General features: G+C 43.3%; 2 protein-coding genes and 1 long non-coding RNA gene across 16 annotated transcripts; 1 reads left to right on the top strand and 2 right to left on the bottom strand.

Annotated features, from left to right (window-relative positions):
- The first annotated feature begins 15,219 nt into the window (after positions 1-15,219).
- DHX30 (DExH-box helicase 30) lies at positions 15,220-45,065 on the top strand. 5 transcript variants are annotated; one of them, XM_055558151.1, is made up of 25 exons: positions 17,062-17,323; positions 17,882-18,058; positions 18,664-18,758; positions 19,427-19,533; positions 20,547-20,601; positions 25,173-25,268; positions 26,354-26,382; positions 32,188-32,318; positions 32,951-33,061; positions 37,208-37,509; positions 37,980-38,100; positions 38,803-38,952; positions 40,674-40,826; positions 41,104-41,940; positions 42,164-42,239; positions 42,326-42,430; positions 42,692-42,867; positions 43,063-43,269; positions 43,352-43,433; positions 43,504-43,697; positions 43,819-43,978; positions 44,080-44,237; positions 44,329-44,432; positions 44,507-44,646; positions 44,739-45,065. In XM_055558151.1, the coding sequence occupies exons 4-25, from the start codon at positions 19,509-19,511 to the stop codon at positions 44,990-44,992; spliced, it is 3,666 nt and encodes a 1,221-aa protein (XP_055414126.1). In that variant the 5' UTR covers positions 17,062-17,323; positions 17,882-18,058; positions 18,664-18,758; positions 19,427-19,508; the 3' UTR covers positions 44,993-45,065. The 5 variants fall into 5 exon arrangements, with proteins under 5 accessions (XP_055414128.1, XP_055414129.1, XP_055414126.1 ...); XM_055558153.1 differs by lacking the exons at positions 17,062-17,323; positions 17,882-18,058; positions 19,427-19,533; positions 26,354-26,382 and adding exons at positions 15,220-15,362; positions 15,551-15,672; XM_055558154.1 differs by lacking the exons at positions 17,062-17,323; positions 17,882-18,058; positions 19,427-19,533; positions 26,354-26,382 and adding an exon at positions 16,674-16,808.
- On the bottom strand, positions 18,680-29,468 carry LOC129635294 (uncharacterized). Its single transcript, XR_008706209.1, has 3 exons — positions 29,344-29,468; positions 27,068-27,190; positions 18,680-18,813 (listed from the first exon to the last, which is right to left on the bottom strand). It is a non-coding gene; the product is annotated as an uncharacterized LOC129635294 (long non-coding RNA).
- Positions 45,066-47,475: 2,410 nt separating the features above from the next.
- On the bottom strand, positions 47,476-204,384 carry MAP4 (microtubule associated protein 4). Of its 10 annotated transcripts, none has more exons than XM_055558141.1 (20): positions 204,233-204,384; positions 143,747-143,988; positions 127,367-127,435; positions 93,991-94,113; positions 91,480-91,593; positions 88,909-89,043; positions 87,257-88,318; positions 86,409-86,528; positions 81,145-84,477; positions 63,673-63,779; positions 62,681-62,896; positions 59,492-59,675; positions 58,918-58,977; positions 58,510-58,799; positions 56,992-57,105; positions 55,071-55,163; positions 51,591-51,672; positions 49,979-50,091; positions 47,931-48,120; positions 47,476-47,806 (listed from the first exon to the last, which is right to left on the bottom strand). In XM_055558141.1, exons 2-20 carry the CDS (start codon positions 143,967-143,969, stop codon positions 47,799-47,801), a joined length of 6,636 nt encoding a protein of 2,211 aa, XP_055414116.1. In that variant the 5' UTR covers positions 143,970-143,988; positions 204,233-204,384; the 3' UTR covers positions 47,476-47,798. The 10 variants fall into 10 exon arrangements, with proteins under 10 accessions (XP_055414116.1, XP_055414118.1, XP_055414117.1 ...); XM_055558143.1 differs by having other exon boundaries at positions 47,476-47,706; XM_055558142.1 differs by lacking the exon at positions 204,233-204,384 and adding an exon at positions 150,478-150,813.
- Positions 204,385-224,530: the final 20,146 nt, after the last annotated feature.

Here is a 224,530-nt window from a genome sequence, read left to right as displayed (position 1 = left end):
GAACCCAGTCTCCCGCATTGCGGGTGGATTCTTCACCAACTGAGCCACAAGGGAAGCCCAAGAATACTGGAGTGGGTAGGGGATCTTCCCGACCCAGGAATCAGACCGGTCTCCTGCATTGCAGGCGATTCTTTACCAAATGAGCTTGACGCTTTCAAAATCATAGCTTAAAGGTACTTCAGAAAAGTGATCCCTCCTGACCTTGCAGTCTTGGACAATCATACTCGCTCGACATTGTCGCGGTAGGACTCACCATGACTTGGTATTTTTATTTTCTTACTTTCCATATAAATTACATGAGAGCCTAGTCTTGTTCACAGGTATACCCTCAGTGCTGAGAAGCAGGCCTGTTACCCAACAGATGTTCAATAAATATTTGATGAATGAATGAATGACTTATAGGGAGGCAGAAGAGTTTTAAATTATTAACGAAGTGTGATTGGCCATTATGGAGTTTTGAACATAATGCTCTCTGACCACAGAACAGAAAGTGACAAGCTGTGAGTTTTTCAGACCAGCCTTTAAAGAAAAAAAAGAGAATATGATCAGGGAGGAAGGGAGATTGCAAACACGTGAGGGGCGGGGGGGGGGGGGGTGGAGACTGGAACAAAGGCTTTAAAGTGTGAAAGCATGCTTGGTGAAACTCCTTAAGCCCATGGACTGGAAGCAAAGATATTACTTGGGGTGGCAGTGAATTTTGAATATCCTGTTGTAAGCACTGGAAAACCAGCTTGAAGACACAGAAAGACATGACCAGATTTATGGATTAGAAAGTAGCTACTGCAGTAGTGTGAATGATAGAATAGAGAAAGAAAGCCTGGGGGGGGCGGAAATGCATGGACAACAAAAGAAAAAATTGGACTTCATCCAAATTAAAATCTTTGGTGCTTCAAAATACACTGACAAGAAAATGAAAACATGGAGAAGGTAATGGCAACCCACTCCAGTATTCTTGCCTGGGAAATCCCATGGACAGAGGAGCCTGGCAGGCTACAGTCCGTGGGGTTGCAAGAGTAGGACACAACTTAGAGACTAAACCACCACTATCATAACATATTTAGGTGGGGAAAAAAAACAAGAAATCCCCTACGATTCATGTTCCCACTTTCTAGGGAGAAACAAACTTGATAATAACAAAATTTCAACCACATATAAATTTATAAGAAAAAAATAACAGCAATTCTATAAATATTTTCATCCATATACTGATAGGAGCAATTTAAAATCACAACCAACTCAAGACAAAACTAATGGTATACTGTGATAAGAAAACATCCTTCTGAAAAACCAGAAGAATTCCAAATATGTGTGCATAAATATAAAGTAGGAGCTTTGAAGAATATTGTTCCAGGTTCTTTATAAGCTACAAAGTTCTTTTTTGGTAAGTTCTTTTTTCATGTACTATCCAATACACTGGTTATTGAGTACTTGAAATATAATATAAATTTTGCTTGAAATGTGCTATATGTTTAAAATACACACTGGATTTTGAAGACTTATGTATTAAAGAAAGAATTAAAACATAAAAAAAAAAAAAGAAAAAAAAGAAAACGAAAACACCCACTGAATGAGAAAGAACACTTGCAAATTATAAACCTGAGACATATTCAAATAGGAAAAAAAAAAAAAACTCTTACAACTTGATAATGAAAAACAGCAAGATCCAATTTGACAAATTAACTAATAACCAAATGGAATAAACTTAGTACATGCAACATTATGGATGAATCTCCAGGTATTATACTAAGTTAAATAAATCTTACCTGAAGGGATATATACAGGATATTTCAATATATATGAAGTTATAGAACAGGCTAAACTTCAAAGTAGGGTTCCCTCTGGGGATATAAAGGGGAAGGAGGGACACGAGGGAATTTCCTGGGAGTGACAATAAGTTGATTTGAAATAGATTTGCATTACACAGATGTATGCACACCAGTTGTCGAATGGTAAAGAAAATTTATGCATTTTACTATAAATTTCCCCTCAGAAGAAAAGAACACTAAAGAAATACTGAACTCTTGTTCAAAATATGCATGCTAAAGTGTTCAGTGATGAACTATATCTTTCACCTAGTTCTCAAAGCTACATGCTAAATTCACACAGTGATCTATCAAAAAGTATTTTTATTGCTCAATAGGTGAAGAGTTGATTAGGTTTCTTCAGTTTTTAAGAAAAAAGACTTTTGAAAAGAACTGGAAATTGCATAATGGTTTGCCAGTTGTTACAGCCTTCTCAGTTTCTGGGAAGTATACCAAAAAGCCTTCTCTAAAATGTACCAAAGAGTATGGTTTAGTAAATATTTTCTCTTTAATTTTTTATTTAAAAAAAATTAAAATTTTTTTTCTATTTTGTTTCCCAAAACTTTGTGCTGAGGGCTGACTTTCAATAGATCGCAGCGAGGGAGCTGCTCTGCTATTTACGAAACCCCAAACCAGAAGCAGGTCGTCTATGAATGGTATAGCACCAGGTTCCCCACGAACGAACGTGAGGTGTGACACGGGTGAGGGGGTGGCCACCTTTCAGGTTTAGCAAATATCTTCTATAAAGGGTCAGATAGCAAATATCTTCTATACAGGGTCAGATAACAAATATTTTAGGCTTGTGGGCCATATGTTCTTTGTGACAACTACTGAGCCCTACCCTTGTACCACAAAAGCCGCTATAGGCAATACATAAATAAGTGAGAATGGCCGTATTCTAACAAAATTTTATTCACAAAAACAGGTGGTAGACAAGGGTTTTTGTTTGGGTTGATGAAAAAGTTTAGGAGATGGATGGTAGTGATGATTGTACAACATTGTGGTTGTACTTAATGTCACTGAATTGTGTACCTAAAAATTGATAAAATGGTAAATTTTATTATATATTTACCACCCAAAAAAAAAATTTTTTTTAAGCACAATGGCAAGCCAGATTGAGTCTGTGCTGTATTTTGTTAAAGACACCTGACAACAACTAATATACATGTTACCTTTAGCTTAGAAGCATCTCCGTTAAATCAATTTACTCAGATCTGCTTGAGAATATTACAGTATTGCTTGCTTCATTGAGCTTTAATTTTGCCAGAGGATTAGGTATACTGGTAGATTAGGTATACCATCTAGACCTTAGAGCCACAAATTTAGCTCATGTAATTTATGGAAAATGTCTGTCATATTACCTAATTGACAAAGTCAGTCTTATTGTCAACTCAGTTGGGAAAAAAATTGTTTTGTCAGAGAAAATTTTACTTCATTTTTCAATTCAAATAAATGTGTTAATATTTAAGTCAAGAAATAAAAGCTCTGAGGAATAGATTATGTAACATTTTATTAGATGGTTATTAAAAGCAGTCTGGTCAAGACTGAAATGATCATTTCAAAAACCTTCCAACAAAAACAAAGAAACTAAGAAAAGAGAGATAAAAAAAAAAAAACTCCCAACAAAGAAAAGCCTAGATATTTTGATGGCTTCAATGGCTAATTCTACCAAACATTTAAAGAAGAACTAATACTAACCCTTCTCAAACCTTCCCCAAAAAACTGAAGGGAAGGAACACCTCTAGACTCCTATGAGTCCAGCATTAACTTAATCCCCAAAACAGATAAGGTTACTACAATAAATATCACTTATGAACACTGATGAAAAAATCCTAAACTAAATACTGGCAAACCAAATTCAGCAGTATATTACAAGGATTATACACCAAGGGAGATTTATTCCTGGAATGCAAGGTGGTTCAGCATACAGAAATCAATGTAAAACACCACATTAAGAAAATAAAGGGAAAAAAACACATGATCATCTCTATAGCTGCAGAAAAATCATTTGACATAATTGAATACATTTTCATGATTAAAAAAATGCACACACTCAACAAACTAGGAATAGAAGGAAACTATCTCAGTATTAAATATAATAAAAGCCATGTAAGAGAAACCTACGGTGAATATCATACTCAATGGTGAATGAATGTTTTCGTCTAAGATCAAGAGAAAAGTAGAGATGCCTGCTTTCACCACTTGTATTCAACACAGTACTGGAAGTTCTAGTCAGAACAATTAGTCAAGGAAAAGAAAAAGCATCCGAATTTAAGAAAGAAAAGATGTCTCTGTTTGCAGGTGATATGACTGTATACACAGAAAACCCTAAAGATTCTATTTAAAAAAAACTTGTATGACTAATACATGATTTCATCAAAGTAGCAGGATGTAAAATCAACACACAAAAAAATCAGTGACATTTCTATATATGAATAATGAGCAATCTAAAAAGGAAATTACAACAATTTCATTTACAATAGAACCAAAAACAATAAAACACTTAGGAATTAACCAAACAGGTAAAATAATTATACAGTGAAAACTATAAAACACTGCTGAGAGAAATTAAAGAAAACACAAATAAATGGAAACATATCCCTTGTTCATAGATGGAAGACCTAATAATTTTAAAATATTAGCACTACCCAAAGAAATCTACAGATTCAATACAAGCTCTATTAAAATCCCAGGTATGTTTTTTGAAGGAATACAAAACCTATATAAACATAATGTTATCAATAGAATGTAAAAGAAAAAAGAAAAAAAAAATGTTGGAAAAAAAGAACAAAGTTGGAGAAATAAACTTCCTGAATTCAAAACTAATCAAAGCACTATAGTACCGGCACTAAGACAGACATATAGATCAATGGAAAGAACAGAGAGCCCAGGAACAAACTTTCCATGTACAGTCAAGTGATCTTTTGATAAGGGTGCCAAGACCATTCAATGGGGAAAGGGCAATCTTTTCAACAATTGGGACTGGTTAAACCAGATTAACTACATGCAAAAGAATGAAGTTGGACCCTTACCGCACACTATATACAAAAATTAATTCACAATGGATTAAAAACCTAAGTGTCAGAAATAAAACTATAAAATTACTAGGAGAAAACACAGGGTAAAAACTTAATGACTGGATTTGACAATGATTTCTTGACACCAAAGGCAATGATTTCTTGAATGTGACATCAGAGGCACAGGCAACAAAAGAAAAAGTAGACAAATTGGACTTAATGAAAAATTTTAAAATTCTGCATCAAAAGAATATCAACAGAGGAAAAAGGTGACCCGTAGAGTGGGAGAAATCCCATAGACAGAGGAGCCTGGTGGGCTACAGCCCATAGGGTCACAAAGAAACAGACACAACTGACACGACTTAGCACGCATGCATAATAAAGGATTTTATCCAGGATATGTAGTGGACTCCTAAAACTCAACAACAAATTCAAAAATTGAAAAAGGAAATGATCAGATAGTTCTCCAAGGAAAATATACAAATGGATAATAAGCACATTAAAAGATTTTCAACATCTTTAAACATGCAGTTCAGTTCAGTTCAGTCTCTCAGTCATGTTCGACTCTTTGCGACCCCATGAATTGCCAGCACGCCAGGCCTCCCTGTCCATCACCAACTCCCAGAGTTCACTCAAACTCATGTCCATCAAGTCGGTGACGCCATCCAGCCATCTCATCCTCTGTCGTCCCCTTCTCCTCCTGCCCTCAATCCCTCCCAGCATCAGAGTCTTTTCCAATGAGTCAACTCTTTGCATGAGGTGGCCAAAGTATTGAGGTTTCAGCTTTAGCATCAGTCCTTCCAATGAACACCCAGGACTGATATCCTTTAGAATGGACTGGTTGGATCTCCTTGCAGTCCAAGGGACTCTCAAGAGTCGTCTCCAACACCACAGTTCAAAAGCATCAATTCTTCGGTGCTCAGCTTTCTTCACAGTCCAACTCTCACATCCATACATGAGTACAGGAAAAACCACAGCCTTGACTAGACGGACCTTTGTTGGCAAAGTAATGTCTCTGCTTTTGAATATGCTGTCTAGGTTGGTCATAACTTTCCTTCCAAGGAGTAAGCGTCTTTTAATTTCATGGCTGCAGTCACCATCTGCAGTGATTTTGGAGCCCAAAAAAATAAAATCTGACACTGTATCCACTGTTTCCCCATCTATTTCCTATGAAGTGATGGGCCCAGATGCCATGATCTTAGTTTTCTGAATGTTGAGCTTTAAGCCAACTTTTTCACTCTCCTCTTTCACTTTCATCAAGAGGCTTTTTATTTCCTCTTCACTTTCTGCCATAAGGGTGGTGTCATCTGCATATCTGAGGTTATTGATATTTCTCCCGGCAATCTTGATTCCAGCTTGTGCTTCTTCCAAGCCAGTGTTTCTCGTGATGTACTCTGCATATAAGTTAAATAAGCAGGGTGACAATATACAGCCTTGATGTACTCCTTTTCCTATTTGGAACCAGTCTGTTGTTCCATGTCCAGTTCTAACTGTTGCTTCGTGACCTGCATATAGGTTTCTCAAGAGGCAGGTCAGGTGATCTGGTATTCCCATCTCTTTCAACATCAGAGAAATGAAAATCAAACATATAATGATGTACTACCTCATGTCCATTAAGATGGCCACTATTAAAAATAATAAGTATTGACAAGGATGAGGAGAAATTGGAACCCTTGTGTACTGTTGGTGAGAATGTAAAGCATTACACTCTCTATGGAAAACAGTATGATGATTCCTCAAAAAATTAAGAACAGAATTACCATATGATCCAACAATACTACTTCCAGGTATACACCCACAAGAATTGAAAGCAAGGTCTTAAAGAAATATTTGTACAACCACATACACAATAGCATGATTCACAGTAGCCAAAAAAAAAAAAAATGTGATACATACAATGGAATATTGTTGAGTTTTAAAAAGGAAAATGATTCTGATATATGCTGCAACATGGATGAACTTTGAGGATATCACACTAAATGCAATACAACAGTCACAAAAAGATATGTCTGCTGCTGCTGCTGCTGCTAAGCCGCTTCAGTCATGTCCGACTCTGTGCGACCCCATAGACAGCAGCCTACCAGGCTCCCCTGTCCTTGGGATTCTCCAGGCAAGAACACTGGAGTGGGTTGCCATTTCCTTCTCCAATGCATGAAAGAGAAAAGTGAAAGTGAAGTCGCTCAGTCGTGTCCGACTCTAGCAACCCCATGGACTGCAGCCCACCAGGCTCCTCCGTCCATGGGATTTTCCAGGCAAAAGTACTGGAGTGGGGTGCCATTGCCTTGATTCTACTTAAATGAGGTACTTAGAGTAGTCAAACAGTAGATAAACAGTAGAATGGTCATTGCTGGGGATTAGGGAGAGGGAAAATGGGGAGTTACTATTTAATGAGTACAGAGTTTCAATTTTACAAGACGAAAAAGATATGCAGACAGATGGGGTAATGGCTGTATAACATAATGAATATAATTAATCACCTAACTGTACACTTAAAAATGATTAAGATGCCTATGGGAAATAAGTCTGACAGAGAAAGATACCACATGATGGTCCCTTACATGTGGAGTCTAAAAAATAAAAATAAATACAGGCTTAAAGACAGAGGAGAGACTGGTAGTTGCTAGAGGTGGAGGGTGGGGGATTGGAGAAATAGATGAAGAGGGTCAAAAGGCACACACTTTGAGTTTTAAAATAAATAATTTATAGGGATGTAATGTATAGCATTGTGACTATACTTAATAATACTGTATTACGTATTTGAAAGTTGCTAAGATAGTAGATCTTCAGTTCAGTTGCTCACTTGTGTCCAACTCTTTGCAGCCCCATGGACTGCAGCATGCCAGGCTTCCCTGTCCATTGCCAACTCCCAAAGCCTACTCAAACTCATGTCCATTGAGTCGGTGATAGTAGACCTTAAAAGTTCTCAAATCAAGGGCCTTCCCTGGTGGTCCAGTGGCTAAGACTTCATGTTCCCTATGTAGGGGGCCCAGGTTCAATCCCTGGTCAGGGAACTATCCCACATGCTGCAACTACAGATCTTGCATACTGCAACTAAGAGTTCACATGCTGCAGCGAAGACTGGAGGTCCTATGTGCCACACTAAGACCTGGTGCAGCCAAAATAATAAGTAAATATTTTCTGAAAAAGTTCTTATAACAAGAAAAAATTTATAACTGTCTAAATGATGAATATTAATTGTTGTGATCATTTTGCAATGCATACAAATACTGAATCATGTTGTACACCTGAAATTAATATGTCCATTATATCTCAATTTAAAAAATAAAAATTAAGGGTTTCTCTGATGGTCCAGTGGTTAAGAATCTGCCTTGCAATGCAGGGGACGTGGGTTCAATCCTTGGTCTGGAAGATTCCATGGGCCAGGGAGCAACTAAGCTTATATGCCACAACTGCTGAATCCATGCACTGCAACTACTGAAGCCCATAAGCCCAGAGCCTCTGCTTCGCAAGAAGAGAAGCCACCACAATGAGAAGCCCGAGCAGCACACCTAGAGAGCAGCCCCTGCTTGCCGCAGCCAGAGAAAGCCTGCGTGCAGCAGTGAACACCCACCACAGCCAAGAAAAGAGAAATCAGGTACAGCTTATTTAAAAAAAGAATGGACTGATGCAAAATCAACCTTGTTAAAAAATTTTAAATTACAGAAATTGTTAACATGGCAAATTTTATGCGTATTTTATCACAATTAAAAATTTGGAAAAAAAGAGAGAACAGACCGATAGGGACTTCAAATATTGAGTTTATTACATATAAATCCGTAAAAGTACTAACATTTTTCTTTTTTTCCCCTCAGCTTTGTTGAGATACAATTAACATATAAATTTTATTAGTTTAAGATTCCGTATGCTTATTTTTAAGAAGTAAAATATGTTTGAAAGTTTCATCTAGAAATTGGAAAACTATGAGAAGTGATAGGTTTGAAAAAGAGCCAATGAGAAAATATAGCAAATGAAAGTAAAAGCTCACTGGACATGTTGAACACTAGACTGGACACAGCCAATGAATCAGTGAACTAGGGAGCTAAGTCAGAAAAAATAAGTCTTGAAGTTCAGAAAGACAAAAAAAATGGGGAGGTATGAGGCAAGGGAAAGACAGGGTAAGAAAGAAGATACAGTGTTCTAATATACATGTAGTTGAGTCTCAGGATGAGAGAGAGTAGAGGCAACTGCTAAATGATTGAAAGTTATGTAAAAAAGACAATAGATATTCATAGACTCAAGAAGCCTAACAAATGCCAAGCATGATAAATACAAAGAAATTCTCATTTATACTCATTTTAGTAAAACTGCAGAAATTCTAAAGGATGTACATTAGACAGAGGAAAAATGATTCCTGATTTGCAAAAAAGGAATGAAGAGCAAAGAGAGTAGTAAATAGTGGGTAACTCTCAATATTTACCGGGTAACTCTCTTAAAAAGAAGAGTGTCTTGTGTGGTTTTAAAAGTTGGAATTTAAATACTTAACAAAAATGGTAGGCAAGTTGCCAGTGGAGAAATGGTAGTAGTCTAAGAAGGAAGGTAAACATATTGATTACCATTAATATTTGACAAATTAAAGATACATGTTTAGTTTCTAGTGAACCAGTAGAGACTTGCATGTCATCCACAGTTACAGTTAGAAAATAATAAGAAATAAAAGACTAGAATTGAGTATAGGGACAAATGAAAAACAGAAAACTGCATGGCAGGGCCAGCCCAAAATTTATTAGCAATTGCATTAAACTTACCAGAAATAAAAGGCTTCACTTAAATGCAAAAATTTCAGATTAGATTTTTTTTAAACTAAAGCTTTCTCTCCTTCCCATTCCCTTCCTATCCTGAAAAATAGCTTCCAAAAGGTTTGAGCTTCCCTGATGGCTAGGAGGGTAAAAAATCTGCCTGCAAACCTGTGGGAGACCCAGGTTTGATCCCTGGGTTGGGAAGATCCCCTGGAGTAGGAAACAGCAACCCACTCCAGAATTCTTGCCTGGAGAATTCCATGGACAGAGGAGCCTGGCGGGCTACAGTCCATGGGGCTGCAAAGAGTCAGACATGACTGGGACTAACACTCGACTAACACACCAGGTGAGCAACTGTTTGCGTAAGGAAGGGGACTACGGCAGCCCAGAGTGGGTTGAGTCTGGTGAGAAGGGCATTCACACAATGATTGAGGGCCTGTTCCTTCTGGGGGTGACAGTCCAAGAAGAATTACGAGGGTGTCCATGGCGGGGGAGGGGGGGCAACCCAGCACAGGATGTGAGGTCCCACACGTGGTAAGGAGGGTGCCCAGAATGCAGAGGGGCAACCTGGCATGAGGGCATAGACTAGGTGGAATGAGAAGGGTTTTCACATGGGAGAGCTGCTTGGCGTGTTTGATCAGAGCCTGAGTTAAGTGAGGAAAGTCTCTCCAAGAAGACAGCAGCCTGGCATGAGGTGTCAGAGCCAGAGGCATTTTTTTAGTCCTTCAGGGGCTGTCGATAATGTGACGGTCAAACATGGACTAAAATTAAGTAATCTAACTTAAAGAGAGGAAAGAGGAGATTCTAAATTTCAGGAAAGAACTAGATATTAGTACTACCAAACAAAAAAAAAGAGCATGTGTGTGTCAGTCGCTCAGTCGTGTCCGACTCTTTGGGATCCCATGGGCTGTAGCCCGCCAGGCTCCTCTGTCCATGGGATTTTCCAGGCAAAAATAATGCAGTGGATTGCCATTCCCTTTCGCAGGGGATCTTCTCAATCCAGGTGGATTTATTTTTTTACCATCTGAGCCACAAGGGAAGCAAAAAAGAGCATAACAGATTTGAAAAGAAGCAAGTAGGAATACTAAAGTCAAAAAACACAATAAAGGTAATTATAAGTTGATGCATACTTTTACTTTTTCGGGTTTTTTTTGGCTGCATGCCAACCAGGCATCAAACCTGTGCCCCCTATATTGGGAGCATGGAGTCTTAACTGCCAGGAAGACCCCCAATGGGTAGTTTTAATAGCAAACTAGACACAGCTGGGTAAACTGGAAAATCAAAAGAAATGTCCATAAAGAAGCATGAGAAATAAAAAGAAAATACAAAGAATATAGGGTTATGTGATGAAACGTCAACAAGAAGGGAAATTCGTAAAGGACATACAGGACTTCTTTGCACTATTCTTTAAATTTTTCTGTTAGGGAAATTATTTCAAAAATTTTAAAAATATACTTAGATATACTTCACACTATAGTCCAAGCTTTATGACAAGTTTTTGATATAACAATAAGGATAATATCTTTATAAAGTTAAAACCAGGTTTAATAATTTAAGGTGCTGACCAGAGTTATAACTCCAAGGTCACTACCAGTCTCATTCTCTAATAAAAACACAGAGGACAGTGACATTGAAACATAAAACATACACTCTACTATATTCAGAAAGACAGTGGTCACATCACTTCTAGACACCCAGTGAGTCTTAGTTGGAAGAAACTGGGGAGGAGTCACTGCTCAGTAGGCCTCCTGGAACCCAAAGGAACTAAAGTGTTGGCAAGGCAGGCTAAAGACCAGGGACTTGGAGAAGGTTCCTTTACTGAAGAACTTTAGAATGTAGTTTGGGTTAAAATGGAATCCAGTAAACAACAATCATAAATTTTTTCACTGGAGTGTGATGTACTTACAAAAATGCACGTAAATCATAAGCATCAGTTCAATTCAGTTCAGTCGCTCAGTCATGTCCGACTCTTTGCCATCCCATGAATCTCAGCACGCCAGGCCTCCCTGTCCATCACCAACTCCCGGAGTTCACTCAGACTCACGTCCATTGAGTCAGTGATGCCATCCAGCCATCTCATCCTCTGTCGTCCCCTTCTTCTCCTGCCCCCAATCCCTCCCAGCATCAGAGTCTTTTCCAATGAGTCAACTCTTCGCATGAGGTGGCGAAAGTACTGGAGTTTCAGCTTTAGCATCATTCCTTCCAAAGAAATCCCAGGGCTGATCTCTTTCAGAATGGACTGGTTGGATCTCCTTGCAGTCCAAGAGTAAACCCATTGTAAAACCATCACTCAGCTCATGACCTGGAGGCAACCAGAATGTCCTCTCCACACCTTCTCTAATCCTTACTGCTTCCCAGTCCTAGAGATTCTCTGTCATCCTTGTGACTTACTGCGCCAGAAATTCTTCTACCAGTTCTAATAATACTTAAACCGCCATAGGGTTTCAGCATTGAGTTTTACTTTTAAAACTCAATTTCCTTTTGTCTTTCTGCATATACAGAACTCATACCCAAGGCAGAAATTCTGAGCATTCACTGAGTTTTGCAAAACTTGGAACAAATGGCATAGTTCAGTTCTGGAAAAGCCATTTGACAGAATTTCACAGCTCAACTTGAAAAGTTCTTTACCTTGGTCAGTCGCTCTGGAAAGAAACAACTCCAGTAGCCAATCCATACTGATTCCATAAAGTTATTAGACATCTATGATGAGCCACAATAATACACTAAGGTCTTAGTAGCACAAGGAAATTATTCTGTCACATGAGAATGTGACAACATCAGCTAAATGAAGTTAAAATGAGCCACTGCCTACTTAAACACAAGTTAAACATAACTACTGGTCTCAAACTCAGTCTGAGTAATCAAGTATTACTTGCAGAAAGTGACTAATAGCCACTACCACTAGAATTAATATAGTAAAGATGAAAATGGCAAAATTGGACAATTGGCCAGAGCAGAAGGGTGCTCCCTTCTAGGCATCCATGTTGGTTCTCTGCTTATCCTTAGCAAAGGTTACCAAGCCCTGTAAACTTTTGAGCAAATAAAGCCAAGGGTGAGAAAAAGAATCCTATCTGGGAGACCACCAAGAGAGTGAAAAAACCATATGATTTTTCAAGGTCAACTGTTAGCCAGAAAGATTCATAACTGTCTTCAGCAACAGTAAGACAATGTCTTGTATAAATCTATTTGTCCTAAGATCCTACAAAGGCTCTCTAGGTACACATACTCTGCTTGAAGTCTCATTCTGTAGCTATGCAGCCATATTCACAGACTATCTAACTAATTCCCATCAGTGAAGAAGTACCATCTTTAAACTCTGGCTTCCTAGATCTACCAGGCAGTTAAATACATCCTTGACAACTATTTGGAGGAAGCTGAAATTCTAAGCGCCATAACTTTTAAAAAATCTGGTAGAGTCTTAGATGAAAGATAAGCTCTAAAAACAAACGCATTCCTGCTTTGTGAGAATCTGACAAAAGTACTACAGTGAGTCCTATGGGGAAAGGAACAGAGCTTCCCAGGTGGCTCAGTGGTAAAGAATCCACCTGCAAATGCAGGGAGATGAGGCTTCAATCTCTGGGTCGGGAAGATCCCTTGGAATAGGAAATGGCAGCCCACTCCAGTATTCTTGCCTGAAAAATCCCATGGACAGAGGAACCTGGCAGGCTATACAATCCACAGATAGGGTCACAAAGAGCAGGACATGACTAGGCGACAGAGCACAAGTATGGTGGGGAAAGGAATAGTGAACCCTGCTGCCCTCTAGTGTGAATATAAGAACTGCATGTCCCGCTGCTGCTGCTTCTAAGTCACTTCAGTGTTCTTTCCTGGAGAATCCCAGGGACGGGAAGCCTGGTGGGCTGCCGTCTATAGTGTCGCACAGAGTCGGACACGACTGAAGTGACTTAGCAGCAGCAGCAATGATTTTATCACACATACATGATTATGTTTACATACACTCTTAGAACTGAAATGTGTCAAAGGGTACACACATCTTAAATCTGATTCGGCCAAACCACCCTTTTAAAAAAAGTACTATTTACTGTCCCCCCAATACGAAAGCTTGTTTCCCCTAAACTGGAACCAGTTTGCCACGTGACAACGCTCCCTCATTCAACAACACTTATTCAGTATCTATTTCTGAATAGTACCAGGCAATGTGTTTAGGATATAGTGGTAAACAAAGAATTAAGTCCTTGACCTCAAGGATCTGTATTCTAGGTGGAAACGGGAGCTAAGGATACACATATAAATACACAAGATGGCCTGGGAAAGCTGTCTCTGAGAACATCTAAGCAGAGACCCAGATGGAAAGAGGAAACAAATCTTACCAATACTTGAAGGAAGAATGGTAAGAGCGTTTCATGGTTTTAATTATTTTTTAAAAATAAGCAAAGCTGGGAGTTCCCCGGTGGGCTAGTCGTCAAGATTTGGTGCTTTCACAGCCAGGGCCCTGGCCCAGGTTCAGTCCCTAGCAGGGAAACTGAGATCCCTGCATCCCCTTAAGCTTGTGAGGCATGGCCCAAAAGGAAGACAAAAACAAGTTGCAATTCTACTCCTCACATACACCCCAAAACAATAGAAAACAAACAGGTGTCCCAATACTTGTACACCAACGTTCACAGCAGCACTATTCTCAACAGGGCCACTATACAGGGAAGAATAAACAGCCCAAAGCAAGGCTGTGAAGGATAAGTAGGAAACTGCCAGAAGAAGTGGAGAAGTTTCTAGACAGAGAAGTTAGCAAACGGTGATAGGGAAAAGAAGGCAGTGATAAGGGCGTAAGACTAGGCAGTGACTAGGACATGAGAGGTGAAATATGGGTGGGGGAGGGAGAAGACAGACACTAACCGGCACTCACCTGGATATAAAATGGGTCATTTTATCAGCCTCACCGGATCCAGCCATTCATTAACAATAGTCCCACGGCTCAAGAACAGGAAAGAACCTTCAGGGAAAAAACTAGAAACATAAAATGTGCAATAAGGAAAAGTGCTTAGAACATTCCACTTGTACCTCTTGCAAGGCTTCCTCTAGCTTTTGATTTAGGATTAATGGGCGTGCTCTTCTCATCCTCTCTTCCAGACTAGAATTTCCTCTGGAGCAGGCACCATGTCTTTGTTATTTAACATTCTCAACAGCACTTCAAGCACAATCTGAATGAGGCTGAATCTCTCACCTCCAGCTTAATCATATTAACATAATCCCTCTAGTCACCTGGGTACAACCTCAAAGTCATCCCTCTACACTCCTGTGGCCAGAGACCAGTCTGGTGCTCTACAATCACCCTCTCATCTTTCTTGTCTTTTTCACTGCTGAGCACAGTTTAGTCCCTCATTCCGCTCATCTAATTAGTATCCTAGCTAATATTTTTCCAGCTGGCTCTATCCTCACACTTCCATAATAATATCCCTAAAATAGAACAGTTACTCTACTCTCCTACTTAGAACTGTAAAAATGTCTTACAAAAAAATAGATTAAAGTAAAAATCCTAGTGTAGGAGGATGGACACATGTGTATGTATGACTGAGGCCTTTTGCTGTTCACCTGAAACCATCACAACATTGTTAATTGGCTACACTCCAAAATAAAAACGTTAAAAAAATCCTAGTGTAGCATTCCTAACTCTACTTTTCCTGCTCTATCTCCTCTAAAGAACATTCACATATCCAGCCATCTGGTCACACTAAGAAAGTGAAGAAAGAAAGTGAAGTCGCTCAGTCGTGCCCGACTCTTTACGACCCCACGGATAGTAGCCTGCACCAAGCTCCTCCGTCCATGGGATTTTCGAGGCAAGAAGTACTCGAGTGGGTTGCCATTTCCTTCTCCAGGGAATCTTCACACTAAACTACAGAATATTCTAAGGATTTGCCCTGTGTTCTGCCTGCATGCCTTTGCTCACATGGATCTCTCTAATCTTGGAATACTTTATACTTCCTCCCCAGCATTTATAACTTTCTTTTTGCTTGACGCAGATTTTCGTCTTCTCTACTAGGCCCTAAGCCCCCTGGGGGCAGGATCTTTGTATCCGCTACAGCTGCTTATCAACTGCCTTCTATCAATATTCATGCACGGATCATCCTCGCATGTCATAGCACCACGCCCTGCTCAAAACAGGTAATAATTATTTAAACGAACGATGTTCCACGCTCACCTCCCTCACCCTTCGGTCCAACGCAGAGAGAAAGTAAATAATAATAAATACTTGAATTTAAGTGTTTGGACAAAAATAACGGGATATGGCCACATCTTAAAAGCACATTTTAGGGCCTTCCAGCTGAAAATGGTGACCCAGCTTCAGAGCTATCCCCTACCGAGATCTCTCCTTTTGAAGCTGGAATTCACTGAACTCACACAGGAGGAGCCTCACTTCGAGGACTGCTGCACAGAACAGAGCTTAAGGCCCTCTCTCACTTCTGAGCCGTGAGGGCGGAGAGGGAGGGGGCGTGACCTTCACAGCCGCCCAGCAGCACTCCGACCTGCAAGGGCCCCCTGGTCCTTTCCCTAGCCGAGTACCGTTTCCAACGCGCCATCACGTAGATTTCACGCTCGTAACAATCTCGTGAGGCAGAAATTCTCATCATCTCCCTGAAGAAACAAGATCTGAGGGGGTTGGGGAGGGGGAGATGGGGAAGCTAGAAGAGGCGTGGCAACGAGCCGCGGCCAGAAGGCGGGTGGGAGCCCAGGACTCGAGCGGGATGGATTTCGTTCCCGGGTCAGCCCTGATTCGAGCCCTGTGAGCTCACTGGCAGCGGGAGGCGCGGGGCGGGCGCGCAGACGACCCGAAGGCCCTCCCGCTCTCACAGCCCGGAGGCGAAGCCTGTGAGAGTCGAGAGGCTCACACTCGCCCCCTCGGAGCCCCCAGATCCCCCCGCGCGCCCGCCCCCTTCGCTCTACCCTGACGGAAGTCCCGCCTCGCCCGGCCGCCATTGGACCCGGCTTCGGGTGGGGGTGGGTCTCCCCGCGGGTTGGCCGCCCGGGGGCGTGAGCCCTGGGCGGCCACTGAGAGCCCCAGGCTAGGGGGCCCTTGCTCAAGAGCCGCGAAGACTCGGGGGTCGAGCGCGGAAGGCGGGGTTGCGGGGGGGGGGAGGGGGTGGCGCGGGGCGCCGAGCGCCGGTAGCCGGCGGGACTTCCGCCACGGGACCCGGAAGGGGCCGCGCCGCCGCTGGTGGGAGTTGTAGTCCGGCCGTGGTTGGGGGGGCCCGCGGCTCATGCGCGGTGCATCGAGGCTTGTTTCACATCTGTAACAACAGGTGAATTGGGCTTTTAATTCTCCCCTTTCGTGCCCCAACCCCCGAGGAGCTTCCCGTGGCCGGGGGTGGTCAGCGCGAGCAGGGGGTCCGGGTCCGACCGCCGGCTTGGCTGAGAGTGGGGCGGAGAAGCGGGCGGGCCCGAAGAGCAGGCCGGGCATCCTAGGCCTGCCCGGGACGCCGGCCGGGCCGAGCCTTGAGCAACCAGGCCTCGGCCTGCCGTTGCCATGGAGCCGGGGCGGGGGCGGGGGCCAGACCGGTCCGCCGGGGCGGGCCTCGTAGCCAGGGGCACCGCGGGGGCCGCGGGAAAAGCCGCTCGATTGGCGCAACGACGCCTCCGCCTCAGGGGATGCTCTGTTTCCCCGAGGCAGGGCCTGGAGGAAACCCCCGGAGTGCCCTGGGACCTTTGTCTGCCCCCGTGCCGCCTGGACCGTTCGTCCAAAAGGAGGCCTGGTGCATTCGGGCCCTCCTGGTTTGCCCTCTTTTGCACCGACCTTGTCACTTGGGGAGGCCAAGGGGTGAGATGTTCTTTGTTCGCTAGTGGCGACTTGCCCCGTTTCGCAGGGGAAGACCTAATGCATGTTGGGTCCTTTGTTTGCAGTGATCTGGAGTCCCAGGAGTCCTCAGAACCCCTGAGCCAGGAGTATGGCGTTAGCATGCTGTCTGGCTAGTCCTCGTGTAGCAACACTGGTCACCTTAATTATGATTTTGCAAGGCGGAGGTTGTCCACTTTGCAATCCCCATCCACAGGGGCTTGTCATACACTGTAGCCAGTGGACTGCAAATGGCCAATTGCAGATTCTCAACCTGTTTTTGGTTGCAACTGAACTGGTCAGAACGAAATGAGACATTGTTTGATGGTTTCCCTTGCAGTTTCTTTGAAGGCGATAATTCCACTGTCATTGTGGGTCTTGACTACATCTTATAATTTACACTCAAGTCTTGGAGTTTCCAGGAGGGAGATTTTTTTTTTTACCCCGATACAGTATTTCGGATTTCCATAGTGCTCTTTATCTATGTAGCTGTTTTAGGTGGGTGCATAAAATACATCCTTTGTTGTGTTTTCTTCTGTGTAGATTGCCCCTTTAGCTTGAAAAGATACTTACTCTCAAAGTGTTTTAATTTGTGGAATTGTGGTCCAAAGTTTATCAGGTGGACCTTCTTGCCTCTTTCAACCTTTGAAGATGTCAGTATAAAACAGTCTTCAAAGAATGAACCATGGACCTTATAGGCAACAGCGTGACATCATGGAAGTAAGTAGTATAGTATAAGCATAGAAAACTTAGGAGCTCAGTACCTTAACTGCGATTTCCATTCTGCCCTGAGGCAGTTATGGCATCCTGAGCAGGTTGTGTAAACTTCTCTGGGAAAATCTGCCTCCATTTCCTTCTCAGGGGAAACAGATTAAGTGAGATAAAGTCGATGGAAGTACTTTGTAAATGGTACTTTTACCAATACAAATGGTACTTAACAGTCTTGTTTTCACAGCCTGAAAGAGCTTCTTGATCTACCTTAGATAGGTTTCTATTATAGTCATAGGGGAGTCAAACTCAAAACTGAAGCAAGTTTTGCTCTGGGCTTTCAGAAAATGCTTTCAGGACTGTACATCCTTCTTTACCATGACACTGTATTTCTTGGTATCTTACAGGTTCGGATATAGGACAGCTCACAACTTGATGGGTATAGAGTGGGTCATGGCTGGTCCTGAAGTGAGGCCAAAGTGTATGATGTGTGTTTCACGCCACTAACAAAACTTGTCCTTGTGTGTTAGAGTTAGTAAATGAATTTCAATGGTCCGGAACAACTTTCTTCCCCTGTGGGGGCCATCAGTTTAGTGACCCAGCATTGTACTTCCCAGGAGGAGGCCCAGCCTCGTGATGAGGAATAGCAAAGAGAGAATTCAGCTCCAGTTCAAAAGGATACAAAATCAGAGACTGTCACTGCTCTTGTAAGGTAAGTTGATTTAGCCACACACACACAGCAGTGGTGGGTCTCCTGCTCAGCCGCACTGTGAAGCAAAAGGCATGTGTTAAATCCATTTGTGACTGTCTTGGAAGAAGGGTATCATTTAAAATTATACTCTGTCTCTATCCTTGAATCATCTCAGAGTAACTCTGTCTGGAGTTAGGTAGTGTTTCATTATGCAAGAAATCTTGACATAATATTATTTTACTTTTCTCTAGATTATTTAAGAGAAACTCTAAACCACAAAGGTTTCTAACAAAATACTGTATAACAGGGAAGGCGATTTTCTTTTAGATTTCTTTGAAATTTCCTGTAAAGTATCTCTAAAAGATCCTATTTGAATCTCATCATATATATTCTTTAAGACTGATACAGGAAACGATAGTGTCATATGAGCCTTGGTTGGCATGGAGAGGATCAGGGGCTTTTTGAAAGCAAAACCAAGTCTGTTTACAAGCAAATTAACTGAAAACGTCTTAGCAAGAAAGTATTGATTCTTCAATAACAATCACTTAGATGTTTTAGATTGTATAATCACATTTTCTTTAAAAATCAGAATCTCAAATTCCACCTTTTTTCTTTTAATTTGGATAGAAAGAATCTATAGAATGTAACTGATTAAAGTAAATTGTATCATTGTTGATATTGTATTGAAGTTTTCTCTCTGAGCTACCATATCCTATCGGCTGAAATTTCCGGCATCCCTGGGGGAGAGGAGGCCATCAGGGCAGACCTGCTATGGACCTGAAAGATTCGTCCCCAGGTCAGCCCTCCACCCCCACCCCCCACGATTTGAGAATGAGAGGGAATAGCAGGCAGGAGCAGGAGTGTAGGCACCATTAGACTCCCAGTCACGTTGGATTTGCAGATCATCGTGATTTGCTAAAATGTGTTAGATGTTTTTAAACTAATGCCACATAGGGTTACCGCACTGACACAGGAGTAGTACAGTATTAAAACCTGTGGGGACTTCCCCGGCAATCCAGTGGTTAAGACTCCGTACTCCCACTGCAGGGAGCACAGTTTTGATCCCTGGTTAGGGAATTAAGATCCCGCATGCCATGTGGCATGGCCAAAAAAAAAAAAAAGTCTGTAAGTGTGGAGTTGGAGTGTTTTTTAAAACAAAACTGTTAAGCCAGAGGTGTTACTTTTGTGTACATGCATGTTTTTAAGTCTCTAGGTATATTCGTAGTTAAATGTACTAATGAGCAAAATGCAGCAGTTTTTGGCCAGCAGTTGAACTTTAACTTAACATTTGTTATTTCGTAGAGATCCTGCCTTGAAAAGCTTTTTGTTTTGAATCACTCTTTGATACTGTCAGTCAAGTCCCATTCCTCGGGGCTTGACTAGGTTTTCTAAAAGCCCAGTACACCAGTTTGTCCATAAGGCCATCATCAGTCCCATTTCCTGACGCCATATGAGAAAAGGGGTCTTGTAGGATTTCCTTTCTTCCCACATGTCCCAGGATAACTGCAAGTATTGTGATGAGGTGGAAATACGTGTCTCTCATGGTGAAATCATCCCCTTCTGTTTAGGAGGGGTCATGGAATTTAGGACAGAGAAAAGAAGGAAGCTCTCAATTAGAAGCAAAGACATGTAATTACTTAATAGTGGAGGTGGCCCTTCCATCCTTAAGACTGGAAGCAGTTGGGGCTTATTAGTGAAGAGCTTCATTTTTCTTGTTTTTGTACAGTGCTCTCTGTGTTACTGAATTCTGCTCTATGGTTCCTGAACCGAGAATGTTAAGCACTTTTTTTCGGCCCTCCTTCTTCTTAGGATTCCAGCTTTCCCTCCTGGCCAGAAATGTTCAGCCTGGACTCATTCAGGAAAGGTAAGGGTGTGACTGCGCCGGTGGCCTCAGGCCTGTCTTCCCTGATGCGCAGCTGCGAAGCCTGTGAAAATCCCTCTGGTGCATATCCACCGCTTACTGAAATCCACCCATTTTTCTAGGCCAATGTTTTACACCATTTCCTCTGTGAACCTTTCTTAATTCTATCAACCACAAACAAATCTCTCCTTTCTGATTTCCTCAGCACCACCTCTGTACTTGCTCATGCATCCTCTGTCTGAACTACTCATTGCCTCACTAGATTAGAAGCTCCCTGCGACCAGGGCCTGTTGAGCTCTTTTATCATCCATAGTACTTGGCATAGCGTTTTGCACATAATAGACCTCAGTAAAAGCTGGTGGAAGTGGGCTGAGTCATTGTTTTATATTAGTGCTTAGAGAAATTGCTGCAAGACTTGAAATCAGTGCCCTGCAGCAGCTGGGGTGAGAGAGTTGCATAAGTAGTAGCAGAGTTGAGCCATGGCAGGGCGAGAGGACAGTGTCCAAGAGCTTCTTGTAGAAAGTGGTATAGCTGGTGAAGATTCAAGGCACCAGATCGCAAAGGCATTGTATATCTTAGACAGGAGCGTGACTTTTCTCCTTTAAGGGAGTAAGGAGTAAAATGTCTGTCACCTGTATTAAAGCTGACCATGAGCCTCCTATCTGTACATATTTGACAAATAAATGAGAACCATAACAGAGCATCTGTAACTGCTGATGAAAAAGATCCTCCTAATTGTGTCTCCTCTCTGACTTGTGTCCCTGGAAGCCTGGAAAACCTTGGCCAGGTGGTACCCTCTGTTGCCCACTGAATGGGGCCAAAAGGAGGCTGGATGTTCCAGATCTCAGAGCCACCTCTTCCTGTCTCCTTGTTTGTTTTCAGCCACTCCATCTGTTTTCATACTTCAGGAAAAAACTAATTTTTGTCTTCCTCATTGTGTTGGTTAACTGTGTCTAATAGGAAAACACTGAACTTGAGATGAGTGTGGACAGCACATTTTGAGCTAAAAATTAAGTGCATTTAATTGCTCTGTGTTTATCTCCTCATCAGTGGGTGTTGATGTCCACCCACTTGTAACAGTTGGATGAAAATGGGTTCTCTCCTGGTGGGAGTGTCTGAATTAACAATACTGATTTCTTAAAGAGATGGACAGCCCAATAAAATTAGAGTCCTCGTCCTCCTCACTGTGATAGGGAAATGGTACCAGGTGAGAGAGTTTCGGGGCAAAATTCCTTTCTAGCCTTTTTGACTTCACTTTCTAGGCTGGAAATTGATTTGTTTAAGAGGTTTTCCATCGGGGATGACACTGTTAGCACTCATCTTAGTGGGAGGCAGCAGAACCTGACTGAGCCAAAGCTACCGACCCTGATGCCCAATATACATCACACTTCTATGTCTCACTGGCCGAGGAGGCTTGGGTGGAGACCAAGCCTCGCTGTGCCTCCTTCTTCACCATCTAAGTGGTCATAGGGTTGTTCTAAGGATCAGATGAGTTAATATGTATAAAGAGCTTAGAACAGTGCCTGACACCTGGTAAATTCACAAATCCATGGTATTAAGTAGTTTGAGGACATAATAATCAGACACAGTCTGAATTTGGGGCCTTGCTTTCCACGCAGTTTAGTATTTTTACCAAGAGCTGTCTTATGCTTGAAGGTCTTCAGGAAAACCATTAATCAGAAAGAGTCACTTATTTGAATATTTTCCTTCAGGCAAACCTATCTTTTCATGGCTGTAAGGCTGAATGCCTTCTTCTGTCTTCTGAATGTGGCTCTCATTTTTGGTTTGCATCATGACCTTGACAGTTGGTCATGACGGGCTTCCCAGCTGGCACTGGTGGTAAAGACCCCACCTGCTAATGCAGGAGATGGAAGAGACACAGTTTTGATTCCTGGGTCGGGAGGATCCCCCACAGAAGAGCATGGCAGCCCACTCCCAGTATTCTTGCCTGAGAAATCCCATGGACAGAGAAGCCTGGCGGGCTACAGTCCACGGGGTCGCAAAGAGTCGGACATAATTGAGCGACTTAGCACACACACACCCAGCCTTGTGACACTCGTTGTATAGCACTTCTTTATCTCCTAGGCAGTGTTTCTGTGTTTCTTTATTCCTCGTGGTGAAATTATGAGCTCCCTAGGGCATTATGAATCTTGAGAGAAAATGTTAGCATGGTATAAAGCTTGAGTCAAACTGGCTAGGGTTCCAATTTGGTCCCCATTAACACTAACCAGGTGTTAACTTACCTGTTTCCCTACCTTTAGGGGTGCAGTGAAGATAGAGGTGGGTTGGCAGGCATTTGATAAATGTAAGTTGATGTATTTGGGGTAACAGCCATATAGCTCATGTTTTTCTGGAGAGTGACAGCCTAGCTTCAATATGCACTGTGCTGTATGGCTGCAAAATTGAGGACCTGCTATGTACAAGCCACTAGTGTGGAGATAGGTGTGTTTCAGAGATGATTTCTGGTACTCAGGGGTTTATGTTCTTGATGAGCTGGGCCTTTTTATGGTTCTGAAGGTAATGGCCCTAGCAGTTCCCTGTAGCATTATAGACAGGGGCCCGCTGGGTCTTGTGGCTACCGTCTTTCCTATTATGTAATTAAACAAAGCTGCCAACGTCTGCCAACTAGAAAACTTGTGTGCCTGGTAACTAACCTGTTATTACCCTTGTCAGCATCTTAACAGTTTTCTTGTCTCAGCTGTAATGCCATCAGAAGCAGGCCACAAAGAGCAAGCTGAGTCTTTCTTTTACAGTCCACACAAAACTTTGAAAAATACCATATCAACCTCAAGAATGTGCAGTTTTCCTCCAGCTCCAGTGGTCAGAAGAGGGTTCTGTGATTTTGTTGTGGAATTGTAACAACCTTCCCCCAGTTACTGGAAATGCTTAATGGAATAAAATAATCATCAAATCACTTATTCTTTTTTTTTCCCCCAAGCCAGCACCCTTGGATATGAATGAAGATCTTCCTCAATCAGGAAAGGAAAGATTCAGTTTACAACCTTAGCTTCAAGGCAGAGCCAGAATTAATTCCAAGATAAACCTTGATCTTAGGCACTTGGTTCCAGAAGTAACAGCATTTCTGCTGTAACACCACCTGTGTTTTCCACAAAATCACACACCTATATATAATGTTTTAAGAGGGCTTATGGCAGAAATAGAGTTGAGGCAATACACTGGCAATATGACCAGGATATGACAAAACTCACGGGCGACTGGGAAGGAGCTTTGGCCCACCAAGGCAGGCGGCTTAGTGTGATGCTGAAAACGTACAAGACGCCTTCTAAGAGAGCAGAGTGGCAGCTGCTGAGACGGCGCCGGCGGAGGCGGAGCCCTGAGCCCCGAGGGGCTGCCCTGAAGCAGAGAGTGCTGCTGGGAATGTAGGGGAGGGGACCCTGAGTGCAAGTCAGTGCTTCCCCCAACACTGTACTATGAAAAAGATTTCAGAAATACTGAAATGTTGAAGCAATTGTATAGTGAGCACCCGTGTGTCTACCACCTCGATCCCCTACAGGCACTTGACTTTAATTTCTAAAAAAATAAAGCTGAAGGGGCTTTTACTTTTCCTGTTGAAAATGATCATTCCACTCCCACCTTTCAGTTCCTTTGCCTTAGCAGAATTAGATTTGAACCAAAGGTTCTTATGTTTCACTGATGTCATTCCCCCACATTTGCCAATCATATATGAGCTAATTTGCATGATAGAAAGGGGCATCATTTGTGCACTGTGGGCTGTTTCTCAAGTGTGTAGAGTGTGTGTGACTGTCTCTCCCTGCTCCTCTCCTCCATTTATTGTAGCAAAACCTGGGGGGCAGAGAGCAGAGAGCTCCTGCACCTTTCTCCCCAGACCGGTGTTCTCTGATGTTGTCACCACTTAGGTGGTTTTAAAGACCTTACACCTTCCTTAGCCATAGATTTCCACCTTCCCATGGAATGCTCAGTGAGCATTTTAATTTTAGTTCGTGTATATCAAAATTTTGGAACTTCCTACAAATGTAGTTTATGGATCACTGATGGGTAGTATTTAGTCTCCAAGTGAATGGAAATATTTGGAATGGTAAATCATTAACTTCAAGAAAGAGAAGACTAGAAAGTGTGGATCTGATACTGGCTCTTGCAGAGGACACCAGGAGTCAAGTAGCCCCTTCCCTCCCCAATTTGTAGAGAGAGAGAGTAATTGGGGATCCGGTGGCTCATGTGGGGAGCCTATAGCAGATGCAGGGATAGTTTCCGTAAGTGGAAGAGCCCGGCTGATTTGCTTGGTACCGTGAGACTGTGGAGAAGCTTATGGGATGGGCATTGCACTCACGGAGGGTAGCTAGAAGAACTGGGACACTGTGAGAGCTTTGAGAGCCAAGGGGGAACTGAGGCTGTCATGTATCGCGTCTGTATCTATAAAACAACTGCCTTCTTTCTGAGCGATATTGGCACTGTTTCTCAGAACCTATGACTGGCTCCACGTGCTGTCCTGTTGCCCAGAGCTCCTCCTGGGTGCTCTGGGGTGAGTCATTGCAGGGGTCTGTAACGGTTAGGGGTGAGACCTCGTCACCCTGATGCCCTCTCTCTTTCCCCAGATCGGGCCCAACACAGGCAGCGTCAGTGCAAACTTCCCCCACCCCGTCTTCCACCCATGTGTGTCAACCCTGCCCCTGGAGGGACCATCTCTCGAGGTAAGGGAGGAGCCATGTCTCCAGCACCAGCTGGGTCCAGGGCTTGCGGGGAGGCGGGCGGCACAGGGAGCCTGGGTGCCAGGGCCATAGGCCTCTGGAAAGGGAGCGAGGAGGAACGGGGTTAGCAAGCTCTTGCTGCCCTCAGGGAGACATCATTTGGAAAGGTCTGGGTTATTTCATGATGCATGGCCACTTGGCTTAGACCCTACTGTCTCACTGGGCCTCCTCGTGTGACCAGGGACAAAGCCTAGGCTCCGCCTGGGTGTCTGGCTCCAGGGTGGAGACGCAGAGGGCTTGGACCTTTTAGGCAGTCTCAGCTCAGGTCTCAGAAGACGCAGGGCACTTGTAGCAGGGCCAGAGCAGGGAGCCCGGCTCGACCCAGTGCCCTCCATCTGGAGGCTTTGGGGACACCTGACATCACCGTCCTATCTCCTCCAGCGCCTCAAAGCACTTTACTGACATTCAGCTCTGCCTCCCGGGCTGTTTGGCAAGCTAGGCTCTCCCTTTGACTGGGAAGAATGTCAGAGCCCCCAGACAGGTGGCCGCTCACCTCAGCCCACTGGCACCCAGGGCAGGGCCAGTCATAGGACCCAGGGAAGCGTCTCTGCCTGCGAGTGTCTCTTCTCTTCCCTCAGACTCAAATCTTCTCCAGCTCTGCTGAGACCAGTGCTCCTGGCCCACAGCTCTCTTCCCAACTCCATTGGCTGCCTGTCTCTGCTCCCTCAGGTTTTTAGTGGAAGAACACTATGACAGTTCCTAGAGTCTTTGCCTTCTGTGAAGACAGCATGTCCACTTGAGGCTCTGTCTGTAAAGTGCTTTGAAGGTCAAGAGCTCAGGAAGGGTGCGGGGAGCGCCCAGCGCCTCCGGTTCTGCAGCGCACGCTGCTCTGTGCCCACACGGTTTGTACACGTGCTGCCCCCCTGCTGCGGTGGCCCTGACACAGACAGCAGCATAGAAATCAGTCCTTTCAGCCCCTCTGCCCGTTTGACTTAGGTATTAAAGAAATGCCACCCCCTACCGTTGCCAAAACAAGAGTTGATTGCCCTTTTTTCTTTCTTTCTTAAAATGCCCTGTAACTCGAAAAGGCTGAACGTTAACATTTCCAACATGGCAGGTGAGTGGCTCTGAGAGTGTCAGATGTGCTTTGGCTAAGCTTACAGATGGTTAGCCGGGATTAACCAGGCAGCATGACTAGGCAGTGCCTCCTGGAGCACACGCAGAGGAGAAGGCCACTGCTCTTGGGAGCGGCAGCTGCCCGGCACTGTCGGCCCCGGAGGAATGGACACCCCCACTCCCGAGCCTGATTGTCTTCTCACAGCTGCGTCTCCAGAAGGCATTTGGGTGTGTGCATTTTTGCCTTCCCTTTCTCTCTTTTTAAGCTATGAAGGGTGCTTGCCTCTGTTCCTTTGTGACGGGAGCAACAAGCCCGTAGTCCACGTGATTCTTGGACCTTTCTGCCATGCTCTCTGATTCCCTAGAGGCTTTGCTGGTACCTCTGAAGAAGGAAGTGCGGGGCGGAAACAGTCTCTCTGGTATTCAAATGGGAGACTAGTGCTCGAAAAATGGTGGCCACTGAAAGAGGTTACAGTGCCCATCCGAGTCAGATTTGAAATTGGAAAAAAAATATCACCTTCTTTCCCAATCTACCCCTGACTCGACCACCAACCTCTTACCAAGGCCTTGTTCCAAAGTCAAGGGTGAATAAATTAAGAACCTTGCCCCGTCCCCTCCCCTGGGAATCTTTCCCACCACACAGATCTGAGATGTAGAGCGCTGGAAAGTGACATGGAATAACTCACCTTCTGGCAGGATCCCGGAGACCACGGTACTGGTCCGTCCATTCCCTGGTGTAGACGTGTCACCTCTTGGAGTGGTGGTTTGCCTCAGGGGACCTTGTGGCTTTACATACATTGCTGGGAAAGCTGTGAGAATGGGTAAGGTGGTCAGGGTGGTCTCCCAGCCCCTGTAGGTCCCATTACCTTTCTTGTTGCCAATTTCTTGCCATTTGACTGTCCATAAAATATCAAACTCTGACTAGGTGGACAGAACGTTGACCCTGGTTTTTACAGATGTCAGTGGCCCCTCTGCTTTCCCTCCAGAAGTTTTCTGGTCTGCCCGAAGTACAGACTGTCTTAGGCTTCCTCCTGTTGCTTTTTCCTGGGGCCACCAAAGTTTAGAATCCTCAAATCCCCCTCCTGCATATTCAGCAGATTTTTAACCTCAAGTGCATGCTGCTAGATGTCACTATTTAGCACTTTGAGTACCCGATGTTGTGCTTGATCCAGAAGTGATGGAGAGCTCTCTGAGCCAATAAACCCTTCCTTTTTTCAGAACTTCCCTCCTTTTTCACAGGCAGAGGAGTCAACTTTTTCTCCCCAATGAATGGACAGTAGAAGAGAAGGCTTAATGTTGGTGGAAAGGAACAGGGGCATGCCTGAACCCCCTTTAATTTTCTTCAAGGTCCTCTAAAGCAGGAGTCGGCAAACTTTCTATAAGTCAGAGAGTACACGTTCCAGTCTTTACAGACCATATGGTCTCTCATGCAGCTACTTAACTCTGCCATGATACCACGAAAGCACTAATAGATACTACAGGAACGAGTGAGCTATGTTCCAATAAAGCTTCATTTATAACAACAGGCGGTGGGTGGGTTTGGTCTGCAGATTACAGTTTGGCCACCCCTCCTGTAGACTAACGGAGAGATCACAGAACCAGAGGGGTTTCAAGACCTGGTCTAAGAGTTGCCTTCATTTTGGAAAAAGCAGTGAGGTTTGTGGAAGTGAAATATTTCCTCAAGGTGACACTAGCTATTAGAACCCAGATGGAGAAAATGAAATAGGAAAAGAGGGCAGAGAGCTTACCAGAGAAGGAGCTAGTTGGTTGGCATCCATCACCTGACCTTTTTTTTTTTTACATGAAATCTCCCACATTTGTTTGAGATATGTTTTGTAAAATAGATAAAACAGTATGATGAATCCCTGTGCACCTGGCTTGAACAATGAACAAGCTCATGGCCGATCTTCCTTTCCACTTTGTGCCCTTTGGAAGATAATCCATGAAATCATAGCATTTCAACTTTAGCTTAGGTGACTGTCAGAGCAGAGTGCTATTCTGAGGGTTTCCTAAAACACAGGATGGGCCCAGGCCCTACTTTCCAGGTGAGGTCTAAGCTGTTGCCTCCTTCAGCTTTCAAATACCATAGTTTTCAAACTTTGGCCTCAGCTGCTGCCGCCACTCCCTGACTTACTAAGCTTCTGGATTCTTTTGAGGGAATTTGGGCTGCTAACAGTCCTTGAAAACTACTACTGAAGCTGGGTGGATGCCTTAGCTTTTGGCAAATTAAACTGCCACGTGGCCACGTTCAAAGCTCTGGTAGCATCATTTTCTGCTCCAAGGGTCTTGCCGTTCCTAGATGGATCATAACAACAGGCCGTGGGTGGGGATAGAGGGGTGTGACACAGATGGTGATGTCCCTTTATGAGGTCAAGCATCGGTGCCAGGGCCACCTTCCCTTTTTCCTGCTTTTATGGTTAAACACTGAAGAGGGGAGGGAGGAACAAGAGTTACAGCTGTCCCATTCTGCCCTGGATCTGCTTCCGAGGGCCCTGTCTCCCATTGTCTCAGACCTCAGAGGGCAGAGGCGTCTCTGTCAGAGCACTCTGCAAATCCCTCTTCCAAACATCCCCATTTTATCTTAACCACAGCCACACCAAGTGAGTAGAGCAGGTTCGTCCTCATTTTCCCCAGTGATAAAATGGCCCAAGGTTCACAGCTGGCAAGTGGAAGACTTGGAACTGAGCCCAGGTGTTAGGACTTAAATCCCATGTTCTTGTCATAGGCCTGTGGTTCTGAGTGTGACCCGAGACCAGCAACCTCAGTATTATCTGGAAACTTGTTAAAAATGGAGGTCTTGGACCCCGCTCCAGAGCTAAAGACCAAGAAACTGTGGAGGGTGGCTCTCAGTAACATTTCAACAAGCTCTTGAGGGGATCCTGGGAATCTTATCTAGAATTATGAAACAAACAACAAACAACTCCCACCCCCACCACAGCTTCCCTCCAGCTGCACTGCTAACCTCTTACAAAGGCCTCCTTCCAAGGGACCGGGACCCTGAGGCCCTTGCTGTCACTGCCCCAACATGCAGGTTCAGTCTGATGCTCCTCAGTGCGGGAAGAGGCAGAAGAGGCATGAACCTGGCTGGAACCCTGGGGGAGTGGTTTGGAGGCAGAATCCCATCTGGCTTTCACACACGTGTGGAACAGCAGCAGCTTCAGACTTGGACTGCTGCCCCAGCTCAGTTCTTGGGCGCAGGGTCTGAATCGGGTTTTTTTCACCTTTGACTCCTGTTCTGGAGATTCATTCTGGTTTGCTAATATTCAAGAGGTCTTCCCTGTCCTGCTGCCAGATTCTTCACTAGTTGTAAGCCATTAAATGAGGTGGATGTGCCCCAGCTTAGCAGTAATCACTCTTACAGTCCGCCTGCTGGAGTGCAAGCCAATTTGCCAGGGCACGTAGAAGCGATCTACCAGCACTGGGTAGGACCCAGAGGAAACTTCTACTTCATTTCTTTGGGTGGACATTGAGCTAAGGCCTGTACTGTTTCCCGAAAAACCCCACTCTCTCTTCCGGCCTTCAAATGACGAGTCTGTGGGTTTGAATTTACTAGGGGAGTGATTTCGGCAGGATCCCAGACCGATCCAGTCGGCCCACCGGTCAACTGGAGTGTGATGTCGGCTCGGTACCGTGTCCTCCCGTCCGGCAGGGGGCGCGCGGTGCCCGAGCCTCCCGTTCCTGCCCTTCTGCCCGGTCCCTGCCCGGCTCCGGAGTCGCGGGGGCGGGCGGGAGCGAGATGGCGACCGCCAGGAGACTCATGGCGCTGGCCGCCGGCGTCTCTCCGCGCCTGCGGCCATCGGGTCCCCGCGCCATCGGGCGACAGGGAGGCCCGCGCGGCCTCTCGACAGGCTGCTCCCGCCCCGACCGCACCCAGGAGGCCGCCGAGGCCGAGGCGGCCTCCGGCGAGCCTGGGGAAGGCGATGGAAGCGTGGTGAACGGTGAGGGCAGTGGCGGGGGCAGCCAGGCTGCGACGCCCTTGATTCCTGGGGATGGCAGAGCCAGGGGCGCGGGCCGGGGTCGGGCCGTCTTCGGTATGGCTGAGACAGCCATTCAGTGGCGGGCCGCAGCCCAACTGCTGTAAAACTCAGTGTGGTTCAGGTCCAAATGGACCCCAAGCGCAGAGGTCTGGGACTGGAGCGCCTGCACCTGGCAACAGTAGGTGAGAGGTGCGTACCACGAGGGAGCTGGGGAAAACAGGTAAACGTCCAGGTCCTGCCAGGTCGGTGGTCTAGGGTTAGAGCGTCACGGGTAAGCACATCCTTCCCGTTGTAAGAAAAAGGGAAAGCTCAGTATACATCTAGGACTTTAAGATCTGAAATAGAGACAGAATGATTGCTCAAAGTGGATCCCAGCGCTTGCCTTCTGAATAGGGCAGGAAATGAAACTAGTTAGAGCACCCCTGCCGATCAAGGATGGACGGAGAGTGTGCTGGCCTCTGCCTCTTTATAGAGCTGGAGTGGGTTTCACTGCACATCTATATTATATGTGTGTCTAGTGGGCTACTTAAAGTTAGGCCCTCCTGTGAGATGAAAGCCCTTTGAGTCTGCTTACATACTGTTTCTTGGCTACTTGATTCTCAGTAGTTTTAAGAGTTATCCTTCAGAAGGAGATAGGGCCAGGCAGAATCTTCCCTCTTGGCCAGTTGACGGGGAGTCTGCTCCAGGGAAACAGTTTAAACCCAGGCAGCAGAGTTACAGTAGGGCTTGTGGAAGAGCGTTTTCAGGACACAGAGACTTCCCCAACACCACGGCCACTCTCAAGTGTCCTGTGGGGATCAGTGTGCAGGGCTGTGAAGACGTTCCCCACGTGACTTATGATCAATGCGCACAGGTACATATGTGTATATACACACACACACACACACACGCCCTATAAAAAATATTTTTTGGAGCTGAATTATAGGTCAGAGACTATGGGTGGAGAATGAAAAAGATTTCCATCTCCTTTGACCCTGCATCTCTTGAAGGTCCACTCTGGTGCTTTGGGACTCTTCCTTCTGTTTTCAGCCACTCTCAGCAGGATTCTTCATGGTCTCTCTAAGTCCTTGTTTGGCACAAGCTGCCTCTAGGTGGACATCTCACCCATTTGTGCTCTGGAATTGATCCAGAGTGCAAGTAAACAAATGTAAGGTATCGCCTGTGATGTTTGATGCATCCTGCCTCCACTTGGTTCACTGCAGTGAACTCCTGGGAGGACCAGCTCATGCCTGTGGCTCAGCTCTGGAGGTCTCTAATCAGTGTCCCTACACATAATCTGGATGAAAGGGGAGGCCTTTTCCAGGGCGCTGAGGTGTGAGTGAGAACTGCGGCTTGGTATTCAGACTCTGCAGGCATTCCTCCCTTTTGTGTATCTGTTGTTTTAGGGGCCTTGCATTGTCTTGATCTCCAGTGTGTGTGCGTGTGTATGTATGTGTGTGTGCCTGTGTGTGTGTGATTGGTTTTTTTTTTTTTTTTCTGTTCAGTGCTTTCTTTCAGACATCAGATTATGGGGGGTTGCTGCCATGTAGGCTTCTATAGCTGATGTATGAAGTCAGGAGCTTGGGTGAGGAAGAGGATGCTGGCTGGTTCCCCTCTGGTGTTTGGGGGATTGACCCTTGTCTTTCACAAGGAGATGATTGTCCAGTGGGTCTAGGTCCACTGTCCCCTGTAAACCCTGAAGCCTTTTGCCCCTCCTTTTTAAGATGCTCCTGGGTGGTTTGGGGTTGCGAGCCAACATCCTCAGTATCCAGCCCAGGGTTGCCCTGAAACATACCCCACAGAGTTTTTAAAGCAACACAACTATAACGCTTTTGTCCTTGTTTTCTTAGCTTCTAGGGACCTATTAAAAGAGTTTCCACAGCCCAAAAATCTTCTCAACAGTGTGATTGGAAGAGCACTTGGCATCTCACACGCAAAAGACAAATTGGTCTACGTGCATACAAATGGACCGAAGAAAAAGGTATGGTGGCAGGGAAACTCGTTGGTCTGAGTCTCAGGAAGGAAACCAGCTGCCCTTTTCTCCCCCAGGTTTCTCGTCAGGGAGGCCACAGTGTAGGTTTTTTGAATTGCGAATGGTCAGCAGTGAATCTCAGAACAAAGCTAGGGCTGGAGCAGAGTCTGGTTTAGGGAAAGGAAACACGGGCAACTGAAGCGAGACGTTCTCTCGTCTTGTGTGAGACAGGCCACTGTAGTGGGCCCTGGTATTGGTCCCTCCTCAACTTCCTGGAACTGTAGAGGGTTAGAGTTGATGATGATTCCTGCTCCCAGAGTCTTGTAGGTCCTGGGACCAGGAAGCATGCAGGCAAACCATTCTGAACGAAGATTTTTAAGAATAAGGGTGGGGCCCACCTTGCCCTCTGACTGGAACATGGCACTTTGAAGAAGCAAAGCAACTTGAGGTGGGACAGTGGCTTAAGGGGGGAAGGGGGGTCCTGGAGCCTTCCAGGGAGCTAATGATGGGGTCGGGGTTCTGTCTTGCACCCAGCCCTGCTACTATGAGGTCTGCAGCTTTCCTGTGGATTCTCCGTGTGATTTGTAATACCTTTGTAGACCAGAGAGGCAAGGGTTCTGATTCTGTCTTCTTTTTCTCAGAAAGTCACCCTCCACATAAAGTGGCCCAAGAGCGTGGAGGTAGAAGGCTATGGCAGCAAGAAGATCGATGCCGAGAGGCAGGCTGCAGCTGCGGCCTGCCAGCTGTTCAAGGTGACCCTCCCCTCATGAACACCACGCAGACCTTCCTCCTGGGAGCTTCTCGCAGTAATGGTCTTCCTGGGGCTAGATGCTCCTGGGTTTAGGATGGCAGAGTGTTCAACCGCTCAACCTCCTGAGCCGTTTTCATCATGTGGTTCCTTTTTGCTTCAGCCATTGAGGGAACAGATAGATATTATTTTCTTGCCACTGTAGTTACTTACTTTCTGTGGTTTCAGAAACCACGGCGAAGAACCTCTTTGTGGAGAGCACTCCCTCTGTACAAGTAGACTTCTATCTTGGCTTCTGTTCTCTCCCTGTTATTTCATATAGGTTTTTCCTTGTGGCCGCATAGTCCTCTTGCTTACAATGAAAGAATAATAGTCATTTCTCTATCACTTCCCACTGATTGGACATGGGTTGCTTTGAGTTTTTGGTCAGGCAGCAGTTACTGGATCTTCACAGTTGCTCCCAGTCTTTCTTTCCCTCGCTAACTGACTCCCTTCATGGCTGTGCCATCCTTTGATCTTCCTCACATTCCCTGTTCTTTGCTCTGCCAGGGACAAAGCTGTATTCCTTCAGCTTCTCTCCCGCTCACAGTCTGCAGAGTTCATTGTCCTGCTTCCTTCCTGGATCTGAGGAGGAAAGTCCCTCTTCCTATCCTGGGTCTCCATACAACCCTTCTCTTTTCTCTCTCCCCTCTCGGCGTCTTCTCCATCCCATCTCTTACCCTTTTATTTCATTTTCCAATCCTTCCTCATCTGATTCTTTTCCTGTAGGCATCAAAACTTCTTCAGTGTTGGGTAATTCCCTGCGGTCCAGTGGTTAGGACACCGCGCTTTCACTGCCAAGGCACAGGTTCGATCCCTGGTTGGGGAACTGGGATCCTGCAAGCAGTAGGGAGGCTTAGCCAAAAAAAAAAGTCTTCAGTGTTCCGATCGCTTCCCCCAGCCATGCTTCCCCACACACAGCTCTCCGTGCTTGTGGTCTGCTCCACTCGAGCGCTGCAGCCCTTGCTATGGTCCTGGTTCCCTTCACATCCGTGTGGTGTTTGATGGTGATTGTCGGCTGACTGGGGCAGCTTCGCCAGCGCCCAGCCTCTCCCCAGGCCTCGCTCTGCTTGAATGTCCTGTGGCTTCGGCCCTGTGGGGCATCTTTCTCAGCTGATGGGTGTGCCTGCTCTCCTTTGCTCTGGCTCATTTCAAGCTCCTCTTCGTCTCCCACTCTCTGTAAATGTCTCCTTTTCTTTACTCCTTCCCCCAGTGGATCCTGTCTCTCTCAAGAAGTTCAACCATCCTTTCTTTGTTTAATGTCTTGGAAGTTGCCATCCCTTATTGAGTGCCTCTGCCTCAGGGATTCTCAATTAGAGGGGATTTTGCCCCCTAGGGGACACTTCATAAGGTCTAGAGACATGTTTGGCAGCCACAAAAAGAGGAATGCTGCTGGTATAAGGCCAGGGATACTTCTAGATGTCCTGTAATGCACAGGACAGCCTGCTACAACAAGGAATTACCTAGCCCCAAATGTCATGGGCTTCCCTGGTAGCTCAGATGGTAAAGAATCTGCCTGCAATGTGGGAGACCTGGCTTCAGTCTCTGGGTTGGGAAGATCCCCTGGAGGAGGGCATGGCAACCCACTCCGGTATTCTTGGCTGGAGAATCCCCATGGACAGAGGAGCCTTGTGGGCTTCACTCCGTGGCGTCCCAAAGCATCAGATACGACTGAGCAGTTAAGCTCAAATGTCAGTAGTGCCGAGGGGCAGAGGTGCTTTTCTACCTGAACGTGAAAGGCGCTTTAAACCGAGACCATGCGCAGCAAGCTGTGCTCACATTCCTCCCCAGCCTGTTCTCTCTCCTCTGTCTGTGCTCGTAGTCTTGTTTGTTTGTATGTTTAATTGTGGGTAAAAAGTTTACTCTCTCAACCACTTTTAAGTGTACGGTTCAGTAATACTAAGCACAGGCACATTGTTGACGAACCAGTCTCTAGAACTTCATCCGCTTGCAAAACTGAATCTCTGCACCCAATAAACAACTGTTCATCCTAGTCCCTGCCCCAGCCCCTGGCAGCCACTGCAGCAGCTTATGGGAAAACCTGAACAAACTTTTTGGCCAACCCAGTTCTTTCTGTTTCTGTGAATTTGACTACTCATCATATAAGTGAAATTCGTAACTGCCTTATTTCACTTAATGTCCTCAAGTTTCATCCATGTTGTAGCAAGGGTCAGAATTTCTGTGTTTTTAAAGGCTGCTATATTCTATTGTATGTATATATGCGTTTTGTGTATGCGTTCATCCATTGATGGACTCTGGGGTCCACCTTTTGGCCAGCGTGAATAATGCCGCAGTGAACTTGGGTGTACAGATACCCCTTCAAGACCCTGCTCTTAATCCCCAGAATTGGAATTGGTAGATGCTATGGTAATTCTTAATTCTTTGAGGAGCTGCCATAGTGTTTCCATATGATGGCACCACTGTGCCTTCCCCCGGCGGGCGCGTCCTCACTACACCTCCGGGTGTCTCCAGTAGGAGTCTTGACTGATCTGTGGGTGCTGAAATGACACGCTGAGTTTGCCTTTAGGAATAGTCCCCAGCAGCCGCCGCAGGGTCAGGCAAGCCCGGAGACGGGGACCCAGAACAGGCGCGGATGCTGGTAGCAGGAGCACAGGAGCTTTTCTCTGGGGTGTTACAGAGCTGCAGAGGACAGTGGAGGGTCCAATGGCAGAGGCAGGAGGAAGAGCGGGTGGGGGGGAAGCGCGAGTGTGCAGAAGGAGCCCCTGGGAGGGAGGCAGGCCGTGGAGGGTGCAGGCTGGGAGTGAGTGGGAGGCAGGGAAGAAGAGCATGCTGTCGTCCCGGGGAAGGCCAAGGCAGAGGCTGTTGCGTGTGTTTTCCGTATAATCAGACAGTCATGTAAACAGTGAGGCAGAAGCGCGAAAGCTGAGCCTGGGGCCAGGCATCCGTACCCCCCGCCCCGAGCGGCTGTGGCTTTCCTCCGTGCGGGTATGCGTGGCGTGCCCTTTTCCCGTCCTCTGTCACAGCATCTCACTGTCATAGAATCCTCGTGTGTTCCTCCGTAGAGATCTGACAGTTTGGTCAAGGGCCCAAAGAGTCCGTCTGCACTTTGATTGGAGTTACGTTACATGGCTTACTTTAGGCGGCTTTGCTCTCCTTGGGCAAAAACGTTTCATCCCAGGAACGCCCTCCGTTTGTGTCCTTTTACCAAGTTCTATACCTTTTAAAAACATGTGTATACATGGGCACTGTTGCTGTTGTGAGTAGGCTGTACCTGATGCCATTTTAAGTCACAGCTGGTTCTTTCAGAAACCTGAGGGGAGAGTTTTCAGAAGGGTGGTCACTCCTCAGCCTGTTGGGAGTCAGGCGGGGCTGAAGCCACCCTGTGGAGCGGTGCCTGGATCCTGGCGCCCACCGTCCACGTCACGTCTGAAGCCTCTTTACTCACCTGCGGCCCACCTCTCTTGTCTTTGCCACTCGCAACTTGAGCTCTTTAACATTATGCTCTAGCCTCTTGCTTACTGCTTTGTTCCTCAGACTCTGGTTTTCTGCGCTTCTCTTCTGCCTCTTAGACTCAGAGCTGCTTGAGGGCAGGGACCGGGTGTTCCTCACTTGGTGCCCAGAGTGCCAGGCGTGTTGCTTTGTCCATGTTAGAGACTCGACAGATGTCTTATTTAATTTTCTCTAGAAGAGAATGTTTTAAAATAATATTTTTCTATAAATGGCTTTAAAAACATTTGGTGTTAGTTCTAGAATAGGTTCCCAGTGCAGGATTCTTGTTTCAGAGGTATATCTGTTTCACAATATAGATGGCATATTTCCTAGTCACGCCACTCACTGAAGCTTTCTAGATCACTTTGTGGATGCATCTGCTTCCTGTTGCCCCATGGGGTTTTTAATGGGGATTTTTCTTTAGTTTCTTGGTCTTTTGATTAACAGCTGTAAGAATTTACCTTGTCATTTTCATCTGTTGATGCTAGACAGGTTAAGTGCTCTCTCTGTGCCCAGTTCTGGGCCAGGCCTGAGGTGAGCAGACAGGTGAAAAAGCATGGCTTTCACACACGAGGGACCTGCGGGGTAACTGGGCAGGTTCTGAACAGCCTGTGGTGTGAGGGTGCTAAGGGCCCTCACAGCGCCCCCCTTTTTCCCCTAGGGCTGGGGTCTGCTGGGTCCCCGGAATGAGCTGTTTGATGCAGCCAAATACCGCGTGCTAGCCGATCGCTTTGGCTCTCCGGCTGACAGCTGGTGGCGCCCAGAACCCACCATGCCACCCACTTCCTGGCGGCAGCTGAATCCTGAGAGCATCCGGCCAGGGGGACCTGGGGGCCTGTCCCGCTCCTTGGGTCGGGAGGAAGAGGAGGATGAGGAGGAAGAACTAGAAGAAGGGACCATCGATGTCACTGAATTTCTGTCTATGACCCAGCAGGACTCCCACGCCCCACTCAGGGATTCCAGGTACAGCCAGGGGCAGGGGAGGCCGAGGAAACGGGCTGCGCCTTGACGTGGGGTGGGAGCATATTCCCTGGAGCCTTCTCTGAGATGGGAGACCCCTGCCCTGCGTCTCAGTCAGTGTCTCCATTCTCAGTACGTCTGCCTGTTTGGGGACGGCCAGCTATGGCTGTGTGCTCTGGCTGGGCTCCTGCAAGACAGCAGCGTAGGCCTTCCCTCTAGCTCACACTTGAGCCCTGCAGAGCCCCGGCAGCTGCTCTGCCTGCCCCCTGCTCTCGCTCTCCTGTGTGTCTGGAGGAATTGAGGGCACGCCCTGTGTGCTGTGTGTCTGTGAGAGGACCATAGGCCAAGTGGAGATGCCCCCACCTCCTGGCTGCCCGCTGCAGTGATGCCGTGTCCGAGCCCCTGGGTTTCAGAGCAGGTGAAACTGGCTTGGGAAGAGAGCGCTTTTTCACCTAAACCTTTGGTCCTCTCAGGGGGGGTTCCTTTGAAATGACAGATGACGACAGTGCTATCAGGGCTCTGACCCAGTTTCCACTTCCCAAGAACCTTCTGGCCAAGGTGATTCAGATAGCAACATCCTCCTCCACAGCCAAGGTGAGCGGGGTCTCCTGAAAGCGTGTGTGAGTGGGGAGCTGGCTGGCTCAAGTCTGGGTTTGCCCAAGATCAGGCGGGAGGGAGACTTAGGTCTGTGGGAGGCCTTAGACGTCTGTTCCCTTAGCCCAGCCTGCGCCAGCTGGGGGAGCTTGGGGTTCTTGGAGGCAGGACGGAAGTCAGGACACTGGAGCCCGGGATGGGGCTGGGGACTGTAGGAGTGGAGACCCTGGGTCTGTTCAAGGGGTGCGGGCACCGATGGAGGCTTGGGAGCGGGTGGCTGACTTGCTGAGGTTTTCCTCTTCACTGCCGGGCTGAGGGGCTTTGGTTACTCAGAGCTTCTCTCCAGGCACAAGGCCTTTTTGTTCCCCCAGGACGTGCTTGGCTCTTAGCTTGTGTTGGCAGCTTCCACCCACAGCTGCCATCACACCTGTGTGCCTTGACAGTGCTGAGAGGGCAGTGGGCTAGGAGGGCAGGCAGTGGCGTTGCCCAGATGCCGTCTCCTCCTGTAAACCATGCCGAGATCCTGGAACTGCAGCTCCACGGGGCTGTCTTCTGCCTGTTCAGTGGCACTTCTTTTGTGGCTGATGTTTGGTACCTGCTCAGATCAGGGTTAAATCCGTATCTGGGTTCCTCAGCATTCAGAGAACACTTAGAAGTTCTCGTTGCCTGCCACCTTCTAACCCCCTCTCGCCCTTTGTGTAGAACCTCATGCAGTTCCACACCGTGGGCACCAAGACCAAGCTGTCCACCCTCACCCTGCTCTGGCCCTGTCCCATGACCTTCGTGGCCAAGGGGCGTCGCAAAGCAGAGGCAGAGAATAAAGCGGCAGCCTTGGCTTGTAAGAAACTGAAGGTGAGTGCGGAAGGGTCCCTGGTGTGATGCATGAGGTGTCTTGGAGCTCCCTGCTGCCCTTGGCAAATGGTCCACTTTTCCAGGAAATGAAAACCCACCTTTGCCAGGCTTTTGGAGTAGCTGGTGTCCCAGCCTTGTGTGTCAGGCTCTGGGGGCACTATTTCCAGGGCTTCTCCACACTTCCTGCAGAGGGGCTTTGCTGTGAGCTCAGCCTTTTCAGAACTGTGGGCTGGAGCCCGGGTGAAGCCAGGAGGAGACATGCTCATCTTTCTGAATGGTGTGGAGCTGGAGAAAGGGTGTCTCTCTTGGGGGCCAGGCTTGGTATCCAGAAAGATCTTGGTAACTTGGGCTTTGTGGCCAACATGAACAATGTGACTTCATGTGGGATGCAGACTGAGGGGACCAACAATCAGGCGAAGGCAGTGTGGCTTACAGCCGGCAGTCGTTTTTAAGCGGCTTTGAAGATGAGATGAATCCCCAGTCGTGGATGTTATTGAACCCAGTGGAGGTCTGGTTTGCAGACTAAGAGGAAAGACACCATGTTTTACTCCAAGTGGACAGAAACCTTTGGTACACATTTGGCTCTGAGAACTGAATATCATATATGACTGATGGGGAGAGGTAGTGAGATCCGGAGAACTGAAGAGGGATGGGGTCGGTTAAGAAGTGAGAGAGTGGCTGTGTTGTTACCTGTGGCTCAAGAGGACAGAAATAGGGCTAACTGGGAGGACTTTGAGGAAGTCTGTATTTTAATCCGACGAAAAGAAAATGACCCAAGCACGGTAGACACCTGTCTCAGGAAGGAGCAAGCTTCCCAGGGGCAGCCATGTTCTGCTAGCACCTGGCTGCCTGCAGGCAGACTGCAGACAAATTCTCAGAGTCCTGGGAAAGGACGGGGCCTCTCCTGCAGCAGGGTGGCCCTGTGGGCACCTCTTTTGTTCCTGGGACTCGGAGGCTAGAGGAAGGTGATTGGTCCCTGCAGGGGAAGACTTCCTTAGAAGTGCAGAATCTGGATATGACAGAGTATGGGGGAAATGGCTGGCTTTCCAATGTGTTGGAATGCTTTGTCTTACCTCTGGGGAGGTGGTGTCGGGTATACGCGGAAATAAAATAACAGTTTCCCTTCCAGTGGCTTATTTTACCAAGTTGTGTAAGTAGATGCTTACAGGAATTTCCAGGTACATTTGTGTGATAAACTGGGTATCATGCAGGGGTAGGAGGTGGTGTGGCAGTTGGACTTGAAAGATTGGTGGGGGGTTGGGATGGTGGCTTTGGTGCGCAGAGAAAGCAGAGGAGCTTGCAGGCTGTGTTATGGGGTGGTTAAGGGCCTGGCCCACCTGGCCCAGAGGTCTGTGTTGGGAATTCATGGACATGAGACTGGGCTGTTTTGGGGGCCCCTGCTGCTTAAGGAGAGGTTTCTCAGGGGCACGGACCTGGCCAGCTGGGGGCTGTGATTAATACTCAGACACGTCAGGTCTTACTTTCCTTGAATTGTTTTTAACTTTTTTTGGTGGAGACTTAACATTTTCCTGGTTCCTAATTTCTTGCTCCTGTACCATGTCAGTCCAAACCCAAAAATCTCTTAGAAAAGAGGTTGCTCTGGGGTGGGGCGGGATGGGGGGGCAGAGTTTGCTTTGCAGGACTTCTCGGGAGCTGCTGAGCAGGTCTGGGCCAGTTCTGGGGAGCGGGCCCTAGACGGAGCCATCCGTGTCCCTCTGCAGAGCCTGGGACTGGTGGACCGGAACAACGAGCCGCTCACCCACGCCATGTATAACTTGGCCTCCTTGCGAGAGCTGGGTGAGACCCAGCGCCGGCCGTGTACCATCCAGGTGCCTGAGCCCATCCTCCGCAAGATCGAGACCTTCCTTAACCATGTAAGAGAATCCCCACGTCCCCTCACCTGCCCACAGCCTCCACCTGCAGTAGGCGACAGTGACTCCCTGCTTCCCCCCTGGGGTGCAGCCTGGGAGCACCCTGGCCCCGAGCCGTCCAGTCTTGCCCACAGATGTGCCAGGGTAGTCAGGGACTGAGTCCTGCTCGGCGGGTTGGACCACAGCCTCTGGTCGAGGTGTGAATCGTGGAGGGACTGGCTGTGGGTAAAGGAGGAAGGATTCCTCTTCATCATTTCATCTGCCTCTCCTGTCCCCCCAGTACCCTGTGGAGAGTTCGTGGATCTCCTCAGAGCTCCGGCTGCAGGGTGAGGACATCCTGCCCTTGGGCAAGGACTCGGGGCCCCTGAGTGACCCCATCACAGGCAAGCCCTACGTGCCACTGTCAGAAGCAGAGGAGCTGCGTCTGAGCCAGAGTCTGCTGGAGCTGTGGCGGCGGCGAGGGCCAGTCTGGCAGGAGGCACCCCAGCTCCCCGTGGACCCTCATCGGGACACCATCCTCAATGCCATCGAGCAGCACCCAGTGGTGGTCATTGCTGGGGACACGGGCTGTGGGAAGACCACGCGCATCCCCCAGCTGCTGCTGGAGCGCTACGTGACCGAGGGCCGCGGTGCGCGCTGCAACGTGATCATCACCCAGCCACGCCGCATCTCGGCCGTGTCTGTGGCGCAGCGGGTCAGCCACGAACTGGGCCCTTCCCTGCGCCGGAACGTAGGCTTCCAGGTGCGGTTGGAAAGCAAGCCTCCGGCCCGAGGAGGGGCCCTGCTGTTCTGCACGGTGGGCATCCTGCTGCGGAAGCTGCAGAGCAACCCCAGCCTGGAGGGCGTGAGCCACGTGGTCGTGGACGAGGTGCACGAGCGAGACGTGAACACGGACTTCCTGCTGATCCTGCTCAAGGGCCTGCAGCGGCTCAACCCGGCTCTGCGCTTGGTGCTCATGAGCGCCACTGGCGACAACGAGCGTTTCTCCCGCTACTTTGGTGGCTGCCCTGTCATCAAGGTCCCCGGCTTCATGTACCCTGTCAAGGAGCACTACCTGGAGGACATCCTGGCCAAGCTGGGCAAGCACCAGTATCCGCACCGGCACCGGCACCACGAGGTGAGGGGTACGCCCGCCCTGTCCCGCCGTGGCTCCTGGCCTGTCCTCCCGGACTCCCCTCCTTCCCTGCTAAAAATGGCAAGGATTGGGCCTGCCTGACAAGGGTGTGGTGAGGGTTGGAGGTGAGGTGTCACGTGCCTTGGCCTCACTGAGTTGCGGTGGCCGTGTCCTATGCACAACCCCTGGCCCCGGGACTGTGACTGGCCTCTCTTCCCCACCGCAGTCTGAGGATGAATGCGCTCTCGATTTGGACCTCGTGACTGATCTGGTTCTGCACATCGATGCCCGCGGGGAACCAGGTGGGTGCTTTCTTCTGTCCCCCAGGCCCACCCTGCCCTCCATCTGCCAGGAGCCATTGGCTCATGCCTGCAGGGCCCCTTTACAGGTGGGATCCTCTGCTTCCTGCCGGGCTGGCAGGAGATCAAAGGAGTCCAGCAACGCCTCCAGGAGGCCCTGGGCATGCACGAGAGCAAGTACCTCATCCTGCCAGGTGAGAGCATGTCGGCGAGGATGGTGGCCCCTACGCCAGGCCTGCCCTCTGTCCCAGGGACTGACTCGCCTCGGGCTCAGGGTCTTGGGTTTGTCACCAGGGCACACTACTTTTTACCGGGTTGGTGACCTCTACTGGGCATATTACTAATCTGGACTTGAGTTTCATCAAAATAGGGTCAAAATTCTTGCCTGCCCTTTATGGGGAGGATTTGGCAGAGGTGGTGCGCGCCCATGACCAGTGTGTTCTCACTGCCACCAGTGCACTCCAACATCCCGATGATGGACCAGAAGGCCATATTCCAGCAGCCTCCCATTGGGGTACGCAAGATCGTCTTGGCCACCAACATTGCCGAGACGTCCATCACGATCAATGACATCGTGCACGTGGTGGACAGCGGTCTGCACAAGGAGGAGCGCTACGACCTGAAGACCAAGGTGGGTCCTCTCACGGTCTGGCGCCAGCCCAGGTCTACCCCGGGCCTGTGTGTCTGGAAAGGGCTGCACTCGTGGGGTCTCAGTGTCCTTGCGGGAGGGCCATCGAGGGGTCGAGTGGGATGAAGGCCAGGCCTGGGGGAGTGTGGAGGAAGGCCTCTGGCGTGTGTGTGGCTGCTCACAGGCCCCCTTTCCCAGGTTTCCTGCCTGGAGACCGTGTGGGTGTCACGAGCCAATGTGATCCAGCGCCGGGGCCGGGCGGGCCGCTGCCAGTCTGGCTTTGCCTACCACCTCTTCCCGCGGAGCCGGCTGGAGAAGATGGCTCCTTTCCAAGTGCCAGAGATCCTGCGCACACCCCTGGAGAACCTGGTGCTGCAGGCCAAGATCCACATGCCAGAGAAGACGGTGCGGCAGGGGTGGGTGGGGGGCCTGGGGGCGCGCAGATGGGGTGCAGGCTGACGGAGGCTCTGCCTCGTTCACGCTGTAGGCAGTGGAGTTCCTCTCCAAGGCCGTAGACAGTCCAAACATCAAGGCGGTGGACGAGGCCGTGATCTTGCTCCAAGAGATTGGTGAGTGGGGCACGGCTGGGCCAGGCTGCCGAGTGGCTTTCAAGGGCGGGACTGACCGCTGAGCTTGCAGGGGTTCTGGACCAGCGGGAGTACCTGACCACCCTGGGGCAGCGCCTGGCCCACATCTCCACTGACCCGCGGCTGGCCAAGGCCATCGTGCTGGCTGCCATCTTCCGTTGCCTGCACCCGCTGTTAGTGGTCGTCTCGTGCCTCACCCGGGACCCCTTCAGCAGCAGCCTGCAGAACCGGGCGGAGGTGGACAAGGTCAGACCCGGTGCCTGCACGTGGCCCTCCTCTCCCCCTTGCGGCCCTCCGCTGCCTTCTGTCCCGAGGTGGCCTCCTCTGGTCCCTGCCCTGTGACCCCGGCACCCTCCCCCCATCCCAGGTGAAAGCACTGTTGAGCCACGACAGCGGCAGTGACCACCTGGCCTTTGTGCGGGCGGTGTCCGGCTGGGAGGAGGTGCTGCGCTGGCAGGATCGCAGCTCCCGTGAGAACTACCTGGAGGAAAACCTGCTCTACGCACCCAGCCTGCGCTTCATCCACGGTCAGCGGGCCCCACGCTGCCCTGAGCCCTCTGCCCCTCCCACTTGCACAGGGCCAGTGTGGTGAGGGGGCCCTAGGCTCACCCCAACTTTGCCTCCCCAGGACTCATCAAGCAGTTCTCAGAGAACATTTATGAGGCTTTCCTGGTTGGGAAGCCCTCAGACTGCACCCTGGCCTCTGCCCAGTGCAACGAGTACAGTGAGGAGGAGGAGCTGGTGAAGGGGGTGCTGATGGCGGGTCTCTACCCCAACCTCATCCAGGTGCTGCCTCGGGGCGGGGGCACCAGGCCGCGGTTTCTTCCCATCTTGGCTCCTTGCCCAACCCACCCACCTTTTCCCTTCATCCCTGCAGGTGAGGCAGGGCAAGGTGACCCGGCAGGGCAAGTTCAAGCCCAACAGTGTCACGTACAGGACCAAATCCGGCAACATCTTGCTGCACAAGTCGACCATTAACAGGTGGGGACTGTCAGGTGGAGCGGGGCAGCGGGGGTGGCTCAGGAGGGGGCCTCACCCAGCCCTTTGTTCCCCAGGGAGGCCACCCGGCTGCGGAGCCGATGGCTGACGTATTTCATGGCTGTCAAGTCCAACGGCAGCGTCTTCGTCCGGGACTCCTCCCAGGTGCACCCACTAGCTGTGCTGCTACTGACCGACGGGGACGTCCACATCCGTGGTGGGTACCTGCAGCCCGCTCTGCGCCTCCGGCTGCCCTGCCTCCTTGGGCCTGGCCTCACCCGGGCTCCTCGCGCCTTTCCCTTCCTCTAGATGACGGGCGCCGGGCCACCATTTCCCTGAGCGACAGTGACCTGCTGCGGCTGGAGGGTGACTCGCGCACCGTGCGGCTGCTGCGGGAGCTGCGCCGGGCCCTGGGCCGCATGGTGGAGCGGAGCCTGCGCAGCGAGCTGGCGGCACTGCCGCCCTGTGTGCAGGAGGAGCATGGGCAGCTGCTCGCCCTGCTGGCGGAGCTGCTGCGCGGGCCCTGCGGCAGCTTTGATGTGCGCAAGACCGCTGACGACTGAGCCCCGTCTCTGCTGGGGCCATGTACAGAATGAAAATGTTTATTTAAAATAAAGTTCTATTTATCCCTTGTGAGCATTGCTATCCGCGGGGCTCCTCTCTCAGGGAGGACCTCAGCGCCCTGGGCTGGGGGCCACGCTCCCCAAACCAAGAAAAGAGTGAAGGCTCAGAAGGGAGGGAACCAAGGTCTTAGAAGAAGGGGCTTAAACCCACACCTCAGGAGCTTGGACCAGCCTAGTCTCTGCACTGTCCTTACAGGTGTGACGGGGCCCACTGTGCATCCTCATTCAGTCTGGCTGCCACCTCCCAGCGCAGGCGGGTGGGGGAGGGAAAATCTCCATAAGCAACCAACGCCCACTGAGACCCTAACCCTCGGTCACAGCCATCTCCCAGAGGAGGTGCTGAGGTGAAGACCACAAGGCGCACACCAGTCCCTTGCTGCAGAGGGACAACGAGGGGGTGGGCCACAAGCTGGAGGGGTAGAAACCAGGACGTACAGAAGACAGGGCCTGCGTATTTGGGACATAAGAGCTTTATTTACTCTGGAAATCGTTACAACAGAATCACAGATTGACATGAGGAACGGCTGAGCCATAAGCAAATGGGGAAGCACAGAAACGTCCCCGCCCCGATGGCTGCAGAGCAGAGCACGCAGGGCCTCTGGACCCACCTGTCAGAACAGCCTTCTCAGCTGCTCTGGCTGGTGGGACCCATATCAAGGCAACTGACCAGACCACCCTTCAGAACACTGACCGCTCCAGCGCCCCCTCAAGGGCCCTCCACTGGGTCACCTCTCCCACCCCTGCTTTTGGCCAAAGGCGTGAAGGAGACCCAGAGCTTGCCCACCTCAGCGTCGACATGGGTGCAGGCACCTTGAGGCCCAGCACTGCCACCCCACCTCCCGCTGTGTCCTCCCAGTTCCCTCACCCCTTTCTGCAGACAAAACACAGACACCGTGATGTCCCTGGCGCTACTGAAGCACCCTGGACGGTCTCTGGCTCTGGAAGTGCTTTTTCCACAAGATCCATGCAATTTCTACCCCTGGTAGTGCTTGGGGAGTTGGGGATGTGGTATTGAATCTCCCTGGAGAAAATGCTACCTCAGAAACGGGGAGAACCTTCCCAGCCCAGACACCCTCCCTCTACACGGACATCAAATCCTCATGAAGCCTAGTTCAAGGGCCCCCCACCTCAGCGCCAGGGGACGCCCGAAGAGGAGGTGGGAGGGTAAAGGGGCCAAGTCTGCACTGCAGAAAACACTCTTCAGAGGAGAAGCCTTGGAGACTCCCAGGCCATTTCACTACAAACTGTTACATTTTAATCCTTTATTAGAAACCATGCAAACTTTAATACAAAAAAATACAAGTGCAATAAGAATCTTCATGTCAATATAATCCCCAGGGCCAATCATTGCAGCCATCCCAAGACCAGGCCTAACTGGGACACGCCTCCTCAGGCTGGGCTCGCCTCGCCTCTCTCCCCTTTCCAGTCAGGCTACAAGGGAGCCTGGACGGCCCATTGCATGTCCTTATTTCCAAATTTCCAACCTTGATTCCCCACTATCCACATGCGTGCCGGGCACATTGGGCTCCCCGGCAGTGTCCTAGGCTGCAGGCTTGGAGGAATGTGACCTCCATGGCCCTCTCCAGTCCCAATTTTATGTCTTCCACCAGATCCCAGGGAATGAGACAAACAGATGCCAAAACCAGCCTCTTGGTTAGAAAAGAAAAGCAGCATACACAAAAAATGCCAGAACCACCAGTCCACACTGACCAGCCCCTAGCAGTCCCTGCCTGCTCTCCAGCCCACAGCCCCCACACCACGCCTGCCCTGCCCACACCATCTCTGGGGCTGGGGCCCCGAGCTGCCCAAGCCAGGGCAGCTCCCAACACCTGACCTCCCGGCTGGAGGCTTCAGGATCTCCCCTCCCTGTTTCCTTTAACACCTACTGAGGACTTTCATTTAGACATGGCTTCAACCTGCAAAACTACTCCACTGGTTTTTAGGGATTATTAAAAAAGAAAAGATAAAGTGTGATAGCAGCTAGGCAGGTATGGGGAGGAGCGGGGACAGGCAGCGCTGCCTCTGACTAACTTGGGGAGGGCAGCAAGTGGCGCCTGGTACCACCTGCACGGCGGGCACCATCGTAGGGTCAAAGGAAGAGGCGGTGGCTTAGCAGGCTCCAGGGGATGCAGTTAATGGCAGCCATCATGTGGACGTCTGCTTCCACTCTTCCCTCCGGATGGACCAGCGAGGAGGGAAGGTATGTCAGTTTCTCTTGGGTTTGGTCCAAAAAACCCAAACAAATGAAGAGGATGCTGGGATCCAGCTCACCCCTACACCCCAGGTCTCAGGAGATCCCCAAATTATTCTTCCCCACCCCATTTTCCACCCAACCTTCTCTGTGGAGCAGCGGCGCAAAGTGGTGAGGATGCGAGCCAAGCAGGGAGCTGGGCCTCGGGCGGGAAGTGGAAGGAACATGGGCGTGGGGGGAACAGCTGCTGCCCCGGGCAAGCGAGGGAGGGAGGGAGGGGGTGCCTAGAGGGCTGCCCAGGGTCCGAGCCACAGGCTGGGGGGCTGCCTGGGGCGGGGAGCTAGGGGCCCGGCTGCCTGAGCTGGGGCCGCCAGGGAAGTGAGGGCGGGCGGGAGACAATGTCGGCCCCGTGATCGGTGCGGGCCCTGGCGTTTGCCCGGAACGTCAGCCTGTAGGTCTCAATCTGCAGTGACACGGGAGGAGGGAAGGGAGAGGGTGACAGGGGAGACAAGAAGGGGGACACGGGGGACGGAAGACGAGACCAGAATGTCATCATTAGATGCCTGGAAAATAAAAGGTTGCTTCGTTAAAATTGAGGCCACTCTCCAGTCAGAAAACAAAGGAGTTTCAATTTGCAGCCAGTGGCAGGGCCCCTGGCTGGCCCTCAGGCCAAGCCCAGCCACTTACTTGTCTCCTGGATCTGGCTGTCCAAGGTCTGGGCCTCCCTTTGGTCACCACCCCCTGCCAGGGTGGTGTGGCCACTGAGGCCACTGGCTGAAGTGGGGGCGCCAGCTTCAGGCGCTGCCTCAGGGATGGCCAGCTCCTCCCCAGCAGGGGGGCCCGGACACGGAGGGGCCTCGCTGCCACCGCCCTCAGTCTACAAATGAAACAGTGGGGGAGACAGTGCAGGGTCAGTCGGGGAGGGAGTGGGATGGTGATGGTGGTGGGTTCCACACACTGCCCCCACCCCCACTGCCTCAACGGCCTGAGTACAGCACATCTGGGAGTCGAGCCCAGGTGCTCCCACCCCGACCCCAACCCACCAGGCCAAACCCTGGTTTGAATGGCCCAGTGCTGGGCAAGAACCCAGGCGTGGGCTCTGGGGCAGGAAGGGGGTGCAGCCTGGCTAGGGACGCACTCCAGAAGCCTCCTCTGGGCGGCCTCACGAAGCCTCTGACATGACAGCCCAGCTCCTTAACAAGGCTGATGCCAGATCAAGACAACTATGACAGCAGGTTGTTAGCAAAAAAACCCGAGGAATGATCTCAAGTTGCAGGTCAGGACTTGACTAGGGAGCTCTGGGAGCTGGACCCATTCCCGTGGGTGCAGGCCGCCACCCAGGACCTGAGGGACCCCACAGACTCCCTGCCTGGCTAATCACTGTTCACTCACCCCTGACACAGGCCTGTTCTGTGCTGGGCACCCTTTCAGGGCCTGGGACAAAGAGGAGCCAGGAAGGTGTCCAAGAGGTATGATGAGGGAGACTACAGGGGCTGGGACAGCTTCAGGATAGAGTAAGGACTGTGGGGGCCGTAGGCACCCAATGTGAGTCAAGAGCAGAAGAGGGAGGGCTTTGGGGGTCGGGGGTGGGGCCCAGGGCACTGGGTGAGCTGGTATGCCTGTGCCACAAATGCCCAGAGGTGACAACAGAAGGCTCCAGGGTGGTCCTTGCTTAGAACAGTGAAAGATATGGCCTCTGTGCTAGAAAAATAGTTCCAGAAGTGGTTAAAAGGGAAAAAAAAAAGGGAGATGATGTGAATAAAGAAAAGACTGGCGGTCAGAAAGGCCCAGGAGAGAGCCCTGGTCTGCACGAGCTTGTCACGTGGCTGGGACCACACTGAAGTTAGTGCCCCAAGGAGGGCGACCAGAGAATGGCCCCTCACGAGGTGTGGAGCACAACCCAAGAGTGTGTGATAGAGCCAGGGCCCCCAGTGGTCAAGGGAGCCAGTCAGGGCTTGAACTGGAGCATGGAGGGCGACCAGGACAAAGCTGGGATGGAGCTTGCGAGGAGTGGTTGGACACAGGAGGAAGGCCCATGGCGCCGCTCACATCCCCACTTCCTCACCCATTTCCCGAGGCAGCTGCAGCCACCCTCAGAGTTGGAAGCCTTCAAGATGTCCCCATGTGCCCCCTACCTGATGACATGGAACATGCACAGAATCTCTGGCAGACAAAGGGTCTCACAGTACTGTGGAAGGAGGGGAAGGGAAGAGAGGGAAGGAAGGCAGGAGAGGCCCAACCAGCATAGGAAGCCGCGCACTCTCCAGGGCCTGGCAGTACAGGCCTGAGGAGGTGGATGTCGGGCCTGCCGCCACGGGCAGCTGGAAACACGCCACCCCGTTCGCAGGCCCGGAAGGAAGCCTGACACAGAGCACCGCACTGCCCCCTCGCGAGGTGCCGTGAGAACTGCACTCCACTGACCCTTGGCCTCAGTGGGGCCTGCACATCAGCCCTGTTCCTCTGAAAACGGCTGAGATGGGCTCAAAAAGGCAGCCCATGGCTCTCAGGAGAAGGTTCTGTCTCCAGCTGGACACATGAGAGCTGACTGGGCTGGGGCCTCTTCACCTCTCCTGCCTCACTCAGGACGGATGATTGACGATGGCAACAGTAATGAAGTGGGTGAAACACAACTCCTGAAGTGACTGAGGGGCGGTGACAGGCACCCACGTGCTGGAACCGACTCCAGCTGCACAAGCCCATCCCCACCTCCAGCCCCGTCAGGACCCAAGCGCTACCTTCACGGCACCTCCTGCAGGCAGGTGGCCCACGTTATCGAGGGATCCCACCTTTGCCTGGGCCTTTTCTTTGAAGTTCAGCTTCTGACTTTCGATCTTGACATCTCCTCCACCTGGAACCAAAAAGACATGGGTCATTATGGGTGACAGAAAAATACCCCTACAGGCAGAGCCAGGAGGCTGGCCAAGGACTGGGCTGTGCCCGGGAGAGAAACGGGGAAAACGTAATCTGCTCCTGGTGGCCCTGAGGACACGGCTGGAGGCACAGTGAACACATCTGTCATGACAGGGCTCCTCTTCTCCAGGTCAGGCTGAGCCAATTTCACCACGCAGCCAGAGAGAAGGAAAGTCACCCTACCACCACCGTGCGCGCACTGCCTGCAGCCCCAGGAGAGCCTCAAAAGGAGCCAAGATGCACGCCTGCCTCGGGGTCACTTGGCGGAGTGACACCTCCCTCTGACAGCAGTACGGGAGTCCAGCCTGCTTTCAGCCTCATGGACACCCTGCTGGTCAGGGTCAGGATCCTGGAATCCTGGTTTTCTAGCTGCCAGCACAGATACTGGAGGAGAGGAGTGACCAGCAACACAGGATGGGTGTATGGTCTGGGTGAACAGTTTAACTCAATCTGTCGTGAAAAGAAGAGAAGGTGAGAGGTGGGAGCCGAGGGAAGGCAGCCTGTACACGGGCAACATTCGCAGCTCAGCCAGAGCGCGGCCATGGAAGCAAGGGCCAGAGAGCTCTCACGGCCACCCAGACTCTCAGCTGGGCTTTTCCCTGAGTCTTCTTCACTCTCCCATCTCCTCTCTGCTCATGTCACCTAGCCTCCTGCCCAATCCTCCAGGTATCCTACCCACTGACTTCTGGCCTGTTGTAAAAGCTGGACCTCAAGTCACTGTCACTAGGGAAGAAGTTACCTCAGAAGAGTGGATTTTCTAGGTGGAATGGAAAAATGAAGGTAAGCTGTCAGCCAGTGTGCCTGCTACTGCAGACACGGCCCTGCCCCACGTCTGCTGCAGACTCTGGACCAGGACACACAAGACTCAGGGTACAGCCAGAACGCAGGCCCTGCCCAGACAACATGCCAGCTGCCAGAGATTTTTCAGGGGCGCCAGGCCTGTGCTGCTGGAAGCAAAGTCTGGACTGCTGTGACAGCAAGATCCAAGCCCGGGGGCCGAGGCGGCGTTGCTGAATGGCTTCCTGCCCCTTGTAGGAACTGGTGGTTGATGCTTCACTGCTTGGAAATATTCTCTGCTCCTGCATCTGACAGACAAGGCCCGGCCACCATTTTCTAAAGCTCCTTCAGCACCAGCTCCTGAACATGCAGCAGGGAGGCTGAGAAGGGTCTCAGCTGGTAGAGCACCTCTACCACAGGCCTAGGTCAACAGTGCTGTGTACACAGTGGGGCCTCAAGACTCTGCCCGTGCAAATGGCAGCCCTTACAAACTGTTCCTCCTCCAATGAAGAGGTTAGCGCCCAGAAAGCCCCTCCCTGACAGGGGCTGAGGACTATGCTGTTTCTACTGCTGTGCCCTGGGTGTGGGTGGCTCTAGGAGTCTTAATAAAAAGGACAGAGGCACAGGGGTGAAACCTGGGATGAGGGAGGCACCACTCACCAGGCTTGTGCTTGATGTTAGCCTTTGACCCACACTTGGAGGAGACCTTGGAGATGTCTACCTTCTTGTTCTGAATCTGAACCTGAGGAGAAAAACATACACACGGAAATGATTCACTCAGAGAGAGGGCTACTGTCAGGCTCAAACCCAAGCTCTCTTTATGGTCTCCAAAGTCCAGCTTAGAGGCTGCCTTTTCCAAAGCCTTCCCTGCGTCTCCCTTCGCTCCATCTCCTCTTCATACTGTCTCTTGTAGGGGCATCGGCTCTACACTAACTGCTTCATGTGCTCAATCATCATTTACAGAGTACCTACTACCATCAAAATGGCAGCCTCTGCTTCAGCTGTCTTTCCAACAGTGCTACAATTATGCCTCAACAGGAGCGTGGGGAAGTGCACTCTTCCCAGTCACAGGTCTGGCAGCTGCTAAAGCAGGCCACCACGTGTCCTCAGCAACTGTGGCAGGCTCATCTTGCACCATACCCGAGATGACCTGTGAGGGGTCAGCAGAGGTCACTCGCCATGGCCAGGCTCTTGCCAGGATGTGGAGCCCACACAACCCTTGACTGTGTTCCAAATGTGAAGCCCAGTCCTCAGTGAAGGAACAGTTATGAGGGGAAGTTTTCCTTTATAGATGCATTCCGGCCAATACATGAAGACGGGACGGGGAACTCCAGTTTCGCCACGGTGCACCTTTGCTGAGCTCAGGGTTTGGGGCAAGAACAGCCACCAGCATCAGGAAGAGAGAGATGAAGAGAAGAGTGAGACATTATGTGCCTCCTGACAGAAACACCACCACTGCCTCTGAACATCCTGCAAAAATGTGGGGGTTAAAAAAGAGCCAAGCCTGAATTAATCTGAAGAAAAATGTGGGACTAATGAATATGTTCAGTGAAACCATGGGGATATCCTCAGTAGAACCCAAATTCTAGGACAAAACATTCAGTTTTACTCATGAAAAGTGTTACCATGAAAAAAGAAAAATGAACAAGGAACTTGTACAGCAAGAGACACCTAAGATTACAAGGGGGCAAATCAACCAACCACAACTTAGGGACCTTACTTGTATCCTGATTAAGCAAACTTGTTTAACACATTAGGGGTTTCATAGTTTACATACATATATTAGAGTTCTTATCTGTTACAGTTATATATTGAGATATTTGCAGATAAAAGATATAACTAGAACTGGCTTCAGAATAATGGAGGTGAGCATACATAGATAAGACTGGCCACAAAAATAATAAATGCTGAGTAAAAAAGGACATCCAATTCACTTTATCATTTTTTTTTCTAATTTTGTATATGTATATGTTTGAAAAGTTTTAAAAAGCTTAATTGCTTCTCACTAACTTAAAAGCCATTGAGACGAGGCTGGTACGTAGAGGAGCCACGTGCTGCTGTTTCTCATGCAGGCCCAAGGCCCCACCCAGGGATGCCCAGCGGCCAGCACAAGCCCAGCCACGACCACCCAGCATCCACACACTGCCTCCTGTCACCCGCTCGCACCATCTGCCCCTGGGGCAGCACAGGTGTCAATACTGCTAATGAAGTGACCCTGCCACCAAGTCTCAGAAACCACTGACATACACGCCCCTCCTCACGAGGGTGAAAGGGAACTTAATTGCTGCAAAATTTAAACTCTGATCATCCGCAGAAGTAGCTGTGATGTTCTCGCTCAATGGCCTTTTGGTTCTCAAAAAGGGGCATGTTTGTGTGTACGTGGGGGCATGTGTAGAGCCAACCAGAATCTTGCTCCAAGCCACTCATCTGTGCGGGAGCCCCAGAATTTCTCCCTGGGCAGATAGAGGGCTTTCGGCGGGTCAGGGTTACATGCGTATGGCTGGTGGCCACCCTTCTACCATGCAGGTATGATCATGGTGGCTTTAGGAGGGGCTGATGGAAGGCGCAACAGTAACTTAGGCTAGGCTGTTTACCCTCATCTTCCCACCTGGAAACATCTCCACAGGCAGTTTCCTAAAGCTCTGCTGTTTAAGGAAGCCTCCTAAAATGAAATACTTGAAAAAAGTACATTCCCTGGCCCAAAAAAATCCTGTTTGAAGTCATGCACAGGCAGTGTGGGAAGACCATAGTAGGTGAGAGATAAATGAGGACTATTTTCAGAGCTCTGACATATACCACACAACATATACTAACACATTTCTATTTCACACACAAACACACACACACAAACAACCCAATTCCCTCACTGTTCACATTCTGGTTTTGCATCTAGGCCAAAAGCCTGAGAGGAAAAGCTAGAGCCAGTGCCTACTGGGCCCCTCACAGGCTGGATCTTTATCACCTTAACCAGGTGCTGTCTTAACACTTTACCTATCTCAATCTTTCCACACCAGCATGGCCAGTGTCTGGCCAACTTCCAAGTTGGCCCAGCACTGCCCACCTGAGTGCCAAACTATGCCAGGAAGAGCCAGTGGTGGGGAGATGCCCAGGAAGGGCATGAAGCAGGGGAGTCAAGTGGGGGAAAAAACAGGTGCTCTATGTTTGCACCCCCACAGCAGAACTGTGGGGTGGGGGCCTCTGTAACCCATGGGCAGGATGGCATGACCACTGAGACGGCAGAGGATGGAGCCTAACAGGGAAGAGGGTAAGCAGAGTGGGACTTAATTCAGGTCAGGGCGGCAAGGAGAAGGAACTGAATGAACAAGGGAGACCAGGACAGCGCTCTCCTCTGGGAGTGAGAGAGAAGCAAGGGGAGCGGTGGTGAGGGCAGAGCCCGCCTGCTGCGGCCTGTCACAGGGGCGTCGAAAACGCACAGGGCGCCCTCCACATGCTGGAAGGCAATGGTGGCCAGCGCAGTCTCTCCCAGGACCGCCCTTTGAGCTCTAGATACATGTGTCCCCAACACAGATCTTAAGGGTGGCACAGAGTAGCACCATGATAGACAGGATGTCTGAATGGGACAGGGAAGGAGAGAAAAAGAAAAGGAAACTGGAGGAGAAAGGGGTAGAAAAGGGCAACAGTGAGGGAAGGAGAGCAGAACGAAGAGAGGGAGGAGGCGGCAGAGAGAGAGGAGGAGAAAGAGCAAGAGCGAAAAAGAGAGCAGAGTCATGAAAATGAAGGGAAGACCCAGGAGGCGGGGAGGGCCTGGTCACGAACTCCCTGCTCTAGAGCAGCAAGGACTCAAGGACGGGCTCTGGAGGAATCCTGACATCTGTCCCCAGGTCAGAACCAACGCATCCCCAGGGGCAGACTTGAGACAGACGATGGGCCAGCTGCTGACCGCATCCCTCAGACCAGGTCTCTGACAGCAAGGCCTCCCACCACAGGGGCAAAAAGATGCCAAGTGGGTGTTACCCAGCTGTCATTCAGGGGCTCACCAGGGACACCCAGACTGAACTCATGTGAGCATCAGGGTCTCCCCCGAATCCATTCACCCACCAGTGAGGGGGTGGCCCTCTCCCCAGTGCGCCCCATGGGGGGCTTGGCCTCAGACACCAGTGGCCCCGAGCGCATACTTACATTACCACCTCCAGGGACATGCTTAATATTGTCCTTGGAACCACACTTGGACTGAATATGGCTGTAGCTCACTTTTTTGGAGACTATCTGGACCTGGAGTGTTAGAGAACAGAAAAAAAAAAAAAAAAAAAAACAACACAAAGGGAGAGGGCTGGTTAGAACCGACATGGGGCAGGCAGTGAGTCCACACGTGACCATGACGGGCGGCAGATGGTGCTGTTAAAACCCTACCTCCAGCAGAACAGCTGTGAACAGCACAGGGCAAGGGACGGGAAGGAGCAGGAGAGAGAGTGAAAACACGAACAAACAACACAAAGACAGTAGATGTTGCCAGAGTGCTACACGGACATCCTCGCCGCTCCTGGGGCCAGCTGCTGTGGCCTCAATCCCCATCCACCACAGCCCACCCGCATCTGTTCTCTCCCCGAGGCTCCTCTCTGCAAGAGTCCTGCTCATCTGGACCCATCCTCACCCAAGGACAGCACCTCCCTGAAATCTAGGGCCTGGAATCGCTGCAGAAAGACCTGCTCTGGGAAAGCAAAGGCTGCACGGAGAAGTCTGGGGCAGCTGGCTCCCGACTCAGATCTGATCCTGACAGGAAGGGCAGCAGAGGCTGCTGGACCTGCGGTGCAGAGCCCTGGGCACCAGGGGGCGCCACCACAGCCGCTGCTACACTACCACGCTGAGTCCATTTCTCTCAGGGCTAAAGAAAGGATGTTGCAACTGCAGTTAAGCTCTGGTCTTTTTTGATGCCAAGGTAAAACCTCTTCCACAGTCCTCCAGATGCCCAACCTTCTGTGTCTTGAGAGTTTCATGTGCAAAGAGACCAGGTTCTGGGCAGGGCTGCAGTGAGCTACAACTGGAGGGCACGCCCACCGTGCTGTACATGAACAGCTCCACTTGAACAAAGCAGCATGAAGGCCCAGGCTCCAAGTGGGACTAAGAATTCTTTTTGAGGCTTCTCAAGAAGAAACAGTTGCCAGCTTCCTTCCTTTCCTTCCTTAGAGCCCATCCCAAGTGATGCAGCCCCCAAACTGAAGAGTTCTCCACAAAGTAGAGAAATCTACTCTGAGAAACTCCAACTGTTTCTTGCCTTCTTAGCAACATCAGTGACAAAACCACTTTCCTAATGAACTAGGTCTGAACCAGAGGCCTGTACAGGACCTCTGCAAGGCCCTGGGAGCCATAGTGCGGCCTTCCATGCCTACCAACCACAGAGTCCTTGGCCTGAACCCTCCCATCCTGGTCCCTCAGGGCTGGAGCTCAGGCTTCTCTGGCAGCCCCCGACCACCCATCTGCCACAGAGAAGGGCAGAAGGTTCCCAGGGCAAGAGGAGGGTCCTGGCTCCAGGGTGTGGAGGCAAGGGGAAAGAACCTAGCATCCCCACTCACCTCTGCTGTCCACATAATGCTGCAATCCCTATGTCGAGTGTGTTTTCTACTGGGAAATGGGAATGAGCATGCTAACTTTCAGTTCAGAGGTCCTTGGGGAACCAGGGAAGCTATTTTCACACCCAGCGGTGTGGAGAGGGGCCTTCAGTTGAAATTTAAGCGCAGGGCTCTGGGGTTCCTGGTGCTGGAAGGTTGCCATGTCTTATTGAGGAAGAAGGTGGATGCTATGGGCATAACAGGTTTCAGATCAAGGTCAGTGTGAAGGACATGCATCCATTTTGCATCCATTTTATCCGCCTGAATAAATATCCCCTAAAGGGCTAACGGGCTCCCAGCTCTGTTAACTTTCAAGGTTATTAGAGAAAATTTTCTGATGCCTGAGTCATCAAACACAGAGGAGGGAACATGGGGAGGAGTAGAAACTAGTTGGGGATAGGAAAAAGGTGCAAAAGAAGGGAAAGTGACTCAGGCTGGAAGAAACAGTTAACCGTCTTTTACCTTCAAGAGGTAAAAGTCTAAATAAAACTCACTTTCCCCGTAGGCGGTTTCTGTGCATTGCCAATTGGGCCGGCTGCTTTAGTGACTGCGTTAGGTTCAGGCTTTCGAGCTGGAGCAGCTGCCTCTGTTTTTTTCTCTACTTTGGCCTGGATGGAGATAAAGGGAGGGCAAATTTCAAACCAAGAGGATAACAGCCCAAACGCTAGGAAAGGAAGAAGGCTGAAGGGGACTCGAATCCAGGCCAGGCCACCATGCAGAAGCAGGTCACCCTTGCTCCTAGAAAGAAAACAACCATTTGCCAGAGCAGACCAAGCTGGAGGGAGAGGGGTTGCAAACCAGTCTTGAGATACAAGGAAGAGATCAAGACACCATTCGTGGAGAAGAGGCAGGAAGAAGGGATAAATATGAGTGTGTACCAGGGTTTTCAAATCATAAGCCACCCCTCCCCTGGGCCCCATGTTCTGATACGCTCCAAGCAAGCTGCCATGGTCACAGGAAGCCAGTGCTGATGACGGGAAGTGTCACACCTTCAGGTATGTTGGAACAGAAAATACTTTCATCACCAGGCTGAGTTCTTCAACTCCCCACCAAGACCTGTAGCAAGTTTTGCACCACGTACGCAGAAGAAGAGCACAGAAGCGGGGAAAGGCCATCTACACCCAGCGCAGCACCTGGCTGCCTACGCCAGCTACACTCTCTTGGCACAAGCAACCCTCAGGCCCTCATCCCAGTTTTCTATAAACACCTTCCAACAGAACAAGGATTCTGTCTCACTTTGGACCCCCTTCAATGTTTTCAGCAGCTCTGGATTGAAACAATGTGAATGTCCTACTTTGAGTCAGGGGAGGCAGTGGCAGCGGTTTAAGTGCTAGAGAACGATGCAGGGGATGAGGAGGTCACTGCTCCAGACACTGAACCTGGACTCTTGCCACCACCTTTTCACACACAGAAGCCCCATGGTTGCTAACAGTTAAATAATTCTGGGATGGATGCACTCAGCAAGTCCTTCAAGTGAAGAGCATGGTTCTGCACCATGACACTCTACCACAGTCCTTTTGTTTAGGAAAGCCAGGGATAGAAGAAAGTCACCCTGGCCACAAGAGGACACTAGTCCTCGTCCAAACAGACTCTTCAGCCAAGACACAGCTCAGGGAACTAGAGGCAGCCCATCTTCTGCCTAGCCTGCACTAGGAGAAGGAACAGAATGGACCAGGTTCCTGCCCAATGTCTCTCACCTATGCAAGGCTCAGAGGCATTCTGTTTCGTAAATAAAGCACAACCCTTTGCCTCCAAACAAAAATGTAAGCCCAGACCCCAGTATGCAGACTAGGAGAGGAGAAGAGAAAGCCTGAGCTAAGCCCACATGCATCCTATTGCTGGGAGGTGTAGCCCAGGCTGAAACTCCCTGACACTGAACCCACTGTCCTGACTATCCCCTGCATGGTGGGCCCCTTGGGCTGATGCAAGGACATGCCTGGGAACAGTGCTTAGATGTGGCAGAGGATGAAGCAGGGGCCACCATGCCAGGGATCCAAGCTCCCCAGACTCACCCGGCCTCCTCCAGGCTGGTGCTTGATGTTTTCCGTGGAGCCGACCTTGGAGCGGACATTTTTCAGATCAGGGGCAGAAGCATTGGCAGCCACGCGGCCCAGCCTCGGGGCAGAGGAGGTGGGCTTGGCTGCTGTGGGCTTCTTGTCCGCGGGAGGAGTCCCAGAGGGCCGGGGAGGCGTGGCTGTGGGCTTGGCTCTGCTCGGAGCCCCTGCTGGGGGTGCTGTCCCAGGGACGGTGGTGCTCTTCTTCACAGAACTTGTGGTGGTGCTCTTTGGGCGACTCAAGTCAGCTGCTCAGGGAGGAACAAGAGATAATACGCGTTCAGGGAGTAGGCAAAAGGGAGCCTTAAAGCCAAGGAAGATGTGGGGTTTAAATCTGGATTCCACAACGTGGGGAACGGGTCTTACCTGGTGCAGACTTTGTAGCCATCTTCTTGATCTCTGCAGGTTTCCCCTCAGTCTTGATTGCTGCACAAATATACACTTTTTAATACCATGTTTAAATAAGATGATCCACTGAATGGTTCATCCTAAACTGAGATTCATGCATTCGTTCAACAATGACTGAATCATTTGAGTCAGGGACTGTGTTAGGCTCTGGGAACAGACTAGTAAATGAGACAGTCAAGCAGAGACACGCCCAGACGGAGCGTCCAACGCCAGGCACTTGGTCATTTCTACAGTCTTGACAATGCTTCCACGTGGCCTTTCTTATTACAAAGACCATGAACACAAAGTGCTGGGTACTGTGGAATTACGAAGAAAGGAACAGTACATTCTACCTGGGAATTCATGCGAGTTCCCTTCACTCAGGATTATTCTGGATACACATAGCTGCTAACCTCACGTGGAGACTGAGGCTCCCCTTTTCAATGGGCCCGTGAAGGACTGGTTCACAAGTCCTTCTATCTATCTACACAGCTGTCTGGAGCTGTCTGGGGTAAAGCCACTGGTTCTCATGGGAGGGACATTCAGTACTCACCAGTGGGCCTCTTGGGCAGGGGTGTGGACAGGTTCCTACTGGTTGACCCAGGTGAAGCAAGAGTCGCAGTTGCTGGGGCTTTGGGAACAGCCTGGGTGCTCTTGGAGCCAGGTTTGACAGCTGGGGCAGAGGCTGGCTTGGATGGAGAGACCCGCTTCTCAGGAATCTTTGCCTCTGCAACAGGCTGTCAAAAATGGGAAAGTGGCAATAAGAGCGGTAGGTCAGGAACAGCCCCAGGAAGTCATGCCAAAGGATGGTTCCATATAAGCAGATGTCAGAAAACAAGAGAACAGTGGGCTTGGCAGCTACTAATAGGAAATATGTGGCTCTAAGATCAAAGTCCTCCAGACAACATGGGAAATGGCCATGTAGGGTGCCTTGTGATCGGGATCAGGAAACAGGGAGTCAAGTCACCTCAGTCCAACCTGAACCAGTGAGGATGAACAGCCCTAGAAATACACCACACTACAAACTATGTCTGCCTCAGGATCCACTGCATTAAATACTGATGCATTTAATGTAGTAATACTTGACCAGAGAGTAAACGAAATTATAAAAAATTACAAATGCTTAGTCCAATCCAGCTATTCTGTGGGCTAAGATGCACTCCGTGAATTCTGAACAGGATGGGGCAGCAGATGGAGGCTGCATTGGCCAAATCAATCGGGTCAGAAGCCTAAGCTTCAGCTCCAGGCAGCCCCTCGACTCACGTGTGCTCTTGGGCAAATCACTGAGCCTTTCTGGGCTTGATTCCCTCATCTGGACAAAGGAGGGCAGAACAGAGGATCACTAAGGATCAGCTCCATTAGGGACTGGAGGATGAGAATTCTGTAAGAGCACAGGGACAAATGGGAAGGGGCAGGTGGAGGATGTGGGCCTGACAAGCAGAGGGCAAGAGGAGGCTGATGCCAGAGCTCTGACTGAATGCCAAAGGGAAAAGCCCCTCAGGCACAGACACAGGCATGTGGCACAGACACAGCTCCTCTTCCATGGAGGCTGGGCACACTATCACTACCAAGAAAGGGAAGGAATCAATACAGGCTGGCGTCTGCAAGAATACAAGATGGGCAGACCTACCATGTTACTCAAGAGAGTAAGCCAAGCCAAAGGCACAGTGGATCTGTCTCTTATACTCCAGAGAAATGGCCATTCAGAGGGTAGGATGTGGGCGGAGACAAGGACATTGCTTAAATGAAAAATCAGCTAAGGAGGTTCTCAGAAATTAAGGGTTGGCACTGATTTACAGAAAATCTAACTCTAATGACCATTGCTACAAATGAAGGGCCCAAGCATCATGTAAAGAACCTAAGGTTGGAATCAGGGAAATGGTCCAACTACCAGCTCTGTCTAGACAAAGTCATGGGTTCTGTGGAGGGGCACTCCTGCTCTATTTGCTCTAAAATGTTAAGGACTAAACCAGGACCTCTCTGGCAGCTCTTTTCAATTTTCAATACAGTCAGTAAGAATAATTGAGTGGGGTCTTATATTTTACTAGTAACAGTAACAATGATAAGATAATTTAGAAAAAGGTTACAAGGGATAGAAATCTCTGAAAGACATGACATTCTTCAGGCTGCTTTTGGCCTCAGCAAACTGCAGAACTGGTCTGCTCTAGGAGTTACTCTTCTGATTTCTCAACTTTTATTTTCTCCTCTGTCAGACTGACAGATCTGAATAGTTTTATCCCCTTTGTTTCTGTAAATCTTTCTACCAAAATAAGGAGAAAACTAGATTTCATTAGGCTTTAGTTTTTATCCATCTCTCAAAATATCTAAACATCTATATCTTATCTAAAAATAAAGAGTGTTGATAGAGGCCCTGAGCACAAGCACTGGAGTTAGACCCAAGTTCCAACACAGGTTCCTCTGCTTACTAGCCCTTAACTAAGTTATGAAATGAGAATACGAATATCCTATCCGTATCATGGGTTTCTGAGAGAATTAAAGGAGTTAATGTCTATAAAGCAATCTGTACAGTATGCTCCATTTTTGTTATTGTTATAGAGTGAATTTCACCAGATGGCACCCATTCCTTCCCATGGCCTCTGTCTCCCTCAGGATTTGCTGCTAAGAAAGTGTCAGGGTGAAGCTGCTGCCATGGCTCCAGCCACCCTTCCTCTGTCCCCTTATTCAAATAAATTGTTTTCTAAAGATCAGGAAAAGCATTCAACTTGGTAAATAAGGATCAGAAAGTGTTCTGAGATTTTCTCATTCCTAGTCTATACTACGATTTCTCAGTTTCTTGGCCGTGGTTTCAACCTAGCCTACAATTTTTAGGTTCCACCAGTTTTATGTACTAGATTAAATTAAAAACAGTATCATTTTAACATGGTAAGCTACTCCCCATCATAAATTTGAAGAGTAACATCAGGCTGATCTAAGGCCATTCTCAAAGAAAAGATGTTAAGAAAAGGTGCCACAGAGTCCACCCACCCTTTCTTTCCATACCAATCCTATGAAGTTAAGGTTGTTCTGAACTGCCCAGTTTCTAAGTAGTAATGTGTGGGTGACCTGGAAAACTGAAAAACTTCAGAAGGAGCCCAGGGAGAAGAAGCCTAATGCCAGGAGCAAGTAAGTTATCACACGATGCTGGAATCTGCTGAGATAAGCTAGAAGAGCTAATCATAATCAGCTAATGGAGGAAATTCACTTCTGCAGGATGATTAAGAAGAAAGACAAAGAACTGAATCTGACTGAGAATCTGATGTCAGAATTATACCAAAAGTGAGTATGTGATTGGCATGAGGAGTAGGGGAAACTAGTTAACAATATTGAAATAGATGAAGAGTAAGGAGGAGATGGGAGAAAGAAGGAGTGGAAGCAGAGGCAATATTGCCTCCAACCAGGGCATAGAAAGGCACAAAGTGAAAAAGATGGCGGGGACTTCCCTGGTGGTCCAGTGGTTAAGACCCTGCACTTCCGATGCAAGACAAGAGGGTTTGACCTCTGGTCAGGGAACTAAAATCTCGTAGGATGTGCAGTGGCCAAAAGAGGTTAAAAAAAAATGTAGAAAAGGCCTTCAAATGTCATGGCTGCATCATGGGTGCCCAAAGTGATTTGAGTTAACCTTTCCCCATTTCCTTTTCCTAGTCCCCCAGCCTATTTCCATGTCTGGAAGCAACAGCGCCTAACTATCTGATGCTGGGAGGGGAGAACTTTTCCCGGGCACAGTGCTCAGGTGGCTACTTACCTTGGGCTTCGTGTCTTTTGAAGGTAAGGTGGAAGGCCTGGCAGTGGCAGCAGCAGGGCGTTTGGGTGGGGCAGCTGGTACTGAGCCTGAAGCAAGGCTCATGGGTTTTTTATTCGACCCACCAAGGGTGGTGGGAGCTGTCTGCTTAGGGAGAGAAGTGGGCTGTGTTTTGGCTTTCGATGTTGAAGTCTTTGCAGGTTGAGTGGTGGCCAAAGGCTTTAAGTTGATTTGTTTGTTTGTTTGTTTTTAAAGGGCAACATCAAACACACAGACAGGAATAAAAACAAATTAAAAAAAAGTATAAATTGCACAATTCAAAGTAAAACTATAAGCAATGAGGAAAGATGCAACTGAAAATTAGCATTCCTTTCTTCTGAGCTCAGTAAATAGTGGAAAGATGCCAGGATGAGCATAAAGAAAACTGGAAATTGTTTCTTAATGACAGTGTCACTAATTCCAGTAGTTGGACATCTCAAGATTTAAATTCAGTAATAACTTTAAACAATTAACTAACTTTTGAAGGCTGCAATAATTCTGTGAAGAAAGTCACCAGCAGGTCATTAACTATTTACTATCTGTAACTCTGTGATGTAATATCAACCACACTAAAATGAGCATTTATACTTTAGAATAAGTGTCTGGAGCTATATTCCACCTTAAAAATCTGTGCTTCTTTTTCATGAACAAAGACTTCAGAATGATTTCTGAATAATTCTGTAATTCCCTTTATTGGTGTTGTTAAAGGAAGCTGAAATATCTACAGAACAGATATTCAAGATAATAGGGTCAAAAGCAGAGATTTAAGGGTTTGAGTTAGGCCACCATGATAAAATGGGAATATAAAATATTTTCTAAGCATGTTTGAACTTGAAGAAGGAGAACACATTATTAGCTCAGAAAAAAGTAATTTCACTTGCATAATCCAAACAATAATAGCAGAAGGTAGTTTTAAAAAATTACAGCAGAAGACAACCCACCATTCTTGCACTTACCTTTGTTTTCTTCTCTGGGCTTGGTGGAAGCTCCTTGTTTGGAGGGGCGGTGATGTCATTTCCAGACACGCTTCCGGTAGGCTGTCCTTCTTCTGGTTTGGCTATTCCTAAAGAGGGGAAAGTTATGCTAAACAAATGTTTTTAACATTCATTGTGAAGACCAAGTCTTTGTGGTGATTGACACACCACTAACTAGCACTTCATCCTGAGAAAATCCACAGAACTCTGCAGCTGAAAGTGGACAAGACTACGCCGTTTCCCTCATTGTGACGAAGGACAGTTTTAGATTCCAGCCTGTCCCTGTGGAGAAGCAACCTAACTAGGATTTGCACAAATGATCAATGGAAGGAAATAGCCCTTGAAGTTTCGTTTCCCTTCCCTGGAGACTGGCAAAGGCGTTCTGTCACCCTACCACTAACTCCCAGAGCAACAGGGGACAAAAACCACTTCTACTGGAGTTTATCTCTTGGAATAAAGGGTGCTGAGAGATGGGATAAGAGCCAGATGATCATCCAATGTTCTCCCTTTACTTCCTTTCCCTGCAAAGCACCACTTTATGGAGGATGTGAGATGAACCTGATCTGGTTCTAGCAGTGACCCAGATTTCCAACAAGGCCGAGGAGACCCGTGCAATCAGATCCAGGGCCAGAAATAAAGTCTATGGCCTAAGGCTATGCCCAGCAGCACCACTGTGGGGAGGTGACTCCAGATTTCAATAGGCTACACTAGAAAGCATTTAAATACCACGAAACTTGTAACTTTGGGTGTGGGGAGACGGTTCTAACTAGCACAATCTCTAGGTGCCACAAAAGATAAGTTGGAGTATAGAAGAATAAAAAGGCTCAATGTGCCCCAAACAACAAGAAGAGTCAAAAGGCAAATGATAAACAGGAAAAAAGTATTGAACTTCGCATCAAATACACAGAGCTTATTATGTTTACTCCTACAGATCAATAACTGCTATAAAGGCCAACAACCTACTAGAAAAATGGCCAAAAGAATATGAACACAATTTACAGAAAAAGAAATACAGATCACTTTTGAAAACATGAAAAGATATCCAATTTTTAAGATAAATGAGATGCAATTTCCAATCTAATATTTGTTAAAAGTCCTAAAATTTGAATGTAGCTGCTAGAGAGAATATGAGGATATACATGGCTGGCAAGTGTGTGAAGCATACAACTCATATGCAGGGCAATCTCGCAGTGCCTCTGAAAATTCCAAGTGCAGATAAATTCTAATTCAGAAGTACAATTCCTGAACATTTATCTTAGAGATATATTCACATACCTGCCAAATAGCGAATTTGCAAGCTTTTCCCACAGAGCATTATTTCTAAAGGCAAAGTAACGAAACTACCTATAAGTCTGTTAACTGAAAACTAGTTAAAGCATACGGCAGAAATATCAACGTAACCTCTGAATCAGAAACTGGTCCAGAATCGGAATCTGACTGATAGGGAACAATCTCTTCTAAGCAAAAAGAAAAGCAAAGCACATAACTGTAGGGATAACACGAGACAATACACTTCTATTGCAAATATACTTGTGCATGCATTTTAAAAAAGTCTTTGGAAGGATCGCGATGAAACAAAACAATGGTGATTTAATTCTGGGATGGGGTGTGGGTTGGGGCACAAAACTAAAGAGGCTGTATGTTTATATTAAAAGTTTTTACTTTGAAGTACGGGTTCACAGGAAGCTACAAAGAAATGTACAGGGAGGTTCTATGCACTGTTCACCTGGTTTCCCCCAAAGACATCCTGCGTAACTACAGTACACTATCAAAACTGGGAAGCTGATGCCGGTGCGATCCACAGAGCTTCTCAGGTCTGTCCAGTTCTGCATGCATTCGTTTGTGTGTGTGTGCGTGTAAACAGTTCTGTGCAACGTTATTACACATGCAGCTTTACATAACCACTGCTAAGAATCAAAACGGATTAATTGTTCCACCACCACAGAGCTCCCTCATGTTACCCTTTTTATTTTTTTAATAGCCACCCCACCCCGCTTTCCCTTTCCAATCCCTTAATCTCTGGCAGCTACTCATCTGCTGGCCATCTCTAAAATACTATTTCAGACCATTACATAAGGGGAATCATACGATGCATGACTTTCGTACCTGGCCTCTGTCACTGCACAGTGCTTCTGAGCTGCGTCCACGCTGTACATGATAAGTCCACGGCATGGCTGTACCGCAGTTTAGCCCTTTGTCTACTGCAGGACATTTTGGTTGTTTCTGGCTCTTTGCTATTTAGGAATTTTATTACAGGATTTTGAATAAAATAGCTTCTTTGTTACTATACGGAAATGCAGTACAGTTTCTGACATGTTCATAGGGTATCCTGTGACCTTGATAAACTAATTAGGTCTGGGGGTGCTGTTTCCGGGTAGGGACGGGGAGGGTTTCCCTGCGTGTGTGGGTGGATAGGCCTGCAGTGCTGCCAGGTGTGAAGGGAGGCCCTGATGACCTCTGGCACTGTACCTGCAAGAGGGCTGAGCCCATCCCTCATCCTGGAAATGGGTAGGGAATTAGGGCTTCTCCTTTCTGGGTCTTTTGGCAAAAAAGAGCAGGTCTTTCATTCTTTCTTTTTGTCTTTTCTTCTTTATTTTCTCCTTTTGAAAAAAATCTATGCTTGTTGATGATTCCAGGTTGAAGATACTCTCCAGTACCCAGGCCAGGACACATGGGAGGGTCTTCCTCAAGCCGTGAGCCCTACCCAGCCTGCCCTCTCCCTCCTATCTTTCACATTCCTTTTCTGATTATCTGGTACATTCTTTCCAGAGTATTTAGCTGTATTTACAAGGGTGAGCATCAAAAAGTACAAAATGCTATTCTTGAGAAAATCTCAAGAATAGCATTTTGTACTTTTTGATGTTTGAAACCATATATATTTCTAGTCAAAATGGAACATTTTTACTTTTAAAAATATGAAAAAAGAAAACCACTCCCGCCATGTAAGGTATTGGTAACGTCTTTGTTCTATAGCCAGCTGAAAGAGGATCCCACCAAATGTGTGACTTGCTGTCACTGGCCCCAGACCACCACGAACATTTTTCAATAAGCACACAATTTTTCAGCAAACAAACACTTCATGAACTCTCACTGCAATGAAACAACCACACAACATTTCAACCTGCACCGCTACCACAATGTCCCCACTGTTCCACAAAGAATGTTTAAAAGGAACACATACTGTTCCACAAAACTGCTCACTTCTGATGGATCTTTCCATTATTTGTACTAACACATGCCGGAAAACACAGGCTCAAAATCACAGCATCATCTTCAATTCCTCCCTCCCCACTGCCCCGTCTCTCTCTCTCTCTCATCTTCCACACCCAGTTTTCAAGTCCAGTTGACTTCACCTATGTTATACTTCCCCTATCTCAGTAGTTCACCTTTTACTACTACACGAATCCCACTGTCATCAAGGGAATTTTTTTTCCTTCAAAACCTCTAACTTCCAGTTTATCTTATTTATTGAGAACAGGTGAACTCCTTAAAGCCAGCTTTGGGCCATACTGTCATAGGCAGGCAAGCAGGATAGCTTTTTGAACATGAGAGTAATGTTTAAACATCTTACAGGGCAAGTAAGCTTGGGTTCCATACAAATTTTTAGACTTGTTATCCCATTATTTCTTGCTCAGATGTACGGATGGCTTTGGCATGTTAGGTCAACCTACAACCTTCTCCAGAGGAGCCCCAGATGAAGTGGGCTGCTCAAAATGGCCAACACTGGTGAAGGCAGCTTTGGAACCTGGCAAAGAGGTGACCAGACCAAGCAGAGACAATAAGATGTATTTACTCATTCTTTCCCTAAAAGAAAGAAGATATGAAAACTATAGTCAAGCAACCTTGGGTTCCTGAGATATGAAGTGGCATAAAGCAGGGCATAGAACCCAAAACCATGGCAACCAATGTCCTGCGCAGACCAGAGTCACAAAGGAAGCAAAAAGTAAGAGACAGCAGAGAATAGTTCCCAGAGGGGAAGAGAATGGAATGCATGTTTAGGGGGGAGCAGAGGTCCTCAGAGAGACACACGATGGCTGTAGCCAAGCTACACTTCCTGCAAGTAGATTCCCTGAGATTGCCTGTCAGTAAATACCTTTTTTATAAACTAGAGTTCCTGTGTGTGTGTTCCTGTTCTATGAAACTAAATAACAATTAAGAGAAGCCCCACAAATACTCATCACTATTCTTTTACCTAACGTGAGCTGTCTGAGCAGCACACCTTTGACTGGAAGGCTTTCCCTCCACATAGTTAGGCAGGCTTCCAAGGCTACCTCCTCCAAAAAGTTTTCATGATTTAGAAACCCTCTCAACCCCACCCCCCTGACCCCCCTTGACCCAGCTAGTCACTTGATGGTGCCTAGGTAGTAACTGGCATATGATATCTGTGTTGAATAATGAGTCTTTATATAGCTTTATCTACAAATTTTAGTAGTCAGCATTCAAACATCTATAAGGTGAACAGATCAGTGAGGTTTATCGGTCATCTGACATTTTTTTTTTCCTACCAGCATGAACTTCTGTTAGTGTGAACTAGGACAAAGTTGTTCTGAAATAAATATCTTCATTTATTACCACCTAGAAGATATAGAACACTGAATTGGGCGATCAAGGGAAAAAAAGATGAGACAATCCTATCCATGAGGACCTTACAGTTCTGCCACCATAGAAGGAAGCTACAGCATAGAACATTTGAGTCTTAACATTTTGGAGTCATAATAAATCATAAAGGAAATATGATGTTTATTTGGCCATCATTAAAAAAAACACCACAAAACTATCAGTCTTCAAGGGTCCTTTCCCCAAGAAAATACACTTAATACTAAGAAAAAAAGTTAAAAAATTTTGAAAAAATGTACTGAGAGGTATAAATACTAGAGGAAATGGTTCCCAGAAATGGCTATTTTTTCTTAAAACAAACAAACAAAACACACATTTTCAATCTCCATTAAGTAGCTTGTAAATCCTGATCCTTTGTGCTCAAACTGGACTCAGAGGAAAGCAAGCTTTTGTAGACCACCAACAATAAGACTGGTGGGGGGCTGGGGGTGGGGAAGAGAATAAAGGGCAAGGAAGAAAGACACAGGGGCAGCCGCAAGAACTGCAACCTTCAGCTGTTTATTAATTGCAAGTCTTTCCTCTCTCCTCTTTCCCTTTCTTCCTCTTCTCCCCACAAATCTTCCTAACACACATACACAGAGAGAAAATTAGAAGCAAGATTGGGTCAAACATGAGTAACAGGAAAAGAATATTAAATAGCCAGCTTTACAAGGCTCTTTTTCAGCTCAAACAAAGTAAAACATTCTCAAAAGCAAAACGGGAAACAGCTCGCACCCAGACTGTGCTACTTAATGAGACGAGGCTAGTGCTGATAAAGCCATTGTGAGTCCACACAGTGACAGATTTTCAAGCAAGGAAGTCAATCGGTTGTGATTGGATGATTTAGGGCTTGGGAATCATCTGGTTCAAACCAACAGAGAGCTGAGGGGTGGGAGGATGGGGGGTGGGCTGGGCAGGGTGACATGAGGTCAAACAAGGGGCTCTGTGTCTTAAGCCCACCCCTCTCTGACCCCAATCAGCCCACGCCCTCAGTCCACACCATCTGTCACGCCAGCAGACATGCAGGCTGACCCAGCTGGAGTCACTTTGTGCACTCTCTCGCCTCCCTCTCCCCAACCTTCCGACGCAAGGGAATTCAGCCTTCCCCAAGCAGTCATAGACAAGTCATTCCAAGCAGGAATGAGCTGCCTAAGGCTCCTGCCGGTAATCTGTCACTTTGGTTCCTTCCTTGCTGTCTGCTTGTTCCCCATGGAGGCAAAATTTAGAAACATACCATCACGTGGGGTCTCTTCACACAGGAACGATGGAGTGCTCAGGGTTGCAGTGACCTCGATTTCCTTTTTCCCTGCCAGAACCGGCTGTCCTGGCTGTTTCTCACCTCCCTGGCAGACCTGGGAGCACGAATCCGTTCTTGTTTGACTAGTATCTTCCTGTCCTTTCTCTGTGCTGCTCACTTCAGGAATCTGCTCCAGCTTACCAGGGACAGAGAACCCAGAAGTGCCCAGTTCCCTCTTCCCAGAGCTGCTGCTGCTGTGGTTGTTGCTGAAGTGGGTCAATTCTTCTCTCTTTTTGGCCACTGGTTCTTCACAGTTGAAAGGAGGTGCCTCTTCAGTAGACAGAACGGGCAGTTCTCCAGGGTTCAATTTGTGGCTGGTTGTCTGCTCCTCAGCCACAGTCATAGAGCGTCTAATGGCAGGAACCCCCGGTTTTTTGGGTGCGGGACTCAGCACTGGGCTACTGGTGAGGGGCAGCAGGCCAGAAGAAAGATCTTCTCGGGCGGGACGTTCAGGATACTTGTCTGCAAGGTTGACAGCTGGGGGCACTGAGAGGTGGGAGCATTCAGACAGGGCCCGGCGCACTGCCTTTTTCTGCTGAGGGGCTTGCTCAAGCAAAGCCCCCTCCTCAGGAAAACTCAATTTCTCTACCTCCTTATCATGGACTTGGATATGAGAGCTGGCATCCCAACATTCTGGGGTGAACTCGACCCTCGTGATTGGTGGAACGGCAGGGGGTGAGTGCTCAACAGCTGGGGCTGGGTGGGCTACCGCCACCGGCAGTGAGGACCCACATTCGAGCTGCCTGGAGCTGGCACTCCCCACCCCAATCGCCCGGCAGCCAGCAGGGGTGCCAGTCTCCTTTCCTGGAGTTCCTTCCCTTGAGTGCTGAGGGACTGGAGCCTCTGACATTGGATGAAAGTTGGGGTTCCAAACACTGGTTTCCTGCTCCTTAACACACTGGGTGGGCATGGCAGCAGCCCCGGGGAAATGCAGATCTGGCTGGCTCTCAGTCTCCGGCTTATTCTTCCCCATCACCGTCCCCAGGACTGTAGTGGCTTTGTTTTTGTCTGGCCCCTCTCTGGGTCCCAGATGGAACTCGGCCGCCTTCTGGTACATCGAGCTCCCCTCTGAGGGATGGTAGGTGTCTGCAATCACATACCTGCTCGCAAGGTGACCCGAGGTGGCTTGATACTCCTTGCCCTGCGCTTCAATGCTGAGCTCTTTGTCTAGCTTCCCCTCAAAGAAGCAGAGCTTATTCTGCTCCAGGAAGCTGGCATTCTTCACAAGCCCGTCTTTCAGCTGCCCGTCCATGCTGACATTCAGCCCGATCTCATTCAGCTTGCCCTCTGTCCTCTGCCACTCAAACCCGGCTTGGCTCATTTCTTTCGGAGAGACTGCCCGGCACTGTGTGCGCTGGCCCTGACGGAGCTGGCTGGGAGCGGCGGTGTGCGAGGCTGGCTGCCTGTGTGACAGCGACATCGCCTCTTCCACTGCTCTCCCCGCCTCGCTCCCGGAGCTCTCACACCACCTACAATCACATAGCTGGCAGTGACATCACACTGAGCCCCAGCATTCATGACAAAACCCACTCCCCCCCAACACTCCTCTCTCCATGAGCAGTTGGGTGCTAAATGTATTTACTAGCGGGAAAGGAAAGAAGGAATGAATGAAAAAGAAAGAGGAAACAAGGAACCTATTCCTTTCTGTACAACTGAATGTCACTGTTAAAAGTAAAAAGATAATTTTCTGCTAACTGGCATGCTGTTAAGATCTGCAATTTTAAAGACGGGACGGTGCTAATCTGGGTATGGAGGATAGTAATGATGCCGGCTTTCACCAATATAGATACATGTATACCTACACACTAGCTTATCTGACATTATGCTCACACTTCCACCCACTCAACAAAACTGTTTTAAAAATAAGACTCATTTGCCAATCCTCAGCCACAACCCTTGAAGAACAATGACTCTATAAAAAATTGCTCATAATTTCACTTAAAAAAACCAAAACACAACAAAACCCTCAATGTAATATCAAAATTGGAGACATTCATTCCTCGGGGGAAGAGTAGGTTCACTGTCATAACAACTTGTCAAATTCACTTGAAAACTGACTTGACTGAGTCCCCAAAGCCCAGTGAAAGCTCCATCTGAAGCACTGCATTGTGCAAGAGTCTAACAAATGGTTCATTCAAAGGTTTCTGTGATCAGTTCTTTGGCGACATGTATCCCAGCTGTAAGACACTTGTGTGACAATACGTCCCTCGTACTTCTACTCCTGCCCCTGCTCCCTCTTGGCTCCTTGGACGAGCTGTGTCTCTCCTTCCTGCACGAACCCTGCTCTTTCTGGCCTGCTGATCACTGAGTTGCCACAGGAACACACTGGAGCAGTTCATCTTTCTTGGACCTCCAGCACGTAGGGATCTTGGCAATCTGTGGCCCACCAGAGCCCACTGCCCCTATGTAATTCAGTACAGTTCTTTGCTATCCTGAGCTTTGAGTTTACAAACTGTATATCCAGGACTGAGGGAACTACGAGAAAAAAGTCTCAGAAAAAAGGTTACACTGAAAGGAGATAGGTCAAACTCTGCCTTGAACAAAGCTGAGATTTGTTGCCTGGCCTGTAAGTCCCTAATTGAACTAACATAGGATACTGTGAAATATTCTACCAAGAGCACAAAAGATGTCTTTTTCTAAGACAAAGAAAAGTTGTTTTTTCTTTTTAAAATGGATTTTTTAAAAGCCATTTGCCATCGACTGCAATGATCTGATTATAGCTTTTAAATAATGCTTTTAGAAAAAAAGAGCAAGTTAAGATCGTTCTACTGTTGGTCTATAAAATGAGAGATTACCAAGGCCAGCCCAGGAAAGTTTCTTTCACTGGAGCATCTGTCTCCATTACTCGCCTTCTCTGCTTACTATTCATACCCTTCATATAATTTTCTCAAGTTCCCAACTAGAGTGCAGAAGGCACGCCTAACATGCTTCCTGCATTAACGTCAGTACCTGATACAGGCTATGTTCATGGGCGGAAGTGGCAGTGTCGCAATGCTGGAAAAAATGTGACTTTGACCTCTGTTCTGAACACAATCTGAACTCATATACACTGATCCTTCATCTTAACCTTAAGGAGCTCAGGGGTATTATAGGTAAAAGCACAATAAAGGTGCACTGGCAATAAAATAGAGTTTCACCTTACGCTACAGCAAAGCTCTCACCAAGGAAAAACGAGCAAGAGGGATAATAAAATGAAAAAATGCAGGTGGTACCAACAGGGTCATAGTTCTAACCACCAGTGGGAAAAATAAAAGGCGAGCCTAGGTTACAAACAGGCTTAATGACAAAACATAGTCAAATTTTGTCTTTAAAGGAATGAGGAAAGTGTGTCTTATTCCTTAGCTATCTTCTGTTACTATTTTGCTTTCTCAAGAGAACTTACATTCACACTGGTGTCCTGTTACAGCTCTCAGAACTGTGAGAGCATCCCTTCAGGCTGCTTCTGAGTGCACAAGCAGGTCCTCCTGCTTCACTAAGAAAACATGGGGATCCAGAGGCTTTTCAAGAGGGAGGGGACACAGTGGCTTATAGTTTCATTACATGACTGCTTTGCAGTACATTGCAAGGAAGAGACCACATGGAACAAGAATGAATGGCTTTATTTATCTCCCAATGAGGTGCTACCTGGATGGTAAATCAAGAGAAAAACCTAGTACAGAATAATTAGTAAAATCTGAGGAAGGCCCTGTCAGTCCCTAGTCCAATTCAGCATTACAGACACAATCTCACTCACGAATGTACACTCACCCACAGGAGGCAGCTGGGTCAAGGACCTCAAGCCTCATCGGTCACTGTGATAGCTTATCAAGTAGGCGAATGAAGAGCCTGAAGTCTTAAGAGGATGAGCATGCCCAGGCAAAAAAATATGTGCTCAAGAACCCGAAGACATAAATTCTAGGCTCAGCTGCCACTAGAATTCCTTGCCTCTGGGTTCTGATCCTCCTCATTCGGAACCCACAGAAACGTCACCTCCTCTGTAAAGTCTCCTAGACCTCCAGCTCCCAAACTGATTTCTTCATATTGTCATAGAATATACTTGACCTACCTACCTCTTCTTAGGATTTGGAAACTACACCCTAATCTTTTCCTTATGTGCCTTTTGTGTAAGCATCTAGAGGGCAGGAATAAGATCTGTCCACCTCTGCTCTGAAGGTGCCCAGCAGTGTTGGGTACATATTAAGCAGGCTCGCAAAAAAGTTCTGCTCAATGAGAAACGGACAGATTCCGTTCACAGACTTCTATCATTTGGCCTGATCTCTCCCATCATTAAACTCATCTAGACAAGTGGTGATTCGGAATGCCCTTCAGGCTGAAGGTTTTTAAGTTCCATTATGTCTGAGTCTGAGGAATGTGCATGGATTTTCTCGCGTGTATGGTCAGAAGGTAACCTCTACTGTTCTTTTATCAGGCTGTATAATGACTTGTCAAGCTTTCAAGGGCGCTGGCACAGCTTGATCTCAGCAGATTCCCTGGCAGACATTTTTGGTTTTTTGCCCTTTGTCTTGAGCTTGTACTCAGCCCGTTCAAGGCCTTGGTTTTGATATGCTCCACAACTGGTTTCTCTGCATTCTTTCAGTTACCAAGGGAACAAAACTACTTCCCAGATTGACCAAATGTTCCCAGTTACTGTCTCCAGGAAACAATTTCTAATAAATTATCATTACAATGAAGTCAGTAAGTCTACTGGTTACAGTGATGGATGACATTCTTCACTAATCAAAGCTAAAGATTGTGAAGCTGCAATCTAGTTTCTTACCTGGAAGTAAAGGCTACTTATGTTTATATATAAATACACATGTATGCAAAAATATTTCAAATTCATATTCTACTAAATTTTAGAACCATATCTTAGTACATGTTTAACTCAAAAAAATCATGATTCTTCCTGATTAACTCTCAAAAGTTGGGAAGCAGAGAAGGAAAAAACTGAAGCTAGTTACCTGATTTACATGACCTTTGATAAAGGTAGTTTACCCGGATCCACAAAGTGGATGCCACCTCAGTCACCCCTGAATTTAAGTCAGGCTGAAAAGGGAAGCATCTATCAAACCTAAAACACACCAAACACAGTCCTCCGACTCAGCTTCAGCCAGTTCACCTTACCCTAGAAAACAGGACCTGCCAGCCTTATATAAGGAAACCCTAGGCCTCAAAAACCAGTCATGCCCTATTTCCCCCAGTTGCCACTTATAATGCTCTATAAAACTCACTCTTGCTCAGAATCTCTCGGGAAAAGTGGTTCACTGCTCTCCACTGTACACCCCCAATCTATGGATTGTTCTCCTTTAAGTTAAGGACATCAAGTTCAATACTAAATTGCATTATTTTTGTCATTTAACAGGCCAAAGTATTAAAATGTTTATAGATGAAAGTCCTTCAAGAAGTACAACCTAAAAATCCCAGGCCTTTGAGTACTGAACCAGGCATTGCCTCCCTGAAAAAGATAAAGAGAATACCTTGCTTACTAGCTCTTCAAATTTCCAGACCCACCAAATGTCATGTCCTCCAGGAAGCTTTCTCTTGCTCTCCTAAGAGGACTTAAGTTACTTTCTGCTCTGTATTCCCATAGCTCAAACTATTATAGAACTTCTCTCACTAGAATAAAACTTATGTGTTATCTCCTTACTCAACAATCCTTGAGGCATAAAGGATGTGTCTTCTCAATCTACCCTTAGAATGTGAGAGTAATGATACATTACAATGTTTGTTCAATGAATGAACTAAATACTAAAAAATCCAAATCATGTTGCTGCTGCTGCTAAGTTGCTTTCAGTCGTGTCTGACTCTGTGTGACCCCATAGACGGCAGCCTACCAGGCTCCCCCATCCCTGGGATTCTCCCTGTCCACTATTTGCAGAGCAATAGACAATGTTTATATGACGATCAGATTTTTGTCTAAACTTAAACAAATAACCGTCATTGCTAAACAGCTTAAAAACCAGCAATTTTAGTCTGTTCATGGCTGAATGACCTACTTAATGTCACAGGTAAAAATAAGAATGGAAGTCCCCTCTACTGACCACTGCATATTTTAAAGAAGTAAAAATATCTACAACACCAAAAGTCAGAAGCAAGTTACTTTTGGTTTTCATTTGCTGTGTGACTCCTCCAATGCTACTGTCAGTCAGAGGGTAAAGAAAAGTGAGGGGTGAGGGAGTGCGAGGGGAAGAAACTCCTTTGAAAGTAGAACAACCAATATTTGCTGGACTCATTTCCTAGAACATTTAGATGTTCAAAGAAGGTGAATAGTAGCCCAGAACTGTTCAAGGGTTAAAGCAGTTTAACTGAGCATGCAGGAAGTTTCAACAAATGATAACTGATTTAAATTATGGAACATACAGAACTTCCCAATAACTTTCATTAATACATAGCTAGTAAAAAGATGGGGAAACAGTGGGAATAGTGTCAGACTTTATTCTTTGGGGCTCCAAAATCACTGCAGATGGTGATTGCAGCCATGAAATTAAAAGACGCTTACTCCTTGGAAGGAAAGTTATGACCAACCCAGAGAGCATATTCAGAAGCAGAGATATTACTTTGCCAACAAAGGTGCGTCTAGTCAAGGCTATGGTTTTTCCAGCGGTCATGTATGGATGTGAGAGTTGGACTGTGAAGAAAGCTGAGCGCCGAAGAATTGACGCTTTTGAACTGTGGTGTTGGAGAAGACTCTTGAGAGTCCCTTTGGACTGCAAGGAGACCCAACCAGTCCATCCTAAAGGAGATCAGTCCTGGGTGTTCATTGGAAGGACTGATGCTGAAGCTGAAACTCCAATACTTTGGCCACCTCATGCGAAGAGTTGACTCATTGGAAAAGATTCTGATGCGGGAGGGATTGGGGGCAGGAGGAGAAGGGGATGACAGAGGATGAGATGGCTGGATGGCATCACCGACTTGACAGACATGAGTTTGAGTGAACTCCGGGAGTTGGTGATGGACAGGGAGGCCTGGCGTGCTGTGATTCATGGGGTTGCAAAGAGTCGGACACAACTGAGCGACTGAACTGAACTGAACTGAGTAAAAAGAAAACAAGCCAGAAAATGAGAGGGAAAGTGGGAAGAAGGCAATTAGGAAACTTCACAAATGGCACTACATTTAAGATATTCTCAAATGGGCACATCTCCAGTTGTAAGATTGTAGTGAGCTCTAAGATTACAAATGATTTTTTCATCTGCTGAGCATATTTTGTTTATGTACAAGGGCCTTGAAACTGTTAGGAAATGGTGTTTATAAATTACTTTAAGTTTCACACCAAGAGAATTTCCTACCATAAACTGATATTCCCAACTGTTCTAAGACAGTAGATCGGCTCAAACAAACTGAAGAAAAAGGAATGCAGCCAGATAAAAGGGAGAAAAGGCTCTCACTGTGGCAAAGGGAAGGGCCTATCTATGGACCTGTGATAACTGTCCCACGCCCAGCTCTCCCTGGCTTCCTTCTGGGGGAGCACCTACTGTAGAGCCATTGGATACACCAGAATCCAGGAAGGATCTCCCCGTCAAAATAGCTCCCCCCTACACAAAACACACAGTCCCCAAAGAAGAACTTTTCTGACAAGCTGAGCTCAGATTTCCTAAAGTATCTCAATGTTCCCTGCTTAGAACAACATGCATAATATGCAAAGGAACCTTCTGCTGAAGTTTCCCTAAACTTAAGGCATGAAAAAACAAGAGAGGAATCATTAAGCTGGAAGAGACTTTAGCAGTATATTTACTTTCTCTACTTCCAAAGAAGATAAGCCTAGTAAAAGGTAACTCATTTATAATTCAAAAACTGTCATTAGGCATCATATATATAAAGTCAAGTTCTATGCTGGGTATTAGGGAGAACACATGAATAAATCAAACACAGTCTCTGCTTAGAGACTAAAATGCTGGACAGACCTAGATTCTAATCCTAAATTAGATTCTGATTCAGTTTATGTCCTCATGATGTGTCTCCATTTTCCAACTAGAAAAGTGCTTAGTAATACAACTTAGGTATTAGAATTTAAAAAATATAATTACTAATCATCAACCTTCACCCTTTTCTTTTTTTAAGAACCTAAAGCTTCTAGAAGGTTCCTCTGAAGCAAGAATGAGAAAAGCATGGGTCTGAGAGTCAAAAAGACTTGAGTTCAAATTCTATTCTGCCACATTACTATCTGTGTGACCTTACCATGGTCATGACCTCCACAGTCATAACATGGAAAGCCTCCATCTTCTCACATGTAAAATGGGGAGAATCATTCAAAGTACCATAGGCTGAGTGCATGTGTTTGTGTACATGACTATCCATCCACCTACCTACCCGCAGACAACCAGGCACTTAGTACTCACTTAACAGGTGGTAACTGCTATTATTTTTATGGATACCTCTAATAATACATTGTTCAAACCCTGAACACCATGGGTAACACCATCTGACCACAGGAGATGATTCAAAGTGAAGAACAAAAGTAAAATTTACTAAGCCCAGGTCTGTTACCAGTTACGCATGAAACATCAGAGCCCACATGAACCAACGGTGATTGGGCATAAGGGGTCACCCTGCCCTGTTCCCCAGGACAAACCCAGACACTCCCCATTCCAATGCAGTCCCCTGCCTCAGAGCACAGCCTTGCTCAACACTCTGTGCACTGGAACATTCACCTGCTTTCTGAACACCTTCAAATAAGACTTAGTAGAAATATACAAGATATGCACAAAGAAAATATCAAAATACCAGCAAGGGATGAAAACACATCAACTTAAAACGTGTGATATTACTGAACATGGCATGTATTATGTTGTTGGATAGAAAATCTCAGTATATACAACAACTCTCCCTTGGGTAATCTATACATTTACTGTGATTTCAAGAACAAGATTGACTGACTAACCCCCCGGCCAAAACTATGAACCAACTGTCGAGTTTATATGAAATAATAAGCAAAAATAGTAAGGAAAACTGTGAAAAATAGGGTGAGATGTGGGGCTAGACCTATTAGATATTAAAATATATTATTAAGCCACACTGTGTTACTTAGAGCACGACAAAGGTGGCATTTCAGAGGGAGATACAGTACCCCAACACAGTAGGAAAATCAACTAATTGTGTCTCACATCTCATAAATAAAAAACAAAGACACAGAAACAAATAAGCAAATTCTACACTGATCAGAAAGATTAAAAATGTGAAAAATTTAAATTTTTTATAAACTCAGAGTAGATACAGCTTTCATAAACTGGATAACAAAGCAAGTCATTTAAGAAGTAAAACACAAAATAAACTTATACCAAGAATAAATTTTTTAACCTATTAGGTTGGCACACCTAACAAAAAAGAAAAACCACACTATTAGAGAAAGTACAGAGGAACAAGTACTGGTCTAGATCAGGGTGGAGAACAGCTCTGGTGCAGCTCTGGCCCGATGAGGAACTTCGGCAACACCGATCAAAATGACAAACATATATTCTTCAAGCCAGAGGTGTAAATTCAAAGCCCCTTTTTATTATATAGATGTACTTTTAAAAGTATATGCGTAAGTATGACATTCTGTATGTACAAGATTAGTTTATGTACCTGGTTTCTAATAGGAGAAAAAAAAGGAATCTATCAATAAAGAAGTAGTAAAATACATTAGGGTTATTTCCATACAATGAAATACTATACAGCTATTTAAAAAGGGGGCTTCCCAGGTGGTGCCAGTGGTAAAGGATCCACCTGCCAATGCAGGAGATGCGGGTTCTATACCTGGGTTGGGAAGATTCCCTGGAGTAGGAAATGCCAACCCACTCTGGTATTCTTGCTTGGAGATCCCATGGACAGAGGAGCCTGGCTACAGTCCATGGGATCACAAAGAGCGGGACATGACTTGGCACGCATGCACACATTTAAAAAAAGACTGAGGCCCCTTGCTTTGCTGATTTATAAACAGCTCTAAAATAATTAGGTTTAGAAAGCAAGGTACATGTCATTATGCGTGGTATATCTCACTTTTATAAAATCAGGAAATACATGTCATTGATTCTTTATGCATAAATTGTCTGGAAGGCTGTGTAAGACACTAAACATTGGTTGCCTCTGCAGAGAGAAACTTGGATGGGGCTTAAAAGAGAGAAGCAGACTTACATTTTACTGCATATCCTTTTATACCATGTGAATGTATTAGCCTATTCAAAAATTTATTTTTGAGAATTTTAATTTTACCTACCAAAGTTTTAATTAGCAAAAAAAAAAAAAAAAAAAAAAGGATAGATTGTCCTTAGGGAGAAGGTGTGATAAAATCTAGAGAAGATATTTTGTCCAAGATATATCAGTTCCTCCTCGGCCACTCTGCAAAGCTACTCCTAACACATGTCTCTGAGGGTGGCTAGCCAAGGGAGGGGCCCCAAAGTCTTGTAGCACCCGCTTTGTTTCCTCAACAATCAGAACAAATCCTGTACATTTTCCAGCAATTCTGTGCTAAAACAGATGCCTAAGTTTCAGAAAACTTAACATGTTATCTTTTAATTACTGCTGAAACAAAAGAAAGGGTCTAGAAGCTACAACTAATGAACCATATAGAGGGCTGGGAATCTTAATGAAAGCTGGAAGCACTTTACATACATTCTCATTTCTGGCCTTGACAATAGGGTAGCTAATAGAAAGAAGATACAAAAACGGAAAAGATCAGAATGTCTTAGGCAAATAACAATGTTTAAGCATTCTCTACTCACAGAACACACATTCCTTACTGGGTACAAATTCATGCAAAGCACAAGCTCTACCCAAAATAACAAGTCCATACCATGCAGAACACCATCCCATGATGAAGCCCCTCCAAAAACCTAACTGGCTACCCCAAGGCCAACCAGCGTGTTTTCATTTCTGGAGTTAGTAGCTACCTCATGCAAGCTAGGAAACAGTGATTAAGAAACAGCATCGTTTGTAGGCTGTGAATAACCTCAAAGGCCATGATGATATGTATACTTTTCAGGGAAAAAAAAAAAAACAAAACAGATACAGCTCCATCATTGAGAGATCATTTCCCAGTATGAGAAACACAAATATATAAAGTCTGTGCCTACCAATCTGGTTGGAGGCTACCATAAAGGGCCTTCCATTTCCATTTACTCCAAAAGTAATTTGGATATTGAATCCCACCAGCATAAGCTACATACGTATACTGGAAAAAAAAATCCCCAACACAGCTGGACATGAAATGTTTTCTTTCCTCCTGTGAATCCTTATACAAAATAATGGTTAAAATTTGGCTGTACACATAGGAGGTACATTATTTTTGTTGTTTAATTGAGAATATTGTGGATGGTGACAGGCTTCCTGCTAAACAATTCATCATTTGAAATTCAACTTCCCCTGAAAGTCAAGGTTCAGTGCTGGGTAAAAAGGCATGCAACCAGGTCACCAGCCTCCCAAGCTGGACACAAGGCATGCCTTGGCTGCAGAAAACACGTAATTAGCAGTTACAGGTCTTCATGCCAACAAATCAACGGTTAACAAGAATGATTAGAGTCTGAATGAAACCAAAGCACAAGCTCTTTGCCTTTTTGATGCTGATCAAAAGCCACAAGCACACACATTTCCCCACGGCAGGTGCATACCACTGGACTTGAGTTGCCTGGATCGCTCTCGCTCCTGGATGGTAGATTTTGGTAAAAGTGGAGTCAGTCCTCGGGACTTGGTAGGTCTCATGTAGCCTTTCATGGGTTCGGCTGCTCTGCTTTTATCTTCCTTCTTCCCTTCTCCCAGAGTCTTTGATTCAGATTTTTCTGTCATTTTCTTAGGTGCCTCCAAGATCTTGCCTTTGGATTCTGGGAGTTGAGGCGCTTCGGAAGCAGTTACTACTAACTCATCTATCATTGTTGAAGAAGTCGCTTCAATTTTGCCATCTAAGACATCTGACTGGAGTTCTGGTGGTGCCAAGGAAACATATGCCATTTCTCTGATGTCAGAATCCAGACTGATTTCTTCCAATTTATCCTTTTTATCCTTTTCACTTTCTGGAAGCGAGAGAGTCATATCTACCTCCTTATTCAAATTATCTGGGCCCTTGGAATCTCTACCTTCAGTACTTTGGTCCTCACAGAAACTGGGCTTTTGTGCTTTGTCTCCCAGTAGGTGAGGAATTGAAACTGGAGCAGAACCTTGCTCAGACTCTTTGTTTACTGGACATGTTGGGAAATTACTCCTATCTGCACATGCTTCTAGGCGTCTGACCTCACCTGCCAGGCTGGGTTCGTTTACCAGCACTCCAGAAAGAAGGTGTCCCCCTGCCGGCTCTGTGGTCTCCTCTACTGAGTGCTTTGAGGCACCACTGGGCGTGGACTCAGGGTCTCCTATCACATGCTCTCCATCTCTCCCTGCTTCATTTTTCATGGTACCAGCAAGCTCACCTTTATCCTGAAGACAGTTAGAATGACTGTTAACTGTTTCTATGGCTGCTGTCAGAGTTGAGGCAACTCCTCCTGTGCTCATAGAGGGCATAACAGCTGAGGGACCCTCAGGTCTTTGTTCCTTTGGGACTCCATCTTTGCTGTAACTATCTACCTCTAATAATTTGGGAATCTGGGCTGGAGCTGTTTCTTGCTTACTTTCTGTCAAGGTGCCTGGAAATGAATCACTTTCCTTTACTACTTGAGAAGTAGAAGTGGGTGGTTTTTCACAGGCTGCTGGTTCCTGAGCCTCTAGGGGGACTGACTTTTTCATCAACTCTGGTGGAGTTCTGGGGCAGGTAAATGTAATATTGCTATTTTCGTCCACATAGCCCATTCCTTCAATTCTGTGGTCCCCTATGGTTTCCATGGGAACATGTATTTTTGTTGCATCTATCTTATTCTCCAGAGTGTGCTTCTCAGGGAAACTATTTTTAGTCTTTGTGCTTTTTCCATCATTACTCCTTTTACTTGGTTTGTCAGCCACTGCAGTGTGCCCTTTGGCCACATCTGTCTTATTCTCCTCAGCCAGGACTGAGGGAACAAATCCTGCCCCCGGGATTTGGTCTTGGCAACTCACGTCTGTCATCTTGGTAGCCAGTTCAGTAATAGGAGAATCCTTGCCTGTGTTTGTTTTATTTCCGCCAAGAGCCCCAAGTTCAAAAGAATTAGCCTCAACATTTCTACCCTTTTGGTCATCTGTTTCCCCTGTGGGTGTATCTGATGTATGTGAGCACAAAGGGACAGTAGGCTCTGATTCCTTGTTTTGATGGGGAGTACTATCAGTAACCCCATCCTTCCTTACGAAAGGCAGGTTAAGGATTTCTTCCTTCCTCTCCATTCCAGCAGGCTGTGTGGAATAATTATTTTTATACTTTTTGGTTTTGCCTTCACTGCCTCTTTTTTTAGGCTTTTCAAAAACCCAAGGAGCTGCCTCATGACCCATCCAAGGACACTTTTCCTCCCTGCTCTGGTTGCTGACCCCCATGTCTGTGGCTACAGCGCCTCTTTCTGCTCTAGCACCGGAAGCCTGAATCATGCCTGACCCGTTTCCCAAAGGAATCAATGCCTGCAAGGTGCCTGCCACCCTAGGGTCCGTCATCTCCTTAGGTTCCCCCATCACTACTGCTTCAGTGAGCGCAGCCACAGTCCCTGGCTGCTTTGAAGAATCCAGCCCCAACTCCTCCCTTTTATCCCCAGTAGCCATCCTCCCACTTGGCACAAAGACAGCTCTGCTGTCCTGGCTATCTGCAAGGAATGGTGGCTCAGACTTTGCTCTCACCTTCCCAGAACTTGCTCTCATCTTCCCAGAACTTGTCCTCCCCTTCCTGCTTTTTCCATCACCTGCCATCCTCTTAAACGGTTCATTCCCTAGTCCAGGGGCCTGAGCTAACACCATGTCCTGCAGCTGCTCAGAAGCCGAGATGCTGTTCTCATGTCTTTGCTTGGGAACACTTTCCTTTTTTAGTTCTTTAACCTCTTCAGCTCCTTCAGAAAACTCTTTCTGTTTGTCATTCTGCAGTTCAGTCATTTTACTTTCATCATTCCCTTCTTTTAGACTATTTCCTAATGGATCACCTGCTGTCACAGTGGATATGGAAGCAGGCAGTTCTTTTGCTGGACTGGGTTTTGAAACTCCACCCACAGCCTCTTGGTTCATGATGGGAGTGCAACCCTCTTTGGGTCTGACCTCCAAAGGAATTTCTACTTTGTGTGAAGAAACCTCTGTCAGGGGTCCTTTCAGACTGAGGGAGCTGACTGTCTGGCTTTCATCTGCAGCCGTCTGGAGGTGGGGTGCAGCCTGCAGTGTGCACTCATCTTGCAGCAATTTCTTGTCCCGACCCTGTGGTGCTGACTTGTTACCTTTCACCTGTGCCTCAACTCTCTGTTTGGGCTGAGAATTTACCGTAGTTTTCGGGGCTTCTTCCAAAGGACGTGAAGGAATACTTAGACTGTCTGAGACAAAGCTCTCAGCCACCAGTTTGGCTTCTCTGGAATCAGTTTCACATGCCCCTTTCAAGTCTTCTCTGGACACTAGTCCATGTTCTGTGCCCCCAGTGGTGGGCTGGCTGGGGGGCACAACTGACTTTTCTGAGTCAGTGGCAAAGGAATAACCTCTAGGCTCGTCTCCATTGTCATCATCCCAAGGTCCCCCAGCCCGGGGTTGAGAATACCTCTTCTGCTTTGGTTTCTTCTTTTTTTTCTTCATCATCATTGGTGAGCTTTCTATATCCCAGGCCTCCCTGCCAAGATCTCTCTGAGGTTCAAGGAAGTCACCATGAATAGTTTTCCTCTGGTTCCCAGGCTCACCACAGGAAGACGAACCAGAAACCCAACCCAGCTCAGACAAAGGGCAAGGGCCCAGCCCAGGATCAAGAGTCTTCCATGGAGAAGAGCCTCCCAGCAGCTCAGGAGGGACCCTGGAAGGCCTGGGCCGGGTGGGCCGGGCGGACCTGCGGTCACTGGGTCTGCACGCTGGTTTGGCTTGTGTGGGAGGGGTACCTGCAATACATGAAGCTGGCTAAAATTCCAAACAGAAAATCCCTCATTATTGTTTCTTTTTTAAAAAATCCACTTACTGACATTTAAACAGTGACATTTTCACCAACCCACAAACTGATTCATTTAGGAAAAGTTTTTTCCAAAACATTTCTCATTCTTAACTGGGATCAACAAATATTTAACAAAGACCCAAGATCATCTCTCAGGTGAGGACTTTTTTTTCCCGCAAAACAGATATACAAAATATTTGAAACTTGAGAAAAGAAATTCAAACAGAGATCTTCTGAACTGTATAATATACACCCAAATACCTATAAATCTCAACTGATGCTTATTTGTAATTATTGTTAACAGGTACATAATTCCCAAGATAATAACAATGGTAAGCTCCTCTTTTGGTCCCATTGATTAACTGAATGAAATACATATGATTTTACAATGCTAATAGTCTGTCACCAAAATTATACTACTTATCAATATTATACCAATTACTTGGGAAACAGACCAGAAGAACAGAACTACACTACTTTAAGAAAAAAAACAGAAAGGGAAAAAAAGAAGAAAAAGAAAAGTTACTGAATTAGTATTTTGACCAGAGAAACAGCCACACTATTTCAGAACCAGAGCCTCCTACTTTGAAAGACAAATGTGCTAAATTTCAATATTCTGTTGCTAAAGGTACTTCCCAAAAGACAGAGATATATACATAATGAAAATAGAGTGATGAATTAGAACAATTAGGGTGAGCATCCTTGGAAAAGTTTCAGGAAGTCAGCTAGTACCACCTCTGGCCTCTCAGTTAATGAATGCAGTATGGATCCAAGATCCTGGAAAGAGACTCAGTGAGAGCAGACTAGGACAGCTCTTGCCAAGTCTGATGTAATGAATGACTTCAAAGAATATGAAAATACTTAAACAGTGACTTTTGTTCTTGTCTTTATCCCTCCAATGTCCTCCAAATCCTACCATTTACTTAATATACCTCAGGCCAATTATTGTTTTTCTTGAAAACTGCTAGGCTTTAGCAACTCACAGCATCATTTAACTTGGCTATTAATCCACAGCTATTTGGTGCTGTCTCTTATACTATTTAATTCAATTGTTATATAAATTTTTGATTGCAGAGTTCATGCCTGGGAACTTATGTCTTAGCATGACATGTACACAAGGACTTGAGAAATCCTTAATGGTATGCTAAATCACTAAAACAACATTTTAAAAGTCATATATTTATTTACTTGGTGCTAGCCAGTGTTCAAAGCAGTAGAGATTCCAAGTGAACTATGGTCCCTGCCCCCAAGTGCACATTCTAACCACAGTCACAGAACAGTAGACAAAGAATCACTAAGTTGATAAAGTTGATAATCACGTGTACATGCTTCCGGCTTAGCATCAAAACTGTGTGAAGCTCACTGAATAATTCAACTTTCAAGTTAGCAAGTATTTTAGGCTCCTTAGTGTATTTAAGAATTTGTTACATTCTGGAAACTTGTTAAAATGCATCTTATGACAAAGGCCTGAGGAGGAGCCGACGATCCTGCATTTCTAATAAGCCCCTAGGTAATGGCTGAAGCTGTTGGGCCATGGAGCAAACTGTAACTAGCAAGGAGTGACAGAACACGTGACCAATTCATTCATCTTAGAACTGAGTTAACTGCATATAAGGAAACTAAATAACCTGCCTAAGGCAACACAGGATATAACAGTAAATGGCTGTCTTGGATGAGTTGTCTTAGATTGATGCACTGATAATTTTAAAATATCTAACAAGATGACTCTGCCTAATCAACACAAAATCTGGTTAAGAAAGAGAGCTGGCTTTGTAAGTGGTCCTGATGACTACCACGTTATAACCAGGAACAACGTCTTCTAACACCTCATCTTTCCCAGTTTAAGTGGTTTCAAAGAGGCCACTTCGTTTCCTGACTTACCTGAAGTCTCCGAGGGAAGCTCAGAAGTTTGACTAGATGGTTTCTTTTGCTCTAGTTCTTCTAACACAGAATCCTCATCTGTTGGCAAGCTGTGCTTTTGGCCCATGGCCACAACTGCTTCTAAAGGTGAAAGTCAAAACCACAAAGATTTCAGAAAAGCACTGATTCAGCTACCTCTCCACCTTGCAGAAATTGGAAATGGGAACAGTTTTTGAGGAATGAGGGATGCTCCTATGAGGGCAGAGAGAACTGGAGTGGTAGTTTGAAGGAGGAGGGCGAGGGGGATTGGGATGGTTGGTTTCTTTTTGTTTTTTTTTTTTACATAAGGGAAAAATAACAACTGTTTTTATGTTGGTGAGAAAGATCCAATATAAAGCAGGGTGGGTGGGGGGAGTGGCAGAAATTGATGAGAGACAGGAAGAGAGAGAATGGGCAGGGCAATGTGCATAAGGAGACAAGGTGGGATTTAGTTTAAGACAAAGATGCTGGCTCTGATGACTAGGAGCAAGGACTGTTTGCTGATGGCAACAAGAGGGAAGGCAGAGTCTAAGATAAAGAAACAGGTAGTAAGATACATGAGCAAGTGGAATTCTGTGAAAGTTCTCTTTAATTACTTCAATCTTCAATTATCTATAAGGAAAACAGGAAGATGAGTGAGAAAAAGGATGGAGAAGGGGCTGGCGGCCGGAGGAGGGTGAAGGTGAGAAAAACTGTCTAGGGGAGCAGGAATGTGTGTAGACTTGCAAAGTACAGTAGGACTGTCTTCATTCTCCCTAGCATGATGCTTGTCCCTTACTCTTCTGGAGACTACACAGACAGAAATACTGCAAGTAAACGTAAGCCCATACCTGGTGAAGTCATGAGAGGTACAGCTGACTGTCCCTCATCCTGGAGAGATTTTAACTGGGAATCCTCACTTGTTGCTTCCTGGGTCCATGCAGTTTCCATGTCCTTAACAGGAACTGGTACCACCTCTGCTTCTGAGAATTTGGCCAGAGCCGCATCGTTGGCCAGGTTCACCTCCGTTTCAGGGGGCTGAGCAACATCCTTTGCCAGGGTCACCTCTGTTTCTGGGGGCAGAGCCACATTCCTGCCTAGGGCCATCTCTGTTGCTGGAAGTGAAACCGTATCCTTGCCCAGGGTCACCTCTATTTCTTGACGTGGAGCCACGTCCTTGGCCAGGGTCGTCTCTATTCCTGGGGATGGAGCCATATCTTTGACTGGCACGATGACTTCTGTTTCTGGAGGTGCAGCCATGTCCTTGTCTAGAATGGCCTCTGTTTCTGGGGGTAGTCCCATTTCCCTGATCAGGGCCACCTCTGTTTCTGAGGACAGGGCTATCTCTTTGGCTGAGCATATTTCTGTGGATAACACAATGTCCTCATCCAGGGGTGCTTCTATCTCTGAGAGTGATACTGCACCCTTGACTGGGGTCATCTCTTGGTCTGTAGGTGGGACTGTGCCCTCAGCTGAGGCCAAATCCATTGTAACAGGTGGTGTGCTCTCTGTTTCTTTGAATAGTAGTATGTCCTGGGCTGTGGATACCTCTGTTTCTGTGGACAGTGCCAGGTCCTCGTCCAAAGACACATCTGTTTCTGTGGGCAGTATGACATCCTTAACTGCGGTTTCCTCTGTTTGTACAGGCAGTACCACATCCTTGACTAAGGCCATATCTGATTCGATGGATGATTCCACGTCCTTGACCAGTGCCTCATCTGGTTTGGTAGGTGATTCCATGTCTTTAGCCAATGCCACCTCTGTCTCTGTGGCTGGCACCACATCTTTAGCCAGGACCATCTCTGCTTCTCGAGATGGTGCCATGTCAGCAGCCTGCAGTTTCATCATCATCTCCAATGCTTCTGCTGGTGCTCTCTCTTCCCCTGATGCCATTTCTACTTTCTCAGCTGGCTCTAAGGGAAGTAAGTTGGACACATAGGATCCATCATTGCCTGCTCATAGCTCTTCACTCAAAACTTACTTTTTTAGGCCATGAGAGATCTGGCTTTTGTGACCATAACGTCCTAAACATAACTAAAAAGCTGTCCAGTTAATGCATTTGTTGCTACTCTTCAACAGTTTCAATATTTAGAAGAATAAAATATTGGCAGAACATATAGTGGAGGAGGAAAGGCAAAGGAGAGAAAAAAAAACACAGGTCAAAAAACCCCAAAAACCAAAAAACACACACCAACACAGGTACACAATTAGTGGCAGGAAGGGAACCTGTGGATGTCAAGAAACGCCCCCACCTCGGAGTTCTAAATCTGCACTGAATTACACGGACTGTCTTTGCCCTCTAACCCTGATTGTATTTCAACTACAACTTAATTCCTCCAGCTGTGAAGTCAGTACTTTAAAAACATTTAAAAGTTTAAAAAGTTTAAAAACATTTGTGACAGTGGTGAAAATTTTATCCATGCTGCAAGCAAAAGGCTAAAAACTATATGATGATTACTGATATTGTAACTATTAAGTGCAAAGAAGGAGTCTAATAATGTACCTGCTGTTGGCTGCAGAGGCTGTGGAATGGCCTCAGGGGAAGTGAAGGATTCCAAGTGTGCAGGGTTGGGGGCTTCCGCAGACCACCCCTGAGGAACAACAGCTGCAGGAGCAAATGTGTCGCAGGGTAACATACCTAATAGTAACACAGAAATCCATTTTTGAAACTCAGTCAACATTGAGGAAAAAGCACATTTGATATCTGAAATCAGTTTATACACTGCCATAAAGACATAGGTCAACAGGAACAATGAGAAACAAAGCAGGAAAGTTTAAAAGTAAAAATCGCTGACATTTGTCAGGTTTGGCTAACTGTTAGGCTGTCACACCACTAATCAACATTGACTGGCCACCTACAGTGTTTTGCAAAGATTCAAAAATTACAATTTTGTAAAAATGATTTGTAAATTATTAAGAACTAGACAGATTTAAAGTATTATTATTATGCTGTCCTCTGCCAGACATAATATCACATGGGATTTAATATCACCGGGTCCTTGCCATCAGGATTACAATTTAGCTAGAGAGGCAAAAGACACATATATCAAATAAGGAAAACTGTGTTGTATGGACTAAATATTATTAGAGTTTACAAACAAATATGAAGAAGACCAGAACAGTCACAGAAGGTTTCAGAGGAGAAACAAGAATAAAAAGAGAGGAGAGAGAAGTTAATTTCAGGAATGGAGATACCACTGAGCAAAGAAAAGAATGAAGATGCCAAAAGCACATGAATGTTTCTTGGACTTTGAGATCAGTCTGATTTAAACAGGTCTTGTAAACCAGAGAGGTAAAACAAGATTAGAACAAACAACAGAAGAAGGATCTGGAAAACCAGATAAATCAAGAGCAAAAAACCCCCAAAGGACAGGGGCATGCTATCTTAAGGTATTAACCATGAAAATGAGATAAGAATAAAGAACAAGAAGTCAGAGTGATCAGGCATATTCAGAAATAATTTTAAAAGGGAGCAGGATTCTGACAGGTGACTACTGAGATACTCTAGGTATGAAGAGATAGGGGCATTCATTAGGGTAAAGCAGAGAGAGAATAAAGGAAGAGAAGAAAGATGCTGTAAAGAGAGAAGTCAATGCAACTAAATGACTCCCTAGCTAGTGAGCTGGGGAAAAAAAAAAAAAACCAGGAGTCAAAGCCAAAATCAACTCAGGAGATTAGACGACAGCATCAAAGTCAATTTATTCAACATCCTTCTTCCAAGAGATCATCAGGCCACAGGAAAGCACAAGTGAAACATATTACTACTAGTCAGGATCTTTACAAAAAACAAAATTATAAACATAATTTGAAGCGGGACTTACTGATGATGGGTAATGAAGGAAACCAGAACATGTCACCCTCAGATATGCCACTTTGACATAAAAATTTTGAGCTGAAGGCAATCAAGCAAACAGCAAACCCAGAAAAAGCTACCGCCTTTCTGACTAAAGGCAGGATATAAATTTTCCTTTCACTGGCAAGAGATGCTCATCAGGCCAGAGAGGGCACCAGAGGAATCTGCCAACAAACCTGACTCCATTAGTTTCCTCCCACATATTTACCCTCCCACAGTACGACTCTTGGAAGTGTACAATTGCTTCATTTTTCCTGTCATTTCTCTATAAGTTTATTATTCTTTCTTGAGGATGTTACACAAACTGAATTTCTAAGCTATCACTTTGAGTTGCTTTCTTTCCATGTGATATATGTTGCATGCCTATCTGTCCATGGGGATTCTCCAGGCAAGAATTCTGGAGTGGGTTGCCATGCCCTCCTCCAGGGGATCCTCCCAACCCAGGGATTGAACTCAGCTCTCCCGCATTACAGGTGGATTCTTTACCATCTGAGCCACCAGGGAAGCCCAAATTATTTGCTTTTTTTTTTTTTGATAAATCTTTTTATTAAACTCAACTGAACACCAAAGATGAGTAGAAGTAAAGTTTTGCCTGCCCTACAGGACCTTGGCTGCATTCATGTTAAGCTATATAAAACCAGGAATGAGGATACTACTAATTGAGAACTAAGATCTGTTTAACGTTTTACTATGTACCAGACACTACGTGGTGTACTTTTACATAATTTTATTTAATCATCACCACATCTTAAAGTAAGAACTAATGGTGGCTCCATTTTATAAAGAAATCAAACTTTAGGGAGGACATAACTTTCTTAATAAGGCCATGAACTAATAAAATGTGGAGACAGAAGCTGGCCCTAGGATACAGGGTTCAAGACTCTCCCATAAGAGGAGGTGAGCAGCCTCTGAGCAGCCCAACTGTGAATTCTCTATGACTAAAACTCTGTCCATGGAATTTTCCTGGCAAGAATACTGGAGTGGGTTGCCATTTCTTTCTCCAGTGGATCTTCCTGACCCAGGCATCGGACCTGGATCTCCCACACTGCAGGCAGATTCTTTACTTACTGAACCATCAGGAAAGCCCAATTTAGAAACAGCCTTGTGACAGACAGAGTCCCTAAACATGACTTTCCCTAGTGGTTCACTTCAAATGTGATGAATGAAAGTCCACATTAATTGCTTGGAATTAAGAAATAAATCCAGTTAGAGAAATCATACCATAAGTGTCTTTCAGGGGATCATTTTGTTCTACAAATGCTGAAGTATTGGTTGTTCCACTGGGGAGAAAGAGCGAATCTTCTAGGCCATCATCATGGTGCATCTTAAAGGGATCTGGAATAAAGAAGGAATTTAAAACTCATTTCCAGAACACAACTAGAAAGATTAGCATTTATTACTGAATGAATATTCAATATTATTGAATATTGTGTATTGTCAACAGTGTGTTAAATAAGGTAATACGTGATTGAACATGCCAGGAAATCAAATATTCACTAATTCATTTTCACAGTTAAAATTACAAAATCTCATATTCTTTAATATTTGATTATCTAAATCAGTCAGGCAACAAATATACAAAACTGAAAATACAATTCATGCTTGAGTCTATACTAGGAAGTGAGAATACAAATATAACTAAACTTTCAATGTGTATTTACAGAGCAGACATTTATTCCAGGTTATTAAAAAAAAAAAGTAAAAAGGACATTGTCACCTCCTGTGAACATCATGAAGAAAACTGCATTTCAAAAGCTGTCTGAATGAGACAAGGTGAACAGCTGGCATCTGAAGAGAATGAACTCTATACTCAGGAGCTGGCATGAGTGAAGGCACTGAAAACATTAGGTAAACTCTACTTTCTTACAAAAAAAGAGCAAAGCCACTCAGGCCAAGCAAGAATTCTGCTCTCTAAGGAGGCCATCTCAAAATGCAACATACATCTGAGTTACCCCAGAAAGCCAGGGGTAAAAGATTGCCAGGACCTAAGAACATGCATTTCTATTCTCAGTGAATGCTAATTCTGTACTTCCACTGTCAGAGGCGGCTGCACTGAAGTCTAGGCCTTAAATTAGCAACAAAAATAACTGTTGCATGGTTCGCGTATTAGGAGAGGAAGACTGCCAAATCACAGGTAAAAATCAAAGACCTCTATGAAATTCTGTCATTTATTCATTACTATTTTGTCGTTCAGTTGCTCAGTCATGTCCCACTCTTTGCAACCCCATGAATTGCAGCACACCAGGCTTCCCAGTCCTTCACTATTTCTCAGAGCTTGCTCAAACTCATGTCCATTGAGTTGGTGATGTCATCCAATCATCTCATCCCCTGTGGCCCCCTTCTCCTCTTGCCCTCAATCTTTCTGGGCATCAGGGTCTTCTCCAGTGACTCGGCTCTTTGCATCAGGTGGCCAATATATTTCACTGGGTGTGTATGATATGCAGACCCTGAACACTCTAAAAATCCTAAGATGTATAAAAATAAGGGTTGAAAACATTTAACAGATGGATATACTTTAGTTCATATTTAAGCTGAGAACTAAAGATGGGGGAGAGATGAAGACCCTTCTTTTTCTATATTCCCTCCCCTTAGTGATCTCATCCAATCTCACAGTTAACAGGTAAATATACAGAGACATAAAGTTAGTTAGTGGTAGCTTAGGGCTAGGATGGATAGGAGGTAGGCAGTGAGATCTAAGGAGTACTGAGTTTCTTTAGGAGGTATATAAATATACTAAAATCCACCTAATTGTATACTTTGAATGGGTGACTTATATGGTATGTGAATTATATCTCAATAAAGCTTCTTTTAAAATTACATATATCCAGGGTAACCAATGACTGGAGAGTGGTACAGAACATCAAGTTCTAGATGATTTGGAACCAGTTATGAGCACCTTACTTCCCTGGTGGCTCAGACGGTAAAGCGTCTGCCTACAATGTGGGAGACCAGGGTTCAATCTCTGGGTCAGGAAGATCTCCTGGAAAATTCCATGGACAGAGGAGCCTCTTAGGCTGCAACCCATGGGGTCGCAAAGAGTCAGACACGACTGAGTGACTTCACTTCACTTCATGAGCACCTTATAAGTTAGATAAAAGAAACCATATAGTATAAGTAGAAACAAATACCTTGAGCTCTCAACTTGACTGCTCTGACTTGGAGGTATCAATGCCACTGCTTTGAGGTCCTTATGCAGCCCACCCCTCCTGCCACTTCTAGCTCTAGGCAACAACAGATATGCTTTTTTTCCTCTATATAAATTAGTTTTAATTTTATAGAAACTGGGTATAAGTTTTATTTCTCTGTTGTCAAATGAGGACAATATATATTTGTCAGAGTTAGGTAATAAATGTAGAGAGAACGTATATTGAGGCTCGAGCACTGTGCCTGGGACAAACAGGCATCCCACAAATGGTGTCCTTATTATTATAATTCTCCACAGAAGAACTAAAGTTCTAGGGTACAACTGATCATTCAGTCCTCAAGGAAGATGAATTTCAGTTAATTTAGTCAAAACAGGTTTTGAAGGGGAGAGAACAAAGGGGCACTTGCCTCAGAGGAAGGGATAAATAGAGAGGAGAAAGGTCAACTAAATGTCCAGAGGAAATCATTATACCTGGGTTGTGCTTTACGAGCAATATTTAGGCTGCAATGTTTTATCTGAGTGGTGACTGGAGGCTTTTCATGTTTAAGTTATTATATTCAGCAGTCACAAGCAAGTCTTGTACTTACCAGTCTGGGTAGGATTTACCATGTGCTCGGGTTCAAAGCAAAAGTTTGTATTTTCTGGCCAGTTCTGGCTGTTCTGATATCCCTGGTAGGCCATCTTCTCTTCAAGGAATTCAGTTGGAAACCCTTCAAACAGAAACAGGAAACCAAAGTTATAAGGTACCACTGTTGACATTTGATTGTTTCTATTTCTGTCTTTTGTAAATAAAACTGCTATGAACATTCAAGTACAGGTTTTCATATAGACATATGTAAGATTTTATAGAATTATTTAGCTTAGTTCTCAAATAACAAAAACACAAAACTGGACATAGAACAACAGACTGGTTCCAAATAGGAAAAGGAGTTCGTCAAGGCTGTATATTGTCACCCTGTTTATTTAACTTACACGCAGAGTACATCATGAGAAACGCTGGACTGGAAGAAACACAAGCTGGAATCAAGATTGCCAGGAGAAATATCAATAAGCTCAGATATGCAGATGACACCACCCTTATGGCAGAAAGTGAAGAGGAACTCAAAAGCCTCTTGATGAAAGTGAAAGTGGAGAGTGAAAAAGTTGGCTTAAAGCTCAACATTGAGAAAACGAAGATCATGGCATCCGGTCCCACCACTTCATGGGAAATAGATGGGGAAACAGTGGAAACAGTGTCAGACTTTATTTTTGGGGGCTCCAAAATCACTACAGATGGTGACTGTAGCCATGAAATTAAAAGATGCTTACTCCTTGGAAGGAAAGTTATGACCAACCTAGATAGCATATTCAAAAGCAGAAACATTACTTTGCCAACAAAGGTCCGTCTAGTCAAGGCTATGATTTTTCCTGTGGTCATGTATGGATGTGAGAGTTGGACTGTGAAGAAGGCTGAGTGCCGAAGAATTGATGCTTTTGAACTGTGGTGTTGGAGAAGACTCTTGAGAGTCCCTTGGACTGCAAGGAGATCCAACCAGTCCATTCTGAAGGAGATCAGCCCTGGGATTTCTTTGGAAGGAATGATGCTAAAGCTGAAACTCCAGTACTTTGGCTACCTCATGCGAAGAGTTGACTCATTGGAAAAGACTCTGATGCTGGGAGGGATTGGGGGCAGGAGGAGAAGGGGATGCCAGAGGATGAGATGGCTGGATGGCATCACTGACTCGATGGACGTGAGTCTGAGTGAACTCCGCGAGTTGGTGATGGACAGGGAGGCCTGGCGTGCTGCGATTCATGGGGTCGCAAAGAGTCGGACACGACTGAGAGACTGATCTGATCTAATCTGAATAGCGCGGCCCCATTCTGAATTATTAAGGAGAAATCAACCAGAAGATGATAAAGAGAAAACAAGATTTTTCTGATGCCCTGAGGTTGATGATAGGACTCCATTTGTAACTGACTCAACAGATTGTAAGCAATAGCCTCAAAACTTGGCTCTTTGGTTGTCTTCAAGAACAGTTTTTCTTTCCCCCACTTAACTATTAGTAAACATTCTAATAAATCTGCAAAGGTTAAACCACAGGAGGGACAGAAGGAGGGATAAAGGGAGGGAGACAGAGTAAACATGCAAGCAAATGGTTGGGTACTAGTATAGATTAAGTGCTAGACTCTGCTCTACTGAAAGCTAACCATGCAAACACAGGACAGCCTTTTTATTTCTCCCGGTCTCAGTAATGACCTCTAAGGATACTTGTCATTTTATCCATAATTTTACACTACACAGGAAAGTATTAGCATTTCAATCTTTGAATTATGGCCTACTTAGAGAAGGTACACCCACCATCTCTTATTTCAAAGTTAATAAAGTCAATCTGCTTAGGGTTTTAACACAACAAATGCTTCCCACAGAATAAGAATCAAAGTGTTGGGTGCTAATCTAATACTGTTCCTCATCCACTGAAATGAACCCCTGCCAGGCTTATTTCCCTTGACTCCAACAGGAAAGCAGGTTAGTCCCCTCAAGCCCGTGCTTCTTGCCCCTGTGCCTTTGCTCACGTGATCCACCTGTCTGAAATGTTCCCTCTTGTACCAACATCCCAAGGCCAGGACCCAGGTCAGAGCTTCCACAGAGCCTCTCTTCAGATTTTAATGCTCATTTTCCTTTACATAGCTCTTTCAACATTTGTTGTTGTTCCTAGCAAACAATTTAGCCCTTAACCACGTATTTTTTTTATTAGCCTTTATTTTTTAAAAAAACCAACTTAAACCTAGATAGCATATTAAAAAGCAGAGACATTACTTTGCCAACAAAGGTCCGTCTAGTCAAGGCTGTGGTTTTTCCAGTGGTCATGTATGGATGTGCGAGTTGGACTGTGAAGAAAGCTGAGCACTGAAGAATTGATGCTTTTGAACTGTGGTGTTGGAGAAGACTCTTGAGAGTCCCTTGGACTGCAAGGAGATCCAACCAGTCCATCCTAAAGAAGATCAGTCCTGGGTGTTCATTGGAAGGACTGATGTTGAAGCTGAAACTCCAATACTTTGGCCACCTCATGCGAAGAGTTGACTCATTGGAAAGGACTCTGATGCTGGGAAGGGTTGGGGGCAGGAGGAGAAGGGGACGACAGGATGAGATGGCTGGATGGCATCACCGACTCAATGGACATGAGTCTGAGTGACCTCCGGGAGTTGGTGATGGACAGGGAGGCCTGGCGTGCTGCGATTCATGGGGTCTCAAAGAGTCAGACACGACTGAGCGACTGAAATGAACTGAAACCTTTTAAGTATTCTATGTTAATCATTTAAAAATCCATTATTTAACATGTGTTAATCTTATTTCTTCAAATCATTAATGTGTTCTTTAAAAAGTAAAAACTATGCTTTTATCACTTTATTTCTTCATGTTTAGCTAATGTTTAGCTCAGTGCACGGCACAGAATTGTGCTCAAAAAACAAGGTGCTATCAAAATTACCACAAGGGTCATTATTCTACACTGGATGATTTAACAAATTCATATATATCAACCTTCTTGGAAAGCGATTTATATTTAATATGAAAAGCATAAGAAACCCAAGAAGCATTTAAGCTACAGTCTATCATTTCTAAAATAAACTTTAAAAGGCTATGATTCTGCTTAAATTTCTTACCCTTTAGGAAATAAAGCAGTTGTTAAATCAGTGAAGTGGGGACATTTTGCTCACTTATTCTGGAGAAGAATAAACACCTCTGGTAATCTCCCCTCTGTGCTGGTGACGCAGCCCAGCCTGGAAGCAATGTTCAGAATAGCCTCTGGCCAACAGTGTTATTAATGAGCATTTTTGACACAGGCTCTCTCCCACATTTTCACTCAGTGTTACTGACCTAGATTTCCTTTTTATAACTCCAAAGTATAAGCAGGAAAACTCCCTTGCAGGAACAGCAGCCTTCAGAATAAATGTGTGTGTGTGTGTGTTTTTAAAGCATAGCTGCAATCTACTTAGTCTATTTCAGACAAAGAATGAAATATGAAATTTAAAATAAAAAGTAATTTACTTAATACCATGGAAAAAACCCTAGATACTTTGGTTCTCCTGTAAACGTAGAATGGGGGGAAAAAAGGCCAGTTTCTATTTCTATGAAATTGGAAGCATTTTAAAGAAAAGGCAAATAGCTAGATATTTAAAGTGTCAATTAATCTAGTAATATCTGTATCTCTATATATCAAAGCCAGAATAATTGTATCAGATAAGAGCCATTCAAAGTGCAACACGGACCAATAGATCTTAATTAAAAAAAGTTCACTGATATGGTTTCAGATTCTACAATGCAAGTAACCTTTAAGAAACGACCACTTCTCCAATTATGATGTCAAATCAAAGAAGAATATCTAGTTACCTGAGGAAAAAACTATCAAAATACCCTTTATCTTAACTTACATATATATATATATGTATATATGTGAAATGGATTTTCTTCTTATAGTTCAACTCAAACAACATATTGTGACAGACTGAATTGTAGCTGTCTTTTATTAAACCAGACAGTTCGCCAGAAATTTAGATATACCACCAGCCTTCTTACTGAACATTTTTTTTTAAGTACACTCATTAAAAATGTTAACCTTGGGCAGGGTACCTTGGGCAGGTAACATATTAATGTTAATATATCATATATTTTAATATAAATTATAATTAATATAAATAAGTCATATTTATTGTTGCTGTTTTAAAAAAATGTTTCTAAAGTCTTCATTTTAATATCTAATTTATAAATATTGATAGATAAAACCCATTATATAAAAAAAGTTCTTTGGGTCCTTAGTAATTTTGTAAATAGCCTTACTGAGGTACACCAAACATACAATAAGCTCCACATATTTAAAGTGTATAATTTGATAAACCTTGACTATGTATGCCACCACCACAAGAGACCATACTCAAAAGTTTCCCAATTTTTAAACGTGAAAACTGGTCTTGATGCCAAAAAGCTTGAGAGCTGATGCCTTAAGAGTATTTAGACATATTCTCCCTCTGGAGAATTCTGCTATTTATCTGGAGAGTCAAGTAAAAAAGATACAGAAGCCAAAAAGAGCATGGACTGGGGCAGAAGACTAAGGTACTAATCTAGCTCGATCCAAAGAGTTAACTCATTTAATTCCTTCAAACTTCAATATTTTCACCTGTACCATCAAAGCATTGTACCAATACCTGGTATCTAAGCTCCCTTCCCTTACAAAAGTCTGTTAGTCTACACCCTACGCCTCTATGTACTACACTGTAGGCTCATATTTACTATCATCCTTCTAGCCCCCTCCCCCAACACCCCTCCTCTTCTCTCCCGAGTCAAGAAGTCCAAGACTAAGTTCAGGCTTCACTACATTTTTGCGATAGAAATTTAACCATCTGAGGAATGGGAATACATATAATAAACTATCTCATTATCTCATTAAGCACTAAACTCTATGATGATGTTTAAAGTACATCGAAAGTTAAGAAAATTAATGCTGGCAAGAGGGTTTCATAGATAAGATGGGGGAAATCTAGGAATATATATTTTCAATGGCTGTTGACACTGTAAGTAACACATATGAGAATGTCTTAGATTATTATCACAAAGATAAAACAAAATTGGCTAGGGAAATAATGTGTATATTAATACGTATATTGATTATAGAATGATAAAGCAATTGTGGCAAAATGTTACTGATTGGTGAACCTGGAAAAACATATGAAAGTTCTTTGTTTTATTTGTTCTATTCTTTCACTGTATATCTGTAATTATTTCAAAATAAAAACTGAAGTACTTCTAGTTCTATTTTCTAAAAATAGAAACAAGTGACAGAAGAAAACTCTTTTCTCAGATTTTCCACCAATTCCATTTTTTATAATAAAATAGCTTTAAATGCTCATATCCAACTATATTAGATGTCCTTCTACTCTGCACTCAACAGGCAAAGACTTCATTAACCTTCCTGATTTGATGATATATGGCCATCCCTAAATTGTTGGAGACGTTTTTAAAAGACTTCTAGAGTTCTAATACTATTTGAAAACACCAAAGCACTGAAGGTCTCAAGAAGAAAGAGAGATTGATTTTGAGTTAACAGATTCTTTTTGGTTTGCCACCATGCTTGTCTTAGAAATTTACTAACAAAAAAACAAAAACAAAAAACACAGTATGCTCATTTTGCTTCAATCTGTGCCCCTCCCAGGATGGGCACAGGTGAAGGCTGCCACCATAAGGCCACAATATACCCTAAGTTAGCAACAGTTGAGCTATAAACACTACATTGTTTTCATCTGTTCCTTTTACTTGCCATTACACTCAATTTACTACCATCCTGAATGTACACCATTCCTATAAAACTGTTTCTACACGAGATCCTTTTTCATTCTCTAAAAGGCTGTTGCTGTACTCTTCTCGCCAGCATCCTCCATCTCATACAAACTCTTACTTTATAGAAAACAGTATTCTCCCACTGACCTTGCCTATATTCCAAACTTATCTACATGAGTCCATCATTACTTCTTTCCTTCCTATTTGTGAGAGAGGTATGATCCTCCACCTTTACTTTTTTTTATGATTTGGAAAAAAAACAACAACAAAACACAAAAACCTGTCAAACTAGAGAATATAAGAAATGCACATCATTCTCCTTTCCAAGGACAGCATTCATGCAAGTACCCCATTCATCATCTTTCCCTGTATCATCTACTGCTCCAACCTCCTAGACTTGGTCTCTTATCCCTTCTCTCCTCCTGTTATAAGCACAATAAATCTCTACCATCTTTAAAACACAAGCAAAATTCAAATTGTATTAAAGAATATTTCCTATAGAATTATGGATTAAAAGAAATTTAGATTCTACTTTGAACAAGCCAACAGTAAAAAACAAATGAGAAAATTTGGGAAATATTGGTGAACTGAATACTAACTGGACATCTGACATTATGAAATGGGGTGTGAATGTGTGTGTGTTGAGCTTTAAGCCAACTTTTTCACTCTCCTCTTTCACTTTCATCAAGAGGCTATTTAGTTCTTCTTCGCTTTCTGCTGTAAGGGTGGTGTCACCTGCATATTTGAAATTATTGATATTTCTCCCGGCAATTTTGATTCCAGCTTGTGCTTCTTCCAGCCCAGCGTTTCTCATGATGTACTCTGCATAGAAGTTAAATAAGCAGGGTGACAATAGACAGCCTTGACGTACTCCTTTCCCAATCTGGAACCAGTCTGTTCTGTTTAAAACTCAACATTCAAACAACTAAGATCATGGCATCTGGTCCCATGACTTCATGGCAAATAGATGGGGAAGCAATGAAAACACTGACAGACTTTATTTTTTGGGGCTCCAAAATCACTGCAGATGGTGACTGCAGCCATGAAATTAAAAGACGCTTGCTCCTTGGAAAAAAAGTTATGACCAACCTAGAGAGCATATGAAAAAGCAGAGACATTACTTTGCCAACAAAGGTCTGTCTAGTCAAAGCTATGGCTTTTCCAGTAGTCATGTATGGATGTGAAAGTTGGGCCATAAAGAAGGCTGAGCACTGAAGTATTGATGCTTTTGAACCATGGTGTTGGAGAAGACTCTTGACAGTCCCTTGGACTGCAAGGAGATCCAACCAGTCCATCCTAAAGGAAATCAGTGCTGAACATTCATTGGAAGGACTGATGCTGAAACTGAAACTCCAATACCTTAGCCACCTGATGCAAAGAGCTGACTCATTTGAAAAGATGCTGATGCTGGAAAAGATTGAAGGTGGTAGGAAAAGGGGATAACAGAGGATGAGATGGTTGGATGGCATCAGCAACTCAATGGACATGAGTTTGAGTAAACTCTGGGAGTTGGCGATGGACAGGGAGGCCTGGCATGCTGCAGTCCATGGGGTCGCAAAGAGTCGGACACAACTGAGTGACTGAACTGACTGATTGTGTGTGTGTGAATGGATAAGTATGTTTTTAAAAAGAATCATATATTTTTTAAGCAAATCCAAGACATCATATTATCCTATCCACATATCGATCTTTATGTCTGGGATTTGCTTCAAAAAAATATCTAAGGTTAAGTGAAGGGAGTTAAGTACAGGACAGATGAAATCAGATTGCCCATCTGTTTGAAAAGTTGAGCAACCAACTAGAGTCTCTGCCTCTAGTCTGACGTTCCTCTTCCTAGCATAAAACATATAAAACTCTTCAGTGTTTTTCCAAAACTCACAGATTACTGAAATTAGTCAGATAAGATTCCACACAAGCCAGCCTTAAATAATGTTTCAGCATCATTCCCAGCTAACCATACTATTCCTTACCCACATCCTACTGTTTCACATGACCTGCTCTATCCATCTGTAACACTTTACTTTGCTCCCCCTGCTGTCTGCCTGCTCCAGGCTTACTCATCCTCTCAGGTTCACTCCTCTAGGAAATAGATGCATGTACCACTCCATGGGGACTTCTTTCCTCAGTGTTCGTGTGGAAGACTGTGCACACACACAGACATGTGATGCATGATATGGCTCAATGGTTCTATGACGGCTCTATGACGGGCTACCTGAGAGCAAGGAGTGCATCTTTCTATTTGGTATTCCCAGACACAAATGCTGTGTCTGACACCTAGATGGTGCCCAATAAATGGTTGTTGAAAGAAGAAATGACTACAATTTGGAGAGGGAAGAATTAATCTGGACATGGTGGTTGTTCAGTCACTAAGTCGTGTTCAACTCCTTGTGACCCCATGGACCACAGCACACCAGGCTTCCCTGACCTTCACTACATCCCGGAGTTTGTTCAGATTCATGTCCATTGAGTCAGTGATGCTATCTAACCATCTCTTCTTCTGCTACCCCTTCTCCTTTTGCCCTCAATTTCTGTCAGCTTTTCGCATCAGGTGGCCAAAGTACTGGAGCTTCAGCTTCAGCATCAGTCCTTCTAATTCAGGGTTGATTTCCTTTAGGACTGACTGGTTTGATCCCCTCGAAGTCCAAGGGACTCTCAAGAGTCTTCTCCAGCATCAGTTCTTTGGCTCTGTCTCCTTTATGGACATACAAAATACTGATAATTCTGGTGGGCTTTTCTTAAAGATACAACCTGAAAATTAAAGATTCTACTTTTCACAACACCTTTGTTGTATTTAATTTCATTCACATTATTTTTTTTGCTGAATATTAAAATATAATCAATATACAATTTACTTTTTCTAAATGTTCAGGGGTATTAAACAATACAAATCTATGTTAAACTAAATCAGCCTATTCAAAGACACAGTCCTGGTTAGGACTACTTCAGGGTAAAAAAGTACAATTAATAATTGTGTCAGGGCAACAGACATCATAAACCATGACTGTCGTTTATCTGTGACAAGATGGGCAGCTACTCTAAGTGAAAGTGAAAGTCACTCAGTCACATCCGACTCTTTTCGACCCCATGGCCTATACAGTCCATGGCATTCTGGAGTGGGTAGCCATTCCCCTCTCCAGGGAATCTTCCCAACCCAGGGATTGAACCCAGGTCTCCCGCATTGCAGTCGGATTCTTTACCAGCTGAGCCACAAGAATAGGGAGAGAGAAAAATTAGGTTCTTTCTTCAGACAAAATAAGAATTCAAATATCTCCTCAAAATATCAATAACTCATAATAAGCCCCATTTATATTTTTTTCACATTCTGATGAACAGTTTTATATAAATAGAAGTATTTAAATTATTTTGGTTTAAAGCCAGAAAACACTTTATGAGCAGCCATAATCAAAATTCAACTGCAGTAGAAATCCCATGTGAACGTTAAATTGCATTCAGGTCCACAGTCCATATTTCACGACTTCTGTTCATTCTGCCAATTTATTCCAGGATAAATTGACATTTGGATAATTGACATTCCAGCTCTAAACTGAGAATGAAAACCCACTGTCCCAAGTAGGGCAAATTACTCATGGATATTTAACATTCTCATTACAGAATATGATTTGGAACACTACCACACACACGAAGCACAAAGGAATTAATGTCCAAACCATTTACTCTCTTCCTGTTCCCTCAGATTCTGACGGACTTCTTCACATTCTGAGAAGTGTGTCAGCAGTGTGGGGTGGTGGAAGGGTTTGGCTTCCCATGATTTCTGTTCTCCCTCTTCCTCCTGACATGGAGGCGACAGGTAGTGAGATCTTCCCCCCAAGGCAGCAAAGAGAGGCTCCAAGCTAGTTGCAGAGTCAGGTTTCCATCTCTTCTTTCTCTCCACACACAACCAGAGGCACATTTCTTTCCAACTCTCCCTAACTACCATATAGCAAGGGAGGCAAGGCCAAATAACCTGCCAGAAATCCTCCAAAACCCAACAGGCCTCTGCTTCTTCAGTTCACTAATGCTGATAAAAGGGTTATCACCGCAGGCACTTGAGGCGGTAGCTTCCTCTCTGCTCTGAAACAAATGGAATGAAAAGTCATTTGTGCCCTCTGGTCACAACTGTGGCCCAGTCTTCTAAACAAGGGGGGTGTGTTAACAGTGCAAACACACCAAATCTTCAGAAGGATCCACTGGTGCCAAAGGAGGCTGATTTTCTGTAGACCAAATGAAGGTATCCTTTAACACAACCATTCAGAATTTCGTATGTGTCAATTTCAATTGGTTGGACCAGGTCAAATCGTGGTTTTTCTTTAACTAAGTTGAATGAACCTCATTTCATAGTTCATCAGGCACTCTATCAGATCTAGTCCCTTAAATCTATTTCTCACTTCCACTGTATAGTCATAAGGGATTTGATTTAGGTCATACCTGAATGGTCTAGTGGTTTTCCCTACTTTCTTCAGTTTGAGTCTGAATTTGGTAATAAGGAGTTCATGATCTGAGCCACAGTCAGCTCCTGGTCTTGTTTTTGTTGACTGTATAGAGCTTCTCCATCTTTGGCTGCAAAGAATATAATCAATCTGATTTCGGTGTTGACCATCTGGTGATGTCCATGTGTAGAGTCTTCTCTTGGGTTCTTGGAAGAGGGTGTTTGCTATGACCAGTACGTTCTCTTGGCAAAACTCTTATTAGTCTTTGCCCTGCTTCATTCCGTATTCCAAGGCCAAATCTGCCTGTTACTCCAGGTGTTTCTTGACTTCCTACTTTTGCATTCCAGTCCCCTATAATGAAAAGGACATTGTTTTTGGGTGTTGGTTCTAAAAGGTCTTGTAGGTCTTCATAGAACCGTTCAACTTCAGCTTCTTCAACGTTACTGGCTGAGGCATAGACTTGAATTACTGTGATATTGAATGGTTTGCCTTGGAAACGAACAGAGATCATTCTGTCATTTTTGAGACTGCATCCAAGTACTGCATTTCAGACTCTTTTGTTGACCATGATGGCTACTCCATTTCTTCTGAGGGATTCCGGCCCGCAGTAGTAGATATAAAGGTCATCTGAGTTAAATTCACCCATTCCAGTCCATTTTAGTTCGCTGATTCCTAGAATGTCAACATTCACTCTTGCCATCTCTTGTTTGACCACTTCCAATTTGCCTTGATTCATGGACCTGACATTCCAGGTTCCTATGCAATATTGCTCTTTACAGCATCGGACCTTGCTTCTATCACCAGTCACATCCACAGGTGGGTATTGTTTTTGCTTTGGCTCCATCCCTTCATTCTTTTTGGAGTTATTTCTCCACTGATCTCCAGGAGCATATTGCACACCTACTGACCTGGGGAGTTCCTCTTTCAGTATCCTACCATTTTGCCTTTTTATACTGTTCATGGGGTTCTCAAGGCAAGAATACCATGGAAAAGAAATGCAAAAAAGCAAAATGGCTGTCTGGGGAGGCCTTACAAATAGCTGTGAAAAGAAGAGAAGCGAAAAGCAAAGGAGAAAAGGAAAGATATAAGCATCTGAATGCAGAGTTCCAAAGAATAGCAAGAAGAGATAAGAAAGCCTTCCTCAGCAATCAATGCAAAGAAATAGAGGAAGACAACAGAATGGGAAAGACTGGGGATCTCTTCAAGAAAACTAGAGACATCAAGAGAACATTTCATGCAAAGAAGGGCTCAATAAAGGACAGAAATGGTATGGACCTAACAGAAGCAGAACATATTAAGAAGAGGTGGCAAAAATACACAGAAGAACTGTACAAAAAAGATCTTCACGACAAAGATAATCACGATGGTGTGATCAGTCACCTAGAGCCAGACATCCTGGAATGTGAAGTCAAGTGGGCCTTAGAAAGCATCACTACGAACAAAGCTAGTGGAGGTGATGGAATTCCAGTTGAGCTATTTCAAATCCTGAAAGATGATGCTGTGAAAGTGCTGCACTCAATATGCCAGCAAATTTGGAAAACTCAGCAGTGGCCACAGGACTGGAATAGGTCAGTTTTCATTCCAATCCCAAAGAAAGGCAATGCCAAAGAATGCTCAAACTACCACACAATTGCACTCATCTCACATGCTAGTAAAGTAATGTTCAAGATTCTCCAAGCCAGGCTTCAGCAATACGTAAACCATGAACTTCCTGATGTTCAAGCTGGTTTTAGAAAAGGCAGAGGAACCAGAGATCAAATTGCCAACATCCGCTGGATTATCAAAAAAGCAAGAGAGTTCCAGAAAAACATCAATTTCTGCTTTATTGACTATGCCAAAGCCTTTGACTGTGTGGATCACAATAAACTGTGGAAAATTCTGAAAGAGATGGGAATACCAGACCACCTGACCTGCCTCTTGAGAAATCTGTATGCAGGTCAGGAAGCAACAGTTAGAACTGGACATGGAACAACAGACTGGTTCCAAATAGGAAAAGGAGTACGTCAATGCTGTATATTGTCACCCTGCTTATTTAACTTCTATGCAGAGTACATCATGAGAAACACTGGGCTGGAAGAAGCACAAGCTGGAATCAAGATTGCCAGGAGAAATATCACTAACCTTAGATATGCAGATGACACCACCCTTATGGCAGAAAGTGAAGAGGAACTAAAAAGTTGAAGAGGAACTAAAATTGATGAAAGTGAAAGTGGAGAGTGAAAAAGTTGGTTTAAAGCTCAACATTCAGAAAAAAGATCATGGCATCCGGTCCCATCACTTCATGGGAAATAGATGGGGAAACAGTGGAAACAGTGTCAGACTTTATTTTTTGGGGCTCCAAAATCACTGCAGATGGTGACTGCAGCTATGAAATTAAAAGATGCTTACTCCTTGGAAGGAAAGTTATGACCAACCTAGATAGCATATTCAAAAGCAGAGACATTACTTTGCCAACAAAGGTCTGGCTAGTCAAGGCTATGGTTTTTCCTGTGGTCATGTAGGGATGTGAGAGTTGGACTGTGAAGAAGGCTGAGTGCCGAAGAATTAATGCTTTTGAACTGTGGTGTTGGAGAAGACTCTTGGGAGTCCCTTGGACAGCAAGGAGATCCAACCAGTCCATTTTGAAGGAGATCAGCCCTGGGATTTCTTTGGAAGGAATGATGCTAAAGCTGAAACCCCGGTACTTTGGCCACCTCATGCGAAGAGTTGACTCATTGGAAAAGACCCTGATGCTGGGAGGGATTGGGAGCAGGAGGAGAAGGGGATGATAGAGAATGAGATGGCTGGATGGCATTACTGACTCAATGGACGTGAGTCTGAGTGAACTCCGGGAATTGGTGGTGGACAGGGAGACCTGGCGTGCTGCGATTCACGGGGTCGCAAAGAGTCGGACACGACTGAGCAACTGAACTGAACTGAAGTTGAATGAATCAAACATAACAAAGATACCAGCAATTTAATGCTACCTTGAGCTGTACTCATTTATTCATTCAACATCTATTTAAGCATCTACAGTATGTGCCAGGCTCCAAGGTGTTTTCTTTCGTTTTTGCTCTTCGGGTGAGTGAGACACTGAGCAGTGCTCACTTCCACAAGTTTCAGTGGCACCAAAGAGCTGACCTTTCTCTACTTCTGCTGTCACCCCAGTCAAGTCCTACTGAGTTTCATGGAGAGTTTTGTTGGTACCCCTCAGTCTGTGGCATCTCAGAAACTTCTCCACCCTCCAGTAGACTTCAAGAGGTCTGAATCTCAGCCTGGGGTGGGCCCTCTTTCAAATGTACCCTTTTCTTATATCTCCTGCCTCAGTTCCCTTATCTGCTATTCGTTTATTCCTCAGGGTTCTCTTTATCCTTTAGTGGGTAATATGTTATTATTAGTTTTTATGTGTGTCTGTCCAATCACGTCTGACTCTTTGTGACCCCATGAACTTAGCCTGCCAGGCTCCTCTGTCCATGGAATTATCCAGGCAAGAAGACTGGAGCGGGTTGCCATTTGCTTCTCCAGGGGATCTTCGTGGACCAGGGATGGAACTCTTGTCTCCTTCATTGGCAGGTGGGTTCTTTACCACTGAGCCACCAGGGAAGCCCAGTATTACTTAGTTATTGTTTATATTAACTTTCTCTTGTTAAAATTACTGTTTCTATTTGCTGACTGGACCTTAACACAAAACTGGTACCAAAAGTAGGGTGACTCTAGAAGACAGACTTACAAACATGGGATGTGGAGACTGGTTCGTCAGGCCTTTGGGTTTCAGTGCAATGCTAATAAGCACCTTACCAATGGGAAACAGGATACTATTAATCCACAGCACACAGTGGCAACACAGTTAGTGGAGCTGTCAAATGTGGATTGTGCTGAAGTGTAAGCGAAAGCAAGTACCTGGGGAGCCCAGGCAACTACTGCACTTGAATGTTAGGTGAGAGCGATGGCTGCAGTAACTGTAGTACGGACAGGGCCTACTGAATATGCTGATGCTCAGAGAAAGAAAAGGCCCAAACAGGCCTCTCAAGCGCTGAGACTTAGCTTGAACATCAGAGTTTATACCACAGCCCCAGAGAATCTCTTATTTCCTGTAGCCACAGGTCCATAACTGAAATGTATAATCATGAGGCCCCAGGTCACTGTGGGCCTCGTGAATGAAGGAGCTTGTCCTTAGGAGCCTGAAGATACTGACTAAATCCCTGAGGAAATGTCACCTGGGGCAGATGCTCTGGAAGAGGATGCTCATTCTCCTTGTGGCCTACCACAGCCACTCTCTCACCCTGGGCCCATAACCAGGGTCAAATCTCGGCACGCTCCAGGGCAGTGTTGGGGAACTACACTGCATGGGCAAAATTTGCTCAGCACCGATTTTTTGTAACAGCCCACAACCTAAAACTTTAGACTAGTTTTAGGTTCACAGCAAAACTGAATAGAAAGTATATAGACTTCCCAAATATTCCTGTATCACCACCAGAAGGCTCCCCTCGCATCAAAATACTCACCACCAAGGTACATTTGTTATAATCAATGAACCTATACTGACACATCATCACCCAAACCTCATTTTTCAATGGTTTAAAAAATTAAAACAGGAAAGAAAATTCTGAGAAGTTCACATTTCAGTGACCAATTAATAAACAGGCACAGACACACTCATTTGTTTACATACTATCTAGTACTCTTGCCTGGAAAATCCCATGGATGGAGGAGCCTGGTGGGCTGCAGTCCATGGGGTCGCTAGGAGTCGGACACGACTGAGCGACCACTTTCACTTTTCACTTTCATGCATTGGAGAAGGAAATGGCAACCCACTCCAGTGTTCTTGCCTGGAGAATCCCAGGGACGGGGGAGCCTGGTGGGCTGCCGTCTCTGGGGTCGCACAGAGTCGGACACGACTGAAGTGACTTAGTAGTAGTAGTAGTAGGGCTACTTCGGTGCTACAGCAGCAGAGCTGAGTTATCTGCTGACAGAGACCATATGGCCTGCAAAGCCTTATATCTGGTCCTTTATAGATAAATGTCAAGCCAGGTCTAGGATAACAGATATACCTTATGAATCCTGAAGGAAACAGCCTGCACAGCAAAAAAAAAAAAAAAAGACTCTGATAATATATTGGCAGAAACTTGGGGACTAGGTGTAGAAATAGTTTCTAAGGACATTTGACCAAGGAGGGTAGAATATAATTCTATATTTGGTCTTTAATGTGTTAACTTATGCAGCTAGAAGTGGCTCTAAAAGCTTGCTCCATTAGGGAAGAAAAAACTCCAATCTGGTTTATACATGAATCTGCACAAACAGACACAGCACTCGAGCCCCACTTACAGGTAACCCTGAAGGACAATGGTGAGAGAAAATCCTCGAAGTGGGTGGACCTTTGAGCAGAGCATCTGGCTGCCACTCTCCATGGAGTGAGACATGGTTTACACTGATTATACTATTGTACCCCACATCACTAATCATTTAAAGGGTATCCACTGTAAAGAGAAAAAAAGTCAAAGTGTTAGTTTCTCAGTTGTGTCAGACTCTTTGCAACCCCATGGACTGTAGCCCACCAGGCTTATCTGTCCATGCAATTCTCCAGGCAAGAAACCTGGAGTGGGTAGCCATACCCTTCTCCAGGGGAACTCCCCGATGCAGGGATGGAACCCGGCACTCTGCATTGCAGGTGGATTCTTTACCATCTGAGTCACCAGGAAAGCCCATTTATTGTAAAGCAAGGCCTTAATAACCAGGCTGACAAAATGACTACAGACATCAGCCAGCCTCTTGCCTCAGGCACCAGAGTGCTTCCTCAATGGATCCATGAAAAAGTGACCATTGTTGAAGGGAGAGAAGCTATGTATGGGATCAACAACACGGGCTTCCCCTAAATCAAGTTGACCAGACTAAAGTTATTGCCAAGTGTGTCCAACTTGTCAACAGCACAGACTCAAACTCAGCCTCCCATTAGGGTACCATTCCCAGGGAGACTAAGTTGATTACACCACACTTGAACATCATGGGGAGACTGTGGGAGCAATTAAGGAGAGGCAGAAATTTGTTCTCAGTGGACTAGACATGTATTCTGGATATAGATTTGCCTTCTCTTCCTACCTTGCTTCTGCCAGTGCTCATGAAATGCCTGATCCAGCATCGTAACATTTCATACAGCACTGCTTCCAATCAACAAAGTCATTTCACAGCAAAGTGGGAGGAAAAAAAAAAAAAGGCTCAAGCTCAGAGTATTAACTGGCATTATCACAGCGCATCACCCAGGATGGCTGGCCCAATTAAAATAATCACTTACTCAGTTGTAGTTTCAACTGGGAAACAACACCCTAAAAGAATGGGGGTAATGCTTTGAATCAGAGAACCTTATAGAGTGCTGTCTCCACAAGAGCCATAATATGTGGATTTGAGAATCAAGGGGAAAACACTATTGTGTCCAATAACTGACTCATCGAATTTTCACTTCAAGTCCTGACAGATTAGAAGTCTGCTAATTTGAAGGTCTTAGTCCCCAAGGAGGAAATATACCTACCATCATACACAACAGTTTAATTGAACTAGAAAATGAGACTCCTACATGGCCATTTGGGACTCCTTACTCCAGTGAACCAATGGGCAGGAAAAAGGGCTACTGTACTTGCTGGGAGGATTGAGCCTCATTATCGGGGTAAATTGGGTTGCTGCAACGCAATAAAAACAAGGAGGATCAGGTATGGAACCCAGTGGAGTCTGTGAGGCACCTCTTAATACTTCCATGTCAATAATAAAGGTCCATGGAAAACTAGGACAATTTATCAAAAAAAGGCCATACTACTGAAGAAATGACAACTTGAAATTCTAGATCATTTCACCAAGAAAAGAATTTCTACCGGCTGAGGTTCTGGTTGAGGGCAAGGGAACCATAAAATGGGTAGCTGGACAAAGAACTCAGGGATACCAATTCTGGTCTTGTGACTAATTACAAAAATAAGAACTGTGATGGCTTTGTATATTTTCTCTTTGTTATATTCTGTTTGTATATTCCAATAATTTTCTTTTCTTCTTCTTTCCATTATTATAATTTGTCAAAGGTTACCTTTACAATCAGCCTCTTGACAAAAGAATATTATCCACTGCCACTGTGATTTGAGGATTGCATGCATAGCATGACTATAGGTTCTGAGCATCTCACTTTGGGGAAAGGATGAAAGCCACCTCCATCATATGAGAGATAGCTATATCTTGTTAAACGCAAACTTAAGAGTTGTTCTGTTGGTATATGAAAGCTCAAATATACGTAGACAAGTACACATGGGTACTAAGTAGTCAAACGGGTAGATTGTGCCAGGTGTCAATGTATTCCCTCTCAGTTCACTCAGTCTCCGTTCACTGCCTTGCTTGTGATAATGGAGCCGGACCCTGTAAATGTTTCTCCTTTGCCAGTTGGCATGATATTAAAGTTAGTAGAGAGTGATGAGGAAGGGGCTTCTCCTGCTTCCAGTGTGCTTTTCCATCTCCTCGCTCCTGTGATGCTCTGCTGGTGTACAGAACATCCAGTGGCACTCATCCGAACGTGTTTTAACGGGCATGCTCGTGAGCATCTTCTCAGGCAAGTTCTCCCAGTGCCCCAAGCTGACTTCCCACCGATTCAGCAGCACATCCACATACAGCTTCCTGTTTGCCAACCTTGGTCTACATTTCCTCAGCAAACACCCAGTGAAGACATCCAAGAAAAGAAACTGGCTTTGCAACAGGAGGGCATTCTTCCAAATTTTTCTTTACTATATACTCTGCTTCAGTCTAGGGTAGTTAACTGCTCCCCTATAACTGCCATTTCCGTATCCTTTAGAATAGGAGCTGCCAACTTTCTGGCACCAGGTTTTGTGGGAGACAATGTTTCCACAGACTGGGGGTGGGGTGGAGGGTTCAGAATGAGTCAAGCGAATTACATTTATTGTGCACTTTATTTCTATTATTATTACACTGTGACATGTATTAATTATATAACTCACCGTAACTTGTCACTCACTGATACGATTTTGATGTGAGTCTGCAAGCAACTGATTTACTATGGGCTCTGTGCACATTTCTCTGCTAATGACAATCTGTATTTGCAGGGGCTCTCCAGTGTGAGCATCACCGCCTCAGCTCCACCTCAGCTCATCAGGCATTAGAGTCTCAGAAGGAGACGTGCAGTTCACAGTAGGGTTTGCGCTCCTGTGAGAATCTAATGCTGCTGCTCACCTGACCGGAGGTGGAGCTGAGGTAGGAACGCAGGCAAGGGGGTGCGGCTGAGATACAGAGGAAGCGCTGCTAGCTCCTGTGCTGCTCCTCTTCTGCTACAGCCCAGTTCCTAACAGATATGAGTCCCTGGCCTGGGGTAGGTGGGGCATCTGCTTTCAAGTTCTCTTTACCCCTCAGTAATTAATTCCCCATTCCAACTACTGTGCGGTTTCTGACTCTTGACTAGGCCTTGATTGATACAGATACTGAGAATTAAACCACTGAGAGGGCTAAGAGTGAAAAGTTCTCATCACAAGGGGAAAAAAATTTCTGTAACTAAGGGTGGTGACAGATACTAACTGAGTCTTTTGTGGTCATCATTTCACAACCTACACAAATTCCAACTCATTATGTTGTACACCTGAAACGAACAGTGTTTTATGTCAATTATACCTCAATTTAAAAAAAATCCATAAGATGGTTTAAATCCACATTACAAAGAAAAATGGGGAGAAGAATAAGCAACGTTTATCCCAAAGAACACGAATTACAAGGCACATGCTAATCTCTAGTCAAAGGGCTGCCATGTGCACGAGAGCGTACTGCACCTCTGCCGCTCAGCACCAACACCTGTGACAGCGGCGACAGCAGATTAGCTCTTCACACAGAAAAACCAACAGTCAGAAACACTTATTAATCAGAAAGCGTAACTCTTCAATGAAGATCACTAAGAAGCCTAATGTTAATACTTAAATTTATAATCTACACAGCTTTGCATCTTCTCAGCTCATTTCAAATAGTTGTAATCTCCACTGGAGGATCAACTGTCCCAGATTTTGGCAGTGACAAAGTCCTAAATTAATTTCCTCACAAGAAACAAAACAAAGGCTCTTCCTTTAGTTTGCCTGGAGTCTTTTCAAAGTTTCACCTTCAGTTTTGTCCTCTGGAAACACAGAATCTCCAAAGACAAAGGACACCGAATGTGCTCTGCTGCTGCTGCTAAGTCACTTCAGTCGTGTCCGACTCTGTGTGACCCCATAGACGGCAGCCACCAGGCTCCCCCGTCCCTGGGATTCTCCAAGCAAGAACACTGGAGTGGGCTGCCATTTCCTTCTCCATTTCCTTCTCCAATGCATGAAAGTGAAAAGTAAAAGTGAAGTTGCTCAGTCATATCCGACTCCCAGCGACCCCATGGACTGCAGCCTACCAGGCTCCATCCATGGGATTTTCCAGGCAAGAGTACTGGAGTGGGATGCCATTGCCTTCTCCGGAATGTGCTCTAGTTACATCCAATAAAAAATACACACATTTAGATAGGAAAGGGGGCTGATAACCTAACAGAGAATGATTTATTGGCAGCACTATTTACTAGGTTGCACTTGTAAGAACTATGTGGACGTTAAGCATTATTACATTTATTAAACCTCTAATTAATCATTTTATATTTATTAACCCCTCAAACAGGTTCAGTTCAGTTCAGTCACTCAGTCGTGTCCGACTCTTTGCGACCCCATGAATTGCAGCACGCCAGGCCTCCCTGTCCATCACCAACTCCTGGAGTTCACAGGTTACCAAGCACTGAAAGTATTTTCTGTCCCCTAATACAAACAATTCTTTTATTACTAGTTCTCCTATTATACAGGAAGAACTTTGGGCTTGAAAAGGGCAAACAATGCCTAGGAGACCAAAGTTAGCAGGTGGTAGATCTAGGCCTGCTCTTTACACAGCTTCCTCAAATGTAAACAAACCACTAGAGGGACTTATTTCCTGAAAGACATGTACCAATAGCCTGTCAAAAATCACTGCAATTACATCTGACCCTGCTCTTAACACTGTCTATGTGAGTCCTGAAACAAACAGAAAGAACCACCTACTCAGAGAAAAATGCTGGTGAAAAAAAAAAGAAGGAAACATAATCAAAACCTTATGAAACTTCACAATATACAAAAATTTAAGCCAGGTAATCTGTTTAAACACAAAATAGCAAGGTGGCCCACTCCTCTTCAACATTAAACAGCTATTATGGTCTAGAAGTTTATAATTTTCTCAATAGCACAGGAAGTTCATAGCACAAGTCTTTATTCCCTGCCACATCTCTTAAATGCTACAGAAATGTAACAAGGGATCTATGGGCCAAAGTCTTGATATGCTTTAGAATGACGTAGAAATCCCCTCCTCCACTGCCAGAGGGGTTCTGCTGCACTCCTCCCCCAGAGCTTGCCTCTCTGCTCCAGTGTGAGCCCATTAGAGCCTCCTCCCAGCCTCTACCCTTTCATCTTAGCAGATATAACACTGTCAATTTAAAACAGACTCCTTCTGTAGAACCACATTTCTTTCCTTCATCTTTAAAAATAAAAACAAACCCACATTCAACAAGACTGCTCATTCACTAGCTACTGCGCACCTACTCTATGCCAGACACTGGTCTAGGTGCGGGGCCACAGCAGCGACCAAAGCAAAAGCCCTGTCCCTCTTGTAACATTCATCTTCTAATGAGAAAGGTCAGACAATAAACAAGGTAATTAAATTGTACAAATGATAAAGCAATGGGTGCCATGGATAAAACTAAAGCAAAGTAGGAGAGAAAAATGGAAGGGGTACAATGTCGGGTGAGATAGAGAAGACCTCTCTGGGAAGGTGGAGAGTGAACTACAAGTGTATCTGAGGGAAAAGCATCCCAGACAGAAAAATCAACGAGTGCTCAGACCCCAAGGCAGGGGCCCACCTGGCTTGTCCAGGAACTCTGGTAAGAACAGCAGTGAAGCAAAGCTAAAGGGAAGAATAAGGAAATGTGGTCATAAGGCCTTATGGTATCTGAGTAAGGACTTTGGCTTTTACTCTGAGATAGGAAACTACTGGCGGAGAAGGCAATGGCACCCCACTCCAGTACTCTTGCCTGGAAAGTCCCATGGATGGAGGAGCCTGGTAGGCATGCAGTCCATGGGGTCGCGAAGAGTCGGACACGACTGAGCGACTTCACTTTCACTTTCCTTTCAGGAAACTACTGGAGGATTCTGAGCAAAAGAATAACATGATCTGTGTACAGGGCCACTCTGGGTGTTTTTGAGAATATACTATAGGCAGCAAATGAATGCAAGGAGGGAGACTCATCTGGGAGGTTACAGCAGTCAAAGTGAGAAGTGGTAGCTCAAACCAGGGAGAGAAAAGGAGGGGAGGTGAGAAGGGGTCGGTCAGGTTGCAGATCTATTTTTCTGACAAAACAGAAATGGGATGCAAGACAAAGAGAGGATAGGGGAAGTCAAACATTTAGCCTGAGCAACTACAAGAATATTCTATTTCTGTTTAACGAGCTGGAGAAGGTTTTGTTTGCTTTTTGTTTTGGGGAGTGGGACAGAAGTTCAGTTTAGGACCCCTCAAATCTGACATGTCAACTCTACATCTAAATGGAGATTTCAAGCTCTAATTTCAAATTTTCTTAGTTCTCATCCAACCTCCTCATGGAATTTAACCAGTATTACATCTGTTCTCACAAGATGTTCCTTAAAACTCTGGTTAGCATTTAAATAATGTTTATAAATTTGGGCATTTCTCTGCGCAACGGGAAAAATTAGTACAAACTCACAAGATGGCTAATACATAAAACAACACTTCAATTCTGATGAGGTCTGTAAGTACACGATGGTTACTTTGAAAAAAAAATTTTTTTTAAGTGAGCTAGTATTATTTATTTATTTTTACCATTCTTAAATGTGCAGCTCACTGGCATTGAGTACATTCAAACTAATACACAAACATCACTGCCATCCATCTCCAGAACTCTGTACACACTGAAAAACAACTCCCCATTCCCTGCCTCCTCTCAATTCCTGTCAACCATCATCTTACTTTCTGTCTCTATGAACTTGATTACTTATATACAGTACCTCATATAAGCAGAATCATATAAGTGGCATCAGTGTTTACTCTTTTGTGACTGGCTTTTTTCACTTAGCATAACGTCATCAAGGCTCATCCAGGTTGGAGCACATGTTGGAATTTCCTTCCTTTTTAAGGCTGAAGAATACTCTATTGTATATCCTCTTGCGGTTCAGCTGGTAAAGAATCCACCTGCAATGTGGGAGACCTGGGTTGGGTCCCTGGGTTGGGAAGATCCCCTGGAGAAGGGAAAGGCTACTCACTCCAGTTTTCTGGCCTAGAGAATTCCAAGGACTGTATAGTCCATGGGGTTGCAAAGAACCGGACACAACTGAGCGAGTTTCACTTTCACCACTCTATTATACATTATGTATATATCACTTGGGTTGTATCCACCTTTTGGCTATTAAGAATAATGCTGCTATAAACATGGGTGTACAAAGTTCTTGCTTTTATCTGGGTATATATCCAGATGTGGGACTGTTGGTTCATACAGTAATTCTATTTTTAATATTTTGAGGGCCTACCATACTATAACAGTTCCACCATTTTGCATTCTTACAGCAATGCACAGGGTTCCAATTTTTCCACATCCTCATTAATACTTGTTATTTTCTGTTTGTTTGTCTTAAAACAATAGCCTAGATCCTAACAAGTGTAAAGCAGTATGTCACTGTACTTTTGATTTGCATTTTCCTAATGATTGGTGATGATAAGCATCTTTTCACGTGCTTACTGGCATATAAGCCAATATATGGAGAAGTGTCTACTCAAGTCCCTTGCTCTTTTTTATTAAGTTTTGTTTTCACGTGGTTGAATTTAGGAGTGTTTTATATATTCTGGATAATTAACTCCTTGTCAGATGTATGTTTTTGCACATATTTTTTCCCACTCCATGAACTGCCTTTTTATTCTACTGATAGAGTCTTTTGATGCATAAAAAGTTTTTTTTGGTGGAGTCAAATTTATCTATTTTTATTTTTGTTACTTTTACTTTTTACTTTTGTACTTCTGGTGTCACATCCAACAAATCGTTGTCAAATCTAATGCCATGAAGCTTTTGCCCTATGTCTTCTTCCAAGAGTCTTGTAGTGTTAGCCCTTATATTTAGGTCTTTGAATCATTTTGAGGTAATTTTTGTATATGATATAATGTAGGGATCCAACTTCATTCTTTTGCATGTGACCTCCAGTTTTCCTAACACCAAGACTATCTTTTCCCCATCGGATGGTCTTGGCACCTTTCTCTAAAATCATTTGACCATATATACAAGGGTTTATTTCCGGGCCCTCTATTCTATTCTTTATATGTCTGTTTTTATGCCAAGAGCACCACCGTTTTAATTACTGCAGCATTATAGTAAATTTGGAAGACTGAGAGCTCTAACTTTATTCTTTTTCAAGACTGTGTAGGCTATTCTGGATCCTTTGCGATTCCATGAGAGTTTTAGGATAGATTTTTCAACTTCTACAAAAAAAAGTAGTTGATATTTTAAGGGAAAAAAATTCTTTGAAAAAACTTTTTTCTTTTCTATTATGACTTTTTTATAAGATACTGAATGTAGTTCCCTGTGCTATAGAGTAGGACCTTGCTACTTGTCCATTCTATGTATAATAGTTTGCATCTGGTAATCCCAAACTCCTAATTCAGCCCTTCCCCCACCTCCTTGGCAACCAGGCGTCTATTCTCTATGTCTGTGAGACTTTTTGTTTCACTGCAAGTTCATTTGTGTCATATTTTTAGACCTCACAGATATGTGGTATCATATGGCATATGTCTTTCTCTTTCTGACTTACTTCACGCAGTATGATAATCTCTAGTTGCATGCCCACTGCTGCAAATGGCATCATTTCATTCTTTTTATGGCTAAGTAGAATTCCATCATATGTATGTGCCACGTCTTCTGTATCCATTCATCTGTTGCTTGGCATTTAGGTTGTTTCCATGTCTTGGCTATTGTAAATAGAGCTGCTATGAATACAGGGTGTATATACCTTTTAAATTATTTTTTTCCAGATACATGCCCAGAAGTTGGATTGATGGATCCTATGGCAACTCTATTTTTAGTTTTCTGAGGAACCTCCATACTGTTTTCCACCGCAGCTGTATCAACTTCCATTCCTACCAACAGTGTAGGAAGGCTCCCTTTTCCCCACACCCTCTCCAGCATTTGTTATTTGTTGACTTTTCAGTGATGGCCATTCTGATGATGTGAGGTGGTACCTCACTGTAGTATAGTTTTGATCTGTGATAATTAGCGATGATGCGCATCTTGAAACAGCACTGTGAATCTTCCTGCCAGCGACTGATATTTCACTACTGTTGCTGTAAGCTCATAGTTGGCGTAATCATGAGTATACGTCCTCTTATCCACACCCCATATTCTTTCACAACAAATTAATTTTTGAACAATGTAATGTAAAAAGTATATAAAATTATTATTATTTGAATTTCTTAAATTCAAATAATCTTAAATTCATCCTTAAAGCATTAGGATGGGAGCTCTAAAATATACGAAGCAAAAACTAACAAAATTGAGAAATAGACAAATCAACAATGATTGTTTGGAGACTTCAATATACCACTTTTAATAATGAATAGAATAACCAGGAAGAATATCAGTAAGAAACAGAAGACCTGAACAATATTACAAATCAAGCAAACCTACCAGACATTTATAGAACACTCCACTCAACAGCAGAACAACATACATTCTTCTCAAGTACACATGGAACATTCTCCAGGACAGACCATATGTTATGCAATAACAAGTCTGAATATATTTAAAGGGACTGAAATAACGCAAAGTATGTTCTCCAATCACAACAGAATGAAATTCGGAAATGGCAACAATAAGTTAATTTGTGAAATTCACAAATATGTGGAAATTAATAACACACTCCTAAATTACCAATAGGTCAAAGAAATCACAAAGGATATTAGGAAATACTTTTGAGATAAATGAAAACACAACACTTATGAAAACCAGAACTTATAAGATGCAGCTAAAGTACTGGTCAGAGGGAAATTTATAGCTGTAAATACCTTTATTAAGAGGGAAGGAAAAAAATCATGTCAGTAACATAACCTTCTATCTTTACTTAAAGAACATGGGAAGAAAAGAGCAAACTAAACCTAAAGCAAACAGAAGAAAAGAAATAATACAGATGAGTGTGGAAATAAATGAAATAGAAAAGAGAAAACTAGAGAAAACCAAGATGACTCATTGAAAAGCTCAATGAAATTGACAAATCTTCACCTAATCAAGAAAAGAGAGATGACTCAAATTATTCAATTCAAGAATAAAACAGAAGAGATTACACCAATTTTACAGAAATAAAAAGGTTATAGAGGAACACCAAGAACTACAGCCTGTCAACAACTTAAATAGCCTAGTTGAAATGGACAAACTCCTAGAAAGAGAGAAACTACTAAAACTGATTCATAAAACATTAGGAAATTCCAAAATTAATGGTTAGTTACACAGTTTCTAACAATTAGGCTTTGAAATTAGTTCCATGGTAGGTGAGAGTTTAGTCTTCCCTGTATAGAACTCAGGGATACATCCTCTATGGTGAAGTATAGGCAGACAGATCTTTGTTGAGTTAACTTCCTGGTCAGTTGGACACCACTTGTGCCCTGCACCTCTCACCCTTTAAATTCTACCCAATAGGAACCTCTTTGTCCACAGCAATAGGACCTCTTTGTCCACAGCAGTGACAAAGTTAGTAATACTTGATTTTACTGGTTCTTCCTTTTTTCCTTTTCACTTTTTGCAGTCTCCCACTCTTGTTTCCCAAATCACTTCTCAAAATAAATTACCAATAAATAAATAAATAAATAACCTACATGCAAAAAAACCCTTGCCTCAAGTCTAGATTTTTCTCCCAGAAAATAGTGTCTAAGAAAGGCTTTAAACAGGACTTCAAACATCCATTCTTTCCAACTGACTTCTGAAGATTAGAAGATCTACTGAGACATGACACTGTGGTGGAAAGAGCACAGGACTTCTTACCAGACTAGGTTCAATTTTGAGCTCTCTTATTTAACCTACTTCAACTTCTTCAAATGAAAAATCAATACTGTTATACAGTCAAAAGCACTCTACAAACTTTAATGTGTTTTACAATAATAAGTTACCCTTATTATTAATAAGATGAATCACACAGAAAAATATGTTCATGTCTAGATTCAGGTAAAAAATACAAGATCAACTTACAGTAGCTGTGTGTGAACGTTAGTTCTGTGAGTAAAAATTTCTGGTCTCTGATAGTGTGGCTCTATCTGTAATGCTTTAATTTTTCTTAGAAAGGAGAATGTATTACTTCAAGAATTACAAATAAAAAAGAAAATATTCTATTATCGACATATGCTTTCTGGCATAGGGTAGAGTTTCATGCCACAAAGAGAAGCAAATCATATAAACAAGCTTTAAGTTTAAAAAGTGTATCAGAAGCCTGTACTCACTCAAAGCTTAGGAAGAAGCTATTTGGTTTCATTTAACTCCAACAGAAATAGAAATCGAATGGCTCACTGTATAATTAAATGCTGTGTTTGGATGAAGGTTCTCAAGCTCATTCCCTGAGCTGCTTTCAAGGGAGTCCTAAATACCCTAGAAGTAAATGTAACATGTTGTGTTAATGGGTACATGTGGATTTTTCCAAGAAGTTATTTATTTTTACCAGCAAATAATAACAACAAAAAACTTTAAAGAAATACTAGATGGGAAAAACAAAACCACCAAACAAAAGAAATATTAGGGGTTAGTATTTTACTGGTGTGTTTCCAACACGCAACTCATATCTGAAAAATGAAAGGAAAAAAACTAAAAACTACAGCTTTGTTTTCAGGATTTGAGCAGGGGCGGGGGGAATGGCTGCCTTGCTTTGTCTACATCCAAGAACACAGTGTGCAGCTTTATGCTGAGGCTTCATTTACAAGATCTAATGGCAGCTTATGGGTTGGGTTTAATAGCTATTCAAAGACTCTAACACTACCGATTTTTCTGTTTAGATTTTATATTTTTGATGGCTTAGAACTTTTCTAACACAAAATCCTTTGCATTTCATCTAATGATACAGGTGACAGGAATGAAAAACACCCAGGACATTCTCAGTGTCATGACATTCGAACAAAGCAGTTTTACTGTTGGTTTCACTGCTGGGCTGACCTGAGGTACAGGTGACACATCACATTCAGAAGAGTTATCACAATAAAGAGCCGCCCACTCTGATCGCAGTGGAGACCACGGGTAACACTGCCATTTGCGGAGCACCCAGTGTACTGCATCCAGCCCCAAACTGTAAATAACTGTAATTTGCCTCCATGGCAGCAGATTTATTCTACAAATAATTTGTGGTTAAATCTTATTAAGCCTTCACTCTAATGGAAACAGCATCAAAATAAAATGGAGGATAATCCAGTTTTACGCATGACTTAGAAATAAAACTAATACTCTGTGCCTGCCCCACCAGTCCTATGTGTTTGTCCAGAACCCTCTCCAGCCTCCCAACTCTACCATATTAACAGGTTAACAAAGAGGAAGAACCCAACTGAGTCCAGGTTTCATCTCACTTTCATCTAAATGAATACACTAATAATAAAACACAAGGATTGCCCCATCATGAAGAGTTTAATCGTAGGGTACCTATAAGGTCAGTCAGGACTGAAAATTCTTCTTTATAGTATTTAAATTACTGTGCTTCAAAACTAAGAATCAATTACTGAGCTCTCAATGAAAAGAAACCCAAGAACAAAAAATTGACCTTTCTTAAAAAACAGTAACTGCTTGCCAAGCTAAAAAAGTTTATTTATGCCATGCAAATTACCTTAGATATTCTCTTTCCACTGTCTTAATTCAGTCAACATATTGCATTTGCAAATCTATCTACTGTAAAGAAAATACCCACCCAGAACGGCTAGGAAATTGGGCATTCCATTAAATTTTTCCCCGATACAGACTATTAGATGATCAAACAATATGGTTACAAAACTAAAACACTACTGAATGTAACACATTTTATTTATTAATTCAGAAGGCATTTTAAGAATAATGTAAATGTGAATGTTAATTAGACTAAACAAAATTTAAGTGTAGCATTTATAAAGTATCTTAACAGTAATTGATATGCCATGGAATAATTTTTTGAATAACTTATTGCCACCTTAGGGAGATACTAGAAGACAGAGGAGCCTAGAGTGCTGCAGGCCATGGGGTCACAAAAGAGTCAAACACAACTTAGCTACTGAACAACAAACCACAAATTATTTACTCTGCCAACTATCTTTCTTATCAGATGCTATAAAATACCAAATAATTATTTCGGTTTCTTAACTCTTACAGATTGCAGATAAAAGGGAGTACTTTCTGTCTAAAACGACAATGTAAGTGAAGGTAGGGGGCAGAAAATAAAAAAACCAAGTAATTATGGAATTATTATGGGTCAAATTAGAAGCTTTGTTAGACCGAAAGCACAAGGGTCTTTATTTACAAATCTCGTGTTCTGGTCACATTATACTCCAGTAATTAAGAACCCAGCCAAAATCCAGTCCATATAGTGTTAGTGTAAGATGTTTATTAGCGTGATTTATTCAGCACAATGATCACATAAAAATGTTCCAATGTACAAAACCATTGAAATCTATAATCACAAAAAATACAAACTTAGGTGTGTAAATAAAGTTATAAAAATATTATTTAAAAACAAAGCTCTACATTGGGCCAAAGAAGAATAAGAGAGAGAAAGAAAGAGAGATTGCATATAAGAAACAACCATTTCAATAGAGCAGCCTTTATCAGTCTGGCTACCTCACCAGTGAGATCCTGAGCCACCAGGTATGACCATCACGGCAATACAGCATTTTATTACAGGACTTCATATGAAGCTATATATGAAATATTACATATATTTCCTTCAAAATGAAACATCCAAGTGAAATACAGCTAACAATATATACGAAAGTTTAGCTGGCTATTAATAGAAATTTTCAACAATTCCATAAATTCAAAATGAAAACATATTTAGAAAACAAAAACAAATTTCAAACAAAAATAAATATGACAAAATGGAAATTAAAGTGGAATAAGTCAATGTCAATAATGAAGCGTGAGTGTGTGTCTGAACACAGCCATACCACAGGGCTCGCACCCAGGCTTTTCTACCCACCTGTTACCTAGACAAGCTGCAGAGATTGCGAAAGACGTGAAAGGAGGATGTCAAGTATGACCTTTAAAGTTACCACTGTCAGTTCTGAAAAGTTCCTTTGCCAGAAAAAAAAAAAAAGGCAAAAGAAAAACATATGAGAAAGAGTTATGTTTTATTAGATGTTCTGCTCTCCTGTGCTATTTTTCAGATTTTTCTCCAATGGTAAGAGTTTTCATACTTATCAACTGCTTAGAAGGCAAGGCTAAGCACTTCCTCTAAAATGTGCCTCCTGTACTGTCTTCTCTCCAGAACCCACAAAAGGAATTCCTGGCAAAGGAACAAACCCTTGTGACCACAGGAGGGAACACTTTCTAAATTCTTCAAGTCATTGCAGAGATTTGGTTTAAACTTTCATAACATTCTAACTTTCACATCCCAATGTACTTTTGTATCAGAGGATCTAAATGTACATCTTGAAATCTTCCTCAGAACATAGTGCTAAATATTCAACCTGAAACAATCAGTAGCTTAGTGATTATAAAAGCCTACATAGTAAGAGGACAGAAAAATTTTTAAAGAGTATCTCACATTCTAGATCTTAAACCATTACTCCTCTACAATATCAAAGCATGGCCCATGCTTTATATTCTACTTTTATAAATCCAATCAAAGCTTATCATTTGAAAAGTTCCACAGTGTATGTCCCAGATGGTTTCAGATTTTTTTAGCTATTATTTTGGAAAAATGAGGAATGAGAAAAAACAAATTCCAACTGGGACAATCCTCAGAATGTGTAAAAATAAATGATGAGGTTTATGGTAAAGGACTTAACACACAAGTCTTCATATGTGACCCACCAGTTCTACCTCAGGCTGCACAAAGACACCACCAGAGTTCTAAAGGAGGCAAACTCTGAACAGAGCTTGAGTCCAGTCAGATAATCATTTCATTAGAAACCTGGTAACTGGTTGTAGTTCTTCAATGTGTTGCCATTTAACTTCTCAGGTTGCTACAGAAAGCTATTTTCTATCTATATCTACATCCCAATATTCTAACAATACAGGATTCCATTTTCCTTAACTTACCAAGTTTTTTTTTTTTTTTGATAGCTCATGATCAAGCTAAGAAAGAAATTTTGGATATGAAATTCCATACATAATAACAAGGCTGTCAAATTTTTAGGAGAATCTAAGCCTGCACAAATAGATCATAATTTCATAACAGAAACCATTTCAGCCCAAATTGCAAATAACAAAGGATGATTTCATTTGAGGAAATATTTCTCAAAGTTTAATCAGAACTACTCTAAATTAGAAAACTTTAAATTAAAACAGTTATCATTATTCAAATGTTAGTAAGGTGGAGAGAAACACAGGTAGCCTGAAGGATGAGTCTACCCTAAAAGCAAGCTTACAGAGGGAAGAAGAAGGAGAGGAAGAGGGAGGTTCACTGCAGTACTGGTGGACTCGATCCCTTTATGAAAGCGCACCATCTCATTTGCTGTTACAGTACCCTGACTCAGGTTGAAGATCGGAAAACCGAATGAAAAAGGCCAACTAAAAATGTTTAAAGAAAAGAAAAATGTGAGACTGAATTAAATGATAAAATGAGTTTTAAAGAGAACGAGAAATAAAAGACACTGGACGACCCTCATAAAAACACTAGGATTAAAAAAAATCCATCTGGTACTTTGAGCTCACAAAGGGAAAGCAGGTTCCATCAAGCCCTGCGGAGCACAAAAGGAAGCAGGTGGTTTGCTCAGGAATCAGCAGAAATGGGCCCCGAAGAACTACCCTCAGGTTCTTCTATATCGTGTCCAGGAAGGAAAGCAAAGCTCTGCAAAATGCTGAAGGTTTTACAAGTGTAACGGTGCTTAGGAAAGATCACTGGTCTGGTGTTGCAGCAGCCCCAGTGTTGAGAGACACGCTAGGCTTCTAGGAGGAGAAAAATAGAAAGGGAGGGAGAAGTAGGAAGGGGAAGGAAAGGACGGAAAAGCACAGGTCATTAGTAAACAGCAAGTTCAACATAGCAAGATGCTCATAAACCCTTTACACTGTCAGCAGAGCAGGTCTGCTCTTAGAACTACAGATAACATTCTGAAGGAAACAAAAATGGGAAATTTCAAAACGGCACAAAGCTACATGCTCCAGTTAGTGAGGGCCAAATTGGAATGCTGTCATAACATGCTCCGAAAACATGCACTCTTTGACCGCTTCCTACCCCTTCCCATCCCCTATGAAACATGCATATTTTCAGTAAAGCACCTGCTTTAATATAGTCAAGAGTTCAAATTAAGAAGATAGCATCTCCCCAAGTGTGCAAACTATACACTAGGGCGGGGAGGTGTCCAAGAGCAGAAAGACCTGCTCCCATAATGGCAACAGAGAGTTCATAAACAGTTGGGTTCTGTTTTTGATGCCACAGAACTAAAGTCTTCAAACTGTAAGGGTCAGGCTGCGTGTTTTTCCTGTTTTGTTTTTCTTTTTTTCCCCCTGCACTATTAAGCTGTGGCAGTGGGAAAAAACTGCTACATCAAGTTTAAGTCTCCTCTGGTCAGACCTGACATCCTGCTAGAGAAGAAACCTACTCTAGTGGTGACAGTCTCTTCCTTACCAGACGAAAATGGGATTCATTCTTCCCAATGGCGAACCGAGTCAATCCCCCTTTTTTCCCCTGGCACTGCCACCTTGTTAAAGAAAGTCAAATCTATTCATTTTTAAAAAGTTTATGTTCAAACTTCTCCTTTAGTCGCGGGGATATTTCTCTAAATATTTTCTTAAAGCCTTTCTTAAAGCTTATATAGATCTTTGCTTTCAAAGCAGGCACAGACACAGTCAATACCACATATGAACTAAGATTATAAAAAAAAAAAAATCACAAAAATTTCAGTTCACAAAACAGAGAGAGAAGTAAATTTGCATTTCTTGTTGGTTCCAGCTTTTAAAGTACAGTGTTCCTAATTAATGAGTTTCTAGTAAGGATTTACTGTCACTGGGTCAAACTAACATTCATAAAAATAGAACCTGGGTGGAGGGAGGGGAAAAAAAAGAACCTAATCATCAATAAACCTAAGGTATAAAGATGTATACAACATTTCTAAAGGTCACAGGATCAGGATAAAGAGTAAATCCTAGAATAACTGATAGTGCTAACAGAAGGCTCTGTGGAAGCCTTAGAAACCGAAATCCTTCGATAACTCAAGGCAGGACTTGTAAAGGCTGAGGTATGCATGCAAGAAGAGAAACACAGCCACAGCTAGTGCCGGCCTCCCTACAGTAATGTGAAGCCAACGTTATGCCCCAGCTAAACAGAAGTCCTTTCATTTGCGTCAACAGCATCAGCCTGATTGTTCAATTAAGCAAATTAAGTGCAACTATTTTTAAAAATTCAGTATGGCTCTCATATTAGCTACCTAAACAATTTATTTACAGAATACATTCCTGTGGACCCTGCTACTGCTTCGAAAATTTTGCTCACTACAAATACACAAGGGGGAACCACAGTAACTCAGTGCTAGCCCTGGTAATGGGCTAGGCGTTACAGACAAATTTCAAAGTAACAGTTAAGGGAAAAAAAATAAAGACAAAACAGACTGAGGGCCCAAGAGAAAGGAAAGAACTTTCAATTTCCAGCTCACAAGTTTCGCAAGTGAGCCATGGAAAGAAACTAAGTGCAGTCAGGGACAGACCTGCTCAAAGAGTTGTGGCAGCCAAAGGACTCCACACTACACATTTTGATGATGGTCATTCTGCATCAAAAGTCTATTATTAAGATTGACCCAGCTCTTGAGTGGCACAACTGTAATGTGAATGTTTTATTCACAAAATATCAAATGAAATTCACTCTCTCCACTATTGGAAATGTTATGGGGCAGATGCCCTGGATTTAAATACAACAACCAAGAATAAGAGTACCCTGACAAATAATCCATATGCTCCCACCAACAATCCTCCTCAAAGGAGCTGATCAAGGTGTTAGGTGTTTACCATGACTGTTTCACCCACACATCTGAGGACTCCTGGGAACCACTTACCAGTGACATCATTCCGTCCTATTCCGTGGTCACCATTAGCGAGCACCGCGGCTTGAGAAGATGGAGTACCTACAACGACCACAAAGGATAATTAGCCACTCTGACAGAAAAATGAAAAACAGATGCCACTACTGTCTACCTACTAGAATTTTTGTCACTCTTCATAACATTAGCTTACAGCAGATAAAATCTGTCCAAAATTTAAAGATCAAATGAAAGGAAATCCAAATACAGAGAACAGAACTAAGTCATTAATTTCTACGGCATTCAAACTCTAATAGGAGCCACAACTACAGGAGAAGCCTTCCTTACAGCAAGTCAAAGTCCTTCCTGCCCTGTACGTTGTCAAAGACTATCATTATACTCACTAAATTACCACAGAGAACCAGTGGTTTAGAACCAGTGATTCAAACCAAATACTCCAAGGACACAGACTTTCCTGGTGACCCAGTAGTTAAGAATCTACATTCTAATGCACAGTACGCAAGTTTGTTCCCTGGTCAGCAACTAAGAACCGATGCAACCAAAAATAAATAAAACAACTGCCACATAACAAGTCTGAGGTCCCATCACTGCTCCTTTACATGATGATTACCTGGAGGTCACTGCAGCACTTCTGGAAGCAGTGGGCTTTTTTTTTTAAAAAGAAAAGCTATTCTTATAGACCATGTGGGCTTCCTAGGTGGCTCAAGGCTAAAGTATCCGCCTCACAAACCAAAGACGCAGGTTCGATCCCTGGGTCAGGAAGATCCCCTGGAGAAGGAAACGGCATCCCCCTCCAGTATTCTTGCCTGGGAAATTACATGGACAGAGGAGCCTGGCGGGCTACAGTACACAGGGTAACAAAGTCAGACACGACTTAGCGACTAAACGAAAACAACATATATGTGCGTCTCATTTCCTAATAACTTAGGGTACTGAGCATCCTTTCACATGTTTGCCAGTCTTTCATTTTCTTTGATGAACTGATTTTTTTGAACTAATTTTTTTCTTTGATGTTCAGATTTTTGGGACTATTTTTTAATTGGGTTGTGTATTTTCTTATTATTGAATTTTGAAGATTCTTTATTTTTCTGAATATAAACCCTTATCAGGTGAGTTTTGCAAATATTTTCTCCAATTAAAGTATTTTCCAAAAACATATACCCAAAAAACATGTTTTAATTTTCTTAACTGTGTCTGTTGAACAGCAAAAGCTTTCCATTTTGATAAAGTCTAATTTACCATTTTTCTTTCATGTTTCCATGCTTTTGGTGGGGTATCTAAGAAATTTCTCCCTAACTCAAGGCCACAGGATTTTCTCCGATGTTTTCCTCTAGAAGTTTTATGGTTTTCATTTACGTTTCACACTGAGCCCTTTTTTCTGTGGTATTATAATTTGGGCCTGCTGCTGCTGCTGCTGCTGCTAAGTCGCTTCAGTTGTGTCCGACTCTGTGCAACCCCATAGATGGCAGCCCACCAGGCTTCCCCGTCCCTGGGATTCTCCAGGCAACAATACTGGAGTGGCTTGCCATTTCCTTCTCCAATGCATGAAAGTGAAAAGTGAAAGTGAAGTCGCTCAGTTGTGTCCGACTCTTTGCGACCCCATGGATTGCAGCCTACCAGGCTCCTCCATCCATGGGATTTTCTAGGCAAAAGTACTGGAGTGGGGTGCCATTGCCTTCTCCGAATATGGGTCTAGGTTCATATTTTTGTACACTGATATCTAATTGTTCCTTAATTTCACTGATTCCTTTGTACCTTTGTTGAAAAGGTGCAACTGACCATATTACATGTAGGTCTGTTTCTGGACTCTCCTGTTCCACTAATCTATAAACTTACCCATGTGCCAGTATCACAATACAATTAAAATACAATTGATAATTTTTATTTTATAAAATCTTAAAGTGACATCATGTGCATCCTCCAAATTAGGTCTTTTCCAAAATTGTGTTGTTATATTTTAGTGTTTTTGCTTTTCCATATAAATTTGAGAGACAGCTGTTGATTTATTAAAAAAAAAATTCTGATGGGATACTGACTGCTCTTACTATATAGATCAATTTGAGGACATATAACCTTTCTGAAAGGCTCTGACTATATCTAACATTCAGCAACCTGCCTAGCTCTGCAGTTAGCCTGCCAACCCAAGAAGTTCCTGCAAATCCTCTTAACCTCACAGATTTTTCATAAGACAAGTAAAAGTCTAGAACATATGCTACTAAAATATGAAATGCAAGAGTTTACTTTGGAAGACAACAAACTACAATGTCCAAGCTTCTGGGTCTCACAAACCCAATGCAGAAAAAAAATCTTTCATATAAACTCACTGAAAAGATTATTCATTCTGTTATCTCAGGTAACAGAGGAACAACTAGAGAAAAACCTAAAAGAATACGGCAGACAGAAAAGAAAATATCAATTAACTGGAACAAGAGGAGGAAAATAAAAGGCACAAAAGATAATAGACTTTTCTTAAATACCCAGCATGCATCATGCACCATGCTAGGGTTTCACATATTGTGTTTTACTTATCAAGAGAGAGAACAAACATGAGCTAGAACATATTTCACACAAATAAATTCAAATTCACACTCATACAGTAAGCTTATAAAATGTATTCTTCCTAGCTCAAGAAAGAGTGCTTATTTTCAAAAATCCACCTCAGTTTAAAATACAAATTGCAAAAAGAAAAGAAAATGTAGGCTATAGGAAAATGCATATTACAAAATGATATCATCTTTTGGCTATAAGCATGATGAAATCTTTTTTAAATGTGATAATAGCCCATGATGGCAAAGGTGTAAAAAAAGGGTTATCTCATACACCACTGGAGAAATATAAATTGAAACAAACTTTCAACAGTTTACCAAATTTTGAAATACCAGTGTAACAATTCATTTTAGGCAGGTAGTTCATGAAAAAGATATAAACGTACACAAAATTGAAAGTAAATAGGATGCTTAATGTGGCATTGTTTTAAAAGTAACAAATGCCTACCAGGAGATTCACTAAGCTGTGAAATAAGATGCAGCTATTAAAAGAAATGAGGTAGCTAATATAGGAAAATTTCAGGATGCCAAATGCTATTAAAGAAAAAAGCACATATATTAAAATATAATCAGGGACTTCCTTGGTGGTTCAGTGGTTAAGAATCTGCCTTGTAACACAGGTGACAGGGGTTCAATCCCTGGTTGGGGAACGAGATCCCACATGCCTGTGATGTAACAAGATCTCATGTGCTGCAACTAAGACCCAATGCAGCCAAATAAATAAATATTAAAAAAGAAAAATATATATATATATATATAAAATCACGTTGCTTTTAAAAAAGAAAGGAATAAAGTAAAAGCAAGTATGACATAATAGCACTATGAAAAACACACATAAATAATCAGGAAAAATATGGAAAAACATATACCAAACATCACTGCTAACTGCTAAGGAATAAGTGCAGGGAACCAGAGACGGGGGATTAATAGGAAGACCTTCACAGATGTATACTACTGTTTTAATTGAGCACCTTAAAGAGTGGACAGATAGCAGACTGAAGCACACAGGCCAGCTTCAATATGCTATCACAAGCAGTCAGAAGTAGCAGGAAAGATTTATTTTTTAAAAAAGCAATAAAAGATCTAGAAATCAAGAAGGGCACCCCCTAGCAGACCAGAAATTACAAGAAATATCCAAGTAAATGAAGCAAACAGACCACCGTGAGAAGAAACCCCAGCCCAAAGAAGGCACAGGAAGGAAAACAGCACTCCTTGGAGGTAACTCTAGGCTTGGAGACAGCCGTAACCGTGGGATTTCAGGAAAAGCTGCCACACCAGTCCCTACTTCCCCCATGCTCTCCCTCCCTCACCCACAACAGTCAGCTTTGTGCCAAACCCCAGATGGGAAAAGACACTGAATGCCTTGGCACAGGAGGAAGCCCTCTCACCGGGTGAATGGTGATTCCCAGAGGCGCTGTGGGGGGAGCCCCACACTACACCTGGCAGCACTGTCACATCCCTGCCAGAGGCAGGCGGTAGCAAACAGTCGTGTATCACAGGGAATCTCAAATAGACAACAGTATGGCCAAATAACTAAGGAAAACCACTACCAAAAAAAAAGACATCACATTCAAAGAGAATAAGTTATCACTCAGGGAAACAATGCTGACTTTTAAAAAGAAGTATGTTATTTTCCTCTTAAGGATGAAAGAAAATACCATACATCCATAAACAAAAGCAAGCCCCTAAACAAAGTGAGTATCTAATGATTAACAAATCCTTTCCAGGTTAGGGAGTTTCCAATTCTTTGATTTTCCAAAATTGAAAGAGGTCATAATGAGGTTGTCATCTGATAGGACATTAAAAATAAATTTTAATAACACAGAGTTATGGAATTCTTAGCATAGAACTCAAAGAACTGAATATATTGCTATAATAAAGCTCCCATTCTCACATAAGAAGCTGTGTGAATAGGGCTTTTTGGCCGTTATTATCTATGAAAACAGGAATAAATATTGTTAAGTCCTTTCCATAGTAGCAAAAAAATGGTTACTCACAGATTTAGAATTTAATCAAGGAAAATAATACAGCAAATAATCTCACTAGAAAAACACTTCCAGGGAATACCCTGGCAGCCCAGTGAATAAAACTCTGAGCTTCCACAGCAGAGGACTCAGGTTCAATCCCTGGCTGGAGAACTAAGATCCCACAAGCCACGCTACGCTAAGTCACTTCAGTCGTGTCCGACTCTGTGTGACCCCATAGACGGCAGCCCACCAGACTCCCCCGTCCCTGGGATTCTCCAGGCAAGAACAGTGGAGGGGGTTGCCATTTCCTTCTCCAATGCATGAAAGTGAAAAGTGAAAGTGAAGCCGCTCAGTCGTGTCTGACTCTTAGCGACCCCATGGACTGCAGCCTACCAGCCTCCTCCGTCCATGGGATTTTCCAGGCAAGAGTACTGGAGTGGGGTGCCATTGCCTTCTCCCACAAGCCAAGCAGCCCCCCCAAAAAAAATCCAATCAGATTCAACTTTTACGATTGGTAATAATTTGTCCAAAATTGTGACAAAGGTCACAACTGGGTACTACTAGTAATTGTGATGATAAATCTCCTCTGGATCAAGTTATACTTAGGCTCCTTTGGTTACAGAAACTTTTTACATCAAAATTTAAGTTTACATACTTGTTATAGAAATATAATTTACCCAAGAAAAAACCTTTCAAGTTTAAAAATATATTCCATTAGGACAGAAGTCTATGACAAATGCAATAGAAATGAGGGTTCAAGGGATCAAAAGAAAGATTTGCATTTCCAATGATAAAGAACAGCTTGTTCATGCATTTTTAAGTAAATGATAATAGGAATCAAAATGCTATATATTTAGAAGCATTTGGATACATTTAAAGGACTGATATAACTATTATTTTATGTGGTAAAAATGAAACTTGAAAAGTACATACTTTCCAACAATGTAAACTTCTGCTTAAAAAATTTAGATGTCAACTTAAAAATGTACAAAGAAAAAAAAAAAATGTACAAAGAGCATAAAATTTTTGAGAATTCCCACATGGGTATGTGACTAAAAAGTTTCAAGATTGCTACTTCAGACAAATGCAGAGTTACAAAGAATGGTTTATACATTCTAGTAGAAAAATTTTCAAGTGGCAAAGTAAACAGAGGTTGAACCCATTTGTTTAAAACTTACAAATTTCTGTTTGTAATTTACATAGTAAATAATCCTAAAAGATCTACTTCTTCTTAAAAAATAAATAGATAAGTCAGAGTTAGGGGAGATTTTCACTTACTTGAATTTCAATTTTTCAAACAAAATTTTTACTATAGACTAGTTTTTTAAATTTACAGAAAAATTGTGATGCTAGGACAGAGATTCCCATATACCTACACTCAGTTTTCCATATAAGAAAAGATGGCCAAAAGAAGCTGGGTTGTTTCCAAAGCAAAGGCAGATTGATATATGATGATAAATTCATATGATGTTTGCCCGAACATTCCTGTCTACACCACACTCTGAAATGTCTACTCTAAACCACTTCTATTCTCTTCAAAACTGTAACCCCTTCCACCTCCATTTCTCAGCATTATGACCTCACCTCTTTCAAAGAAAATAGGAAGCCGTGTCAGAAGAGATTTCCTGCCCCTCTACCACCACACACAGAAACCTAAAGCCTCTGCCAAGAAACGCTTCTGCCCATACCTGCACTTCCTTCCAAAGACAAGCTGCCTCTCCTTCTAGTCTTGAAATCAGACATTACCACACCCCTCTCAAATCACACAGCTCTTTATTTGCTCTTTTCTTTTGGCACTTGACTACCTTCACTAATGAACTGTAAACTCCTTGAGGTCACAGCTTTGAGGTTCATTTTTCTCTCCTTAATAACACAGCATTCTCAACAAACATTTGCATAGAGAATCAGTGAATGACTGGAATAAATGTGACTGCCTGTGTGTGTACGGGGCAGCAGCCAGGGACAATAAGGAGGGAGAAGGCAAAAGCAGGAACTCCTAAGTAAACCTTCAATTTCTAAAAAGAAAATTTCAGAGACTGTACTTTTAAAACACTTTAATTTTCTAATTTTCTTTACAGTGAAGTTTCAGTTTTATAATCAAGGGAATAAAGCTATTAACAGAAGATTTCAAATGAGAGCAATACCAGAGCCCATGAGTCGTGTGCTATTTCCTTGTTTTCAGGACCAGACATGCCTTCTACACAGGGGAGGGAGGATACTGCTGTGGCTTTACAGAGCGATCTTAACATAAAGATGCCTGCATCATTTCCAGAGCAAGAAATTTTACTGTAAGAAACAAATGCTCCTCCCAACTTACCTGGAGTCTGTGCCTAAGAAAAACGGAAACGTTTTATCTCTGAGGAAAGGATATTTTTTTTAAAAGTACATGAAAGATAGCTGGATTCGGATAGTTTATTTCTTTGGTATCTCTGCCCTATGCAACTCTTAAGAGTTTCTCAGCTACAGATAAAACATGGTAAATTAACCTCTTAAGAATTCTCTGCTTTTCTTATATACCAGGTAGGGTACCATTACTATGAACTATAACTGTTAGTACTATTTTTTTCTATTCCAAAAAGAAATTTAGCTAAGAAATAGAGTATATTTTCAAATCAAAGTCAGAAAACAATTTTTGCAAAAAATTATAAAGAGGGTTCAGGATCAGACACCTACACCTAAGTGAAGACCTACCACTTTAGTCTGCAGACTTACAGTTACCTGTTAGTCTGCACCTTAACATAACCCAAACCTGAATAAGATGACTTCAGTTCAGCAACAGACCAGATGATCTCAGTGCAGCTTAACAAGCAATGATTGTATCTCTACCATGTGCCAAGAGCAGTGACCTCTCTAACACACATCCGACGAGTTTCCCGTTCGCCTCTATCTCTGCACAGACCGCGAGACTCGCATAATGTTGCTGGACGTGTGTCTCCTTGCTTCCACTCTGCCACTTGTCTCACTTGTCATTTGACCTCTTGTTTCTTATCACTGAGCAACCTGAAGCTGCTGGTACTGTGAACTTATTCTGTGCCTCTTTGCTTTTGCTAAATGTGTCATTCTGCCAGAATATAAAAATAAACAAAATACTATCCCTATTCTAGAGTAGCTTGAGTGTGAGACAACAAATAGCTTAATTATGACTTTACAAGGGCCTTGAAAAGGGCAGGCTCAGGTATGAAAGGCACTTACCAAGGAGAAGAAAAGACAGAGGCGGGTAAGGGGCAAGTCGTGAGCAAGGATTGCAAGTCAGGAAATGTTCTTGGACAATTACAACAATCATAAAGGATTTTTTGTAGACCACCACCTTCAGCCAAAGCTTTAATTACCATCACCTCCAGATGTGTATCTCCAGCCCTCAATTTCAGGTTCTTTTATCTAGCTCCCTACTGCTCTTGACTAGATATCTTCTCTACTATCAGATAAGCTGAAATTCTTACCTTTCCCTCAAAATCTACTCCTTCTACAGCCTTCCCATCTCACAAAATGATAAATCACTCCTTTTGGTTGCTCAGGTCAAAATCATCTCGATTCATCCTTGCCAATGTAAAGGCTTGTACCTTCAAAGGAGCAGCTGAGTGAAATGGTATGGGTTAAGTTGGATGGAAGTGGGTTTAAGAGGGAAAGCAACTGACATTAGAGAGTAGATATATTTGCTTCAAAGAAGGAGCAGCATAAACGAAAAGTAAATGAGAAGGGCATAGATTGAGACAGAATATTTTTTCTTATGAAGAAAAAAATTAGGGTATATTTGATGCTGATGAATGACCCAGAGAAATGAATGATACAAGAGACAGAAGAGGCAAAGGCTATAGTAGGGCCCTTGAGCGAGAGCACGAGCAGTTCACTCCTGAAAGTTACAGTAACGGCAGAGCAAAGGACACAGGAAAATGTAGGTTAGGAGACTGGTTGAGGGGGTAGGTAGTGTATCAATTCTCTTATGCTTGACTCTACTGAATATCTGGGCTAAAAGCCCTCAAATGAACAAGAAGATATAAAATAGTTGTCTAGGAAAGTAGAAGACTTTATAAATTTATATAACGTAGTAGTAGAGTTCTCAAGTTCATGCTCTTTATGCAAATAAAATAAGACTCTCATTTACATTTCCCTGAACATAGAGTTTACAGGTCTGATAATTCTTTTGACTTAAATAAGTGAATCTTTAGTTATGAAAAACAGTGTCTGTGAGACATTAAATAAATTACAAAGTAAGCATTCATGAACACAGTATGGTTTCACAGAAAGAACACACAGTTTTAAATCACAAGATTTGGCTTCAGGTTGTGGTTCTATCACTATAAACTAAATGACCAAATACTATTCCCTTGTACTAAGAAGTCAGTCCTGGATATTCATTGGAAGGACTGATGCTGAAGCTGAAACTCCAATCCTTTGGCCACCTGATGCTAAGAATTGACTCATTGGAAAAGATCCTGATGCTGGGAAAGACTGAAGGCAGGAGGAGAAGGGGACGACAGAGGTAAGATGGTTGGATGGGATCACTGACTTGATGGACGTGAGTTTGAGCAAGCTCCAGGAGCTGGTGATGGACAGAGAAGCTTGGCATGCTGCAGCCCATGGGGTCGCAAAGAGCCAGGCACAACTAAGTGACTGAACTGAACTCCTGAGCCTTAAAAACAGCCTCATCTGAAAGAGGGGTAATACCCACCTCCCAGTCACCAAGAGGACTAAAGCAATAACACTGGAGGCAGCACTGTGGCAAATGCATTTTGTGAAGTAAATGTCAACTACTATTATTCTCATTGTTATTGAACTATAGATTGAACAACCATATTGATCTACCAATACAACTACAGATCTTCTGTAGACTGATCACTAGACTACAAAGTAACCTTGAGAACACTGAAATTAACTTTTGCCTTATGAAAAACTCATTAAAATGACATTACCAGACTAGATCATAATTGCAAAACTAAGAAATAAGCCACTTACCAGAATAAAAAAAAAGCAACGCAATGAGTTTAGAAGAAAATAAAAGGGAGATGGAGATTCTAACCATATAACAACTAATGATCTCAAAAATCTAAGCTCAAGAGAGAAGAATAAAAACATTACTGCAGAAAAAAAATGAAGTTTTACAGCAGGAAAAAGGTCTGCATACTTCTCTGTAGATAAGACATGGGTTCTAATCATGGGAAAGCTGTGCACTACTGGGTAAGTCTTCATTCAAAAGATGCTAAACTGTCTTCTTTCTGATTTCCCAGAGGACAAGACTACGGCTTCAGAAAATGAAAACATTCTCAGCTAAATACACATAGCACTGAAAACAACACAAGTTTTTTAAAACTAATCACATGCTCTGAGATAGCTGTTACATTTTTTTTCTCCTGCAAGAGATTTCAGAGTCCCACAGCTGGCAAATCAATTGGCAGAGATGGGAAACAGCAAGAAGCCGAGAAGGCATGTGTGCTGTGAAGAAGAGAACCACAGTAAGTCCGCGTTGGGCAAAATGGCGAGGATTCAGCATGGTCTCAAAGCAAGGCCTCCTCCTTTCCCAAAAGTCAGACCTGTGCCAACGTCGCCCTCTGGCGGCCAATGAAGTTAGTTGCGAAGCTCCTCAACAGAAAGCCCCAGTCAGCTGAAGAAGGACCATTCTGAGGATCTAGTTGTCATCCTTCCCAGGATTTACTTAGGCCCTTTCTCTAAGACCAGTGTTTCTCAGTCAAGGACAGGCATCCAAGTCACTTGCAAGAGACTGTTAAAACACAGACTGCTGGGCTTCCCTGATGGTTGAATGGTAAAGAATCTGCCCTGCCAACTCAGGAGACATGGGTTCGATTCCTGATCTGGGAAGATCCCACATGCCTCGGAGCAACTAAGCTGGTGCGCCACAACTACCGAGCCTGAGATCTAGAGCCCACCAGTCACAAATACTGAATGAAGCCCACACGCCCCAGAGCCCAGGCTCTGCAACAAGGGAAAGCAACTAAATGAGAAGCCCAAACACCACCAACTAGCGAGTGGCTGCCGCTCACCAAAACTAGAGGAAGTCCGAGCAAAACAGATTGCTGAGTCCTATCTAAGGTTTGCCTAAGAAATGCATTTTGAACAAAGAAACTATAAAGAAAGATGAGTGCTGAAGAATTGATGCTTTTAAACTGTGGTGTTGGAGAAGTCTCTTGAGAGTTGCTTGGACAACAAGGAGATCCAACCAGTCCACCCTGAAGGAAATCATTCCTGAATATTCATTGGAAGGACTGATGCTGAAGCTGACCTCCAATCCTTTGGCCACCTGATGCGAAGAACTGACTTGTTTGAAAAGATCCTGATGCTGGGAAAGATTGAAGGTGGGAGGAGAAGGGGACAACAGAGGATGAGATGGTTGGATGGCATCATCGACTCAAAGGACATGAGTTTGAGTAAACTCCAGGAGTTGGTGATGGACAGGAAGGCCTGGCCTGTTGCAGTCCATGGGGTCACAGAGTCGGACCAGACTGAGCGACTGAACTGAAATAAGGAAGCTCTTTTCCTTTCTTTATTGATGTCTCCGAATAACCACCTCTCCTCTTCCTCCCATTTATCCTAAGTTAAGCCTTCTATAAACAAGGTGGTATGGGGGAAAAAAATACCAAAAATATGCTAATGGCTGTGCTGTACTTAGTCACTCAGTCATGTCCGACTCTGAGACCCCATGAACTGTAGCCCACCAGACTTCTCTGTCCATGGGATTCTCCAGACAAGAATACTGGAGTGAGTTGCCATGCCATCTTCCCACCCCAGGGATCAAACCCAGGTCTCCCGCATTGCAGGAATTCTTTATCATCTGAGCCAGCAGGGAAGCCCTGCTAAAGGCTAAGTGAAGGCCAGCATGCAAGTAAGGGGTCCTTTGGATCCACAGACACAAAAGGACTTCAAATCCACTCCCAGGTTACAAAGACTGGTGGTGGGGAGGGGGACACCAGGGTGCTGCCCTATGTGGTGCAGACTAGAAAAAGCTGCCACTAAAGCAAAGACAAGAAGCCCTGTGCCCTAGAGCCCTTCTCCCCTATGCAAACAAAAGCTTTCAGCTGCTGGGGGAGAAGTATCAAACGCTGTCAATCCCAGGGCCAGGTGAAGGCCTAATGCAGCTGGGGAAGGAGTAAATCCCCTTACCTTAGGGAGGAGCCAGAAAAATTCTGAGCCCAGGATCCTACACCAATGCTTAGAAAACCCTATCCATGTAAGACGGATAATATTACTGAGATAATATTACTCAACCATGAGATACATGCACACAGGACTGAGTCTAAACCAAAACCAAAAAACAAAGATAAACAAAACTCCTGCCCCTCCCAGGCTACCCAGCCCTCTTCTGACATGGGAGGGGAGAGAGGGCCTCCGGAGGCACAGGTGCACAGCAGAGGCCAAAGTGGAACAAGGACTGACAACAAGCCTTTCAGCCCCTCAGCCCCTACTCTAAGAGCCAAGAAAGAAGCACTTACCCAGTAGTGCAATGAAGACCACCACAGTAACAACAAAGCCCAACCCTAGTTCAGCCCTAGCCTCTACACTCTGAACTAACTACCTAGTAAAAAAGAGATATGCCGTTGTTGGGCTGTAACCCACAGGTCTACAAGGTCTTGCCCAGTTCCAAGACTGAAGAAAGAGCCCACAGTCAGAAACAGAGACATCAACGGTGTAATGGATGGGGGACCTCACACAGCTGAAGCAAGGTCCTGGAGTAACACCTCGCCATGTGCAGTGGAAGGCAGGCTTAGGACATGGAGGTAATCTTTGCTCCTAGGTGGCAAGAGTGATTATCAGTTATACAGGACTTGATGTCAGGAGGGCTCATTAGGCACCAGGAAAACCAGTGGAGGGGCACAGCCCTCATGGCCCCTTTGATAAAAACAATCATCAGCTGGGAAAGGACAAGTGTGTAGGAAGGTCAGTCATGTGAGAAGGGCATAGGTGAAGCAGGCCCTGGTCGGACAGGGTATGTACATACAGACAGCAAGAGAACAGCCGTCTTGAGTAACCTAACCATACACTCATTTCCAGGCATAAATCCTTTTCTAATCTCAGTCTCTGTTTTACATGTGAGGTCTAGAAGTCACTCAGAAATTAACACACACATAAAAAGTACCAGAAAAAAACAGTGAAGAGACAAAATAATCAGACTGAGGAATGACCCAGATATTTAAATTACCAGACAAATATTTAAAAATTATGATTAATGTGTTAAAGTCTATAGTGAAAAAGATAGAAATATGCATTAACAAAATTTCAGCAAGAGATGGAAGCTCTAAAGGTCACACAGAAATGCTGTAAGTTAAAAACAGTAAAGATATTAAAGATAATAAGAATGTCACTCAGGGTTCATTATTAGACTCAATGCAGCCAGCAAAAAAACATCAGGGAACTTGAATACAGGTCAAAAGAAAATACCCAAAATAAAACATAAAGAGGAAAAAAAGAGGGAGGGAAAAAAACCAAAGCATCCAAGATTCCTGGGACAATATTCAACAATTTAACAAAAAAGTAACTGGAATCCCAGAAGGAGAAGAGAAAAAGAAAGAGGCAAAGCAGAGAATAAGCTCAGTGAGTGCCAGGAAGGCAAAACATCAGCTAGGGCTCCCCTGTGGTCCAGTGCTAAGATGTCGAGGTTCCAGTGCTCTAGGGTCTGATCCCTGGTCTCACATGCCACAACCAGGAGTTCGTGTGCCACAGCTGAAAGATCCTGCCACAACTAAGACCTGGTGCAGACAAAGAAATACCTTTTTTAAACTAAAAAGCCTGTTGATGAAAGTCAAAGAGGAGAGTGAAAAAGTTGGCTTAGAGCTCAACATTCAGAAAACGAAGATCATGGCATCTGGTCCCATCACTTCATGGGAAATATATGGGGAAACAGTGGAAACAGTGTCAGACTTTACTTTTGGGGGCTCCAAAATCACTGCAGATGGTGACTGCAGCCATGAAATTAAAAGACGCTTACTACTTGGAAGTAAAGTTATGACCAACCTAGATAGCGTATTCAAAAGCAGAGACATTACTTTGCCAACAAAGGTCCATCTGGTCAAGGCTATGGTTTTTCCTGTGGTCATGTATGGATGTGAGAGTTGGACTGTGAAGAAGACTGAGCGCCGAAGAATTGATGCTTTTGAACTGTGGTGTTGGAGAAGACTCTTGAGAGTCCCTTGGACTGCAAGGAGATCCAACCAGTCCATTCTGAAGGAGATCAGCCCTGGGATTTCTTTGGAAGGAATGATGCTAAAGCTGAAACTCCAATACTTTGGTCACCTGATGTGAAGAGTTGACTCATTGGAAAAGACTCTGATGCTGGGAGGGATTGGGGGCAGGAGGAGAAGGAGACGACAGAGGATGAGATGGCTGGATGGCATCACCAACTCGATGGACGTGAGTTTGGGTGGACTCCGGGAGTTGATGATGGACAGGGAGGCCTGGCGAGCTGTGATTCATGGGGTCGCAAAGAGTCGGGCACGACTCAGCGACTGAACTGAACTGAACTGAAAAGGTATTTATTAAAGGTATGTACCACCTAAACACAACATATTCAAGCTGCTAAAAACCCAAGATCAAGATAAAACCTTGAAGGCAGCCAGAGGAAGGGAATAAAAGGAATAACTATCCAAATTCTAACAGACTTCTTATCGGAAACTACAAGTAGGAAGACTAATTTTCCTTTAAGTTACTGAAAGAAAAGAGTAACACAGAATACGACACCTAGCAAAAAATAACCTTCCAAAACTTAAGGTTTGTTTTTCAAAATTAAAAAAGGTGAGATGATTTACTGTTACGTAGATTTGTATATTTCTGTATTCTCCAGACAATACTGGAGTTAAAACAGTATGATAAAAACATTCAATTAATCCAAAAGCAGACAGAAAAAGAAAATCAGACTAACGAACAGATGGAAGAAACAGAAAACCAACAACAAACTGACAGATTAAATCCAACCATATCAATGATCACATCAGGCATTTCAGTAAATAGTCTAAACACATCAACTACAAGATAAGAGTTCTTCAGGTTAGATTAAAAAAGCAAGAACCATCTATATTCTAAGCAACCCATTATTAGTAAATATGAAAAAAGAAACCTGTTGAAAGTGAAGGGATGCAGTTAGACATACCAAGCAAACGCTACCTAAGGAAACTAGTGGTTACATTAATGCAAGATGAAAAGTAAAATGCAGAGAAGAGAAAATTACCAGGGACAAAGAGGTCAGTTCATCAAGGAGACGTAACAGTGTAAATACATACGCACATGACGACAGGTCTTCAAACAACATGCAACAGAAACTGACAGAACTGCAGGGAGAAGAACCCACAAAACTACATCAAAACTTCAGTATCTTTCTCAAGTCATGAGAACAAGTAAATATAAAGTAGGCAAGGATATGAAAAACCTGATTAACACTATCAACCAACTGGACTTAACTGACATTAAAAAAAAAAAAAAAATCCCTAAATACTGAGAAATTAACATACTTCTAAATAACTGATAGATTGAAGAGGAATTCATAAGGCAAAATAGAAAATGTTTGAACTGAATGAAAATAAAAAACATCAAAATCTATGGGACACATCTACAACTAGGATTAGAGAGAAATATATAACATTAAAAGCCTATTTTACGTGGTTCCCAGAGGTGGGGAGTGGGTGGGAAATGCGTGAAAGGAATTCAAAAGGTATAAACTTCTAGTAAAATAAATAAATCCCGAGGATACAATGTACAGCATAGTTTTTATAGCTAATAATAACACTGTATTATATTTGAAAGTTGCTGAGAGAACAGACCTTAGAAATTCTCATCACATGGGGAAGAGAAGGTATAACTATATGTGGTAATGGATGTTAACTAGACTTATGGTGATCATTTCACAATACATACAAATATTGACACATTATGTTGCATACCTGAAAAAAAAAAAAAAAAAACCAATGAAGCCAAAAGTTGGATCTTTAAAAAGAAAAAATAACTAATAAACTAGTATCTAGACTCCTCAAGTGAAAAGAGGAAACAAATTTTCGTAATGAAAGAGAGGACATGACAAGAGATCCTCGACATTAGAAGAATATGGTAATATTACAATTTCATCTCCATTAATTCAATGACTTAGAGGAAACAGACCAATTTCTTGAAAGATACAAACCACCAAAGCTCACTTGAGAAGAGAAAACATGTACTGTTCTCTATCTCTTAAAGGAACTGAATTCTTAGTCAAAAAGTTGACAAAGAAAACTCCAGGTCCAGATGGCTTCACTGACAAAACCTGTCAAACGTTAAAGAAAACATCAGTTCAACACAAACCGTTCTAGAAAACAGATTTAGGAGGGAACACTTCCCAACTCATTTTATGATGTCAACATGACCTCAATTTTAAAAGCAGACAAAGGCCTTACAAGAAAACAGACCAATATCCCATATGCACATAAATATAAAAATCCTCAATCAGATGTTAGCAAATTTGATCCAGCAATATATAAAGGTAGCAAATCTCTTTTAAAGGGTTTAATCCATTTTTTAATCCTCACCTAGGATTACTCACAAAGACAGGTGGCATCCAAATTAAGTCTTGGTATAAATATAAAGTATCTAACTTTACAAAGCTACTTTCAAAGAAAAGGCATAGCAGGCAGTTTAATTTAGGAAATTAATAAGCAGATTATACAGTAGTTGAGACATTACAGAAGAAACTTTAGGGTTAAGAGAAGGTTAAGAGTAATCTACAGCCTGAAGAATACATATTCCAGTAAAAGGTGATGAACCTACGTCCTTGGTTTCTAAGAAATGTAAAGAGAAAGTGCTTATACTTAAAAAATCAGTTTAGTCTCCTCAAAAGTCTATAAGATTTGACCCAAGTGTAGTCCCTAACCTACTTTCTGAATCTATGTGTCCAGTTTAATTTAATTACTTACCTTCAACCTGGCTAGTGTCTGAGCATGGTTTCTTCTTTGACTCCGAACTCCCGGTTTTTTCATCAACATCCAGGAGAGGAATATAGTCTGTTTTTCCAACAGTTTCTCCCACAACATCATCAAAGGCCTCTGCCTCCAGTGTGGCAATAAAGTCCCGTTTTATCTCCTCCTCAATTTCTGGAGACGGCTCTGTTAACGCATCTGCAAGACTGAGGTCAGCCATTCTGCACCACTGCAACTGCCTGGTGAATGGGGAAAAAAGGTTTCACATCATGAGCAGCGCCAAAGAGAAAAAAATTCCTAGAAACTCTTGTCATTGTTTTAAACAAACATGGAATTAAAATGCAAAGTTTTCAAGCTAAAAGAGACTCTCCCATTTTATAAAATGGAAAATCAAAGCCCAGTAACAGACTGTCTTAGCCAAAGTAAACTCTTTTCCTCACATCCTGGGAGGTAAACAGAGCAAGTGTCACTCTGTCCTTTTCAACAATAATAAAAGTGAAGGGCAAAAAAGACCCCTCTATTTATCCAAGTTTATTAGCCATAAGAATTCAAATCAGGTCTTTTGATTTCAAGTCTTCAAAACCCTTTTAACGATTCCATTTATCTTAATTTCCAAATCATAAAAGAGAAAGTGGCTCAGTCGTGTCCTACTCTTTGCGACCCCATGGACTATACAGTCCATGGAATTCTCGAGGCCAGGATACTGGGGTAGCCGTTCCCATCTCCAGGGGGTCTTCCTAACCCAGGATCGAAACCAGGTCTCCTGCATTGCAGGCGGATTCTTTACCAACTGAGCCACCAGGGTAAAAATACATACAAAACAAGGTCAGATTAGGTTACATTCCCATTTTATTTTAAAAAAAGGTTAAGTACTATCAGGCAAGTGAAATCACTTTTCCTTACCAGAGACTAGGAATCTGGGCCTTATCTTGTAAGGGTAAATACTGCTTCGTGAATCACTTTTAAAGGACTTGGTCAACCAAGCTACACTTGGCCCTGCTGGCATGAAAAAGGCAGGCATGTTCCCTGAATTAGCTAGAGAAGGCAGTTTCTCTCTGTGGTCATGTACGTTACTGTCTTTACAGAACACCAACCAAGCTTTCAATGTTTAAACATAACTTAAAACTAAAAAGTATATGGGAGGGTTTCCCTGGTGGCTCAGTAGTAAAGAATCGCCTGCCAGTGAAGGAGACGTAGGTTCAACCCCTGATCTGGGAAGATCCCACAGGCTGTGAAGCAAGTAGGCCTGTGGGCCACAACTGTTGATAGAGCCCAGGAGTCACAACTACCGAGCCCTACTACTGAAACCCGCCCAGCCTAGAGCCCGTGCTCCGCAACGAGAGAGGCAACCACAACAAGGAGCCCCTTCTCCTCTTGCCGCAACTAGAGAAGAATACTCGCGGCAACAAAGACTCAGCACAGCCATAAATAGATAGATAAATAAAAGCATTTTTTTTTAAAGTTAAACAAAAATCTTATATACATAAATGTACACAAACACACTGGTTTAAAAAAAAAAGTATATGGGAAGTCCCTGGCAGTCCAGAGGACTTTCACTTTCACTGCCAGGGGTGGGTTAAATCCCTGGTGAGGGAACTAAGACTCTACATGCCGCACAGCACAGCCACAAAGAAAAAGGAATTTTGTAAAGGCCTGATGAATGTCAAAGGGTTCCATAAAAAGGAACCGCTTTTCTCTTTTCTATTTATGGTAACTATTATTACAGTTAGCCTTTGAAAGCTGTTAAACAGAGCAAAAAACAATAAGGGATGTCTATAATTAAACAGTTCTTAGTCAAACAGACCTTGTAAGAACACCTGTACTATCTTTAAAAATATACAGTAAGAGCCCAACAGATCTATTTTTCTATAATACTTCATGCAATCTACTCAAACTTTCCCTAATTTAGGACACTGGTGAAAACACAAACAAAACCAGCAAAACCTTTTAAACCTCATTTATCTGAGTGCAGATTCTCAAAGGCCAGCTTTTTATTCACTGTAATCTTGCTCTCCTCCCTGCCTTGCAACCTCCCAAACCATTTTCTAGGCTGATGTGTGGTTTACGGAATACGAACAGCAGCTTACATTCAGCTTAAGAGGGTAAAATTGATAGAAAATCTGACCGCTGGAAAGTGGGAGGGTCGTGCAGCCAACCACCCAGCATCTGCCTTTCAACACAGTTTAGCTATCCTTTTCATGTCATCACATATAAATAGAAGTATGATTTAAACACACACACAATATACTTATGGAAAATGACTCTGTAAAGGCAATACTAGCCAGCAGAAGTGAAAATACTGGCTTTTAGTGCAAAAGGCCCAGTTTTTAATAAAGAGAAAATTAATTCAGTTATAATTATTCTACTCTAAAACATGTATAATAAATTCCTTAGGTGTTCTACAAATCTGTTAAGCTAGTTCTGCAAGTGCTCCAAAATTGATCTTAATAAGCTCATGAATAAATGTCATCCAACACATACAGAAACATTTAAGGTCACTTAATATTTATTCACACAGTGTCCTTCTCTAATATGGATACTCAAGAAAATCCAAAGACATATTCTTGGGAATGAGAAGTATCTACATTTAAAAAAATTATCTCACATTGACTATTTATGCTTTTCTTCTTCTACCTGTATAGATAATAGAGAAACTTATCTGAGTTTGGACTTTTAAAATTGATGAGAGTGAAAGAGGAGAGTAAAAAAGTTGGCTTAGAGCTCAACATTCAGAAAATGAAGATCATGGCATCTGGTCCCATCCCTTCACAGGAAATAGATGGGGAAACAGTGGAAACAGTGTCAGACTTCATTTTTTGGGGCTCCAAAATCACTGCAGATGGTGATTGCAGCCATGAAATTAAAAGACGCTTACTCCTTGGAAGGAAAGTTATGACCAACCTAGATAGCATATTCAAAAGCAGAGACATTACTTTGCCAACAAAGGTCCGGCTAGTCAAGGCTATGGTTTTTCCTGTGGTCATGTATGGATGCGAGAGTTGGACTGTGAAGAAGGCTGAGCGCCGAAGAATTGATGCTTTTGAACTGTGGTGTTGGAGAAGACTCTTGAGAGTCCCTTGGACTGCAAGGAGATCCAACCAGTCCATTCTGAAGGAGATCAGCCCTGGGATTTCTTTGGAAGGAATGATGCTAAAGCTGAAACTCCAGTACTTTGGCCACCTCATGTGAAGAGTTGACTCATTGGAAAAGAGTCTGATGCTGGGAGGGATTGGGGGCAGGAGGAGAAGGAGACGACAGAGGATGAGATGGCTGGATGGCATCACCAACTCAATGGACATGAGTTTGAGTGAACTCCGGGAGATGGTGATGGACAGGGAGGCCTGGCGTGCTGCGATACATGGGGTCACAAAGAGTCGGACACGACTGAACGACTGATCTGATCTGACCTGGGTAGATTTACAATGTTTCAGGTGTACAGCAAAGTGATTCAGTTTTATATATATATATATATACATATATATACACACACACACATATATTCTTTTTCAGATTATTTTCCTTTATAGGTTATTTCAAAATACTGAATATAGTTGCTTATACTGTTAACTTTGAATGACTTTGCTAACAGGAGATTAAAAAAAAGCTGGTTTTTTTCCTTATGGAAATGGGAAGACATTTCCGTGCTTCACTAGTTCAGTCTGATTCTCAGTTTGGCTTTGAGTGGGTCACCTTCCGGGGTTGAGTTCCTTAGGCTGTAAAATGAGAGTGGTGTGTGAAACAATTCCTGAGGTTGACTATTCGATAAACTACTTATAATTCAGTTTCATCACTTGGACCCTCTGTGTGACTATTATTTTATACATCAAGTACTCTCAATTATAACTGGGTTCAGGTTTATTTAAAAAGGCAAAAGCCTTTTGGCAAAGAGAAAGACTAAAAACCAACTCCCCAGTGCACAGAGCCCTGCTTGAGCAAATCCCACTGCAGCTTAAGAAACTCCACCCAGTTCTGGCTAACATCAAAGGAGATGTGACACCACTCTGCCAGAAAATAAGCCCCATATTATTTAACCAGGCACCAAAAAAGCACACCGTTTTCAAACACAGCACTCCGGACATCTGATCTTCATTCTGATTACATGCCTGAAGTGAAATTATCTAGTGAGGATTTTGAAAATACCTAGGTAAACCAAAGCAAGAGGAAACGACAGGACATGATGATGAAGCACAGAAGACAATTTTTGTCTCTTGACTAGCCTTACTATTAATAGCTATGTGCTCATAAAGAGTAAATAAGAATATATGATGAAGTCACAAGCACCTTCTCTTCTGTATGGTTTACTTCAGATCACAAACTCTGGAATTAATTAGTGGACTAAATATTTTCTAGGTCTATACAGATTAAATAGTGTTCATAAATAATTTAAATGCACAGAAGTATGGGTAACTTTTCAAGCTCCCAGAGACTTAGGTTAGTCTTACCTACAGTTACTCAGTTAAGACCTGTGCACTTTCTGTCTGGTTGTCTGCTGAGAAATTAGCATTCTAGTTTGCAAATGGCCTGTTGTTGCCTCTGTCCTCCCCTACTTTCCTCCCCATCCCAGCCCCTGACCAAAGGTGCTAAACTTTGAAACTAAACTGGAGGAAGAAAACTCATGAAAAGGAAGAACAGAAGCCTAATTCCCACCAACATACTCAGACACTTCTCATAACCACTGTGTTTTCATTTCACTTGGTCACATTAGCCAAACTTCTACTAAGATTCACTTGCAGCAGCTAGCATTCTCTTTTTAGAAGTACAGAACCCTATTTCACAATTTAAAGGAGCATAAGGGGACATACACCCTTTGAAGGGCCATCATTCCACTTTGTGTGAATTTAGTGATCAAGTTAGCTTCCCTCTCAATCCCTGAGATAAATTCCAATGAAAGTGTCTGAGTTTCTGGTTTTAGGGTAAAAAGGAAGAAATATAATGTAGCAACATGGAATACTTCAGGGAATAAAGCAGATTGGATAAGGTGACCAAGGAGGGAGAAGGTATACAGATGGGCCCAGAGGCCCTAGGAGGTAAAAGGAAGAGAGGAATGCCAAAGGCAAGCTCAGAGACCTTTTGAAATACTCCTTCTGTCTGTCAGTTTTAGAAAAAAGGAAGATGCTTTCTTCTCAGTAATTTGGATTAGTTTAGAACCAAAATTAATCATCACTTATAATACTGTTTATCTAAGGGAAAAGCACTGAGTTTCAAATAACCAATTTAATAAAGAAACATTTAATAATAACTCTTCCACATAGGAGACTGTTCATAATACTCACTTAAATGGTCTCCATGATTGATATTCTGTCCTGTTTAGTAGGCGGTGGGAGTGGAGGGGTGAGTTGTGCACAAGACATGGAACTGTAAAGAAATGTGGGCTAATATTTTCTTCTTCCTTTTTTTTTTTTTTTTTTGCATGACAGAGAATTCTGAAGCCAGCACTAAGCTGCCATCCCAAGAGAGTGCTGTGGCCAAAATGCAGGGCTTGTTCCTCAGGCTTGGAAGAAACCCAGCATCCCAGAAAGTCCCAGGGATCATTTATAATCTGACAAGGTGAAAGGTATAATCTGAATCATTAAGATTTCATATTCAACATGAAATTTTTTTGGTTTGCCTAGCAAGCTTTCTGGAGAAGGCAATGGCACCCCACTGCAGTACTCTTGCCTGGAAAATCCCATGGACAGAGGAGGCTGGTAGACTGCAGTCCATGGGGTCGCTAAGAGTCGGACACGACTGAGCACATTCACTTTCACTTTTCACTTCATGCACTGGAGAAGGAAATGGCAACCCACTCCAGTGTTCTTGCCTGGAGAATCCCAGTGACGGGGGAGCCTGGTGGGCTGCCGTCTATGGGGTCACAGAGTCGGACACGACTGAAGCGACTGAGCAGCAGCAAGCTTTCAGTTACTAAATGGGGACTTGATTGTTCAGATTTGTTTCAGTGAATTTCTTTCAGAGGTCTATTACACATCAAGCTGAACCCTGTCTGGTGGCTGTGCTCTGTTTTTAACTTATTTAACTTGAAAACTCCGATTTATACTTTCAATCAAAACAGTATTTCTTTTGAAGTAAAACCAACTCTTTATGGACACGGGTTTGGGCAGACTCCAAGAGACAGTGGAGGACACGGAAGCCTGGCGTGCTGCAGTCCATGGGGTCACAAACAGTCGGACACGCCTGAGTGACTGAACAACAATGACAAAAGAGGTCTTTACACAGCTTGCAGGCACGTATGACCGCTGAGGCTAAAGCGAATTTCTCCTGCTCCTCCCCAGAACCAGGCTGGAAATGCCAACAGACAGCTCAGCAACATCTTAACTGTCCTGAGCAATAAACTCCAACCCCCACTGTGGAATATATTAATCTTCCACCCCCAGGTGCCTCCCTACGCACTAAGGACAACAGCTGTACTATGACGAACTGATGGAATTTCCAGGCTTGGCGAGGTTCTGTTCATCACCACCATTTGTCCTGTTCATCATAGGATTAGCAACAGGAGACCGTCCTTGATTACTAGAATAGCTGAGGGCATCACCCAGTGACATTCCTGTATGAAAGAACACACTGATTCATATTACTTCCATGCAGTCCCCACAGCAAAGAATTCCTTTTTGCACTGCTATTTTAGGGAGCCTTGTCCTGTAAATATAAAAACCCTGCACACACATGCACACACATATTCACATAACTAAGACCTCGCAGCATGAGGCTGAAAGCCTCGCTTGCTTACTTACAGGAACTATCCAGGCAGCTTATATTCCGTCCTGATTGAATGCATTTTGGGTCTCTAAACAAGCACCAGCAGGTGCTTTACATTTCTATCCAAGTAAATTTAAATCTATTTCCCCAAGAAGAATCTACACTAGATACCTCCCACTGTTAGCCATGTGATACAGACAGCATGATGTCTGCTGAAGACTAGTTATGTGCGCCAAAACAAGAGAGGACAATGACACAGCACTTAACATTTCTGTTGTGACCATCCTCAAGAGCAAATGTTCCTCTCAATTTTTCTAAAAGAAGGGTGAACCTTAACATGATTCTCAATACCTAATGCCCCCAAATTGTGAAAAAGAGAAAGCATTTTTTAAACCTTTACTATTAGTCCCAATTAATTTAACCTCAGCCTAGCAGGCACAAAAACATCCAGAGTCTGCTTATACTTATCCAAAAACTATCTCTAAACATTTAAGATCTCTCAAGGCTTTTTTTAAAAACAACTAGTTGGAAAAAAAAAAACAGTTCAACTAACCTAGGATTCAAGTTCCTCACTTTAACAGATGACAAAGAACCAGAGAAAACAAATCCCTTGTAAATGAAACTGGGGTTAAGGATCAGGCTAAGAGGCAATCCAGAGAATACCAGACACAGACGCAGCGTGTGACAAAACTGGCAAAATCTGGAAATTTTACAATGATATCACTACACGTCAAAATTAATTTTTTTGCCCTACTTTTCCTTCTTAAAGGATGAAGGCAGTTGGCAAAAGACCTGAATATCAGGAAAATATACTGGTTGACTGAAGAGGACTCCAACACTTATTTAAAAATAAAACCAAAAAATAAAATAAAATAAAACCAAACTTCTTAGCATGATACCAAGGCCACACAATCTGAGAGGACCCAGTTCTACCACCTACTACAACCATCAGCAGTTTTCCACTTGGGTCTCTATATATATTTCAGCCATTTTACAAGCAGACCACTGATGTTATCAGTGCATACCTTGGCTCATATTGCTCTCCACACTTCCAATTGTCTTTACTTCCTCTTTGTTAGTCTTACAATTGAGGTCCACATCCTATCTATCACCTTTTCTCTGATTTCATTTTAGAATCTGTTCTCCAGTACTATTCAGAATTAATACATCGTCTGTACTTGTAACAGACAGAACAGTCTAATCTATACTAGAGTGAGCTGTATACAGCAGGAGCTCCTGTAAACTACGAGGTCCCGAAGGGGAAAGACCCCGTCTAAGTAACGTGCACATCTTCTCTTAGTGCTTTACTTTACACGGAAGATGGGCCAAAACAACAAAAGACAACACAACACAGGGTTACCTAAACATATAGCTCTAAAATGGTAAACAGAAGACAATGAAAAACACACCTATTTTAAGATTAATTAATTAGAGGTGCCGAAGCTACAAAACTCAGAACTGGAAAAGAATGAACAGATTCAAGGTGGAAGGGTCATCACTAATGAAGAATATTCACCTCATTTCTTCTACTTTCCAAACATGGCCTGTGACACAGCCATCATGAAAAGAAAGCTAACAGGGAGTAACCAGACAAGCTCTCCAGGCTGGTCATCTTATCATTATTAGGCAGGGCAATAAAAATAGCTCTCTGCTTTTAGAAAAGCACAACGTGATGCAATGTGGCAAAAACAAATTGTTTTCGGTTCAAGAGATCAGCTACCACCATCATGTTAACATCACTATATAAATATTAAAACTTCTATAATCGGTAAAATGTTAAATCTCTATAGCAACAGCTCACCTGTCTGTCAGGGAGTAATAAATATACTACAGAATTTTAAGCTACTTCGGTTAGGGAAATTGGATGGAATAATCATAACTGATCAGTTCTTAGCTTCAGAGAACTGTTTTATTTAAGAAAAACCTTTCCATTAAATGAAGTTTCTCTCTGAAGTTCAGAGCCATGGTATTTCCTACTTTATTGTATAAAACGTCAGTGAAAGTGAAGGGAAATAGAAGATATTTATTCACAGTGTGCCTCTCTTTCCGAGTTCACCTTGAAACTCCAAGTTTCAAGATGGAAAAGAAAGCACCTTTTATCCTAGGCATCTAGTATAAAAAGGGACTCCTCTTGGCGTCATTATCACACGGGCATTCTGCTAGTTGTGTTTTGTTCCGGATCATGACACCAGCCTGCTCCTGGTGGGGTCGACACTGACCCAGCTGAAGGAGCCTGCTGGCTCTTCTACTGTTGGTCCTAGACGCGGAATCAGTGCTGGAGCACAGTAGCTCCCCTCTTCTGAGCAGGAAAGAAGACGGCATAAACTCTATGGGAGTACTTAGTAGGCATTTTGTAGAGTACCCTTAGTGGTGGTAAATGTCTTACCTTTAACATAAAGTGAAAACCAAACAAGCAAAATGAAAAGTCAAAGGAACCCTTTTAGTTATTTAACAGAGCCCTTTAACATTTTACCTGAAATAGAGGAAAAGATCTGATTTAAAGTGAAAAGCCACTGGCACAGGATCGATCAGAGACAGTCCAGCAATTTCAAAACGAGTTAATTCTGAAGGACGCCCACAGTTGAGAGCTACTGAAACAAAAATCTACCTAATATATTAAAGATGAAGTTCACCAAAATGAAACAAAAAACAGGATTTGTACAACTTAACACTAGAAAGAGAGATCAAGTTCTCCCTTGTTGAGATGGTAGACGCTTTAGATTCAGTTTAATAAAAGCAAAGCCTGAAACAGTGATTTTTTATAAACTGAGAGAGTACCCTCAGGAGAAAGCGGTAGGAGAGGGAAGGGAGGTAAAACTGGGTTTCGCTGAGCCCAGCCTCTGCCTCTTCCCTGGGGAAGCTGTGGAGCCCAACTGCAGCCCTGAGTCAGCGCCAGCCAGAGGTAAGGGGGCCGGGTTACTGTAACCCTCACAAAGCAGTCATTAGCTGAGGGAGACACTGGCTGGTTATGGGAATCCAGACAGGGCACCAGCAGCATCTACTATAGAAGGTTCAAGTGTATAACAAAATGCACCAGATGGGTGTAGGCATAATTGTCAATAAAACTGACCCAAAGCAAAAACACCATTAGTAGAAATAAAATTACAGAGATTTTAATTCACTAAGATTTATCAATATTAAACTTGTTTCCATCTAACAACACAGATATTCAAAAACACATAAAAGTGATCGTAATGAGGAGAAATAGATGAATCCAACTTCACAGGGGCATGTCGTTGTAAACCTTCTCCCAGTAACTGACACATCAAGACAAAAATCAGCAAGAACATACTAGCTTTGAGCAATTCAATATACAAGTTTCACTACTAGACTACACTGGAAAGTAGCGTGTACAGTGGAGAAGACACTTTCTCTTCCAGCATTCATGAAACTTTCTTTTTAAAATAAATGTATACTAGGAAATGTCTCTTATTTTTAAAATTATTATGCATTCCACATTTATGAAACATATGAACAAATTAGAAATAAAAACCTGAATTTTTTAATGTATTAGGAAATTTGAAAACACTACAAATAACCCATAGATTAAACCATTATAATAATAATGAAAAAAATACTTAGAACTGAATAATACCAAAAATATTACATAGCAAGGTTTGTGGAATATACCTAAAAAGATAATTTAAGCAATGTCCCTAGTCTTAAGTGCTTATATTAGGAAAAGAAGAATAAAATTAATTGGTTAACATATATCTTAGATAAAAATAAATCTCAGTAAAATCAAAGGAAGGAAAATAAACTCATAAACAAAAATAAACTGCAAGGAAACAGACAAATAGATCAGCAAAGTAAAAGTCCTCTTTGAGGACTAATAAAGTTAACAGGGGCTTCTCCGATGGCTCAGTGCTAAAGAACCCGCCTGCCAATGTGGGAGACACAGGTTCAATCCCTGGGATGGGAAGATCCCTGGAGTAGGAAATGGGAACTCACTCCAGTACTCCTGCCTAGAAAGTCCCATGGACAGATGAGCCTGATGGGCTACAGTCCATGGGGTCACCAAAGAGTCAGACATGATACTGCAACTAAAAAACAAAGTTAACAAACCTCTGGGAAGATTGTTCAAAAAAGAAGAGAAGGAATAAATGAACAATTTTAGGAAGGAAAAAGAAAAATATCACAAACACAGAAGAGAGAAAAAAAAGATTATAAGGCTATGACAACAAATTTGAAGAGAAGATGAAAAAGATCAATTTCTAAAACAGTATATATAACAAAAACTGATTCAAAATATGATAAATAGAAAACATCAACAGTCTGAAATCAGTTAAAGAAACTGAAAGTTATTTTTAAATCTTCCAAATACATACACACATACAGACACACACCACAAAGGGTTTATAGTATTCTACCAAATATTTAAGGTACCGATCTAACACAAACTCTAGAAATTAGAAAAAGAATGCTTTCCAACTCATTTTATGAGACTAATGTAAGTATAATGTATATAAGTGTAAGGTAGTAGGTTAGAGGCCGGGATCCACACTGGACTACCAGAAAGTGAAAGTAAAGTCGCTCAGTCGTGACTCTGTGAGCCCATGGACTGGAGCCTACCAGAATCCTCCGTCTATGGGATTTTCCAGGCAAGGGTACAGGAGTGGGCTGCCATTTCCTTCTCCAGGGGATCTTCCCAACCCAGGGATCAAACCTGAGTCTCCCACATTCAATCTTAATATCTGTATCACTTAATATCTATGTGACCATGGGCAAGTTTCTTAATTGTTTTACTTCAGTTTCCTCACATGTAAGTTGGGAATAACAGAATTAACTACTTATGGATGTGCTAATACATAAAATGTTAGAACAGTGCCTGGAACACTGTGCCTTAGGTATTTGCTAGTGATTACTATATAATTACTGGTAATATACCCCAATATCAAAACCAGACAAGAATATGGTAGTGAAAAATTATAAGTTCAACAACCTGGTTCAAGTTCCAGTATAGTAACTGTGAATAACTGCATAAAGCACAAATTTGTGGCTAGCTCTTTAGTCTACAAATTACTACATAAATAACAGTTTGTGCATCAAGATTAGTGACCTATCACATCACAAAGCCTGTTAGTGACTTGTGACTGAGCATCTGTTATTCAGTTCAAGCATAAACTTGCGTTGCCGCGTCTACCAGTGATAAACCCATGTGACATTTTACAAAAAAGGTAGCTTTAAGAGGGAACTGGTCAAAATGAAAGTGCAGCAAAGAACTAAAGAAGAGTAACACTGGAAGCGAAATTCAAATTGAATGCGAATGGAGTTACAGAAGCAACAGCTTCACTGTGGGAGTGCAGACTCTACAGTCCCTCCAAAGAGTCTGTACATGCACTCAGAGGAACATAGTAAAGGTGAGTTCATCTATGTATTTTGGTGAAAAAGATAAGGATGTCCAAGAGGAAGTGACACAGGCAAGATATTTCACATTAAAACAATTCTCAAAGGCACACTGTGACATTGAAAACACAAAGCAAACAATGTGGGAAGCTGATCCAAACTTAGAAACCAGGACAACTTGCCAAGGCAGAGAGAAGAGGCCCATTCCACGTCATATCACAAAAAGAGAGCAACTCTTGATAAGCTTTTTACTATGAAAGAAAACATTTTAATTCTCAATGTTTCTAATGTTTTAAATTACACTGTACTATATATTCATTTTCCCTTTTTTTTTTTCATTTCCCTATGCATTTATAACAGGAAACAATAGAAGTTTCTTAAGTTCACAATAATTTTTCACACAGATTTTTTTTTTGCCTTGTTGCATGGCACACAGGGATCTTGGTTTCCTAACCAGGTGCCCCATCTAGCGGAAGTGCAGAATCTTAACCACTGGACCACCGGGGAAGTCCCTCCCACTGATTATTAATACTTTGCACAGTTTCACCCTGCATGGCCATTTTTACAGCCTTGGACTACTGTGCTGAAGCGAGGTCCTCAACAACTGTGCGTAGCAAGAGCTGCCTGTACTTCACTCTGCCATTACAGTGTGAAAGCTTCAAAAGACAAGAAAGAAACGAGAGTGTCTCGGTTACAGTAAATTTTATTTATGGACACAAACTCAAAGTTCATGTGTTCACTTGTCATGAAATATTTTTCTTTTAATTTTATGTCAATTATTTTTAAATGTAGAAGCCATTCTTAGCTCGGGGATTATATTAAAATAGGCAGAGCAAACTTCCTGGTGGTCCAATGGTTAAGATTCGCCTGCCAACACAGAGGACACAGGTTCGATCCCTGGATTGGAAAGATTTCACATGCCTCAGAGCAACGAAGCCTGTTGCCCAGTCCAAGCTCGCGCTGCTTACCACACAACAGGCCAATGAATCTGAGAGACAAGTTTTTAAGGCAAGGAATATGACTTTATTCAGAAAGCTGACTGATTAAGATGGCAGACTAATGTCTCAAAACAATCATCTTGTCAGGGTCTGGAAGCCAGGTTCTTTTATAAAACCAGAGAGAGCAATGAGGAACCAAAGTCAAAAGGCAGAAAAGAGACGGTGAGGCAGTGAGGAAGGTCACAAAAATCACTAACCATAAAAGGCTAAAAATGATAACCTGGACAATATCAAAGGCAAGAATCTATATCCACCCAAATATACCATTAAGAAAGTGAAAGCAAACCAGAGCTGACAATATCCACAGTATGTAAAAAGAAAGAACCCATATATGGGATATATAAAGAAATTCTACAAATGAAAAGCACAACAAAACAGCTAACTATTATAGGAGCCTATCCAAAAATTCAATACAAAAAAAAGTGCTTATTTTCACTAATCAACAGGGATAGGTAACTTAAAAACTATTCTGAGAGTCAGTAAATACCTGCCAGAGTTGCTAAAATGAAAAAGTCAGACAATATCAAGCATGAGGAAGAATGAGCAGCAACTGGACCTCCCCTGCACTGCTATAAATTGATACAATCATTTTAAACAACAGCATGTCCTTGTTTATACATTTGTATACATCCTTAGACGCAGGCTTTCCAATTCTAGACTTATATCCTAGATAAGCTCATGCATCCATGTTCAAGAATGTGAAAGCAATATTATTCACAATAACAATAACCTTGTAACAACCCAAATGTACATCAACAGATACAGAGAATAAAATACAGCACTGAAAATGAATTAATTAGAGAAATACACATGAACATGGATGAATTTCAACACAGTGTTAACAGAGTCCTACATCTGTGTACAAATATTAAACACAACGAAAGGCACAAATTCAGAACAGTGATACTCTGGTGGGGAAAAAAATTAAAAGGGAAGAGACAACAAGAGATTTAGAAAAGTACAATTTTGTAAGCTGGCTGGTAGAGTCATAAATGTTTACCTTTTCATTATCTTTAAATGTTGTACATTTTACATACCAAAAGGTATATACAATGTATCACAGCATAAAAGGGGGATGCAGCAGACAGAGATGATGGAGGGAGTAGAGAGACAAGGACAGAAGGGGAAAAGGTGAAAGAAAGAAAATTCCCCCAAACAGTATCTACCAAGTTATGAGAAACAACAGCAACTAGAATGCTAGAAATGCTAGGATGCAAGAAAGCAATAGGGAGATGCCTTTAAAAGTGAGAAGTTATTTTCAACCTAGAGTTTTATACTCAACCCATTTATGGAATCAGAACCAGAGCAGGAAATTCAAACATGCAATAAATAAAAAAAGTTTATTTTCCAGACATCCTTCCTAAAAATGAACTTTCAGCACAGAGTCTAGGAAAAATGACAAATGAACACAGCATCTGAGGAAAGCCACAGTATCCAAATAATAGTACAATTAACCTGTGAGACATGAAAAGAAATCCCAGGATGATGGTTACGCACTAGGATACGGAAACAACTCTGTCTAAAATCAATCTTTCCGAAAACAGTATAATTTTTAAAAGCTAAAAGACTTAGATATATGGTATAGATAGCATATATTTTCTGCCTACAAGGGAAAAAAAGGCCAATTGCAGTGGGGGTAGAGGGGTGATTTAACAGAGGGAGAGCTATACAAGAGACGTATTGATCCAAATTATTTCAAACTGAACTGTGGCATTATTTTGAGCTAATTATACATTTTAAAGAGCTTCCCTGGCGGCTCAGATGGTAAAGCGTCTGCCCGCAATGTAGGAGACCCAGGTTCGATCCCTGGGTCAGGAAGATCCCGTGGAGAAGGAAATGGCAACCCACTCCAGTACTCTTGCCTGGAAAATTCCATGGACTGAGGAGCCTGATAGGCTACAGTCCATGGGGTCGCAAAAAGTCGGACATGACTGAGCGACTTCACTTTCACTTTAATACGTTTTAAGGGAAAATTGCATGTAATACTTAGGCTTAAAACATTCTCATAAGATTTACTAACAGAGGACATATTTATGAGGAAAGATACATTTTGGCCTTAAGTACAAAAGTGAATGGGGGTTTCCCAAGGTGGCTCAGTGGTAAAGAATCCGCCTGCCAATGCAGGAGACTCAGGAGATCCAAGTTCAATCCCTGGGTTGGAAAGGGCAACCCACTCCAGTATTACTGCCTGGAAAATTCCACAGACAGAGGAGCTTGGCCAGCTACAGTCCATGAGGTCGCAAAGAGTTGGACAGGACGGAGTGATTGAGAATGTACAGAAGCGTATATGTCATGGATCACAGAAAGAAGGGGGCGGGATAACTGTAACAGCAGCTGAAACGAAAGCTGAAAGGCTTCTGCTGACTCTCGAAGTTTAATCTCAAGTGGGCAGAAGGCAAAGAGAACTTTGCCTCCTCACTGGAATGTGCTTCTCTATTGGTCTGCAAGCCTGCATGTGCTGACCTTTAAAAAAACAGGATAAGGTTTCTCTGTTTTCCCTTCTGCTAGTGGGCTGACAGACTGAACATGAGCAGACAATGACTTGGTGGCTCTGGTACTGGCTGTGTTCAATATTCTAGTGTATTTCTTGAATAAGCAATGGGAGATGTTTGCCATAAATGCACTTTTTAATCCTTCAAAAATAAACAAGGCATAATGAAGTTTTCAAAAAGTTTAAACCAGTAATGAAATTATAAAAGAAAATAACATGATATAACCATCCTGGGGTAAAAAACCAAAAAAACAAACCAAACAAACAACAAATGTCTTAAATATATCAAGTACCAAAGAGTTTATAAACTAAAATAACGAAGACTTTCAAACTACATTTCTTCTAAGAAATTTGGAAGTAAATTCTCAATGACCAAAGGTACAAAAAATAACAAGCAGTAACAGAAACATTTCTGTGGTGAATACAGAATCCAAGAATGCACAAACTGAATGGCAGTATGAGATGCTCAATGCTCAACCAATCTGCTTTCTTCTTCCTGGGCACTCAGAACTAACATCTCCCACCTCCATTGCAGTGACAAGGTAGACTACGTGACTGGGTTCTAGTTAGCAAGATTCCAGCTAAAGTAATATTTGTTGTTTTCAGTTGCTAAGTCCTGTCCGACTCTTTGCAACTGCATGCACTGCAACAAGCCAGGTCTCCCTGTCCCTCACTATCTCCTGGAGTTTGCCCAAGTTCATGTCCACTGAATCAGTGATACTATCCAAACATCTCATCCTTTGCCATCCTCTTCTCCTTTTGCCTTGGATCTTTCCCAGCATCAGGGTTTTTTCCAATGACTCTGCTCTACACATGCAGTGGCCAAAGTATCTAGAACTTCAGCTTCTGCATCAGTCCTTCCAAGGAATATTCACAGTTGATTTCCTTTAGGACTAACTGGTTTGATCTCTTTGCTGTCCAACAGACTCTTAAGAGTCATCTCCAGCACCACAATTTGAAAGCATCAGTTCTTTGGCACTCAGGCTTCCTTATGGTCCAACTCTCACATCTTGTACATACAACTGGAAAAACTATAGCTTTGACTATACACGCCTTTGTGAGCAAAGTGATGTCTTTGCTTTTGAAAATGCTAAGTTTGCCATAGTTCTGTTTCCAAGGAGCAAGTGCCTTTTAATTTCATGGATGCAGTCACTGTCTGCAGTGATTTTGGAGTCCAAGAAAATAAAGTCTGTCACTGTTTTCACTTTTTCCCCTTCTACTTTCCATGAAGTAATGGGATCAGATGCCATGATCTTTGTTTTTTTTCAATGTTGAGTTTTAAGCCAGCTTTTTCACTCTCCTCTTTCACTCTCATCAAGAGGCTCTTTAGTTCCTTTTCGCTTTCTGCCATTAGGGTGGTATCATGTGCATATCTGAAGTTGTTGATATTTCTCCCAGCAATCTTGATTCCAGTTTGTGATTCATCCAGCCCAGTATTTCACATGATGTATTCTGTATGTAAGTTAAATAAGCAGGGTGACAATATACAGCCCTGACATACTTCTTTCCCAATTTTGAAAAAGTCAGTTGTTCCATGTCCGCTTCTAACTGTTGCTTCTTGACCTGCATATAGATTTCTCAGGAGGCAAGTCAGGTGGTCTGGTATTCCCATCTCCTAAAGGATTTTCCACAGTTTGTTGTGATCCATAGTCAAAGGCATTGGCATAATCAATAAAGCAGAAGTCAATGTTTTTCTGGTATTCTCCTGTTTTTTTGATGATCCAACAGATGTTGGCAATTTGATCTCTGGTTCCTCTGCCTTTTCTAAATCCAGCTTGAACATCTGGAAGTTCACGGTTCATGTACTGTTGAAGCCTGGCTTGGAGAATTTTGAGCATTACTTTGCTAGCGTGTGAGATGAGTGCAATTGTGTGGTAGTTTGAGCATTCTTTGGCATTGCCTTTCTTGGGGACTGGAATGAAAACTGACCTTTTCCAGTCCTGTGGCCACTGCTGAGTTTTCCAAATTTGCTGGCATATTGTGTGCAGCACTTCCACAGGATCATCTTTTAGGATTTAAAATAGCTCAACTGGAATTCCATCACCTGCACTAGCTTTGTTTGTAGTAAAGCTTCCTAAGGCCCACTTGACTTCACATTCCAGGATGTCTGGCTCTGGGTCAGTGACCACACCATCATGGTTATCTGGGTCATGAAGATCTTTTTGTATAGTCTTTCTGTGTATTCTTGCCACCTCTTCTTAATATCTTCTGCTTCTGTTAGGTCCATACCATTACTGTCTTTTATTGAGCCCCTCTTTGCATGAAATGTTCCCTTGATATCTCTAATTTTCTTGACAAGATCTCTAGTCTTTCCCATTCTGTTGTTTTTCTCTATTTTTTTGCATTGATCACTAAGGAAAGCTTTCTTATCTCTCCTTGCTATTCTTTGGAACTCTGCATTCAAATAGGTATATCTTTCCTTTTCTCCTTTGCCTTTAGCTTCTCTTCTTTTCTCAGCTATTTGTAAGGCCTCCTCAGACAACCATTTTGCCTTTTTTGCATTTCTTTTCTTAGGGATGGTCTTGATCACTGCCTCCTGTATAATGCCATGAACTTCCATCCATAGCTCTTCAGGCAGTCTGTCTATCAGATCTAATCCCTTGAAACTATTTGTTGGAGTATGTCAAGGCTGTATATTGTCACCCTGCTTATTTAACTTATATGCAGAGTACATCATGAGAAACGCTGGGCTGGATGAAGGTGGAATCAAGATGCACAGATGACACCACCCTTATGGCAGAAAGCAAAGAAGAACTAAAGAGCCTCTAGATGAAAGTGAAAGAGGAGAGTGAAAAAGCTCGTTTAAAACTCAACATTCAAAAAACAAACATCATGGCCTCTGGTCCCATCACTTCATGGCAAATAGATGGGGAAACAATGGAAACGCTGACACACTTTATTTTGGGGGCTTCAATATCAGTGCAGATGGTGACCATAACCATGAAATTAAAAGCCGCTTGCTCCTTGGAAGAAAAGCTATGACCAACCTAGACAGCATATTAAAAAGCAGAGACATTAGTCTGTCAACAGAGGTCTGTCTAGTCAAAGCTATAGTTTTTCCAGTAGTCATGTGTGGATGTGAGAGTTGGACCACAAAGAAAGCTGAGCACCAAAGAATTGATGCTTTTGAACTGAGGTGTTGGAGAAGGCTCTTGAGAGTCCCTTGGACTGCAAGGAGATCCAACCAGTCAATCCTAAAGGAAATCAGTCCTGAATATTCATTGGAAGGACTGATACTGAAGGTGAAACTCCCATAATTTGGCCACCTGATACAAAGAACTGACTCATTAGAAAAGACCCTGATGCTGGGAAAGACTGAAGGCAGGAGGAGAAGGGGACGACAGAGGATGAGATGGTTGGATGGCATCACCAACTCAATGGACACGAGTTTGAGCAAGCTCCAGAAGTTGGTGATGGACAGGGAAGCCTGGCATGCTGCAGTCCGTGCAACTGCAAAGAGTTGGACACAACTGAGCAACTGAACTGAACTGAAAGTACTGAAATGCTAGCTATATTATAGTGAAGTGAAATCGCTCAGTCGTTTCCAACTCTTTGCGACCCCATGGACTGTAGCCTACCAGGCTTCTCTGTCCATGGGATTCTCCAGGCAAGAATACTGGAGTGGGTTACCATTTCCTTCTCCAGGGGATCTTTCCTACCCAGGGACTGAACCTGGGTCTCCCGCATCGGAGGCAGACGCTTTAACCTCTGAGCCACCAGGCATTAATTAACCTAATACAAGGATTTTATTAATAGATATAAAAAATCTCAGTGGTATCCATCCCAAATACTATGATTGACACTAGCTCTCACATCTGACCTGTATCTTTAAAAATATTGCAGAAATTATCTAAAACTTTGTATACCACAACAGACAAATAAATTACATAAAACCTTACATAATTTGTTACTCTTATTATCTCCTTATTTTCTATGAAGTAATTTTAATGTATTATACTATGTGAAAATAGTATTTGTGGTCTTTTCTACGAAGAGTAACTAACATGGGCACTAGGTCCATGGTCAAATACATAGCTTTAGGGTATGTGTTTATTTCTACAAGAAAACAAAATAATTGAAGCTTTTAACAGTATCTCAAGTCAAATTTTCTTTAAAAAAACAAAATACCAAAATTTAATACAATGAGTAAAAACTAGATGTCTTAAGTTTGTAAAACCTTACAGGATATTAAATATTGTACTCCTTTAGTTTTATAAAATTATATACATGTTATTGATGTTTTCAAAAGCACTAAATGTAGACCATTTATGATTTTCATTATCAAATTTAATTTTAAGCTTCCCAGATTGCTCATTTCTCATATGAAAATTTTTGGAAAATGTCCAACAACTTCATTAAAGTGAAAATTTAATTCCCAATAGACAATACTGGTTTAGCTGCTAAGTCACGTCTAACTCTTGTGACCACATGGACTGTAGCCCACCAGGCTCCTTTGTCCATGGGCGTTACCAGGCAAGAATGCTGGAGTGGCGTGCCATTTCCTTCTCCGTCAAGTCAAATTTAAAATAATTCACCACTGGCAGATCATCTGGAATCTTTTTACCTCTGCCATAAACTAGATATAAGATCTTGGGCAAATCACCTCACTTTATTTATAAAAAGAATTATCCAGAAGTCCTTTTAAGCCTACCATGATCTCATTCTATTAAGGTCAACAAAATGTATTGAATATTTATTAAGTGGAACCACATAAAATTACTGATATGTTTTTAACCTGGAAAACCTTCATTTTTGTGAGACTTGACCTAATACTAAGTGCTACACACTGTGTTTAAAATATACTAATTGTTTTAGGCATGTACACCAACATACTTCCTTAGGGAAAAAAAAAAAAACCACTATTATGCTGATTTAGGGGCTCCTGACTGCTGTCCAAATAGGAAAAGGAGTACATCAAGGCTGTATATTGTAACCCTGCTTATTTAACTTATATGCAGAGTACATCATGAGAAATGCTGGGCTGGAAGAAGCACAAGTTGGAATCCAGATTGCCAGGAGAAATATCAATAACCTCAGATATGCAGATGACAGAGGATGAGATGGCATCACCGACTCAATGGACGTGAGTTTGAGTGAACTCTGGGAGTTGGTGATGGACAGGGAGGCCTGGCGTGCTGCGATTCATGGGGTCACAAAGAGTCGGACACGACTGAGCAACTGAACTGAACTGAACTGAACTGACTGCTGTCATTAGAGCTAAAGAGCAAAGTCTATACATGTGAAAAGAAAAACCTCTTACATATTCTCTTCTAAATTTATAGCTTGTGCTATTTACAAAGAAGCTACATAATTTTCATTAATTAGTATACTGCATTAGAATACTAACTCAAATGTTTTGGCCAAAATTGCTTCAGTAACTGTATAAACATAAATCCCACTTGTCTGTTACTCCACTAGTTTAGACTTTTACTTAAAATTTAGGGTTAAGTTTACCTGGTGAAGTTCACAGAGGATTAAATTACCTGTAAATAACCATTCCCATGAAAGACTAAATTGATGCTCATGTTACACCCAATCAAATTAAAGATGTCTCTAAAAAACTTTGGCAATCTATACAAAATAGGAATTTAGACTGGCCATTAGAATAGAAGTATGTTTGTTACCAAATTACCTAACAATAAGATACTTTATTCCAAAGACAATGCCCAGAGCCAAATGAACATATTGTTATAAAAATGCTACAGCTGATGTAAGTATATCAAGTGAATATTATTATTCTCAGAGTACATGAAAAGTTTATATTTCCTTTGTCTTTAATATTTTTCTAAAAGAATCGAAATCTTCCTATAAAACCTTCTTGATAAAAAGCAGTCTGAGGTCAAAAGAGAAGGTAACAATAGTCTTTTCTTATTTCTGTAGACTAAATTCCAGAATGTAGTTTTTCAGATTTCAATTTTGCTGTTAATGAGAATGTCATTATGCAATTTTACGTGTTGATTTTAAGCAGCGAACACCAAATACATTATTACTCCACACTGCCACCATCTGATTAGCCTTAACTAATGAAACAAATCAAACTACAGAAATGATACTACGTTCTTCATAACTAAGAAAACACTGTCCACTGTCGGCTTTATTTTTTTGTTTGTTTTTTAATTTTATTTTATTTTTAAACTTTACAAAATTGTATTAGTTTTGCCAAATATCAAAATGAATCCACCACAGGTATACATGTGTTCCCCATCCTGAACCCTCCTCCCTCCTCCCTCCCCATACCATCCCTCTGGGTCATCCCAGTGCACTAGCCCCAAGCATCCCCACTGTCGGCTTTACCATAGCCCCCAAAAGGCCCAAGCACCAATACAGCTATCAATACAGGTTTTCTCATTAGAATCGATTTATCTGAAGAAAGAGAAACATTAACATGTATCATTACATGTGCACAACTGCCAGATACCGACTGGAGGCAGCAAGGAAAGCAGGCAAGAATCGTCCGTAGTCTACGTGTGTGCACGCTAAGTTGCTTCAGTCGTGTCCAGCTCCTTTTGATCCTATGGACTGTAGCCCATCAGGTTCCTCTGTCCATGGGATTTTCCAGGCACCACCTGGGAAGCCCCTGTAGTCTATAAGAAACTACATTTGGAGAAAACGTTAACGACCCCTCTATTCCTAAACTGCTTATACTGATAAACCTGTACGGTCATTGTAGAGTTCAAGTGAAACACATGCATAAAAACATAAAATAATAAAGAGTAAAGGGGAATTCTTAAACTATCCAGCTTACTTTCATATTGTACAACTAGTGAGATCCAAAGAGGATTCCCTCTGCCCAAAGGCATCCAGCTAATTAATGGGAAAGTGACAATCAGAACCAAGGTCTTACAACTGCCACCCAGCCTGAAATTCTCTCCCCAGGGAGCATACTCAATGAACCTGTAAGAGATGCCCTAGCTCAGGGGTCATAAAGCAGTGATCCTAGGTCTAACAAGACCCCTTGTGCAGTGGCCTACAGAGTGTTTTGGAAAAATTTGTGCCAACATCTCAAAAATCAGAAATCTGTGAATGAAGACACAGACCTATAGCTTCTTTCAAAAGTCAGATCAGACTAGTAAACATTCCCACTCAGCAACAATACACAGGAGCTGAGAAGCAATTGCCTTTAGAAGACACCTACTCAAACAGTGCTGCAGCACAATCTTCTTCTATTCACTTTAACTGCCAGGTTGCTCTAAGAGTCTGACTCCTACTCTAGAGTTATTTAAAGCATCATCAATTCTAAACAGCTCCTAACAGTAATAGAATTTTTGCTGTGTTTTAGCAGCTGGGTTTAAGTAAATTACTTACTACACAGGCAAGATGGAAGAGGGAGAGGAAAAAAACACACATCACATGAAAACGGTGGCAATTTCTTTAGCACATAGCCCAGAGTGTCTTACTTTCCTGGAAGTAAGAATTACTAACTCCTCTTTCAAGAGTTTTTTAGTCAATGACAGGAAAAGCTGTGTCCTGATACTGCTGCTTTAAGGAAAGAGCAATAATGGTTGCTCATATTTCCTAAGGCAGTAATAGTTTTAAATTCTATATATTATAGCTACAAACCACTAGTTTAATGCCATTTTATGATACATATTTTAAGATTTAGTACTATATTGAAAAAGGAGGTGACAGAAAAGAGAGTAGAATGGGAGAAAGAGGTCTATAAATAAGAAACAAGCCTAAATTTTCCCCCATAAATAGGACATTTCCATTCCGTTCAAACACAGATAAAGCTTAATTAAAATCTTCAGGGGCATTCCAGTAATCAAGCAACAAGTACATGTAGTGTACAGGACTTGGTTTCTAATATTTTCTCTTACACAGGAAACCGGGCTCCTTGGAGAAATGACTAATTCTAGGATCAGGACAGAAATTGTACAAGCAAAGTCTGGGACATCTTGTAATGCCAGAAAGGTACGAAATGCTATTAAAACAGTAGTTAATTAATGAGGCAATGTGAAAGGAACACATGGGTTAACTAAAAGCTGAAATGATTTGAGCAACAAAATACTGTATTGGATTGTACCTCAAAACACAAGCATTCATGAATCCATACTAATAGAAATACATGATTGAATAAATTAGTGAAGGAGAACAAAACTCTTCTACCACGAAGAATTCCAAAGCATTAGTCTAGACTTTTCAGCTTCTAAGTGGTAAAACTTAACCCTGATTGCTTAAGTGTGGTGGGTCACACAGTGACCTCCTTCCAAAAAAGTACAGCATGAAAATGGAGACAAAAGAGAAGCCTACTCTTGATCTCCTGATACCTAAATCAGGTGATCAAGAGTAACTAACAGGGATGAGTCATGCTGATAATATGTACCCTTGATACGTGATAAGAATGGCATTTTACCTCTATAACCTTCCTCTTGAAAATATAAGCAGTCAAAACATAAGAAAAAAATCAGATAAATCCAGCTGAAGACATCTACAAAATAACAGACCAGTACACTGCATAAATGTCAAGGTCATGAAAAAAGGTCATAAAAAATTAAGCCTGAGAAACTCTCCCAGCCAAGAGAAGCCTAACATCTAAATGTAATATGGTATCCTGGATGAGACCCAGAAAAGGGTTGTTAACTTAAAAACTAGGAAATCCAAACAATAATTATTAATAATAATTAATAATAATGTATTAAAATGTTAATTTATTATAACAAATATACCATACTAATCTAAGATGTTAACAATAGGGAAGATCCTAACAACTTTTCTGTAAATCTAAATCTGTTTTCTATAGTTTACAAAATTAATTTTAAAAATACTTAGATAGGCTTATTTACATAAAAATATTGATGTAATAATTATAAGCTGTCTTTATTTCTGAACATGGGCAAAACGTACACTTCCAAAGTAATCAGGGCAATTGCTCTATGGCTCTAAGCAATCAAGCACTTGAATGCCATTTCAGTATTTTACATTGTTTAAGCATCCAAGTCATGAACTTGGGCCATATTTACAGAAATTCTGAAATAGAGAAAAATATAAATTGCCCACAATATATCCCCTATTGTTCCCATAACAGGTATTCAGAAACAGATCTAAATAGAGAAGTATAGCCCTACATGATTCACAGTTGGCTGAATCCACTGATGTGGATATGGAGGGCTGGCTATGGAATGTAGCCCTCCAGGGGATTTTGGTATCTGAGGTGGGTCCCTTGTGAATACAGAGGGACAACTGTATATGATATCCATCTCCAACATTCCAATAACAAACAGTATTTACTTCCAACTTAAATCTGATTGTTGTTGTTCAGTCGCTAAGTTGTGTCCAACTCTTTATGACCCCATCGACAGCAGCACGCCAGGCTTCCCTGTCCTTCACCATCTTCCAGAGCCTGCTCAAACTCATGTCCATTGAGTCAGGGATGCCATCCAACCATCTCATCCTCTGTCATCCCCGTCTCCTCCTGCCTTCAATCTTTCCCAGCATCAGAGTCTTTTCCAATGAATTGGCTCTTCGCATCAGGTGGCCAAAGTATTGAAGCTTCAGCATCAGACCTTCCGGTGAATATTCAGGGTTGATTTCCTCTAGTATTGATTGGCTTGATCTCCTTGCAGTCCACGGGACTCTCAAGAGTCTTCTCCAGCACCACAATTCAAAGCATCAATTACTCACTGCTCAGCCTTCTTTATGGTCCAACTCTCACATCTGCACATGACTACTGGAAAAACCTGAAAAGCCTGTGATCCATGAAGGGGATAAATCTAATCCATGACCTAAAACTGCACTCTCACAAAATCTACAATTCCGTTGAGAATCTTATTATGGAAGAAAGTCTGTATACGTAACATCCAAGACTCTAATCACTGAAAACTAGCTGGCTCTCCATTAGAGTTTCAAATCTGAAGTTCTACCACTGATACTCTTAACTCTAACTTCGTAGATTCACAAAGAATGACCAACTCTAATAAGGACCTATGCTCTGAAATGTAGAATCCTACATTCAGAGAAACAAAATAACTTAGCAATGTATGTCTAATATTTCCAGCCAAATCACAAACACACACACAAAAAGGCATTTGAAACCAGATCGCACACACACACACACACACACAAAGGCATTTGAATCCAAATTCTTTATTTTATGAGAAAACGGCTAAGGGAATTAACAAAGACACTTGTTCAAGGTCATTCCTAAATCTCAACTAGAACCAGGATTTCCTCTCAGTTCTATACTATTCCAAAGCAGGAAACTAGGGAAAGATAAGGGGTATTAAAATTCTGAACACTTCCTATGCTAGGTTAGGAAGCTTTAGTTTTCTCAGAGGTCAACAAAATAAGCCAGCCTACGTACTAGAAATAGCACCAAACAGCTATTCTTTTTTAAATGGCCCTCCTGACATAGATTCTTGTCTCCTATTTAATTATCTATTCTTGGATTGTGCCACTATTCAATATCCATGATGTAAACGTTGAAGCCCTGGTTAAAGCTCCTTAGTGTTCAGTTTAATTTGGTACAATCAGAAAAATGAGTGTATAATTTTCCTTCCAGTTATTCTTAATAGTTCTTTTCCTTTTGTTATTGAGATGAAATTTACAGAACATACACTTAATCATTTTAAAGTATTCAATACTGAGGCATCAACTTTTCTCTAGTTTGAAAATACCAAAAAATTTTAATTAGAGATGCACTAATCCAAATGCAGAAGGACTACTCTGTTTTCAATTAATTCATCACATCTCAAGGAAGGCCTCAATCCAGGTTCCACCCTTGAGTGTGGCCTGAAACCCTGTATCATTCTAATCTCTTTCCACACGTGCCCAACCACAGTCCAGAGGTACTGTGCCAAGCACCTTTCACCTTCTTCCACATATCAAGGGTATTCTATCACACTCTCCTGCCCTGAACATACCACAAAATCAGGCTTATTGTGTGCTTAGCTGACCCAGCAGGCTTTTGTTTCAGTAAATACTTCAACCATTGCAAACTACTTAGGAAGGAATGATCTCATCCCACTGACCCAACAGCCAACTTTATCAAAAAGCTTTTTGTTACAAGCTGTGATAACCTAGGAAACCAGATCTATTTTTACTGTCCAGGCATTGAAAAGGAAAAGAAGAAATCAAAAGGAAAAAAACAGCTCACATACTGACCATTTTTAAAAATCACCTTTTCTACAGAATTTCTCCCTTTCTTTGATAACTGACAACTGAGCGAAAAGAAATACTTTTAGAACTGTTCAATGCTCCAGAAAAAATTATTATGACAAGTGAAAAGCAAACTTCAGGGACTTCCCTGATGGTCCAGTGGCTAAAACTTTGCACTTCCACTGCAGGTAACACAGGTTTTAGCCCTAGTTGGGGAACTAAGATCCCACATGCCACAGAGCATGGCCAAAAAAAAAGTAAACTTCATATTCCAGTCCAAATATTGAATCTACTTTGGGTCAATTTCTATGAATAAATAAGGATTCCTCTCCAGCATCACCTCAACATTTACTGCATGCTTGTGTTCCAGGTATTATTCCAATCACTTTACATATAACAATTCAAGGAGTATGTTGAACAATTCTAGTATGGAGGTATATTATTATTTCCATTTAAAATAAGGATACCATGGCACTTACAGGTTAAGTAACTTGCCTAATTTGTGGTGCTGGAGAAGACTCTTGAGGGTCCCTTGGACAGCAAGGAGATCAAATCCGTCAATCCTAAAAGAAATCAACCCTGAATATTCATTGGAAGGACTGATGCTGAAGCAGAAGCTCCAATACTTTGGCCACTTGATGCAAACAGCTGACTCAGTGGAGAAGACTCCAATGCTGGGAAAGACTGAGGGCAGGAGGAAAAGAGGGTGACAGAGGATGAGATGGTTGGATGACATTATCTACTCAATGGACATGAGTTTGAGCAACCTCTGGGAGATAGTGAAGGACAGGGAAGCCTGGCGTGGGGCAGTCCATTTAGGTCACAAAGAGTCGGTCACGACTGAGCGACTGGGGGCATTCAAAGTACATGGATGTGCCTTTTCTCTGCTTGGCTCCAAGCGGTATACTGTCACCGATGGAGCTATGGCCAAATGCTCCAACACAGGTACATACCCAGGCTGTTTCCTCTGCTTATGTGGTCAGTGATCAGCCTCTGCTCCAAAACACTCAGGTAAAACAAAACAGATCAAGAGCACTATTTAGAGTGAATCGTCCTAAATCTCTGTGTTAGTAGGTATGTGAAAATCAGGTGACTAAAGGTGGCTGATGTAAACAAAGGATTCTACAGTAGACAACTATAAGGAACAAAAGCTAGCATAACCTCTGATGGTTTGTGGACAGGCTGTTGGACGTTCTAAAGGTGAATGCCGGCCTACCTTAAGATGAAACAAAGAGATGGTTATAAAATCAACTGAGAAATAAAGGCTGAAGTTAAATTACTGGCCTAGAGCCTGAAAAGGATTCTGAAGACAGAGTAGACATAGAGTTGACCCTTCTGAAATGCATAAAGCTTTCTCCAGATCTCAACTAGACCACCACCCCCACCATGTCCTGAACTCTTAATGGCTAAAAACACACCTAACTAGGACAGTAATATAAGCACTAACATGAAATAAAATCTGAAAAAGAAACAAGCAAACTCCAGTAAACAAAGTTCCAAGAAAAGGAAAGAAAGAGTGTCTCCAGGAAGAGGATAGCTGTGACAAGAGCTCGAGAACCTCCCTTCACCTCCTCACACCCTAAGTGACCCCCAGGAACCACACCAGAATTAATGTAGGCAGTACCTGAGTAAGAGTGGATATGTACATCACTACACTGAGTTAGAAATAAATATAAATATGGATAGATATCAATTCTTCCTCTACAATTCTAAAATAATTCTCTCTCAATAACTAAAATGACATTGTTCTTTTCCACTTTTTCAAGGCCTACCTTTACTCACTCAGTCTGTCTCTAGGAAAGCCTCCATGGCTTCCAGAGCGCTCTCACAATGTGATGTGTGTCACTAGCACACCACCAACCAACTTTATTATTTCTATGTCTATTACCTCTTATGGGGTTCCCTGGTGGGTCAGTGGTAAAGAATCCACCTGCCAATGCAAGAGACACAGGTTCCATCCTTGGATTAGGAAGATCCCCTGGAAGAGGGAATGGCAACCCACTCCAGTATTCTTGCCTGAGAAATCCCATAGACAAAGGACCCTGACAAGCTACAGTCCATGGGGTTGCAAAGAGTCAGACATAACTTAGTAACTAAACAACAATTACCTGTTATGAACTGTGAGCTCAAGAACAACAATGTTCAGTGATGTGCACCAACACTTACTGCAGTTCCATGAAAATGAAAGATACAAAATAATATAAAATATCTTGAATACTTTTCTAATTCTGATACCTTCCATTTTTTTCTCTTTTGATCACAACCCAAAGGGGGAAAAATCATTTCATATAATGACCCATATAGTTATATATTACACACACATATACATATAAATGAAGTATATAAAATGTACTGATATTTTCTGTTCCATTTTTTTAAGGTCTTCCTGTAAAATTTTCTATTCTGGTAAAAATAATCTCTTAAGAGAGGAAGGTACACAATTAAAAGCAGTTTTCAAACTTCAATGTGGACATCCCTTAGGAAGATGATTTAAAATAGATTAGAGTCCTATTTCCAGAATCTGATATAGTAAGTCTGGGTAGAAGCCCAAGTTCTGCCTTTTGAAGTACCCCAAATCATTCTGATGTAGATGATAAAACTATACTTATGAGAAACATGCCCATACAATTTCAGATTTAATCTCAAAACACACAGTTTCAACTCTCCTTACACTAAAGTACAGGTTAACAAACTATCTGCAAGAGGTTCCTGCCTTGCTAATAGACTGGTTTTCAATCTGAAAGCTGTCTGGCTCAACAGTCCTTTTATAGACTTCCTCTAATACAACTTGGTAAACCACTAAAATCTAACTGTTCCTCTTAACTACAGCTATTTGCACCAAGAAAAACAAAAGAATGATATGAATGAAAGGCATTTTTGTTGCCAAGTCATTTGCTTTAGAACTGAAAGGGCTTTTCAAAACCAGTCACACTGGCCATACAAGTGGCATATGTAGTCATCAGTTTGGAACTTCTAAGTACAAGTGGCCTATAGCTCAAAAGTGCTCACTGAATAACTCAACGTCTGACCACAAACTGCTTGAAAGCTACAATACAAGCCTCCTTCACTTCTTGTAATTACAAGCCAATAAGAAGACCCTTGATTCCTGAAAGTTTTAAATTCAACAAGTCAATATTAAAAGAGCATCAAACACTTGCAATGAACAATCCATAAATGAGATTAATTCCATTGACAACATCAAAAAGAACACAATAAATTTAACAAAGTACAAAACTTATAGTACTATGAAAAATAAAAAAAAACTGGAGAAAGAACATGCCCCAGATTTATGGGTGGGAAGACTTAATATTGTTACAAAGGCAATATGCCTCCCAAACTCATCCACAGACTCAATGCAATCCCTATCAAAATCCCAGTTGGTTTCTTTGCAGAAATTGACAAGCTAAACAGCCAAAACAATCTTGAAATAAGAACAGCACAGTTGGAGGACTCACACTTACTTATTTCAAAACATACTACAAAGTCACAGCAAGCATTAGTACAAGCATAGATATAAAGATCAATGGAACAGAATAGAAAGTCTGAAAAGAAATCTTCACATTTATAGTCAATTCGCAAGAAAGGTGCAAATACAATTCAACAGGGAAAGAACAGTCTTTTCCACAAATGGTGCTGAAACAACTGGATATCTACAAGCAAAAAGTGAAGTTGGACCCCCTACTCACACCATATACAAAAATTAACTCAAGCTGAAACAAAGACCTAATCCAACCACTATAAATACAAATCTCTTACAGGAAAACATGGGATAAATCTTCATGGTTCTATTTGGCAACAGTTTCTTAAATTTAGCACCGAAGTACAAGCAACAAAGGAAGTCTTCCCTGACCTGGGAGGATCCACATGCCACAGAGCAACTAAACTCGTGGGCCAGAACTATTGAGCCTGTGCTCTAGAGTCCAGCAGCCACAACTACAACTACAGAAGCCCATGTGCCTAGAGCCCATGCTCTGCAACAAGAGATGCACCCCCACCGCCCCCAGCCCCTGCAATGAGAAGCCAGCGTATGGCAACAAAGAGTAGGCCCCACTCACAGCAATTAGAGAAAAGCCCTGGCAGCAAGTGAAGATCCAGCAAAGCCAAAAATAGAAAAAAATAAAATTTTCAAATGATACAAAAAAAAGACACACACAATCCAACACAGGATAGGAGAAAATATTTACAAATCACATATCTACAATAAGAAACTTCTATCTAGAACACATTTTTTAAAATAATCTTCCAAAGCAGTAATAAAGACAAAATTACCTAATTTTATTAATAAAATGAGCAAATAACGTAAGCAGACATTTCTCCAAAGATGATACACAAATAGCCAATAAGCACATTAGTCATCAGGAAAATGAAAGTCAATATCACAGTGAGACATCACTTCAGACACACTAGGATGATGATAAGCAAAGAAAGGACAGATAACAAATGTTTAAAATCACAAGGACAGAAATTGGAAACCTCATACACTGCTAGTGAAAGTCACTCAGCTGTGTCTGACTCTTTGCGACCCCATGGACTATACAGTCCATGGAATTCTCGAGGCCAGAATACTGGAGTGGGTAGCCTTTCCCTTCTCCAGGGGATCTTCCCAACCCACAGATCGTACCCAGGTCTCCCGTATAGCAGGCAGATTCTTTACCAACTGAGCTATAAGGGAAGCCCAAGAATGCTGAAGCGGGCACAGACTGCTCAGAGGACTGTAAAATGGTGTGGGTATGTTAGTTAGAAAGTAGCATGGCAGCTCCTCAACAGGTTAAACATACGATCCAGCAATTCCACTCCTAGGCATAAACCCAAGAGAAGTTAAAATATGTCCACACAAAAGCTGGAACACAAATATTCACAGCAGCATTATTCATAATAGCTAAAAAGTGGAAACAAAAATGTCCATCTACAGATGAATGAATAAACAAAATGATATATTCAAACTGTAGAATTCTGTGTGTCCATAAAAAGGAAGGATACTAATACAAGCTACAAGACAGATGGACCTTGAAAGCATGCTAAATGAAAGATGCCAGTCACAAAAGACTACATGCTGTATCACTTCATTGATATGAAATGTCCAGAACAAGCAAATCTAGAGGGACAGAAAGATTAAGTGGTTCTCAAGGGCTTGTGGGAGGTAGATAATAAAAAGATCAGAGTGATGCATATAGAGTATATGGTTTCTTTTGGAAGTGATGAAAATGTTCTAAAACTGTAGTATTAGTCACACAGACTTGTGACTATACTAAAAACCAGGGATTTCTACACTTTAAATGGGTGAATTGTATGGTAAATGAATTATATCTCAAACTGTTACCCATCCCCCCAGAAGAGAGTAAGACAAACAGCACCAGACACATGAAACTAACATCTTTCCTATGAGAGTACCCTAAATATCAACTTCAGGGATATTTTCTTTTTATTATCAGAAGACATTTTATTTCTTTTTCCAAGAGCACAATTTTTTTTTTAATAGCAAAGCTTGGTAAAAGAAACGTGCTTTGTTGTTTGAAGAAATTATATACAATGTTAGATGCACATAAAATTATACACCATGTTAGATGCATATAAAAACTTCCGCAAGAAAAGGCTACAGGGAGCCACTAGAAAAACAAGAAAAACTAAACTTTCAACAATGAAGTGTAGGCAGTCTTCATTTTCCATAGCAGCGTGAGACCAAAGTAACAATACAAGTTGAAACCATGCAAAATGCCGTAATGATCAATGAGGGAAAGTACAACTATTCTGTTGTCTTTAAAAATTTTTTTGAAATATTAAAAATTCTGTCATTTATAATTGTATAAGAATTAAAAAAACAGGCAAACTAATATTTATTTAGTATGCTGTAAAAGATTAGAAACATTGAAAATTGTAGAGTAATTACAAAAAAATCAAGAGTAGTTAACCTGTGATGTGGAATGGGCATCTTTTCTATGCTTTGGCAAGTTGTCACACTCCTTTCTAAGTCTACATTAGCTTCCTTTGCGTTTTCAATGTCAAAAACTATCTTTGAGCATGCTTTTAATGTGAAATTTCCTGCCTTCTCTGGGACACCTTCATCTTTTTCACTAAACTTTTTTCCTCATTTACAGAGATGAGCTCACCCTCACTGAGTTTCGATAGCTCCATATCCAGAGGTTTTTAATGACAGTAGTGTGTTCTTGCCTGGGGAATCCCAGGGACGGAGGAGCCTGGTGGGCTGCCGTCTACCGGGTCGCACAGAGTCGGACGCGACTGAAGTGACTCAGCAGCAGAAGCAGTGTCAACATTCCCACAGTGAATTATTTCTTCTGTAATTCCATTCACATACAATTTGCATTCCATCTCCAACACTGGAAGTGAACTCTCAGGTTCTCTGCTGCACTTTCTTCTTTATTGGCTAGTTTCTTCTTTCAGTTGTTCATTTTTGTAAAATGTCACATAGAAGGAGGCAACAAGACTGCATGCTTTGCTATCTGTGCATGAACTGAATAACAGATGTGCAGTGATCAGTCACCAACAGGCTTTGAAAGGAGTAAGACAACAAATCACTGATACTGATATACACCTGTTTTTTACATAGTAATTTGTAGACAGAAGAGCTAGCAGCAATTTTGTAGTTTATCCAATAACAGGTAGTATATAATATAAAATCTGAATTGTGTTATTAGGTAATGGGTATTACTTAAATCACAGAATTTCGGGACTTCTGGCAAGTTCCCTCAGGGTTATCTAATCTAACCACAGAGTATACATGGATCAGTGATGCAGATACAGGTGATCATTAGGTGACACACGTTACTTCACAGCAAAGCTCTTCCACTGCTGAACAGCTCTTAATGATTAAACCCCCAAGCAGTCAAGAGCACTGGTTCTAAGATCAGAAGGCCTGACTTCCCATCCTGCTTTTCCTTTTGTTCAGTTCAGCTCAGTCACTCAGTCGTGTCCAACTCTTTGTGACCCCATGAATTGCACCACACCAGGCCTCCCTGTCCATCACCAACTCCCGGAGTTCACTCAAACTCACGTCCATCGAGTCAGTGATGCCATCCAGCCATCTCATCCTCTGTCATCCCCTTCTCCTCCTGCCTTCAATCTTTCCCAGCATCAGGGTCTTTTCAAATGAGTCAGTTCTTCACAGCAGGTGACCAAATTATTGGAGTTTCAGCTTCAGCATCAGTCCTTCCAATGCATTCGGGACTGATCTCCTTTAGGATGGACTGGGTGGATATCCTTGCAGTCCAAGCGACTCTCAAGAGTACTCCAACACCACAGTTTAAAAGCATCAATTCTTTGGCGCCCAGGTTTCTTTATACTCCAACGCTCACATACATACATGACTATTGGAAAAACCATAGCCTTGATTAGATGGACCTTTGTTGGTGAAGTAATATCTCTGCTATTTAATATGCTGTCTAGGTTGATCATAACTTTTCTTCCAAGGAGCAAGCATCTTTTAATTTCATGGCTGCAGTCACCATCTGCAGTGATTTTGGAGCCCCCAAAAATAAAGTCTGTCACTGTTTCCCCATCTATTTGCCATGAAGTGATGGGACCGGATGCCATGATCTTAGTTTTCTCAATGTTGAGCTTTAAGCCAACTTTTTCACTCTCCACTTTCACTTCCATCAAGAGGCTCTTTTAGTTCTTTCTGCCATAAGAGTGGTGTCATCTGTATATCTGAGGTTATTGATATTTCTCCTGGCAATCTTGATTCCAGCTTGTGCTTCATCCAGCCCGGCATTTCACATGAAGTACTCTGCATATAAGTTAAATAAGCAGGGTGACAACATACAACCTTGACGTACTCCTTTCCCTATTTGGAACCAGTCTGTTGTTCCATGTCCAGTTCTAACTGTTGCTTCCTGACCTGCATACAGATTTCTCCAGAGGCAGGTCAGGTGGTCTGGTATTCCCATCTCTTTCAGAATTTTCCAATTTGTTGTGATCCACACCATCAAAGGCGTTGGCATAGTGTAGAGCTAGGTAAACTTGGGCAAGTTATGTAATCTCTCCATGACTCAGTTTCCTTATCTGTGCAATACAAATGTTATGACTTGCAATCATGGAGCTGTTACAAGAGTTAAATGAGAGTTAACCTCATTAATTCTAACACATTAAGTGTTCAATAAATGACAGCCATTATAATTAATCATATCACCATCATGAATTATACAGTGCTTGAGCTTCCTCATTGATCCCCATGTGCCTTGGTTCAAACCTTCTCCCTTACCTGGATTCTGTACCAGCCTCTTGTCAGAGCTCCCTGACATAGTTCCTCACCCGACTCTTCATACAGTCACAGAATTATCCCCCGAAAAATCAAATCTGATCCTCTTCTTGCCAAACAATTGCGCCTAAAGCACTTGTTAGGGGAGAGCAAAGTTAGAGTCCTTGTTTTGGGGTGGGGAGGGAGCCCTGGTGGCCCAGAGTAAGGCATCAAAAACCTAGTACGGTAAGGCAGGAATTCGCACATTGAGGTGGCCTGACCCAACTTATTTAACTTACAAGGAGTCAAAAGATAGCTACAATTTTAAAAGATCAAATGAATTTCAAAACTGAGGAAACAAATAATAGTCCAAGGAAGAGTAACTAAACTTAATTTTAAAAGAAAACAACTTGTCAAAAGGAGACACAATTACAATACACACCTGGTAACCCTAATTCCTTAGAAATAAGTTAGCATTTCAATGTTTGTTCATTTCATTATCCTCAGTTCCAATTTTCACTGCATTCTCTTTCAAAATAAAATTTCACTTGGAATGGTGGTCTGTCTTTAATTTGTTACAAGAAGGAAACTGATGAAGGCTACTCATTAGGTACATAAATATTAAGCATTTGAAAAAAATGCTAGGTCTTAAACAACACATTCCTAGTTTTCCACCTCTTAAAAGCAAAGAAGGAAAAAGGGAAAAGCGAAGAGGATGATGGAGAAAAAAAACAAGACAAAGAACAAGGCAGATAATAACAACTTGGAAACTAAAATAGGTTGTAGAGCTGCTCTTGAGCTGTAAGCTGATTGTGATGGGCTGATCCTCTCCCATTACAGCAACACATGAAAGCCACAGGGAACGGAGCAAGCACCTTCCTCGTGTTACAATCTCATACACCTGCTTTGGATGCTGTTCCTCCATCCACATCTAGTTCAAGTAGCACCATGTATCTGGGAACATCTAGAACCAAGTAAAAGCCTGAAAGGAATTAACCAGGCAAGGCGGCATGGTACTGTGCAAGAACATACACTTTATCATCAAAAAGACTGACATCTGAATCTGTCCTTTTATTGGCTGTACAACCTTGGGCCTTATCTTCTCTAACAGCTATCATTCCCAACTTTATAGATAAGGAAAATGTCTACACAGAAATATTATAAGGACTGAATGGAATAGTACATGAAACACCCAGCACAAGCCTGCCTCAGACCACGTCATAAAACCCCTCAAACTCAATTCGAATATAAACCACAGCAGTTTGAAAGAAAAAAACTAGAAAAGAAAAATAAAGATTTCCCCCTCCAACCAACAGAACAAAGTGTAAAGGCAGAAGTACTACAAAGGAAGCACTCAAAATTGTAGTCATGTGATGAGCTTAGGGGTAAAACCTACATGATTTAGTGCATGTGAAGGATACGTGCCATCATATTTGCTGTACAAAATAACAAGTTAATGTAAAATATTATATTTAGGTTATAATAATCACTTCCTATATATGAACTTATTTTATGTCAAGTTCAAATATACATAGATTCTATTTTAGTTACAAAATAGATTCAATTTAAGCATAAGAAATTCCCAAGTCATGCCTACTGGGATAGGTAAAAATACGGAAGTGGGCAACTGGGGAATGAAAATGAACATAAATGGATAATACAACAAAAGTCACTTTTGTAATGCAGTCTTAGATCGAGACAGCTAGCTGTGGAACTGCACTTATACAGGAGGAAGAGGTGAATAAATAGAGTAAACAATGACAGAGAAGTATTATTACCTTCTTGTGAAAAAGAAAGTAGTATGGGTCATAACTTTTACTAACGTATGAAGTGGGGAAAGTTGATAAATTATCCCAGAATACATGTGGATTCACTCGGTAATGGGGTTAACTTAGGCTTTACCCATCTCAAGAAACCAAGTCACTTTGCATCTCCCTACCAATCTGATCCAGAAATGAACATAGTGGTTATGAAACAACATTTTAAAGCTATTAAATATAATCAAATGTAAGATCATATAGGAAAAGGTGTTCGTGTGCAATATGCAATAAAACGCTGAAACTTGAAATGTAAATACAGAAAGTAAAAAACTTAACTGAAAGAAAAAAATTATGAATTTAAGGTATTTGAAGCTGTTTTATTATGAGCTGTCTGCTATTTAAGGAACTGTAAAAATAGACACATAGATTAAAACAGCTAAAATAAAAAGAGTGACTATACCAAATGCTAGTGAAGATGCAGAAAAACTGGATCTCTCCTACACTGCTGGTGGGAATGTAATGCTACAGCCAATCCAGAAAAATAGCTGGACAGTTTCTTCAAAAATCAAACACACCCTTCCCATACAAGTCAGCAATCAAACTCTTGGGTATTTATTCCAAAGAAAACATTATGTTCACTGAACAACCTATACACAAATGCTCATAGCAGCTTTATTCACAACAACAAAATATGAATCAACACAAATAACTTTCAACAGTATAAAGCTAAACACATGACACCTATATCATGTAATATTTGTTGTTTTTTAGTTACTAAGTCATGTCTGACTCTTTGCGACCCTGTGAACTGCAGCATGCCAGACTTCCCTGTCCTCCACTGAGTTGGTGATGTCAGCCAACCATCTCATCCTCTGTCGCCCTCTTCTCCTGCACCCATCTTTCCCAGCATCAGAGTCTTTTCCAATGAGTTGGCTCTTCACACCAGGAGGCCAAAGCTTCAGCATCAGTCCTTCCAATGAATGAATATTCAGGGTTGATTTCCTTTAGGATTAATTGGTTTGATCTCCTTGCAGTCCAAGGGATTGAGTCTTCTCCAGCACAGCAATTTGAAAGCATCAATTCTTCAGCACTTAGCCTTCTTTATAGCCAACTCGCATATTTGCATATGACTACTGGAAAAACCACAGCTTTGACTATATGGACCTTTGTCAGCAAAATGACATCTCTGCTTTTGAATACTCTGTCTAGGTTTCTCATAGATTTTCTTCCAAGGAGCAAGCATCTTTTAATTTCATAGCTGCAGTCACCATCTGTAGTGATTTTGGAGCCCCCAAAAATAAAATTTCTGTCACTGTTTCCAATTTTTCCCTTTCTATCTGCCATGAATTGATGGGACCGGATACCATGATCTTAGCTTTTTGAATATTAAGTTTCACATCAACTTTGTCATTCTCCTCTTTCACCCTCAAGAGGCTCTTTAGTTCATCTTCACTTTCTGCCATTAAAGTGGTATCATCTGCATATCTGAGGTTGTTGATATTTCTCCCAGCAATCTTGATTCCAGGTTGTGATCCATCAGGTCCAGCATTTCACCTTCATGAGCCTTGTTGTGGCAAAGGGGCTTGCTTAACTCAGTGAAGCTATGAGTCTTGCCACACAGGACCACCCAAGGACAGGTCATTGGAGGAGGGAATGGCAAACCACTCCAGTATTCTTGCCTCAAGAACGCCATGAACAGTATGAAAAGACATAAAGATATGACACCAGAAGATGAGCATCCCCCCACAACCCCAAGGTCAGAAGATGTCCAACATGCTACTGGAGAAGAGCAGAGACATAGCTCCAGAAAGTAAGAAGAGGCTGACCCAAAGTAGAAACAACGCTCAGTTGTGGATGTGTCTGGTGGTGAAAGTGAAGTCTGATGCTGTAAAGAACAATATTGCATAGGAACCTGTAATGTTAGGTCCAGGAATCAAGGTAAATTGGACATGGTCCACCACTATATTGCGAGAGTGAACATTGATATCTTAGGAATCAGTGAACTAAAATGAACAGGAATGGGTGACTTTAATTCAGATGGTCAATGTACCTAATATTGTGGCTAAGAATCCCTTAAAAGAAATGGCATAACCCTCATAGTCAGCAAGAGTTCAAAATACAATACTTGAGAGAAATCTCCAAAAATGACAGAATGATCTTTGTTGGTTTCCAAGGCAAACCATTCAACATCACAGTAATCCAACTCAATTCCCAACCACTAATGCCAAAGAAGCTGAAGTTGGTCAGGTCTATGAAGACCTACAAGACCTTCTAGAATTAACACCAAAAAAAGATGTCCTTTTCATCATAGGGGATAGGAATGCAAAAGTAGGAAGTCAAGACCTACCTGGAGTAACCGGGAAGTTTGGCCTTGGAGTACCATGTAATATTCAGTTCAGTTCAGTCGCTCAGTTGAGTCCGAACTCTTTGCAACCCCATGAATTGCAGCACGCCAGGCCTCCCTGTCCATCACCAACTCCCAGAGTTCACCCAAACTTTTGTCCATCAAGTCAGTGATGCCATCCAGCCATCTCATCCTCTGTCGTCCCCTTTTCCTCCTGCCCCCAATCCCTCCCAGCATCAGAGTCTTTTCCAATGAGTCAACTCTTCACATGAGGTGGCCAAAGTACTGGAGTTTCAGCTTTAGCATCAGTCCTTCCAAAGAACACCCAGGACTGATCTCCTTCAGAATGGATTGGTTGGATCTCCTTGCAGTCCAAGGGACTCTGAAGAATCTTCTCCAACACCACAGTTCAAAAGCATCAATTCTTCAGTGCTCAGCTTTCTTCACAGTTCAACTTTCACATCCATACATGACCACTGGAAAAACCATAGCCTTGACTACATGGACCTTTGTTGGCAAAGTAATGTCTCTGCTTTTGAATATGCTATCTAGGTTGGTCATAACTGGTTGGTCATAACTTTCCTCCCAAGGAGTAAGCATCTTTTAATTTCATGGCTGCAGTCACCATCTGCAGTGATTTTGGAGCCCCAAAAAATAAAGTCTGACACTGTTTCCACTGTTTGCCCATCTGTTTGCCATGAAGTGATGGGACCAGATGCCGTGATCTTCATTTTCTGAATGTTCAGCTTTAAACCAACTTTTTCACTCTCCTCTTTCACTTTCATCAAGAGGCTTTTGAGATCCTCTTCACTTTCTGCCATAAGGGTGGTGTCATCTGCATATCTGAGGTGATTGATATTTCTCCCAGCAATCTTGATTCCAGCTTGTGCTTCTTCTAGCCCAGCGTTTCTCATGATGTACTCTGCATAGAAGTTAAATAAGCAGGGTGACAATATACAGCCTTGACGTACTCCTTTTCCTATTTGGAACCAGTCTGTTGTTCCATGTCCAGTTCTAACTGTTGCTTCCTCACCTGCATACAGGTTTCTCAAGAGGCAGGTCAGGTGGTCTGGTATTCCCATCTCTTGAAGAATTTCCCACAGTTTATTGTGATCCACACAGTCAAAGGCTTTGGCATAGTCAATAAAGCAGAAATAGATGTTTTTCTGGAACTCTCTTGCTTTTTCCACAATCCAGGTAATATTACTTAGCTATAAAAAGGAACAAACTATTGATACAATGGGACACAAGGGCATTATGCTTAGTGAAAAAAAGCTAATCTCAACAGATCACATACTCTATGATTCTAATTTTATGTCATTCTCAAAATGACAAAACTATAAAGATAGAGAACAAATAAGTGGTTATCAAATGATTGAGACAGGTTGAAAGAAGAGGTTTACAAGAACTACACACACATACACAAATGCAGGTTAAAAAAGTTTGGGTAAACTGAATAAGGTCTGTAATGCGATTAACAGTAATGTACCAATGTAAATTTCCTGGTTTTGATACTATACTACAGCTGTTTAAGATGTCAGTCACTATTGGGAGTAGCTAGGTAATGGGTACACAAGACTACTATTTTAACTTCCTGTGAGTCCAAAATAACGTCAAATAAAAAGTTAAACAGTAAAATAAGGGCTCTTATGGATTCACTTTTTCATGGGTTCACTTTCAAGTTCCACTGAAAAGCATTACACAGTGGCAAAAAGTATGACCACCATTTACTATGTGGTGATCTCTTGATACCTCATCCATATAAAGAAGATAAGTATTAAAATCTTACAAAATTTCTCAAATGCAAACTTCCCTATCAAGAAGGCTCTGCAGAATTTTTTTTAATCCTTGTGTATACGGAAGAAATACTTTATTACTAAAGTTTAAAAGCCCATAAATCAAAATATTGAAAATTGTGACTATGCAAAATTTTTTAATCTTATTTTTAAAATAACATGTTAAAAGGCAAAAGTTTAACAAAGAGGAAAATATCTGTATTACAAATAATAAAGGGCTAACTTTCCTTTTAACTTTTATAATGTACTAATAGCTCTCACAGTAAGAAAAATGCCAACAACCCAACAGAAAAACAAGCCCAGGATACAAAGCTGTTCATAGAAATTCAGATGATTAATAAACTCATGTGAGCCTATCTCATGTTACAAAAAATACAAATTAATCAGAAACCAATTTTCACTTGCCAGGAAGAAAGTTTCAGTTTTCATTTAATACTCCTATACTGCTTTATTTTCTTACTATCATTTGCCTTAACTTATAAACATTTTGTAAAATATTTATTTATTCATTTTTGGCTGTGCTGGGTCTTTGTTGCTGCATGGGCTCTTCTCTAGTTGTATCGAGCAGGGACTACTTTGCTCCAGCGTGCAGGCTTCTCACTGTGGTGGCTTCTCTTGTTGCACAGACTCCAGGGCACACAGGCTTCAGTAGTTATGGCACATATGATCAGCACTTGAGCTCCTGAGCCCTAGAGCACAGGCTCAATTGTTGTGGGCCACAGGTGCTCAACATGTGGGATCGTCCTGGATCAGGGATTGAACGCTTGCCTCCCACATTGGCAGGTAGATTCTTTACCACTGTGTCACCAGGTAAATCCCACCATAAACTTTTTTAAAAAAATTACTCAGAATGTGTCACATTCTAGAAAAATTGTGTTTCATTTAGAAAACTTCCCATTTGTGAAGACTTTAAAAGTGAGTTTAACTGAAAAATTTACTTCAGTTAATCACTGCATTTTCCCTACAATAAAAAAGTTGTTATAATACCCACAGATTACATGTCTGATTTTTCTCAATAATATTATACATTTAAGAGAAGGGATGATGACTTTTATCAAACATAATACAGGACAAAAAATGACAAACATGAAGAAAAAAATGAAGAGATAAGGGGAGAGATGACAAACAGATCTTGGATTCACATTTAGTCTCATTAAACAGCACCACTTCCGAAAAGCCTAAGATTTTAAAATATACACATACATCCTCTGCCAGTAAGTCATATTACAGTCAGTCTCCAATTTCATTTATAGGGCTACTGAGACATTTTAAATGAATTTCCATTAAAGTATTTTCTTTGAAACAAACTATAATATCAGACTCCATGTACACTCTTTTATGCAATCACTGATTTTGGTACAGTAGAGGGATTAAAGAGAGTGAACACAATCTGCCACACAGACCTGGAGTAGACCAATGAGGTCGGTGTGGGACATTTGGGGTTTACTACCAGATAGTGATGAACATTCCAAACCACAAGCTGTAGAGACTGGCAAAGAGGAAACAGCTTGCTGAGCACTCCTCAATGATTAATTGCTTGTAAAAAGAATACGAAAACTGGTAACTTGGTAAATATTTTCCTTTTTCTAAATTAAAAATTTTTTTCATAGCATTACTTATCACTTTTGGAAAAGCAAAAGTAAAGCGATACTTTTGAAGTTTCAAAAATATTAAGCAATAACATTACAGCTTTATGTTTAATTAGTGACTCCATGTTAGGTTGAAAGAATAGCTTTCTAAACTATGACATATGCACCTTCATATTTAAGAAACAGAAATTAAAACAATTCCAAATACTATATACTTCTACATGTATGCTTATCTGTAAAGTGATTTTATCATTATTGGTTTCAGTTTGATATATAGTGCAATTATTCATGATACTAAGAAAAAGATAGAAAATGAAAAAATGAAATACAATAATTTTTAATTAGATCTGCTACATGAATCTGGACATCAAATATTAAATTCCCAATCTATGAAATAATCTGAACTTCCCAATAAATATGAACATCTGGAAGTATATTGCACAGCAATTAGAAAAAGTTGCACTATGGAAAAATATTAAAATCATTCTGGCTTATGTTTTGCAAACTCCAGCAGAAAACTAATGCTAGGGTTTACTGAAACAAACACTGCTGGTATCTCCTATTTCCTCCAAGAAAAAACAAAAAGCCATTATTATCTCTGATTTTCTCCTAAAAAGTATAATGATCCCTCTTATGACATAATGGAAACTATGAACTTCAATCAAAATAGCATTCATAAAGACATGTGGATACTTTTAAACTTTAAAACCTAAGTATCTACCCATACACCCAGAGTTTCTGAAACTAATAGATAAATCTGGTTTACTTTAGACTCCCTTTCGTAAAAAAGCCATGTCTAAACACTGAGATTCATGGGAAACAGTACATCCTTTTAATGTATGGGGACTCTCTCTTAAGCACTTAACCTAACCTTAACACATATGGATCACCTCCTGAATATACACATTACAACTTAACTGATACCACAAAAAAATGTCATTATACACAAGCATTTACTGACAAGGAATGATACTTATGATAGTTAAGTGGAAAGTCCTTGAATAGTATAAACAGTTCATACTTTATGTATGAAGAAAAATAAGTATGTATATCCACAGAAAACAGCTAAAAGATTACATATCAAAGTGTTGTTATTCTTTCATTTTTTATGTTCTAAATTTTCTACATTAAATATACATTCTTAGAAAAATAAATATCATTTTTAAAACAATACAAAAACTTATGCTTCTTGGAAAATACAGATTTACTTTTTCCTCCTCCTCCCATTAGTTACAACTAAAAATCCTGGATATTATACATATATAAAACAAACATAAGACTTTGAAAGGTGGACAGAAGAAGGTAGAATGTCAAGGGACCTTGGGATCTAAGGAACAAAAAAGTGATGAGTTCCCTGGGTTTTCTTTTTGTCTAATATATCTCAATATTGGAAATGACGAGCCTGGCGATCCATAAACACCTAAGAGTACAGACAAGGAAAACTCCAAAAATCTCTGCTCCCTTTAGCCCAAGGACCAGGAAAGAGGCAGCTAAGCAAGACAGAAAACTTTCAGACAATAACCATTTCACTCCAGCCAAACACCAGAGAAAACACAGTAGTCCCAACACTACCATATGGCAAAGGTGGAACCCTCTCTAGGATGGAGTCAGGGACCAAGGAGTGGATCCAGAACTTCATCCCTCAAGTAAGTAAAGAAGGAACTGCAGTATCAGTGAAGACCACTTGCAGAGCCCAGACTGCCACGACATTATATCAATGTAAATGGCATTTCTCTAAAAACTAAACATGCAACTACCATATGACCCAGCAATTGTACTCTCGGGCAAACTGCCAAACTGTTCTCCAGAGGGGTTGTACCATTTACTGTTAACTGTTTCTATGTCAATATCCTTGTTATATGGTTTTGCAAAATACTACTAGGGCATCAAAAAAGCAAGAGAGTTCCAGAAAAACATCTATTTCTGCTTTATTGACTATGCCAAAGCCTGTGACTGTGTGGATCACAATAAACTGTGGGAAATTCTGAAAGAGATGGGAATACCAGACCACCTGACCTGCCTCTTGAGAAACCTGTATGCAGGTCAGGAAGCAACAGTTAGAACTGGACATGGAACAACAGACTGGTTCCAAATAGGAAAAGGAGTACGTCAAGGCTGTATATTGTCACCCTGCTTATTTAACTTCTATGCAGAGTACATCATGAGAAACGCTGGGCTGGAAGAAGCACAAGCTGGAATCAAGATTGCTGGGAGAAATATCAATCACCTCAGATATGCAGATGACACCACCCTTATGGCAGAAAGTGAAGAGGAACTAAAAAGCCTCTTGATGAAAGTGAAAGAGGAGAGTGAAAAAGTTGGCTTAAAGCTCAACATTCAGAAAATGAAGATCACGGCATCTGGTCCCATCACTTCATGGCAAACAGATGGGCAAACAGTGGAAACAGTGTCAGACTTTATTTTTTGGGGCTCCAAAATCACTGCAGATGGTGACTGCAGCCATGAAATTAAAAGATGCTTACTCCTTGGGAGGAAAGTTATGACCAACCAGTTATGACCAACCTAGATAGCATATTCAAAAGCAGAGACATTACTTTGCCAACAAAGGTCCATGTAGTCAAGGCTATGGTTTTCCCAGTGGTCATGTATGGATGTGAGAGTTGGACTGTGAAGAAAGCTGAGCACCGAAGAATTGATGCTTTTGAACTGTGGTGTTGGAGAAGACTCTTGAGAGTCCCTTGGAATGCAAGGAGATCCAACCAGTCCATTCTAAAGGGGATCAGTCCTGGGTGTTCTTTGGAAGGACTGATGCTAAAGCTGAAACTCCAGTACTTTGGCCACCTCATGTGAAGAGTTGACTTATTGGAAAAGACTCTGATGCTGGGAGGGATTGGGGGCAGGAGAAGGGGACAACAGAGGATGAGATGGCTGGATGGCATCACCGACTCGATGGACGTGATTTTGAGTGAATTCCAGGAGTTGGTGATGGACAGGGAGGCCTAGTGTGCTGCAATTCATGGGGTCGCAAAGAGTCAGACACGACTGAGACTGAACTGATTGATTGACTATGGCAGAGGGTACAAAAGATCTCTCTGTATTGTTTTCTTACAACCTTACATGAATCGACAATATCTCCAAGTTACAGGTTTAATTAAAAAACAGAATTCAAAAACCATACAAAAAACTGACAAATACACTACATATATGGACTTCTTAAGGCAGCACTTGAAGGTCAAAGTGTTAGTTACACAGTTGGGTTCGACTCTTTGCCTGCCAGGCTCCTCTGTCCATGGGATTTTCCAAGAAACAATACTGGAGTGGGTTGCCATTCCCTTCACCAGGGGATCTTCCCAACGCAGGGATCAAACCCAGGTCTCCCGCACTGCAGGAAGATTCTTTACCATCTGAGTCACACAGTCTTATACCCAAATAACCTAAACTGAACCTAGAACGTATAAGAGACTCAAAAAGGCCAAGAGTTCCCTCTTGGCCTTGTGGTTAGAATTCTGGGCTTTCACCACCAGGTCAAGTCAGGTCAGGAGACAGATTCTGCAAGCTGCGTGGCACAGTCAAAAAAAAAAAAAAAAAACCACTTACTGAATTAGATTGAATAATATAATCAACATTTCAAAAATAAGACCCCTAAAAATCTAACAGTTCCATTTCACTGGTTTTAAACAAAACAATCTTAGAACAGTAACAGGAAAAAAGCTGATTTCAAGAAAATAAAGTATCCTGGTATTTCTCCACAAAAAGAACAGTAACTGATAAACTGATATCACTTATATGTGGAATCTAAAATATGACACAAATGAACTTATTTACAAAACAGAAACAGACTCACATTGAAAACAAACTTACGGTTACCAAAGGGGAAGAGGGTGAGGGAGGAATCAATTAGGAGTTTGAGATTAGCAGATACATACTACTACATATAAAACAGATAAACAGCAAGATTCTGCTGTACAGCACAGGGAACTATATTCAATATCCTGTCTAAACCATGATGGAAAAGAATATGAAAAAGAATATATATGTATAACTAAATTACTTTGCTGTACACTGAAAGCAAACACATTATAAATCAGCTATAATAAAAAAATTAAATATAAACCTCAACTGAAAAAAAAAGTTCTATGCATGAAATCTGAAATTACCATATAGCAGAGATTCTTTACAAACCAAGCAGCACACATAAATACCATGTATCCAGTAATAGCGGCCTCCCCAGCGCGAACCTGAAGTGTGAGGGGCCCTTCCTCCATCGCTGAGGCCAGACCGTGCTCCATTAAGGCAGGGCAGGGGCAGCTCTGCAGCACCTCTCCTGCATGTGGCCACAACTAGCTCACCAGGCCTGCCCGCTCTGGGGACAACAGCTCCCAGGCTACCTCATCAGTCATCAGCTGAGGAGTGAGGCCAGTCGCAGGCTGAACCAGCCATCTCAGTGATCCCACTAATGGGCATGTCAACTGCCTCTGCAAGGCCACCAAGGTCTCCACCATCTGCAAGCCTAGCTCCACTGAGGGCTAGACGTCCTGGTCACTTTCTGGTGTCCCATCTTTCTGCTCCGAGTAAAGCGGCATCAAGGCCAGTGCACACATTGATAGCTGCCGGAGCAGCCGTTAGTGAGCAACTGTCAACCAGCAACCGTTAGTGGTCCTGCTCAGCCATTGGTTGGTGCCACAATGAGCACCTCCCCCAAGCCAGCAACCGTTAGTGAGCAACTGTCAACCCGCGACCGTTAGTGGTTCTCCTCAGCCATTGGTCAGTGCCCAGTGGGCTCCTCCCCCAAGCAAGCAACCGTTAGTCAGCGACTATCAACCAACAACCCTTAGTGGTTCTGCTCAGCCATTGGTCAGTGCCCAGACGGCCCCTCCCTCTCCTGTATACAAAAGGAGTCCAAATTCAGACTGAGGGAAGATGGGTTTTTCAATATATAATTTTATTTATTGGCTGTGTTGGGTCTTTGTTGCTGTGCAGGCTTTTCTCTAGCTGAGGTGAGTCGGGGTTAATCTCCATTTGCAGTGCCCAGGCTTCTCCTTGTAGTGGCTTCTCTTGCTGCAGAGTGCGGGCTTTAGGGAGCCGGGGCTTCAGTAGTTGTGGCGCACAGGCTTCGTTGCTCCAGGGCACATGGGGTCTTGCCAGATCGGGGATCAAACCCATGTCTCCTGCATTGGCCAGCCAATTCTTTACCACTGAGCAACCAGGGAAGCCCAGAAGATAGTTTTTTGAGATGTTAGTCTGCCATCTTTTTAGTGTGCTAGCTTTATGATTGAAGTCGTTATTTATTGTTCCAACAACTCACCTCTCAATCGATTTATTGGTCTGTTTTTAAGATTAACTGTCATAATTTGTGACCGTTTCTATTACGTATGAACACAGCCCTTTTTACCTGACAAAGCGTAGCATTAGTCTCTCAGTCGTGTCTCTTTGTGCTCCCACGGACTGTAGCCAACGAGGCTACTCTGTCCATGGGATTCTCCTGGCAAGAATACTGGGGATTGCCATTCCCTTCTCCAGAGGATCTTCCCGACCCAGGGATCAAACCCCGGTCTCCTGTACTGCAAGAAGATTCTTTACTATTTAAGCTACAGGGAAGACCCTTTGGGTGGGCTCCAGGAGTTGATGTTGGACAGGGATGCCTGGCGTGCTGCAGCTCATGGGATCGCAAAAGTTGGACACAACTGAGCGGCTGAACTGAAGACCCTTTATCTGACAAAACTGTCATTCAATAACAAGAAAGTCTCAAATTTTACTAAAAAGATCCAAGCAATTCATTAATTAAAGGAAAAAAATGTATACAGGGACCTGTGTTGTCACTTCATTTAAAAACAATAAAACAATCGTCTTTTCTGACTAAGTTCCCCTGCATGAACACCTGATCTGAAAATCTAGGTGCAACATCAGCTGACTTTATGATTAGTGAAGGTGAAGGTGAAGTCGCTCAGCCGTGGCTGACTCTGTGACCCCATGGACTGTAGCCTACCAGGCTCCTCCATCCATGGGGTTTTCCATGCAAGAATACTGGAGTGGGTTGCCATTTTTTCTCCAGGAGATCTTCCCGATCCAGGGATTAACCCTGGGTCTCCTGCATTGTAGGAAAACGCTTTACTGTCTGAGCCACCAGGGAAGTCCAGGCTCTATGATGGAATAGGGGCAAGAGTGCCAGGCTGCTACCGGGAGGAGCTACCCCACACCCGAGGTCAGGGGCAGCAGCCAAGAGGAGCAACCCCACGTCCAAGGAGCGGTGGCTGCGTGGGCACAGGAGGGCCAAGAAGAGCTACTCCACGTTCAAGGTCAGGAGGGGCAGACGGGAGGAGATACCCTTCGTCCAAGGTAAGGAGCAGCAGCTGTGCTTTGCTGGAGGTAGCCGTGAAGAGACACCCCACGTCCAAGGTAAGAGAAACCCAAGTAAGACCGTAGGTGTTGCGAGAGGGCATCAGAGGGCAGACACACTGAAACCATAATCACAGAAAACTAGTCAATCTAATCACACGGACCACAGCCATGTCTAGCCATGCCGCGTGGGGCCACCCAAGAAGGGCGGGTCATAATGAAGAGGTCTGACAGAATGTGGTCCACTGGAGAAGGGAATGGCAAACCACTTCAGTATTCTTGCCTTGAGAACCCCATGAACAGTATGAAAAAAAAATGATAGGATACTGAATGAGGAACTCCAGGTCAGTAGGTGCCCAATATGCTACTGGAGATCAGTGGAGAAATAACTCCAGAAAGAATGAAGGGATGGAGCCAAGGCAAAAACAATACCCAGTTGTGGATGTGACTGGTGATGGAAGTAAAGTCCGATGCTGTAAAGAGCAATATTGCATAGGAACCTGAAATGTCAGGTCCATGAATCAGGGCAAATTGAAAGTGGTCAAAAGGAGATGGCAAGAGTGAACGTCGACATTCTAGGAATCAGCGAACTAAAATGGACTGGAATGGGTGAATTTAACTCAGATGACCATTATATCTACTATTGTGGGCAGGAATCCCTTAGAAAAAATGAGTAGCCATCATGATCAACAAGAGTCCGAAATGCAGTACTTGGATGCAATCTCAAAAATGACAGAATGATCTCTGTTCATTTCCAAGGCAAACCATTCAATATCACAGTAATCCAAGTATATGCCCCAACCAGTAGCACTGAAGAAGCTGAAGACCTACAAGACCTTTTAGAACTAACACCCAAAAAAGATGTCCTTTTCATTACAGGGGACTGGAATGCAAAAGTAGAAAGTCAAGAAACACCTGGGATAACAGGCAAATTAGGCCTTGGAATACGGAATGAACCAGAACAAAGGCTAATAGAGTTTTGCCAAGAGAACGCAATGTATCCTGTACAATGTCACAAACCTCTGTCCATAGTTCATCAGGCACTCTATCAGATTTAGTCCCTTAAATCTATTTCTCACTTCCACTGTATAATCATAAGGGATTTGATTTAGGTCATACCTGAATGGTCTAGTGGTCATAGCAAACACCCTTTTCCAACAACACAAGAAAAAACTTTACACATGGATATCACCAGATGGTCAACAAGGAAATCAGACTGATTATATTCCTTGCAGCCAAAGATGGAGAAGCTCTATACAGTCAGCAAAAGCAAGACTGGGAGCTGACTGTGGCTCAGGTCATGAACTCCTTATTGCCAAATTCAGACTTAAATTGAAGGAAGTAGGGAAAATCACTAGACCATTCAGGTATGACCTAAATCAAATCCCTTATGATTATACAGTGAAAGTGAGAAATAGATTTAAGGGACTAGATCTGATAGAGTGCCTGATGAACTATGGACAGAGGTTTGTGACATTGTACAGGATACAGGGACCAAGACCATCTTCAAGAAAAAGAAATGCAAAAAAGCAAAATGGCTGTCTGAGGAGGCCTTACAAATAGCTGAGAAAAGAAGAGACGCTAAAGGCAAAGGAGAAAAGGAAAGATATACCCATATGAATGCAGAGTTCCAAAGAATAGCAAGGAGAGATAAGAAAGCCTTCCTTGGTGATCAGTGCAAAGAAACAGGAAAACAATAGAATGGAAAGACTAGAGATCTCTTCAAGAAAATTAGAGATACCAAGGGAACATTTCATGCAAAGACGGGCTCAATAAAGGACAGAAATGGTATGGACCTAACAGAAGCAGAAGATATTAAGAAGAAGTGGCAAGAATACACAGAAGAACTGTACACAAAAGATCTTCATGACCCAGATAATCACGATGGTGTGGTCACTCACCTAGAGCCAGACGTCCTGGAATGTGAAGTCAAGTGGGCCTTAGAAAGCATCACTACGAACAAAGCTAGTGGAGGTGATGGAATTCCAGTTGAGCTATTTCAAATCCTGGAAGATGATGCTGTGAAAGTACTGCACTCAATATGCCAGCAAATTTGGAAAACTCAGCAGTGGCCACAGGACTGGAAAAGGTCAGTTTTCATTCCAATCCCAAAGAAAGGCAACACCAAAGAATGCTCAAATTACTGCACAATTGCACTCATCTCACACACTAGTAAAGTAATGCTCAAAATTCTCCAACCAGGGTTCACCAATATGTGAACCAGGAACTTCCAGATGTTCAGGCTGGTTTTAGAAAAGGCAGAAGAACCAGAGATCAAATTGCCAACATCCACTGGATCATCAAAAAAGCAAGACAGTTCCAGAAAAACATTGATTTCTGCTTTATTGACTATACCAAAGCCTTTGACTGTGTGGACCACAACAAACTGTGGAAAATTCTTCAAGAGATGGGAATACCAGACCACCTGACCTGCCTCTTGAGAAATCTGTAAGCAGGTCAGGAAGCAACAGTTAGAACTGGACATGGAACAACAGACTGGTTCCAAATAGGAAAAGGGAGTACATCCAGGCTGTATATTGTCACCGTGCTTACTTAACTTACACGCAGAGTACATCATGAGAAACGCCGACCTGGATGAAGCACAAGCTGGAATCAAGACTGCCGGGAAAAATATCAATAACGTCAGATATGCAGATGACACCACCCTTATGGCAGAAAGTGAAGAGGATCTCAAAAGCCTCTTGATGAAAGTGAAAGAGGAGAGTGAAAAAGTTGGCTTAAAGCCCAACATTCAGAAAACGAAGATCATGGCATCCGGTCCCATCACTTTATGGGAAATAGATGGGGAAACAGTAGAAACAGTGGCTGTCTTTACTTTTGTGGGTTCCAAAATCACTGCAGATGGTGACTGCAGCCATGAAAAGACGCTTACTCCTTGGAAAGAAAGTTATGACCAACCTACACAGCATATTCAAAAGCAGTGACATTACTTTGCCAACAAACTTCCATCTAGTCAAGGCTATGGTTTTTCCAGTAGTCATGTATGGATGTGAGCATTGGACTATAAAGAAAGCTGAGCACCGAGGAATTGATGCTTTTGAATCATGGTGCTGGAGAAGACTCTTGAGAGTTCCTTGGACTGCAAGGAGATCCAACCAATCAATCCTAAAGGAGATCCGTCCTGAGTGTTCATTGGAAGGACTGATGTTGAAGCTGAAACTCCAATACTTTGGCCACCTGATGCGAAGAGCTGTCTCATTTGTAAACATCCTGATGCTGGGAAAGATTGAAGGTGGGAGGAGAAGGGGACGACAGAGGATAAGATGGTTGGATAGCATCACTGACTCAGTGGACGAGTTTGGGTAAACTCCGGGAGTTGGTGATGGACAGGGAGGCCTGGTGTGCAGCAGTCCATAGGGTTGCAAAGAGTTGGACATGACTGAGCAACTGAACTGAACACATATATATGGAATCTAGAAAGAAGGTAATAAGGAAGCTATTTGCAGGACATTTTCTTAAAAGGTTAAATATACACCTACCTTCCAAACCAGCCAATCCACTTTCATTGTTACCCGCTCAAAAAATAAAAGCATGTATCTACACACAAACACACCACACACACCCAAAATCACCCCCAGCACTTATCAAGTGCTATGTGCAAAGAAGATTCAGAAGGATCTGTGCTATTAAACAGAACATAGTAAAAAGAATGCTAGAAATTAAAGTTCAAGTCCTGACTCAGCTTTGTGGTATGTGACCTCAAAGAAGACAATTATTCCGGGCCTCACAGTAGTTTCATGAGTCTATGAATTTCATCGTTTCACAGCCAATTTACCATATATATGGTAAAATGAAGCTTTTAGAGGCAATGCAGTTCCCACTGAAAACACCAAAACGCCACCAATTCCACATCAACCAGGATTATAGTTTTACCTGGACCACTAGGCAGTATCGCACTAGCATTTTAAAGGGAGCCTTCCCCATTCACGTATCTCTTAATTCTCACAACAAGCCTGTTGATGGGTATGATCAGCACCCTGATCCTGTACATAAAAAGGTCCACTGAGTTGCCCCAGACTTCAGAACTCTTTTGTGATAGATTTGGGACCTAAACTCTTGTCTTTTGACACCTGGCTCAGTGCTAATACTGCCATACTATAACACATATATCTGATAAAAGGATTTGTATCTAGAATACATAAAGAACTCTTAAAGTTCATGGATTAAAAACAAATAACCTAATTTAAAATGGATGAAGGATCTGAATACACATTTCTCCAATATGTTCTACCTATAAGAAAACAATTGAGAGCTGTCTAGAATCTGCCTGTGTATTTATATTCCTAAAAGAGAAAATGGGTTATAATCTAAATATCTGAGAAGTTCAGACAATTTAACAACAGCAAAAAAAAAAAAAAGATATCATAGAATTTCAGACAGTTTAACAACAGCAAAATGATATCTAAGAATTTCAGACAGTTTAATAACAACAACTTTAATGAAGCAAACGTTTTCTTAAGGGTCTCTGTACTCACCACCTATCCCCAATCTCCCCTAAATTTTTCCATTTTTTTTCCTTTTTAAGAATATAGTATGCTGCTAAGTTGCTTCAGTCGTGTCTGACTCTGTGTGACTCCATAGACGGCAGGCAGCCCACCAGGCTCCCCCGTCCCTGGGATTCTCCAGGCAAGAATACTGCAGTGGGTTGCCAGTTCCTTCTCCAATGCATGAAAGTGAAAAGTGAAAGTGAAGTCGCTCAGTCGTGTCTGACTCTTCGAGACCCCATGGACTGCAGCCCACCAGGCTCCTCTGACCACGGGATTTTCCAGGCAAGAGTACTGGAGTGGGGTGCCATTGCCTTCTCTGAATAATCTTCTGTAAAAGCTTTTTAAGTTTTTTCATGACAGTCTCAACATATGTGGGGTGGGGGTGGGGTGAAGGATGAGAGAGAGGCTGTAACTGTTTTATATGTGAGTCATTTATAAGTCAGAATCTATACTTTGTCATAATAAAAAAAAACCTTATAAACTAACTTCAATCAATAATCAGTAACTACTGTTTGAAGGAAACTAGCTGTGCCTTTAGAGTAGTAAGATGTAAAATATTTCAATTACAATTTTGCACACAAACTATAGCAGAAAATAAGAAACAAGATGTCTTTTGGAAATACTTTAATACTTAAGTAATAAAGTCAGAAGTAAAGAGAAAATAAACATTAAGTTTTGTTTCTAATTACGTACTACTAGAGCTTCCCTTGTAGTTCAGTTGGTAAAGAATCCACCTGCAATGAGGGAGACCTGGGTTCAATCCCTGGGTCAGGAAAATCCCCTAGAGAAGGGAGCAGCTACTCACTCCAGTATTCTGGCCTGGAGAATTCCATGGACTGTATAGTCCATGGGGTCACAAAGTCATACACGACTGAGTGACTTTCACTTCACTTGAGGATCTGATCTTGAAATTCTCTAGCTGAATATTAATCTATTCAAATAAAAATAAAGAAAGAACATATCAAAGTTATAGACATAGAAAGGATAAATAAAGCAAAGAGAATGGAATCAGGATTCAAAAGGTCCCCTTCGGAACAATGGAGAGAAGTCAGGAATTACAGAAAGGATATGAGTGTACTGGTGGGTCAGATGGTATAAAGTGTCTGCCTACGATGCAGGAGACCCAGGTTTGATCCCTGGGACGGGAAGATCCTCTGGAGAAGGAAATGGCAACCCTCTCCAGTACTCTTGCCTGGAAAATCCCATGGACAGAGGAATGTGGTAGGCTACAGTCCATAAGGTCGCAAAGAGCTGGACACAACTGAGCGACTTCACTTACAGGAGTGTAAAGAAGTCCTATACATAGTTTCAAGAAACCAACCAAGGACAAACACTGGTTAACAGCAGCTCTAGAGAAAAAAAGACCTAGAGATGCACTTACTACCAGACAAGTATAAACTAACACTGAAAAAAAGTGGATATTGGAAGAAAAAAGAACCTAATTTATTCTGCAGCAGCACTGATGGATACTAAGCTACCTAAGGGCAGGGATCATTTTTAATTCCTTAACCACTTTACCTCCAAGGCCTAATACAGTAGTATCTGTGTGTGTTGTTAGTGGCTTAGTTGTGTCAGGACTCTCTTTGACCCCAAGTACTCTAGTGCACAAGACTCCTCTGTCCATAGAATTCTCCAGGGAAGAATAGGGAATGAATTGCCATTCCCTTCTCCAGGGTATCTTCCCCACCTAGGGATAGAAACTGGGTCTCCCAAAATTGAATCATCTGACCCACCAGGAGGACAGAACATATGTGACAAACTGCAGCATGTCCACAGGATAATGCCCAACATGGTAAAAAGTTTAGATAGCACATTTCAGAAGACGTGGCTAGAAGGAAGAAACTGTTTAGTCTGGAAAAGAAAAAATTTAAGTAGGACAAAATAACTTGTCACTGAGTAGTTGTAAAGTGGACACTGGATCTACAGGGGATAATTGTAGAGAGCAAAAGTAGAACCAATAAATAAAAACTACAGGGAGGCACCTCTGAGATCATTATCAAGGAAGTCTTCCTAAAATGACAAATTTTGCAAACCTGGAATTGATAGCCACCAGCTGTGAAATCCCTATCTAGGGGAGTACTTCTGAAAAGAAAGGGCTGGAGGATTCGCTTGTACTGTGTGGAAAGCTGCATTAGATTATCTCTAAGATCTCTTCCAAGTCTATGACTCTGCAAATAGAAAGAAGTCCAGTAAAGTAAATGTTGTTGCTCTCAACACTCGCAAAGTTTAAAATTTTAAAAATAAAAATAAAACCCAGGAACTTTGTTAATTAAAAGAACAATCCCACCAAGAAGGGACAAAGGTAGTCAAGATACTTGCTATGAAGAGATTGCTTTGCTTGGGATTAAGCTTATCATTGGGAGTGAGAATGGGTCACCAACTTCAGCTAAAGTCGCTCATTCCCTGTTTGGCCAGGGGCAAATGATTTCATCTCTCCAGTGAAACTGAAAAAAAGTAATTTAAAATACCAATATTATAGGAATATAATTTAAATCGGTTAACTGCAAGATGCTTTGGAATTTACCTTAGGTGATAATTAAAACTGTACTTTCCACCTGAAATATGTGTACAATATAACACAATATTGTAAATCAACTATATTCCAGTTAAAAGTTAAATTTAAAAAAAAAGAAACACTAAAAGAAAACCCTGTACTTTCCTACTTTACACATATATTAGGGTTGAACTAGTAAGTAAATCTATTATAAATAATAAGAACTAAGTATCTCACTGTCAGAGAAAGAAATTACAAATAAGCAAGGAGGGGAATGCCACAATGAACTCTGTGATGCTGGATTAGAGTCAGAGAGAGCGGCATGAATCCATGTTTCTATTTATATACAGATAGATACAGAAGCAGGTATATGTAGGGAATTCCCTGGTGGTCCAGGGCTTAGGACTCTGTCGTTTCACTGTTGAAGGCACAGGTTCAACCTCCGGTCAGGGAACTAATACTCCGTGAGGGGTGGCTAAAAAAAAAATCAGATGTGTATACCTGGGTCAGTATACATAAATATATTTCCTAACTCTGTTCCCTAAGACTGTCAAGAAGCAGTAATATCCCAGTAGCAATGAGTAAATGAACACCCAGTTCATTTAGAAACCAGATCTTGGTTTCTAAATATTTTTCTCCAATAAAAGAAACCAGGAGAAATGGTTGATTCTAGGACTAAGGCAGAGAAAATACAAGATCAGACTGGGGCATCTGTGATATCAGAAAGTAAAAATGTGCTCAAAAAAAAAGGGGGGGACAGGGTAGGAGGGGGACACGTCAAAAGAACATAGGTGCCAAATGGTCAGAGCTAGAAGGATTTATACAATGAAATACAACCCAAAGGGGGAAAAATATTCATGAATCCACACTAAATGATTAAATTAAGTAAATGGGAGGAAAAGCACAAATCTTTCTTACAGAAGAATTCCAAACAATAAATGTAGGAGGAATGAGAGAAACAGAAAATCACCAGTAGAACAGCATAGTAACTGCTGCTGTGGGCAAGTTTCACTGACATTAGAGGATGGAACTTTAAGAAAAAAAATCAGATCACTGTATAGCCTCTCAGAGATATTTACTAATTACTGGGGGTGGTTTTAACATGTGCTCACAAATTCTTTGATACTCAGGAGGTGGAGCTTAAATTCCCTTGCCCTGGAGTGTGGGCTTGACTTGGGTGACTCATTTCGAGCTTCTAACAAATGAAGTAAGGAAACGGAAAAAGAGTCACTTTATAAAAAACCAGGCAGCCAAGTTACTAAAATCAAGTTACTAAAGTTAATATCAGCAATAAGCCATGTTGATATCAGATATCATCTGATACAAAATGTGTGACAGGAAGGGCATACTATCTCTCTGATATTCTTCCCTAAAATGCTTAATCTCAGACTAATCAAGAGAAAACAAAACAAAATAACAAAAAAAAAAGAAACAGAAAACTCAAATTCAGGAACACTCTGCAAATGATCACTACTCTTCAAAAGTGTCAAGTGTCACAGGCAAGGAGAAACCAAGAAACTGGAGGCAGTGGGTACAATACATATTTGCTTGATCCCCTTTCTTGACCCTAATTGTTCTCAACACACTCACTCCAAGCAATAAGGCTGTCACAGTAAGCTGGTTCTAGGGGGCTCCCCAGGTGGCACAGAGGTAAAGAAACTGCCTGCCAATGCAGAAGCTTTGTGATAGACCATGAAGTCAGAAAAAGCTGGGCAAGACTGACTGACTGAGCACACATACACACAAGCTGGTTCTAAGAATGCCATTTTAGACGGACAAAGAAATCAGAGATACCTACTCAGCTTCCTTTTCAAATTGAGCAAATCATATGAACTATATCAAGACAACTTCAAAATGTTCCTTTCAGATGTCCTTGCTTTTTAAGGAAAAATAAAACCTACATATCAACAAGTGATGATTAATACTTTAAAATAAACAGGAAACGGAGAATAGTGACGCCAAAAATTTGAAGTGTCAACAGCAAAAGTTTACACAGCCAAAGGATGGATCACCAAATTCAGAGACAAGATCAGGGAAGAAAAGAACAAGACCCTAAGATCAATAGGAACCACATCTCTAAAACTAAGCCACCTATCTTGATGTAGGTGGAAGATTCAAGCCACACAAAGGAAAGCTCATCCCCACCCACCCCCACTCTACACCCAAAATTAAAACTGCAAGCATCTTTCCCTGTTCTCAAGCCACTCTGATAACATTTGACAAACTTGTCACTCTCTCCCTTGAAAGCCAGTTAGTACCCTCTAAAAAAATAAAGTCATGCCACGTAAACCTAAGAAAATCCAGGTGTTTCCCTCACTGCTACCAAACAATGGACAATGACTTTTTAAATATGTAATATAAACTTATTTATAAATTTGGGGATTTTAACTCAAGTAAATACATGCTGGGATGACAAATATATGCAGAGACGACTTAAAAAAATGAAGAGGCTTCCTTGGTGGCTCAGTGGTAAAGAATCCACCTGTATAGGCAGGACACTCAGGTTAGATCCTTGATCCCTGATCCAGGAATATCCCACATGCCACAGAGCAACTAAGCCTGTGCACCACATCTATAAGCCTGTACTCTAGAGCCTGGGTACCACAGGCTGAAACCCCCAGTACCTTAGAGACCCTGTTAGGCACCAAGAGAAGCCAACTCATTGAGAAGTTCGTGCACTGCAACTACGGAGTAGCCCCCTCTCGCCACTAGAAAAAGTCCCTGCCCAACAATAAGTAAATAAAAGTACCTATTAAAAAAAAAAAAAAAAAAACCTGAGGCAGTGAGGAAATGTGTTAGAATCTCCCCAGCACTGTCCAACGTAAATATGTGAGTTAGCACAATGCAGAAAGAAGGCTGACCCACTAGGCTTCTATAACTTGATTAAAACATTCCCTAAGAACATCTAGTGCTCTTAGTTTCAATTCTATAATCAACTCCACTCTTATTACTGATTTGCCTGCCCAGAAACAAAGGAGGTGTCCTGGGCCTGTAGGTAATTAATGCCAGTTGTTCATATGGCACTTAAAACTTTGGACGTAAATAAATTGATACCTGGCTTATCATTCTCCAGTGAGATTACTTTGCACGAATAAATTCTCAAGTGCTTGAATCACCCCTGTGTGAACCCACAGTTTCTGAACTACTGTGTGGGAGTCAGAAGGACCCTGGTGTGGATGCCACTTAATCTGTGTGACCTCTGATTTCCATCAGTCTCAATTTCCTCACCTAGAAATAAACACCAACAACTAGTGCCTGGCAGACAGCAAGTACTCAAGAAGTGAGAGCTTTATTCTACGGAAGCCATATTTGAAAGCAAGTGTATAACTGAAGTAAAAACATTTCATTTAAAAAGCAGCAGTATGGACCGTCAAACCACAACAGTTCAAAAGACACCCCCAGAAGAGAGACGCCCTGTACAAGAGAGTTGAAAAAAGCAAAGTTAAAACGTTGCAAGTAAAGAACCCCCTGCACTGTACAGAGGGAGTCTCTCGCTTAGCAACTCTAGTGTTGTCGACCAAACACCCAGCCCGTAATAGTTAGAGCATGACAACTGTTCACTCTAAATCCATGTGCTCAGCTTGGATTCAGGACTGATTTACAAAAATAGCTGCTGCTGCCGCTCTCTGAATCTCTTTGAGCTGATGACTGGGCAGTGTTACCCTATAGGCCTAGAGCAGCTGTATTCCCTCACCACACCCATTTCTGTCTGCCCAGCCCAGCGAACGGCACCACCTCACCCTCCCCCAGCCCCCATCTCTGCAGCATACTATTCTCCCTCTTCCTGGGCTGAGTGAGCAAATTACAAGCACAAATATCCCCTGATGCAATGCCACAACCATCCCTGGGAAAGAGCAGAGGCAGTTGCCAAAAGTGCAGCAGCAGGGAAATGGGCGGGACACACACAGAGCAAGAAACACAGCAATCCTAGGGAGCCAGGGAAAAGGAATCGAGAGGCCCTGGGGAGCAATACTGTAACTGGACCGAGGAGGGAGGGGAGAAGAGGGGGTTCCCGGGAGAAAGCTGGGTAACACTATCCTGAGAAGCACGTTTCACTCTGGGTCTGGGTCCTAAAACACAAAGCTAAACGTAATCCTGTCTCCTCCCCAAAGCACTAAATGCATTCACTTTACCCATTCCAGGATGAAAGCAAAAACCCTAACACTTCCCCCACACAAGGAGTAATTTTTCCAAAGAACAGCTCAAGCAACACACTAGTGGACAACCTGGCCCATGTGCTAAATCACAATCTCCGTTTTGGGTAACAATTCTAACTCCCCTCTAGGTCCTATCCTCGCATCCGCGGGCTTTACAGCGAGCGACCCATGCGCACTCCCGCAGCCAGACACATGCTTACTCCCCAAACAGTGTTCTAGGGCAGCGCGCGCCGGGAGAGCCCAGCCAGGGGCCACGTACTCTCGAATACCCCCTACCTCCTCCCGCAACTCCCTGGCCCAGCACCTTCTCTGAGGCTCACCTCCGCCCCACTTCAACTGACCCTCAAAAGCTTCACAGCACGACCTTTGAGTTCTCCTGTGTCTCCGAGCCCCACCCAGGGCCCCAGGCTGCAGCTGACCCTCGCTCACGCGGCTCAGCCCCAATCCCGCGCCTGAAAAGTGCGGCTCAGCCCCGTCGCTCCAGACTCCAAGAGGTCCGCCCCGCCCGGCGGGCCCCCTTATCGTGCCTCCAAGACTTGGAAGATCGCGCCCGCAGGCCCCCCTCGCCCGACCGCCCCCGCGTCCCGCAGGCCGGCGGCCACCGCCCTTCTCCGCTTCGGGCGGGCCTGGTGGGGTCCCGGGAGATCACGGGGGAGGCTCGAGCAGTTCCGGGGACAGTGAGGAAGCCGCCCCTCCGATCGGGCCCCGCCTGCCGCTGCACCTACCCGCCGCCGCCGCCGCCGCGCCGGAGCCGGAGCCGGAGGGAGCCGGGAGAGGGCCGGGAGGAGCCGGGAGCTAGCAAGCGAGCCCGAGGGGCGGGACGCAGGGAGGCGGCCGCTTCCTCGTCGCCCTCTTGAGGGCCGGCGAGAGGGAGGAGCGCCGCTGCCGCCTATCCCGCGGGCGCGGCGGCTTTGGCCAATAAGCGGGGCAAGGGGGCGGGCGGAGGGCCGCGGCGGACCAATAGAGGCCGGCCCCGCCGCCTCGACCTAGGCGGGGTAGCGGCCAAGCGGAGGAGGGCAGTGGCGGGCGAGATACGTGAGGGGGCTTCAGACGCCTGTCTCCCGCCCGCCCGCTGCTGCTCCTGCTGCTGCCTGGGCGGCGGGAGGACCGACCGACCTCCCCCGCTGCTCTGTGTGCTGGTCTTCCCTTCCTTTTAGAATCTGAGTGCTGGGAAAGGGGAAGATGCAAGCGGCCCGGCACACGCGGCCGGGCCCGGGTCTCCCCGCCGGCAGGGCCTGTGGGTTCTATGACGTAACCTGGGAGGGGCGCGGGGCGGGGCCGGGGCGCCGGCCAGCTGGTCGCGGTAAAGAACTGTAGCGGGATGAGGACGCGACTGTGGGGGGCCTCTCATGGGCTGCTCTGCCACCAGTCCTAAGTGACGTGGCTGGTCAAAGCTGAGATGTGCTATAAAGTATAGAATACACACCGAAATTTCGAGGCTTAGCTCATTCTTAAGTTTAAATTGATCACAATGCGGGTCGTTAGAAAATTGATTGCAGTTTGGGATATCTTTGGTCAAATAAAATATGTTTAAAATAATCTTACTTATTTTTTACTACTTTTAAAATGCGGCTACTAGAAAAAAATTAGAATTACTGTTTGGTTCACATTGTATTTCTGTTGGGTAATGCTGGTTCAGAACTTAAAAAGTGATAGCTGACACCCTATTGAATGCTCACTATGCTCCAGGCACTCGACACCTAATAACTCATTTAATCATCACGACAATTCTGTACGGTTGGTATTTCATGTTCTCATTCTCATTTTACAGATGAGAAAACAAACACAGAACTAACCTAATGTCAGCAAGCCAGTAATTGACAGAGTGGGGTTTAACTCTGTCAACCAGGCACTAGGGGCCATATACTCAACCTCTAGAAGCAGGCTGGTTACCAGAAAGAACAGTGACTTGGTTGAAAGCCAGAGGTCCAGCCCTGATACTTTCTAGATGTGTAACAGTAAAGCAGTTAAGCTTCAGTTGCCTTATTTATAAAAAATGAGAGAATACATCACCAGCCTCTCATAATTACTGGTAAGATGACCTGGAGGTAGCATACTTAGGTAGTTAAAACTGGACTCTGACCTGGACTCCCTGAGCACTGCTACTTACAAGCTTGTGAGCTTGTGGAAGATATATAATCTCTCTGTACCTCAGTTTCCTCAACTATAAAATGCATAATAGTGGTGCCTACCTTATTAGTGTTATGTGGATCAAATGTGTTAATATATGCAAAGTGCTTATGTTGGTCCCTAACAACAAGCACTTACAGAGTTTACAATTAATATCATAATGACTATAAAGGAGGGTTAAGAGCCTAGACATATATGAAGGGATTAAGAGTAAAAGGATGGGGACCTCCCTGGCAGTCCAGTGGTTAAGATTCCGTGCTTTCAATCAAGGGGTGCAGGTTTGATCCCTGGTTGGGAAGCTAAGATCCCATATGCCTTCTAGGCTGCCAAAAAAAAGGGGGGGTGAGTAAAAGGATAAGTGGGGGAGGGTATTTACCCAAAGAAAATAAAAACACGAAGTTGAAAAGATACAGGCACCCCTATGTTCATTGAAAGTGCATATCAGTAGATGAATGGATGAAGAAGGTGTAGTATATTTATACAATAGAATATTACTCAGCCATAGGAAAAAATGAAATTTTGTCATTTGCAGCAACAGGAACAGACCCAGAGGGTATTGTTAAATGAATCAAGACAGAGAAAGATGAATACCATATGATTTAACTTATCTATAGGATTTAAAAAAAACGAAACAAAGCAAAAACAGAAACAAGTTCATAGATACACAGAACTGATGACTGCTAGAGAAGGAGGAGGGTGGGGAGTTGGGCAAAATAGGTGAAAGGGATTAAGAGGTATGAACTTCCAGTTACAACTAAGTCTCAGGAATGTAATATACAACATAAGGGATACAGTTAATAGTTACTAAACACTGAAATAATTTTGATGGTTATTAGACTTATCGTGGTGATCATTTTGTAATGTACTTAAATGTTAACTCACTATGTTATATACTTGAAAATTAAAATATTGCATATCAACTATACTTAATAAAATTAAATAAATTAAAAGATAACTGAGAAAGAGATAGCACTATGAATTTGGAGCACTGGAAGGGACTTTAGGACAATCACAGCTAACTGAAATAACTGGCCTAGATCACACACCAATTAATAAGTCAGGTGTCTTGGCCCAAACCCAGGGCTTTCCCCCTCTCTCACCTTACCCAGACTCCAAAGTAGAACTACCATTGCCAGGCCTGAATTCACTCATCCAACAGATGCTGACTTGGTACTGGCCTATCAGAAAGGGCCACACAGTGAAGAGCACCTGTACAAAGATGAACAAGATAGATTTTCTGTCTAGTGAAATTAGCATTACTTCACACCAAAGCCCACTGCCGGTCTAAGCAAGAATTTAACTGTTGTAGGAAACCACACAGGTGGGAGCTAAAAAAGTAACTTTGTTCCTTCTTCCTGCTGCCTGGAATAATCAGCCCCTAGATGTGTCCCAGGCTTCAGGACTAGAATTGGCTTTGGGCTTTGAGCTCCTTAGACATAAAATGGCTAAGAAGATTCAGAAGTGTTAGAATCCTCCACTCCATAAGATAAGAGAGTCATCATGTTCTGTGTATCCCAAGCTAGACAACCATCTCAGTTATCCCCTTCCTTCTCCTTTCTCAGGCCTACCAGATACTCCTTCTGTCTCAGAAACATCTCCATCAACATGGATGCTGTTCCCTGTTCTCTTCTCTATATACTGCCACAGCTACTTCCAAGTCCCCTGCCAAGCCTGATGACCTTCTGCATGCTCCCTCCAATTCATATACCCACTCCTGCACCTCTTATATACCTATTAACAGGACTTACCACATATGAACTAAAGAACCTCTTGATGAACGTGAAAGAGGAGAGTGAAAAGAGTTGGCTTAAAACTCAAAATTCAGGAAACTAAGATGATGGCATCTGGTCCCATCACTTCATGGCAAATATATGGGGAAACAGTGGAAACAGTAACAGACTTTTGGGCTCCAAAAATCACTGCAGATGGTGACTGCAGCCACGAAATTAAAAGACACTTGCTCCTTGGGAGAAAAGTTATGACCAACCTAGACAGCATATGAAAAAGCAGAAACATTATTTTGCCAACAAAGTTTCATCTAGTCAAAGGTATGATTTTTCCAGTAGTCATGTATGGGTGTGAGAGTTGGAAAAGCTGAGCCCCGAAGAATTGTTGCTTTTGAACTGTGGTGTTGGAGAAGACTCTTGAGAGCCCTTTGGACTGCAAGGAGATCCAACCAGTCCATCCTAAAGGAACTCAGTCCTGAATGTTCATTGGAAGCACTAATGCTGAAGCTGAAACTCCAAGACTTTGGCCACCTGATGCGAAGAACTGACTCATTAGAAAAGACCCTGATGCTGGGAAAGATTGAAGGTGGGAGGAGAAGGGGACGACAGAGGATAAGATGGTTGGATGGTATCACCAACTTGATGGACACGATTTTGAGCAAGCTCTGGGAGCTAGCTGGTGATGGTCAGGGAAGCCTGGCATGCCGCAGTCCATGGGGTAGCAAAGAGTCCGACACAACTGAGCGACTGAACTGAACTGATATATGTATTACACATATGCATGCATATATGTATATATACTATACATGTACATACACATATCCTTATTAATTTATACAGTAAGTCCCCTACATAGGCATGAGTTCTGTCCTGAAAATGAGTTCCTAAGTCCAGTTTGTTCTTAAGTCCAACAAAGTTAGTCTAAGTACTCAACTCACACAATCAGCTATATATATAGCCAAACTGTACTATAATCAGTTTGTAATACTTTTCACACAAATAATACATTTAAAAAAAAACACAAAAAATAAAGAAAACATTTTTAACCTCACAGTACAGTACCCTGAAAGATACAGTAGTAACCGCTACATCACTACTGCTTTTATGCTTGCTTCGAGACATCCTGGGCTTGAAGTAAAGTTACTGTACTACTGTACTCTATCCAGTACTGAACAGTAAAGTACACAAAAGCTCAACCGCTTGTAGAGGACGCACACACGGGACAATGTACGCCAGACACGTGAACTAACTTATGTGTGTGAATGAACATTTGAATCTTTGACAGTTCACAACTTGAAGGTCTGTATGTAAGGGACTTACTGTATTACATCTTAAATATAATACAACATGTTAATACATAACATAGAGTATTTTATATAAATATTATATATATATATATATGATATGGAGCCTTCAGGTAAGCCTTTATGAAAAGACAAATTCAGCTTCATTTCTTCCACCTGTCCAGAATATGGACACAATGCCTAAAGGAAAAGCAGCCATCTCAAGAAAATAAGGACAAAAGCCATGGGCTGAGGGTGAAAATAAGAAGATAAAAGGAAAGGGGAAAAAAACAAAAAGAGAAACCAAAAAAAGAAGATAAGAGGAGACTAGGTCCTTAACATCTTCCAGCAGCTACGCTAATCTTTGACTGCCCACCTCCAGACTTCTTAGAAAATGAGAAAAGTAACCCCTATCTCCTAAAGCCATCATTAGCAACAAATATCCATTGGTGTAAGCCACCACTGGTCTCTAACATTTGCAGTGAAATGCAATCCCAAATAGTACACGGAGTAAAAGAACTGGGCTCCAAATTGAGAAACCCCATTACAGTCCCAGCTCTGCCAGGAACAGGTCGTATGGCCTTGGGCAAGCCATTTCCCATCCCTTTGCCTCAGGTTCCTCATCTCTATCAGGGGAGCTAGAACAAGATGGTCTCACCTCTCCCTTCTGTGATCTCCCTCACTTACGTGCTGGGTAATGCGCTGGGTGGGACTTCCTCTCCCTTGAAAGAAGTATGAAAGAAGACTACTTTCAAGGTTCGGTAAGTATTTCCTTGTTCCTGTGACCTCCAGAGAAATTACAAGAGCTTATCCTTTTTTTTTTTTTTTTTTTTTGGCTGCACTGGGTCTTTGTTGCTTTGCGTGAGTTTTCTCTAGTTGCTGGGAGCTGGGGCTACTTTTAGTTGTGGAGTGCAGGATTCTCATTGCAGTGGCTTCTCTTGTTGCGGAACACAGACTTTAGCCACATGGGCTTCAGTAATAATGACACACAGGCTTAGTTGCTCTGCAGCATGCGGACTCTTCTTAGACCAGGGATGGAACCCGTGGCCCCTGCATTAGCAGGCGGATTCTTACCCACTGCACCACCAGGGAACTCCAGGCCTGTCACTTTTGAGTACATAGGATGAAACACATCCTTTTGGGGTATCCCTTGAACCCAAAGTCCCCTAGCTAGCTCTCTTCCTTTGGTGAGTTTCATTTACCTACACCTAGAGGGAGCACAAAGGTGGTTCTACTCTGAAACTAATGGAGCAATGTGCCTACCTCTGCCCTCTTCTTGCTGTGAAATTTCTCCTCTGGGCCTCAAATTCTTCATATGTGAAATGAGAGGGTTGCAGACGTTCACATGGCCCTTTAGCCTTGACATTCTAAGACTACATTATACCTTCTGAATTCTATCTCACATTGGGATAGTGCTTCCCCAGCTGCTAAGTGCTTTGCTCTATGGTATAGAAAGTTAAGCTTTCTATAACTCTGAGATAGGCAAGGCTAGTATTATCATCTCTATTTCGAAGTTGAGGAAACAGGTTCAGGGATGTGGAGTAATATGCCCACAATCACATGATCAGTAAGTGGTAGATCTGGAACTAGAAATCCCATCCTTTGATTCCTTGCTCAGTGCTCTTTCCACTACACCTTCATTATTTTGTTTCCTCTTTCCTTTTTCTCTCCAGGATCCACTTCCTGGCTACAAGCCAAAACTGCTCTCCACTGTGACCCCATCACTGTGACTGATCACATTCACAGCTTTGGTTCCAGGCACTTGGCCAGCTCAGCCGACACCTGGCTTTTCCCCAGTTCTTCTATCTTCCATTCTGAACCCTTGGTCTCAATAAAACCTCCTAGTTTCTCCCCAGCTTTGACCAAGTATCACATCCCATCTAGAGCTCCACTGGGTATATCACCAGGTTGAACTAGACTCCGGCCCTTTGTCTCAAAACACTTCAGATAACTCTCATCCTGGTTCTGTTATTGCTTCTTCACCACACTCTTCACTTCATCCAACCTCTTGTTCAGCATCCAAAGCCCCTAAAGAGATAAGCCATCGTCAGAGAAGATGTGAACTGAAAGGCCCTTAAAGATCTTCCAGTCCAAACAGCCAGTAGAAATTGTAAATGGAGAAGCTAGTTAGCCACAATATAAAAGAGTAGGGTGGGGGCTGTGAGGAGCAGGAGGGCACAGACCCCACCTCCAGCAACAGGCTAATTGCTAATTGCTGCCAGTTACTGGAAATGTGGACCCAGTGTGGTCACACTGGAGCCAAACATTTATGTACAGTACTCTGGTTGTTGAGTGTCAACAACTGATTAAGCTTTTAAGAATACTGTGCTCAGTTCAGTTGCTCAGTTGTGTCTGACTCTTTGCAACCCCATGGATTGCAGTACTCCAGGCTTCCCTGTCCATCACCAACTCCCAGAGGTTGCTCAGACTCATGTCCATTGAGTCAGTGGTACCATCCAACCATCTCATCCTCCGTCGTCCCCTTCACCTCCTGCCTCCAATCTTTCCCAGAACACTGTGTAGCCCGTGTCGTTGTTGCTCCACATCTGGTTGTTGCTGCTTACATTCTTTACGAGCCCATATCCTCATAAGCTTTTTGGCAGGTATATGTTGAACACTTCACTTTCATGGTCAAGAAAGGATCAGAGCCCATGGTTACTGAAAACTGATTTGTCTGTTTTCTTCTGCCTTTTTCCATGACTGTATCTACTGCCTCATCTTGATTTACAAGCAAAACCTAGAAAACCTACAAAAAATAAGTGTTTTGTGGTTTATCTAAGAATAATACAAAAAATATTGCTGTTATTTTTGGTGAAGAAAATCAATTTTTAAAATCAATTTTGTATAGTTTATTCCAACCTAAATATGAATTTTGTTTAAAAAAGAAATAAAAGAATACTGTGTAGGCCAAACACCTCTATGAACCAGTGTCTCCTGGCTTGCCAGTTGGCAACCTCTGCTCTGGTCCAAACCCTTCACCCCACAGATAAGAGACCAACATCATGCACCAGATCAGCAGGAAAGGAGGCAGGACCCAGACTTCAGACCATGTATTTGGAGCTCACTAGGCATCACTCTGAAGCCAGAAAGCAGGTCTGGCCAATTCAACAAGCCTCTGGTCAGAATGTGCTCTAGAAAGATGTTCTAGATGAGAGGAGACAAAGAAGAAGGGATTCTTTTAAAAGATGCTTGTCTAAGCTCCATGGCACTTCACTTAACTTGGGATCACCATTTGGCTTGACAAACTGACTTATATTTAGCAAGGAGCTGCCCATGTTCATGGAATTTCTGTGGGCACAGTCCACACTGACTGAATTAGGATTCTGGGCACTTTGCAGGAGAGCATTTTCTAAAACTTTTCTTTGGCAATAATTTAAAACATACTAAGTTGCAAGGATAAAAACAGTGCATAGCACTCTCATGTACACTTTACCAAAATTCACCTCTTTTCCATATTTTTCTCATTTGCTAGATTATGTGCTACACACACACACACACACATACACCCCACACAAATAATATTTTTGGAGCTGAGTGTAGATCACAGGCATCATAGCTTTTTATCCCTAAATAGTTCAGTGTGTGTTCCTAATGAAGGTATTTCTTATAACCATAATACAGACTTCAACTTCAGTAAATTTAAATTGACTCAGTTCTATCTAATCTACCATGAGTATTCCAATGTTGTCAACTGACCCAGTAATGTCTCTTAAAGTATGTTTTTTCTTCCTCCAGAACAGGATCCAGTCCAGGATCAAATGTCACATTTCATTGTCACGTCTCTTTCTTTTCCTTTAACGTGTAATATTTTCACAGCCTTTGTGTGTGTGTACATGGGGATTTTCTTTATGATATTAACATTTTTGAAGAATACAAATTCTTCAAAATTCCTTTCTTTTATTAGAATGTATCTCATTTGGGGAGTCTATTTTCTCGTTGGTTAGATCAGCCTGTATCAATACATCCCCATAAGAATACTGCATAAGCTATGGCATGTCCTCAGGGTATCATTCTAGGAGGCACATGGCCATCTGCCCTTCACTAGTGATGTTAATTTTGATCATGGAGACAAAGCGCATTCTGACTTCCCCAGCATACTCTTACTAATTTTTCCCTTGCAACTAACATGCAGTCTTTGGAGAGATGCTTCACAACATGCTCAGATGCTGCTTCTCGTCAAAGTAACTCCCCAGTGTGTCATTCATTGCTTGTTGATTCTTGCCTAACCAACCTTCCCTGTGATGACTGCACAGCGGTGCATTTTCCATCCCACATCTCCCTCCACAGTTACCTGTTGACCACAGCGTTTCGTGGTTGACTAGATCCCTCCTTCCTGTTTTGATCTCTATCAAGGTAAGTGAGATCTGTAGTTCCACTAGAAAACAGTCATTCACATGTAACAGGGGAAAGGAGATAGCTGATCTTGCCCAGCCCCTAAGGGCAGATAAAGGTGAACTGGGACAACCACTCCAAGGGCTTCAGCTAAAGGAGCTAAGAGAAACAAAGTGGCACAGAGATTCCTCTATGCAGGGGCTTCACACAGAGTGTCTGTTTCAAATTCTGTTTCTTCCTCTCATCTGCTCTGTGACCTTCAACAGCTCACCTAACTTCTTTCCCCCTCTGGTTCCTAACTCTTACCTTAGAGGCTCATTGGGAAGATTACAGGAAACAATTCTCATCTCACTGGGCCCATGGTGTGCTAAATGAGAGGTACATGTTATATAGTATATAGGAAAATTAGGTTGTGCTTGAATTATGCTACATTTCCACAAACATCTGCCGAGGATATACCACATATAAAGGCACTATGCTGGCAGCTAGAGACAAAATACATCAGCTCTCTAAAAGCTCACAATCCAGAGGAAGAAAAAGACAAACTTAATTCCAGTCCTAGTATTTACCTTTTCCCCTCCCCAAATTGGGGCTTCCCTGGTAAAGAATCTGCCTGCAATGCAGGAGACCCTGGTTCAATTCCTGGGTTGGGAAGATCCCCTGGAGAAGGGATAGGCTACCCACTCCAGTATTCTTGGGCTTCCCTGGTGGCTCAGATGGTAAAGAATCCCCCTGCGATGCAGGAGACCTGGGTTCAGTCCCTGAGTTGGGAAGATTCCCTGGAGAAGGGCATGGCAACCCACTCCAGTATTCTTGTCTGGAGAATTCCCATGGACAGAGGAGCCTGGTGGGCTACAGTCCATGGGGTCACAAGGAGTCTGACACGATTGAGTGAATAAGCAGAGCACTCAGCACAGCACTCCCCAAATTAAAACAAACATCCTCACACAACGATTTCTTTAAGAATGTTTACAGCAAATATATTTTTAATAGACTCAAACTGGAAACAGCCCAGGCATCCATCAACAGATGAGCAGACAAACAAAAATTATAGTACATCCATACAATAGAATACTACTCAGCAATAAAGAGGAACAAACAACTGATTTTATGTAACCTGTCTGAGTCTCAAAAACATGCTAAGTGGAAGACGTGTTACACAAGACTACATATTATGTGAAGTCATTTATATGAAGTTCCAGGACAGGAAAGGCAGGAAAAACCATCAGGAGAGTGCTTGTCTATAAGGAAGACAGGGCAGGGGGGTGCTAGGAAGGGGCAGGAGGGAATATGCTGAGTGATGACCATGTGCTATATGATGAGAGGGGCTGGATTGCACAGCTGTATGCATGTGTCCAAATCAGCAACTGTTCATTTAAGATTTGTGTGTTTCGTTGCATATAAATTTCACATCAAAATAGGAAAAAAAAATTGTACCAAACAATTGAACTCTGATTAATGGTATACTTCTAGAAATATTTAGCAAGAAGTGTACTTACCTCTGGGCTTCCCAAGTGGCACTAGTAGGAAAGAACCTGCCTGTCAATGCAGATGTAAGAGACAAGGGTTTGATCCCTGAGTTGGGAAGATCCCCTGGAGGAGGGCATGGCAACTCACTGCAGTATTCTTGTCTGGAGAATCCCATGGACAGAGGAGCCTGGCAGCTACAGTCCATGGGGTCGCAGAGTCAGACATGATTGAAGCAATTTAGCACGTATGCACGTACTGAGGTCTAGAATTCCTTTTGAAATGTATCAAAAATAATATGGATTAATAGATGGATAACAGCATGGAAAGATGGACAGATATGTAATCAAACAAGGATGATAAAGTGTTAACGGTAGAAACAGACGTCAGAGAAATGGGAGTTAACTGGAAAATTCGCTCAACTTTGCTGTACATGTGAAATGTTTCATAAGAAAACATTGGAGCGGAAAGCCAGTGTTGTGGAGTGCAAGTCAGACTTTGATGAATGATGTGGTAGAGAAATAACCAGCTTTTTCTTCTGTGGGAGCAGAGAGGAGAAAGTGATGACTTCTGCTGGGGAAGGAGGGTGGCAGGGGTCAAGGAGAGTCTCAGAGAGAAGGAGTCCTAGGAAAGGGGCCTGGAAGATAAGATTTTAAAGGCAGAGGAGGTAAAGGGGGAAAAGGGCAATCCAGCAGATAAAAACAGGGCAGTGTGAAAAGGCTAGGTCCTTCTGGGAAGCTGCAAGGGAGCAGACAGACTTTGGGGGCAGAGTGGAAAGAGAGGAGGCCGATGAGCTGAACTGTGCTCAGGCTGGGATGGGAATTAAAAGATAGACAAGAGCATGTGGGTTTGACTCAGTAAACAATGGGGAACCACTGAGAGTGTGTGTGTGTGTGTGTGTGTGTGTGTAAGGCTTTGACATCTGACAGCCAGAGTAGAGGTAGGCAGGAGAGAGAGCCAGCAATGGGGAGAACAGCAAGGCCGTGTGTGTGGTGGTCAAAGTTTTCTATTGCTATGATTAGCTAGCTGACAAGGAGGGCAACTTTTGTTGACAGAAAAATTGGTCAAGTCATGACCTTCCTGGAGATGAGAAGTCTGAAAGTGAATCTGGGAGATAATTCAGTTTGTCCTAATTCCCAGCTCTTCAGGAACTTTGACCTCCCTAAAGACTTCCTGTTCCCTTTGAAGGCCTAGGCTGCCCACTGACCTCCCCTCTGGCCCTCAGCCAGCGCCTAGGAGCTGCAGCTCCCCCTCGGCGCCCTCCAGAATGAACCCACCGGGAGCCAAGAAGCCTGCTTTCCAGCCCTGCTGTTGCCGCAGTCCCTCTGTGCAGCCCAGATCCCTCACTTGTAAATCAGTTGTGTCCGCCCCATTATCCTTCATGGTTTCTTCCAGTTTCAAGACTTCTCTACTGTGATTTTTTTTTTTTTTTTTTTGACTGACTGTGGCTTGCAGAATCTCAGGTCCCCAATCAGGGATTGAACCCATGCCCCCTGCAGTGGAAGTGTGGAGTTCTAACCACTGGACCACCAGGGAATGCCCAACTCCTGTCTTCTTGCAAGCAGTTTCCTAGGCTCTGTTTCAAATGTTTATTTTCCCCTTGACGTGCAGTATCTCCCTGATTGCAGCTCTCACCGTCTTTTTCCCATCCTACTTCTTTCTTCCCCAGTCAGGGTTGTCACTGTACTGTCCAGCTCCAGCTCCTGGCTGATCTGGGCTGAGGCTTCAAATTTGCCCTGCAGGCAGGCCAGGAGCCTCTGAGCTTCAGCGGGGGCTGAAAGTGTGAAAAGGGGTTAGGATTCCCACAGCCCTGGTTGTGTGAATAACGAGAAAGTGGTATGTAAAAGCTCAGCCTGGGGCCATAGGTACTAATCCTCCTGCTCTTCTCCACAACTTCCCCTCATTCCCCAAGTTCACAGAGGACAGGCAGTGACTCAGGGAAAAGGATTCAGCACAGTCACAGCCATCCTTGGTCCAGCACCCACAACACACGTTTTCAATCCTCATGCCAGCCTTGCAAGGAGGGCAGGACAGAAATGCCCCATTTCCCCAACCCTTACTGAGTTCAAGGAAAAGCTCAGAGTTTCACACACTTCATCTTTAACTCTCACGTGAGGCGTGAATGTTTCCCTTGTAACAGTTAAGGAACTGAAGGCTCAGAGAGGCTACATAACTTTCCCAAGGTCACACAGCCAAATGCCAGAAATTCATAAAGTATCAAAAGGAACAGTTACTCAGTGTTCTATATGCCCAGCACTGACTTCTAAAAATATATACTATAATCCCCACAGCTAGAGTCCATGCAGGCCCTGAGGAGCCTGCCCCAGGGTCCTGGTGCACACAAGGGAAGATGGGGGTGGGAAGGGCTGCTCACCACTCCTGGCTGGCGAAAGGAAAAGGCCTAGAGGTGGCATTTGCTGCTTACTGAGAGGCAGTAGGAGTTCCTCAAACCCGGCCGTTCAGTGACCAAATCCTGAAACTTCACCTGAGAGTCAATTGGTGGGAGAGAGACAGGGCCTTCCAGGGCCTCTCAAAGATGCAGAGTTAGGAAGCTGAGCAGTGGCCTGGCATATGGCACGCTCAGAGAAGTGGCAGCAGAGAGGAGAGTAGACTCCCTTTGGTGGGTGGGGTCCCTCCAGGCCTCAGCTCCCAGGAGCAGCTTCCACGTTCTCTGTGCAGGCGAACCATGTGTGGTCAGCCTTCCATGGGTATCGCCAGCACCGCACTTGTGGGCTCAATAAGAGTGTTGGGAGAACGCAGCTCAGACGCCACCCCAACAGGCCTTCCCTGACTCTCCTGCAGGGGACGAGGTTCATGTCCTCGGGCTACACGTTCACCAGATGAGCACCTCCTGCCCTGGTCCAAGCCACTTCTGATTCCTCCATCCACAGCGTGCGGCGCTGTGTCTTCACTGAGTTGCACACTTCACTGCCTCAACTGGTGCCAGGGCTCATGATCCCCTGGATAGATGACATGGGGACAGGACTGCTGGGTCCCCAAGAGAGGCTGTGCACTTGGAAGCCTGCTCACCTCTGAGAGTCTATGAGCTCTGAGCAGACAAGCCTTTCCACCCGCATTACCTGTGGTTATATAAAATATGTCTGGGCTCCCCAGGTGGCACTAGTGGTTAAGAACCCACCTGCCAATGCAGAAGACATAAGAGGGTTCAGTCCCTGGGTCAGGAAGATCCCCTAGAGGAGGGCATGGCAACCCACTCCAGTATTCTTGCCTGGAAAATCCCATGGACAGAGGAGCCTGGGGGGCTACAGTCCATGGGGTCGCAAAGAGTTGGGACAACACTGAAACGACTTAGCATGCCTGCACAAAATACATCCAGGACTTTCCTGGTGGCTCAGTGGAAAAGTATTTGCCTGGCAATGCAGGGGACACGGGTTTAATTCCTGGCCGAGGAAGATCCCACAGACCGTGGAGCAACTGAGCCCACGCACCACAACTACTGAAACCTTTGCTCCTAAAGCCTGTGCTCCCTATCTTGGGAAGCCACTGCAATAAGAAGCTGGTTCACTGCAATGAAGAGTAGTCCCTGCTTGCCACAACTAGAGAAAGCAATGAAGACCCAGTAGAATAATAAAGAAAGAAAGAAAGGATTCAGAGGGTTTTTTTTAATTTTAATATATAAAAAAATATATTTCCAAGAATTCTTGGTTACTTCCCTTTCAAAGGTGGAACCTCATTCCCATCCCACTGAAGGTGGGCCAGATTTAATGACTTACTTCTACTGTTTAGAATGTGGCAGAAGTGATGCTCGGATTTTGGAGACCAACACATAAAGAGGTTATAGCTTCTTCCTGGCTCCTTCTTGGACCACTCACTCTGGGGGATGGTTACCATGTTTTTAGGACACTTAAGCAGTCCCGTAGAGGAACCCGCAGGGGGAGGAAGACACATCTCTCACCACCAAAGCCAGCATCAGCTTGCCAGGTAAGTGAGTGAGCCCTGTGGAAGGGGATGCCCCAGGCTTAGTGAAGCCTTCAGATGACTGCGGCTCTGGCCCATATGTGACCACAACACTTGAGACTTCAAGCCAGGCCTGGCCAGCCAAGCCATCCTCAAATTCCTGATCCGCAGAAACTGCTAGAGATGATGAATGTTTCTTATCAAATGAAGTCACTGACTTTTGGATAATTTGTTGCATAGCAGAGGATAACTAAGACATTATGCTTCTCCCACTGCTTCTCAACAAGCTCCCTCTGCTTCAGCCATATTGAAACACTCAGTGTTCAAAGCAGTACATTTCTGCTGAGTATCCTGTGTGCCAGCCCAGACGCTGCAGACAGGGCAGTGACCTGGCTAGACCAGCCTGGCCACTGTCCTCAGGAGCTTAAGAGGTCATGCACCCCAAACATTTATAGATTCTGCTTTGGCCCACGTTTTGCCCTCATCTAGAAAGCTTGCCGCAACCCACCCCTTGTAGTTTTATCCTGAACATTTTTGAATTGACCTTTCTCCTCCAGCCCTGAACCCAAATGCCTCTTCCATGAAGACTTTTCTGATTGCGCCACTGGAAATGAGCTTTCTCAACTCTGAATTCCTCTAAAGCTTTATCTCAACCTTAGCTTGCCCACTTAACATCTTCCTTGTACTATTAATCGAATAATTCTAATAATATTAATCATATAACACCTCTGCTGCTGCTGCTGCTGCTAAGTTGCTTCAGTCGTATCCGACTCTGTGCGACCCCATAGACGGCAGCCCACCAGGCTCCGCCGTCCCTGGGATTCTCCAGGCAAGAACACTAGAGTGGGTTGCCATTTCCTTCTCCAGTGCATGAAAATGAAAAGTGAAAGTGAAGTTGCTCAGTCGTGTCCGACTCTTAGCGACCCCATGGACTGCAGCCTACCAGGCTCCTCTGTCCATGGGATTTTCCAGGCAAGAATACTGGAGTGGGGTGCCATTGCCTTCTCCTCTACAATCCAGCAATTCTTCTCCAGATAGGTCCTTAACAGAAATGGATGCTCATGTCCAAAAGTACACTTACACAAAAATGTTCAGAGCGTCTTTATTTGTAAAAAGCAAAAGGTAGAACTAACCTAAAAATCCAGAAAGGAATGGGTAAACAAATTGTGGCACAGTCATAGGTGGAATCCTACACAGCAATAAAAAATTTAAAAAAATAAATAAAAGAAGAACTGCCACATGCAACAACATAAAGTCTCAAAAATATTCTATGGAATGAAAAGCTGGACACAAATGAGTTCATAAATGTAATAATAAGTGATCCCATTTATAGACCATTCAAAACAGGCAGAATTAATGATTCCCTCTGGAGGAGGGTATTACCAAGGGTGGAGGAGTGTGAGGGAATTTTCTGGGCTGCTAAACTCTCTTGATCTGGGTAGTAGTTAAATGGGTGTGTATGTAGGTAAAATTAATTGGGCTGTAATCATAGTATATTTTACTGTATGTAAATTATACCTTAATCAAACAAAACAAAGTCTTAGTAATAACCCTGTGCTCAACGCAGTCCTGTCATAAGGAGATCTATAGCACACACACATGCTGAGTAATAATCAAGTCACATCAACCGACACACCTCGACCTGCTTTCATGCTTTGATTCTGACATCAAATCTGATGTATTTTTCCCCCACACATCACCAACCAATTCTCTGACACTAGCTGGGTGTCTTACAGTCCAACTCATTTCCGACATGAACCAACCGGAGAGAGCAGGATAACGTCAGATCACACAGGTTAAGGGCTCAGTCCTGCAAGACTGCCCCCAGCCTCTCCAGGCACTGAACCCAGTCCAGCTTGTCACCTGTGCTTCTGACCCACCAGCTACAGAGCAGAGGTTCCAAGGATTCCCTCTTTGGGCTTGATTAACTTGCTAGAACAGCTCATAGAACTCTGAGAAACTTGGAAGAAATTTTTTTTTAATATTTATTTGGCTGCGTCCAGGTCTTAATGTCAGCATGCAAGATCCTTAGTGGTGGCATGCGAACTCTTAGTTGTGGCATATGGGATCTAGTTCCCTGACTAGGGATTGAACCCAGGTCCCCTGTGTTGGGGGCATGGAGTCTTAGCCACTGGACACCAGGGAAGTCCCCTGAGAAACTTTTCACTTCCTAAATCATTGGTTTATTATAAAGGAATATGACTTAGGAACGGCCAGATGCAAGAGATACTCAGGTCAGAGTATTGGGGAAGGGTCTTAAGCTTCCATACCTTCTCTTAGAGCACCACTCTTTCAGGACCTCCACGAATTCACCAACCCAGAGTCTCTCTGAACCCCTCCTTCTGAATTTTTATGGAGACTGCTTTACACAGATGGAATCTATTAAATCTCTGGCAATTGGTTCAACCTCCAGCCCCTCTCCCCTCCTCAGAGTTCAAGGGGGCAGAATGAAAGTTCCAACCTCTAATCACCTGGTTAGTTTCCCTGGCAACCGACCTCCATCCTTAGGTACTCTCCAAAAGTCACTTAGTTAACATAAACTCGGGTGTGGTTGACCAGAGTTTGTTATGAATATCAAGATATCTTTATTGCGCTTTCCGCTTAGGAAATTCCAAGGGATCTAGGAACTCTGTGCCAGGAATGGAGACGAAGACCAAATATACATTTATTATAAATCACTATAGTACAGTGAAGAGTTTCACTGGGAGGTGGGATTTCAAACAAGTCTAGAGCAGGATTTTACTTGCCAGACTTACCGAAGTTATAGCTTATCTTCCTGAAGTTTCTCAGTGGTAGAGTTCAGACTCAAGCATTAACCGTTCTTAGTATTTTTTTTTAAGTTGTATAACACATATAGACTAAAATGAACCATTTTAATCATGTTTAAAATCTACAGTTCAGTGGCATTAAGCACCTTCACATTCTTCTGCAACCCATAGCACCATCCATCTCCAGAACTTTTTCACCATCCCATACTGAAATTCTATACCCATTGAACAATAACCCTCCAGTCCCTCTGCCCCACCCCCCTGGTAACCATTGTTCTACTTTCTGTGTATGATTTTGACTACTCTGGGTATCAAACATAAGCAGAATCATACTGTACTTTTTTGTGTGTGACTTATTTCACTTGGCATATGTCTTCAACGTTCATCTACACGTTGTCTACAACGTGTTGTAGCATGCATTAGAACTGCATTCATTTTTAAGGCTAAATAATAATATTCCATTGCATTTAATAATTTTTTTTCCCCTGCAAGGAGATCTTAGTTCTCCCATTAGGGATAAATCCCAGGCCCTCAGCAGTGGAAGTATGGTGTCCTAACCACTGGACCACTAGGGAAATACCAAATGCTTTTTGGTAAAAATGATTCTTTTATGAGCATCCTTACCTTAAGCATAGCAAATATTTCTTGATGCTTCAGCATTGACATGCCGAATCCTTCTACCTCTGCCAGTGCCTCAGTTTCTCTCTACAATGAAAGGGCTCGCTTGGGTCTTCCTATGGCTATGACTGTGGCTTTTGCCTTCCTTGAAGTTTTACGCCCTGACTCCTCTCTCCTTATGCAGGAGTGAGAGGACTGTGAGTTCTCTAGACAGAGAAGGGATATAACCTTGAGCAGCACCTTTTCTTGGCCTGGAAAGCCCATCATAAGGGGTAAGCACAGTATGATAAACAGTAATATTGTACTATCATTATAAATGTGATAAATGTTGCTGTATCAACAATCATATTGCAATATATAGATGTATCCAAGTAACACCTTATATACTTTAAACTTACATAATGTTATACATAAAATTTATTCAACTAAAAAAATTTCTTTCCTTTCTTTTTTTTTCATTTTTTCTTTCAACTAAAAAAATTGTAATAAGAAAAATAAAAGGTGGGGGCACAGTTTAAGGAGATGAACTCAGGGAGTCTGAAACCATAGGTAGGAACACACATCTGACACTTGTGTCATGACAGGCCACATCCCTCCCTGTTCAGGCAGGTTGGCTGAAAACCACTTTCAGGCATTTCTCCTGGCACATATCACCCCAGAACCCAGCCAGAGATCAGCACTGATGTCAGCGGGGAATCCCAGGCTATCAGCACTCAGGTCCAAGACCCCGCCTGCAGAGAGGAACGTGGCGGTCTGGTCTAGCTCTTCCGGGGGCACCCAGGTGAGACAAACACTGCCAGAGGCTTGGTTAACAGTTTATGTATGGGAGGAAGCCCCTGCTCCAGACAACGTGTCTGAGATCCCATGAAGGGATACAGCAGGCACCCGAGTTCTGTACCGACCTGTCCCAGACCTGAGACCCATGGGTGGGCTCAGCAGCCTTCCTTAAAAGCGTAGGAGAGAATATGATGCTGTACACACCAGCATCGCTTTGTAGCTGGGCTCCAGTCCAAGCTCCTTCGTGATGAGCTGTGAGGTCTTTGGATGAAGTATCAAAGCACCAAAACTCAACATGCCCTTGGGAAGTAGAATCAAGGCTCATCACCAGCATCATGTTTCAGCCTTGTTGGAAGGGAGAGCAGGTTGGCCAGGAGAGGTTGTAGGTTTTGTCATTCATAATACACAAAAAAACGGAGAAGACCAATGGAAAGGAACCTAGCGGGCAGGAGCAGAGAGCTGCTTCCCTGGCTGCTGTGGGTCTGGGAGCAGGTCACACACTCACCAGTCCCGTCCCATTCTCAGCAGTCAGAAGCACCTCTTGTCTAGGTCAGTTGCTCAAACTGGGGACTCGCCTGCCCAGTTCAGTCTGGAAAGTCACTGAAGAAGACCCTGCTCAGCCTATGGGCAAGAAAAAGACCCACACTTTGTTCCAAGGTAGAACCAAAGGGGGCTGTGCTTCGTGTGATTCCTCTGGCTCCTCCCTGGGTGCCGGGGATGTTACTCACATCATCAGGAATGAAGCACTGTATGTGGGGGCTAAAGCAGCTGACCGTGAGCACTGGCTTGGACCGTTAGCAGGCAGTGACCTTGAGCAAGTCGGTTAACCTCTATAAACCCCGAGCTGCTCATCTATAAATCAAGCAAAGGGTTAGTGAGACGGTCAAAGGAGATAACACAAGAAAGCACATTGTCAATGACCAAACTCTACACGAATGACAGGTATTGTGAAAAAATAAAGTGAAAGTGTTAGTCGTTTAGTTGTGTCCGAATCTTTGTGACCCCATGGACTGTAGCCCGCCAGGCTCCTCTGTCCGTGGAATTCTCCAAGCAACAATACTGGAGTAGGTAGCCGTTCCCTTCTTCAGGGGATCTTCCTGATCCAGGGATCAAACCTGGGTGTCCTGCATTGCAGGCAGATTCTTTACTGTCTGAGCCAACAGATAGGTGTTATAATTATTAAATAGTTCTAGTGGTCTTCCTTGGTGGTCCAGTGAATTAAGACTCTGGGCTTCGTATGCAGAAGGCATGGGTTCGATCCCTCACTGGGGAAGATCTCGAGTGCTGCATGGCCAAAACAAAGCATCAAATAACTCCATGGCCAGAGGTTCTGGATTCTGGTATTGTCCTCATCTTTACCTAGAGGAAGTCCCTTCCCTCTCTGACTACTTAAACAGTTGGGCTAGAAGAGTTTCTCTGTTTGATCCAGCCTGATGCTCAACGGGATCACAGTGGGAAAGGCAGGGCTTGTGAACCCTGTGCGGGAGGCCACGCACGGCAAACGGACAGCAGCCGCCAGTGCTGAAAGGCCTCAGGAAGAGCCCTCACGTGGGGCAGCCTGAGGTAGGGCACCGAGCCAAGCTTCTGGCGGTGCTGGGTTTAAGCACGGAGGCCTCAGCTCAGCCTCAGTTTCCTGAGCAGCTCCAGGACAAAGCTGGCACAGCAGCATGGAAGGGCCACTCGGAACAGGCCTGGAGTCTGCAGGCCAGGCAGACATGATGTCATCTGTGCATCTGGAAACCACAGACCCGCCCTCCTGGGTCCCCAGCGGCTCTCAGGCTCTCTGGCCAGGATCCCCGAGTTCCGCTCGTGCTCTCTCTCTTTCTCTCTTTCTCTCCCCAACCCTTCACATTCCAGGCTTCCAAGAAACTCAGCCTGGACCTCCTGGGCTTCCGTCCAAGCAGCTCCTTCTAAATTCCCCCACCTCCACGTCTCTTGGGAGTAAACAATATAACTTTAAACAAAGACCGCTGCCTCAGCCTTGAGGAAAATACTGGGCCGGA

Source organism: Bubalus kerabau, chromosome 20 (genome assembly GCF_029407905.1).
Source record: "Bubalus kerabau isolate K-KA32 ecotype Philippines breed swamp buffalo chromosome 20, PCC_UOA_SB_1v2, whole genome shotgun sequence".
Taxonomy (NCBI): domain Eukaryota; kingdom Metazoa; phylum Chordata; class Mammalia; order Artiodactyla; family Bovidae; genus Bubalus; species Bubalus kerabau.
This window is presented reverse-complemented; position numbering and strand designations above follow the sequence as displayed.

Bases quoted from the DNA above. Each gene is read 5' to 3' on its own strand.
- MAP4 (XM_055558141.1), bottom strand. From the start codon at position 143,969: ATGGCTGACCTCAGTCTTGCAGATGCGTTAACAGAGCCGTCTCCAGAA. The intron at 91,594-93,990 runs GTAAGTACAAGA...TCTTTATTCCAG, and splicing joins GGTAAATCCTACCCAGACTG to ATCCCTTTAAGATGCACCAT. The intron at 84,478-86,408 runs GTAAGTCAGGAA...CATGTATTGCAG, and splicing joins GCTTCCCTCGGAGACTTCAG to GTACCCCTCCCACACAAGCC.
- DHX30 (XM_055558151.1), top strand. From the start codon at position 19,509: ATGGACCTGAAAGATTCGTCCCCAG. The intron at 37,510-37,979 runs GTACAGCCAGGG...TGGTCCTCTCAG, and splicing joins GCCCCACTCAGGGATTCCAG to GGGGGGTTCCTTTGAAATGA. The intron at 43,698-43,818 runs GTCAGACCCGGT...CCCCCATCCCAG, and splicing joins ACCGGGCGGAGGTGGACAAG to GTGAAAGCACTGTTGAGCCA.